The following is a 288,358-nucleotide window of genomic DNA, read 5'->3' as shown; positions in this document are numbered from 1 at the left end:
ACATCTGAAATGTATCTCATTCAACCTGACAGTTCTGTCAAACCATACAGAGTATACTGTGATATGAACACAGAAGGTGGAGGTAAGTTTTGGACGGTTGTCGACCTGTAATTATTTAGATACCATAAAATGCCAGGAAGCAAAGCCAGGTGTGGCGGGTCATGCCTGTAATTCCAGCACTTTGGGAGGCCAAGGTGGGTTGATCACTTGAGCCCAGGATTCTGAAACTAGTCTGGGCAACGTAATGAGACCCTGACTCTACAAAAAATAAAAAAATATTATCTGGGTTGGTAGTATGTGCCTGTAGTTCCAGCTATCCAGGAGGTTGAGGTGGGAGGATCACCTGAGCCCACAAGCTGGAAGCCTGATCATGCTACTGCACTGAAGCCTTGGTAATGGAAGATAGTGAGATCCTGTCTCAAAAAATAATTTAAAAAAAAATAGAAAGTCAAGAAACAAGGCTTAGCTCTAAAATCTAACACAGCTGACAATGAGTCATTTGATTTGGAATTCAACCTGATATTTGAAAAGTTATGAAATGTCTATAATTCATAATTTGGGGTAACATACAGCACTTGGAGTTTTCAAAGATTTTACAAGTTTTCCTCTCATATTTATTTCCTTGTTGTATCTATTTTAGAGCACAAATATAGGTGAATACAAAATGAATGGAATGGACAGGGGATTCAGATATTCTTCTGAAAGTGACATGATTTGCTGTTGCTTAATATGCTCTTTTTGTTTCTGTCAACCAAAGGATGGACTGTGATTCAGAACCGTCAAGATGGTAGTGTTGACTTTGGCAGAAAATGGGATCCATATAAACAGGGATTTGGAAATATTGCAACCAACACAGATGGGAAGAATTACTGTGGCCTACCAGGTAACAAACAGGCATACAAAATAAAATTATTCTATTTGAAATGGGATTTTTTGTTCATTAAAAAACATATGGCCAGTCATGGTGGCTCACACCTGTAATCCCAGCACTTTAGGAGGCCAAGGTGGGCAGATCACGAGTTCAAGAGTTAGAGACTATCCTGGCCAACATGGTGAAACCCGTCTCTACTAAAAGTACAAAAATTACCTGGGTGTGGTGGCACACACCTGTAGTTTCAGCTACTCAGGATGCTGAGGCAGGAGAATTGCTTGAACCCGGGAGGTGGAGGTTGCAGTGAGCTAAGATTGTGCCACTGAACTCCAGTGTGGTGACAGAGCGAGACTCCATCTAAAAAAAAAAAAAAGCATACAGTGTTGGAAGCCTGTTTTGGCAATTAAGAAGAGTTTCCTGACAAAAATGTGGAAGCTAAAGATAAGGGGGAAAAGGCAGTTTTCAGTTTCCCAGAATTTTATTTTTGGTGAGATTTTATTTGTTTTCCTTTTAGGTGAGTATTGGCTTGGAAATGATAAAATTAGCCAGCTTACCAAGATGGGATCCACAGAACTTTTGATTGAAATGGAGGACTGGAAAGGAGACAAAGTAAAGGCTGAATATGGAGGATTCACTATACAGAATGAGGCCAACAAATACCAGATGTCAGTGAACAAATACAAAGGAACAGCCGGCAATGCCCTCATGGATGGAGCGTCTCAGTTGGTAGGAGAAAACAGGACCATGACCATTCACAACGGCATGTTCTTCAGCACGTATGACAGAGACAATGACGGCTGGTATGTGTGGCACTCTTTGCTCCTGCTTTAAAGGTCCCACTAATATTATTATTCAGAATCAATAATAACATTTTTAATAGCTATCGTTTCCTGGGCACTTACTGTGAGCCATCATACTAAGCTCTTTACGCATCACTCTAAAGCATTTCAACTATAAGGTAGACATTATTATTCTCGTTTTACAGATGAGGTTTAGAGAGATTAAGTGACTTGTCCAATGTCACACAACTACCCAGAGATAGAACTAGAATTTGAGAACAGTTACTTTCTGATTAATGACATTTAGATAAATACCTATATCTCTATATTTTAATATGCACGTGAAAACTTTCATTTTCATTTCTGGGGTTCTCTGATACTAAGGGATGTAAAAACTATTATTCCGGTATAAAGTAACCAATACAGTCCCTACATGGATTGGCCACATAGGCTCAGTTTTCTCTCTTTCTTGCTATAGGGCACAGGAGGTCTTTGGTGTATTACTGTGACTCTATGTACAGCATCCAGAGGAAAGAGTACTGTGCACACAAGTGTAGCACTCTTCTATGGATAATCTGCAAAAAGTAACATGACCATTGTACTTCTGTTTCTAATAATACCAAACACATTTCCTTTCAGGGTAACAACAGATCCCAGAAAACAGTGTTCTAAAGAAGATGGTGGTGGATGGTGGTATAATAGATGTCATGCAGCCAATCCAAATGGCAGATACTACTGGGGTGGAAAGTACACCTGGGACATGGCAAAGCATGGCACAGATGATGGTGTAGTATGGATGAATTGGAAGGGGTCATGGTACTCAATGAAGAAGATGAGTATGAAGATCAGGCCCTTCTTCCCAAAGCAATAGTCTCCAAAATGTAGATTTTTACTCTTCTATAGGTAACAACATTTTTGTACATTATGTTATTGGAATTTTCTTTCATACATTATATTCTTTAAAACTCTCAAGCGGTTGTGAGTGCGACTTTTTGGAAAAAGTATAGGATAAACTACATTAAAAATAGCACACAATTTTCTTTCGTAGTCTTCATTTCTCCTTCTCACCGAGAAGTAACTGAAAGTATAATCTTGACAGAGTTGGTGTTCATAATTTCAATTCTAGTTGACTGTGAGAACTTTCAAATAAGGAAGAGGGATGTTTGATCCTTATTGTAGGAAAACCATGAGGGAAAGGAAAAACTGATGTTTAAAAGTCCACTTTTAAAACTATATTTATTTATGTAAGATGTGTCAAAGAAAACTTCCAAAAAGATTTATTAATTAAACCAGACTGTTGCAATAAGTTAATGTTTCCTTGTTTTGTGATCCACGCATCCAATGAGTTAGGTTTTGCACTCATAAGGAAGGAGAAGCATTCATAACCGCAAATATCTAATAAACCAGTGTTGAACATTTGCAGATTTAATATATGACTCTATACCATAGAAAAACCACCACTCTGCCACTTAAATAGACTTCAGGATCAGAGATTCCAAGAGGACAATCTGGATCAAGTCTTCACCAAGTGTTTTCTAAGGAAAATAATAAAATAGGGAGCAGAATGTGCCTATTGCCCATAGAAATGAGGTCTATTCTTGTCCTCATTTAGGCTTTTCCTTTTTACATAGTTATACCAGAACTAAAGTAAAAGTGGGTTTTCTGTTCTTTCTACTTCTCTCTATGAAATGGGCATATTATCTCAACACCACTCCAGCTGCCCCTGGGCAACCATATGACCCTAGGTCCTCCACCCCTAATGAATCATCATTGCCACCCATTTTTTATAGTACTTACTGTTCTTAAGCTTATCCTCTTAATCTTTTCATGTAAGCAAAGCTCATTAATTTCTATCTTGGAAATGCTACTACTCTCTTTAATTTCTCATCAAACCCAACTTTAACTTTTGACCTGGTTTCTCTGCCACAAGTTCTGTCCCACTGGAGCCTGTACTCACCTACTCCTTTGCCATCACATTTAATAGAAAATTCTCATCAAGTTACTTTCCTGCTTAACGTTAGCTCCTTGTTATCTATATCCAAATTTCCTAAATTTAAATTTTTTACTTGGAGGTAAGAATGGTCCCAGTACCATCTCCTCTTCCCTTCACCATAACCTACATTTTTGTCACAATAAGTTTTTCACCATTCTAGGACAGGTCAGGCCCTTTAAAAAATTCAACAGCTTTATTAAGGTATAACTGATATACAAAAAATAATAATTCTGCACATGTGTCATGCTGGAGCCCTGTTGATTTCAACAGGTATGACTTCATGTCCAAGAAGGGACCTGGAGCCAGTGAATGGGACATACGGTTTATTTAGGACTTAAATACATTTGTGGTCCAGTGGCGGTGGGCTGGACAGGAGGATTGCTACTATTTGTAAAGAGTATTTGCAGTTTATATAATATTTCTACTTAGCACGCACCATCTAGCAGTCTCCATTTAACCCAAAATAAAAGGCCTTTGCCCATCCTGTGTTCCAAGGGACAGGCAGGGAGTTCAAGTGTCCTTGAGAAATAAGAAGGGAACCTCTGGGTTGGTCATTCCTGGACTCTTTAGCTTAGGACTCTGAACACACATTCTTCTTAGACCATACAGTTATTCTCAGGGTATGCTTGCGTTATTGCTGTCAGGTGCATCTGCCATACAAAGTGTTTAACAGATACAATTTTTTGATTTTGGAAATATACGTATAACCATGATATCATTGGCACAGTCAAGATATTAAATATAGCCATCACCTCCAAAAGTTTCCTCGTGTTCATTTTTTTTATGGTAAGAACATTTAATATGAAATACTATCAACAGATTTTTAAGTGCACAATATTGTATTACTAATTTTAGGTACTGTACAGCAGATCCCTAGAGTGTGCTTATCTAGCATATATGAAATTTTACCTCAGTTTCTCCCTACTTCCCATCCCCTGGCAACTACCATTCTCTTTTCTGCTTTGATTATTTCAGATACTTCATATAAGTCAAATCATGCAGTCGTCTTTTGCACTGTTGGTAGGAATGTAAAATGGTGCAGTCACTATGGAAAGAAAGGTGGAGGCTCCTCAAAAATTAAAAAAATTGTAATTACCATATGATCCAGCAATCTCACTTCTGGGTGAGATACTTCCAGAAGAACTGATATCAGGATCTCGAAGCTGTATTTGTACATCCATGTTCATTGTAACATGATTCACAATGTTCAGGTCCTTTTATACGATGCTCTCATTGCGACAATGTCTTCCTCCCAACATCATCTGACAAATGACTACCTGTTTTCGAAGCTCACTTTAAATGTCAGTGCCCAGAGAAGACTTTCTGAAACCCTTGGGTAAATTTTGGCCCTTTTTGACAGTGAATGCCTGTACCCTTTTCCTTCACTAATGACGAGCTCTTATTCAGCTTTGATTCCAGAATCATCAGCTGCGAGAAAGGCTAATTTTCATACACTTGTGAATACTGGATGACTAAATCCAGTGATGATCAAAGTCTTGAATATCTTCTTTTTTAAATGTAGAACCCATTTTCCATTGAAGGCGTACAGAGAAACTCAACACGCAAAAATCTTGAATGTGGAACTTTTGGGGCAAGACTGACAGTAGCAAAAGTTCACTGAATGAAGGCTGGGGGGTGGAAGGACTGCAGTCCTCAGACCTTTGCTCACTCCTTATGTGCACACAGAGGATCAAATGAATCCCTCGAGTTTGAGGCAATGCCACAGAAGAAAAACCACTAAAATAGATAATCTGACGATCAATCCATAGTTAATGCACAAATAGAAAAAACACAGAGACCACTCCCAGGTGATAAGTAAGTCTATATAGAAAGAAATACACTTTCCTGGCTGGGCATGGAGGCTCACACCTGCAAACCCAGCACTTTGAGAGGATATGGTGGAAAGATTGCTTCAGGGAAGGAGTTAGAGGCCAGACTGGCAACATAGTGAGACCCTGTCTCTACTATAAAATTTGTAAAAAACAAATAAAAACACAATAACAAAAAAAAAATGCATTTTCTTAAAGTGTCATTTGGTAAGAAATGTTATGTATCTGATTTTGTCCATTCAGGCATCACAATTTTGAATATAATAAAAAGGTAGCTTCCCCTAGGTAGAATATAGAAAAGAGTATCAACAAGATTATTCAACTCATGATTTTAAGACAATAATAGAAAGATAGTTGGAAGTTATTAATCCCACACTGTGGCATGAGAACTGTAATATATATATTATTATATAATTAGGACTGAAATAACGTAACAAACTACAATGGTTACATGCACTTGGGACAGAAACTTCTAGTTCCTCTTTATGTACGAACCAACACAAACAGCTAACTCAGGGATGGTTTTTAAACTGACTACAGATTCCCATCATGGAGCAAAAATATGGATGATATGACGCATTACCAGCTGCAGTAGCTCAGCTCACATTTCTGTTTAAACATTACACACTTAATACCCTGTATGTTGCTCATTTAAACCTATAGACTTCTTTTAAAAATGCAGATTTCTTGGTACTAACCTAGGTTTATTACATCAGAGTCTCTACAGGGAAAGAGCCTGAGTCTTTATTTTTAAATAAATGTCCCTGAGAGTTACTGATCACTGGTTGGATTTCAGAATTACTGATAGAGAAGACATTTGTATTTATCTGAGACTCCCTTGATATTTCTTACCTGCTATCCTTTTCACTCAATTACTGATCATGAGGCAATTTTTTGAGCAAATAGTCATCCTTGAAATAACCTTGAATGACTTCATAGGTTTAGGACTGCCTATGTTTACTACTGGACTTGGATTTAATATGTCTCCAAATGCTGGAAGCACTATTTCCGCTATGCTGCCACTAGTCTCTGGTGGTTCTCAAGGTTGGACTTCAAATTCTCTTGAAGTATAGAAAAGAATTAGAGACATTACCTCTCACAGGTACACAGAGCCAATGCTTCAGTTTTTGAAACCCATCCTTACCCTCACTGTTGCATGTGATCTGATACTCTTGCTTGAAATTCTTCTGGTGTGCAGCTCTGCACCATGTAGCAATGAATTGGTATATAGTAATTCATACACATGGAAAGTGGAATCACTGAGTTCTTTTTTTTTTTTTTTTTTTTTTTGAGTCAGAGTTTCACTCTTGTCCAAGCTGGAGTGCAATGGTGCGATCTCGGCTCACCACAACTCCTGGATTCAAGCGATTCTCCTGCCTCAGCCTCCAGAGTAGCTGGGATTACAGGTATGCACCACCAAACCCGGCTAATTTTGTATTTTTAGTAGAGATGGGGTTTCTCCATATTGGTCATGCAGGTCTTGAACTCCCAACCTCAGGTGATCTGCCCACCTTGGCCTCCCAAAGTGCTGGGATTACAGGTGTGAGCCACCGTGCCTGGCCAACTGATATTTATTTTAACAACATTAATTGTGGTATTAAGTAATGAAAGTAACCTGTATTCTTTGTGGACATTTAGGGAAATACAGAAATGATTAGAACCATTTATAACTTCGACACAAGCAGTGGAGCAGCTAATACCTTCATATATGTTCTTATCTTTACCTGTACATGTTTTAGTACCTGAATTTTTCACATTGTGTCATGAAAAGTTTTCCATACTATTTAGCATTCTTCTACAGTATCATTTTCTGTAATTTGCTTTTTAATGACCATATAATATTCCATTATGGGAATTTATTTAAACAGTCTCCTCTCATTTCACATTTAGGTTTTTTCCAACCTTTTTGTATTAAAGAGAGTACTGACATTAACATCCTTCTCTGTAAGCCTTTTATGCGTTTATATTATATAATACATTCTATACATTATTTATAATATAAATTTTTTGTTTTAAAATATTTATTTTATAGTGTTTACACATTATAAACATTTATTTATAATACAATATTTATTTATTTCTAGGATAAATTACTTGGAGCAGAATATCTGGAGGAAATAAAAGATTTTGGACTGAGCACAGTAGCTTGTGCTATAATCCTAGCACTCTGGAAGGTTGAGGACTGCTTAAACCCAGCAGGTCCAGGCTGCAGTGAGCCCTGACTGTGCTACTGCACTACAGCCTGAGTGACAGAGTGAGAACCTGTCTCAGAAAAAAAAACACAGGTTTTGGCTTTAAACATATATATATATATTCAAGTAACTCTCCAGAAAGATTGTGTTGATTCACCTCGGATGCACAGAATTACGTATATAAGTTTTATTTTGCTTCTCCATCACTAATATTATGATTACTTTATTAAGAGTCATAATATTAGTAACTAGTATTTTAATATCTTTACTAATACAAGTAAGAGATTTAAAAATGTTTAATGACCATTTTACTATCTTCTTCTGTGAATTACTTATCTATGTCCTTTCCTCAATTTTCTTTTTTTTGCTTTTCTTTTCTTTCTTTCTTTTTTTTTTTTTTTTTGAAACAGAGTCTTGCTCTGTCACCCAGGCTGGAGTGCAATGGCATGATCTTGGCTCACTGCAACTTCTGCTTCCTGGGCTTAGGTGATTCTCCCACCTCTGCCTCCCAAATAGCTGGGACCACAGGCATGCATCACCATACCTAGCTAATTTTTTTGTATATTTTGTAGAGACAGGGTTTTGCCATGTTGCCCAGGCCGGTCTCGAACTCGTGGACTAAAGCGATCTGCCTTTCCTAACCTCCCAAAGAGCTGGGATTATAGGTGTGAGCCACCGTGCCTGGCCCTTTCCTCAATTTTCCATTAGCAAAGACATCTTTTATGTGAATTACTCATTATGTAATACGTAGGATAGCAATCAGGAACATAGTATTTTCCTCTATTTATACAAATATTTTAATTTGTAAGTGATTTACACTGGTAGTTATATACTTATGCAAATAGTCTTAACTGGTACAAATATTCATTATCAGACCCTTTCTCTTCTTCTCCCAACCAAGATGTGATCAACAGATGATACATCTTTTTGTTTGTTTTTTGATTCAATTATATTTATTTCTGCCCCAAACTTTTTATTTTGAAAAGCTTATAGCTTATGCTCTACAGACAAATTGCAAGAATTTTAATAAATACCTCTGTGTCCTTCTCCTGACTTCACCCATTGTTTGTCAAAAGGAGATATTTTAGTGCAGAATTGCAACAGCTTATGTAGGCATGCAACCTTGAGGTCATAGACCTATTAGGGATTGAGACAAAGGTGAATTTAGCAAATATTTTCCAGAATACTCTGCTGCAATCACCACATACCCACCTTCAGGAATGACCTGGTGAACAGGGAGACTGCTGTTCAGTAAACAGAGCAATTCTCAGCTCAAACCTGGCAGGTTCTAAGTTTTCTTGATCTGTAGTTTTGAATGGTCGCTCTTACTATGTGAAAATGGAAGACATCATGTCCTGCTCATGTTTAAGAAGTAATTGAAATACTCTTCAATTAATTGGGGCAAATTATTCACGATACCGTTTCCTTAGTGATATTTAACACCCTTCCTACCCTCATCCCCAATTAATTAAGCATTTTCCTCTATAAATGAGATTTATAAAGTACTTGAAATTCCATTTAAAAGAGGTACTATGTGAATTAAAAAGAATGCATAAACAAATACATCAAATATAAGATAATCTCAGAAATGGTTTCTGTGTAAATTTTGTTATCCATAAGCAACTTGTACTATTTTCACAGCTACTGAAATCTAAATGTGGTTACTTCCCAAGCTGTTTTGGCAAATAGCAAACATCGTATTACTTTATTCAAATATAACAAAGCTTTAATTTATGATTGCATGTGCTTACATTGACACATTGACATTTCCTTTCATGCTTTTCTGGACATGAAAAAGATTCGTGAACTTGGCTGGATGGGTCTTTCTTTTCTGATTCATCAGCTGCACACCTAGCATCAGCTAAGTGACTTAGAAATATATATATTTTTGCTGGGGAACCTATGACAAAATAAAATTAGATCAGTAATACCACTGGGCCAATAATGAACAGCAAATGCTATATACGATAGTGTCATGTTTATTTATGAAATTTTGTATCATTATCCCAGAATGAATAATGAATGAGGTGTGGAGCTTAGGTGGTTAGAACCTGTAAGAACAATATCGTGGGCTTCATCCCCAGGGGTCCTCTTTATCATTACATTATTTCTCCTCCTTAAACTGCTGTTTACTCACCTAAAAAATTGATTCATAAAATGTTCTCACCTTCATTAATACAACACTAGTAATAATTGATTATTCATTAAAAGTACCAGCATATCTGGGGGGAAAGTTGCAATTCTTTATTCTAGAGAGTTTCCAGGAACTAAAAGTAAATACATAAACACAATACTTAGATTAAAATGTAATAATATATTTCAATAAGAACTGAATGTGACATCTTAACTTCGTTATATTACCAGATATAGAAGGGACTTATGCATTCTGTAGAAGGTTGAAACAGATTATCTTAAAAGTTCCTTTTCTTTTTTTTTTTTTTTTTTTTTTAGATATAGGATTTCATGCTCCTGCCCAGGCTTGAGGGCAGTGGCACAATCACGACTCACTGCAACCTCAAACTTGACCTCCTGGGCTCAAGTGATCCTCCAACCTCAGCCTCCTGAGTACCTGGGATCATAGGTATGCAACACCACATGCAGCTTATTTGTTTGTTTGTTTATTTATTTTGTAGAGACGGGGTCTCACTATGTTGCCCAGGCTGGTCTTGCACTTCTGGACTCAAACTATCCTTCTTCCTCAGTCTCCCAAAGTGCAGGGATTACAGGCATGAGCCACTGCACCTGGTTCCAAAAGTTTCTTTTTAACACTTAGATTCCTTAGCTCCCAAAAATTTATTGAGTCATTATTATGTGTCAGGCCTTGTGTTAAGTACTAGATATCAAATAATACTTCATACATCTAATAAAAGAATAATGAGGTCCTTGCCTATGCCTATGTCATGAATGGTTTTGCCTAGGTTTTCTTCTAGGGCTTTTATGGTGTTAGGTCTTATGTTTAAATCTTTAATACACCTGGAGTTAATTTTAGTGTAAGGAAGGTGTCCAGTTTCAGCTTTCTGCACATGGCTAGCCAGTTTTCCCAACACCATTTATTAAACAGGGCATTTTTTCCCCATTGATTGTTTTTGTCAGATTTGTCAAAGATCAGATAAAAGACCAAAAGCAATGGCGACAAAAGCCAAAATAGACCAACAGGATCTAATTAAACTTAAGAGTTTCTTTACAGCAAAAGAAACAATCATTATAGTGAACTGATAACCAACAGAATGGGAAAAAATTTTTGCAATCTACCCATCTGACAAAGGGCTAGTATCCAGAATCTATGAAGAACTGAAACAGATTTACAAAAATAAACAAATAAACAAACCCATTGAAAAGTTGGCAAAAGATATGAACAGACACTTTTCAAAAGAAGACATATATGAGGCCAACAAACATATGAAAAAGTGCTCAACATCACTGGTTATTAGAGAAATGCAAATCAAAATCACATTGAGATACCATCTCACGCCAGTTAGAGTGGTGATCATTAAAAAATCTGGAGACAACAGATGCTGAAGAGGATGTGGAGAAATAGGAACACTTTTACACTGTTAGTGGGAGTGTAAATTAGTTCAACCATTGTGGAAGACAGTGTGGCAATTCCTCAAGGATCTAGAAATAGAAATTCCATTTGACCTAGCAATCCCATTACTGGGTATATACCCAAAGGATTATTAATCATTCTATTATAAAGACACATGAACACATATATCCATTGTGGTACTATTTACAATAGCAAAGACCTGGAACCAACCCAAATGCCCATCAGCGATAGACTGTATAAAGAAAATGTGCCACATACACACCATGGAATACTATGCAGCCATAAAAAAGGATGATTTCATGTCCTTTGTAGGGATATGGATGATCTGGAAACCATCATTCTCAGCAAACTGACACAAGAACAGAAAACCAAACACCGCATGTTCTTACTCATAGATGGATGTTGAACAATGAGAACACATGGGCACAAGGAGGGGAGCATCACACACTGGGGTCTGGTGGGGGATAGGGGGCTAGGGGAGGGACAGCAGGTCATGGGGAGGTTGGGGAGGGATAACATTGGGAGAAATGCCCGATGTAGGTGACGGGAGGATGGAGGCAGCAAACCACCATGGCATGTGTGTACCTATGCAACAATCCTGTAAGATCTGCACATGTATCTCAGAACTTAAAGTATAATAAAAAACAAAAAGCCTACAAAAAAGGAATAATTAATTATGATATTTTCCTCATATACTATGGTATACTAAAGGAGAACATCAAAGATAGCTTCAGGCTAAAACATGGAGATAAATTTTCCTGGATGTAAAATTAAAATCTATCCAGGTGTTTTGTCTATTCCTGACCCAGGATTAAAAAACCCAATTCAACATTTTTCTCTCTAGCAAAAATATTTAAAACCATGTTCTTTCCTGACAAACTTTTCACATTCATATCTGTTTTGCTCATTGATCAATTTATTCAACTAAGAACTAATTTGAAACGGATAGCCTGGATAGAACTTGCATGATAACAGAGTGAGGCCATCATAAGTAAGGGAGCAAAAGTTAAGGAAAGAGGAAACAATAATATTATAAAGGTAAATGTAAAATAAATTGAGTTTTAAAAGTTATTTATTATTTATAAGAAACTATTCTAAATAAGATGAAAAAGAAATCTTGAAAATAAAGGGATATACAAAACTGAAGAACAGGGAAAACAACAGTAAAATAAAATCATGTTATTCATCTGTTATTTTGAGAAAGTCTTCTAAACAAAGTCATAAACAAATTTTGAAAATGAAATGACATGTCAAGATATGTAGGCAAATTCAAAGAAAAGAAAATCAAAAGTGATGACAATATCGATATTTGACGAGGTGGAATTCAATTCCAAAAGAAGGAAACAGGAAAAAAAAAGAGAAATATTTTGTAATGATAGAAAGTACAATTCGTGAAGAAGATATATCAGTCGTAAACTTTCATGCACTGTATGAGGAAGGAGCCATCTAACCAGAATCCCTAAATGCAGAAACCACACACGTGCACAAAACCAGAGTGAGGTTTTTATACGCACACACACACACTCACACACACAAACATGGTGAAAATCTCATATCTATATCTCATATCTATAATCCCAGTGCCTTGGGAGGCCAAGGAGAGGCCAGGAGTTTGAGCCTCTAGTGAACTATGATTGCACCACCACTACACTTCCAGCCTAGGTAACAGAATGAGACTCTGTCTTTCAAAAAAAAGTTACATAAAAAGGAAAAGATATAGGATATTTAAATAATACCATCAACAGGCTTGCTAATATGGAATATTATAACATATGGATGTGACAATATACATTTTTTTCACTTACGAACCATTTACAAAAGTTAATGCAAACTCGTCTACAGAGAAAACCCCCAGCAACATAGCAAGACTCTGTCTCTACAAAAAATGAAAATATTTGCTGAACATGCTGGTGTGTGACTGCTTGAACCCAGGAGGTAGAGGAGGCAGTGAGCCATAATTGTACCACTGCAATAAAATTAATTAATAAATTAATTTTAAAAATCTAAAATGTTTAGAATGGAACAATTGGTTAAATTAACAAAATTTATAAAATACTTGAAAACTAACGATTTAAAGATGACTCACTCTAACCCCCTAAAAACTAACGAATTGAATTTTAAAACCCTTCGATAAACTCAAAATCTTCTAAATAATTAGAAGTGACTGGCCCTTGCCATTCACAATCACTTTCATTTCAGGACCCAGTTCTGTTCCTACATAGTGTGCTATTCCAGAAAACAAAACATTTTCTAGTCTCAACTCAAATTCTGTCGAGGCATATGTGTGAGCGTAAGTGGAGTGGGGATAGAGATAACATCAAGTTCTGATAGCTGAAAGAAACAAAGCTTCATTTAATTCTGAAGAAGTTCTTTTCCAAGTATCTAACTATTTGAAGGTATAGCATTTAGTTTGTATCAGAGATTTACAATTCCCCATAAGGAAAAGCAAGAACTCTGGGGTTCATATGTGATGCGTATTTCCTTTTCGATCCCCAGGCTCTGGCCCCTAGCCGTAGCCTCCGTTTTCCTCCTCCCTCCCTTCTCCTCTCCTTCTTTCCCTCTCTCCTTCCTTGAGGAATACTGCAGTTATGTCAGAGTAGAAACTATGCAAGAAAGGGTATTATACTAGATTACTGAGGATATTTTAATACATGTTCAAGAGAAAATGGCAAATATTTCTTAATAGAAAAGGATACAAATTAAAAATCAGGGGTCAAGGCCACCAGGATTAAAGATGCAACTTGGATCAAATATTGATCAATGTAAATATGTTGAATTTTGATTATAGCAGAGATCATACTTAGTGTGATGCGTTCAAACTAACGACTTACATGTCACAGAAAATAGTTTATGGTTGTTAGAAAAATGAAGTAAAATCAATACTTGGGAGATTGTTTAGTAATGTGTGAATTGTGTCTGTTTTTTGAATACTCATAAATATTTTTAAAATTTTAGGTGTGTTTTTCAAAGAAATTGGTAACACCCTGGGAAAAAAATAAGTGTACATTACAATGCCTAGTGGAAGAATTTAAAGGACAGATTTTCATTTCTATTTAGGAAAGAATGTTTCTCCTGCCTTCCTCAATTTGTTCCATAACAAAAGACATGAATACATATTGTAATTACAAATTGTACATTGTAATTATAAGTCATCAATTCTACTACAAAGGTCAGCTATGGTTAGATTCAGTGAGTTTTACCTTAAAATATTGGTTTAAAACCATTCAAATCAAATGGATAAAATAACTTTTTTACTTTGCAATGGCCTTATGACTTTGGGTGGTATGGGATGAGAAGTTCTCAAATCAATACTCTTCAAGGTTGCAGAGAGAAGCTTCTGTCTGACACCTTCCTAATGTACTGAATGTCCCTTGGTATATCCTTATAAAAATTTAAAACCCACAGAGCTATTTAAAGATAAAGAAAAACTTATATAACTTTATTTTTCTAAGCACTAATATGTCTCAGGTACATTTGCCTACAGCACAAAGATTAAGAAAATAGTACCTAGGAATTTTTTAGATTGTAGAAAATCTCAACTGCTTTACCTTTCTTATTTTCTCTCCACTTCTCTAGCAAAGAAGACAGAGTGCTCCCACTCCCATTCCTTCAGCCTATTGGGTCACAAGCGGCCTAATTTTCATGCGAACAGCCCTGAGGGAATAATCTGCCCCTCTAAAGGAAACCCAGACCACTCTGTTCTCAATCTCATAAGGACTGTTTATTCCTCAGGTCATAGAAGCCCCCATGGTAGTAGATGCCATTGAGATTGGCTGCTTGGCAGTTGATACCACCAGCCTCCCCCATAGACTTCTGCGTAGTTCTCTTCCCACTGGTCTGCATCCCTGTCAAAGGTGCTAAACTGCATGTTGTTGTGAGAGGTGTACTCTGTCCCTTCCTCTGCGGAACCTCAATCAGAGCATCACCCGCAGTGCCTTCATAGGAGGAGACCTGCAGGGCATAGCCTTTGGCCTCAGAGCGTACCTGGAAGTGATATTCTGCATAAGCCTCTTTTCCAGCCCAGTCCTCTAATTCAACCCTAAGAACAGAGCCCCTCTGTGTTAGTAAGTGGAGGCAGTCATTGCCTAGCCAGAATTCTCCTTTCCCCTTGTCATTCAGGCTCCCGAAACCTCTCTTGTAGTCTTGCCAGGTCCAGTTAAAATTCAGTGATCCATCATTCTTTGCTGGACCAAAAGCTATCCTCCCAAACTGGTTTCTTGATTGCAATAAACAGAAAAACTCTTACTGGATCCTGGTAGCTTGCTATTGAAAATGTCACACTGAGCACCTGAAGGATATGTTTGGAGGACATCATCACAGTCTTAAAAAAAATTAAGCTGGTTGGAAGAAGTTATTCTCATTTAACTTTACAAAGATAGGCACGGCTCAGATTAAAGAAGGTAAAAACTGTTTCTTTCCCTTCCTTTCTTTCTTCCTTCTTTCCTTCCCTCCACAGCGGAAGAATGCACTTACAGTGAGATGGAACTTATGCAAACGAGGGGTTATTTATACCTACAAATTGCAAAGGGGATTTTCCTCAAATGGATTTGGAATTTTACTTGCACATACTAATAGCAAGTAACCAGTACAGGTAGCTAAGCATCCATTAATACTGACACAACTTGTTTTAGCCTGACCTAAATGTCAACTGAGACACATACTAAAAACGTGATTAATCAATTGGGTGACAATTCTAGCAGCAGACACTTTGAATGGTGAAAGAATTTGATTAAATAAGCTCAAATAGAGTTTCAGAGAATTCATTCATTCATTTAATATGTATTTATTGAGTTAGGACTCTCTGTACTGTTAGGCATTTGGGAATACAGAGATGAGACAGACAAAGGCCCTGCCCCCATGGAACTTATACAGTCTAGCACAAAAACAGACCAAAAAAGTGTAGTTTCAATAAAGTGTAACAGAGAGTTAAGAAGGAAATGCAAGGTGCCATGGGAACACTGTGCAGAAATATTTAACTTAGTCTAGGGGGACAGGGAAGGCTTCCCCAAAGGAGAAGACTGGATACCTCTGGTAGGGCGAGATTTAGCATGGCTTCTCTTGGTGGTATGTGTTCCTTCATGACCAGCCTCACTTCAGGCCTAATCTGCCATTGTATGGCTCTTGGATTGAATTGTGGAGCCTCCTTTGCTGTATGTCGTGCTACTGACAAATTGTTTGCTTGAAGTTTTACCACCAGAAGGGAATTCACGTACCCCAGCACGATGAGAACCTGCATCGGTAAAGATGCCAGATTCTGAATCCATAGAGTCAGTCTCACCATCAAACTCTCTGAACCTAGATGATAATAAACCATCTAATGATTTTCCAGTTGAGGCAGAGTCAAAGAAGGAAGCTTCATCAGGGTATCTACGGCGGAACTCATCCAGAGTACCCATGCCAGACAATGTGCCTAAATCTATTGCCTCAGGACAGTCAGAACCATCTTCAGAGGTCACCACTTCTTTGGTAACTTCTTTGTGACCATCAGGACCAATAACAGTCTTAGTAACGGTTTTAGAGCATAAATGACGCGTGGTGGTTGTGCTACCAGAGGTGACCTTCTTATTACCAATCATGAGCTCTTTTTCTCCCTTAGAAGTGACCAGTTTATCTGTGTGGTACTCTTTCTTTGTGCCTGGACTTACATTTCCTGGCACCTCTTCAAATGTGCCCCAGTCTGGGTTGGTAGGCCTGGTGTTCCCATAGCCTGAGCTATCTGGCCTAAAACTTCCAGATCCAGGGTTCCGATGTCCAGTACCACCAGTTGCAGAGCTCCCAGAGTTCCAAGTCCCAGTGCTTACACTTCCAGAGCTGCCAGAATGCCAGGTTCCAGTACTACCAGGTCTAGAGCTCTCAGCGTTTTCATTTCCAGTACTTCCAGATCCAGAGCTCCCAGGGTTCCAGGTTCCAGTACTACCAAGCCCAGAGCTCCCAGGGTTCCAGGTTCCAGTACTTCCAGATCCAGAGCTCCCAGGGTTCCAGGTTCCAGTACTTCCAGATCCAGAGCTCCCAGGGTTCCAGGTTCCGGTACTCCCAGGTCCAGAGCTCCCAGGGTTCCAGGTTCCAGTACTACCAGATCCAGAGCTCCCAGGTGTCCAGGTTCCGGTACTACCAGGTCCAGAGCCCCCAGGTGTCCAGGTTCCAGTACTACCAGGTCCAGAGCTCCCAGGTGTCCAGGTTCCAGTACTACCAGATCCAGAGCTCCCAGGGTTTCGGTTTCCAGTACTTCCAGGTCCAGTGCTCCCTGGGTTCCAGCTTCCAGCACCGCTAGGGTTCCTGGGGCTTTCCGTCTCTGATCCTGTTCCATAAGAGGTGGAGTGTCCTCCTGCAATCTCATTTCCACCAGGTCTCTCTAACTCCATTCTCATCTGCTGCATTTCTGTTAATGCCCTCCACTCTGGGGGTGCCTTCTGAAGCTGGCTCTTGAAATCTCCGGGAACCAAGTCTGGAGCTGGGTTCATTTTTATCAGTGGTAAGTGTTGCGTATCTCTAGAGGGAAGTAAGTCTTTGGCAATGACCTGTTGAAGTTGCTTCTGCTGATCTTCGTAGTCCTTCAGATCTATTTCACGAGCTAAAGCCCTACTGCAGGATCCTCTACAAGATCGGATCTTAATGTCAATGTCCACCTAGAAAGAAGAGAGAAAAATAAAGAGAAAAGGTAGATACAAATACATGAATTATGTCTATTGAGTTCCCGGTAGTTAATTCTCCTTCTGAAAACTGGTTTCATTTCTTTGACTTGGAGACCTACCACTTAATATTCTCTGCTTTCTGGTATTCTAGCATCCTCAGTGGAAGAGATGTTGGGTATTGCAAGGCTAGCCGGGATAAGCAATGGGTGCTATTTGATTTGTCTTAGCCTCAGAATGGATCAAGAGTAAGGTGCTATTCCCTCTCAAAGGAAACACTAATTAAATGATCCTTGGTGAAACTCAGGCTGAAGACTCAGAGGAATGGTGATGTAATGGGCTTTGGAATTATACAAGGACTGTACATTTGGTTTTGAAATTTACTATCTATGTACTCTTGGAAAATTTACGTAATGTCTCTGAATTATTTTCTTCAACTATAGAGTGGGGAAAATAATACCTACTTTTAGGTAGATAATGGATATAACACTTTTCTCTGCATAGACACTCAATGTATAACTGCTGCCTTCCTTTTCTCTGCTATTCAAAAACGAGGAAATCTGGGGGCAGAGTCATCAACTTACCTCCAGTCGTTTCATATCAACCAACTGAGCCCTAACATTGTTCTGCAGAAGCTGGATCTGCTGTACTTTTTCTATGACTTTGCGCTTCAGGACTTCAATTCTGCTTCTCAGATCTTCTGACACTCGATTATAGGTATTATCACGGTCTGAAATAGAAAATACGGTTATTGAAGTAGCTGCTGAGTGATTTGCCTGTAATTGCCAGCAAGTAAGCAAGAGAGGGAGGGAAGTGGGGGTGGGGGTGGGGAGAGAGAGAGAGACAAAGAGAGAGAAAGATGAAAGAAAGAGAAAGAGAGAGTGAAAGAGAGAAAGAAAAAGAAAGAGAAAAAGAAATAAGAAAGAAGGAAAGAGAAAGAAAGGAAGGAAGGAAGGAAGAAAAGAGGGAAGGAGGGAAGGAGGGAGGGAGGGAGGAAAGGAAGGGGGAGGGGGGAGGGAGAGAGGGAGGGAGGGAAGGAAGAAAGAAGGAAGAAAACTTGCTTGTAAATATTCCCAATTTTATTGTGGTTATAGTTTAATCTGTGAGTTCAAAACCTACGAGGCATTTGACTTTTGGATAATGTTATGCCCTGTAGTCATCCATGAATGCCAGTTAAGATGTCCTAATAGCAACTCGTAATCCCAAATAAATATAAAAGAAGAAATTTCTTTGGAATTTTAAAGATATAATTTGGAGTTAAAATAATTGGTTTGATTGCATTCCAATTACTTTATAATATCCTTAATCAAAGGACTTGAACATATTGAATTTTCTGACTAAATTGGAAATTTTGCCCAGGATTTTGTCAGCATGTTGTCAGTAACCGTCCCTATTTTTGAAACTGACCCTATTTTTTTTAGTAACTGCCTCTTTCTGCTTCTGTGCCTCAGCTTTTTGCTTACTAACTGGAAAATCTTAAGAGAAACTGCCTCGTTGTCTAAAACCTGCTGCATTGTCTAAAGTCCTGAGTTACTCCCCTTGCCCCTTTACCTATAAAAACTGTGTACTTTTCTTAGCTGGGGTCCAGACTTTTGGGTGCGAACCCTTCTGGGCCTGCCGGCGTAATAAAGTGTGTTCCTCCAATCCCCTGAGTGCCACTTGGGTTTCTTGTCGGGTAAGATTTTCCAGAACATTACTGATGAGTTTTTCTTTTTATCTATAGATTTGAAATTGATCCTAAGCTTTTTGGGGTCAACGGGATCACTCACTTGCCAGCTAGTGTTTCATCACTGATTTTAAATGTTAAGTGTTTATGAAGGTGTAAAGAGGCGAAGTAAAGCTTCAGAAACTGAGGCCTCTCCAGGCTCGCTGCCCATGCCCGGAAGGAATGCAATGTTTCCTAACCCTAATGAGTAGACTATGAGAACGATATAGCTTGACTCTGTATTTTAAACTGAAAAATCTACCTAATCAGCTCAGCAGAGTCTGGGGGTTGAACTCCCAGTTCTCTGTCTTTGAGCAAGTTCTTTGACCTCTCAGTATTCTCCTCTGCAAAGCAGAAACAGAAGTATCAACTCCAAGAGTCTGGCCCATTCTACTTTCAGTATATACTGTTAAAAAGAGCACACTTAAATTCTTTTTAATCCAAAATTCTGACTTATTTTGTCACCTTAAACAATCTCAGTTAATGTTTTTTACTTTGAAAAAATAACAAAAACAAAATCTCCCCCTTAAACTTTTCAGGGATATTATGAAGGCATGTGTTTCTGTACTAAGTAGTTTGGGATGAAATTGTCATAGCTATGAGTAGACATCATATTCATTTAGGATTTTTGTTGTTTCTGTTATAAAGTCAAAGCAGTAAATGTGTAATACTTACTATTGGCTGAGGCAAAATCGCCTCTCAAAATTTCCATTATATTTCTGGTCAATGAATTAGAATCCTTATTGTTCTTCTGATATTCAAATAGTGAATTTTTAAGCTTATTTATTCTGTTTGTAAAATCTTGATTGACTTCATCAATTAACCCTTTCATCCTGCAGCCAGAAGGGCATCTGTAGTTCTGAAAGTGAAGGGGGAAAATTACAGTAAGGGTCTATCTCTTGAATCAGAATAATTTTGCATGTTTCCATGCAGCCCCCATTTATTCCTACCCTATCTCTTCCAGATCAGTTGGCTTAAAAGTAGGTAAGGGGACTAGTTAGAGGTAGTAGAGAAATTGTGGAATGAGGGTCCACTTAGCCATAAATTAGGTGCCAGGAAATCGAGGCCACAATACTCAGGTGTCTAGTATTGCCTCAGCATGCAACTAAAATCCAATCTATTCCCCCAACAATGATCCAGAGTTGGAGAGGTAATTAAACAGTGCTCTTGGGACTAGGTTTCTTCTCTTTCTTTGGTATGTAAGAAACTATTCAATTATTTTCTATTAAAAAAAAGTTTCTGGGACCAATCGGGTCAGCGTGTGACCCCCCTCTAGCATCAGAGAGAAGGAATCTCCTACTTCCCAGCTCACTGCTTACCCAGTCTTCATCAGAGCAGAAGGGCCAGTCTGAATCTTTGCAGACAGATTGTGGTTTTTCCACAACCCTTGGGCCACGCACTCCTCCTCCTGCAGCTAGAAAGTCATCTTCACTGGTATCTGTAGCCTTTAAAGATTCATTCACATACACAAAAAAGAGCAACAGCAACGTTAGCCAGAAGAGGAGACACCGGCATGCCTACAAGTCCCAAGGAAGAGATGGCAACTCTCACAGAGATCAAGGCACCAGCCGCAGGGCGTCTGCAAGCTTCAGGTTTCTTATCTTCAAATGGAAATCCTAAGACCCCTTGTACGGAGTTGTTATGAGAATTAAAGGAGGTAAGGTGTACAAATTTCTGAACTGTGTATGACACTAAATAAGCATTTGATAAATATTAGGAGTTTAAAAAGATCCATTCTAAAAGGAAAATTATTTGAATCCATAAAATCAGTTAAATTTTAGCTTTTCGGCCAGGCGCGGTGGCTCACGCCTGTAATCCCAGCACTTTGGGAGGCCGAGGCGGGTGGATCACGAGGTCAAGAGATCGAGACCATCCTGGTCAACAAGGTGAAACCCCGTCTCTATTAAAAATACAAAAATTATCTGGGCATGGTGGCGCGCGCCTGTAGTCCCAGCTTCTCGGGAGGCTGAGGCAGGAGAATTGCCTGAACCCAGGAGGTGGAGGTTGCGGTGAGCCGAGATCGCGCCATTGCACTCCAGCCTGGGTAACAAGAGCGAAACTCTGTCTCAAAAAAAAAAAAAAAAATTTTAGCTTTTCAGTTTTACAAATGACTGCAGACAGAGAGAAATTTGAAACCTGTAGAACTCTTTCTCCTGTAATTCTTACTGCTTCAGTAGAAAGAATCCACACCATCTTAACCTAATGTTCCTCTCTCTTTCAAGTTTCTATGTAACCTTTAGAGATGAATTCATAATTCAAAAGACTACCATTACTTCCAAAAAGCATATTGCCTTACTAATCTCTTCTGATACTGCAAAGATGTTTCCAAAGAGCATTCATTTGCTTTTTCTTTCATCTTGACAAACACAAAAACAGCCTATCAGCAAAGCTGTACTAAAACTAAAAGTTCTGCTTATTATAGCAAGAACTTCATAATTAGCAAATAGCAAGAAATTAATAATTAAAGAAAAAAATCTTACCATAGAATGTTTTATTGCATTAACTAGCATTATAATGTTCCAAGGCTTTATAGCTACAAAGATGGCAAAGAGTTCTTGCCCTTTTTAAAAGAAAACAAAACAAAATGTAGTGAGACTGCATGACAAATGCTGAAGTTTCCCTTGTGAGTTTGTGTCTTTTTTAGACACTCATTCGTCTAAGATCTTCCTCTTGGAGCCATATTTCCCTATATTCTTGAGGTGCCAAGCCCATCCAGGAACTTTCCTTTCAGGCCTGGAGTAAATAAAGCTAAGAGTGTGTCAGGACAGAACAGGTAGACTCAGACCTCCAAGCTCTTCATGGAATAAAACCAGAGAGAAAGAAAGAAGAGGAAATGAAAGAGACCATACCCATGCTGTGCCCACCACACTTAGGACCAGGCAGACGATCCTCATGGAAAACATATTTTCTAAGTGTGGGGCTGGCTCATGAGGAGCACTCCAGCTGAAAGAAAGGATTGCCTCTACTCCCAGTGTCCATCCCATTTAAACCTGCCGAAGGTTTGGTTAATCATTGGCTTTGTCCTGTGTCGAAAATCAACTCTCCGTCTACATGTTTTCTTCCTCCTATGCTGCTGGCGTCCCAGAAATTCTTGCTCAATTCCCCTCAGCTTGTTTGCTTCCGATAATTTGCAAAGGCAGCATTTGATTCTCCAGCCAGCAACCGGGAGAAGATCTCACATTCCAGGAACAGGGAGGCTTTGAGAGCAAAAAGAGGAGCATAGGAGGGTATATCCATATTTCTATACTTGAAAGGATATAGAAGGTGTGTAGGTAAGCGAGCTGTAGCCCCCTGTAGTAGTGATTTAGCAAACAATATTTCACTTTTGCAGAAATTAGGGTTGGGTGATCTGGCTAAAATATGACTTTGGTGATAAGCTGGCCCTGAAGGCCTTCTATAAGCATATGTAGGACAGGTTACCTTTCTCTTTCTAAAATATTAAGATGACAACAGCCCCAGGAGCCAAACATCTTAGGTTCATAATCCCAGCTGCACCACTTCCCAGCTCTATGTTCTTGGGCAAGTTATTTTACCTCCTTATACCTCAGTTTCCTCCTTTATAAAATAAGGATGCTGATAAGCTACTCCATGTTTTTGTGAAGAATAAATGAGTTAATTCTTGTAAATCCCTCAGAACAGTGACTGTCAGTGACTGTCACATAGGAAGTACTCAGTGAATTATGGGAGAGCATAAAATGCCATAAAAAATACTATTTCTTTCCTGTTTCCATGCCAGCAATCTCACTTCTGAGTATATTTCCAAAGGAAATTGAATCAGGATCTTGAAGAGATATCTGTACTCCCATGTATATCACAGTATTATTGACAATAACTGAGATATGAAAACAACCTAAGTGTCCATTGATAGATGAGTAGATAAAATGTGGTGTACATATACACAATGGAGTGTTACTCAGCCTTGAAAAAGAAGGAAATTCTGTCGTTTGCAGTAACACAGATGAACCTAGAGGACATTATCCTAAGTGGAATGAGCAGATACAGAAAGACAAGTACTGCTTAGCCAGGCATGGTGGCAGGCACCTGTAATCTCAGCTACTTGGGGGCCTGAAGCTGGGAGAATCACTTGAACACGGGAGGCAGAGGTTGCAGTGAGCTGAGATTGCACCATTGCAATCCAGCCTGGGTCACAGAGCGAGACTCCAGAAAGAAAGAAAGAGAGAGAGAGAGAGAGAGAGAGAGAAAGAGAAAGAGAGAAAGAAAGAAGAAAGAAAGAAAGAAATAGAAAGAAAAGAAAGAAAGAAAGAGTAAGAAAGAGAGAGAAAAGCGAAAGAAGAAAGGGAAAGAAAGAATACTGCATGATCTCTCTTGCATGTGAAATCTAAAATAGTCAAACTCACAGAAGAAGAGAGTAGAATGGTGGTTGCCGGGGCTGAGGCATAGGATAAATGGGGAACGTGTTTTTCAAAGGGCACAAAGTTTCGGTTATGTGATATAAATGAGTTCTGGAGTTCTAATGTGCAGCATGGTGACTGTAGTTAATAATACTATGCTGTATATTTGAAATTTGCTAAAAAGGTAGACCTTAAGTCTTCTCAGCACACAAAAAAGGTAACTATATGAGGTGTTTTATGTGCTAATTAGATTAATTGTGGTAGTCATTTCACAACATATATGTGTATCAAAACACCAGTCGGAGAGAAGTTCCCCTTTAAAGGACAAAAAAAGAACAAACATCAAGCTGTGTAATCGAAATTATACAATTTTTACTTTTTTATTATACTTCAATAAAAGTAAAAAAAAAAAATCTTCAGCTTAGATTTGCCAGATGTATTAGGTTCATGCAAATAGCAAGTAAAAATAAGGATGTCTCAGTTAAACTTGAATTTCAGAAAAACAATAAGTTTATTTTAATACAAGTATGTCTTGTAATATTGGAGATACACTTAAATTTTTTTGTTGTTTACCTGAAATTCAAACTTTACTGGACATCCTGTACTTTATCTGGAAATCCTACCTTGCCTGAAATTCTGCTTCTTATTTGAAGCCAATCCTAATAAGAGTAATAGCTAATATGTATTGAATGTTAAGTCCTGGGTTCTTTGCTAGACACTTTGCAGGGTGCCCGATTCAATGTCCAATTAAAAGCAACCTCTTATTCTTTCATACTTCCTTAGACCGTGCACCACTAATGGCGTTTATCATTGTAGGAGTACTGTCTCCTCCACTAGATCACAAATCTGAGAATTGAAATGTTTTATTGGTCTTTATATTCCCCTGAAAAGGTGTGCACCTTCACTGAGCAAGAAGGCATGAGTGGGTTCCATTGATGTGAAGTTGCCTTGCCGCCTCCCCCAGCAATGCAGACATATGAAGCTTTCTGTAAATGGATGGAAGCCCTGGTGCAAAGCAGTGCACTGTCTGAGCTATGGAAGGCTGCTTTTCTGATCAAGCTCACCCCTGAGGCAGCTTGCTGGGATTTCTAGAGTTAATTGCAGAGCAAAGAGGAAGATCCAGAGCCCTGTCCAGGTTCCAGAGGGCAGTGATTCCATGAAAAGCTGGGTTATACTCACTCACAATGACTGCACTGGCAAAATGTCAGGCTTAGATTGGAAGGCAAAGTTTGATCTCTGCACGCATTTTCCTATACCCACAAGAAGTGCTCCTTTTGGAAAGTGAACACGGTATACAGCAAAGAAGTTCCAGGCCAGGTGCCGTGGCTCACGCCTGTAATCCTAGCACTTCGGGAGGCCGAGGCAGGCAGATCACCTGAGGCTGGGAGTTTGAGACCAGCATGGCCAACATGGAGAAAGCTCATCCCTACTAAAAAAATTCAAAATTAGCCAAGAGTGATGGTGCATGCCTGTAATCCCGGCTACTCTGGAGGCTGAGGCAGGAGAATCGCTTGAACCCAGGAGGCAGAGGTTGCAGTGAGCCAAGATCGCTCCATTACACCCCAGCCTGGGCAACAAGAGTGAAATTCTGTCTCAAAAAAAAAGTTCCCTGAGAGTAACCTGATAGGCCTCAGATAAGTCGGTTGAACATAATCTGATTGAAGGTAAATTAACAGAAAACAATTTGATTGAATGCTACCACGCTAGTTCCATGTCGGGGTATTTCTAAGGATGCCACCTGAGGGCTTTATTCTTGTCTCTCAAACTCAGCACATTTCACGCCCTTACTCAGCAGGCCTCTGCTCACAGAGCACCTACTCAGAGAGTCAGAGAGGCCTCTGGCCACCCAATCTAAAGAGCTGCCATTCTCACATGTCATTTCATTGACTCTGCTTGGTTTTTCCGCATGGTACCTTGTCACTCCTAGACAATGTACATTTGGGAAGGTATTCGTTTATTCTGTGTCTTGCCTACATTAAGCTTCCTGAGGCCAAGGCACAAGGCCTAGCACAAATGCCAACCATAGAGCAAGTCCTGCTCAGTGTCTCCCAGAGGAATGGAAGGCTGGTGATATCATTGCATGGCAGACTTTCCAACATGTGAGACCTGGATTCCAGCTAAATGACATGGGAAAACTCTTTAAATTGTCTGAGCTATAAATGGGATGGTGATGTTTATCTTGCAGGATTGCTGTGAGGATTATGTAAAATGTTGGCCATACACAGCAGGAGCTCTAGAAACAGTAGCTTTTATTGTTCCTCGAATGTGTCATACTTCGTAATAAAATGTTCCCTTGTTTTGACTGTAGTACGAGGAGTCCCAAATGAGGCACTTTTGTAGATCACTCTTTGGCCCCACACTGCAGGCTGCACACCAGGCTGGTCTCTCTGCCCCATGAACAGTCTGTACTGTAAGCTTTGGAGGAGTAGGTTTTGGTTAGATGGAAAACCATGCAAATTAACAGGCAACAAATAATACAAGAACTATCATTTTTTAAAAAGCATGTGACAATAAGGGTATCTTTAAAAGTGCAGAATTGGAAAAAAGACTGAAGAAATTTTCAGTTGCTTAAATTATAATCTGCATGGCTGGGTGCGGTGGCTTACGCCTATAATCTCAGCACTTTGGGAGGCTGAGGCGGGTGGATCACGAGGTCAAGAGATCGAGACCATCCTGGTCAACAAGGTGAAACCCCGTTTCTACTAAAAATATGAAAATTAGCTGGGCATGGTGGCGCGTGCCTGTAGTCCCAGCTACTCGGGAGGCTGAGGCAGGAGAATTGCTTGAACCCAGGAGGCGGAGGTTGCGGTGAGCCAAGATCGCACCATAGCACTCCAGCTTGGGTAACAAGAGCGAAACTCCATCTCAAAAAAAAAAAAAAAAAAAAAAAAATTACAATCTGCTGTGCATTGCATTTTTATTTTTTATTTTTTTTTGAGATGGAGTCTCACTCTGCCACCCAGGCTGGAGTGCAATGGCGTGATCTCAGCTCACTGCAACCTCCACCTCCTGGGTTCAAGCAATTCTCCTGCCTCAGCCTCCCAAGTAGCTGGGATTACAGGAGCCCACCACCATGACCAGCTAATTTTCTGTATTTCTAGTAGAGATGAGATTTCACCATGTTGTCCAGGCTTGAACTCCTGACCTCAGGTGATCCAATTGCCTCGACCTCCCAAAGTGCTGGGATTATAGGCGTGAGCCATTGTGCCAGATTTGCCTTTTTCCTAAAGATAACTACATCCTATTTTCCTTAGCTCTAATGAGAAGGACGTTTGATAGATCTATCCTTTGGAAATTAATATAATATAAACATTTAAATATAATTGTTAATATAAACATTTAAATGCAGGAATTTACACATTTGTTATGCCATAACTTTTGACATGACTAGAATAGTTTTTACTAGTTTTAATAGTTTTATTTGAATGGTGTATAATGCATACAGAAAGAGTAGAAATTCTATAGCTGTATATTTCAGTTTTAAACTATATATACTCATCACAACTTCCACTGGAAAAGTAAAATATGTAACCAGTTATCTAGATATTTGCAATTATTTAAATACAACTTAAAAACACAAAACAAAACAACAGCATTGTTTTGAATGGAATATTTGTCTTATCCTGGGCTGATACCAGAATTTAAATGTATTGATTTCTGAGAGAGGTTCACTCATTCATTCGTCTAAATTTAGCAATTATTAATCCTATGTATACTATTTCTCTAGTCCTGCATATTATTTGCTTGAGATAGAAAGGCAAATAATGTATAGGCTTTTACCTTCAAGTTGCTTACAATTGGCGAGCAAGTCAAATACGTTGTGCAGCTGAGAATTAAGTTGAACTCTGCAAACTCGACATTTTTGTAGGTCAAAACAATGAATATCTGCAGTTTTATATGGTTTAATCTAATGTAAAAAATGGAAAAAATCTGTAAGCTATATGCTGAGTTCTGTTAGGACACACAGAAGAGATGTATTGCTTTTTGTTACATTTTGTGTGAGATATTTCTTTAAAAATCAGATTTAATTCAGGTCTCAAAATACAAGATGTTTCTGAAAAATTCTTATGTCATCTATCATAAAAATCTACATAAATCTGTACATTTGGTATCCTAATAACAAGAAGATAATAGTACTTCGACAGGAAATATTTTGTTAAAACGGTATTAAGTGCATTCTTGGAAAGTACTAAAATTATTTTCTAAATTTTGAAATGACTAAATTATAAAAATTTACAGTATTTTGGCATTTATAAATATAGTCTGATCTATAATGAATTCACTGGACAACACTGGCAAAGCTGTTTAACTTTCTGTAGTTTTTTACTTTTTTTTTTTGTTTTTCTTAGAGACAGGGTCTTGCTTTGTTGCCCAAGCTGGAGTACAGTGGTGCAATCATGGCTCACTGCAGCCTGAACTCCTTGGACTCAAGGGATCATCTCACCTCAGCTACCTGAGTAGCTGGGATTACGGGCTTGTGTATCTTATTTTCTCTATTTGTCTCATGCAGCTCAAGGGTGTTGCAAAAGTTTGTCTTTACCAAGCTGCTTACTGTGAAAGGCGAATGAGCTGGTAGGATGACCTATGTAAGTGTGACTAATGGGCTATTTAATATTTGTTTTCAGAACTCATTAATTTCCTGCCCCCAAGTCATTTCTGCAGAAGTTACAGCTGCAAAGATAAAATAAGAATTTCCTTAATACCCAGAAGTGATTCTGATTGCTCTTAAGAAAGTGAGGAGGGAAAAAAAAGAGCTTTTTTGATCTTGATTGATTCCATCATTGTAATTCTCTTACCTCTTTATTCAGGAAAGACATCCACCAAATTTTTTATAGTTGAATTGCCTTTAGATTAATGACCATTTAATTGAAAATCTTTTTTAGCATTTTTGAGATTAAGATCTATCCTGTTCCAATAATATAATAATAATTCTTTTTTTATCCTTAGGCATAATTTTCATTGTCTTTTACTTAAGCATTTTTTAATCAAGTTCACATAATCATAATGCATACTTTTGAGTGTGTGTGTCTGTGTGTGTGTGGAGAAAGAGAGGGAGAAAGAGGTGAAAATGGAGTGTTTGAGTTCTTCTGATTGTTTTATTTCATTTTTAACTTCAATATCAATTACATAATTCATTTTTCAAAATTAATTTATCTTACCTATATTGTGCTTGATCTAGATTTACTAATTTTTGGCATTTAATGTGTATTAAAACTTAAATGCTAGTTTTGAAAAGTAAAACCATTATACAGATAATCAATTGATGTATTAGTCTCAACAACATGGTTTCATTCTCACATCATATCCATTAAATCAATGATATTCAGCATTGTTTGTCTTGTTTCACTGTGTTTCTTCTATTAAAAATTAGCAAACAAAATCTATCAGTTGGTGTTGACTTAACAGTGACATGTTAAAACTGGAGAAATATCATCTGCAAGGCACATACAATTTACACAAACAATGAATTATATGAACAAAGGGGTAAGTCAATTATCAAGATCCATTTAATTATCCATGGTATTTATTGGGCCCTATATTAATGGAAGGTTTTACATAAAAATTTTACTTAGTTAAAATTCAACAAAAAGTTACTAGAAAAACAGCAGAGAAACCTAAATTGAGGGACATTTTACAAAATTCATGATTGGTACACCAGAACAGACCTTCTTAATTTGCGAAGGTTGTGAAAAGACAACGAAAGACTAAGAAACAGGGGACCAAAGGTGATTAAGGAGATGTGACAACTAAATCTAATGTAGTATCTGGATGGGATCCCGGACAGAAAAGGGACAGTAGTGTAAAAATTGGTGAAATCTGAAAAAAGTGTGAAAGTTAGGCAGTAGCAAGGTACCTGAGTTGGTTTCTTAGTTTTGACAAATGTACTATAGTAACGTAAGACACCAATGCTAAAGAAAACTAGGGCACGGTGTGGTGGCTTACGCCTGTAATCCCAGCACTTTGGGAGGCTGAGGTGAGTGTATCATCTGAGGTCAGGAGTTCAAGATCAACCTGACCAAAATAGTGAAACCCTGTCTCTACTAAAAACACAAAAATTAGCCAGGGGTGTTGGCGCATGCCTGTAATCCCAGCCACTCAGGAGGCTGAGACTGGAGAATGACTTGAACCTGAAAGGCAGAGGTTGCAGTGAGCTGAAATCACACCACTGCACTCCAGCCTGGGCAACAGAGTGAGACTCCGTGTCAAAAAATAAGAAAAAAAGAAAAAGAAAACTAGGTGATCATCTAGAGAAAACTGTATAGTACCTTTACATATTTTATGTAAATAAAAATATGATTCCAAAATAAAACTTTATTTGAAAGCAAAAGCAAAAAAAATTAAAGTTTTAAAATTATATTTCCAAACTTAACATGATTCAAATCCCACGTAGCTATACCAATCTTAAGAGTAAAAAACAACTCAATTTTCTTTTTGTTTTATTTTATGAAGCAATTACATATATTATCTCACTTGACCCTTACTGCAGCTTTGTGATGTAAGGAGAACAAATTGTGAAGGAAAACATTTCCAGTCCAAGGTCTCTTAAATGTTAGGTCATATTGTTTTAATGTCACATTTTAACTATTTGTCTCTGAAGATTTGAAAGACTCCACTTTCATAACAGAGTGGAATCTGCCCTACTCTGTTTATCTAAGTAGAGTCAACATTCAGATTTATTTATTGAGGATTCTCCACTTGCCTCAGTTCACCTCACCCTTTAAAGTTGCCAGTAGAAGAAAATCTGGGTGAGGACCTGGGAAATAGGAGTGAGGTCCAAGGATACTGGATTTTGGATTTGGGAAACACACTTTTGACCCAATTATAGCCGTGATTAAATGGCATGATCCTGAATTTACCACAGTTTGTTCCTTCAAATATTTCCCAAAGAAATTGAGGTGAGCAAGAGCTTAAAATTGTACCAGCTATCCTTCCCAGAAAGCTTTCAAGGCTGCTACCGAGCAGTGTTCTGTAAGCCATGGTTGAGCCTACCATCAGGGCCCAGAATGAGCCAGTGGCCACAGTAGCATTTGGGTCAAAGCTCATGTTTTGGATAACCATTTGTCTATCTTTTTCCTTCTTCTTTTTTTTTTTTTTGAGACAGTCTTACTCTGCCACCCAGGCTGGAGTGCAGTGGCGCCATCTGGGGCTCACTGCAACCTCCACTCCCTGGGTTCAAGCGATTCTCCTGCCTCAGCCTCCTGAGTAGCTGGGACTACAGGTGCGTGCCACCACACCTGGCTAATTTTTGTATTTTTTAGTAGAGATGGTTTTCACCTTATTGGCCAGGTTGGTCTCAAACTCCTGACTTCATGATCCACCTGCCTTGGCCTCCCAAAGTGCTGGGATTACAGGTGTGAGCCACTGTGCCCAGCCCTTTCTTTTCTTTTCTTTTCTGGTTTTTTGTTTTTTTATTTTTTTATTTTTAATTTTGAGACAGGATTTCATGCTGTCACTTAAGCTGGAGTGCAATGGTGCAATCAGGGCTCACAGCAGCCCTGGCTTCCTGGGCTCAACTGAATTTCCCACTTCAGCCTCCCAAGTAGCTGGGACCACCACCTTGTCCAGCTAATTTTTGATTGTTTTTTATATAGACAGGGTTTCTCAATGTTGCCCAGAATGATCTCGAACTCCTGGGCTCAAGTGATCCTCCTACCTTGGCCTCCCGAAATGCTGGAATTGCAAGTGTGAGCCACTATGCCTGGTGTTTTTTTCCTTCTTAAAGCAAAAAAATATTAATAGGCTTCCAGTATATAGATCATGAGTGGAGAATGACTACAATTGATGTATACTTTTATGAGGTGAGTTAATTCTGTAACAAGCATCTGTTCCAAAATATTTGTGAAATCCGTCTCCTGAGAATCAATATAATCAAAACTATGTTCTCTGATTATAATGCAATAAACTTAAATAATAATTAAAAATAGACAGTTGAAAAACTCACAAACTTTAGAACCAAATAATATTCACTTCATAACCCTTGGGTTCAAAAGGAAATCAAGGAAAATTATAAATACTCAGATTGTGGATAGATCTTTGTTTTTTCATTCTGCTTTCAAACCGTAAACTCATATGTGGATAGAGCTTAAAAACGCAATGCTGAAATTACAAAGTAATAAGTATTATGAAGACTTCAGCAGTGATTCTCAAAAGATTTGTGGTGAAGGACCAGTTTTATTAAAATTCTAATCAGTCACAGACCAATCTTTTATACAATACAATAAAAATAATTTATAGAAAAATGAAATGTTAAAAAGTAATGATATTCAAAATATAGGCCCAAATTTTTATCATGAGATTTGAAAGATATAAAATTACATCTCAATAATAATCAGAACAAACAGAACATAGGAAAAGGCTTCTCCATGCTAATTCTCAGTTTTTGTACTTAATACAGAAGAGTAACAAGAGTGTGGGAATCAGTATTCTGAATAACATTAATTTATAGCATAATGTCATTTGTAGAATTTAAAAGTACATACACACCAAAAACAATCCATGATTGATAGGAATGCATATAAATAAAGAAACAAACATCAAATCTGTTGAGGTGGTTGTTTATTAAGGGGAAGATGGAACAAAAAGGAAATGTGAATAAATGAGAATCAATCAATCCACAGAGTGACCCAGCACAGACCAATGAGAATGATGTACTGAGTGTGATTAACTCAACTTCTGTCTCTGCATGTACATACACACACACACATGTGCATGCACAGACACACACAGAGATAAATGACACGTAGTCTTTCCCACATTCTTGGTCTCTTTCACCAGACTCGTCTTACTATCTTTAACTTTTTCTCCCACTCTTAGAGCTACATCAAAGTGATAAGAAATCAGCGAGTACACATATTTTCCCCAGGGTTAAAAGTGTACTTTGTTTTCACCCTTTTCATCTGAATAAACTGAAGTTATCTATTATAAACACTTGGGCTAGTTTATACTAATTAGAATCAGAGCAAAAGAATTTTAGATCTTGGAAAAATTTCAAGTATGCTGTCTGTACTTATATTTTTTCATTTCTCACTCACTTTCAACCCACCCACAGATATGAAACAGAATCTACAGAGGTATATTTTAAAGCTTGGTATTTGGCCAGTAAGTCATCACCCTCTCGGTTTGATTCAAGAACTCTGCTCTGCCGTTGTGTGGTTTGAAATCACAGTATTGCTACCCCTGGTATCTTCCTTTGTAGAAGCTTCCCTCTGTAGGTTTGTCACAGTTGTGAGACACCGCACATCTGCTTTGCACTTAGCCTCGCTACTTTTCAGTGACCAGAGTTTTTCTGTGTACAGGAAAATAAAGGGGAGGGCTTAGCAATAGTCACTTGTGGTTTGAGCTGTGAAAAAAAAAATCTGTCTCTAGGAAGCCTCAAACTACTTTTTTGTTTGTTTGTTGAGACTGACTCTTTCTCTATCACCAGGCTGTACTGCAGTGGTGTGATCTCGGTTCACTGCAATCTCCACCTCCAGGTTCAACTGATTCTCCCGCCTCAGCCTCCCGAGTATCTGGGACTACAGGCGCACCCCACCACACCCAGCTAATTTTTGTATTTTTAGTATAGATGGGGTTTCACCATGTTGGCCAGGATGGTCTCGATCTCTTGACCTTGTGACCCGCCCGCCTCGGCCCCTCAAAGTGCTGGGATTACAGGTATGAGCTACCACTCCTGGCCCAAACTCTTTTTTTCACTTAAAAGGTTTTTGGTTGATTTCTCAAGATAACCCTTTCAATTGCCACTTTGTTTAAGGAGACATGATGCAATTGAGTCTGGATGGATTTTTCATACTTTAGTTCTTTCTGAAGCTGAATATTAACAACTAAACAAGTAAATTTTTGAAATTCATTTTTTTCTCTATCTTACTGAGTTGCAAAGTTAACCACAAAATTAATATGTACTGATTAAAACAAGTCAAACAATGCAGAGGTATCTAAAGAAAAAGTTAGTAGCCCCTTCCTGCCAATGAATGCTGGATTATTCAACATGCAGATCAAGCTTATAGTCAGGATACCTGCAAAAATCAGGAGATTAAAATGTTTTTGAAAGAATGCAAGAATGCTCTGTTTGGTATTTCAGAAGAAGCATTGGACAAGTAATCATGGGAGACATCAGAAATCTTTAGACTTCTTTATATTTATTTTGTGTTTTAGTATTTTTGTCTTGTTTTGCTTTTGAGACAAGGTCTCACTTTGTTGTCCAGGTTGGAGTGCAGTGGCACAGTCACGGCTCACTGCAGTCTCAATTCCCCAGGCTCAAGTGATCCTCCCACCTCAGTTTTCCTGGTTGTTAGGACTATGGGTGTACTCCACCATACCTGGCCTTTTTCGGTACTTTTTATGGAGACGGTTTTACCATGTTGCCCAGGCTGGTCTCAAACTCCTTGGCTCAAGTGATTTTCCCATCTTGGCCTCCCAAGTACTGAGATTACAAGTGTGAGCCATTGTGTCCAGCCATGTTTTAGAATTTTCATGTAATTATATATTGTAGATTGTTTGAGAGGAGAACAAATATGTAGAAATAGTGATATTTGTCAATATTATATTTTGTTCATAAAGTATATATATATAACTTTACATAATTTTTATTTTAGAATTATTTTTACATCTTAAAATTTCACTTATATCATAAATATTTTCATGTTCATAAAAAGCTATTATGATTATTATGCAATCATTGTATTTTATTTCATTGTACTAATAAACTATCTTGCCTGTCCATTCTTCCACTGTTAAGCATTTTCTTAATTTCCTACTAACATGCAATTTACATCTATATTTTTATTTCTGTATATAACTATTTTCTTTTTTAAAAATGATTTTTTGGAGTAAATCACTGGAGTGATATTGCATGAAAACTTATGAATATCTGTATATCCCTTCATAGCTATGACCAAATTGCTCACCCAAAGGATTTGATAGTTTCTCAAAAGGTAAACTGTATGCATTCTGGGTTTAGAAGTGGTTTAGAGGATGAGAAGATGGTGGCAGGTGAGGTTGGATGTAAGAAAGGGAACAGGAAGTGGGTGATTGCCCTTATTCTGGCAAGAGATGTGTATCTCAACAACAATGGTGACAGTCCATATAGAGGAGAAAATGAATATAATAAATGTTTAGGAGGTGAATTCAGCAGGCTTGATGGGTAATTGGATATGCGGAGGGATATGGGGTGGAAGATTAGAGGATGAGTCACTGTTTTATTGCATTTGAGGACTGGATGGAATAGAACAGGTTTGGGAGAGTGGAGGATACTGAGCATACCATGCACTCTATCCCCAAATCCAGCACAGTGGCTACCACAAAGAAGGCATTCAATAAATGTTAATTGAATAAATGCTTCATGCATACATGAATGTAAGAAGGCTGCAAAGAATGAATCGATCTATTTTCCAAAGCCTCCCACGTCTTCAGTTGTATATCTAGAAGTACTGTTTTTATCTCCTCAATAGGATATCTTAAATTCAGCACTCCTGAGAACAAGAAAGTGAAAAGCTTTAGAAGGAAATTGTGGGCCTGGCACAGTGGCTCGTGCCTTTTTTAATCCCAGCACCTTGGGAGGCCAAGGTAGGAGAATCACTTGAGGCCAGGCATTTGAGACCAGCCTGGGCAACATAGTGAGACCTTTTCTCTACAAAAATAAAAATTAAAAAATTTAGCCAGGTGTGGTGGTGCACTCCTGTAGTCCCAGCTACTCAGGAGGCTGCAAAAGGCAGATCACTTGGGCCCAGGAGTTTAAGGCTGCAGTGAGCTATTATTGTGCCACTGCATTCCAGACTGGGTGACAGAGTGAGACCCTATCTCTTAAAAAAAAAAAGTAAATAAGAAAAGTATGGAAAGAAAGAAAGTACAAAGCAAAAGCTCAGGACTTCCAAAAAACCAGACGCATCTCTCATAAAATTAGCCAATTACTTCCCACAATCAGCCTTATGCTAAGTTACGTAGATTTAGCTGTTCATTAGAGAGTTGGCGAAAGAACCTGAACTCAGGCTGCTAAAAAGTCAATATCCCTGAATCAGAAGGAAGAGACGGTTCCATCCAGCTCACTTCATGACCAGTGAGAAACAGGGCAAATGGTTCCCTAAAGCTCTCTGCTCTGAGTTGCAGTCCTCTCAGAGTGACCAGGTCCCACTGCAGATGTTTGGAGCTAAAAGGTTCTGCTAGGAGAATCGCTAAGCAGCTTTCCCAACTCCAGCTGCCCTTTAGGTACCATGCATCTTATTGTGTGGTTGTGACTCATGCTTAGTGCTTAAGTTCTTGTATGGAATATTGTCATTTTGGGTTGCTGTATTTTCCTGTATTTTTCCTATATCTCCTGGAGGGCAAAAACCGTAATTGCTGTTTCCTTTGTAACTCTGCAAGAGTTAGGTATAACATTTAGCGTAAAATGAGGACTCAAGTACTACTGATGATTGCTCAATTGTAATTAGTAAATTGGTGAAAAGTGGTGGTTTTTAATGGTCAATAAAAAGTACCACGTTTCTAGTCTTAGGAAACAAAAGGTTTATTGAAATGCATGTAGATAAATTATCACCAGCATAAAACTGTTAGTGGAGTTTTCAACAAGGGGTCTTTCGTTCTTAAAATGAAGTGAAGCTTTCCAAGTCCATTGTCCAATAGGAAAATATTGTATTTCTCTGTTCAGATAAAGTCCTTTAAAAAAGTAAATCTCTTTTGAAATGGTCTTTTAAACATCTCCAGCCTGTGAATATATATAACAAAACAAAAAAGTATTAAAAAGATATCATTTTCTCCATTGAAAAAGAAAAATTAAATAGGAATGATTTAGGGCTAATAAACAATGAAAATACTTAGGCATTTGAAACTCTAAAATTTTCTTCTATTTTATTAAGTATATGCTAAAATATTGGAGATAAGAAAAATAAATAATTTACCAAGACAAAATAAATGACAAGAGGTCATAAAAATGCAAATAAAGTCAATCATTTTATTATTATATATTTAGGAACAAAGTGGAAAGGTTATCACCTCAAATAAACAATTTTTAAATAACTTTGATGTCAGTCCTTTGGAAATACTGTCTTAAGTGAGTTTTAATTTCCAGTGAAGGTTAAATATCCTTCATAGAAGACTTGAAATCAATAAATATAGTAAGAGAAAATAGGAAGAAACTTTCAGAGAATTTCTGAAACTTGGTGGGTCAATAGGAACTAGCAGTTAACTTCCTACTCATAATCCTCAGGGTAAGGTGACTCATAGTCTATTTCCACAGGATGCTCTGCTCTGACCTGTTTGGAGCCCCCCAGGTGGTGCTGCTGTCCTTCTCCAATGGAGAGTCTGTTGAATGGGATTATCTTCATAGTGGTTTTCTTCATGGAATACCACCGGGATTTCCAAGTGGCCCAAATAATGCCATTATCGTAACCATTAGGAGTAGATGCTTTTGAGTAAGTGCCACCTAAAACAAGTTGTAGATATACATATCATCATTCTGGAATCTTTTACCTCTGCAAGTCTATGAAGAACTGTCTATTACCATGTGCATTGCCAGTTACGTAAAATTTATAGCATTATCTGCTAACTGAAAATATCCCCAAAGATTCCTAAAATCTCAATTTATAATTAAAATAAACATATTATTAAACAACATCTGTGTTGTGACTCATGGTCACATCCACACTTTACGTTTATTCATTACTGGTGGGCTAGAAACCCAAAGTTCCCTAACTGGCCTCTTTCCGTAAGCTTATTCATCCTGGACTCAGCTACTGTGGACCATCTTTCCTCTGGCAGGTTAGAAGAGAAGGAACCACAAGAGTCCTCATGAGATCATCTCAGGTTATTTGAAAGCACAATTTTATTGGTTAATTGAAGCAAGGCTGAGAAACTTTATGAAATGGTTCTGGAATTGTTATTTTATGTCTCTATCGTAAAGTGCAACCTCTGTTGATTTGCCTTTTCCTTGTCCTAGGGAAGCAGATATCGTGTAATTTCATAAAGAGCTTGTCAGAGCACAGCACTGGCATGAACCACAGGCTCTGGCATGACTCCTCGGTCATACAGATCAAGAGTCTCTTCTCTTTGTATGGTTTGTGGGTGCAAAGATAAGTTATGTTTCTCCAATTCAAAAACGTTGTGAAAACCAGTTACTTTAAATAAACTTTGCAAAGATTCCTAGTTGGTGATTGGCTAGGACAGTGCCATCAGGAGGTAAGTTTGCTCATCTCGGTAGATGAGGAGACTATGGTTTGCTATAATCCTGGAATGACTTGGGACACTGGTTTCACTCACCTACCTAGCAGATATGTGTGGGAAAGCCCTACTGATGCTAACCAGGTCTGGTCTGACTGGTTTGGCTTTCCCCAGGTGGTGCTGGAGTCCTTCTCCAATGGAGAGTCTATTGAATAGAATTATCTTCATAGTGGTTTTCTTCATGGAATACCACTGGGATTTCCAAATAATGCCATTATCGTACTATGGATCCTTTAGCATCGGTAAGGCTTCTCACGCATAACTGCTGGGTGTATAAGTGAAACCAGTGTTCCAAACCATTTCAGGCTTATGGTAAACCATACCTCTTCATCCAACCCCCATCCCAAAATAAGTGTCTACTATCCTCAGACTGGTCTCTTCTCTGAAGCTTTCACAAACCCCTGCCCTTACCAGTACTTGCCGCTCTTTATTCTGTTCCTCCAAACACCTGCTCACTGTGTGTATCTGACACATGGCTCATGGGAAGCCAGGTTAATGTGTCAACAAGCATCCATACAGTAATGCTAGTCTATCCAGATCATATATGTGGTATATCTAAAGGATATACCATAACCCACAGTGACAGTTTCAGGTATAATGACAAACCACTGGATATTTTGCAGCAGGTGGATTTCTTTAGAAGGGCTAAGTTTAGGCATGAACTTGGTATTATCCAGTTCCAGTTTCAAATAAGGAACTTAGTTGAAATAAAGAGACATGATATCATCCCTACTATCTTTATAAATTATTCTTCATTTCTTCATATCTTTTTTTTTTTTTTTTTGCAAATACTATATTCTACACATTAACTTGGAATCTGAGAAAGGAAAACATACCTTGGTAATAAACTCCATTGAGGTGGCCAGCGTGGCACTTGTTCATCCACCAACCAGATCCGTCCTGTTCAGCACAGTTGCCTTCAAACTTATCATTGTCATTGTCCCAGGTACTAAACTGCATGCCATTATGGGATGTGAAAAACTTGTCGCTAGGATCATCACCAAAATCATAGCCATCGAAGGCATCTCCAGCATCTCCACCAATGAAGTAGGCATATGTTAGGCGGTACTTATCAGCTTCAGCTCCCACCTTGAACATGGCATAGTCTGCAGTACTGAGAAGAAGGGAATACAGCCATCACATTCTGACCCTCCTCAGGGACCTCAGAAGTTCCCTCTTTCATAGGACAGTTCCTTGGAATTTTTGACTTTGTTTCTTAAGGTTGAAATGTGCTCATTGAGTAAGTTTTTGCAAATCTGGCAAGAGGCAATGGATACGTGAACCAGTCCACAGCTGATTAACACTACCTGGGATGGGTCTAGAAGCCTTCAAAGCATTTTGGTAAAAACTAATAATTACACTCACTTGAATGCTTTTCTGCTTGTTTCAGTCTAAGGTCAAATCCGGATGTGCAGATGACCCTAATTTTATGTTTTCTACTTTTATGTAAATTATCTGACAGTGAGTGACCCTTAATTAATGTACCAAACTTGAAGGAGGTACAGTTCCATTAGCCACTCATACCACCTGAAGGATTAGGTGCTAAAGGGCTTTTATTTCCCAATACAGTGTGGTAGTGGCAAGAAGGATAGCTTCTGAGAGCATCGAAGGCATTACACAAATGAAGTTTTGCCTGTGTGGTCCAAAGCATGTGAACATGTGAAGGAGTTAGAACAAGATTTTTTTCCTGGAAAAAAATTGTACAAGTGGGCCATAATTCTACAGAGTAAGGGAAAGGATGGGCCTTAATGAATGAACAGAAATTTCCAGAAAATGTTTAGCCGTTTTTCTAATCTCCAGTACCTGAGAAATGGAAGATCCTCTCATAGAATAAGGTCTACTGGCTATAGCACTTTCAGGATTAAAAACCAACCAAACAAACAAACAATAAAAAAATCCACGTGTTTGCAGACAATATAATTCACTATTCCTTAAACATAACAAGAGCGTTGGATATTTTTCTCCATTTTAATTATGTATCTGTGTTTAAAACCTTCAAATAGCTCAAGTGAAAAGAAGCTCTAGATCACCAAAAGAGCAAGCTGATTTAATTTGAGGGTAGCTCATGATTTGACAGAATAAATGGCCATTGAAGGCGCTGGGAAGTCTGAAGAGACTGGATTTGCTTTTCAACCAGGATAGTTGATAACAGGACAGGCTCTAAAGTTAAACTACTCGAGTTCGAATTCTACCTCTACCATTTATCAGCAATGTGACTTTGAGCAAGTTAATCTGTAAAATGGGATTAACAATAATACCTGCTTCAAGAAATAGTAATTTGTACTAGATAAAATTATAATTTTATGCTCAGTTTCTGGGACTGATTAAAAGTTCAGTCATTAGCTATTATTCTGAATGGCTCCAGGGTAAGTAGACTGTACCAAAACACTCAGATTCATCCTGAATAGAATCTACCTTTTTGGACTGCCCAAGAACCAAACTGACTCCTGGAGAAAATGGTGTCTGGATGGGCTGTTTGCATTTTGTCAGGCTACATTTGCCATTGTCTATTGATAGATGGAAAGTACATTTTCCAGATAATCTTTTTGTTGTTGTTGTTGAGACAGAGCCTCGTTCTGTTGCCCAGGCTGGAGTGCAATGGTGTGATCTCGGCTCACTGCAACCTCCATTTCCTGGGTTCAAGTGCTTCTCCTGCCTCAGCCTCCTAAGTAGCTGGGACTACAGGTGCATACCACCACACCAGGCTAATTTTTGTATTTTTGGTAGAGACAGGGTTTCACTGTGTTAGTCAGGCTGGTCTCGAACTCCTGACTTTGTGATCCGCCTGCCTCAGCCTCCCAAAGTGTTGGGATTACAGGTGTGAGCCACTGCGCCTGGCTGACAATCTTTATAATAAAAAGTCAGAAGTCCTTTCAAAATAGTACCTGGTTTTGCCACTCCAGTCTTCCAGTTGTACTCTTAATGCATATGGGATGGCAGACTGTGTGCTTATCAAATGAATCTTCTCATTTCCCAGCCAAAATTCTGTTGTGCCGGTAGGAGACAGATGTCCAAATCCTTCTTTATATTGAATCCAGTTTTTCTTGAAATCCACACTGCCATCAAGTCTCTAATTACACATTTGCATAGGCAAAAGGAGAAAATAGATTATCGATACATGTAAAGAAAATGCTGTCAACATTTTGCCAAAAATATGAAGCATAGGTTCTATCAACTCCCAGCTAAGTGATCGCGGCCAAGCTACCTCAATTTCCTCATCTATCAAACAGGAAAAATGATGCTTACTTCTTAGGGTTGCTGCAAGGATTACAAGAGAGAATATAAGAGAAATACTTAAGAGAGTTCCTGGCACATTGTAAATTCTAAATTAATGGTAGTATTAAAAAAGACACCTAGATGACTTTAGAACTCTAGCTGGATATTACTGATTCTCATGCTTATGAAGGAATAGCCAACCCATTGCTCGTTGGTGTCTGGCAACTAATGCTTCCACCATTCACTCCCTCTGAGCGCCCCCTGCAGGAATAGTTATAACAGTGGCAGGAGGTAAACAGAAGGCAAAGGAGCCAAGATTCCTAATGGGTATCAGCCAATGGCAGAGGCAACAAAGGTCCCTTTTCTTAGAGCAGCCCAAGTGTATCCTCTGGTGTGTGAAAGGGTGGTGGTGGGTGGTTGTGCTTTATCGTTTTGTGATGGGCAGTCTCAGGTCTTGACCTACCTGACAAAAGAGTTCCTTTCTTGTTTTTTGTCACTATGGTACTATGATTATGTGCCATCACACATCTACAAAGTCAGTGCCAGCACAGTATAGAGTCAAGGCACGGACTCTGAAACGGTACTGCCTAGGTTCAAATGCTGACTCCGTTGCTTATTAGTTATGTGGTCTTGGGCAAGTTATTTAACCTTGTGTGTCTCAGTTTCCTTTTCTGTATATAGGAGTAACAGAAGTACCTACCTCGTAGGGCCATTGCAAGGATTAAATGAGCTAGTGTTCGCAAGGTGCTTAGAAAAGCATCTGGCATATGGCAGAAACAATTAAACACTTAGTAAACACACATGGTGAAGAAAAAATTACCTTCTGAAGTACAGTCCATCCATTTCCAGCCCCATCAATTTCACAGTAGACTAGGAATTGCTGCTTAGCTTTCAGAGGTTTGATAAAGTAAAGCCCACTCTGCTTAGCTCCCTTATTGGCAATGTCTTGACAATCTGGAGAAGAAGAATAGACTTTTACTGTGGCTTGAAATCCAGGTAGGACTGTGCCAGCCTTGAAAATTAGCTTTTAACATATAGTCAACTATTCATTTTCCAAGAATAATTTTCTTACTTTTCACATCATCATTCCTTTTAAACTCTTTTTTAGCTATTCAAGAAAGGTCTAGAGAATTGAAATTCTTAGACTTAATGGCTAGCCACTTTCTAAACTATTTCTATGCATTGCAGTACATTCTCCTTTACGATATTTACTTTAATGAACCTAATTCCCACATAACCCTCATCACTTACCTTTCCCAGTTGTATCGTGGATTTGCACTGTGTCTTTGCAAGGTTCCTGGCACTGTGCTTCAAGCTGGGCTACCTTCTGTTTTAAGTTAACAATCTTTTGATTATTTGAATTATATATTTCCTGCAAAAATCTACAAACAAAAAAATAAGATAACAAAAATAAGTATTTCTTTCAGAAAAATGATTTCATATTTTCTCTGGAAACTGCTAACTAAATATTTTCTCAATAATTACTTTCTGATAAATTATTCCATTCTTGGGGAAAATGTAAAGTTATATCACTAAATTAAGATGAATTAAAATTTTAGTATATGTGCTGCCAAAGTGAGCACAGGATGAATTAAAATTATAAACTTTTTGAAAAAGAAAAACAAAACCAAAAAATCAATTAAAACAGGAACACAAAGTTGACCTGAATCTTTTCACCTAGAATGGGGCATATTGTCTCAACTCCAAACACAAATAACAAAGTCCTTGTCAATAAACAAATGTCATTGGCATTTTGCTTTTTACTTTGTGCATAAGGGGCAGCAGATAACAACGTGCAAGAGTAATGAGACTGGTTAACAGGAACACTCCCCGATGCTTTACAAGCAGGAAAGGCTCAGTTCAGTAATTCACACGTGCTGAAATAGTATTCCTTTCACTTGTGGATCTACTGAGGATATACTCATAAGCTTCAATCAAATGAGGAAGGGATCTGGAACGTTACTACATGTAAAATAAAACAACAGATACTTTCCCTTTCTTTTTTAATGTTTTTGGTTACATAGTTTTGGGAATTGACTGGGGGAAGTAAAACGCTACTTTTGTAGTTACTTACAGGGTGGCTTGTAAATATTCAAAAATGATAGAAAACCGTTTACAATGCATAAACTGTTCTGTCTTTCTTTGAAGTAAAAAAGGGTAAACAAGCTATTTGTCCACTTTTCCCCTCTACTTTGTCCTAGGCAATTTCTGTACAATAATCTCCTTCAACTTCAATGATGGACAATAATAATGCAAGTAATAAGAAGAACAATAATAACAATGGCCCTTTGATAGTAAAAAGAGGAGAAATCTTTCCTGGGCCACTTTTCCCTACCCACCATTTATCTCAGTTTCTCAAGCTGCTTTGAGAACAATTTAGAAAAAAAAATTGGGGAAAAAAATTAAAACTGTATCTGAGACCTTATGTTCCTAAAGTTTATGAGTCCCTGAGAAGCTGTTTACAGAGACATTCACTTCTAAATGAAGGGAGGAGACTCCGAAGGTTCATTCTGCAATGATCAACACGTAGCTTTGCAATGTTTGCTACATTTAGTCTCTTCATATAAGTTTTTTTCCTGCTTCACCTTCAATATAATTTACTTAGGAGCCAAAATCCTTACTTTGCTTCTGCTTGCTACTTTTTTTTTTTTTTTTACCAACAATTTGTCAACATTTCAATAAATAGGATTTTATTTTCAACACCCAAATTCCTATGAGATTAATTTTACGTTGTAAGATAAATGGGGGATGGGGAAAAACATTTATATAAATGTGGTCAAAATAGCGTTTGAAGACATCTAGAACATCTTTCCCCAATGTGATTATTATAAGCAATTATAACCCAGCACAAGTTATAATGCACTAAAAACTTCTACCTTCACGATGTTCAAGATAGGCATAATGCCACTGGGATATTAGAAATGGGGAAAACACATTAAAAAATTACTTTCACTCAAGTATAGAATATTAAATTAAAACCAAATCTGTCTTGCAGAGCAAATTAAAATAAAAATGCTTACCGAATACTTGCGTCATGTGTTAAAATCAGTGCTTCATATTTCATAATTTCTTCTAACATTTTCTTGGACTTCATAGTAGCACCCTCTATCATATCTGTAATATAGGATCAGAGACATAAAAATCTTTAAGCAGACAGAACAACTCAAACAACAGCAAAAGAACTTCACAGATGATTTTTTTGGGTCAGTAGTCTTTATTTTCTCACTTGGTTTTGATGGCTCATCAGGATTATAACTGACTTGGATTGCTTTTACCAGTTCTTTGACTTCTGATGTTTTGTTTTCAACTTGACGTAAGAGGTCTTCCAAAGCCTGTAGATCCTTGTCTACTTTGGTTTGATAAGTAGATAGGAAATCTGCAATGCCACAGGTAGTTGGGCAATAACTACCCTGAAAATATAACAGGAATTAAATATGTTGACAGATGCTACATGTAACATCTATTAAGAAAAATAGGTAAAACCTAGACTATGTATTTAAAACGTTGCAAGTGCTAGATGGTATTTATGAGGAAATTATTTCTATTCCTCTGCCCCTCTCCAGTTCACACACAAAGGGAGAAACATAAAAACTACTTACGAATCTTTCATCTAAGATGCAGCAGTTGTCTCTGGTAGCAACGTACTAAAAGAGAAAACATACAGACATTTCACTAGTTTATTATCTGTTTTATTTTCCAGCTTTCCATTTAAAAAAATGTTTCGTGAAGAGCACACTTACTGCCACACATGTTGAAGAGAGTAATAAAAGAGCATAGAAGTAGAGAATTAAATTCCGGGGATGCAAGGACCAACTCATGATGTCTGGGTGCCCGGAGTTCCGAGCCTTGTAGCGTCAGCACTGTCACCTCTCCGGCTCCAATTGTCCCTTTATGTCAGCTCCTGGGACAGCCAGGACTGCTAGTGGCTGGAGCTGATCACGGGGCCTCCTTACCAGAAGGGTGGGGAGGTCTTTCCTGTTCCCTTTTCCTCACTCTGGCCCCCAACCTATACCGTCAGGTTCCCAGATTTTGCACACAGGTTGAAGCTCCTCCCTTTTGGCCCAGCTCAAGGTTTTTTCTCTGATCCAAAATTATCCGCAAAGGCTAGTGAAGCATTATCCATTGCTGTGAGGAGGCGGGCGGTACCGGAGGCGGCGTGATGCAACTTCTTCCAGTACATGGCTGAGAGCAAACAGATGTGACCTCAAACCCAGCAAACCCAGTCTGTCCTTGTGATGGGGCCTGCTGCCATCACCCAAACTACCGAAAAAACTTTGTAGAAATCAGTTAACATTATTATTTTTAACCTGTAGCTGTGGCGGGAGGAGACTGACTTCCCCCATGCCCCAGTTCACTATTCCCAGGAACGAATGACCCTGGAAATACATTCCTGTCTCTCTGTGTTAAGCATATTCATAGGCTTTCAGTTCTCAGGGAGATTTTGACCTCAATTTTCCTCTTGTCTGAAAGATGGGTATGGCACCCCATCTGCCACAGAGAGAAAAGAGCCAGGTGCCCACTTTATTGCTCTTGTGGTTCCATTAAGCTACCTCAGAGAAAAGAAAAAATCCACCTCCCTTGTATCTGAGGAGAGTGGAAGCATAGCTGAAGGAAGAGGGGCAAAATGAGATGCTGGGGAGGGGCCATCATCTCTGTTTGGCCCTTACAGCATCCTTGTGTTTGGGAAAACATGTCTGTCATCACTGCCTACGGAGAATTGGCACTGTGCATTACACTATTATTAATGTCTCTATTTTTGGTTATCCCTCATTTCTTCCTCTGGAATCAAGTTTATTATAAGTTTTGATGAAATGCCTCCAGTTCGAAAGAAATACTAATACTTCAATGTTTAATTCTAAGTCTTTACAAAGGAACACTTATATGACTTGAAAACAAAGATAAATGTTCATACTCAGTAAATAATCAATAATTATAACAAAGTGAACACATCAAAACAGATTTGTTGCTTTTCTTCTCCTCCTTAATATCCCTCTCTGACTCAGCAGTGATTGTCAATCATATCACCATACCACCAGCCAATTAAGTCTCACAATCTTTCTCATCCATCTTTTCCATTCATCTAATCAGCTGTCAGTCAAGTCAGTTGAATTAAACATTAAAGTGTTAGTATTCTTTCAAGCAGCTCTACCTCAAATAGCATTTGTAGCAACCTTATATGTATACATGCCGTATCCACTCCATTAGATTGTAAACTGATTTCTATGGCTACGGCATCTAACATATACAGCTATATTTAACATAATTGTATTTAACACTCAATAACTATCTAATAACTTGAATCAATTGCCTCTGTGAAGAAGTATGGGATACAGAGGTGGAGGACAGAATTGGAAAAAAGAAAAAAACTTCATTTTTCTCTGTAAACTCTCTATATTGAGAATTTGGAATATACGTAAATATTATCTACTAAAATAGATACAATCAAAATATGTAATTATTGATCATTCACAAAGATTTACACAGTACACTCATAATTACATCTTGCTTACTTTTTAATCTGACTTGAATATGAAGGGTGACTAAGGTATTGCCTTTGCCTTTAAGAAGCGTATAGCACAATTGGAGAACATATAAGTAAATAGTTATTGAGTTCTGGAGTCCATTTGCCTAGGTTTGAATCCCATCTCTACAATTTACTGGCTGTGTGATTCAGTACAAGTTACTTAATCTCCTTGAGTTCCATTATCCATGTCAAAAAAGAGAGATAATACTTATGATATAGTATTTACTTAGTAGGACTATTACCAAGATTTAGAGGGATAATGTGTTGAGCACATTGCCTTGATCCATGGTAAGGGTTAAGGAAATGTTTGTCAGGTTTGTGAATTACTAAATGTATTTGACATAAAATATATGTAAATAGGAAACTCCTTTAACACAGTCATTATTGGTAGATTTGGTTCATGGGAATAAGCTTTGTTGTTCCAGCTATAGGAAGTTCTTCCATAAAATATTGGTTTGTTGAATTTAGGGTAACCATTCATGCAGTCACAGGTTGGGGTTTTGATCTCCTTAAGGTCATAAAGTTTAATTGGATGTATTAATGTATATAATATTGACAAAGTTGACAAACATTTAAATTAAGGACATTAGAAATTCTGTCTTATCACATTTTAGAAGTGGAATACTTGCATCACTGGCTTTTAACTGACTTGTATTGAAATCTAGATGAGCTATCAGAATTTTAGAGAAAAAAATTTGCTTTTACCACAATCTCAAGTCCTAAATCCAAATCATATAAGACAAGAGGAAAAAAATGGGCAACAGTGATTTAGCAGTGTATATTGGCCCTGCATTCAATCTAGTATCACTTAGGTTTATTAAATTTTAACTAGTTGTTTCATGTTTGGGCCAAATTTTTCTTTGAAAAATGAGAAATCATTGATGAATTCCAGGAATGAAGAATATTTCTTAAATCACAGTTCTTTTACTTCCAGGTATGTTTTTTGAGAGAATAGCAGAGGTAGTATGTAAGCCAAAATAATCATTTACTGTAATTCCAAGGTCAATGGTCTTGTTTATTGAAATAATAATGTTCCAAATTCCCTATGGTCCAACCGTTTGTGTTCTGACTTGAAAACACAACGTCTACTGCTAATAGTCTTCATGTATATGGATAATTTACTCTGTGAGCCCCTTGTCTGTTTTGTTCGTCTTTGCTCCAGAATTATTTGCTGAATTTAAATTTGATTACATAGAAGACTTCTTGACCTGGTGACAAATGTTATAGGCTCCAAGGAATAATAGAAAGAACTACCAATTTTGAGCATCTTCCTTATGCTAGATGTTATGCAGTAGTATAGTTGTTGTTGTTGTCATGTATATTCTCTCATTTAATCCTCACCACAAGCCTAAGGAGTAGATATAATTACCTGTATCTTATAACGAGAAAAGAAAGGCCTAGAGATGCCATATAACATATGCAGAACAAGAACTCAAACTCATGGGGCCCAATGCCTATACTCTTAACCATGAATCTTTATACAATCATGAAACACTACTTAATTTAAAATAATACAGAGATACAAGGTGTTATGAAAGTCAAAGTTATTCACTGATAGAATGGATTTTAAAGATGCATATATGCATGTATATATAAGTGTGTGCATGATTATTTGAACATACCTTTACATCTATCCATCTAGTTATCTATCTTCTTATCTGGGTTAGAGGCAAGATTGTGTGAATGATCTTTTACAGTCTTCGAGTCTTTCTCAAACCTAGATTTGTGTTGTTTTATGATTAGCTTGTGTTTACAGTCCATTTTTTTCCTTTGGAGATGGAGTCTTGCTTTGTTGCTGAGTCTGGCCTCAAACTGAACTCCTGGGCTCAAGCAATCCTCTTGCCTCAGCCTCCTGAGTAGCTGGGACTATGGGCATGTGCCGCTGCACCTGGCTTCAGTCCAATTTTAGATGCAAGCAGTGTTTCAATGCTAACTGCTTGGTTCAACTTTAATAGGACTTGATACATCTAATTCTGTCAGTAGGTTAAAAGGGAGAGACAGCCACTGTGTGGTTAAGGAAGCTCAAATCAATGGTGACAATGATATATCTGTTTTTGTAATAAGTAAACCATTTCTAGATCTAAGCTAAATTTTTAGCCTGAACCCTCAGAACTGGATTTCCTAAAAACTGGCAGAAAGAAAATGACCTATTGGCATATTGAAAACCAGTCCAACCTAATAGTAAAAATACCCCATTAAGGACAACAGAGTTGTCTCTGACAGAATATTTGCTTTGTGTATAAAAATAGACCAGGAAAAGTGAAAATGCAAATGCTTTCTTGGTAGTCTATGAACAATGTGCTTTTAGTTTCACTATGTAAACCAAAGACAAAAACAACACTGGGCACAGGTAAGATGGACTCCCTCGCTGGCTGCTGAGCAGCAGCCACAGGTTGGGTTTTGCACTTCTTAACTTCATAAAGTTCATTGCATGTGTCATTTGGGGGATCTGTCCTAGTGGCAGGGATGTTGAAAAATCCCTGCTGTGGTTGGGATTTAGGAAATTAAGTGACTCAGTGCCTAGAGAAAGAAGGATTATCCTGTTGGTAATTACAGGGGCCAAAGAGGCTGGAAATTAGCCATTTTTAATACTAGTTTGAGACTAAGGAATGCTCTGCGGTGCCCCGGATTGAGACAAATTGGAACAGAGAGGTTGGATTTAGGTGTTTTGCTGTGCTACATTGGTATTTGCTACCAGTTCGTTTGTTTTTTTCCATCTTTGTGTAATCTATGATTTCAAATCTCTCACCCTATGAAAGAATTTTCACTATTAATATGATTAGCAGGAGATTTACAAGAGCAAATGAGATTGGTTAAAAAAAAAAAACACCACCAACAAAGGGGCCAAGTTATATTCATGAGAATGTGTTCTGGAAAGAAGAAACATTTTAAGCCTTTGAGTAGAAATGCTGGCCTATGTTGAAAGTGAACAGGCCCCTGTTTGAAGAAAACTGGTTATTTTGTCATGTAAACTAGTTTTGGAGGAAAAATATATCTATATATTCCTAAAGAAGGAGAGAAAGTAGGAAGAATAGAAAATGTTATCAGATCATCAAAGCAATTTAGTCATCTTATCTAGGTTAACACACACACTTGCTTTAACCTGCAATCTTGAATGAGGACAAACAAAACATTTAACAGATTTGGATCTTTGTTTTAAATTCTAACTACCTGGGTTAGTTTATTGTCTTAGTGTGACTTCACTATAGTCTTTTCGAAGTAAAATCCATATAGGATTTGCTGTGTACAAAGGCAAACTTTCTATTGACATTTTGAAGGACTTTGCTTCATCCATGAAGGTGACATATTTCAGTCTTTTTCAAGTGTAGATTTCTGTGTATGCTTTACCTTGAGTGGTTGAACAATGACCTCTACTGAGTAAACAAAGACACAATTTGCAAAACCAGATTAAGTCAAAATCCCAAATATTTACTGAATATTTTGCAAGAAAGCTTAGAGTCTAAACCACACTCTTGGTTGATAACCACTATGGCTGCAAGTTACCAAAGGACGGCCTGGCTTCAGGGCTGACCAGGGCAACCTCATTCACAAAGAAACAAGGATAGGTCAAAATTTAGAACATCGTGTTTTATTTTTTATAGACAGCACAGAGGAAATTCTATTAACCAAGATCCAGGAAACTGGTTGCTTAATTATGCATCCTTCTGAGTTGGAAGACTACCCAATATTTACGTATCAATACTTCCTATGGTTCTCACTCACTATACTTTATAAGGTTAATTTCCTCATTAGTACTATATTGATATTTAATACTACTTCATCTCATTATGACTATGGAAGGCCCCATACCCTTCCTTATATCGTCCTGATATGGTAAGCTATTTCTAGCTCTTCTCCAAAAACTTTATAGCATTTTTCTAGGATAAGATCTAAAATAATGCTGAATCAAATATGCACCACAAAATTTGGCTGCTCGGTAACTACACACTGTCCCACGATGTTCCCCTGCTGGATACTCAGACCAAAGTGGTCATTCATTTAGTAAATACATATTGGGCTTATGCTATTTGCCAGGCCCTATTCTATACAATGAACCAAAGTCCCTGGAGCTAAGTTTACATTCTAGTAGAGAGAAAGAGGATAGAAACAAAATATTATATAATGTCAATTGGTGACAAAAATGAAGAAGGATTAAGGAAACGAGAGACTAGAGGGACTGTTGTTTTAGATATGGCGATCGGGCAGCACTCTTGGTTAAGGTGACATTTGCTGGGTTTCTGGTGAGGCCAGTTACAAAGCTCGTAGCTGACTCACTATTGCCACCTGCAGGCCTTAATATATCTGGAGGATGAATGATTTAAAGCCAACACACACATATTTTTTAATTTGGAGTTGTCAGAGACTTATTCTTTTTCTCTTGAGAAGCAGTATTGCTCTTTCCCCTAGGCTGGAGTGCAATGGTGCGATCTTGGCTCATTGCAACCTGTACCTCCTGGGTTCAAGCGATTCTCCTGTCTCAGCCTCCTGAGTAGCTGAGATTACAGGTGTGCACCACTATGTCTGGCTAATTTTTTGTATTTTTAGTAGAGACAAGGTTTCACCGTGTTGGCCAGGCTGGTCTCGAACTACTGACCTTGTGATCCACCTGCCTCAGCCTCCCAAAGTGCTGTGATTACAGGCGTGAGCCACTGTGCCCGGCCTGTCAGAGATTTGACAAGTGTAGTTAAGTGATAGAATGAGAAGAAAGTATACTAAGAGAGGAACACTGTGCAAGTTAGCCAGAAAACACCACAATGGCCATCTACACATTACTATTGTGCTTGCGAGTGATGTCATCCTCCTCATCAAAAACCTCTGAGGAATTCCCATTTCCTATCGAATGAAATACATACTTCTCGGCCTTGTATTTAAGCTTCTCCCCCCAAAAATGGCCTATATAACTTGTTAGCTATATCTTCTAAATTGGATTGAGGTATCACATCCCATACAATTTCAAAATTTTGCCTTCATGAGGCTTACATAAAAGATATTTTAATTATATAATTATTATCATATAATAATACATTAATTAGAACACCTTCATAATCACATAATACCTTAATTAAAATAATTTTTATGTAAGCCTCATGAATGCAAGAATTCTTATCTGCTGTTAACTGTGGTGCTTGATCAATGCACTCTAAATACTTGTTGAATGAATAAAATATATTTTACTAAAATGTTACTAATTACTAAATATTACTAAAACACTAACATAAAATATTAAAATGCATTCTGAGGCAGAGAACATGTCTATTAAGCAGATAACAAGATCTGTCAAGAAAAGGAAATACACCCATTTCAAAACCATCTGTTTCAGAGCAAAATTCTGTAGCAAGACGATCAGATCCCATGGTGTGGGTCAGTGACAGAGCTGATGGACAGTACCAGGGAGGGACTCCGGTGATCCTCCTGACTCATTTGAGTGGATTAGGAGAGGAGTGAGACATTCACCATGACTTGTTGACTGAAGGAAACTTTATATGTATTTAAGTTTTGGAAATCTAAAGCAAAATTATGTCACATTTTAAAACAACTCCAAGTTTGAATTATAAACATAAAATAGAATGGGAAAGTCCTAGAATATCACAATACTAGGAGGAATCACCTAGAGCCATTGGTCACTGTTTCTCCTGATTTGCTCTACAGAATATAAGGAGAGAAGGCTCCACGTAGGCCTCTCAGCCACTCCTGCTTGCCTGGAACACGGGGGCTGCCCTAACCAAACAGTACAACTTTAACAAAGGTGAATAAAATCCTAGAAGACGGGGAAGTGAGGGAGTTTATAGCCTTGCGTTTTGCAGCTTTTCACTTATATAAACCTAAAAAATTCTCTAGAATATGCTGAACTAGGGCTGGAGTGTGTCACGGAGAAAGCTAAGTGACCTTCGCGGGGCCCTTTCCTTGGGTTTGTCTGTTTTGATCCCACGCTTTAGCTCAGTTCACTCAGCTGTACTCCAAGTCAGCAGGTGGTCATGACCTACAGTTAGGACACTATTGCAGCATTTTGGGTCACCCGCTGCACTCCATTTCTCAGCTAGAATTTGCAGCTGGGCCTCAGACTGCCACAGCCTCTGGCTACTGTCCGGAAATGCGCTGCTGCATCCCAGCCTGGCCCCAGCACCCCACCTTACTTAGCTTTGTTGTGGTTCCTTCTTTCTCCATTCAGCAATCCCTCTCTACTTCCTGCTCTCTCAACCACCAGATCTGGTAAACTCATATGAAGCAAGGTAGGATCGACTGAGCTTGCCTAAGGTATTGCTTCTACTAAGACTGAAATTTAAACTTGAGGGAAAAAACAGAAACCGAAGACATCAGTATCTAAGAACAGACTTTTATAAAACAGTCAGCTATTGGAAGAGAATTATAGGATCAAATACAAATTAGGTAACTAAGAGTAGTTGTATAAAGCCATTTAATGATGTAAAAACAATGTTTTATTTCTATTTTAAGTACTTAGAATATCTTCTAGGTGACTGTATCTTAAAATACTCCTTAGATTACTCTGTTTCACTTTGTTAAAAATGTTAGGTTCCTCAGTCCCTTTCCGGATCTACCAAAGATGGGTATCTGGGAGTGGACCCCAGGAATCTTCATTTTATTAACAAACTTCCCCAGATGATTACTGTGCACAAGTAAAATAGGAGAAAAACTGCCCTACGCAGGAGGGTGACGGTACCTGCTTTACAGAGGCCTTCTTTCCATTAGACAATCTCAAATCTTGCGTACTTCCTCTTTGTTCAAGTAGTTAATACTGAAGGTATGCTGTAATTATTTCTTATTGCACAAGAATTTAAAAACCAACTCTATCAGTTTTTGTTTGCTAACGAAGTTTAAAATTAGATTTTGGTAATTCAGAAACAAAAAGACAAATACAGCATGTTCTCACGGGAGCTAAAAATGAGCACATATGGACATACAGAGTGGATTAATAGACACCGAAGACTCCAAAGCGTGGGATGGTGGGAGAGGGGTCAGGGGTGAGAAATTACTTATTGGGTATGTGTATATCATTCAGGTGATGGTTACGCTAAAAGCCCAGACTTCACCACTACACAATACATCTATGTAACAAAACTGCATTGGTATCCCCAAATCTATGAAAATAAAAAACAAAACAAAACCAACATAGATTGTAGATAATCCAGTTTACTGATTCGTATTGCTTTACTGATGAATAGTGCATCGATGCGTCCCAAAGAATAAAAAGTAGACTGGCACCAAGCCCCAGTGCCTTAACACACTGCAGAAGCAGCCGCTTAAGAAATTCAATCACTTTACAGAAATAGAATAGAAAGGACTCAGGGAAAGACTGAATTAAGACATAGGAGAGGGAGAAAAGATTCACAGATAATAACTCTGAGAAACAGTAAATGTGGGAGAACACTAACGTAAACAGGAAAATGAGAAGAGGAACTGATTTTACTGAAGAGAGAAAATAATGAGTCCAATTTCTAACTTTATTATTATTATTATTATTATTATTATTATTATTATTATTTTTAGACGGAGTTTCGCTCTTGTTACCCAGGCTGGAGTGCAATGGTGGGATCTTGGCTCACTGCAACCTCCACCTCTCGAGTTCAAGCGATTCTCCTGCCTCAGCCTCCAGAGTAGCTGAGATTATAGGCATGCACCCCCACGCCCAGCTAATTTGTAGTTTTAGTAGAGACAGGGTTTCTCCATGTTGGTCAGGCTGGTCTCAAACTCCCATCCTCAGGTGATCTGCCCACCTGGGCCTCCCAAAGTGCTGGGAGTACAGGCGTGAGTCACCGTGCCCGGCCCGATTTCCAGCATTATAAGTTTGGGTGGGAGTGAGACCTGTAAGAGTTGATGGCATCAGAATGCCGGAGTTGAGCTTTGGGAATGACAACTAGTGGTGAGTTGATAGAAGGTGAAGTGAGTTTCCAGGGAGAAAACAACCTGAGGACAGAATTTGGACTGAATTTAAGAGCTGGCAGAACAGGCAGAGAAGGGAAGAACAGCGCTGCCTCTGCCTCATGGCCCTATCCCTATGCAAAAACCAAAGACTTTCGGGTCTCCAAATAACATCCCTTGGACACGATTTAACCTATTTATCTGTGCCTTGGAAGGCTTTCAAGTGAAAGAATTACAAACAATATCTCATATATATACACATATATACATGTACACATATATACATATACGCATATATACGTATACATGTATATGTGAAACCTTTGCTGTTAGATATGTCTGATAACACAGCATGAGTGGAAGTCGTTTTACCCATTTCATCTTTTATGGTGCCAGAAATGGGTAGGCTATCTAGTAAATAGATTTTGTTAATTAGTACAGTCTGTGATATAATCTCCTAGTTGTGCTAAATTTGCTGAGATGCTTGGAGGAATCTGTTGGATTTCATTGTGAATGGCTTTTATGTTGCATATGTCATTACAGATTTCTATGAACACATAGGGCTTATTAGAGCTAATTCAAACCAAAATTCAAATAACTTAGAAATTAGCTTAGCTGGGTGCTATGGCTCACACCTGTAATCCCAGTACTTTGGGAGGCTCAAGTGGGAGGATCGGTTAAACCCAGGAGTTCAAGATCAGCATGGGCAACAAAATGAGACTTCAAAAAGTAACAAAATTAGCTGTGTGTGGCAGTGTGTGCCTGTGGTCCCAGCTACACAGGAGGCTGAGATGGGAGGATCCTTTGAGCCTAATAGGTCTAGACTGCAGTGAGCCATGTTCAAAACACTGCATTCCATTCCAGGGCCTGGGTGATGATGGAGTGAAACCCTGTCTCAACCTCGTCTAAAAAAAAAATAAAAAATAAAAAGAACAGAACTGTATTCTAAGGCCCTTTGTTGAAAGGCCAGTCATCTAATGGTTAGTGTAATAGAGCCACCTGCTGGTGAAGTTATTTTATTACTAGACAGCAGCAGGCATGCCTGTGGATATACACTTGTGCACTCCGACTGCCACATAGATTCTTGTAGATCAAATATCCTTCACCCATTCTTTTTGTATGTGTATAAGTTCTTATCCATATATTAGGTTTCTCTGTGTTCATGCGGAAGGGGTGGTGAGGTAGGTATTTTTCTTAGTGTCAATTAACAGCATTCAAAATGGGTCCTCAGGTCAAAACCTGAAATTCAGAATTTGGGATTTTCTGTGTGTTTGGACGTACTTCCAACCTGGTGGTTAGGGTCTTATATAAATGACCCCCAAATGGCTTCTGTATATTGACTTCTAAGCTGTTGATTTATTTTTATTTTAAAAAATGTATTATTATTATTTTAAGGGATGGGTGGGAGTGGGAGCTCTTGCTCTGTCACCCAGCCTGGAGTGCAATGGTGCAATCACAGCTCACTGTAATCTCCAACTCCTGGGCTCTAGTGATTGTCCTGTCTCAGCCTTTCAAGTAGCTGGGACTACAGGCACATGCCACCATGCCCAGTTAATTAAAATAAAATTAGTAGAGATGGGATCTCACTTTGTTGTCAAGGTTGGTAAGGTTGTTTATTTTTTAATTAACAGCAGGCTGGCAACAAATCAAATGTTTATGTACCTTGATGTTTTAAACACAGCCTAAATAAGCAGATTTTTAGCTATTAGAAACTGCCTGCTCGGTATACCCTGAGCAACTGCACTCAAGCTCTGCTAGCCATAGATAAGATACACTTTGCAGCTATAAAGACCCCACTTATCAGCTGCACTTTGTGGGTAACTGATCCTGAGATTTTGCTGTGTGCTGAGGGATATTACCTAAATATGGAAGTCCCCTCTCTAATCCCCCTTCTTCAGGGCTTTCTTTATCCTCCTCCCCTTCTGGGTGGTGGCCTCCATGGTGCCAGAGCTCTGGATGGGTCCCCACTATGTGGGATTCCCCATCACCACGCAAACCTGTCAAAGTGCTTCCCCAATAGAGCTCATTGCATGCCACTCCAACTTCGTGATTATGTTTTTCTCCTTGATCAGTCTCAAAATCCCTTGAAAAACTCACTCTATCAGGTGAGAAAGCCCTCACCTCAGCAGGGAGAAAGAAATGAATGTCATAAACTCCTATAACTCCGGTTGTTCATATGGTCATGGCCCTCATTACCCTCTGTGCATCTTCCTCAATTACTGTCGTTCCCCTACAGAAAGCAACATTATTTCCTCGAAAACGGCAAAGATTACTTGGTGATACTGGTGCCCCTGGTTGTCCCTTCCCAGAGTCCAGGAGACCTGGCCACACCATGTGCCACATTGTGCAGAGGCCTTTTTGTGCCCTGCCCTCCTAAGGGAAGAGTTGTTTCAATTGTAGGTAATACAAGTGGACCTTAGTCTGGCCCTGAGTTTGGCCAAGGGTCCCTTATGCTCCTGGCATTGCTAGTGCAGTGCAGGAAGGGAGGAGCTGCTTAAACACACAGTTCATCCCAGTGTCAGGCCTCAACTCTCAGGGACTCAGCCTGAAGCCCAGGTGGATCGGTCGGGGTTCTCTAGAGGGACAGGACTAATCGGATAGATGTATATATGAAAGGGAGTTTATTAAGGCATATTGACTCACATGATCACAAGGTGAAGCCTCACAATAGGCTATCTGCAAGCTGAGGAGCCAGGAAGCCAGTCCAAGTCCCAAGACCTCAAAAGTAGGGACGGTGACAGTGCAGCTTCAGTCTGTGGCTGAAGGCTGGAGAGCCCCTGACAAACCACTCGTGTAAATCCAAGAGTCCAAAAGCTGAAGACCTTGGAGTCTAATGTTCTAGGGCAGGGAGCATCCAACATGGGAGAAATATGAAGGCTGGAAGACTCAGCTAGTCTAGTCCTTCCACATTCTTCTGCCTGCTTTTATCCTAGCCATGCTGGCAGCTGATTAGATGGTGCCCACCCAGATTGTGGGTGGGTCTGCCTCTTCCAGCCCACTGACTCAAATGTTAATTTCCTTTGGCAACACCCTCACAGACACACCCAGGATCAATAATTTGCATCCTTCAATTCAATCAAGTTGACACTCAGTATTAACCATCACACAAGGGGCTGGTTTTGTTTTTGTTTTTGTTTAAGAGATAAGCTCTCCCTCTGCCATCCAGGCTGGTGTGCAGTGGCACAATTATAGCTCATTGCAGCCTTAAACTCCTGTGCTCAAGCAATCCTCCCACCTCAGCCTCCCACTTAGCTGGGACTACAGGCATGCATCACCATGCCCAGCTAATGTTTTTATTTTTTAGTTTTGTAGAGATAAGTTTTCACAATGTTGTCCCAGTAGTTGCCTAGATTGGTTTCAAACTCCTGGCCTCAAGCAATCCTTGGCCTCCTCAAGTGCTGAGATCATAGGCAAGAGTCACCAAGCCCAGCTGGGGCTCACTAATTGAAGGTGATGAAAACATTACACACTTTCTAGGCAATTCCTTCTCCCTCTGTATGGTTGAATGTAGGAAAAAAGTATCTCCCTCCCATGGTTAGTTAGGGATCAGACTCACTGTTCTAATCTTGCCTGTACAAGTTAGTAGCTCTGTAGTCCTAGACTACCGGCCTCTCTGTGCCTGTTTCCTTTCTTCATAAAAAGAGGCCATAACAGTACCCATCTTGTAGCTTTGTTGTGAAAATTAAATAAGATCTGAGATCATAGTGGATTTTTTTTGTTTTTGTTTTTGTTTTACTTAGACAGTATAACATGATAACTAAGAGTATTAAGAGTATGGACATTGGAGCCCGGCTGTCGGGGCTTAAATTCCAGCTTTATAATTTACTTCTAGCTATGTGACCTTAGGAAATGTACCTACTTCTTTGTCTCATTTTTCTAAATTGTAAAAGGGGGATAATATTATTATCCATCTTATAGGGTTGTTTTGTTTAAAGTGTTAATAAATGTAAGACCTTTAAAACATATAAGAGCTGATTTTATTATTATTATAAATAAAGCTCTTATAATAGTTTCTGGTAAGCAGTAAGAACTCAATAAATGTTAATGGTGAATATTAGTCATGTAACTACCCAGATAATCCATGAACTGTATTAGTTGTCCTATAAAGAAGCAGGGCCTGGTTTGTCTTCTTCCTTTTATTATAAAGTTTTACGGCTTCTAAGTTAAACTCTTGTCTCCCTAAATTCAATCCAGGAAGAGAGTCAGGATGAAAGGTCTAGAAGGAAAGACAAGAGTGCTGATGGAAACAAAACTATATCAATAGTAGGTGTTAAAGAGAGAGAGACACACACACACACACATACACACACACACACACACAGAGAGAAAGAGACTTTCTCTGTCAGCCAAAAATTAACTAGATTGTCGGCTCCTGAGTCTTTTGCTTCCCTCTTGGAACCTGGAAAAAAAATATTTGCAGTGGTCCTCATGTGCACAGCAGGCCTTGCTCCGATGGTTTTGCAGACCAGGAAGTGAAGATTTCCAAAGGAGTAAGAGCAGGATAAGAGAATAAAAAGAGATAGATAAGCTAGCACAGGAACAAGGCGCAGAGCAGGAAAGTTACCGGGACAGAGCAGGGAAGGACTGACTGTCACAGGGCAGCGAGCAGGAGGAAGGCAGCCACTTTTCAGGAAAGATATTTGTAATTACAAGAAAGCCAGGTTCTTCAGGGCCCTGGGGAAACAGAAATACAATTCCCTGGCTTCTGGGGAGAGACCTTAAGGGCCCTTATATCTCCATCTTGTTGGATTTTTCCTTCTCAGGCGCCAGAATTTGGAAAAGGGTGGGGAGGGTCTTTAAATTATTTGGCGCCAACTCCAAAAAAGTGGAGAGGCTGTGAGCCAGCTACCCTCTGACTGGGTTTTGCGGTGATGGTTGCTGAAATCACTTGCGCACAGGGCGGCAGGAGCTGGGAACCTCAAGGTAGGTGAGCCAGCCAAGGCGCAGGCGCAGGTGGGGTCCGCCCGGTAGTGGGTGTGCGAGGCCGCGTTTCCTAGGCTTCCGCCCCTAACCCGGCCCGGCCCGGCCCGGCCCAGCGCGGCCAGTAGGTGTCTCTGCTCCTCTGCGCGCCCTAGAGCAGGGCCCGGCGTAGAGCGTGAGGCTCGTGCTCTGGGTCTCCCGGACGGCCGCCTCGGGCGTCGGGTCCCGGAGACGGGACAGACACCCGGACCCGGGGACGGCGAAGTGGCAGCTGGGGCAGGAGGGCGGCGCCGCGCCTTCTGGGGAGACACGGAGTTATCAGGTAACCGCCCCCCACCCCCACTAGCTGCCTGCGCCCCGCGCTTTTGCCCACCGGAGCCCTAGGAACCTTTTCACCTCCTCTTTCCCGGGAGGAAAGGCGGCAGGGGAGGCGCGAGGAGTTAGTTGCAGCCTTGGAGGCAGACACCGAACTCCCAAGGGATGACACTTGGACCCTGGAAAGTTAGAGCCCCCATAGCTGGGCTCTTCTCTACCACGAGACACAGCTTTGCTTTTTCCTTCTCTCCAGAGGTAGAGATGGCCGGGTGCCAGCTCCTTGCTCAACTTTTCCCTGGAAAAGTGGCTGCCTTCCCTGTGACAGTCCCTCCCTGCTCTGCCCTGTGGCTTTCCTATTCTGCACCTTCCCCTTGCTAGCTTGTCTATGTCCTTCTCTTCTTCCCTGTTCCTCCCACTGGAAATCCTCACTTCCTAGTCTGCAAAACCATACAGCGGAGGTTTGGAACAGAGTCGGCTCTTGGAATCATATCGCCTCTTGGTTGGTGGTGGTTCTGGATTTGAGGGCAGCAGTAGGGACGATTAAAACAAGTTTTTAATACTTAAATGGTTTAGGGCTTTCTTGTGCCTTTGTTCTCCCTAAACATTAGTTTAATTTACTAAAATCCTCGCCTACCCCCATTTTTGGCAACTCGGTAAAGAAACCAAGTGAAGGAAAGAGATTGGGGTATCAGATCACCATTATTCAAGTTTGAGTATACCTACTGGTCATAGCATACGGTAATCAGGCCTTGGGTATTTATTTATGTAGAAATCATCTAGCAGAATGAATAGATAATTTCTTTTGAGGGGCTGTAAACTTTTTTGTATGTTGAAGTGTGTTTTAACACTTGGGCATGCTGTGGTTGCAATGGCTGCCTGTTTCATTTGATTTGATTGTCTGACATTGACACTCTATTACTAACGTTTATTCCTTTGGTTTAAAGTCTTTTTTTTTTTTTTTTTTTTTTTTGAGATGGAGTCTCGCACTGTCGCCCAGGCTGGAGTACAATGGTGCAATCTTGGCCACTGCAACCTCCGCCTCCCAGGTTCAAGCGATTCTCCTGCCTCAACCTCCTGAGTAGCTGGGATTACAGGTGCCTGCCACCAGGCCCAGGTAATTTTTTTGTATTTTTAGAAGAGATGGGGTTTCACTATGTTGGCCAGGCTGGTCTCAAACTCCTGACCTTGTGATCTGCCCTCTTGCCCTCCCAAAGTACTGGGATTACAGGCTTGAGCCACTGCACCCGGTCTGTTTAAAGTCTTAATATTCTTTCGCAATCCCCCTAATGAATCACAGTTACCACGAGAAGGATGACATCATATTATTAAAGAAAAGTCCTGGTCTGGGGTTCAGGAAACAGGACTCAGATGGCCTGTGTTCAGTGTTTAGTTCTGGACCCAGTTCTGCTGCTAATTGGCCATATGATTTTGGTTGTTCAATTTATTTAGCTTCTTGGAACCTTGGTTTCCTCATTTCAGGGAATCTGGGACCAATAACCTCCATCCATTTGTCCTATGACTGCTAAATTCAGTCCGCAATTCCTGGCTCTCCTCTTCCTTGATTACCAGTGGCATTTAACCAGAGTCATCATTGTCTCCTTGAAATGCTTTCTTCTTGAAGTTTCCAGAGGTTTTCCTCCTCCCTCCTTGCCCACTACTTCTGTCTCCTTGACTGCTTCCTCCACAACTCTACCAGCTAAAGTTTGGTGTGTACTAGGCCTCTTCTCTGACTCCGTCCTCTCAGTACTCTCCATCTGTGACATTTAACATGACCACCTTGTGAGAATCCCACAGTTATGCCTCCAACATGGACTTGTCCTCCTCTAAAATCCTTATTCAGGTATCCAGCTGCCTTCTTGACATCTTCTGTAATAGGCATCTCAAAAGTTACATGTCTAAAAATGAAACTCCTGATCTCTACCCCCTATTCTTCACCTCATTAAATGGAATCCCTATCTTTCTATGCCCAACCCAAAACCTTTGCAGTCAAACTTGACATCCACCATCATCCTAGTCCACACCATCTCTCTAGTTGATCTATATCAATAGCCTCTGATCTAGTCATCCTAGTTGCTCTCTTGCATTTCCGAAGTTTTTTTTCTCCATACAGCTGCAAGAGTACTCATGCAGTAGAATCATATCCCTCATTGGATGAAAACTTCCCAATGGTTTATCTCATTTAGAGGTCTTCAGGACTGTGATTTCGTTTTCATCTTCCTTTCTGGTCTTATCTCTTTCTACTCTCCCCCTTGCTCACCAACATTGCAGGCACATTGGCCTCCCAGTTATGACTCCAATATGCTAAGCACATCCCTGTCTTGGGAACTTAGCACATACTTGTTCCTCCATGAGGAACACTCTTTCCCCAGACAGTGCATGGCAAGCACGTCACTTCCTTAAGGTCCCTACTCATTCTACTACTGTCCTGTCAAAGACACCGTTCCTTGGCCACTCTATATCCAATAGCTATAATTCTGTGGGATTCCTCTTGGTATTCTTTTTTAATTGTGACAGGGTCTTGCTTTGTCACCCAGGTTGCAGTACAGTAGCATGAACATAGCTCACTGCAGCCTCAACTCCTGGTCTAAAGCAATCCTCCTGCCTCAGTCTCTCAAGTACCTAGGACTGCAGGTGTGTGCCACCACACTTGGCTGATCTTAAGACTTTTTGTTTCTTTTTTTTCTTTTTTTTTTGAGACGGAGTTTCACTCTTGTTACCCAGGCTGGAGTGCAATGGCGCAATCTCGGCTCACCGCAACCTCCGCCTCCTGGGTTCAGGCAATTCTCCTGCCTCAGCCTCCTGAGTAGCTGGGATTACAGGCACACACCACCGTGCCCAGCTAATTTTTTGTATTTTTAGTAGAGACGGGGTTTCACCATGTTGACCAGGATGGTCTCGATCTCTTGACCTTGTGATCCACCCGCCTCGGCCTCCCAAAGTGCTGGGATTACAGGCGTGAGCCACCGCGCCCAGCCTTTTTGTTTCTTTTCTTTCCTTTTGTTCTGGGTAGATTTTGTCTTGCTGTGTTGCTCGGGCTAGTCTCAACCTCCTGGGCTCAAGTGATCCTCCCACCTTGGCCTCCCAAAGTGTTGGGATTACAAGTCTCACTGTGCCCGGCCCTCTTGGTACTTCCTAACCCCTTACCTGGCTTCACTTTTCTCCACAGTACTTGCCAGCTGACAAATATTTTGTTGTTGTTGTTTCTTTTCCCACTTACACCCCAGAAAGTGAATTCCAAAGAGGACAGAGGCTGTGTTCATTTTGATCACTGCATTGTCTCCAGTGCCCAGAACAGTGCTTGGTGTGTAAGATTACCAATGCATCTTTCTTGAATAGATTATATTCATAATATTTATACCATAGGGCTAAAGTGAAGATCACACTGTGAGGCCAGTTTGTATACTGGAAAAAACCTTGGCTTTACAATTAGAGAAATCTGGTTTCCAATCATGGTTGCACACTTACTGGTAGTGTGAACTTCTCAGAAGGTCCATTTCCACACTTGTGTGATGGATATAATATAGTATCTTGAAGGTTTGTTTGGGGCATAAGGTGGAACACAAATGTTCATAAAGGACTCAGCTATGAGGAGGCTAGAAAATGAGCAGTTTCGAGAATATGTATGTGAATCTGTTTTGTAAGCTATAAAGCCACATTTATACATATAGAACTAATAATCCTGGGGACAGTTGTGTGAAATGTTCTGTGCAAAGCATTTCAGGGTGAATGGTTTCAGTGCTTGTAGCATACTGAAAATTAGAAAATAAATAATGGCTGGCACCTATACCTATATTTACATATTCTAATGGAACTGAATGTCTGACTTCCTATTATTTCTGCATAATGTTCCCAATAACCTGTAGTCCTGTTGTGCCTAGAAGACAGTAAGTGTTCTTATTATCTCAGTCTCTCAAAAGACATCTGCACAAATTCAGCTACTTAACATACTCACCTGAAACCCAAGTAACTAGCTGGTGACAATTAGCTGCCAGTCTCCACTTTGTTAGCATGGTCCTTCTAGATGAGTACTGGCTGGTTTATTTTAGTTCAGCACACAGTGCTAGGCTTTGGGGATTAAAGGGAAATATAAAGGGTACTCGTAGTCTCTTGCTATAGTCTAACCTAGCTTTACAAGGTGTATACAATTCAGGCTGTTTGAGGACAGGAGTGAGGTCAGCTAGCATATAGGTATGTATGAGCTTTTAACTGCCGCAGTTTGAAGACAGCCAGAAGGCAGACAGATGCTATGCTGATGCTCCTTTTCATCTTGAGTTTTTCCACAAAATCTTCAAGGTATAGGCCATATTCTTTAGACTCTGAGTTAGATTTGTCCCTGAAATCCAGGTCCAGTTCTGTATTCTTGTATGTTGAAGTTTAAGAATCACAGACTAGGGCCGGGCGTGGTGGCTCACACCTGTAATCCTAGCACTTTGGGAGGCTGAGGTGGGCAGATCAGTGGAGGTCAGGAGTTCAACCCCAGCCTGACCAACATGGTGAAACCGCATCTCCACTAAAAACACAAAACTTAGTCGGGCATGGTGGCACACACCTGTAATCCCGGCTACTTGGAAGACTGAGGCAGAGAATCACTTGAACTTGGGAGGCGGAGGCCGCAGTGAGCCGAGATTGCACAGTTGCACTCCAGCTTACATGACAAAAGCAAAACTTGGTCCCCCCACCAAAAAGAATCACAGACTACAGGTCTCCTAGATAAATGGGGGCAGCTTCAGAACCCAAGCCATCTTGTCTTGGTTGTGATGTACCTTTCCCTGGTTTGCAATCCATTCCCCAATGACCACGTGGGCTCAGAACAGATACTTTACCAATGTATCTGGTAAAGAACCCAGATACATTGCTGAACTATCTATGTCCACCTGCCTCCCAAACCCTTCTCGCCTGCTGCCTCCCCAGCAGCCCCACCTCTGCAAATAAGGTTGTCCTTCTTCCAGATGTGGAGATTAAGTAGAAAATGGTGCAAGTTCACCAGAAGATGATCCCCACATATGAGGGCTCATCCAGGGTAGAGTTGTTCTAGATCTGGGCAGCAGAACAGCTTGCTTGACTGTGAGACAGTGCACTTGAAGTTAAAAGAAATTCTTCAGTGAAATTCTTCAATGCAACTGTCCCCAGTAATATTAGTTCCATATGTATAAATGTGGCTTTATAGCTTACATGTGCCCAGTAAATGCCTTCATTTCCCTATCAGGTAAAATAGGCTTATAAGTACTTTCAGGACTGGGACCAGGATTTATTCATCCTTGCCTGGCACAGTATTGATCAACTGTACATAGATTTATTCTCCAGGAATATTCATTGCCTCACATTTATTCATCAGGAATTCTGATACAAGTACATAATTTGAAATGTATAGATATTGTTTCTGCCTCACATTTACTTGGCAATAAATATTTCTTGAGCACTGTGCTAGATCTTGGGAGTATAAACCAGAATACAACCAACTTCTTGAACCCAGGATACTGTCTTGGTGTATTTTTATTTCCAGATTTATATCAAAATTAACACATTTTTTACCTTTTTAAAACCTACGGCAGGTGTATATATAAACCATGGAGAAATACTTTAGGATGATTACTTCTGTTATCTTCTCATCTCTATTTACTTTTTTAAAGCTCTGATGAACACAGCATATAAGCACATTTGCTCATTGAATTCTTTAGTAACCTTCAACCCCACAGTTGGAATGGAGCAGAGTCCGGCTGAGCTCTCCAGGGCTCCACCCCTTGTAGAGAATGACTTCCTTTAGGGAGGGCACAGTGCAGCCCTTGGGAGAGGTTGTCTAGCTAGACCGCTGCTGCTGCTGTATCCTCGAACCTCAATGGCTTGGCTTTGGACTACTTGCCGATTCTTGCACACTGAAGGGAAGGAAGACTGACAGCCAATTTGGCTGCTTTTTGAGTTTTCCACTGTGCCTTCAACTTATTCAAATGCCTTTCCTGAAGAAAGCAGATTTCATGGACCACTCCATTTGCTTCTGGACTATTGAGACACTGGCAGATGTGATTAAGAATCTGAACATGGAAACATTTAAAAATACATGACACTAATTTGCAGTGCAGTTTACATCTCTGTCTCGGATTTTACATTGTCTCTGGAACCCACAGAAGTCATTTGAATTATCCATCATTCACAAAGCTGGCTTTGTCTGATTTTTGTGGATCCATTTGTTCTTATCTTTCTTTTCTCCCTTTCCTCAATATTCCCACGATCACTGACACAACTGCTTTTTGTGCCCTGTTTGAATTTCGCACTTGAATCCCTTTTACCAAACATCTCAATGTCAAATCCCAAAGTGAGACTTTTCTTTGTCCTCTGAAACCTTTGATGAAAAGTTACTGTCTGCCTGCAGTTTGTAGAATTGCTTAATTGGAGATTGTTAAAGTTTCACTGGATGGTATTGCATCTCACTTTGAAATAGTTGCTGTTGATCTTTCTGAGCTCAAGTGCCCTAAAAACAGACAAGCTGTTTTTAAGTTATCCTTATAATTCATGAGAAATAATGTATGATTAATTATGGGACCATTTATCTTTCAGTATTTCCCTTCTTATATCTTAATGGTTTTCCATATGTGTATTATATCATGCCTGAGTTTACTCTTTTATGATTGTAAAAGCTATCCATCCTATAGAGTATTGCAGTTGCATTATACAGAAAAAAAATGAATGTGTATCTGTATATTTCAGTAATTAAGAAATACTTTTTTTTTTTTTTTTTTTTTTTTTGAGACGGAGTTTCGCTCGTTACCCAGGCTGGAGTGCAATGGCGCGATCTTGGCTCACCGCAACCTCCACCTCCTGGGTTCAGGCAATTCTCCTGCCTCAGCCTCCTGAGTAGCTAGGATTACAGGCACACGCCACCGTGCCCAGCTAATTTTTTGTATTAGTAGAGACGAGGTTTCACCATGTTGACCAGGATGGTCTCGATCTCGTGACCTCGTGATCCACCCTCCTCGGCCTCCCAAAGAAATACTTTTAATGCTGCATTTATTTTACGTATTTACATAAGACTGCTGTGCCAACATCTCTGACCTAGTGGAAAATATTTCCATCTTTGGTAAATCTTTACCTAAAACTTTAATAGTAGGTTTTAGGAATTCCAACATTTCAAAATAAAAAAATTCTATGGTAGTTAATAAGAAATTAAAGACAAGTATGCCACGAGAGTGTATGAAAAGTGAGAAATATGAAATGAAGAAACTTTAGGGGGAAGAGCTGTTTTAAAATGTGCTTTCCTATTCATTCATCCATCTTGCAGCCAACTTTTGCCAAGTGCTCATCAGGTACAATGGAAGAGACTAGGGACACATACATCAAGACAAAGCTCCTACCTTTAAAACTACCGTTTTAGAATTAAACACTATCTTGTGATGGTACTTTTTCTTTAGGCTCTTATAGCTCTTTTTTTGTACTCTGGGAACTGCCCTTGCATAATGTTTTTTAATAAGGGAGTAACTTGAAGAAAAGCAGTTATTTTAAGATTATGGAAGGGGGAAAACTAGGGGCTTGGTAACAGCAAATGTTTCCTTTGAGAATACTACTGACCCCATATTTACATCATATGTCAATAAGCAGGATCAATTTTGGCCTTAATTGATTATGAGCTTGGAAGAGCAAAGACAATTGTACGTTGGATGAAGGAAATATATAATTTGTTTTAAAATGAGATCTTTGCCATCAGAAGGAAATAATTTCTGGAGATCACTGGGAATAGAGAGATCTGCTACCACTGTATATTTTCCTGACTTGTCTTTCTGTTACCATGTAATAATTTGCTTTTCTTTTAGTCAGCATGATTAAGTATGTGGATTACCACCTTAATATGCCAATGGTTGAATGTAAAGTACAGTGACAACTCATTAAGATAGAGAGGGTTGCCAGGAAATATCCCAAATGAATAAGAACATATCTACAACTTCTATATTTGAATAATGTAATACTGTACTCATACATTTTTTTCAACTTTGATAAATTCATTGTTAAATTTAAATTTTAAAAAGTAAAATGCACTTTGTGTTTTTCTTCCAGTTCCTCAGCTTCTGATATGGTGTGGCTTTGTGTCCCTGACCAAATTGCACCTCAAATTGTAGTCCCCATGTGTGTCCAGGGAGGGACCTGGTGGGAGGTGATTAGATCATGGGGGTGGTTTCTCCCATACTGTTCTCTTGATATTGTGGGAGTTCTCACGAGATCTGGTTGTTTGGTAAGCGTCTGGTGTTTCCCCCTTCTCTCCTTCTCTCTCTTTCTTCCCACTATGTAAGCCATGTCATTATCTTCCACCTTGATGGTAAGTTTCCTGAGGCCTCCCTGGCCATATGGAACTGTGAGTCAATTAAACCTCCTTTGTTTATAAATTACCCAGTCTCATGAAGCATCTTTACAGCAGTGTGAAAACAGACTAAGATAGCTACTATATGAAAAGAAGCTAGATTATTTGATTTTCTTTCCTTTTTTTTTTTTTTGAGACAGAATCTTTCTCTGTCACTCAAGCTGGAGTACAGTGGTGCTATCTCAACTCACTGCAGCCTCTGTCTCCCAGGCTTAGGCTATCCTCCCACCTCAGTCACCTGAGTAGCTGGGACTACAGGTATGCATCACCACATCTGGCTATTTTTAATTTTTATTTATTTATATTTTTTTTTGTGAAGATAAAGTTTCACTATATTTCCCAGGCTGGTCTCTAACTCCTGGGCTAAAGCAATTCTCTTGCCTTGGCCAGCCTATTTGATTTTTTAATATCTCTCAGAGATAAACTCTGTTCCTGCTAACTGCTACAAAAGGAAAATCACCTGTAAGTGACTACTGTAGTCACTTTAATAGCCCCCTAGCCATATCTTTAATGCTAGACCTTAAAGACAATACCTAAGCCAGGCGTGGTGGCTCACGGTTGTAATCCCAGCACGTTGGGAGGCCGAGGAGGGCAGATCATGAGGTCATGATTTCAAGACCAGCCTAGCCAACACAGTGAAACCCTGTCTCTACTAAAAATAGAAAAATTAGCTGGGCATGATGGCGAGCACCTGTAATCCCAGCTACCCAGGAGACTGAGGCAGGAGAATTGCTTGTACCCAGGTGGCAGAGGTTGCGGTAAGCTGAGATCACTCCACTGCACTCCAACCTGGGCTACAGAGCTAGACTCTGTCTCAAAAAAAAAAAAAAAAAAAAAAAAAAAAAAAAGACAACACCTAAAAGGCTAATTATACAAGACTGTTTATGTAAGTGATTTATTGTGAAACTTTAAAAATGTTAGGTGCTAATATTATTAGAACAAAGGTAAGTAGTTTGGTTATTTACCATCTTTATGTCTGAATATCTCAGGGAATACAGCTAATTAAAGAACTTCTGTTCACAAAGATGGATATGGTAGCCTTATTTATAATACACACGCAAAAGGAAAGACCTAAATGCCCAACAATAAGGAAATAAGGAAATGGTTAAATAAATGAGGAGAGAGTCAGGCAATAAAATCTTACATAGCCATTAAAATTATATTTATGGAAAACCTTATTACCATGGAAAACTGCTTATGTTGTTGTAAATAGTATCTGATAAATGTCTTAGTCTTAATTTTTAAATATTTCAGTTGCTACAGATGGATTAAATTTTCTTATTTTAATATTTAAGGCCTATAAATTGGCCTTAGGCATGGAATATCCCAGCAGAAATTCCATTTAGACAAGAGAACCATTCAAGTTATTTAACTTACTAGAGAATATGTAAGTATTATTATAGCTATAGCATCAACTTTGTGATTTTTAGTCTATGTAAGAAGCTGCTTTTATTTGGTGAAATTAGTTTAAAATGTCTCTATCATAAATACCTAGATTATCTACTTTGTGCTTTAAAGGGCAGTTTGATCACAAAGGAGGTACTTTTGAAGAGCTCCATCACCTATGGAAACTCTTATTCCAATCTACTCTTTTGATTTTCTGCATCTGTTTCTATAATCTGTCAAGTAAATGTGAAATCACCCGTTCCTCTAAGGAATAGTGTAGACTTATAGTAATGAATGTTCAGGGCATGTATAACGTGGGTAACTTTAGGTTTTAGTAAAACTTTGGAGTTAAAACTGCTGCTAGTTGGGTGCGATGGCTCATGCCTGTAATCTCAGCACTTTGGGAGGCTGAGGTGGGAGGATCACTTGAGCCCAGGAGTTTAAGACCAGTCTGGGCAACATAATGAGACCTTGTCTCTACAAAAAAATTAAAAAGAAAAAATGAAGCAGGAGGATTACTTGAGCCTGGGAGGTTGGGGCTGCAGTGAGCTGTGCTTCTGCCACTGCACTCCCCTCCTGGGTGACAGAACAAGACCTTGCCTCAAAACAAGCAGACAAAAAAGCTGCTAATAGATCACAAAAGAGAAGTGGTTACTTTGTTTAGTTCTTTTAAAGCCTTATTTTTCACTTTGGTGATAATGAAAGTTTAGTTTATCTTGAACATAATATCAGATCTTTCCATCAATTGATTATATTTCAAATTCACATAGGATTAGTTAATATAAACAACATAAATATAATTTCTTGATGTTTATTATAGCCTTGGAAGCATTAAAATGTTGATTAGTCTGCATTATTGCCTTTGATAGCCAAATATATTTTATAGTGAATACATTTCTTTTTATATTTTAGACCTCGGCTATGCTCCTGATTTTATACAGACTGACATGGCTCCAGATAAAAAAGATATTCACCAAAAAGGTAATTTGAAAACTATTTTGTCATGTGGATTATCTTAATTTTTTGTATTCAGTGGAATGTCAAATTTTAAGATGGAATCACACACACACATACACACACACTTAGTAAAACTTTGATTTATATAGTCACAAAAAGCAAATAACTCGATAAACATTTAAATGGGCTTTAATAGACACATGCACACATATGTTTATTGCAGCACTATTTACAATAGCAAAGTCATGGAACCAACCCAAATGCTCATCAATGATAGACTGGATAAAGAAAATGTGGTATATACACACAATGGAATACTATGCAGCCATAAAAAGAAATGAGATCATGTCCTTTGCAGGGACATGGATGAGGAATAGAAAACCAAACACTGCATGTTCTCACTCATAAGTGGGAGTTGAACAATAAGAACTCACGGACACAGGGAGGGGAACAACACACACCAGGGCATGTTGGTAGGTGCGGGGGAAGGGGAGGGAACTTATAGCACAGGTCAATAGGTGCAGGAAACCACCATGGCCCAGGTATACCTATGTGTGACAAACCTGCACGTTCTGCACATGTATCCTGGAACTTAAAGTAACGTTTTTTTTTTAAAGGGCTTTATTATCTGCCTTGAGGTTCTGAGGAAAGAAGGCAGTTGCCATTATATGAAAGAATTTTTAGAAATAAAAAGCCACTTTTAATCCCCCAGCATTTTGGGGGTGATTTCCAGTCAGGGAAAGTTAGAACTGAACTGTTTGTTTGCTCTCTGACACTCTGGATCTCGCGTGACTCAGGGCAAATCATTTTATGATGACCCCCTGGAGTTTAGTGTGACTCTTGAGGCTATGGAACCAATCAAAGTGGCCGCCCAAACTAGAACCAAATCCAGGACTCTGGCATCACTATCACAGTACTTTGATTTATTGAGCTAATGAAGAAAGTCTTTTGCAATTGAGTACTGAATATCAAATCGTGTTACTGAATCTCTCCTTTTGAAGTATTGAAAAGGTACTTCTGCTTAAGAAGGATCAATTCGTTAAAATGTGCTGTTGTTTTAGATCTACATGAGGAGCTGTGAATAATTAACAGTCTGGATGTTGTTACTATGTACGACTTAGTTTTATTAATGATTAATTTCAGAATGCACCAGAGTTGGAAAGGCTGTTTTTAAAATATCATTTTCATCCATGAGGGGGAGCTATATCCTCTTTTAAGAAATCAGTTGCTCAGAGGAAAAATAATAAAACTAGTTATACTATCTTGCAAAAAAGAAAGCAAAGTATCATTTGTAAAAGTCAATTTTGCCAAATTTGCGAAACTTCTTGTAAAATCACCAGAATTGTTCTATTTGTATACTATCTTCACTGACATGTGAAGGTTTCCTCACATTTAACTGCTCTTGCTGGTATGTATGTGCCAAATATAGAGCTAGACATCACAGAGCACAAGCAGTGTTCAAGACACCAGTGCCTCATAGATGAGAAGGTGGAAATAGAAACAGGATGGGGCTGGGAATTACATTTGATAGATATGACTGTTGAAGCTATTATTGGGAAGTATTTCTGTAAACGGGGTAAGAATGGTGTCAACCTGAATTGAGTGGCAGGGATTAATTCTCAAGCTTACTAGGAAATAGCAAGGAACTGCAATCACATAGTACATAATACATGTCTTCCGTGGCGGACCATACAGGTATTCGAGGGAGTTGGGAAAAAAGGAAGCTTTTAAAGGCAAAAAATATCCGTATGCCTGTTTTGAAATAAAGACCACTAGCTACAGGGTCTTGTTACATGCGGTGGCATTTGCTCATTGGTGGTACTGGCTGTTGGTAGAGAGAGTTTTCACAGAAGTGACTTAACTGGAAATTTTCAGTTGGAGAAGTCATTTGTGGCAGTTCCTGGTTCAGGCACACATGTGAGGGCCCTTCCTTCATGGCCTCCCGCTCCATTTTGTTAGGGTTTGACATAAGTGACTCCATTTTGGGTACTGACAACTTTCACAGGAGTGCTACTCAGTAGAAGTAACAGTAAGCGGGCAGGGAATGGATGTAAAGGAGAGTAGGATTGAGCTTTAGGCATCCCCAGGAGAGAGGGGAAATGGTAGCAGCTAAGGAGCTAACAAATGGAAGAGGAGACCAGGTGTGGTGGCTCATGCCTGTAATCCCAACACTTTGGGAGGTGGAGGCAGACTGATCACGTGAGCCTAGGAGTTCAAGACCAGCCTGGGCAACATAGCGATACACCTTCTCTAAAAAAATGAAAAACTTAGCTGGCACCATGGTACATGCCTATAGTCCCAGCTGCTAGAGAGACTGAGGCATGAGGATCACTTGAGTTCAGGAGTTTGAGGCTGCAGTGAGCTAGGATTCCATCACTGCACTCCAGCCTGGGCAACAGAGCAAGGCTGTGTCTCTTAAACACACACACACACACACACACACACACACGAGGGGAGGGAGGTGAACCCTGGAATAAGTGGGAAGAATCTGGATGATCATAGGAACCCTGGAAGGAGAGAATTTTAAGGAAGTGGTGGTGTTGAGGGAGGAGGCTAGGAGGATAGGGTGAGTTCAGATGGACCTGAATAGGTTCAGGAGAATGAACACAGAGAAAAAGACTTTTTATTTGGTTAGAAAGAGGACTAGTGGGTATAAATTCTAAATATAGACATTTAGTAATCATTCTTGGGCTAGTTGATAGGAGTAGTAGAACATTTAAAACCTTATCACATACTGTCTGATGGCCCTTGTCATTAACCACACAGACAAGTCCGCATAGAGCCTGATACAGCAGATGAAGCAGAAAAGGAGTAGGAAGAGCAGATTTCCATCTTGCCTCTGTCACTAACAAGCTGCACGACCTGGGTGAGTCACTTCACCTCTCTTCTCCTTAATGTCTTCACCTACAAACGAAGTTTCTCAAATTGATGTCCAAGGATGAGCTTCAGGGAATCTGAGATGCCTGACGTTATAAGGAAAAAAAAAAAAAAAGTTTTCCCTCTAGGGAAAAGATCTGTAACTTTGATTAGATCCCCCAGAGTGGTAATGCATCCTAAAAACTAAGGACCACTGGATTAGTTGATCATTAAAGTCCTGCTTAGTATGGAAGATCAGGCATTTTAGTCTTCAGCTTTCGCCTCTCTATTGTATTCCACATTGGCCTGTCTCTCAAATCACTCTCAGAGAGCAAACTAAGGATTAGAGTTTCTGAAATGTAATTGACTGTATCAATCATCTCCAAGGACTATTTAGAAAATCCAGGGAATTTTTAAAATTGAAGTTAATCGTTTCTTTAATAGCCCACATATATTTTTATTAGAATACAATCTTTATATCTTTATTTATATTATTTACTAGCCATGCACCTGATGATCATAAACACCAGAAGTGGCTGTAGCCAATTAAACATATGCAGATACCACTGCCTTTAGTGTTTTCCCTCCAATAGGAAAAAAATACTGGGAAGAAAAAGCAGTTCACTGAATGAAAACTGGTGACTGAGCTCCCAGCAGGGTGATTGCTTTGGTGGTTCTCTTCTGGCATGCATGTGAGCTCTCAGCAGTGCTGGGGTACTGAGTCCCCAAGTGTGCTGCTACCCTTCTTCATAAGATGGACGGCGTGGATTTGAAAACAACAGTTGTCACTGTAGATAACATCATGGGAGATGTTATTGACCTTTATATGATGTGCTCCTAAGCAAGAAGCCATCCTGCCATGTAATATACAATTAAAATCATTTAATTTTGTGTAATTAATAGATAACTCTTAGGATTGAGCTCTAGAAAGCCCCTTCTGATCTCTTGTTACTTTATTCTATAAAATCTGCTATGTCAGCTGCCTTTACTGGTTAACCATTTATGTCTAGAAACCACCTGTGTGGATGGTATTTAAGATGTATTGTTTCACTGAAAGCAATGTTTAAAATAACTCTGGACATTTCTAATGCACACAGAAGGTTAAACTGAAATTGTGCTTCTTATAAAATATAAAGTTGTTTAGCACAATCCATTACCCATCTTTCTCATCTTAGCATCATTTGGTTCCAACTGATGGATTTTTCTGCAAGTGTTACATTTTATGTGTCACAACAGAAAGGGAACTGAAGTTAATAAATACTTTTATTAACACTTCAGTTTGAAAGGCTGAATGTTGAAGGCAAGTGTCATGCTTCTCCTTGGAGCTGGTTCTTTAGCACCATCTTTAGCTCCCAGTGAAATGCAAGAGGTGGAAAATCCCACCTATGAAATCCAAACACAGGTCTTGCAGGTCATGGATATCTGCAATATTGGTATGAGCTGTCAGGAGCACAAAACACTAATTTGTTTGAGTGTAGACACAAGAGTTCTCCTAGTTAGTTTATTTTCCTAAAACCATTTTCCTCCCTCACAGGGGCCTGCTAAATGTACCATCTATGCAGAAGGTTTAGATTTCTGATTTGTGAAAATTGTTCTGGAGATAGCATTGTAGAGTTGTTCTCTTGCTGTGTAGACAGTGTATTTTGAGTTTATCTTTGTTCTTCTTGGAAAAAGAGGTTCTTGTTTTAACACTACCGATGTAGTAACTGGATGAATGACTTCACTGCCATAACTGCCTGTTGGTTTATTTTAAATACGGTGTTTGTTAGCATATGGCAGACTTCTGCTTTAATGATCACAATGTGATGACAAAAATGCTAAATCTTGTCCAACAGAATTACAACATGTACCCGTTTTTGCCTTATGGAAAAGAAAATACCCCTCAGGGAGTTTAATTTGCTCATAAAATTCAAATGTGGAAACAGTAACACCTTGAACAGAGGGGAGAAGTAGGAACCTGCCTGGGAATGTAGAATTTAATAGCCTAAATTCGACTTCCTGTTGTGATAGTAACCGAAGACAACATAAAATATACTCGTCAAAATGATAACACTCTTTAAAATTCCACATAGGTGATTTAAGGTTGGAGCAGTTTCAAAACGCTTTAATTTTTGGTAGGGAACTTGCTTTTTTGGCTTTGATGACTGTGGACAGGCAATCCACAGCCATCAGTCAATATGGAATAGCAGAAAATGTCCCCAGTAGCTGTAATGGCTTGATAAGGTGATAGGCAGTTTTTATGAATGGCTGTATCCAAGGAGCGTCAGCTGGTGCTATGGTGGCTTAGAAATTTTCACGGGCTTTTACCTGTTTTTCATAACTCTAGCCAACATGTGGGAGCCTTCACCACAGCCTTACCTTTACATCGCAATAAAATCTAAGCTGATCTCCTTTCTCTACTTTCTCAAATCATTTGTGAATCTGCTTGGGAGGCTTTCTCGCTCTCCCCAGAAAGCCTCATTATGCAAGTAGTAAATGTTTGAATATCCTCTTGGTGTGTATGTACCATTATCATCAGTCTCTATACGTGACTCCAGTTCAGGTGTTTAGGGGTGAAGGGAGCCTATCACATCTTCTTGTGAAGACCACAACGGTAGGGGTTATAAAAATGGAGTTTAACATATATATCTCAAACAAGAACAAGATTACACCAGGCATATTTTGTAATAACCTAATTTTTATTTAATAATGTATTTTCAACAATGTCATTAAATATTTTTCACAGTATCATATTTAGTGACAGTATATTATACCAGCATATGGTGCAAATGATCTAACCAACTTATTATTGGGTAGATATGTTGGTTCCATTTTTTTCCCTAATTTAAATAAACTACAATGAATAACCTTCTAGCTATACCATTGTGTTTATTCTTGATGGTTTCTGTAAGATAGTTTTGCATTTAAGTATTAATGCATCATAAGTGCATTCACTAAACATTTATGGAGTACCTAAAATGCACAATTTTTGTGACTCCTTAACATAAAAGACATCAAATTTTCTTGCAGAGAAGTTCCAATATAATAAGGGATCCAGAAAAATATTTACAAGTTGAAAAACTGAATTTTTGGTTAAACCAATATTGGTTTTAACTGTCTGCATTAAAAAAAAAATCACAATAGCTTTTTTTATTTGTATAAAATTTTATTAGGTGTGAAGTTTGCCACAGGGTGGCACTAATACATTTCTATTTATTTGTGACATATTAATGAGCAGTTTCTTCTCTGATCTATTTTTAGTGAGTTATAACTGGAAAAATAGGTTTCATTTGACATTTTAAAAAATTAGAGTACATAAAACATAACCACAAGGCAGGATTTTTATTTAACACTGAAGTATTACATATGTTTTTATAATCACAGAGCCTGACAAGTGATTTCCTTTTTTGAAAACCGAACTCACATTACTGAACATAGTGTGTATGTATGTGTGCAAATGTATGGACATATGTGGATGAAACAACCAATTTACAGAGTTAGGTTTATTTTCTGATCTAGTGTCTAATGAAATTTCAGGTTTGTATGTTTGCTTTTTTAAGAGATGGGGAAGAGGGAGGGACCAAGATGGCTGACTAGAAGCAGCTGCGGTTGGAGGCTCCCACCAAGGAGAAAGAAAACAGTGAGTAAATCCTGCACTGGCAACTGAGGCATCCAGGTTCTTTCACAGGGGCTGACGAGGTGGTTGGCATGACCCACAGAGAGCCAGGAAAAGGAGGGTAGAGTGATGGCCCACCTGGTAGCCACATGGGGCAAGAGAAGCTCCCACGCCTACCCAAGGGAGGCGGTGAGTGATTCTACTACCCTACCTTGAAAACCATGCCTTTTCCATGGTCCTGAGGTCCTTATAATGTATCACAAAATTACTTTGCAGAGGCTTGTACCAATTTATACTTACTCACTAGAGGTATTATTATGTTTGTTTAACCATACCTTTACCAGCACTGGGCATCTTTAATTTCTCATTAGGTTTATTTTCTGACCTAGCATCTAACTGAATGTGTCTAATTGTCTAACTGATGTGTGCAAACCACAGGTCAGGAGATCCCCTCATGAGCCCATGCCACCAGGGCCTTGGGTCCCAAGCACACAACCTTGTACAGATACCCAATGGCTGCTCAGCTAGAGACTGCTTAAAACTACCCAGTTACCAGGGGGAGAGGAGACCATCCTTATTGATGCCCAAGAGAATCGGGGAGACTGGGCGGTTTGGACCTAGGAGGAATTCCCCACAACACACCACAGCGGCTGTGACAGATTGTGTTCAGATTGCCTTTTTAGGTTAGACCCTGACCCATCCGTGCTACTGGGTGTGGCCTCCCTGTGGGAATTTCAGCAACTCCAGCCAGTGGTTTACTGATCTTTCTGGGACAGAGTGCCTAGGGGGAGGGGTGGCTGTGATCTCCGCAGATCAGTGGAGTTAGTCTTTCCTCCTGCTGGCTCTGAGGAATCCAGGCATTCTGGACAAGTGGGATTCCCCCCAGTATAGTGCACCCCCTCAACCAAGAAGCAGCCAGAGTGCTTCGTTAAGTGGGTCCCTGATCCTGTGCCTTCTGACTAGGTGAGACCCCCCGACAGGGTCACCAGACGCCTTATACAGGAGCATTCCTTCTCTCTGGTGCCCTTCTGGGACAGAGCTCCCAGAGGAAGGAGCAGGCACCCATTTTTTGCTGTTCTCCTGCCTCCTTGGGTGACACCTCCAGGTACAGGAAGGACCCAGGTGAATAGGGTCTGGAGTGGACCCCCAGCAAACCACAGGAGCCCTATGGAAGAGGGACTTGACTGTTAAAAGAAGCAACAAAAACTACAGCATCAAAAAAAAAGTCCCCACAAAAACTCCATCCAGAGGTCTAGCTTCAAAGATTGAAGCTAAACTCATGAAGATGAGAAAGAATCCATGAAAAGACTGAAAACTCAAAAAGCTAGAGTGCCTCTTCTCCTCCGAATGATCACAACACCTCTCCAGCAAGAACACAGAACTGGGCGGAGGCTGAGATGGATGAATTGGCAGAAGTAGGCTTCAGGAGGTGGGTAATAAACTTCACTGAGCTAAAGGACCATGTTCTAACCCAATGCAAAGAAGCTAAGAATGATGATAAAACATTATAGGAGCTGTTAACCAGAAAAACCAGTTGGGAACAGAAATGACCTGATGAAGCTGAAAAATAAAACATGAGGACTTTCCAATGCAACCGCAAGTATCACTAGCTGAATAAACCAAGTGGAGGAAATAATTTCAAAGCTCGAAGTCTATCTTGCTGAAATAAGACAGTCAGACAAGACTAGAGAAAAAAGAATGAAAAGGAACCAATGAAACCTCTGAGAACTGTGGGATTATGTAAAAAGACCAAACTATGACTGATTTGGGGTACGTGAAAGAGCAGGGGAGAATGAAACCAAGTTGGCAGGGAGAATGAAATCAAGCTGGAGAACATACTTCAGGATATCATCTTGGAGAACTTCCCCAACCTAACAAGACAGGCCAACATTCAAATTCACGAAATCCAGAGAACCTCAGTACCATACTGCATAAGAAGATTAAACCCAAGACACATAATCATCAGATTCTCTAACCTTAGAGAATTTTAACAATTAAAAAATGTTAAGAGCAGCCAGAGAGAAAGGCCAGGACACCTACAAAGGGAAGTCCATCAGACTAATAGTGGACCTCTCAGCAGAAACCCTACAAGCCAGAAGAGATTGGGAGCCAATATTCAACATTCTTAAAGAAAAGGATTTCCAACTCAGAATTTCATATCTGGCCAAACTAAGCTTTATGAGTAAAGCAGAAAGAAAATCCTTTTCAGACAAATGCTGAGGAAATTTATCACCACCAGGCCTGCTGTGCAAGAGCTCCTGAAGGAAGCACTAAATTTAGAAAGGAAAAACCATTACCAGCCACTACAAAAACACACTGAAGTACAAAGACCAATGACGCTATGAAGCTACTACATCAAAAAATCTGCAAAATAACCAGCTAGCATCATGACAAGATCAAATTAACCTTAAATGTAAATATTAACCTTAATATTATTTTAATATTATTAATATTTAGTAATATTAATATAAATATTAATTAATATTATTAACCTTAATAATATCATTTTAAATGTTAATATGTAATAAAATTAATGTTAATATGAATAGGTATATTAATGATATTAATTAATATTAATATTATTATTAATATTAATAGATCTTAACCTTAAATGTAAATATTAACCTTAAATGTAAATGGGCTAAATACCCCAATTAAAAGACACAGGATGGCAATCTGGATAGAGTCAAGATTCATTGGTGTGCTGTATTCTAGGGACCAACCCATCTCAGTGCAAAGACACACATAGGCTCAAAATGAGGGTTGAAGGAAAATTTACCAAGCAAATAGAAAGCAGAAAAAAGCAGGGGTTGTAATCCTAGTTTCTGACAAAACAGACTTTAAACCATCAAAGATCAAAAAAGACAAGGACATTACGTGATAGTAAAGGGTTCAATTCAACAAGAAGCACAAACTATTCTAAATATATATGCACCCAATACAGGAGCATCCAGATTCATAAAACAAGTTCTTAGAGACCTACAAATAGACTTAGATTCCCACACAATAATAGTGGGAGACTTTAACACCCCACTGTCAATATTAGACAAATCAATAAGACAGAAAATTAACACGGATATTCAGGACTTGAACTCATCTCTGGATCAAGTGGACCTTAATAGACATCTACAGAATCTCTACCCCAAAACAACATAATATACATTCTTCTCAGTACCACATGGCACTTACTCTAAAATTAGTTACGTAATTGGAATTAAAACACTCCTCAGCAAATCAAAATAACTGAAATCATAACAGTCTCTCAGACCACAGTGCAATCAAATTAGAACTCAAGATTAAGAAACTCACAAGCACCACACGACTACCTGGAAATTTAACAATCTGCTCCTGAATGACTCCTGAATAAATATTGAAATTAAGGCAGAAACCAAAAGTTCTTTGAAACCAATGAGAACAAAGACAACATACCAGAATCTTAACACAGCTAACGCAGTGTTAAGAGGAAAATTTATAGCACTAAGTGCCCACATCAAAAAGCTAGAAAGACTCAAATTGACACCCTCACATTATAACTGAAAGAACTAGAGAACCAAAAGTAAAGAAACCACAAAGATAGCAGGAGACAAGAAATAACCAAGATCAGAGCAGAACTGAAGGAGATAGATACATGAAAAACCCTTCAAAAAATCAGGAGCTGGTTTTTTTAATAAATAAATAAATAAATAATATAGACCACTAGCTGAACTAATAAAGAAAAAAAAGAGGAAGGAATCAACAGGACAAAATAAAAATTCATAAATGGGATATCACCACTCATCCCTGAAAACTAAACAACTATCAGAGAATACTATAAACACCTCTATGCGAACAAACTAGAAAGAAATGGGTAAATTCCTGGACACATACACCCTCCCAAGACTGAACCAGGAAGAATTTGAATCCCTGAATAGACCAATAACAAATTCTGAAATTGATGTAGTAATAAATAGCCTAACAACCAAAAAAAGTCCAGGACCAGATGGATTTACAGCTGAGTTCTACCAGAGGTAAAAAGAAGAGCTGGTACCATTTCTTCTGAAACTATTCCAATAAATTGAAATGGGGAACTCCTCCCTAACTCATTTTATGAGGCCAGCATCATCCTGATACCAAAACCTGGCAGAGATACAACAACAAACAAAGAAAACTTCAGGCCAATATTCCTGATGATCATCAATGCAAAACTCCTCAATAATATAGAGGCAAACTGCATCCAGCAGCATATCAAAAAGCGTATCCACCACGATCAAGTCAGTTTCATCCCTGCAAGGCTGGTTCAACATATGCAAATAAATAAATGTGATTCATCACATAAACAGAATTACAGACAAAAACCACATGATAATAGACACAGAAAAGGCCTTCAGTAAAATTCAACATCCATTCATATTAAAAACTCTAAATAAACTAGATATTGATGGAACATACCTCTAGATAATAAGAGCTGTCTGTAATAAACCCACAGACAATATCATACTGAATGGACAAAAGCTGTAAGCATTCCCCTTGAAAACTGGCACAAGACAAGGATGGCCTTTCTTGCCACTTCTATTCAACATAGGAGTAAGTTCTGGCCAGGGCAATCAGGCAAGAGAAGGAAATAAAGTATATTCAGATAGGAAGAGAAGAAGTTAAACTGTCTCTGTTTGCAGATGAAATGATCCTATGTCTAGAAAACCCTATCATCTCATCCCAAAAGCTTCTTAAGCTGATAAGAAACTTCAGCAAAGTCTCAGGATACAAAATCGATTTACAAAAATTACAAACATTCCTATATGCCAATAATAGACAAGCAGAGAGCCAAATCATGAACAAACTCCCATTCACAACTGCTACAAAGGGAATAAAATATCTATGAATACAACTAACAAGGGGAGTGAAGGACCTCCTCAAGGAGAACTACAATCCACTGCACAACTAAATCAGAGAAGACATAAACATTCCATGTTCATGGCTAGGAAGTATTAATATTATGAAAATGGCCATACTGACTTAAGTAATTTATAGATTCAGTGCTATTTCCATTAAACTATCATTGACATTCTTCACAGCATTAGAAAAAACTAATTTCAAGTTCATATGGAACCAAAAAAGAGCCTGTATAGCCAAGACAATCCTAAGCAAAAAGAACATAGCTGGAGGCATCATGCTACCTAACTTCAAGCTATACTACAAGGATACATTAACCAAAACAGCATGGTACTGGTACAAGAACAGACACATAGACCAAAGGAACAGAATAGAGACCTCAGAAATAAGACCATACATCTACAACCATCTGATCTTTGACAAACCTTATGAAAACAAGCAATGGGGAATGGATTCCCTATTTAATAAATGGTTCTGGGAGAACTGGCTAGCCATAGGCAGAAAATTGAAATTGGACCCCATCCTTAAACCTTATGTAAAAATTAACTAAAGATGGATTAGAGACTTAAATGTAAAACCCAAAACTATAAAAATCCCAGAAGAAAATGTAAGCAATACCATTCAGGATATAGGCACGGGCAAAGATTTCATGACAAAAATGTCAAAAGTAATTGCAACAAAAGCAAAAATTGACAAGTGGGGTCTAATTAAACTGAAGAACTTCTGCACAGCAAAAGAAACTATCATCTGAGTGAATAGACAACCTATAGAATGGGAGAAAAGTTTTGCAATCTATCCATCCAACAAAAGTCTAGTGTTCAGATTCTACAAAGTACTTAAACAAATTTACAAGAAAAAAAACCAACCCCATTAAAAAGTGGGCAAAGTACATGAACAGACACTTCTCAAAAGGAGACATTTATGTGGCCAACAAACATGAAAAAAAACTCAACATCACTGATCATTAGAGAAATGCAAATCAAAACCACAATGAGATACCATCTCATTGCAGTCAGAATAGCAATTATTAAAAAGTCAATAAACAACAGATGCTGGTGAGGCAAGGCTGTGGAGAAATAGAAATATTTTTACATTGTTGGTGGGAATGTAAATTAGTTCAACCATTATGGAAGACAGTGTGGTGATTCCTCAAAAACCTAGAACCAGAAATACCATTTGGCTCAGGGATCCCGTTACTGGGTATATACCCAAATGAATAGAAATCATTCTATTATAAAGATACATGCATGCTTATGTTCATTGCAGCAGTATTCACAATAGCAAAGACATGGAATCAACCCAAATGCCCCTCAATAATAGGCCGGATAAAGAAAATGTGGTTCATATACACCATGGAATACTACACATCCATAAAAAGGAATGAGATCCTGCCCTTTGGAGGGACATGGACGGAGCTGGAAGCCATTATCTTCAGCAAACTAATGCAGGAACAGAAAACCAAGCACCATATGTCCTCACTTATAAGTGGGAGCTGACCAGTGAGAGTCCATGGACACAGGGAGGGGAACAACACACACTGGGGCCTGTTTTGGGGTCGGGGAAAACATCAGGAAAAATAGCTAATGCATGGTGTGCTTAAAACCTAGAAGATGGGTTGATAGGCGTTGCAAACCACCATGGCCCATGTTTACCTGTGTAACAAACCTGCACGTCCTGCACTTGTATCCTAGAACTTAAAATTAATTTTCTTTTTTTTTTAAAGAGACTAGGGTCTGGATATGTTGCCCAGGCTGACCTGGAAGCAATCCTCTGGCCTTAGCGTCTTGAGTGTCTTGGACTACAGGTGCTTACCACCACACCCGCTTTAATATTTCCTTAAATTAAGGATCCTCAGTAGTCCATTCTGGCTCTCTCCTGCCCCATTAAAATCAGGGAGTCAGGGAAGTTTCAGGAAGTGTACTCTAATAGCTTCTTCCCACCTGTAAACATCTGATAATGCCCCTGCTGGCGTTTCCTTCCCTCCTTGACAACCACTGGCCTAGGGAGCGCCTGTTGACAGGGAGTGTCCTCTCCAGTATACCTGAATGAAAGAAAGGATAAATGCCCTCTTTTTTACATATGTCTTTTGAAAATCATTTTAAGTCATTGCTATAAGCAGTTATGATATTTTATAAACTAATATTAAAAAACTAGTTAAAAAATTAAAAAAATTTTTTTTAAATAAAATAATTGATGGTGGGGGGATCGATCCAAGATGGCCACTTAAGAGGAAGTCGGGATTGCAGCTCCGAGAGAAGGCGCAGAGGGTGAGTGGACGCCGCATTTCCAGACGGACTTTTACTGCCCACAGACCAGGAGATTCACAGGAGGAAAAGTCCCACGGGTCTCCAGCGCCGCTGGTTTGAGCGGAGTGGCCGCTCAGCCTACGCCCTGGAGCGGGGGGCAGTGGCTTCTTGCACAGAGCGAGAGAGACAGAGTTCCCTCTGAGCCAGAAAGGGGAGCTGAAGCAGGGAGCCAAGCCAGGAGACCCCTGGGCAAGGGAGCGCCAGGAATCTCAGAGCCGCTGCTTCAGCTGACGCAGCGGCACACAGGGCAGCGGATTTTAATTGCGTGGAGAAGCTCCCCGCATTCCCAGCACCGCTGGTTGGACCGGAGCAGCCGCTTGGCCTGCACGGGGGGCGGGGAGCAGCGGCTCCTTGAACAAAGTGAACGAGACTGTGTCCCCTCTGGGCCAGCAAGGGGAACTGTGGCAAGGAGGCAAGCCAAGAGATTACAGGACAAAGAGGGCCCCTCTGGAAACACGGCTGAACCCGGGACGGTCCAGCTCTGTGGGGGAGGGGCGTCCTCCATTGGGAAACACCCTGCAGTTCCCGGGGCAATTTTCCGTAACCAAGACAACCCGCCACTACAGAGACTCCGTCACTACAGGGGCGGGCCAGCATAGCGGAAGCAGTTCTAACTACACTCACAGGACTGCAGGGAAGCTCACACGGAAGCTGGGCGGAGCCCACAGCAGCTCAGCGAAGCCTCTGCAGGCTGAGTGTGACTAGACTGCCACCTTGTGGGCAGGGAAAACGGTAGCAACACAGCTGAAAAACATAAAGTGCTAAACCCCTGGGCCAGAACACCTGGGGAGAAGCAAAGGGGGTTTATGAGTTCAGCTGCTGCAGACTTAAAATTACCAAAATCAGAAAGACAGCAACTACAAAGTCAATAGGCGGATAAATCCACAAAGATGGGAAGAAACCAGCGCAAAAAGGATGAAAACACCCAAAACCAGAACACCTCTCCCCCTACAAGGCAGCATAACTCCTCACCAGCACGGGAACAAGACTGGACGGAGAATGAGTGTGATGAAATGACAGAATCAGCTTTCAGAAAATGGATAATAAGAAACTTCTGTGAGCTAAAAGAACATGTTCTAACCCAATGCAAAGAAACTAAGAACCTTGAAAAAAGACTTGATGAAATGCTAACGAGAATGGACAACTTAGAGAGGAATATGAATGAATTGATGGAGCTGAAAAACACAACACGAGAACTTCGTGAAGCATGTACAAGTTTCAACAGCAGAATTGACCAAGCAGAAGAAAGGATATCAGAAGTTGAAGATCAACTCAATGAAATAAAACGAGAAGGGAAGATTAGAGAAAACAAGGTAAAAAGGAATGAACAGAGTCAACAAGAAATATGGGACTACGTGAAAAGACCTAATCTACGTTTGATAGGTGTACCTGAATGTGACGAAGAGAATGCATCCAAGCTGAAAAATACTCTTCAGGATATTATCCAGGAAAACTTCCCCAACCTAGCAAGGAAGGCCAATATTCAAGTCCAGGAAATACAGAGAACACCACAAAGATATTCCTCTAGAAGAGCAACCCCAAGGCACATAATCATCAGATTCTCCAGGGTTGAAATGAAGGAGAAAATACTAAGGGCAGCCAGAGAGAAAGGTCGGGTTACCCACAAAGGGAAACCCATCAGACTCACAGCAGATCTCTCAGCAGAAACCCTACAGGCCAGAAGAGAGTGGGGGCCGATATTCAACATCCTAAAAGAAAAGAACTTTCAACCCAGAATTTCATATCCAGCCAAACTAAGCTTCATAAGTGAAGGAAAAATAAAATCCTTTGTGAACAAGCAAGTACTCACAGATTTCATCACCACCAGACCAGCTTTACAAGAGCTCCTGAAGGAGACACTACACATAGAAAAAAACAACCAGCACCAGCCACTCCAAAAACGCACGAAATGGTAAAGAGCAGCAACACAATGAAGAATCTCCATCAACCAATGGGCAAAACAGCCAGCTAGCATCAAAATGACAGGACCAAACTCACACATAACAATATTAACCCTAAATGTAAATGGACTAAATGCCCCAATCAAAAGACACAGACTGGCAAATTGGATAAAAAGCCAAAACCCATCAGTGTGCTGTATCCAGGAAACCCACCTCACATGCAAGGATACACAAAGGCTCAAAATAAAGGGATGGAGGAAGATTTACCAAGCAAATGGAGAGCAAAAAAAAGCAGGAGTTGCAATTCTCATCTCTGATAAAATAGACTTTAAAGCAACAAAGATCAAAAGAGACAAAGAAGGACATTACATAATGGTAAAAGGATCAATACAACAAGAAGAGCTAACGATCCTAAATATATATGCACCTAATACAGGAGCACCCAGATACATAAGGCAAGTTCTTAAAGACTTACAAAGAGACATAGACTCCCACACATTAATAGTGGGAGACTTCAACACACCATTGTCAATATTAGACAGATCAACGAGACAGAAAATTAATAAGGATATCCAGGACTTGAACTCAGACCTGGAACAAGCAAACCTAATAGATATTTACAGAACTCTCCAGCCCAAATCCAGAGAATATACATTCTTCTCAGCACCACATCACACCTACTCTAAAATTGACCACATAATTGGAAGTAAATCACTCCTCAGCAAATGCAAAAGAACAGAAACCATAACAAACAGTCTCTCAGACCACAGTGCAATCAAGTTAGAACTCAGAATTCAGAAGCCAACCCAGAACCGCACATCCTCATGGAAATTGAACAACTTTCTCCTGAATGTTGACTGGATAAACACTGAAATGAAGGCAGAAATAAAGATGTTCTTCGAAACCAACGAGAACGAAGACACCACATACCAGAATCTCTGGGACACATTTAAAGCAGTCTCTAGAGGAAAATATATAGCAATAAGTGCCCACATGAGAAGAAAGGAGAGAACTAAAATTGACACCCTATCATCAAAATTGAAAGAGCTAGAGGAGCAAGATCAAAAAAACTCAAAACCTAGCAGAAGATAAGAAATAACTAAGATCAAAGCAGAAATGAAGGAGATAGAGACACGAAAAACCCTACAAAAAATCAATAAATCCAGGAGCTGGTTTTTTGAAAAGATCAACAAAATAGACAGACCACTAGCCAAACTAATAAAAAAGAAAAGAGAGAATAACCAAATAGATGCAATAAAAAATGATAAAGGGGATATCACCACAGATGCCACAGAAATTCAAACCATCATCAGAGATTATTACAAACAACTCTATGCACATAAATTAGAAAACCTGGAAGAAATGGATAAATTCCTGGACAGTAGTCTCCTCCCATGCCTAAACCAGGAAGAAGTCGAAACCCTGAATAGACCAATAACAAGGTCTGAAGTCGAGGCAGCAATTAAGAGCCTACCACCCAAAAAAAGCCCAGGCCCAGATGGTCTCACAGCCGAATTCTACCAGACATACAAAGAGGAACTGGTACCATTCCTACTGAAACTATTCCAAATAATCCAAAAAGAGGGAATCCTTCCCAAATCATTTTATGAGACCAACATCATCCTAATACCAAAACCCGGCAGAGACTCAACAAGAAAAGAAAACTACAGGCCAATATCCATGATGAACATAGATGCAAAAATCTTCAATAAAATACTGGCAAGCCGATTACAACAGCACATCAAAAAGCTTATCCACCATGATCAAGTAGGATTCATCCCGGGGATGCAAGGCTGGTTCAATATACGCAAGTCTATAAATGTAATTCACCACATAAACAGAACCAAAGACAAAAACCACATGATTATCTCAATTGATGCAGAGAAGGCCTTCGACAAAATTCAACAGCCCTTTATGCTAAAAACCCTCAATAAACTAGGTATCGATGGAACGTATCTCAAAATAATAAAAGCTATTTATGACAAACCGACAGCCAATATCATACTGAATGGGCAAAAACTGGAAGCATTCCCTTTGAAATCTGGCACTAGACAAGGATGCCCTCTCTCACCACTCCTATTCAATATAGTACTGGAAGTTCTAGCCAGAGCAATCAGGCAAGAAAAAGAAATAAAGGGTATTCAATTAGGAAAGGAGGAAGTCAAATTGTCTCTATTTGCAGACGACATGATTGTATATCTAGAAGACCCTATCACCTCAGCCCAAAATCTCCTGAAACTGATAAGCAACTTCAGCAAAGTCTCAGGATACAAAATCAATGTGCAAAAATCACAAGCATTCCTATACACCAATAACAGACTTAAAGAGAGCCAAATCAAGAACGAACTGCCATTCACAATTGCTACAAAGAGAATAAAATACCTGGGAATACAACTAACAAGGAACGTAAAGGACCTCTTCAAGGAGAACTACAAATCACTGCTCAACGAAATAAGAGAGGACACAAACAGATGGAGAAACATTCCATGTTCATGGTTAGGAAGAATTAATATCGTGAAAATGGCCATACTGCCCAAAGTAATTTACAGATTCAATGCTATCCCCATCAAGCTACCAATGACCTTCCTCACAGAACTGGAAAAAACCACCTTAAACTTCATATGGAACCAAAAGAGAGCCCGCATAGCCAAGTCAATTCTAAGCAAAAAGAACAAAGCGGGAGGCATCACACTACCGGACTTCAAACTATACTACAAGGCTACAGTAATCAAAACAGCATGGTACTGGTACCAAAACAGAGATATAGACCAATGGAACAGAACAGAGACGTCAGAGGCGACACAACATATCTACAACCACCTGATCTTTGACAAACCTGAAAAAAACAAGCAATGGGGAAAGGATTCCATGTTCAATAAGTGGTGTTGGGAAAACTGGCTAGCCATATGCAGAAAGCAGAAACTGGACCCCTTCCTGACACCTTACACTAAAATTGACTCCAGATGGATTAAAGACTTAAACATAAGACGTAACACCATAAAAACACTAGAAGGAAACCTAGGCAAAACCATTCAGGACATAGGCGTAGGCAAGGACTTTATGACCAAAACACCAAAAGCATTGGCAACAAAAGCCAAAATAGACAAATGGGACCTAATCAAACTCCACAGCTTTTGCACGGCAAAAGAAACAGTCAATAGAGTGATTCGGCAACCAACAGAATGGGAAAAAATTTTTGCAGCCTACCCGTCTGACAAAGGGCTGATATCCAGAATTTACAATGAACTAAAAAAGATTTACAAGAAAAAAACAAACAAGCCCATTCAAAAATGGGCGAAGGATATGAACAGATACTTTACAAAAGAAGACATACATGAGGCCAACAAACATATGAAAAAATGCTCATCATCACTGGTCATTAGAGAAATGCAAATCAAAACTACATTGAGATACCATCTCACGCCAGTTAGAATGGCGATCATTAAAAAATCTGGAGACAACAGATGCTGGAGAGGATGTGGAGAAATAGGAACACTTTTACACTGTTGGTGGGAGTGTAAATTAGTTCAACCACTGTGGAAAACAGTGTGGCGATTCCTCAAGGACCTAGAAATAGAAATTCCATTTGACCCAGCAATCCCATTACTGGGCATATATCCAAAGGATTATAAATCGTTCTACTATAAGGACACATGCACACGAATGTTCATTGCAGCACAGTTTACAATAGCAAAGACCTGGAACCAGCCCAAATGCCCATCGATGATAGACTGGACAGGAAAAATGTGGCACATATACACCATGGAATATTATGCAGCCATTAAAAAGGAGGAGTTCACATCCTTCGTAGGGACATGGATGAACCTGGAAAACATCATTCTCAGCAAACTGACACAAGAACACAAAATCAAACACCGCATGTTCTCACTCATAGGCGGGTGTTGAACAAGGAGAACACATGGACACAGGGAGGGGAGCACTATACACGGGGGTCTGTAGGGGGGGAGGGGGGATAGTGGGGGGGTGGGGAGTTGGGGAGGGATAGCATGGGGAGAAATGCCAGATATAGGTGAAGGGGAGGGAGGCAGCAAATCATACTGCCAGGTGTGCACCTGTGCAACAACCTTGCATGTTATTCACATGTACCCCAAAACCTAAAATGCAATAAAAAAAAAAAAAACCAAAAAAAAAAAAAAAATAAAAAATAATTGATGGTATACATAGAGATAAATTCTTGAAATTGAATTGGATTATAAATTCTTTCTTTGCTTAATTTGAAAGAAATCTTTCTAAAGTCGTTTTAATAAAGATGTTTTATTAGTCCATCATCAAGGATTAATTTTAAATGTCTTTAGATGTAAATTTGTTAACTCAATATTCTGTACTTTACATTTCCCTCATGATAAGAAAAAAATATGCCAAGAAGAAGTTCACTGTGCTTTAAGTTAATGAATTGCAGTGAAAGGTTATATTATTGGAGAGATGATTTTAGGTTAGTGCATGTAATTTTTTTCATGATTGTCTTTTTTAAAAACAGCATTAAAATAAATGGGTGTGGTGACTCACACCTATGATCCCAACACTTTGGGAGGCTGAGGCGGGAGGATTTCTTGAGGCCAGGAGTTTGAGACCATCCTGGACAATATAGGGAGACTCTGTCTCTACATAAAATAAAAGTAAAAAATTATCTGAGCCTGGTGGCTCACACTGTTGGTCCCAGCTATTTGGGATGCTGAGACAGGAGGACTGCTTGGACCTGGGAGGTTGAAGCTGCAGTGAGCTCCAATTGTGCCACTGCACTTCAGCCTCAGTGGCAGAGAGAGACCTTGTCTCAAAAAAACCAACAAACAAAAAACTCCCCGGCATTACTGAGGTATAATTGACATGCAGTAAACTATACATATTTAAAGTGTACAATTTGATAAGTTTGGATAGACGTATACACTATTTATTTGCTCTAGTGTCTTTTAAAAACAAAGTTTTAAATTTTGTTAAGAAGTTCAATTTATTGGCCGGGCTCAGTGGCTCACACCTGTAATCCCAGCACTTTGGGAGGCTGAGGCGGGTGGATCACAAGGTCAGGAGGTCGAGACCATCCTGGCTAACTCGGTGGAATCTCTTCTCAACTAAAAATACAAAAAATTAGCCAGGTGTTATGGCACACACCTGTAGTCCCAGCTACTCAGGAGGCTGAGGCAGGAGAATTGCTTGAACCTGGGGAGTGGAGGTTGCAGTGAGCTGAGATCGTGCCACTGCATTCCAACCTGGTGACAGAGCAAGACTTCATCTTAAAAAAAAAAAAAAAGAAAAAAGAAAAAAAAAAGAAGTTCAATTTATCAATTCTTTCCTACGTAGATCATACTTTTAGTGTTGTATCTGAAAAATCATTGCCTAACTGAAAACCACAAAGACTTTATCCTGTGTTTTCTTCTGGAAATCTAAAAGTTTTAGATTTTACATTTGGATCTATGGTCCATTTTGATTAATTGTTGTATATAGTGCAAGGTATGGATAAAAGTTTTTTTTTTAATGTGGATATTCAATTGTTCTAGCACTGTTTTAGAAAAAAAAATCCTTTCTCTACAAAATTCCCTTTACATCTTTGACCAAAATCAGTTGAATATGTATTCTCTGTTGTGTTCCATCGATTTATTAGTCATTGCAATGCACATATTACTGTCTTGATTAATGTAGCTTCGTAATAAGTCCTGAAATCACATGAGTCATCATACTTGCCCTTTTTTAACATTGTTTGTGGTCTTTGCATTTCAATATAAATTTTAGAATTGGCTTGTTAATTCTATGAAAAATGCTGATAAAAGTTTGGAATCTGTAGATCAATTTGTGAAAAATTGACATCTTAACAATATTGATTCTTTGGGCCCTTGAACAATGTGTATCTCTCCGTTTATTTAGATCTTCTTTAATTTTCCTCAGAAATGTTTTGTAGTTTTTAGTGTACATCTTTTAACAGATTTTCCATCATTTGTTAATTATATTGCTTTATAATTTCAATATCTGATTATTTATTGCTATTATATAGAAATACAGTTGCTTTCTGAATATTGACCTTGTATCCCAAATCATTGCTAAACTCATTGGTTAGTTTTGGTAGTATTTTTGTAGATTCCGTGGGATTTTCTGCATAGATGATCCTGTAGTCTGCAAATGAAGTGTTATTTCTTTTCAATTTGAATGGCTTTTGTTTTCTACCTTGACTTATGACCTGGTTAGTACCTCTAGTACAATGTTTAATACAAGTTGTTGAAGCAGTTATGCAAGCAAATATGCTCTTCTTGTTTTTGATCTTAAGCAAAGCATTCTCATGTTTCGTTATTAAGTATGATGCTAGCTGTAGAGTTTCTGTCAGGTCGAGAAAGCTCCTTTCTATTCCTAGTTTGCTAAGAATTTTTATCATGAATGGATGTTTGGATTTTGTGAAATCTTTTAAAATGTCTGTTAAGATGAGTATGTATTTTTTTCTTTTTCAATCTGTTAATATGATGATTAATATTGATTTTTCATCTTTTATTTTAAAAATTTAAATTATTTTTAACTGTCAAATTAAAATTGTATAAACTTATGGTATATAATATGATGTTTCAAAATATATGTGCATTGTGAAATGGATCAATCAAGATTATTAACATATGCATTATTTACATACTTACCATTTATTTGTATAGTCATTGATTGTTTTCTTTTTTGTAAAGACAGCATCTCCCTATATTGTGCAGGCTGGTTTCAAACTCCTGGTCTCAAGAGATCCTCCCACCTCGGCCACCCAAAATGTTGGGATTACAGGCATGAGCTACCATGCCTGGCCTCTCATTGATTTTTAAATATTAAACTAATCTTCTTGCCTGGGACAAATCTCACTTGGTCATGATATATTATCCTTTTTACATATTGTTTGATTTGCTTTCCAAATATTTGTATTATAATTGTTGTATCTATGTTCATGAGGGATACTGGTCGATATTTTTATAAGAATATATTTGTCAAGATTTTGGTATTATGGTAATGTTTGTATCAAAGACTTGGGAAGTATTCCCTCCTCTTTGATTTTTCTGGGAGAGTTTTGAAGAATTGGTATTATTTCTTCCATTAAGTGTTTGGTAGAATTTACAGTGAAGCCACGTTGGCCTGGAGATTTCTTTGTGGGAAGGTTCCTAGCTAAAAATTTAATTTTTAAAATAAAGTCATGGCTATTCAGATTATCTATTTCCTTTTTAGTGAACTTTGGTTACTTCTTTTAAGGAATGTGTGTATTGTATTTAGGTTGTCATTTATTGTGTTTAGGTTGTCTTTCACTGTCCATAGAATCGTAGTTATGTTATCTCTGCCACCCCTAATATTGGTAATTTGTGTTTGCTCGCTTTTTTCCTAGTCAGTTTGACTAGAGGTTTATCAGTTTTATTGATCTTCTCAGGAACTCAGCTTTGGGATGCACTAATTTCATCTTCTGTTTTGCTTTTTTCAACTTCATTGATTTCCACTCTGATTTTTATATTTCCTTTTTTGTGCTTACTTTGGGTTTCATTTACTTTTATTTTTATAGTATCTTAGAATGAAAGCTGGAGGTCACTGACTTGAGATTTTCCTTCTTTTATAATAGAGGCCTTTAGAGGCTATTTACCTCTAAATTCTACCTTAGTGGTGTGGAGGCAGAATAATACCCCTCCTTAAGGATGTCCATACTCTAATTCCCAGAAGCTGTGAATATATTACCTTACATGGCAAAAGGGATTTTGCAGGAATGATTTAAGTTGAGGATTTTGAAATGAGAGTATCTTGGATTCTCTAGGTGACCCCAATTTAATCACAAAAGTTCTTCTAAGTGGGAGGCAGAAGGGTCGGAGTCAGAGAAGGAGATGTGATGAGGGAAGCAGAGGTTGGAGTGATGCAAACGCTGGTTTTACAGATGGAAGAGAGCCCTAAGACGAGACATGTGGCCAGCCTGTAGAAGCTAGAAAAGACAAGGAAGTGATTCTTGCCTAGCGCCACTGGAAGGAACATAGCCCACTTGACACTGATTTTAACACAGCGAGACTTCTAATCTCTAGAAATGTGTGATAATAAACTCATGTAGTTTTAAGCCACTAAATTTGTGATAATTTGTCAGAGTAGCGATAGGAAACTCATACATGTGGTATTCCCCCAAGTTTTGGTATGTTGTGTTTTATCTTCAGTCAGTTCAAAACACTTTTAAATGTCCTATTTGATTTCATCTGGACCCATGGATTATTTAGTAGTGGGTAGTTTGAGGGATTCTATAGATTTTCCAGCTATCTTTTTGTTATTGATTTCTTATCTAATTCCACTGTGGTCAGAGCACATACTTTGTATGACTTGAATCCTTTTAAACTTATTGGGACTTGTTTTATGACCCAGAATATAATTTGTCTTGGTAAAACATCAAGTACACTTGAAAGGAATATGTATTCTGTTGTTGTTCAGTGGAATTTTTTATGTATGTCAATTAGGTCAAGTTGGCTGAATTGTGTTGCTCAAATCTATACTCTTATTTTCTGTCTACTAGTATCATTTACTGAGCGAGAGAGGGGTGTTAAAATCTCTGATTATAGTTTTATATTTGTCTGTACAGTTTTGTTTACAATTATTTGGTGTTTTCTGATGAAATGACCTCTTTATCAATATGAAATTACCTTCTTTATTCCTGGTAATTGTCTTTTCTCTCTTTGATAGTGGTGTAGCCATGTTAACTTTCTTCTGAGCTTGCTTTTTTATCTAATCTGATAATTGCTGCCTTTCAGTTGGGATATTTAGACCTTTTGCTTTAATGTGACTATGATATTGCTAGGCTTAAATGTCATCTTGCTGTTTGTTTTCTATTTATCCCACCTATTTTTCGTTCCCCTTTTTCTGCCTTGTTTGGGTTTTTAAAAAATGATTCCATTTTATCTCCATTGTTGGTTTATAAACTGTAACTCTTTATGTTCTTTTAGTAATGGCTTTAGCATTTGTTGTCTGTATCTTCAATGTAATAGTCTACTTTCAAGTGATATTATACTACTTCACATAGAGTATAAAAACTTTATCATTGTATACTTCTGTTTCTCCTTTCTCATCTTTTGTGCCTTTGTTTTCATACATTTTGCCTCTACATGTTATAAACCCAACAATATGTTGTTTTTATTTAGTAGTGTTATATATGGTTTATTGGCATTATTATAAATTATCTTTTAAAATGACTTAAAGGATAAGAAAAAATCTTGTATATTTACCCTTGTAATGAACATATATGTTGTTCTTCAGGGTTTCCTGTGGATGAATATTTCCATTTGCTATCATCTTCCTTCTGTCTAAAGAACTTTATTTAACATAAAGGAAGTATTATACATAGTATTTATATAATATATATCCGCTGGTTATTAATTCTTTCAGCTTTGTATCCCTGGAAATGTTGTTATTCCATCATTGTTTCTGAAAGATACTTCCACTGGGTATAGAATTCCAGGCCGATAGGCTTCTTTTTTCTTTGGGTACTTTAAAATGTTTGTTCTGCTGCCTTTTCACTTGCATTCTTCTGGTGAGAAATCTATTGTCATCCTTGTCCTAGTACCCCTATCTTTGTACATACCTTCTTTTGTTCTGGCTGCTTCTGAGATTTTGTCTTTATTATTGAACAGTTTTATTATATGTGTCTTTTCTTCATGTTTATTCTTGTTGGTGTTAGTGAATCTCTTTGGATCCGTGAATTTATGGTTTTCATCAAATTTGAAAAAAAATTAGCCGTTATTCCTTTAAATATTTTTTCTTTTCCTCGTCCTTTCCTGGGACTCTAATTACACATATTTATGTCATTTAAAGTTGTTTGACAGCTCACTGATTCTCTTTTAATTTTAAAAATGCTTTTTTCTCCCAGTGTTTTCTTTTGAATAGTCTCTATTGCTATGTGTTCAAGTTAACTGATCTTTTCTTCTGCTATTATGTATGTCTTATCTGCTATTATAACATTCCACATTTTTTTCTTCTCAGACTTGTAGGTTTCATCTTTAGCAGTTCACATTTGGATTTTTGAAATGAGATTTTGGTTTTGGATCTGTTTTATGGGTATGTTTTCAACTTACGGAAGTGGAATACAGTCATAGTAATGGTTTTAATGTTGTTGTCTACTGATTCTAACATCTGTGTCAGATATGAGTCTGTTTTAATTGATAGATTTCTTTTCCCTCAATGTGAACCTATTTTCCTGCTTTTTGGCATACATGCTAATTTTGGTTAGGAAGCCAGACATTGTGAAATTTACCTTATTAGTTGCTGATTATGTTCATATTTTGAACAGTGTTCTGGATTGTGATTAAATTACTTTGAAACTGGTCCATTTTGGTCTTGCTTTTAAGATAATTTAGGTAGGACCAGAGCAGCATTTAGTTTAGAACTTAATTCCCCACTTTTGAGGCAAAGCCTTCTAAGCATTCTGCTATTTTCCTATGAATTGTGAGCTTTTCCAGTTTAGCTAGCGAGAATGGGCATGGCTGTCAGACTTAGGTAGCTTCTTTATACCCATGCACTGCTAGTTCTCTGCTGAATACTTCAGAGGAACCCTCTGTAGATCTCCAGTTGTCTATCTGTATAGCAGATGTCTGTCTCTCTCCTCTGTGGTAATCTGTCCTGTGAACTCCCTGGACTTCCTAGTAATCTGTGTTCTTTCTGGACTCTTAGTTCCTCAACTCGGGGAATCTGCCAGTCCCCATCTGAGTTCCTCCTCCTAGTGCCTGACCTGGAAACTCAATCTTGTACACATTCCATTTGTTTTATATCTCTTAGGGATCACTGCTTTGTTGCTTCATGTCCAGTATCTTGAAAACTTGTTTTACATATGTTGTCTGTTTTCTTGGTTATTTCAAGCAGGAATATAAATTTGGTCCATATGACTCCATCTTTTCCAGAGTGAAATTTCTACTTCAAGTGTTTATGAAAAGATTTTTGTTAGTTTTGCCGTATGATTTTCTACTTGAATTTAGGCAGTAATCTAAATTGTACTTTAGATTAAGAAAGGAATGAATTACTTTATGTCAAATACATATTTATATAAAGAAATATTCTACCTACAAAAGGTGTATTGTAAATAAAATAATTAACTTTTATTTCTTTCATAGTTTGGTTGGAAAAGCAATTATTTTGATTAGCAGCTGTAAGTCTAATAATAATAATAGTAATTTTACACTTTTAACTATATTACAGTAAAAGTGTTTTTTGAAATAAAAATAAATGTCTGGAGGTCATGCTAAATACATTTTAAACTTAATATAGTTATAGTTTTTTAATACTGCAGATTATTAAAGCTAAATAAATAAACCTTATGCAAAGACCTAAGAGATTTTCTGAAACAAAGTAACTATCACTTACTATGTACTTTGTGACAGTTACTTAACGAAATTATTTTTTATTCTCATAATGTACTTATTAGGTAGATGTCGTTATCCTCATTTTAGAGATGAGGAAATTGATATCTAATAGGGTAATATAATTTGCCCAGAGTTACAGAGTTAGTTAAATTGTAGAGCCTGGATTTAAACAGGTCAAATAACTAAGACCCAATTATTATGCCACACTGGTCAAAACTCTCAACTCTATAAAGAACTTCCAATTATTAAGATTTTTAGGAATGTGTTTTAATAATGAATCTGTTGGTTAGTTTTAGCTTTTAACATATCAAATAGGATAGTAATGTTTTATAAATTTTCTCTCCTATTCTGTAATGTAATGACAACTTAATGTCACGCTTCAAGTCACATTTTGAAACACTTTGCAGTTTCCACGGTGCTTTCACATAGTTTTATCTATGAATTCTCATAGCCACATGGGTATGACATTAACCTCATTTTGCTCAGACTTTACCACCTGGTCTAGATTTCCATGATTCTTAGACCAGTGTTATTTTTATGATTCCAAGCTAGCCTTTTGTGTCATTAACTTATTTTATTAAAACAAACAAATAAAACCAAAAGGACAATGATATAAAATAAAGTCATTTTTTCTACTTTTATCATAATACCTTTAAAAGTGAAGTTTTAGTTGTAATATATTCTTTTTTTATTTGAACAGATATTAAAACATTTTTCTCACCATAGTAATACCAGTTTTTGGTTTGCTTTGCAGTCTTGCAGGCAATCTCACTGAATTTGGTACTCAGAGTACTGGTGGAATGTTCTCTGATTATCATTTGGTGCCAGACTGACAGGAAGCAATGAATATATATATATGTATAAAGGTTATTGCATGGCATATAATATCTACATTTTATACATTTTATTGTTTGCTTATTAAACAGTATTTAATTAGTGCCCATTTAAAAATCTCTTTGTACTGTGAAACACAAGCAAATTTTATATCCAAGTCATTATTATCTTATTAGGATCCAGAACTAAGTTGGAGAATTCTTTAACGTGTCTTAAAGATCATACTTCCTCAAAATATTATACAATATTTTTGTACTCCTATTATAATATGGCTCCAACTTATTATGAATGTCTGTTGCTATTAAATACTTATTTTATCTGTTATGAGTTGAATTGTGTCCCTCCAGAAAGATACAGTATGTTGAAGTCCTAACCCCTAGTGCCTAAGAATATGACCTTATTTGAAGATAGGGTCTTTACAGAGGTAATCAAGTTAAAATGAGGTCATTAGGGAGAACTGTCATCCAATATGAATGGTGTCCTTATAAGAAGGGGGCATTAGGACAGACAGAAGATGGGAGTGAGGCATTTACACACCAAGGAGCACCAGAGATTGGTGACAAACACCAGTAGCTGGGCAGGGGCAAGGAAGAATTCTCCCCTAGAACTGTCAGAGAGAGCATGGCCCTGCCTGCTGATACCTTGATTTTAAACTTCTAGCCTGCGGAACTGTGAGACTATAAATTCCTGTTGTTTCAAATCACCCGGTTTTTGGTACTTTGTTATAGCTGCCCTTGGAAAGTAATGCAGTACCTGAAATAGAAATAGAACCTCTCCCCTTAAGAACTGACTACACTGAATATACTGAGACCTTAAAAACCAGGACTTGCTCATGATTTACTTTTTCTCTCACCCTATTCCATCCAAAGCTTTGTTGTTAGAAGTAGCAGAAGGTCCTTGGTCCTACTCTCAGAAGCCCTGCAATATGCACCAGCAAAGTCCAGCTTCACTTACCAATATGAAGTTTACAATACAGAGGCCTGTGCTTTAGTATAAAACAGGAGCCTTTAGATGACAGCAGATCTTTCCAGTCTTGTCTCTGCTTTTACTCTGTGAGCCTTGTCTATAGCCAGGCAGGCACTGCTCACTCTTCTCTCTGTCATTTCTTTCTCCTCTGCCTTGGCTGTCCTGTGGTGCCAGGCTGGCAGGAAGCAGTGAAAACTTGAGTGTCAAAGCATTGATAAGAAATGTGGCTGAGCCCTTTTGCTGTTAGGGCTCTGCATTTTCTCCCTCAGGGGGAGCATCTGCTATCTCAGTGTAGACAGCAGGTGACTTCCACACTTTATATCTACTGCCCTGGCTTCTCACTGGAGCTTCTGCATCACAACTCCACTAGAAAGACTTGAATAGATTTGACTTTATTTATACTTGATTCTTACCTCAAAATCATCAACCCCTATTGAAGACATGTACATTTCTGACAGTGACATGGTCAGTCTGCCACTAATCCAGACTCGGGCAGTCTTTGTTTTCTTCCATGGTCAATCACCAGATGAGATCAGTGTTTCAATCCATAACATTCCTCATTTTGTTCCTTAGATATTCACTCACACTTGCCAGTTTCCTGTTCTAGATTTTGCAGGCTACTATAATAGTCATCTAATTGGTTTTCCTGTCTCTTGTTTCTAGTGCAAGTGTTTTCCAACTCTAAAGTAGTTGATCGTCTTATCTAATCAACCAGATTGTAAACTCTTTGAAGAGATGGATCTTTGCAAATCTAGGAATTTATCATAATAGCATTGTCTCACTCAAAATAGCAATTAAACACCATAAATTCTACCGACATTACCTGGAATCCTAGTTCTACCACTTACTAGCGTTGTGAAATGGGTCAAGCTACTTAACTTCTGCCTCAGTTCACCTATCTGTAGAATAAGGATAATCTATGCTCATTAGGTTGCAGTGAGAGAAAGTGGTGTGAATAAAATAATAAATGTAAAGCACTTAGGACACTGCCAAAGATGTGTAGTAAAATGTTCACTTCTATCTTACTGTTTTGCACTTTGATGTTCATCAAATATTTGTAGACTAATCAAACTGATACCATATTAACTCAAGAATGGACATGTGCTTTCACTGCATCTGAACATATGTTGCCTCTCTTAATTATGGTGATGTAGTCCTAAGCTTTTTGAGTTCCTCAAGCATACAGTTAGGATAACACCTATTCACAGGACTGTTTAAAGATGAAAATAAATGAGTTGCCATTGGTATGGGCTGAGTCCAGAGCCTGACGTATAGTAAACCCTAAATAAATGGTACCCAGTAGAAATAGAAATCATGGCAGTACTATTAGTAGTAAAGCAGTGGTAGCAGTGATGGTGGTGGTTTCAATGGTAGTAATGGAGTGGGCAGCAGTATTTCATTTAGTTTCTTATAAGTGTGGGACGTGTAAGAAATTGAAAGTAGCTTGGGGAAATGTGAGGAAAAGACGTAAAGATTTACTTGAGATTGGGTGGGCATTGATAGTCGAAGTCATGGAAGTGGATGACGTGGCTTGGGCATGTAGAGGGCTGCAATGGGAGAATAAAGGAGTCAAGGGAAGGGAAGGACAAGGGGAAAGCTGAGGCTATTGGGAATTTGAGGGTATTGGGTATTAGTAAATTCTTATCCATCTGATTCAGAGATAGTGGGAGGAAGCATGTAAGTTCTAAGAGGGGCAGCTGTGATAAGAGAGTCAAGGAAGACAGCTAGTGCTGTGCTGTAGTGCCTGTCCAGCCTGCATCTCCAGTCATTTCTCATACATGGTCTCATCTTTCCATCTGCTTGCACTTTGTCTCCTTTCCTTCTTAACATTTAAAGAATTAATTTCTATATACATATACTCATATGAAAGATTTATCATAAATGAATAAATGTAATCACATTCCATCTACTTTCTTTAATTCAGTTGTTATTATTTTTTGTTTGCCTCCCCTTTTCCCACTGCTTCTCTCTCCTGCTTATTGGCACTGCTTCTGCCTATGTAATCATGCTATAGACCTAACACGTATACTCTTGTACTTTGTATTAACCCTCAGATAATCATATATAGACATGAATGCATATGCACATATTAACATATTGGTATATAATAAAATATTCTGATATCTGATAAGCCAAGTCCTTCCTCACCCTCTTTTCTTAGAAAATATTTTTGCTATTATTTGGCATTTGTTCTTTCACACGAACCTCAAGATTATTTTATCCAAGGAGGAAATTCTAATTAGATTTGTTTTGAGTATATAATTAACTTAGTAGAATTGACATTTTTATTATAATGTCTTTCCATCTAAGATAATGAAAGTTCCATTTTTATAGATCTTGTTTTATTGTTCTTCAATACATTTTAGAAATATGTGCCATGGATCATATCAAAGAATTGTCAGCTTCCACACTTTGCTTAGAAAGGATAGTATGAGGTTGGAAACAATTGCAATTTTGTATGTTAAAGACTGGTGTGTGTGTGTGTGTGTGTGTGTGTGTGTGTGTGTGTGTGTAGATGTAGCATTTAAGAACAAAACCATATTATTCACTGACCTGGAATTTCAGTAGGAGAGACTCGGGAAGTCACAAGTTACATCTACTGGGGATCAACCAACTTCATACAATAGCTGTGCAGCCACTGTACCGAAGGAGACAGTCCCCCATGCGGGGGGGTGGGGATGGGTATGAGGAACTGCCTATCAGAAAGCATTCCAGTATAGGAAATCGTATATTGTGCATAGGTGAAAAACAAGGAAAGCTATTGTTCAGAGCAGCCAGGAGGAAAACCCAAGGAGAAGTGACTACATCTTACCAAATAATACATTTGATGACTAACAATTATCCAAAACTGTTTATTTTACATATTCCATTTGTATATTTAATATTACACATCTTAAAACCACAGGATGACTTATCAGTGTGTGATAAGAACTAAATTCAGATGATGCTTGGGAGCCCAAGAGAAAGAAATCATACTGAGAGGAATGGATGTATTTAGTATAGAAATTCAGATAATGTTTTTTCTAAAGGTGTGAAAGTAGCATCTGGCTTCTCATGATGAGAATCCTAGCTGGATGGAGTGGGGATTCCAGGGAAAGAAGTCAGAAGAATAGGACCCCATGAACTGTGAGGCCTGACAAGGGCTGCACATGAATGGTTCCTGCCCAGTCAAATTGAGGCAGAATGGGGTCTGGAGGCTGGGAACCTAAGGCTGTTTCGCGTGGACTTCCTAGAACTAAATTGAAAAGAAATCCCTAACTTTCCACCGTAACAAAAGGACCAGAGTCTACTCCCTTTGTAAATCCCCCACCTTTTCTGCACTGGCAGATGGGAAATTGCCTGTCCACTACAAATCAGATTGATTGCCGGTGGTCTTTCGTTTGCAACTTTGTAACTTTACTCCAGCCTCTGAATGGTTGCTGTACACATCTAATCAGACTGATTGCCAGCTGAGTCTTCATTTGTATGGAAATGTAACTTTGTAATTTCACCCTAGCCTCTGCTTTGTGCAACCAATCAGAGGCTTGCAGAGGAGTGTGACCTTTGTAACTTCACTGTAGCTTTTGGTTGGGTGCTTTCTGCAACCAGACATTGCCGGCTACCACTCATTTACGTGAGGTGAGCATGAAGTGGCCAATGGGAAACTTCTAGGGGGTATTTGAACCCAAGAAGATTCTGTATCAGGGCCCTCGAGCTCCACTCTGCTCCCACACTGTGGAGTGTACTTTCGTTTTCAATAAATCCCTACTTTCCTTCTTTTGTTGCTTCATTCTTCCTTTGCTTTGCTGGGCATTTTGTCCAATTTTTTGTTCAAAATGCCAAGAATCTGGACAACTTGCAGTCACGACACTCTATCGGTGACAGAATTCCTCCGGTCCCTGGTGACTTTGGAGTGACTCTAGGGCTTACTTGGTGGTCAGATTGATTCCCCACTCCCTTCTTACTACTTGCAGTAAAGGGAAGAGTGTTATGAACCCAAGCTGGCAGGACCTAGCTTCAGCTTTCAAATACCCGCTGTGATGTACCAGTACTTTATAGAAAGAAAATATTTTTAATCTTTGAAGTTAGAAATTATACCCTAAATGTATATGTGTGTTCACTATTATTTTCCTTGAAAAATATTCTTCTAAATCTTAAAAAATACAGTTTTATCCAAAAGAAAAATCTGAAATTTAGCCTCAGTGATTCAAATCATATTGATGAATGATGTCTGATTTGGGTTTTTAAATGATTCAGTGATTTATCCCAAATAAGACATAGTTTTCCTGGCTGCCTACCTTTAGTATAAACAGCCCACAAATATTGTACCTTAAATAGCATTCCTAGCAACTGCAAATTAAAAATCATGTCTATTCAGCTAAATAGTAAGATGATATACACTTATTATTTCTGATGTTTTCTCTTTTTTCTAAGTCTCTATATTGCTGCATTTAAATGTGTAGTTTAAAGAAAGTATTCAATACAAAATGTAAAATATGACAACTGTTTTAAATAATATCTAGAACAACCAAGATTTATCTATAATTTATTCTCTAAGGGTAATCCCAAGGAATAGTATCTTTATCATCTTCTTTAGAGTCATTTTTATTGTAATATGCATAGCACATGGCCTTTTAAAATTTGTAATTTTTGTTTATGATGCTTAAAATGCAGTGGTCATAATATAAAATAGGTTCAATTATTATATTTATTCTTTTTCCACTGCAGTCTTTAAAAACGAATAATAAACTCCCAGTGAACTTTTACCCTGTAAATGACCTGATACAACACATTTGAACTTGCAGTGAACTTAACACATGAACTTTCAGTTATCCTCTGAGAAATATAGCAGATGGAAAATAGGCAGATTTTTCAAATATTTTCAGATGCAGGACTTTGACATGCTCAACAGAGGCAACAAGGCTGGTTATCTCTTTGCAGTGTTTACTTTGCTGTCTTTGTTGTACTGCAGGCTGTTAAGTTACATTATATGCCTGAACAACAGAGAGGCTCAGTTATATTTGTGTTTGACCGACACCTTGATTTTAAACCAGTTCTTGTGTATGTATTTAAAGACAAAACTAACTGGGTCATAAAATATAACAAATTCTAAGAGAACTTTATTGAACCCATTGAAATAATATTGTTTCAAATCATTTAGATACTAGGGGATTTTAAAGGCTCCTTTCAGATTTTAGAATATGAATCAGCTGTAATGTCTTTTCCTCTGAATAGTCTTCAGCTAGAAATTCATGTCAAAATGCATGTGGTTTCTGAAAGGTCATTTGGGAAAAGAAGAGGAGAATTAACTGAGCACTAACTATTCTAATATTATTGCTACGGTATGAGTCAGGCTCCTTAGAGTTACTTAATCCTGACAACGTTCTTCCAGTGTAGTTCATTTTACAGAAGACAAAATCAAGCTAATTTTACAGAGAAGGGACACAGAGGTTGAGTAACTTGCTTAAGAAAACACAGCTAACTGGCATTCAACCTTAGGTCTCTCAGAACCTCAAACCTTGCTCCTTGAACAATTTCATGCTCCTGGAAACAAAATATTTTGTTTGATCAATAACTGCTAAAGATCAAAGTGTGATAAAACTATAATACTTTTATAATCTTTGTTTTGAGAATTTAAACAGTTTCTTTATATTTATTCCACAGTATCTTTAAATAATTTACATTGAATGAATTATTTCAGAAAGCTCTCAGTGGTTTAAAGATAGTAGCTAAGATTTCTGCTTCTCTCAACAAAAAACTATACATCCATTACATTTACCAAATAATGCAGCTGTGAGTACTATTTATCTTCTGATATGCATCTCTTTCCTTAGAATCAATTCTTTTTAACACCCACTTTATTCTCAGACCATAATCGATTCATCCTAAGTAGTGTTTTAGATGTTATTTAGTTGAGAGATTATATTTAATGGACATAGATGTGTAAAATGACACACAACTGCATTTATGAGATCAGAATGTGAACTATGTTAAGCTATCATTAGTCCAGCTTTTTTGACATTTGACTTAGTAATTATAGTATCATTGGTCAGGCAGATAATCTTTTCATTTGTGCTCAGAAGCTTAAACGGCCTGTCGCGGTCTTTTCAGTGATATAATTTAAATGTATAACAAGTTAAAATAAGTTATTCATTTTAAGAGACTTTCTAATATTCTTCATTCTTTAATTTTTGCATTTTGTATTCATTATTAAAAACGATTTTTTCACTAAAAGTAGGAACAGATTTTATGTTAAAATAAGTGATGCTGTTTTCCTCTCCAATGTTTACTTTTGAAGATAGAGCAGTGTAGGCTCAAAATGCAAAGAAGTCTATTCCTTCTTCCTTCCTTTATTTATTTTTTCTAGAGATGGGATCTCTCTTTGTTGCCCAGGTTGGACTTGAACTCCTAGGCTCTGTCCTCAGCCACCCAAGTAGCTGGGACTACAAGGTATACACCATTGTACCCAGCTCTGTCTTTCATTGATAAGATCTTCTCTCCTGTGTTATTCTGTTACTTGTTCAGAGTTGAGGGAGGAGCACACTTATTTCCTTCCCTATGTATAATACATAGAGAGACTTAGAAGTAAAATATTAATTTCCCATAGAAAGTAGAGAGAAACCTTAATTGGAGGATAAGTCCACAGACTCTCTTTGGTTTCATGACATTGATTAAGATTAATTGGTATATATAAATTCCCAATTTTATAGTTACCTATTCTTCCAAGATGGCAATTTCTTCAATTTGAGGTTTTCATTGTTTATCTTAAACTACAGGTGTATACTTTGGCACTGGTAGTCACATGTGAACATAAATACACATAATATTTGGGTCATATTGTATACCATTTTTACCTCGTTTTAGAAATGTTAACATTAGGAGTATTCCTTCATGATTACATACTCTTTAACAGTATTTCAGAAGTGCTCAATAGCATTTCATTATCCACATATATCAAAGTGTAGGTAACCATCCTACTCCTGTTAGACATTTACATTGTTTTCAATATACTGTTTCCAAATTCTCTGCCCAAGTAGAACAAAAAGCGTGATTGGAAACCTAAACAGCAATGAAATTTAAAGCCACAAAATATTTGTCTGAATTCAGAAATAAAACTGAAAGGCAGCTGTAATTAGTTATTTAGTATTTAGCTAGTGAATATTTTTAATTATTTATTAAATTCAGTGTGACTCAAAAATAGTTTTTAAAGAACACATTTCTTATAATGAACTTTAAGTATCAATTTACTTTCTGGCTTTTGTTTGTTTGTTTTGGGCTTTTGTCAGTTTGCAGTTTTGCCAGCCTTTCAAGTTTTCTGCATATAATTTTAACCAGTACCCATACCATATATGCTAAAGTTTGCAGTTACCTTTTTAGAGCCATGAGTTACTTGAATCTTTGTTATAGACATATTCTCTACATATGCCTTTGTTAAAAAATAAAGCTACATAGCATTAAAACAGTTTTAAATTTTATGTATTTTTCTAAATTTTTGCAATGAAATTATGTTTCCATTATAATCTCCCCACAATTTTCTCAAGCCTCTATTTTATCTCTATAAACATCATTATTATTTCATTATTTAAGAAAAGATAATTACTGATTTATATATTTAGAATAGTTTTTGTTTATTTATTTATTTTATATACATATATTTTATTGCATTTTAGATTTTGGGGTACATGTGAAGAACATGCAAGATTATTGCATAGGTACACACATGGCAGTGTGGTTTGCTGCCTTCCTCCCCATCCCCTATATCTGGCATTTCTGCCCATGTTATCCCTCCCCAACTCCCTACCCCCTGCTGTCCCTCCCCTAGTTCCCCTCGACAGACCCCAGTGTGTGATGCTTCCCTCCCTGTGTCCATGTGTTCTCATTGTTCAACACCCACCTATGAGTGAGAATATGCGGTGTTTGATTTTCTGTTCTTGTGTCATTTTGCTGAGAATGATGGTTTCCAGGTTCATCCATGTCCCTGAAAAGGACATGAACTCATTGTTTTTTATGGTTGCATAGTATTCCATGGTGTATATATGCCACATTTTCCCTGTGTAGTCTATCATCGATGGGCATTTGGGTTGGTTCCAAGTTTTTGCTATTGTAAACAGTGCTGCAGTGAACGTTCATGTGCATGTGTCCCTATAATAGAATGATTTATAATCCTTTGGATATATACCCAGTAATGGGGTTGCTGGGTCAAATGGTAGTTTTCGTTTATTTAAAAAAGCTTCTCGTCTACAGTAGTATGATTCATTCTAGGGCATGTTATTCCTATATAATCTCATTGTTTATATTTGCAAACTTTGACAATTTTAAATTATTTATTAAAGTTACTTTTGACTCAGAAATAGTTCACGTAAATGCTTGTTACCATGATGGTTTCGGAGCAACTGCAGTCTACAAGATAGGGCCCTACATGAGAGCCAAAAGCAACTGAAAAGGAAATGAGAACAGCTGAAAGTATTCTTTAAAGGTTTGTATGTGAAGCAGAAAGACAGAATGTCCAGTCTAACTAATTTTTTTTTTTATGTAGACAGGGTCTTGCTGTGTTGCCCAGGCTGCACTTGAACTCTTGGGTTCAAATGATTTTCCCATCTAAGCCTCCTGAGTAGTTGGGACTACAGGTATGTGTACCATCACACATGGCCAATCTAACTAAATTTAAAGTGTGATAGTGATCAAATTATTTGATAAAAGTCATTATTACACTCAATGTTTTCTCCCAGAGTATTTATGTATTCACTTGGCACATTATATATTAAGCAACAGGTACTATTGGTAATACAAATAAGCCCTGTACTAACAACTTTACAGTTTACCAATGTACAGATCTAGAAAAAAGTTAAGTACTAGGAGAGTTTTATAGATGCCAAATTTTGCTAGAAAACCTGTACATTTTTTTCTCTTGACTTAGAAATTATGTTCAGAAAGGTAATATGATGTACACGGGTGGTAGAATCAGAAGTAACAGACCTTTTGGCCACTTACATGGTACATCCAACTGTTAGGTGTTTGGAGAGCACTTCATTTGTTCCAGAAACTTCTCTTTTCCTTAAAAACATCCAGATAAAGAAATTTTATGTTATTTCTGTCACCAAATTGAATTATATCATGTATTTAAAGCATGTTATAATCAAGAAAACCTAGGTTTAAATATAAGCAAGCCCTATTAATATAATGTATAAGTGTTGGTTAGACATATAAAAAAATTAATTCTATTTGTTCTTTGTATGAAAAGGACTCATATCAAATCATGTCATTCTTTTTCAAAAATGAACATCATAAAGCATTTAATAGTACCAGAAAATGTAAACAGGAAAATAAATGAAAGTCTTTCATCTTATCACTCAATAGAGAATCAAAGTGTGTTTAAATTAAAGACAATCACAGTTGAATTTTTAAGACTATCTACATCATTCATTCATACATTCAATCATTTATTCTTTTAACTAACATTTACTGAGTCCCTTACTACATGGCCATCCCTTCTAGGCCCTTGGTATATAGCTGTGAGCAGTACAGACAAGGTACCTATCCTCTTGGAATGTAGTGAGTGGATAGAAATTATACTAGTAAACTCACAAACAAAGAATCACAAAATGCTTTGAGGAAAAATTAAAGGATGCTGTTAAAAATAATAGAAGAACATAATTTAATTTAGCTGCTAATGAAGGCTTTACCTAAGTGATTTTTTAAAACAGAAACCTGAAAGATGAGTATGAGTTACCTTCTTAGGCACTTAAAATAAAAGCAATGAAAACATAGTTATGTGACACAATATATGCCATTTATTCTTCTGTAAATATTGTTGAATCAATAAATGACTCTTCTAAAACATGAGAAAACCAAGTAAGTGTTAAAAGAGAAAGCATAAAACAAGATTTCTCAAGTTAAATCAAAATTATAGTTGTGGAAATAAATGAACACTAGAATACTGCAAGACAGAAGATAACGTGGTCATGCATTTTCATGTGCCAAATAACATAGCATAAAGGCACTTAAGTCAGAACTATTAGATACCTAAAGAGAAATGGAGAGAAATACAATTACTATGGAAGATTTTTAATAGATCTTAATATTTTTTCAAGTTGGTTTTTAACGGGACACAGAAGATTAGAGTAATATAATAGTATTAAAAATTTACAGCTACCGATGAACATTCCCCCATGAAGCCAAGTATGCACTTTGTTTCCAAGTATCCTCAAAACTACCTTAATCCTTTTCAGAAAGTAGATATTTTGTAGACCACTTTTTTGGCCACTAGTAGTACAACAAATTAGTAATTAAACCTTAAGCAACAACAAAAATAAAAAACTCTAACCTTTTGTTGATATAAAAAGCACTGGCATATGTAACTATTGGATCAAAGAGGAAATGTTTAATTTTAGACTAATGACAACATAAGGATATTGAGTCTAGGACATATCAAATGTGGTTTGAAGCTAAAGCTATACTAGTGTGTGACTTAATAGCCTTAAATGATTTAGATTGCCCTGTTGCTTTAACCATAATTGTTACTGAGATCCAAAAATGGGTAAACTCTATCACGAACCAAAACTAAGGAAATGTTAGAATTGATCTACCACACATTCATGGATATACTTTATTACATATACTTTGCTACAGAACTAGTCTTATGTTTCAAGAAGCTGGTTTAGATTATAGGGAAGTTCACATTCAAATTTTAGGATCTGAAGAAACATATGTGGCACAAGTTACAGCAAATTTAAGTGGAGTAAGTAGAACAGATTTCTTATTCCAGTGTAAATGAATGGGTTGGAATATTCTTAATCATGTATGTATAAAAATATTTATTGTATAGGCCAACCCAGTTAAGGTTTAATGGGTTATAAATTTTGGACTACTTCTGTTTCACAGTATGTATTTTTTTTAAAGATCTATATTTCTATGACAAGTTTATTATACATGTACACACTATGTATATTTTAAAAGTCTATATTTCTGTGACAGGTTTGAATTTCATATTTGTCTATGGCAAAACATATCCCAATTCTATTCTCTTCCTTTCTTGGTCCACCTTTATATTGTGTTATGTTCAGGAACTGGGGTGTCACGTATACGATTTTCTTTTAAAATTCTTACGGAGTTGTAAATCTTTAAACTTTCAACTTCTAACTACTTCTTAATATATGCTGTTCTTTATCAGTAAAAACAGAAGTAATATTTCTTTTATTTTTGCTGAAAGTTTTCTAGCTTTTCACTAGAAAAGAGATCAGACATTCAGAATTAGATTTTTTTTTGCTTACCTTTTAAAAATTTTAACATATAAAGCATGTCTTAATCTATTGAGACTACCCATTAAAAATTAATTTCATTAATCTAATTTAATCTGAGGCATTTCAAGATCACTTTAAAAATTTGGATGAGAGAATTAAACAAAGTATAATCAATATCTTATTAAATTATGGATAATAAATTTGACCTTGTCTAGGTAGTTTCTTTTCTCTATCCATGTATATATTTCTAGCAGCATTGTTACAGGTGTCTCTTATATTATTTATAAGCGTTCTATTCTCATCTTTTATCTGTTTGAATACTTTTTTAGAACTTTAAATGCTGGTAATCATATTTACAAAGGTTTGATCATCTTACTAATTCTGGATTATTTATAGACATTTTGATCTATAGTGATTATTTTCATTTAATAAGTGTTAAAGATAGGAAAATGTTTGTAAATAACAATGACTACAGTAACAATAATGACACTTAAAATATAAATGTGTTGAATACTAGCTTAAATTGCTGAAAGTAATTGAGGTAGAAATGTGCTTTTAAAATAAACCATTGCCTCAATTCCTAGAAACAGGTGTTAACCAAAGCCATTGTTTTCATGATTCAAGGTACAGTATGTGAAGACTTCTCCTTAAATTGCATAAATGGAAATGCTTGCAGTGCAGAAGTAATTACCCCTCACCTGTTTTATTGTTTTCTCTGTTTTAATAGATTGAAAAGATACTTTCTTGTTCCTGATGTAATGGTCATAGAATGGTATTAATTTTTATTATTCTCTGAGTCTTCGACATCATATTTCTTAAGTCACTGAATTGAAGGATAAACTCTTGTGTATTAAACACCAGAAACTGCCAAGTTTACAAATGATCTTCTATTGTTTATTCTATGGAAGTTGACATTTGAAAAATGTAGGTAGGGGACATTCTACAACCATCTGACTAGTATTTCTCAAAACTAAACTGGTATCAATGCATATAATTTAAGTAAATTCTAAACAAAAGTTAATTTGAATAACATTTTACTAAAGTATTTTTATGGCTTTTTTACATTGGTATATGATTTACACTGGACAAAAATGTGTGAATGGCAAAGAGTTAGAAAGGGGGAAGATTACTTTGTATTAGTTTCAAGTATCAAAAGCCAAAAGTGATTTCTGTTAAAAAAAACAATTATGCTCTTATAGCATAATAACAAATATTATTATTAAAAAACCAATTAACACTAATTGCGGGATTCATACGTGGCAGGCACTGTTGTTAGTGCTTTACTTGTGTGAAGTCATTTAGTGCTCCTGACAACTTTCTTTTAGGTAGGTTCTGTTCATAGTTCCTTTTAAACATGAGAAAACAGGCATAGAGTGATTGAGTCTTACATACATACATGAGGTTATACATAAGTCACACCTAAGATGTTACAGCTAATGAGGGACAGGGCCAGATATTGAATCCCCTATGGCCTAGTTCCATTTAGCACAAGTTTTATTTAGTGTAGAGAGTCAATTAAAAATACATAAAACTGCTGTAACTGAATTATTAGGGCTTGAATAACATGAAAAGCTCATTTATTACATTTTAGAACAGAATGAAATTAAAATAATATATTTTAGAGTCCTAGATATATTAAAGTAAAATTAACCCAAGTGTCTTTATTGAGACTTTTGTCTATTTAGAGAATTTACTCTTCTATATAAGAGTAAGCTCAATGAAGTATTGGCTAAATACTTCAAAATACTTTTTGGAGAAAGGCTTCTTGTTTTCATAATTTTTGCAGTCTGTTATTAATTTTATTTTATAAAGCTCTAAAAACGACAAGAACTTGTGTTTTATTTTGTAGACTAGTGTGTGGTAAGGTCAAGACATAAACTTGGGGACTATTTAGAATTATATGGGAAATTTTAGATGCTTGATAAAATCCAGAAACAGAAACCAGGTGTTACAGTGCAGATATTTCACAATACACAGAAATATGTGCTCTATTAGTTGCCTGGTAGTGTAGTTGCCATATTTTAATTCACTAAATTAAAATTAGTAAATATTAAACTTAAAATGAAAGGTTATTGTGAAAGCAACATATAGTCTGTTGTTTAGAAGCTTCTCTTTATTAAACATTCTTGAAAACAGTACCTATGACTATTATTCATGGTTTCACTATAAACTCCAATTTAGTCACATAATTAAATTGTCAAATGAATTCCTCAAGTTGGATTTTGAGAGAGAGTAACAATAAACATGATGGGAAAGGTAGAAATTTACTTTAATTATTGGTCTGATTAAAATAATGATGTCTCATATTTGTAGTTGAAGAAGTGTTTCACATCTGATGCAACATTGTTTTCATCATCATAGCTCTAAGAAGCACTAAGGAAGCCGATATGATCTGTGTTTTACTGAAAAGGAAAATTAAGTTATGAAGAAATGAACTGACTTAACTAAGGACAAGCAGGTATTTAGAATCAGAAGCGGAACTAGACCTTAGACTTCCACTCTTTTCCAGAGACTTTCCAAATGACTGCACATTTCAAAGGTGATTGACATGTTATTAAAATTTTCAAGTTAGATATTTAATGTACCATAAGTCTGTTTCAAACTAAAAGAATTGACTCACTTTACAATAAGCTATCAATTTACTCCAGGCTATCTTTGTTATAGATATTCTATGGAGGAAATTGAGCTGTCTCAGTTACATACATATCATTTAAAGTCAGCAGTCATATGAAAGACAGCAATGGGCATCAATTAAATAAAAGAGTAAAAAACAAAGGAATTTTACAAATAAAATTTAAATGATTTTTTTCAAGTTTTCATTATTGTGTGTCAAATTGTATTCCTAAGATAAAATTAACTAGTATTAATTTATGGGGGACCAAAAAGGTTATCCTCTGTTTTTAATAAGTTGTTTATCTTGTGTGTACATGTATGGCGTAATTACAAAAATTTATAATAACCTTCTCATAGCATTCATACAAACTACTTTACCCAGAAAAAAGTGCTCTTTCATGGTATGCAAATACAGATTTGTACCTTATTTTGAGGTACGTTCTTGTTAGTTTCTATTCTTTCTTATTAGGGTCCTTTAGAAGTTGTCTTTGCCTTTCAGTTCATCTTAAACAGAAGATGATGGTGGAAATCTTTTCTAGAGAAACTGTACTAGCAGGGACTGAAATGGGTAACTACACATACTTTTACAGTTGCAGCTCTAAGAATCCCTACTTTCTTCTCACCGTCATCAGTTATAATACTATTAGTTAGCTCTTCTGAACTTGGCAATGTGTGCTAAACTACAAGGGTTATGCAGTACTCACAACCTGCTACCTGTGAACATGTTAACACCTTTAAACATTTGTCAAGAATATACCCTTGCTTATAATATTTATTTCAAGTTTTATCAACATTAAAACAACCCTGATGTTAATTATGGCAGTGTATATTTGTACATTCTGTGTATGCTGAATTGTGAATTTAGGGTGATGATCCCAGACCAAAAAAAAAAAAGAAAACCTGGTAAAGTTCACTTTGGTTTCTTCTGCCCCATCTCCATCCCCATCCTATGTTCCAGTTTCCTCTACATTAGGATCCCATGTCCCCACAAGGGTATCTTCCTTCCTAGTGCCCTCTGAAGAGGTCTCATGGAGTCCTGGGTTGTGCAGCCCTAGGTGCATTGGGCCCTTTCCCACAATGCCCTTGCTTTCCCCACACTGCAACTGAAATGGACTTGCTTTGGATCTGATCATTAAAGGACCAGGCCTTTCAGGACTTCAATTCATTGTATCCAACGAACTAATTTTTCACTGGACCATAACATTCGATATACCTCAAACTTCCATGTTTACATATGGAGAGATTGAGGCTTAGAGAGGTGAATGGGTGAAATGGAAGAGGCAGAACCCTACTCTGATTCCTAGGAAGAGAAGTAAAATTTCCTAGAAATACTGGTGCCATGGGGAAAATTTCTATTCTGTTTCCACTTCCCTCTTCCTCTCCCAATGATTAAAAGTGGAGAGAGAAATCAAATGTTGACTAAAATAGAACAGAAATAAAAATAACATTACACTTTAAAATTAAAACAAGGGCCACATTATAGAAAGAGCAGAGGCATATTCACCAAAAAGCTAATGAAACTTAAACTCCAGGGCCCCTCATTGGTGTGGTGTCCTTCCAAGGCCTTATCATTGTGATCACACAGTCGAGATGTTTTTGTAAACTTTCTAAGAACATAAGATATTTTATCTGCAGTTTTTAACGAAGCTTCCACAATTTGTATTAGTTCCAGGCCTCACAAAATCCTGGATCCATTCTACTTATGGTTAATATTGAGTCTGGTTAATATAATTTTTAATGTTGAGAAAGTTACCAAACTTTTAAAAGACTCAGTTTCTTTGTGTCTGGAATGAGAAGAATAATGAATAATGCTTGCTCAGATGCCATATAGGTTTATGAGGTTATAAAAGGAAGACAGCAGTGAGAAGGGGACAAGAGGAAGGAAGAAGAATGGAAAGGGATGGGAGGAGAGAATGTGAAAGTATGTTTTGAACCACAAAGCGATAGACACGAGCAGCATACAAAGTGATCTTAATGAAATATTTCTGCAGCATGTGACCTACTTGCCTCTCCTTAGCATATTATCCATCGCTTTCCTTTTTAATTGATGATTTAGGATTACTCTGTTGAGCACATGAAATGGATAGACTAATTCTCCCTTTAATGTCCATTACTCTGCAGTATGAGAAAAATAAACCCCCAATTTGTTTAAGTCACTGTGGGTTTTCATTTGATTGGTTGGTTTTTCAGTTTTTGATGCAGTTAAAAACAACCTAAATGAAACTGAATTTGGGAAGGAATTTGGAATTCTGGGTATGAAGAATTATTATCCAAATCCTATTAAACATTTTCATGCTGGACCAAATTTTACTTACTCTTTCTTCTACCAGAACATTCACAGCACGTGGTGGTCTGCTTTCTGAGGGACAGGGTGGGACAGTTTGGCACACTTTGATATTACTGCATCGCAAGAGTTACAGCTTTCTGGTTGCCAATATTTGTATCTTTGATGCTCCAAAAAGCCCCACCTCCTTCAGTAATTTAATTCCACATTTCAGGTGGCAGTACCTCATTTCCAGGTACCAAATTCTATATAAGTCAAAGTTCTTGGTCTCAAACAGCATTCTAACTAATTTAATCCTAAAGGGATTTACTAGACGTTGTTAGGTGGCTCACAGAAATTTGGGAGAGCCGTATCAACCATTTTGGACACTATTCCATGAAAACAAAAACTGAAAACACCAGAGGTTCTAGGGAGCTGCTGCTGCCCTCTGCAGGTAGGACACAGCATGCCAGAGAGTCCTTCAGTTTTCTCAGAAGAACCACGTGGCTCCACTTCCATGCTCCCCAGGAAATACAAATTCCGTCTTGATGCTTATTTCTCATCTGAGTCCTGGGCAGATACCTCTGTTTGTCAGAAGCTTAGGCCACATGCCAGCACTCTGGCTTCAGGAAGTTGGGGAAATGTTTTCCGTTCCCAGCCCTGGTAGTACAGTAAGACAAGCTACAGAGGAGTTAGAATGAGTGCAGGGTAAGCCAGCCTACAGAATTTGCCCTGGTGTCTCACTTCCTTACAGTACATTGTGGGACTCAGGGCTAGATACTTACTTAACCTCTCTAACTAATCCATGTTCCTAATACCTAACATGAGGATTTGGACCCCATGGATTCCAAAAGTTCTTACCGTAAAACAATTCTGGGTCTGTACTAGTTAGAATTCTGGCTTGTAGTGATGGAATCCTTACATGACCTTGTGAAATTAAGTAAGTAGAATTTATCGGCTCTTCTAAACTAACTGTGGAAGGTCAGGAGTGAAGCTAGTTTTAGGGATGTCTGGCCCATCTGGCCTGTCTCCCCTTTCTGCTTTCTCTATATGTGGACTACAGAAACCAGTTTGTCCTTGAAGACGGGGAAGCAGCCCCTTATGGTACCAAGGCTCATATTCAAATAGCTCTGAGATCAGAGAAGAAAAGAGCTCCTCTTTCTCTGAATCAGTTTCTAAGGTCCAGAAGGATGCTTATTAGCTAAGCTCGGTTTGTATGCCCAGTCCTGTGATCAAGGACTGGAGTCTTTAATTAGAGAAAGGCAGGCTACCAGAGAAGTGTTTTGAGGTAATCAGCCACCCCAATCTGTGACCAATGCAGATTTTTAAAAGTGTGCCACAATATGTGATGTGGGGTTTACTGATTTGTTTTCAGGCCCTTATTATGTATAATAACATTGTGTGGGGCTTAATGGGCAATGCAGTCATCATTGCAACCTGCATTCACGGAGCTTAAATCCAATTCTGTAGATAAAAGCAAACACAGTATGGAGTCTTATCTGCAAATAAACTATATAATAATGTCTTTAGGGAATGATCTGAATCCTAAAGCAGATGAATATGGAACTTGAAGGAAGAGACTGGCTTTATTTATTATTTTTTTTTGTCAAGCATTTTGTGTCCCAAGTCATATTCCTAAGCCAACTAATATTTGACTTAAAAAACCACAGATAAAATCTAAAATTGATTTTTTCCCTTGAACTTTTTGCTTTTGTTTTTATTTATTTATTTATTATGGATGTTGACTGTGTTGATATTTAGACATCCTTTGGCAAGTTACATTACTGTACTGGAATATATTTTGCCTTTAGCAATAAATATGACAATACAGACTTTTGGTCTTATGTTTTATCAACACAGCTTGTGTAAAAGGAAAAAAATGTATTTCCTCCTTGGAATCAAAAAATAGGTCGCTCATCCTAAAATTTATCTGCACTTGAGTAGTATTTTGCACACTAAGGTATACTTTGTTGACAATTAGATTGTTGAAAATGTTTCAGCTGATCAACATTTCAGCCTTTGGTTCATCATACAATTGCGTTTCTTAGTTTAATAATCTGAAGCACATGCATATTAAGTAGAGAAAACTAATTGCAGTAAATCCTGGAAATAATCTGGATGTTTCAATAATGTCACATTGTTTTTTCTGAATTTACTTGTAACACTATTACATAAGGGTTTTATTTTTCAATTGTTTTAAGTCTTGTTGGCCTCTACTTCTCTGATGATACTTAATAACTACATGATTTAATTAGATTTCATATTTATATGTCATGTCAAGGCTCTTGAGTGCATTTTATATACCTTTCTACTTGAACAATGCCTGTAGATGTAGTGAAGTATACAAATTCTGTACAGTGATTCTTTCTAGAAATTTCTGTTGCAATAGGAAATAACTATATACTTCAGGAATAATAGAGGATCACTCTTTGCTTTTAAACATAGGATATATCCATTCCAGTAAGTGGAATATAACCATTTTTAATGAGACCAAAATCATTTTAATGACTATATATTCCAGCATTTATGTTTCTTTTTCATTTTACAGTATTTGGACATCCTTTGCCAAGTTACATTACTGTACTGGAATATATTTTGCCTTTAGCAATAAATATGACAATATATAGCCTTTTGGTCTTATGCTTTATCAACATAGCATACATTGTAATATATACTATGTTGTAAACTGTAATAGCAATATTTACAGTTATTAAATATAAATGGAAATCTTTCATATTCCATGAATTTGATCCACAACCTTTGATGAGTGCCAATCTTATATAGAGAGTTGTTGGCTTGGTGCAAATAAAATTAAAAGCCTAGCATTATAATCGAATTGAGAATTCTATTGGAAGAGACTGGCTACTAAAGATGAAAAGTATCCTTGTGGAGCAAAACAGAAACATCGATAGTGGGAGTCTAATACGTTATAGCAATACACAGCAGAAGCATCCAGTGCAGCCTCCGGTACCGGGGAAGTAATGCTTAAACTGAGAATGGAAAGACTCTTAGTAATGATGCTGAGCCTTGTGAAAAGAATCATAGTTAGAGGAAGTAACATGTATGAAAGCCCAGAGGTGAAAAGAGAGTTTGGCAGCTATGGAGAAACTAAAATAAATTCCCTTCAGCAGAGAGATGGGATCGAGCAATAGAGAGGTGTTAGGGAACTGATGACCGAAGAAGCCTGACCTGGGTTGAGATTAGTGGCACTAAGCGAAATGGGCAGATTGAAGAGGAGGACCTACTGATAAACAGGTTTTGAGAAACAAGGCAAGGGAGGAGCATCAAGGATTTTTCCAGACACTTTGGGCAACTGGGTGGATGTGGGGCTGTGCATGGAGAAAGACAACATGGGAGAAGAAGCAAATTTGGGGGGAGTCTTGGGGATGTTTGAAGATCTCCAGTGGGAAGCTGCTTTGGTGATAAAGACTGAGAAGACACCAGCATAAAAATATTAATTTCATACCAATAACCAAAGGGTTTGCAAAAGAAGAGGAGGCTTAGAAGGATCTGCCAGAGAGAAGGAAAACAAAGACCGAATGCTTTTAAACATTCAAGCAAAGTTTTTCAAATGGGACTGAATGGTCATTATGCCAAATGTTACAAAGAGGTCAAATAAGAACAAAACAGTTTCCATTGGATTTTGCACTGAAGACGTTGCTGGTGACCACTTGACAGTTTCAGTCAAGTGGTCAGGGGTGAATCCAGATGCAGCAAGTTGAGAAATAAATGGGAAATAAGGAATTGGAGATAGTGAATGTAGACAGCTCTTTTAAAAAGAATGTTAATGAAAGGGAGATAAAGATAAGACTGCAGCTGGAGGAAGACGAGAGGCCAAAGGACAGTTTCATTTTTGATTTAATATGGGAGAGACCTGATTGTGTTTAGGCACCAGTGATATGAAGTAACAAAAGGAGAAGGGAAGGCTGAAGATACTGAAGGGCTTGGGGAGGGATGCCATCAAAAGAAGCGGGCCTCTGAGAAGGTGGAGAATGATGGGATCCACAGTTGCAGATAAAGGGGCTGTCTTCAATTGTAAAGGGAGGAAAGAGTGGAATCAGTAGCAGTTAGGAGTGCTTTCACTTGCAAATAACAGAAAACCCAGCTACCAACAGTGCCTCTCTCAAGCAGATATTCATTTTTTTTCATATGACAAGAAATTTAGGGTAAGCAGTTGCTGACATTGCTTCTGCAAGTTGATGTCAGCGCTAAGTGGTTGACATCACTGCATTTGCCTTCATCTTTTCCTTTCAAACTGTGCTCAGGGCAGGAAAAGGGGGGAAGGGATGGTACTGGCTACACTTGGTCATTTAATAGGCAGGTGTTTCCAGAGGCCTCCAGGAGACTTCTGCTTGCATCTCATTGGCCAGTACTGTGTCCCAGGGCCACTCCTAAATACAAGGGAGGCTGGGAAAGTTTTTTTTTTTAACCCTCATACTGGGAGAAATCAAGAGAGATAAGATTTAGGAATGACAGATTAGTTTAATGGCAGCATCTACCACAGAGCAAATGCAGATAATTTGTAAATTTGATAGCATGCAGGTGAAGGACTTCCCATCTGATATTTCTGTAGTCTTTAAAATTGGAAATAAGATAATCTGTGAAGTCAGGAATAGAACTTTTGAGGGTGGTGAAAAATAGGAAATGCCCTCTTTGGAGAACTTGAAAAATTGGGGGATGATGAAGCAGTGATCTCTGAGCTACACTGAGATTTAGAGATTAGAGATTGATAGGGCACATGCCTAGAGAATTATGTGACTCATCAAAGAGCGATTACCAGACAATGAGAATATTATTCTTCATTTATATTATACTTCTTGTGAATATAAAACATCCTATTTAATGCTTTTGATTTTGAATTGTTTGTATGAAATTGATATTGTAATTTTTTAAAAATGTGTTTATGCTCTGTAAATCATTACCTACTTGTCTTGTTTTAGGTATGTCTCTTAGAAATTTACATATATATTTATTTGTGTGGATTTTTCCCCAACAGCTCTTTATTTTGAAAACTTTCAAATATATAGAAACCTTGAAAAAGTAGGACAGTGAACACCCCATGCCATTCACTGACATCCACTAATTAATACTTCCCCACATTTGACTTCCCCTCTTCTTTCTTTCTCTGTCTTTCTTTCACACACATCACACAGATTTTTTTTTCTTGACCCATCTGAAACTTTAAGTTGTAGACAATAAGACACTTCAGCCCTACATGCTTCTGCATTCATCCGGTATGAGTGAGAACATTCTCCTATGTAATCCCAACACGAGAACTGCACCTAAATCAGAATGAATGCTAATATCATCCTGAAACTTCAGTGCTTGTTTAAGTTTTCCACTTGTCCTCAAATTGTCTTTTGACCCAAAGAGTCTGAAAAAGAAGAATTCTTTTTTTCCTTTTTCTTTCTTTCTTTTTTTTTTTTGAGACAGAGTCTTGTTCTGTCACCCAGACTGGAGTGCAGTGGCGCAGTCTTGGCTCACTGCAACCACCACCTCCGGGATTCAAGTGATTCTCTTGCCTCAGTCTCTCCAGTAGCTGGGACTACAGGTGCACACCACCACACCTGGGTAATTTTTGTATTATTGGTAGAGACGGGATTTCACCACATTGGCCAGGCTGGTCTTGAACTCCTGACCTCAAGTGTTTCACCCGCATTGGCCTCCCACAGTGCTAGGATTACAGGCATGAGCCACTGCGCTCAGCTAAAGAAGAATATTTGAAAACTCATTTCTTTTTTATAACTTAATCAACAGGTTTGGAAGTGCCCTTTAGCAGTAGACTTAATATCGAAATTTTGTTTCCATATTTCAGGGCTTTTCCAGTCTTTCTAGATTTTCATTTTAGATGCACACACACTAGACAATATCTGCGTGTGTGTATATAACTGAAACTTGTATTGACTTTTCTCTTCTTCAGTATCCTCTTACTTCCCAATTTGATGACCAACCTTTCCATCCTCCACTTTGACAATGGTGGAGTATTGCGTGATAGATAAAAGGTATCTATATTATCTCTTCCACAAACCAGTTAAAGCCTCATTTTGAGTATATATTATAAACTGTTGCTTTCATTTTTAAATAGTAAATTTAACATATTTTTTGTCCAAGTGAATAAAGTAGCTATTTATGGGGATATTAGAACTATTAATTAATAAAATAGAACCCAGTGACTGAGATGGAGGTATTTCATTAGAAAATGAAAATTACTATGGCCGGGCACAGTGGTTCACACCTGTAATCCCGGCACTTTGGGAGGCTGAGGTGGGTGGATCATGAGGTCAGGAGTTTGAGACCAGCCTGACCAACATGGTGAAACCCCGTCTCTACTAAAAAAAAAAAAAAAAGAAAGAAAGAAATTAGGGCATGGTGGTGCATGCCTGTAATCCCAGTTACTCAGGAGGTTGAGGCAGGAGACTCACTTGAACCCGGGAGGCAGAGGTTGCAGTGGGATGAGATGGCACCACTGCACTCCAGCCTGGGCAGCAGAGCAAGATTCCATCTCAAAAAAAAAGAAAGAATAAAGAAAATTAAAATTATGTAAAATTGAAAATGCTGGTGATTAATGTTCCCTGGATGCAGGATACAGTAGGAAACACTGAGTTTTTCTAAATACAGATATGACTCCTTATCAAGGAACTGGAATTCTAAAACAACATTGAGACGAACATGTAAATAAAAGACTAAAGAGATGGATCATTTACACGGAGATTATTTGCCAAATGCAGAAATAAGATTGAAGATATTTAAACAGGCACACATTTCTAGGTGATTTGTTTGTCTCTTTTAAATTTTCATACAGATTTAATCTGTTAATAAATAAAAACTGTGGTTAATAAACTGGTTTGAGTAATTTTACACACATTTTCAAAATCGTGCAAAAGCATAAAAAGCTATCAGATGGGGTGGTGTTTGTTCCTGCTGGACTGCTTTGATGTAGGCTGTGTTATACTGGACTGTCCACAAGCTTTTGGCCCCTGCATGTCCCCATTAAACTGGAAACTTTCCTGTTCACACTCAGCTCTTTGCAGCATCAACCACAGGAGCCCAAGATGCACAGACTCCCCTAATATACGCCCTGTTTGTTAGCACTGAACTTCTCTGCTCCCAGTGTACTAGTCAGTTTCCAGTGTTTGAATAATTTATGATTTAAAACTACAGACATAAAACTGCACTGAAACAGACATGTCCCATTATCTTTTGCTCAGGGTCTTTTGGTGATAAATGCACTCGTATTGGCTCTGGCTGAAAGATAATTTAGATTGCCTGTCAACTGTGGCCAGCACCTGAGCAGCCAAATGTGGCTGAATAAAAACATGACTGCACTGATGGGGCCTTATCTTAATTTCTGACCACTAATCTATGGATGGGTCTGACTCTGTAGCTCAGATACATTCACTCACCTGCAGGATTGGATCACTGTTTGTTTCTTACCTTCTTTCTCTCCCCCTTCACGCACTCTCCACTGGTAGTTTTGCATCATATTTCACTAAGAAAATGAAAACAACAGAAGAGAATTTCCTCCTTCTCCCATCATCATCCTATCTATAAACTTACCTGGATCTACATCCGTGGAACTGCTTTCCCCTTTAAGCTCACATTTCTACATGAACTGTCTAGACTCTCCCTGCAGTCAGTCCCTCCACCTTGGCACAGGTTTCATCCCCTCTCACATATTTAGAGACGTTAGGCCAGGAATTGTTTCCCTTTTCTCTTACATTATCAATTTGTACTATCTCCTGAATCTTTTCCACAGCCTATAACATGTAGCATCTCCCATCATAAAAGCAACAACAGGCCAGGCACAGTGGGTCATGCTTGTAATCCCAGCACTTTGGGAGGCCAAGGTGGGAGGATTGCCTGAGTCCAGGAGTTTGAAACCAACCACAGCAACATAGTGAGCCCCCCCCAAAAAAAATTAGCTGGGTATAGTGGTGCACACCTGTAATCCTAGCTATTCAGGAGGCTGAGGTGAGTGGATCGCTTGAGCCAGGATGTCCAGACTGCAGTGAGCCTTGATTGTGCCACTGCACTCCAGCCTGGGCAACAGAGTGAGACCTTGTCTCAAAAAAAAAAAAAAAAGCAAAAGCAACCACATATGTGTTCCTGTTACCCTGTTTCATTTTTTAAAATCCACCATATGGCAAAACTTTAACACAGTTGTTCAACTCCCTTTCTCTTCTCCCATTTCCTCCAGAATTCATTCTGGTCAGGTTTTCATCCCCACCGCTGGACAGAACCTGTTCTTCTCACTGTCTTGACCTCTCATCTTTCATCTAATTCAACCTTCAGCAGCACTTGTCACAGTTGATGGCTCAGTTTTTTTTTGTTTGTTTGTTCGTTTGTTTGTTTTGAGATTGAATCTCCCTCTGTTGCCCAGGCTGGAGTGCAGTGGCGTAATGTCGGCTCACTGCAACCTCTGCTTCCTGGGTTCAAGCAATTCTCTGTCTCAGCCTCCTGAGTAGCTGGGATTACGGCAAACTTTTGTATTTTTAGTAGAAATGGGGTTTCACCATCTTGGCCAGGCTGGTCTTGAACTCCTGAACTCGTGATTCACCTGCCTTGGCCTCCCAAAGTGCTGGGATTTCAGGCGTGAGCCACTGCACCCAGCCCCAGTCTTTCATCTTCCTTACTGGTCCTCGTTTCTCCATTTTCTTTGCTGGTTTCTTCTTTTCTCCCACCTGTAAATGTTGGAGAGTCCCTGCTTAGACTGTATGACCCCTCTTCTCTAGCTACGTTCACCCATAAATCAGGAATTTTTAACCTGGGATTTACGTGAACTTGTAAAGGAAATTTTCTTTATCTTCACTGACCTGAGGTGAAATTTATCATTTCCTGCAATTGTGAACCTAGATAGTCAAACCATAGTAATATTAGCTATATCTGTGACTTTATCTCCAGTAAAAAAAAAAAAAAAGCTACGGATATTTTCATCTCATTTCACTTGTTACAGATATCTTGAAATAAGTATGTGCATGACTGCTTTGAAGTAACTGTAGTTACTCTGCTCATTGATTGATCTCATTACTTAATGTGTTAATTAAAAGTATGTATTTTACTATAGGGTAACTTTCAAAATATTTTGATGACATATTTTGTTATAATTTATTTTCTTTTATACCAATTCTATATACACCAAAAATATTAAAATGTTTTATTTTATGCATTTAAAATATTATTCAGAGAAGGAATCAGAGGGTTTTAACAGACTTTCAAAGGGATTCATGGCACAAAATGAATAAGTGACCTAATCCTAAATGGTCTCCCCTCTCATAGCTTTAACTACTGTTGAAGTTCATGCCTTCTTGTTGTATATTTTCTGCCTCAACCTCCCTTTTCAGCTGCTAAATTCGTGTATGCAATTGCCTACTCACCATTTCCTCTTGGAATCGACCATGTCCAAATCTACCAAATCTACCATGTCCAAAACCAAGCTCCCTATTCTTACCTACTCCCCAGACTTGTGCCTCTTACAGTCCTCCCTCCTCGGTAACGGGGATTCTTCTAGTTACTCAGACCAAAACCCATGGAGTCACTCCTGACTCCTCTTTCACAAGCCACATCTGATCCAATGACAATTTTGTTGACTTTATCTTCAAAGTCAGCTCCACACTATTCATACTGGTTCATTTGTGCAATAGTCTCCTGATAGCAGCCACTGCTTCCACTACTGCCTGCCCTACCCCCAGCACACGTACACACACCACACACATACCTTGTGCTCAATCTCAGTCTAATCCCTCTGCTCTCTTGCCTGGATTGCTGCAAAGAATTTTTGTCTTCCTAGAGTCACTATCTTTGTGACATCCTGCAGCCTGTCTCCACAGTGTCCAGAGTGACCTTGTGGTGGTGTCCCACTGTCATTAGAGCAGAAAACAAACTTCTTCCATGGCCACAGAGCTTCACTCAGAGAGCCCATGCCCATCTCACTGAGCTCACCTCCCACATCTCACCCTTAATTCACTGCCTTCTTGCTCTTTGAACAAGCCAAGCCCAGGTTTCTTGTTCTTGCTGCTGCGTCTTCTCCCTGGGAAGTGCTGTTCTGACATCTCATGATTTGGGTATCAACTCAGATGCAGCCTCCTCAGAGGCCAGCCTCCATCACCACGACTACAGTAGTGCCTCCCTGATCACTTTCTGTTCTATTACCCTTCTTATTTTAGTCTGTAATTTACTACTTACTTGTTCGTGTGCTTATTGCCTATTTCTCCCATCTAAAATGTAAGTTGTCAGAGAGTTATAATCACTACTGACTTTCCAACACTAAGAAGCATGCCTGGCTCATAGTAGGTGCTCCATACATTTATGATCAATGGATGGATGAATGAACTCGGTGCCAAGGACAGCAAAAATACTACACAGAAGAATGTATCACTCGGAAGAGCTAAACCTCATTTAAAGGGAACTAAATGGGTATATTCAAATACTGTTCCTCATTTGTCATGATTTGAATGCATAAGCCCTTTTTATATAATGGCTAACTCTTATAATAAAATAATTATGTTCAATTTACTATCCTGATGAATGTTACCAAATTTTCTTTACAGTCAGAGTTAAAAATTTACAAAAAATTTCCAGGGAAACAAGGGATACATGTTTAATTACAAAAGATCTTCTTTTGTAATTAAACAATAAACTGAGTGAATAACCTTTAAAAATAAATAACGTATCTTTCTTTTAAAGACCAACAATTTAACAAAAAATTGAAATGATCTTTACAGTATAGTTTCTAGAATGAACAATGAAAAGTATCCATGCTGTCTTATTTTAGATACATAGACAATTGAATTGGTGCTGTGTACATATGAGAGGTTAGTCTTAGATGTACACGTGTCATTATAATCAATGCCAAATATGTAAAGATCATACTGGCTTGTATGTTTGGCTGTTTATAATACTTTAAATTCTAATTTGTCATTTTAATTTTCTTCTATGTATTTTTGTTTGCGAACAATCATAATATTCCATGTGACCTAGATAACAAGAGTATGCAATAGTGACTTTGTTGGGAGTTTAAACAGAGTTCAGTAGCTATAAAGGATTTCACTAATAGGAAAAGAATAAGACAAACTGTTGACCTTTGTTTCACATTAAAATGACCGAAGTTTAACACCAAAATGACAGCTGGTTAAAACAGCTTGAGATTTCAAAGTGCTTGAGTATATATAAATATTATGACTGATCCCATAAGTGTGTTGGAAGACACTTTAAGAAAGGTCCTTGGTTTAACAGTTTTCTACGTTCTCCCCTTTTGGTTGAAGGGAAATAGCACTCAAAAAAAGTTTTTTGTCTTCTGAATTTACAGGAAATAGAATAATTTAAAACCTGTAGCTGAACTCAACAGAACCAAGATTGAAGGTTAATACTGTGGATGGAAATTACTACTTTGTGTAGAACCCTAATCTTCAGATTCCTGTAGTTTGATATGACAGCTGCTTCCCCAGATTAACTTTAGGTGATGAGATGCCAATAGTACATAGAGAATGCATCATTAAAATGTGTTTTGCCGCTTACTTTTCTGCAACAGAATGTGTTAGAATAAGGCAATTTCTCAGGGATCAAAGGTACATTGTAGAAAACTGATTCCTGCACTTTGGTTTCATGGTCTTTTAAAAGGTGCATTCGTATCAAGCCTCAACTCTTTAAAATTGTCTCGGCGTTACTACTGAAATTTAATTCAAGTTACTTTTTATTATAAACATTTTATATTAGTTACTTACAGTTTTCTGTGCAGTTTTTTATGGACAAGAAAACTTGGGATGACAGAGTAGAAAAAAATAGGAAGCAAGAGTGATAAACAGAAGTCCGAATGATGTAGTTTGTTATTAGACAGGATAAATTAAGATTATCAGCAGGACAGAGTTCAAGCAGAAGCTTTCCCATGAGGCATGTAACATTTCTAAAAGGCATTAGCATCCATTGGTGAAGAATTAATTCAGAAAGTAGAGGTTGGCTAGGGTCATGTAATCAGGGAATGAGTGCAAATTTGAGGTGGGGGCTGCGCAGCAGGCGAAAGGCTGAGCCAGCCTCCCGCAGGCAAGTGAAGGGAACAAGCAGGAGATAGCAGATGTGGAATGATTTTCTTTCTGTGTTTACTTTCTAAGTTTTTAAAAGGTAATGCGTGCACATGGTACAGATTCAAACAGACAACAGAAAATCAAATGAGAATTAAGTCACCTTTCTACCCCAGCTCCCAGTCTCTGATTCCCCTCCCGACGGTCAACACTGTCTTGCAAATCCTTCCAAAGATACTCTACACATGGACAAGCATTTACGTACAGTTCTTCCTGTTTTTTACCAAAAAGTAGCATTCTATACAATGCCTTCACTTTTTACACAGATGGCATGCAAGTCATACCATTCTACACCTTGCATTCCTAACCAAATAGAGACTTCATTCCTCTTAATTGCCTTTTAGCAGCCACATTATATGCAGATGTGCCTGTCCCCAGCTGATGGACATTTAAGTTGTTTGGTCTGGTCTGGGACAGAGAACTTGGTGGTTGTAGGACAGGAATAAGAGGGAGATAATTTTTAATGTATACTATTTTCTTGACTTTGATAAGTTGTATGTAGTTTGCATATGCAAGAGGAAAAAAAAACATTTAAAGGGTCAAAGTATAGTCACATGGCCCCTTTGCTTAACATCCTTCTGCGAATTTTTTGCAGTGAACTAAACCCAGTCCAGGCCTACATGGCCTGCTTGGGCGGGCCTGTCTGTCTCCCCAGAGCCTTTTGGGGACTCTGCGCTGGTCCCCACACTCCAGCCCCTCTTTCAGTTCTTCTCACATGGTCTCTTTTTCACCTCAGCAGTGAGGAAGTTCATGCACTTTGGTGCTCTCCCTGCTCCCTGAACCACTTCTTTCCTTTACGTGTTACTCTCTTCTCGGTCTGCAACTTCTGCAGAGGAAAGTTCGCCAATCCTAATTGGGTCCCCTTATTAGTCTCTGTCATAGAAGGATGAAATTATATATTTATACGTCTGGAATTTAGTTAGCCTTTGCTGTGGGTACTACTCTTTACTTCATCAGTCTGGATAGGCAAGAAACTTTTTGTTGAGATTCAAGGAATCTTAATTCTGATCCTACCACTGCATGACTGTGGCCTTCAGCAAATCAGTTAACTTCTTTGGGTTTCAGTTTTCTTACCTGTAAAATGAGAAAAACAGACTAGTAGATTTTTAAGGTCCTACAATTTGTGGTATTAGAATACTGCGAATACATAGCATGAAGTGAAATACATATACATAATGTGTTGAATGCCAGTATACTCTTTATATAACATGGAATGCACTTAAATATTGAATGCTTGTATTTTATGTTACAAATGAATGTTTAATTTCATTCTTCAGAGTTACATAACTTTATGATTTTTCCTGACAGAATAGTTTCCTAATTTCTCCCATAACTTTTACAAATGTGTCAAATGCACAGATACCCAGATAACATTTAAAGATAAACTTGATATACAGACTAGAATATTCTAATATGTCAAACCCTAATTTTCTTATAATGTTCTCCTTGCAATATTTTTATAAGGCATTTTAAAATTTTGATTATTATGGATATATATTTGTTGTACATATTGATGGGGCACATATGATATTTTGATATGAGCATATAACATGTAATAATAAAATCAGAGTAGTAAGGATATTCATCACCACAAGAATCTATTATTTATGTTAGGAATATTTCAATTGCATTCTTTTAGTTATTTTTAAATATATATTAAATTATTTTTAACTATAGTTGCCCTCTTGTGCTCCTGAACACTAGGTCTTATTCCTTCTATCTAACTGTATTTTTGAACCTGCTAACCAATCCCTCTCTATCCCCCGCCTCCCAACCACCCTTCCCAGGCCCTGGTAACTATCATTCTACTCTCTACCTCCATGAGTTCAATTTTTTTTTAGCTCCCACATGAGTGAGAACATGCAATGTTTGTCTTTCCATGCCTGGCTTATTTCACTTAACACAGTGTCATCCAGTTTTATCCATGTTGCTACCAATGACAGGATTTTATTGTTTTTTATGGCTGAATAGTATTCCATTGTCTTTCTCCATTCATCTGCTTATGGACACCTAGGTTGATTCCATATCTTGACTGTTGTGAATAGTGCTGCAATAAACATGGCTATGTAGATATACCTTTGATATTCTGATTTCCTGTCTTTTGGATGTGTACTTAGCAATGGGATTGCAGGATCATATGGTAATTCTATTTTTAGATTTTTGAGGAACCTCCAAGCTGTTCTCCATAGTGACTATTCTAGTTTACATTCCTACCAGCACTGTGTGAGGGTTAAGGCCTTCTATCTTGAGTCTATAATCTGAGTTATTAGCTCATACAGGTCTTTCCTCATTCTTGTTTTTTATTAAATTCTGGAACCACTAGAGGGTGTATCTGTTCAGAGAGAACAGAAAGTTCATTTTTTTTCTACTCTTAACATAAAGAGCTCATGTGTAAAGGTTCTGTTTGAGGAAAAGACTAAAAACATCTGATTGCATTTTGGTTTTTGGAGCAAGAGGAAATTCTTATTAAAAAACTAACCAAAAAAAAAATGTCTTCCTGCAACACGTTTTAAGATTTTTGTTGTCTGTTAAAGCAGTTAATTCTACAAATTGAGTACTAACATTGAAAGAATGTATCCAATAAGTACTATTTACTTCAATATATGTGATGAAAATTGTCTGCCTTCTTAGCTCTTTCAGCTTTCTCAGCTCTAACAATAATTTGTCCCCATTCCATAAGAATTTTTAATTATAAAAGTATTCCTTCCTTTACTGATTCCTACTTACAAATTCTGGACACTGTTTTAACTTATATTTTCTAAAGAGCTTATAGTGCCTTTTATTAGAAAATTAACCCTCTGTAATAACGGGCTGCACTAGGATTATGTTTTAATAACTTACCAAACTATTATATTGTAAGAAGGAATTTGCTTTGTGTATTCTTTTTCCTGCAGCTGTTGAAGGGCATGCAAAAGTGTGAGTTTTCCGATGATAAGCTGAAGTCAGTCTTCCACATGTAAGTCTTTCCCCTTAGGTAGTTGACTGGATAAAGTGAGAGCAGGCAGTTTTAGGGATCAGAGGCCTGTCCTTCCGGCACATCTTGTTTATTAACTCTCCTGAGCTCACCAGGACTTCTGTTTTTTTTAAGAGACAGGATCTTGCTATGTTGCCCAGGCTGGAGTGCAGTCATTGCACACTACAGCCTCCAATTCCTGGGCTCAAGAGATCCTCCCACCTCTGCTTCCCGAGTAGCCAGGACTACAGGCTTGCACCACCATGCCTGGCTTTCTGTCATGATTCTTGAACATTAAGCTTGACTAATCTGAGAGTCAACTGTGTTGATCCTGGATAAATCAACAGGTGAATTGGTCCCTGGGGTTAAAGTTCTCATGAGATAAGTGGCTTTTCTAGCAAATAACATAATAGGGCTGAGCTAATCTATTTTTCCAACCACTGATGTACAAAGGGGAAAATCTGATTCAATGACAACTAAAGGCGGCATATTCGGCATCATATAAAATTAGAGAAAGTTGATGGACTTACTTAGGTAAGTATTTCTTCTACAGGATCCCTAGATCACACAGTTTCTCTGGGTGCTTCTTTCTGTTTCTAGAAAGTAAAGCAAACTCTTATATTTTAGTGAACTTTTCTTGCTTTGTTTTCTCTTCTTTTGAGATGAGATAGGATATGTTTAGATTTCTGGATTCCAGTATGTATTGGTGTCTATTTAGTCAGGAATACATGGGTTCTATTTAGGTCTAAAAGTCGGATTAGGCAGAAAATGGCCTCAAAAGAGTTGTCCATTTTGTTTATTCCTTTCTCTCCTGAACCCTGTACAAAAAGGATTCATCCCCCATCCCAGGAACTGCCCATGCCAAGATCCTCCATAATCTTCATTTTGCTCAATAGAATGGCCTATTGTTGTCATCATCTTAAATCCTGAGAATAATTTGCCATGGTTGGTCACTTTTCCCCTCCTTTATGTACTTTCTCAACTTGGTTTCCAAGGCCCTGCCTGTACATGAATTCTTTCTACCTCATTGTCTGACCTCCAGCCCCTCTTCTTCCTGACTTCCATACATTGTGGGGCCTCAAGACACTGGCTTTGGTCCTCTCTTCTTCTGTTTTTTTTTGAGACAGAGTCTCACTCTGTCACCAGGCTGGAGTGCAGTGGCGGGATCCCGGCTCACTGCAACCTCCGCCTCCTGGATGCAAGCGATTCTCCTGCCTCAGCCTCCCAAGTAGCCGGGACTACAGGCGTGTGCTACCACATCCAGCTAATTTTTGTATTTTTAGTAGAGAGGGGGTTTCACCAGGTTGGTCAGGATGGTCTCGATCTACTGACCTCGTGATCCGCTCACCTTGGCCTCTCAAAGTGCTGGGATTACAGGCGTGAGCCACCGCGCCCAGCCTTGGTCCTCTCTTCTTTGCTAGCTACACTTACTCCCTGGATGATCTTATCTCATTTTTTTTCTTTAAATACCACCTATATGCTAATTGCTCTCCAGTTTATTTCTCTGGCTTCTACATGTCCCTTGAACCCCAAGCTCATTTACCACTTATCTACTTAGCAACTCTATTTGGGTGCCTAGTAAACATTTCAAACTTAACACATCCCAAATAGAACTGCATTCCCATCCCCATCCAGCCAGCTCCCCACCTTTCTCAGTAAATGGCAACTCCAAGCCAAAAATCTTCCTGCTATCCCTGACTGCTCTTTTTTTGTTTTTCCTCATGTCCTGGATACAGTGTGATAGCTGTGACCGTATCTTTAAAATAAGTCAAGCATCCAACTACTTCTTACCACCTCCTCTGTTGCTACTCTGATTCTAGCTGCCATCATTTCTGGCTTGAATGATTGTGATAATCTCCTAACTGGTCTCCCTGTTTCTACTTCCTTATCATCACCCATTCTCAAAAGACAGTGATTCTTTAAATATGTAAGCCAGGTGACGTCATTCCCTTGTTCCAAATCCTCTGTATTACCTAGAGTAAAAGCCAGAGTTCTTACAGTGATTTAGAAAGTTCTGCCCAGTCTCTGACCCTTTCCCAGGTGCTCAGGCTACTTCTGCCCTGCTGGGCTCTTTCCCAGGCACCCACTGCCTTGAGTCTGTATGTGTTCTTCCCTCCCACTCAGATGCTCGTCGCCCCTCCCTCACTTCAAATCTTAACTAAAAGAGCACGTGTTCAAAGAGAACAACCTGACTACCCTATTTAATAGTGCCTGACATCTGCCATTTCCTCTTCCCCTTCCCTCTCCTGCTTTATTTTTCTTGAGGGCACTTATCTCTATGTGACCTACTATCTACTGTACTTATTTTTTCTTCATGATCTATATCCCCTCCCCTGCCATACACACTCAGCTATAAGCCCCTTGAGGGCAGGAAATTTAGTTAGTTTAAGTTCACTGTTGTACCCCTAACACTGGAGGAGCTCCTGTGCTATAGCTGGCCCTTCATAGATATTTGTAACATTAATGCATGATTAAGAAAATGTTTGTGGTCAGACGTGGTGGCTCACACCTATAATCCCATCACTTTGGGAGGCCAAGGTGGGAGGACTGCTCGAAGCCAGGAGTTTGAGACCAGCTAAGGCAACATAGTGAGACCCTGTCTCTACAAAAATAATAAGAATAATAATAATATCAGCCAGCACAGTGGCATGTACCTGTAGTCCTAGCTACCTAGAAGTCTGAGGTGGGAGGATCACCTGAGCCCAAGAGTTTGAGGCTGCAGTAAGCTATGATTACACCACTGTACTCCAGCCTGGCAACTGAGTGAGATCCTGTCTCTTAAAAAAAAAAAAAAAGAGTTTATGTTACTGGATACCCTGATTGAGTGGCATGGAAGAACTTTACATCTGTGTTAGAATCCAAACTATAATATGTGAACTTTCACTTTATATGTTTGGCTGACTAGTCACCAAATATTAATTGAGCATCTACTTTGTGCCAGGCATTTGGCTTGGCATTAAGGATAGAACCATGAGCAAAAGTCCATGTTCATAGGCTCTCATGAATGTTCCTCCACTGAAAATTTATTTTGCAATATTTAATATATAAAAATACATTAACAACTTGTATTCTTTAGATCAAAAACATATAAAGAATAATGAATTCTTGTATGCTTTCCTTGCCCCTGAAGAAATGAAACCTTACCATTGAAGCAAGCCTCCATTTTATTCCTCTCCATTTCCTCCCTTGTTGCCATATGTAACTGCTAACCTGAATTTTGCATTTATCAATCTCATGCATTTTTAAAATATGTTTGCTGCATATGGATCCTTAAACCACATATAGTACTATTTTATGTTTAAATGCTATAAAAAATGCAGGTCAGCCGGGCACGGTGGCTCACGCCTATAATCCCAGCGCTTTGGGAGGCCGAGGCAGGTGGATCACAAGGTCAAGAAATCGAGACCATACTGGTCAACACGGTGAAACCACGTCTCTACTAAAATTACAAAAAAAAAAAAAAAAAAAAAAAATTAGCTGGGCATGGTGGTGTGTGCCTGTAATCCCAGCCACTCAGGAGGCTGAGGCAGGAGAATTGCCTGAACCCAGGAGACAGAGGTTGTGGTGAGCCGAGATCGCACCATTGCACTCCAGCCTGGGTAACAAGAGCGAAACTCCGTCTCAAAAAAAAGGAAAAAAAAATGCAGGTCTTCTTTTTGCTTTGTTCACTCATTGTTATTTATGAGATTCATTTGTGTTGATACACATAAGCATTCATTTTCATTGCCGTGTTGTATCTCACTTACTTAGGCATTTCTTTGTCCCCTGTCACCTTACTTATCCATTCCTTCACGCCCCTTGTTTCTTAAAAGGGGGGTGGATAAGTGAGATATCTGTAGGTCGTTTCCAGTTGTTTGATACCATAAATATTGTTGCCAAAGCTGTCCAAAAAAATTTGTGCAAAGATGGAATATCTGCACTCAACAGGACTGTTGCCACTCGCCACATGTGGCTATGGAGCACTTGAAATATAGCTGGTGTGACTGAAGAATCACATTCTTAGTGTGTTTAATTATAATTAATATAATAACTATTGTATTGGAGAACACAATTCTACCTAATGTTATCTTCAAGTACATACATGAATTTATCTTGGGCTGTAATTTTTACCACAATCAGACCTGATGTACTCTTTTATTAATAAATATTTTGTATCACCCCATTTACTATCTTGAAATGAAATTCAAAACTTATCTGCACACATTTTAAAAAATGACTGCAATACACTTTCTGTGATATAAAGTAGAAATGTAAGAACAGTAATTTTAATAAAATAATAGGTATTTCAGTATGTCAGTAACCACAAACTATGCTACACTACACTAGGTTAGGAGACATGAAGTAGTTCACAAATGCAGAGTGATAGAAGATTGTGAGATTGGTAACTCAGACACCGCAAGTGATGCAGCCATTGTGATGTGAACCACTCTTGGTTACGTTCTGAACAAAACACAATTCGGTCTGCCTTTATCTAGTAGTTGCATCTCTGAAAAATTTGATATACAATAAGACCTTATTATTTATATCTAAAACGGGGTTACATTATACTCTTAGATAATTATAATCAGGTTTTCCACCTACATAAATGTTCTACTAGACCTTCTAAAGTCATGGAGGACCCAGGACAATTCTTTTTAGAATGATACTATCCAAATTTCAGGACATACAGGATATCTGACCCTTACCTACTAAATGGCAGTAACACACACACACACACACACACACACACACACACCCTCCATCACTATTATAAGCAAATCTGCCTCTTAGATGCGACGCCAGTCCTGTTGAGACCAATTGATCTGTGGTACCTACTCAGCAGCAAAACCTCTGTCTCTCAAGATATGATCTTCAACTTTACCAAATATGTGCTTGTTCTCCCAGTTACTCCAAAGTTTTCCAAAGGGTTTAGATCAAATGACATTCCCACTGAAAGTATATACAATGTATCATTTCTCCAAATTTATGCAGTATTTACCTCGAGAGTTACACTTTTCCTACGTTATAGTTTTGCTGATCTCAACAGTTGGGTGTTGAAAAACATAACTTAGCTGTGTTCTATAATAACTCTTTGTACACCTCCCTCCAAAGTAGGACAGCCCTGCTTTTTTAAGTAAACCCAGAATAGCATGCCTGCTAACCTGAATGCAGGTATAGTCTCTTCCACCATTTTTCCAAGTGTTGCTATGGCCCAAGAAGTCCCAAATTCTAGCTTCTCTTCACTAACCCCAGGGAAACCTATCTCCATCTTCCAGCTCCCTTCAGATTTCACAGGGATCTGATGGGGGTCACCTGGACCTTCAAAATTGCCACTAAAATGCCTTGAAATCTGAATCCTTAGTTTCACAGAGCAGATGCAGAGTGAGGTAAATGGAGCCAAGTCCATTATTATTAGAGGAGTGATAACAACCTGACCTTTACACTTCTGATTATAGCTATAAAACAGTTATTGCCACCGTAATGGCAGAATTCTCCACAGATCAGTGGCACACAATAACAAGCACTTATTCTCACACTCATGGTCAACTTCAGCTGGGCTGATGCAGGGTTCAACTGGGTTGGGCAGTTCTGCTTCAAGTTGCACATTGGCTGGGCTTGGTTCTAGGCTTTGGGTTGGGTTTGGGTCATCTCCACATTTTTTTATTCTGCAGCTTAGAATGATGGGGCAGAGGTCAACCAGCCCCTGCTCCCCAGGCAGATCACTGGAGAACAAGACAATGTGTCCACCACTCAAGCATATCGTGGGCTGCTGCTTGCGTCACACCTGCTAATTTCCAGTGGTCAAAGCATGTCATATAGTTAAGCCCAAAGGTAGGAAAATAGATTCCACACTGAGGAAAAGGTGGGAGGGAGGGAGTGTTTGCCGAACAATAATCCAGTCCAACTCAACGCAGCAAACTTTGTAATGGGATAGAATCTGTGATTAATAGAACATTTTTTGTTTCATCACCAAACCGTAACAAAGGTATTAAAACCAATAACAAGGATTAATGGAATAACCAGAAAGGAAGCCCTTCTGTGTATGCATACCTGCCCATGCTCTTCTCTCTTGCTCACCAAGCACACACATTCTGTCCACATAGCCTTGGTTTCCTAACTCTTCAGTTAAATAAATGAGAGCTATTGGGTTTGAAGCATGGCCTCAAGTGTTTCTCCAATGGGAAAAATCAGGGAAGAAACCTTCTCAGCTCTTTCTCCACCCTCCCTGTCTGCCAGGGCCTCTTCAGTTAACCCTTTACTGAAGCATAGTGAACTTAAGAAACTTTTTGTTTCTCTCCTTTACATGAGTCAATGTACTACTTTGGAATGTATACATTCCGTATCTTCACCATAATGAGAGACTATGTGATTAGACTTCTTTGGCTTTTTAAGATATCTAAGAGTAGAATAGATAATTAAGTTGTGATATACTATTCTTATGGGATATTATACAGTAATGAAAATGAACACATTACATCGCATTCAGCATGCACAAATCACAAACAATATTGAATGAAAAATTAGACACAAAATACTACATACTGTAATTCTGTTTATATAAAGTTCAAAAAGTGAGTAAAAACTAAACTAGTGTTTGGAGATGCGTGCTTAGGTGGTAAGACAATAAAGAAAAGCAGAGAAATGATTTTCATAAAAGTCAGGATATTGATTACCTTTGTTGGGGGTGGCAGTGCTCTGGAGAGGGTAGGAGAGAATTTTCTGAGGTATAGGCAGCAATATATTCCTAAGTCTAAGAAGCTCAGAAAATTTTCAACTTGTATTTTTCCCCTCTTCCCTGTTCTTGACCATTTTTCTTCTTATATATCCTGCCTCTTCCCCAACAAGTGATCAAAGTAAGAGAAACACTTTTTTTTTTTTTTTTTTGATACGGAGTCTTGCTTTTGTTGCCCAGGTTGGAGTGCAGTGAGGTGATCTCCGCTCACTGCAACCACCCCCTGCCGGGTTCAAGCAATTCTCCTGCCTTAGCTTCCTGAGTAGCTGGGATTACAGGCTCCTGCCACCATGCCTGGCTAATTTTTGTATTTTTAGTAAAGACAGAGTTTCACCATGTTGGCCAGGCTGGTCTCAAACTCCTGACCTCAGGTGATCCACCCATTTCAGCCTCTCAAAGTGCTGGGGTTACAAACATGAGCCACCGTGCATGGCGTAGAGACTGTTTTGTCTGCTACTTAGCCAACAGTATCTTAAAAGTTTTACAGTAGTTTTAAGCTATTAGTTATATTTTCAAGTAGGCATTAGAAATGTATGTTCTGGAGAGGTTACTCTTGATAATCCCCCTTAATTATGTTGTTTATTTGATATAAGAGAGAAAAAACTTTTAGTGGACCTGGCTGAGGAATGGGTCGCTCTAATGACCTGATCATTCATACTAAGTGGAGGTTACCCCTTCCTATGAACTGGCTCTGCCTTGACTCTGGACCATGTACATGACTACTCAGATGAGGTGACCATATGTATCACATCTGTACTTTTTTTCTAGGTTCACAAGGTTGTTTTGGATATTGTCTTTGTTGTCCACTTTCTAAAAATTACACTTTGCCAGTCATCTCTAGGTTAGGAATCAAGATAGTATTCATAGTGATAATATACTCATAAAAATATAAAGGTCTCTGATAATTGTGTTTTGTTTCAATAACCTTTTTTTTTTTTTAGATCAGCTTTAAGTTCATGGTAAAACTGAGCAGAAATTATCATATATCCTCTGTCTCCAACACACTCACGGCCTCTCCCACTATCAGCGTCTCCCACCAGAGTGGTACATTTGTTATAATAGATGAATCTACATTGACAGATCATTATCACCGAGAGTTCACAACTTACACTGCTGTTCACTCTTGACATTGTACACTCTATAGCTTTGGAAAAATGTATAATGGCATGTATCCACCATTATAGAATCATACAGAATAGTTTCACTGCCCTAAAAACCCTCTGCCTATTCATTTTCCCTTTCTGCTAAACTCTGGCAACCCCTGATCTTTTCCTGGCTCTGTAATTTAGCCCTTTCCAGAATGTTCTATAGTTGGAATCATACTTACACATGGAGCCTTTCAGGTTGGCTTCTTTCCCTTGGTAATATGGATTTAAGGTCTCTGCATGTCTTTTCATGGCTGGATCACTCATTTCCTTTTAGTGCTGAACATTATTTTACTGTCTGGTACACGGTTTATTTTTCCACTCACCTACTGAAGGATGTTGTAGTTGTTTCCCACTTTGGGCACTTATGAATAAAGCTGCCATAACATTCATGTGCAGGTCTTAGTGCAGATGCAGGTTTTCAGCTCCTCTGGGTACATACCAAGGAGCACAATTGCTGGATCATGTGGTAAGAAAATGTTTCGTTTTGTAAGAAACTGCCAAAGTGTCTTCAAAAGTGTCTGTATCATTGGCATTGCTACCAACAATGAATGAGAATTCCCGTTGCTCCATGTCCTCAACCAGCACTGGGTGTTGTCAGGCTTCTGGATTTGGGGCATTCTAATAGGTGTAGAGTAGTATCTCGATGCTGTTTTATTTTGCGTTTCCCTGATGACGTAGGATGTGGAGCATCTTATGTTATCTTATTTAATCTTTCGGTAATCTTAAAAGTTAGATTCAAACATTTATTTGCCATCTATACCTATGTTGGTGAGGTGTCTGTTTAGTTCTCTGGCCTATTTTTAAACTGAACTGTTTATATTCTTATGGCTAAATTTTAAGATTTGTTTGTGTATTTTGAGTAACAGCCCTTTATCTGATATATATTTTGCAAATATTTTCTCCCAGCCTATGGCTTGTCTTTGCATTTTCTTGATAGGAAAATTTTAGTGAAACAGAAGAAAGCAAAAAGAAAAAGAATGTTTTGAATCACACATTAAATATAAAACCTCAGAAGCTGTTAGCATTTCTGAAGACATTACATTTCTTTAATATGTGATTGTCAAGATAATCAAAGTGCTTCTGAATTTCTTGGCAAAATTAGAAAACTTTTAAAACCTAACATCAGTTGTTAATGAATTATATGAAGCGGGGATCATATCTGTCTTGTTCACCCCTATATCCCTGGCAGAGTGCCTAACACATAGAAAGTGTTCAAAAAATATTTCTAAGTGAATGAATGTTCATTGCAGGTTAGCAACATTATAGATATTATCTTATTTAATCTTTTGGTAATCTTAAAAGTTAGATTTTGATTTTGGGGCCAGGTGCAGTGGCTCACACCTGTAATCCCAGAACTTTGGGAGGCCAAGGCAGGCAGATCATGAGGTCGAGATATCAAAACCATCCTGGTCAACATGGTGAAACCCCATCTCTACTAAAAATACAAAAATTAGAGCTGAGCATGGTGGCATGCACCTGTAGTCCCAGCTACTCAGGAGGCTAAGGCAGGAGAACCTCTTGAACCCGGGAGATGGAGGTTGCAGTGAACCAAGATTGCACCACTGCACTCCAGCCTGGTGACAAAGTGAGACAACGTCTCAGAAAAAAAAAAGTTAGATTTTGGTTTCCTCACACTGTATTTCCAGATAAGGGAGATGCCCAAGGTCACACAACTAGGAAAGAGCAGAAATGGAAATCAAACTACAATGTGCCTGACTCTAAATCAAATATTTGTCCTACTGTGACACTTGTTTTAGCAAAGACTGAGAGTTGCCAATTCAACAGCCATTTCCTTCCATGTCCTTAGGAACAGACCTTAGGAACAAGTCCTACAAGACACTGACAGGCCAGTTCCTCAGCTTTGATGGAGAAACCAGCTTTCTCTTCTTGCAGAGGTACTCTTCATGAAAAGTGGAGCTCTAAGCAGAGTAGACATGAGGAAAACATGAATCTTTACAAAAGGAAATATACAGTGCAATTATAAACTATAGCATGAACCCATAATTAGAAGTCCACATCTCACAATTATATTCAAGAATTCTGTTACATATAAAATAAGTGCTTTCAAAATGGGATTAAGGCATTATTTAGAAATGCATCTACTGAAATGAAGCATACCACAAAAATTTATGCTAATTATAGATGAGATCATGGACAGTTTAATCCAAATTAAGAGTTGGATTTTTCAGACGTAGAGTCTCAATCAGGTCAGTTGAAAGATCAAATGATTTCCTTTTCATCTGAAAGATTCAGACAGGCAGCTTTTGAAAAGATGCTATTGAAATCTTCAGGGTAGCTGTTCTTAGTGCAGCTTTGATTTCTAAAATAACTAGAAGGACTGTAGACCTACATGAAGGGAGAGGAGAAATTGAAGAATTATTAGAAAACACAAGTATTCTTTACTTCTACTACCACTCCATGCTTTGTGAAAAAATTATTTTATGAAGTCAAGAAGTAAATTAGAAGAAAGCAGCAGTGAAAGTCAACACAAACTGGTTTATTTAATACTTTCTCAGTGTCCAATTTGCAAGGCATCGAGTTCCCTGCTAAACTATGTCTATATAGTGGGGGTGAGGAGAGGAGTAGGTCAAAATAAGTATGAGTTGCAAGTCTTTCTCCTCAGGCTGCTAATAAAATACCTGAATTTTATGTTTGTTGTTATCTTCCTTGTCTTGTATAGTTTTTGCAACTAGTGTATATATCTCTAAGCAATCTATTGCTTAAATTTACATAATTTTCAACTTTACATATGTAGAATCATGCTGTTTGTATTCTTCTGTATCTCGGTTTTTTTCACTAAAAATTGTCTTCTGAAAAAAAATGGAGGTATCATACTTCCTGATTTAAAATTATATTACAAAGCTACAGTAAACAAAACAGTACAGCACAAAAACAGATACAGTAGAACAGAACAGAGTCCAGAAATAAATTCAAACATATACAGTAAACTAATTTTTGACAGAGACACCAAGAGGATACAGTGGGAAAAGGATAGGCTCTTCAATAAGTGGTGCTGAGAAAACTGAATTTCCACATATATGCAAAATTTATAAAATATAGGAACTAAAACTATAAAATTCCTTAAACAGGTGGGACAGATCCAAGATGGCTGATTAGGAGCAGCTAAGGATTGCAGCTTCCAGTGAAAGCATGGAGAGACTGCAGGGAAGTTCACACAGCAGCTGGGCGGAGCCCACAGCAGCTCAGCAAAGCCTCTGCAGGCAGACAGTGACTAGGCTGCCTCCTCGCTGGGCAGGGCAGCCCTGAAAAAGGCAGCAGCACAACAGAAACTAATAAATAAAGCCCTAACTCCCCGGGACAGAGCACCTGGGGAAAAAAAAGTTGGGGGGGGGGGTTATGAGTTCTGCTGCAGCAGACTTAAGTGTCCCTGCCCAGCAGCTCTGAATGAACAATGGAGCTCACAGCTCAGCACTTGAGCTCCTATAAAGGATAGACTGTCTCCTCAAGCAGCTCCCTGACCCCCATATATCCAAAGAGTCACCTCATAAAGGAGAGCTCAGACTGACATCTGGCTGGTATCCTTCTGGGACAAAGATAGCAGCAGAAGAAACTGGCAGCAACCCTTACTGTTCTGCAGCCACTGCAGGTGATCCCCAGGCAAGCAGGGCCTGGAGTGGACCTCAGCAGTCCTACAGCAGAGGGGCCAGACTGTTAGAAGGAAAACTAAGAAACAGAAAGTAATAACTTCATCATCAACAAACTGGATGTCCACTCAGAGACCCAATCTGAAAGTCAACAACTACAAAGATGACAGGTGGATAAATCCACAAAGATGGGAAGAAACCAGTGCAAAAAGGTTGAAAACACCTGACACCAGAATGCCTTTCCTCCTCCAAGGGATCACAACTCCTAACCAGCAAGGGAACAAGGCTGGATGGAGAATGAGTGTGATGAATTGACAGAATCAGGCTTCAGAAGGTGGGTAATAAGAAACTTCTGTGAGCTAAAAGAACATGTTCTAACCCAATACAAAGAAATTAAGAACCTTGAAAAAAGATTTCATGAAATGCTAATGAGAATAAACAACTGAGAGAGGAATATAAGTGAATTGATGGAGCTGAAAAACACAACACGAGAACTTTGCGAAGCATACACAAGTTTCAACAGCTGAATTGATCAAGCAGAAGAAAGGATATCAGAGGTCGAAGATCAACTCAATGAAATAAAACAAGACGGCAAGATTAGAGAAAAAACAGTAAAAAGGAATGAACAAAGTCAACAAGAAATATGGGACTATGTGAAAAGACCTAATCTAAGTTTGATAGGTGTACCTGAATGTGACGGAGAGAATGAATCCAAGCTGGAAAATATTCTTCAGGATATTATCCAGGAAAACTTCCCCAACCTAGCAAGGCAGGCCAATATTCAAGTCCAGGTAATATAGAGAACACCACAAAGATATTCCCCAAGAAGAGCAACCTCAAAGCACATAATCATCAGATTCACCAGGGTTGAAATGAAGGAGAAAATGCTAAGGGCAGCCAGAGAGAAAGGTTGGGTTACCCACAAAGGGAAGCCCATTGGACTCACAGTAGATCTCTCAGCAGAAACCCTACAAGCCAGAAGAGAGTGAGGAGCAATATTCAACATCCTTAAAGAAAAGAACTTTCAACCTAGAATTTCATATCCAGCCAAACTAAGCTTCATAAGTGAAGGAAAAATAAAATCCTTTATGAACAAGCAAGTACTCAGAGATTTCACCACCACCAGGCCTGCTTTACAAGACCTCCTGAAAGACGCACTACACATAGAAAGGAACAACCAGTACCAGCCACTCCAAAAACATACCAAATGGTAAAGAGCATCAATACAATGAAGAATCAGCATCAACTAATGGGCAAAACAGTCAGCTAGCATCAAAATGGCAGTATCAAATTCACACATAACAATATTAACCCTAAATGTAAATGGGCTAAATGCCCCAATCAAAAGACACAGACTGGCAAATTGGATAAAAAGCCAAAACCTATCAGTGTGCTGTATCCAGGAAACCCATCTCACATGCAGGTATATACAAAGGCTCAAAATAAAGGGATGGAGGAAGATTTACCAAGCAATTGGAGAACAAAAAAAAGCAGGAGTTGCAATTCTCATCTCTGATAAAATAGACTTTAAACCAAGAAAAATCAAAAGAGACAAAGAAGGACATTACATAATGGTAAAAGGATCAATGCAACAAGAAGAACTAATGATCCTAAATATATATGCACCCAATACAGGAGCACCCAGATACAGAAGGCAAGTTCTTAATGACTTACAAAGTGAGACTTAGACTCCCACACAATAATAGTGGGAGACTTTAACACCCCATTGTCAATATCAGACAGATCAATGAGACAGAAAATTAATAAGGATATCCAGGACTTGAACATAGACCTGGACCAAGCAAACCTAATAGACATTTACAGAACTCTCCACCCCAAATCCACAGAATATACATTCTTCTCAGCACCACATCACACCTACTCTAAAATTAATGACATAATTGGAAGTAAATCACTCCTCAGCAAATGCAAAAGAACGGAAATCATAACAAACAGTCTCTCAGACCACAGTGCAATTAAGTTAGAACTCAGAATTCAGAAACTAACTCAGAACTGCACAGCCTCATGGAAAGTGAACAACTGGCTCTTGAATGTTGACTGGATAAACAATGAAATGAAGGCAGAAATAAAGATGTTCTTTGAAACCAACGAGAATGAAGACACAGTATGCCAGAATCTCTGGGACACATTTAAAGCAGTGTCTAGAGGACAATAAATAGCCATAAATGCCCACATGAGAAGCAAGGAAAGATCTAAAATAGACACCCTATCATCAAAATTGAAAGAGCTAGAGGAGCAAGATCAAAAAAACTCAAAAGCTAGCAGAAGAAAAGAAATAACTAAGATCAGAGCAAAACTGAAGGAGATAGAGACACAAAAAAAACCTTCAAAAAATTATAAATCCAGGAGCTGGTTTTTCGAAAAGATCAACAAAGTAGGCCACTATCCAGATTAATAAAAAAGAAAAGAGAGAATAATCAAATAGATGCAATAAAAAATGATAAAGGGGATATCACCACAGATTCCACAGAAATACAAACGATCATCAGAGATTATTACAAACAACTCTATGCACATAAACTAGTAACCCTGGAAGAAATGGATAAATTCCTGGACACTTGCATCCTCCCAAGCCTAAACCAGGAAGAAGTTGAAACCCTGAATAGACCAATAACAAGGTCTGAAGTCGAGGCAGCAATTAAGAGCCTACCACCCAAAAAAAGCCCAGGTCCAGTTGGGTTCACAGCCCAATTCTACCAAACATACAAAGGGAAGCTGGTAACATTCCTTCTGAAACTATTCCAAACAATCCAAAAAGAGGGAATCCTTCCCAAATCGTTTTATGAGACCAAAATCATCCTGATACCAAAACCTGGCAGAGACTCAGCAAGTAAAGAAAACTTCAGGCCAATATCCATGATGAACATAGATGCAAAAATCTTCAATAAAATACTGGCAAACCGATTGCAACAGCACATCAAAAAGCTTATCCACCATGATCAAGTAGACTTCATCCCGAGGATGCAAGACTGGTTCAACATACACGAGTCTATAGACGTAATTCACCACATAAACAGAATCAAAGACAAAAACCACATGATTATCTCAATAGATGCAGAGAAGGCCTTTGACAAAATTCAACAGCCCTTTATTCTAAAAACCCACAATGAACTAGATATTGACAGAACGTATCTCAAAATAATAAAAGCTATTTATGACAAACCAACAGCCAATATCATACTGAATGGGCAAAAACTGGAAGCATTCCCTTTGAAATATGGCACTAGACAAGGATGCCCTCTCTCACTACTCCTATTCAATATAGTATTGGAAGTTCTAGCCAGAGCAATCAGGCAAGAAAAAGAAATAAAGGGTATGCAAATAGGAAAGGAGGAAGTCAAATTGTCTCTATTTGCAGATGACATGTTGTATATCTAGAAGACCCCCATCGTCTCAGCCCAAAATCTTCTGAAACTGATAAGCAACTTCAGCAAATTCTCAGGATAACAAAATCAATGTGCAAAAATCACAAGCATTCCTATACACCAATAACAGACTTAAAGAGAGCCAAATCAAGAACGAACTGCCATTCACAATTGCTACAAAGAGAATAAAATACCTAGGAATACAACTAACAAGGAATGTAAAGGACCTCTTCAAGGAGAACTACAAACCACTGCTCAATGAAATAAGAGAGGACACAAACAGATGGAGAAACATTCCATGTCCATGGTTAGGAAGAATCAATATCATGAAAATGGCCATACTGCCCAAAGTAATTAACAGATTCAATGGTATTCCCATCAAGCTACCAATGACCCTCTTAACAGAACTGGAAATAACCACCTTAAACTTCATATGGAACCAAAAGAGAGCCCACATAGCCAAGTCAATTCTAAGCAAAAAGAACAAAGCAGGACGCATCACACTACCAGACTTCTAATTATACTACAAGACTACAGTAATCAAACCAGCATGGTACTGGTACCAAAACAGAGATATAGACCAATGGAACAGAACAGAGGCTTTGGAGGCAACACAACACATCTACAACCATCCGATCTTTGACAAACCTGACAAAAACAAGCAATGGGGAAAGGATTCCCTGTTTAATAAATGGTGTTGGGAAAACTGGCTAGCCATGTGCAGAAAGCAAAAACTGGACCCCTTCCTGACACCTTACACTAAAATTAACTCCAGATGGATTAAAGACTTAAACATAAGACCTAACACCATAAAAACCCTGAAGAAAATCTAGGCAAAACCATTCAGGATATAGGTGTAGGCAAGGACTTCATTACCAAAACACCAAAGCATTGGCAACAAAAGCCAAAATAGACAAATGGGACCTAGTCAAACTCCACAGCTTCTGCACAGCAAAAGAAACAGTCATTAGAGTGAATCGGCAACCAACAGGAAGGGAAAAAATTTTTGCAATCTACTCATCTGACAAAGGGCTGATATCCAAAATCTACAAAGAACTAAAACAGATTTACAAGAAAAAAACAAATAAGCCCATTCAAAAGTGGGCAAAGGATATGAACAGACACTTTACAAAAGAAGGCATACATGAGGCCAACAAACATGAAAAAATGCTCATCATCACTGGTCATTAGAGAAATGCAAATCAAAACTACATTGAGATACCATCTCATGCCAGTTAGAATGGCTATCATTAAAAAATCTGGAGACAACAGATGCTGGAGAGGATGTGGAGAAATAAGAACACTTTTACACTGTTGGTGGGAGTGTAAATTAGTTCAACCATTGTGGAAGACAGTATGGCGATTCCTAGAAATAGAAATTCCATTTGACCCAGCAATCCCATTACTGGGTATATATCCAAAGGATTATAAATCGTTCTACTATAAGGACACATGCACACGAATGTTCATTGAAGCACAATTTACAATAGCAAAGACCTGGAACCAACCCAAATGCCCATCGATGATAGACTGGACAGGGAAAATATGGCACATATACACCATGGAATATTATGCTGCCATCAAAACTGATGAGTTCGTGTCCTTTGTAGGGACATGGATGAACCTGGAAACTATCATTCTCAGCAAACTAACACAAGAACACAAAATCAAACACCACATGTTCTCACTCATAGGTGGGTGTTGAACAATGAGAACACATGGACACAGAGGGGAGCACCACACACTGGGGTCTGTCAGGGGGAAATGGAGGGACAGTGGAGGGTAGGGAGTTGGGGAGAGATAGCATGGGGAGAAATGCCAGATATAGGTGATGGGGAGGAAGGCAGCAAATCACACTGCCATGTGTGTACCTATGCAACAATCTTGCATGTTCTTCACATGTACCCCAAAACTTAAAATGCAATAAAAAAAAATAAAATAATAAAATAAAATTCCTTAAGGAGAACACAGAAAGCTCCTGGGCTTTGGGCTTGGAAGTAATTTTTTGAATATCACACTGAAAGATGATAAAAAAAAAAAAAAAAAAAAAAGCTCGGTCTACAAAAGCAAAAATAAACAAATAGAGTGCATTGAACTACAAAGATTTGCACAGCAAATAACCAACAAAATAAAATGGCAGCCTATGGATTGGGAAAAATATTTGCAAACCATGTATCTGATAAGGGGATAATATCCAAAATTAATGAAGAACTCATACAACTCAATAGTAGGAAAGCAAATAGCCTCATTTTAAAATGGGCAAAGAACATTTGTTGACATTTCTCCAAATAAGACATATAAGTGGCCAACAGATAAATGAAAAGGCACCCAACGTCGTTAATCATCAGTAGAATGCAAATTAAAACCACCGAGATACCACCTCACACCCATTAGGATGGCTATTAGCAAAAACACAAAAGATAAATTTTGGTGTAGTTGTGGAGAACAGGGAGCCCTGGTACATTGTTGGTGGTGTTATAGATTGGTACAACCATTATGAAAAATAATATTGAGATGTCTAAAGAAATTTAAATGAAAACCATGATGATATGACCCAGCAATCCTTCTTCTGGGCATAGACCCAAAGTAAATGAAATAATCACCTTTTAAAGACATTGACACCCCATGTTCATTGCAGCACTATTCTCAATAGCCAAGATATGGGCCAGGCACGGTGGCTCACGCCTGTAATCCCAGCACTTTGGGAGGCTGAGGCAGATGGATCACGAGGTCAGGAGTTCAAGACTAGCCTGGCCAAGATGGTGAAACCTCATCTCTACTAAAAATACAAAAAATTAGCCAGGTGCAGAGGTAGGCACCTGAAATCCCAACTATTTGGGAGGCTGATGCAGGAGAATCACTTGAACCTGGGGTAGGGTGTTGCAGTGAGCCAAGATCATGCCAGTGCACTCCAACCTGGGCAACAGGGTGAGACTCTATCTCAAAAAAAAAAAAAGTTATTCACCCTTCCATGTTCATTGCAGCACTATTCTCAATAGCCATGATATGAAAAGATCCTAGGTGTCTGTCAATGGGCAAATGGATAAACTATTACATATATATATATATCAGAAATATATATGTATATATTTCTCTTACACTGAATGTATATTATTCAATATTGAAAAAGAAGATCCTGCGATTTACCACACACAGATCAACCTGGAGGATGTTATACTAAGTGAACTAAGCCAGATGCAGAAAGAAAAATATTGCATTATCTCGCTTATTTGTGAAATTGAAAGGAAAAAGTCAAATATACAGAGATAGAGAATGAAACTGTGGTTATGAGCATGGGATAGAGAGATGTAGGTCAAATATGTTGGCTGAATAAGACTATTGATCTAATGTACATCATGAGGAATATGAATAATAAAATTGCACTGTATTTGGGATTCCTGCTGAGCAGATTTTAGTTACTCTTGCCACAAAAACAAAGAAGAAATACGTACCTATGTAAGATTATGGATATGCTAATTTTCTTCCCTATATGTTACTATTTATATGTATCCCATAACATCGTGTAGTATACCTTAAATGTATACAATAAAAATAAATTTTTAAAAATTATCTTCTGGGATTTATTCATGTTGTGGCAAGTAGGAATAATTAATTCATTTTGCAATACTAGAGAGTATTCCATCTTATGAATATGCTATAATTTACAGCATAATTTATTTTTGCCTTGGGTGAATATTGGAATTTTTATAGGCTTTTATTTATTTGTGTATCTGCTTGGCTCTTACAAACATGGCTGCCTTGAACATTTTTATATATCTCCTGGCATTTATATGCAAAAGTTCATCTAGGTTTATCCACCTAGAAGTATAATTGTTGAGTTATTGGACATGGGCATCTTTAATTTTATTTACTGGATAATGCCAACTTGTTTTCCAGAGTACTAATTTATACAGTTGTCCATTAGTATCTGTGGAGGATTGGCTCCAGGACTCTCTTTAGATATCAAAATACACGAATACTGAAGTCTCTTGTGTAGAATGGCATAGTATTTGCAGATAACCTATGCATAGTATTTGCATATAACCTGTGCATATAACCTATCCCATATACTTTAAATAATCTCTAGGTTACTTAATATACCCAATACAATGTAAATATTATGTAAATAGTTATGCTGTATTGAGAAATAATGATAAGGAAAAAAATTGGTACTTGTTCAGTACAAATGCAAGCACCTTCTTCTTTCCAGGTATTTTCTATCCACAGTTGGTTGAATCCATGAATACAGGACCCATGGATAAGAGGGCCAACTGTATTCATACTTGCCTTCTGTTATTGCTCGAGAATCTCTTCAACACTTGTTATTATCCAACCTTTTAATTATTGCTGGTTCAAACTTGTATCTTTATGTTATTTTAATTTACATTTCCTATGTGCTTGTTGCCAGTCCTGCTGTCTTTCTGGAAAATGCCCATTTGTGTCTTTTGCCAATTTTTTCTATTGGGTTGTCTGTCTTTTTTTTCAGTGATTTTGAGTTTTAAAAATTATCTTTTGAGTTCCATATATTCTGTAGACTAATCCTTTGCTAGGTATACATGTCACAAATTGGAGTTTATTGAACAATACAATTATTCATTTTAATGTACTTCAATATATTAACTTTTTTCTTTATGATTTGCTTTAGATATCTTGTTAAAGAAATTACAATTTATTTTCCTTTATTTCTTTCTAAAAGTTTTGAAGTTTTGTCTTTCACATGTAAGTCCTTCGTCCAACTTGAAACTCAATAATGCATTTCCGGCCGGGTGCGGTGGCTCACGCCTGTAATCCTAGCACTTTGGGAGGCCGAGGCGGGTGGATCACGAGGTCAAGAGATCAAGACCATCCTGGTCAACATGGTGAAACCCCGTCTCTACTAAAAATACAAAAATTAGCTGGGCATGGTGGCGCGTGCCTGTAATCCCAGCTACTCAGGAGGCTGAGGCAGGAGAATTGCCTGAACCCAGGAGACGGAGATTGCGGTGAGCCGAGATTGCGCCATTGCACTCCAGCCTGGGTAACAAGAGCGAAAACTCCTTCTCAAAAAAATAAATAATGCATTTCCATTTAAGTTTTATTATTTTCTCCATAATTGCCTTACATATTGAGATAATTGTACATTTTCTTTCTTCACAGTTTGTTAAAGCAGTATTAGAGTAATAAACTTGAGAACGTTTAATCAACCTGCATTCCAGAAACAAATTTGACTTAAGCCTGATGTGCATTGTGTAATTTAGTTTGTGAATATTTCCTTGGTGATTTTCATACCTGTTCTTAAAGGAGACTAATCTATAATTTTCCTTGGTTTTGATCTCACAGTTATTTTACCCAAGAAAGTATTTTAATGCTTTTATCCTTAAAGTATATTTTGTCGATATTAGAATATCTGCATTACCTAAACTTTATTAGTGTATATGTATACCTATATACCTACACATATTTATTTGTATAGTCATTAAGCTGTACACTTAGTATTTCTGCATATCGTCATATGTAAACTGTACCTAATAAATTACTATTGTTATTTTTAAAAGAACATAATAAGCAACCAAGAAAACATGGACTATTCAGCTGCCACCATCAACTTTCAGCAATGGAGAATGGCAGGTAAAACCAAACAAAGATGCATAAACCAAAGCAAATTTCAAAATCCTTTCATTTTGGAAACAAAACCTCTCATTAAAAAATTTCTTTGACATAAGTCTGTTGGTAGAAATAACTGTTTTTGTCTTCAAAAAGTTTGTTTATGAGAAACTAGAAGCTTTCCTGCCAAGATCAGGAACAGGGCAAGGATGTCCCTTCTCACCACTCCTTTCAACATGATACCGGAAGTTCCAACTAATACAGTAAGATGAGAGAAGGAAATATATATACAGACTTGGAAGGAAGAAATAAGCTGTCTGTATTCACACAAGACATAATTGTTTATCTAGAAAATCTGAAAGAATCAACAACATCAAAAAAATTCCTGGGGCCAGGCACAGTGGCACATGCCTGTAATCCCAGCATTTTGTGAGGTTGAGACAGGAGGATTGCTTGTGGCCAGGAGTTCAAGACCAGCTTGGGCAACAAAGCAAGACCTTGTTTCTCAAAAAATTTTTTAAAAAATTACCCAGTTGCAGTGGTGTGCACCTGTAGTCTCAGCTACTAGGGAGATTGAGGCAGAAAAACCACTTGAGCCCAGGAGTTTGAGGCTACAGTGAGCTATGATTGTGCCACTGTGCTCCAATTTGGGTGACAAGAGCAAGACCCATCTCTAAAAACAAAAAAATGAAAATGACAACAACAACAACAACAAAACAAATTAATACATGATGGCAAAGTTACAGTGTAGAAGGTTAATATATGAAAATCAATTGCTTTTCTATACACTAGCAAAGACTAAGTAGAATTTGAAATTAAAAACATAATATCATTTATATTATCATCTCCAAAAATGAAATGCCTAAGTATAAATGTAATAAAATATGTCCAAGATCTAGATGAGGAAAACTGCAAAACTGTAATGAAGGAAATCAAAGAAATAAAAAGATGGAGAGATAGTCCATGTTCAAGTATAGGAAAACTGAAAATTGTCAAAACATCAGTTCTTTTCAATGTGATCTATAGATTTAATGCAATCTCAGTCAGAATCCCAGCAAGTTATTTGGAGGATATCAACAAACTGATTCTAAAGTTTATAGGAAGAGGCAAAAGACCCAGATTAGCCCACACAATATTTAAAGAGAAGAATAAAGTCAAAAGACTGGCACTACCAAATTTCAAGACTTAATATAAAGCTTTGATAATCAAAACAGTGTGGTATTTGGCAAAACAATAGACTGATAGATCAATGGAACAGAATAAAGAGCTCAAAGTAAACCCACTTAAATATAGCCAACTAATCTTGGACAAAGAAGCAAAGGCAATTCAATAGACAAAAGACATTTTTTAACAAATGGTGCTGGAACATCTGAATATCAACATGCAAAACAAAACAAAAAAAAACGAGTATGGAACAAATTCACACTTTTCACCAAAATTAACTGAAAATAGATTATAGACCTAAGTGTAAAATTCAAAACTATAAAACTACTAAAAGATAGCATGAGAGAAAACCTATGACCTTGGGTATGGTGCTGACTTTTTAGGTACAACACCAAAGGCCCAGTTCTTGAAAGAAATAATTGATAATTTGGTCTTCATTACAATTAAAAACTTCTGCTCTGAAAAAGACAATGTCAAGAGAATACATGGCAAGTCACAGACTAGACTGGGAGAAAAATATTTGCAAAAGTCCAATTTGATAAAGGTCTTGTTATCCAAAATATATGAAGAAATCTTAAAACTCAACAGAAGAAAATGAACAACTCAATTTTTAAAAAGTAGACCAAAGAACTAAGAGCCATCTCACCAAAGAAGATACACAGAGGGCAAGTAAGCATATGAAAAGATATTCCACATTGTATGTCATCAGGGAAATGCAAATTAAAACATTGAAATACCACTATACACCTATTAAAATGGCCAAAATTCAAAACTGACAACACCAAATGTTGGTGAGGATGTGGAACAATAGGAACTGTCATTCATTGCTGGTGGGAATGGGAAATGATACAGGCCTTTTGGAAGACTGTTTTTCAGTTTCTTACTGAAACATACTCTTAACATATGATCCAGTAATTGTGCTTATTAGTATTCACCCAGAGATGATGAAAACATATGTCCATGTAAAAACCTGCACATGAATGTTTATGGTAACTTTATTCATAAGTGCCAAATCTTGGAAACAACCAAGGTGTCCTTCAATAGGTGAGTGGTTAAACTGTGGTACCTCCTGACAATGAAATAATATTCAGCACTAAAAAGAAATGGGCTACCCAGCCATGAAAGGACATGGGATACATTAAATGCAAATTGCTAAAATCTAATCTGAAAGACTACATATTGTATTATTTCAACTGTATGACATTCTGGAAAAGGCAAAACTATGGAAACAGTAAAAGATCAGGGGTTGCCAGGGGTTAGCAGAGAGGGAAGGCTGAATTGGTGGTGCACAGAGTATGTTTAGGGCAGTGAAACTATTCTGTACGGTGGATATATGTCATTACGTTTGTCCAAACTCACAGAATGTACAACACCAAGAGTGAACCCTAATGTAAACTATAGACTCTGGGTGATAACGATGCAACGTAGGTTCATCAATTGCAATAAATATGCCATTCTGATGCCAGATGTTGATTGTGGGCGAGGTTGTGGTGTGTAGGATTGAGGGCTATATGGTTATCCTGTATTTTCTGCTCAATTTTACTGTCAATTTTATTTTTCCTTTGTTTTAGAAACATAGTTTCACTAGGAATATCTGAAAACTTAAAGTTGCAGACAGTGATTATTCCACTATTGCTGCTGAAAAATCAACTGTCAGTTTGGCAATGTTTTGATGGTAATATCTTTTTCTGGCTTCTTTAAAGGCGCTTTTTATTGTTGGCATTCTGCAGTTTCACCATATTCTTTCTGGGTATGCATTTCTTCTTATTTGCCTTGTTTGGAATTCACTGTTTGTTTGTCTTCTTTTGCACCAGAGAATTTGTCCTTTCATTCATTTTGAAAGACTGTAAATCACTGAATATTTTCTTTTATTTTTCTATTGTCTCCTTTAACTCCAATTAGAAATATGTGAGACTCATGGTCTTTTCAAAAATAGCTTCCTAGAGTTACTTCATCTTTGTCAAAAGCCATGGAAAATATATCCTGCATAGGAGTTTTTGAACTTGCCTTTACAATCTGCCTGAACCGTAATCTTCCTGAATTATCTTCTGCTGTTAAAGGCCAATTGCTTAGAATGTGAGGGAATACAATAACAAATTATAATATTTTACACTGATGAATTTATTTGTGGGATTCGCAGCAACTTGATTCTTGATATTATGGAAACTAAGTTATGCCATTGAAATGTGAGATGATCCAGTCTCCTTGGTCATAAAAAATGATGGAAATGTCCCATAATAGAAAAGGAGTGGGTAGTGCCACTGATCAATGCCATCTGCAGATTTTTAAAATATAGTTTTTAGAAGTTTGGGCCATAACAAATTAATAAGGAATTTATAGGGCTTCCAGTGTATGGCATAGATATAACACTTATTTTTAAAAGAGTTTTACAACTGTTTTTTATTATGTGATTTTTAAAAGGCTTTTCTTTGCTCATTAATAAAAAGACAGAACCATTAATGTGTTCCTCACAAGCATAAACAATAGGGCAATGGATAACCTTATTCACTGCCGATGAATGTCTCCATCTGGATATATTTGATAGTATCTCAGGGCAAATATTTAAATGCCGCTATCAGTATATTTCTTAACATTTGGAAAGAGCACATCCTGAATGAGGCCCTGTAGGCAAGTACCTAGTAACAATATTCAGGATGGCTACCTCTATTTTTGCCAGATCACCTTGTAAAATGAATAAAACCTATTATTCCAGGAATCTAAGCTTTGTCTAGGACTTCCAATGGCAAATTCTCTGTATATAAAATAACAGTGACACTATTCAATCAACCACTTTTGCCTTAGTAACATTAAGCAAGAAAAGCTAAGTAATTGTTTTAAGTAGAATGAATGGGACAAGAGGAAAGTGAAGATATTATTTGATTAAGTGGAACAGTTTGGAAATAAAAATAGTCCTGCTATATATACAAAATGGTAAGAGGAATGATTTGTTCAATGCAATCGTTTATTGCCTGCCTACTCTGAGAAACTTAGTTCCAGTTCTCAGAGCACTTACATTGATCAAAAGTTAATTGCAAGGGCAAAAAACAGCAAACAAATAAAAAGTATATTGGTTAGTATAACATTTAGTAAGAGCTTATATATTTTGTAGGCACTGACTGTACTAGATATTAGTATATAAAGAAGAAAAAGACATGGTTCTCCTCTCATATAATTATATAAACTAATGCAGTCATATAAGTCACTTTAGAAGATGTGCTATTAAAGATTCCTGTCACCACGTAAGTTGGCTCTACATCGACGCATGAGTCAGGTTCACCACGCCCTGACAAAAGATGAAGCTGATGTTGCTTATGGCACAGAAAGCTCCATTGTGAGGGCCTGGCACATGAGAGAAGGTGTGCCTCAGACGTGACTGAATTCTCAGAGGATAGGGTGAAGAAGCGGGAAATGCTATTCCTGGGAGACTGGACTGATGAGGCAGACATAAGTCACCAGTCCACGAGAAACAAAGAGTCATTGATCCTGGTGCCAGCCTCAGGGCTTCTGCCACAGAATTTGCCCCAGATGATCAGATAGAGTTCATTGCCACTCTCTCTTCACCATCACAAGCAGTCAGGAACTCCTGAGAAAGGAGTGCTTGCACAAAAGCAGAAGATAAGAAGTTGAAAGCAGGTTATGCTTTTTTTGCATTAAGTAGAATGACAAAGGAGTATACTCCATGTGGTTTCATAAAGCTTCAAAACCAAAACTTCTAAATTAGGAGTGAAGAACTGATCAGTTAGTATTCCAATTAAACTAAATTATAGGTGCCAACTTCTTATTCATAAAATCTTCTTTTGTTCCCATTTCTTAGCTAGGGAATGGGAGCAAAACAATTTTTTTAACAATTTTTTTTCCAAGTTGTTATCCACATTAATGGGGAACATGTTGAATTCTTTAGTGAAACTCTCACCTTTACACTGGAGATGGTGGCATTTCTCACTAATGGTTTTCTTATTCAGCAATTCAAATGGCTTCAACAAATTCTCTCAGGATAGATGATGACATCAAAGTTATGTTCCTCTACTTGATATTTTCTGCAAAATCAACTATTTCTCTCATTCTTCGTTACTGATTCTATCTCCTAGTATATCTTTGACAGACATAAACATGATGTGGCAAGTATGCACACTGCTTTGACAGGAAGTACTAACATAGTTTATCTGAGATCTGTGATTGGTAAGAGCTTGAGCCTGCCATACATGAGTGACCTTGGTGTTGAGTTCATGGAAGATACTGACTAGACTGAGATTCATGGGGAAAAAAAATGATGACCTAAAATTCCACCTTGTCAAAGCAAATATGAAGTTCATTTTTGCATAAATCAAAGACAGGCCTACATAAGTAGAAGTCTAAAACTTTAGGCTGGATGTAGAGAGATAGACTTTCAGGGAAATGATCTTATCCTAGCTAGGGGAGATCTAACACTCCAGTGAAGGTGGAAAGTGTACAGAAAAGGCAATCATCATTGTGGAAAGGAGTCACAAAGTGTAAATGTTAATCAGAAAGGGGGAGAACTTTGCACAGCTCTCAGCCTTTACAGTCAGCTTTAGGTAGCTAAAATAAACCCACAGATCCACTCTGACTTTTTATATTCCTTTTCGCATTTGGATCCACTTCCAACATTTTATCCTCTACGCTTTTAATGTTGTGAAATATCTCCGAGAATTCCTTTAATGCGAAGCTTTGTTTATTTGTTTTGGCTAGCATCACTACCTCTGGGACATCTTCATCTTTTTAGTCACAATCACTTTCCTCATTTACGTGGATAAATTTGCCTTCACTCTAGAGTCTCTAAAAGGTCGGCAGTGTCAACATTCTCGCTGTCTGGTCTTTCTTCTATAATTCCATTTGCAACTGATTCAGATTTTACTTCCAGTGTTATCACTTATCATTTATTTGTGCACTTTCATCTTTCTTGGCCAATTCTCTCTTGCATTTTTGTAACATGTCAGGTGAGTTCATCACTGGGAGTTAAGGAAGTAACACAGCTGCATGGTTTGCTGTGTGTGCATGAACTGTAATAGTTATGCAATTATACCCAGTTAATATATTATAGTAACTGAAATAGGAGTTATGTTTTTGGGAGACTAGTATTATTAACTAATTCGTAATAATTAAAATTTGTACATATTGGAACTGTGCAAAGGGAGGGTTGCCTGTGTATTCAAAGGACTTACACTGTAATTGTCCATGTGCTTCTTAGCTTAATTTTTGTATGCCTATGAAATTTGCTCTAAGGATATTTTATAACTGAGAGTGGCTCTTTTCCACTTGTTTGGAATGATTTTCTTACTAATTCAAAATAAGGAGGTCTTACTCTTTTGCATATTCTTTATCTTGTGAACTGTTATGTACTGCACAGTTCTCTGCATAAGTAAATGCTACTCAACTTCAGTGATGATGTAGAAAGTTTTAGTCTCCCATGAAGATGAGATGTGAATTTAGAATGTAGCAAAAGGTAATTATTTCCACAAATTCATAATAAAAAGAAAAAAATCCGAAATGTTCTGCTTCCCATTTGTTTACTTGACACTATGGATCTTTTTCCTTTCTAGAAATTATGCAGGGTCATCCATTAGAATGGTTCTGATATCTCAACTAACATTTCATCTACTCTCACTTTATTATTGATTTTACACAAAAATTGGACTTCTTTTTTAAAACACATACTTATGCCTCATAAATGTTAGGTGTTTTTGGAGGGCTAAAGAAACATGTATTTTACCTAGTGTGCTGAGAGAAGATTCCTCCAAAAAGGGATTGTCTAATGTTGGCAAACTAAGCTGCTCCATGTAACTTCAGTGTTAGAACAACCACACTCTATAGGACCATCTTTTTATTTTTCTGTATACGTCTTTAATTTTCTTCCATTTATAGATCTACCAAGTGGCTCACTCACACATCACTTCACAGATCTCTGCACGTACGTGTGTGCTTTGCTTATCAAAAACATTTTTGCACATCTCTAAACTTGATTGCAGTCATTTAATGTTTTCATTTGTATCAAACTATTAAATAAAATCTGTGTACTGTATTCCATAATATTAATTAGTCCATTGCTTCAAAGCCAATTTCTTACCAACATAACAGACAAGAAATGTATGCTTCAAATAAATTGGGGCTCTGAATATAATAATTCATTTGGCAAAAAAGAAATATTTGAAACATAATTGGGGTCAGAATATCACGTATTTCATAGTTTTAAATTATTTATTCTCTTAATTGGTCTTTTGTCAAGAGCTCCCTTGTGATTTTCTCTAAGTGCTCTCCAGATAGTAGAGTATTTCTTCATTATCATCATATTTCTATTTTTTATTCACATATAGTTTCCTTATCTATATATATTTAAAAACTATCTTTCCCTCTTAAAATTTCTTCTTTTTTCTTTCTAGAAATTGCCAGATCCTTCCCTTATAACTATTTCCTCCTTTTTAACCCCACTTATCTTGTTACTGAAATCCCAAGATTAATGAGGCTACCTTCTAATAAATGCCTTTAGGTGGACTGTAAAAGCCATTTTCCTTTTGTAAAATTAATATGAAAAAATCAGAGTGGACCTAAATTTCTATCGTCTGGTGAGTTTGTAAACTGAAAAGAATGAAAGTGTACAAATTCTTATTAAAGATGCCCATGTCTGCATTTTTTATAAACAGTGGCTCCGTGTACACTTTGTCTACACCTGGCAAGAGATCTGGATTATGGCCAAAGCCAGTTTGTGGACTTCAGCTTCACCAGTAACTCCTGCCAAGTTATTTGAGTTGAGGCAACTAAAAGAATGGATTAGACAACCATTTATTACTGATGATAAAAGAGAAGAATTTGCATTTTCTAAAAAATTAAGATATGTATTTCTGGAAAGTAAAAAATTATTTAGCCTTTCCATTCCCTAGAACATTACTTTGAGTGGAGTTACATCAGTGAGCATGATAGTCACATTTCTTGACCTCATAAAACTTATAGTTTATTGAAATTAATATCCTAACACTATTCATTTGACTTTCTGTTAATCTTTCAACCTCTCTTTGCAAGTTGCATCTATATAGCATATGCTTAGTTTCAAAAATTAAAGGAATGAAAATAAACATTATCAGACTTTCATAACACCCCTTGAGATAGAGTTGCCAGAAAAAATATAGAGCACCCTGTTAAATTTGAATTACAGGTAAACATTAAATAACTTTTTATACATAAGTATGTCTTGTACAATATTTAGGTATACCTTAAATTGGATATACCAAAATATGGAAAGTCTGAATAAGAGAATCTCTGGATGTCGTCAAAGTAGGAAGAGTGAATTTCACTATCAAGAGATCACTATGATGGCAACAGTCTGTCCACTCTACATCACATGAACCCCGCCATTCTCAACGCCCCCTGTCCCCCGGCCACCTGATAAACAGTATCATCTTAGAATCAGATTGATACTGTACTTCAGACTAGCTAGTCATCTCAATCTATCTTCACCATATGTGCTTCTTAATGTGATGTATGTTATACAGCAAATACCATACACAGCACCCTCTCTACTATCCATATTTAAAAATACGTCTAACTGATCAGGTCATAGAAGATTATTTCCAAAATATTCTGCATAAAGAACAATCTGAAGGAAATTCAGTAATAAGGCATGGCTCAATTTCAGTGGCTAAATTACCAATTTATATTTTGAGTTTATAAATAGTCCTGAGTATTGATTTTGAATTAGGAGATCAAATGTTTTTATTCCAATTCAGGACTTTTACCTTTTGTCCACATTTTGGGGGATACAGGAAAACAGAAGACAGTTATCCTCCAAAATGAACTGGTGGCCTTGTTTAATTGACACTCTTTGTACACTTGTGAAATTGACAGGGTTTGCAGCATCTAGAGGTCAATAGGAGACCCTTTGGGGATAAATGCTCGATTGGGTGTTTCAAACATTAAACCTAGGAGGTGGGAGAGACATGGGCTGGGAAAAACTTGGTGGAAAAGGTAGGACTTCACAGGAAGAAACATGATCTGCCATGTGGTTAAAATACGAAGTGTGCAAGTATAGAAAAACTAAGTTTATATTATAGGATTTAGCATAGCAATGTTGCGTATAATGGTATATCACCTCTTTACACATTGTCTCAGTGTCAGAAATCTTAATACCATTATATTATATTTTAACCTCACTTATCTTGTTACTGAAATCCCAAGATTAATGAGGCTACCTTCTAATAAATTCTTTTAAGTGGACTGTAAAAGCTAGAAAAATTCTGTGAATGAAATTGGAGTCTATTTCAGTTGCTCAGCTCACTCTAAATGAAATGTAAACAGTCTGCTTTTCTTAAAATTAAAGAGTTTTTTAAAAGTATAAGAAATATATTCGAAGCCAGGCACGGTGGCTCATGCCTGTAATCCCAGGGAGGCCAAGCTGGGCAGATCACCTGAGGCCACAAGTTCAAGACCAGCCTGGCCAACATGATGAAACCCCGTCTGTACTAAAAATATAAAAATTAGCCAGGCATCATGGCAGGCGCCAGTAGTCCCAGCTACTCTGGAGGCTGAGGCAGAAGTGCGTGAACCTGGGAGGCTGAGGGGCAGAGGTTGCAGTGAATTGTGCCACTGTACTCCAACCTGGGTGACAGAGCAAGACTCTGTCTCAAAATATATATATATATAATATCCCATATTTTTGTATTCAAAATATGGGATATTATGTGCATGTAAAATTCTAAATTATATATTTGTTGTTTGACATTATATTTTTGTTAAAAATTAACATTTTCAATAACAAACTACAACAAACTACATAATTTTTCTTTTAATCAGTTTATTATTCTATAATTATTTAACTTCATTTTCTGATAGCTGATTTTAGAAATTCATATACCTTAACAGTTTAAGAACAGAGGATTAAAATAATTAAATTAATTTATTTACAATTCAAAATAAAAAATCAGAACATTCAAAGCTAAAGGTAGTAAGATAGATGCTACTATTTCTTTACAAATAATCTTTTCTAAGGTCTTTGATTTTGGAATATGATCCTACTTAAGCACACAGCAAGTTTTCTTAATTTTAGGTCATTAATGTTTTGTACTTAACTAAAAGCAAGAGTGAAACTATACATTATTCTTGGCACTTCTTCACCTAAAATAAAGCCATTAAAAGCCCCATCTTCACATTTATGTAGGTCTTATGGAATGCCTTGGTTACTTTAGACATTTGGAAATGTCAGATCAATAGCTACGGGGGCTGAAATGTGCTACTTCACTTTAATAAACAAGAATTAGAAGGCAGGGCATTACAGTAAGATTTATGTATGAGTTTTGGGAAGATAGGCAGAGACCAAAACCAAACAGATCACCATCAGTATTTCGAGTGGGAAGAGTGTTTGAAATGAACTGAGATGGCAATTGAAGAACCACTGGCAGGCTTAATTGAGGGCCATAATTCAGTTCACTAGGGTCAAAATAGGGCAAAGCTCTGGAGGATGAAGCCCATTGGCTTAGCTATATAGGATGAGGTCAGGGAAGGCCAATGCCATCATCAGACAAGTTAGCAAGACATACTGAGACTTCCTTAAGAAAACCAGATAAGCAGAAACTGAGGTCTAGCTCTGAGATAATACTATCAGTCTCCATGAGTTATTTTGATAAGAGGCTGTATTTAACTTAGACCTTTTCTCTGCATAGGCAGGTAAAAGTCTTCCATCGACAACTCTGATACTATGTCAGTATTTCTAGGACTGTGTTTGTTGAGGCAGGTACGCAGCTGCAGTTTCAAACTCCCAAAACCTGACCCATGTTTGTGTTGGGTGCTAGTGCTCTGTCCTGCGACCTTAATCTCTCAGAGGCTAAGTTCTCCAATTTCCTTTTAGCCTCCTTCATGGTACTTTTACTCTGGTCCTGTCCCGACCCTCTACAGGCCAACATCCTGGGCTAAGGGCCAGGTTTAGCATGAGGGTTTAGAGGTACATTGCTTATTTTAAAAAGTCTCTAATTGGCAACAATTATTTTGTGCAACTGTATTTATCTCTAAAGTGCTATGTGTGCTTAGGGATTGCTCTTACTGGAAACAGGCCTATGGAGATAGATTGGGAATGATATAAATGTTCTCAATGAATGGAAAAACACATCTAGAAATATTTATTTTACTCTTCCTTATCAAAGCCTTTAAAACTACTAAACTCTGATCCCGGATTCCTAAGTGTCTCTGGGGAAGGTCATTTGATTCTGTTGTATTGTCAGGGTGTCTAACATCTGCAAGGTGTCAAACCTGGACACTTGGAAATTAGTGTCGGTGTTTTTTGGTTATCACAATGACAAGGGAGTAATACCAGCATTTAGTGGTGATATTCTGTGGATCTTTATCACCTCTAAAATTCATGTTGAAATGTAATCCCCAGTGTTGGAGGTAGCACCTGGTGAGAGGTATTTGGGTCATGGGGGTGGATCCCCCATAAATATCTTGGTACTCTCCTCCTGATAATGAGTGAATTCTTGTTCTGAGTTTATATGAGATCCTGGTTGGTAAAAAAAAGTCGCACCTCTCCCACCTTGCTCTTGCCCTTGCTACCTGATGCACCTGCTCCCTCTTCACCTTCTGCCATGATGGTAAGCTCCCTGAGTCCTTCACCAGAAGCTGGGTAGATGCCAGCACCATGCTTCCTATTCAGTCTGCAGAACTGTGAGTCAATTAATCCTCTTTTCTTTATAAAGTACCCAGTCTCAGATATTACTTTATAGTGATACAAAATGGACTAACACAAGTGGAGAGCAGCCAGTGATGCTAAGCTTTCTACAAATGCAAAAGACAACAATCTTGCACAACCAGGAATTCCCCTAGCACTACCATGATTGGCAATACCTATAGTGATTTCTAGTTGACTCCCAGGGCATTGGCACTGACATTCGTACAAAACTTTTTCTGTTTTTCCTAAATACACTGGGGATTATCTGCTGTTACAGAAAATTTCATTTTTGTTTTCTCAGATTCTTCCTATCAGTCAACAAAAACTTGAATTCCCTACCTCTTCCCTTTATTATTCTTTGTCTGTGTTCAACTGGTTCTCTTTCCTCTGCTCTTACAGAAGGAAATCTTTCATCTCCTTTCCAAAGCTGAGGACAGCTGCATTCAGAGCTTTGCTAACATCCCACTCCATCTCATCCCCAACTCTGTCTCTTGCATCTTTAATGTCCCGAGAGTCCCTTCTTTCCCTTAGACGAGTGCTTAACTGTTCCTATCCCAAATACCAAATAAAAGCAAAAACAAAAACTCTTAAACCTGCCACTTAACTCCTTAATGTTCCTTATCATTTCTTCAGCAGAAGTCTGAGTCTATAAATCATTTTATGCATTCACTGCCTCTAGTTCCTCACCATCCATTGGCTTTTAAATCTCTTGTAATCTGATTTCTACCTCTCTAACTCTGCTTTCTTGAGCAATGACCAGTGGCCAGAACCACTCTTTCTCACTCTTCAGATTCCTTGGATTCCTCTACAAAATTGGATTCTTGATAAATCCCTTGTTAAAGATCATTTCTTCTCCCTTTGCTTCAGTTTACCTCTTGACGCTCCTAGGAAGACTGAGGCCAAAGGAGCCCCTTTATTTTCCTGAATTCCACTTTAATATTTCACTATCTTTATAAATCCAGGCTTCTCATTGTTCCATCTTTGGGGCTTCTATTCCTCACCTTCTTCCCATACACTGGATACTGAGCCTGGGATCCCTCTGCTGACTGTCCTTAGCCTTCTTCTCAACTAAGTGAATGTCCTGAAATCTACAAACATGGCTAACCATAACCCCTCTCTTACACTCTAGGCCAAACTGCCAGCTTCCTGACAGATAACTCCAGTTGGATTCCCACTGTCACTCCTGATATTCAACAAAATGACATCCAAAATATTTTGGCACATTTCTTGTATAGTATTTTATGTTTAGTGATCATTTTTATACATGACTGTCTCAACTACCAGTTCTTACCAGCCTGAGAACTCCTTAAAGACAGGATGGCTTCTGATTTTCTTTCTTTTCTCCCCTAGCACCTAGCATAGTGCTTTAAAAAAATGGATGATAAAGAGGAGTGAAGACTTGAAGTTCCTTTAGAACATGGATTGTGTTATATCTGTGGCACAGTGCCTAGCACAGCTATATAGCACAGTGCTTAGCACAACTGCGCTAAGCAATTTTTTTTAGTGACTCTGTTGTCTCTTCTTTCAAAGCCACCTCTGATTTCTTTTTTATCAATGTCAATGATACCATCATTTTCCTAGTAACCCAAGTTACAAACCTCAGTCTTCTCTGATTCTTCCCTGGTCCCTAAATCCAGAGTCATCAAGTCTGATAAATCTTCCTCAAAGATTTTAAATATTTCTCTTTAATTTCCACTGTCACCATGCTAATATGTGCTTTCACTTAGACCAGTATTTCCAATCTGCTCTCTTGCAGTCTATCAAAGGTTCATGGAGGCATACAAAGAAAATGAAAAGAGTTCTTCAGGAGCAAATAAGTTTTGGAGTTAAACACTGGGACAGATGAAGGTAACTAGGTTTTTTGGCTGAGTATCCTCTTTGAACCTTTCATTTAAAAAAATATAAATATCTTTTAAAGGGAATATAATATATGGGGATTTACATTAGAAGCATTTTTCTGATGCTACATCAATTAACCTCTCCTGAGTGTTCCATAGAATACAAGTCTAGAAAATCTACCACTAGACTACTAAAGTAGCATCCTAATTGCTCTCCCTGACTTGAGTGACTATTTTTCTAACCTATCATTTAAAATAATGCTTAAACTAGACTTCCTGAAATCCAGCTCTGATTGATAATTATTTTCTTGTTTATTCACACTCCCAAAAGAAATTTTTAATGACTCTCAATTACTTAACTAATAAACTTTCCAAATGTCTAGTTATTTTTAGCATGGTGCAATATCCTGGAACAGTAAGGTGAGGCTGCGTTAGCAAACAACTCACCCTTCTCAGTGGATTAAAATAACAAATGCTTATTTCTTGCTGATGTTATGTGCCCATCTCATGTCAGCAGGGAGACTTTGCTCGTGTTGAGTGGCTCAAGGACTCAAGCTGACGGAGTCTTGCCAGAGGACAGAGAGAGCTCTGGCGTGTCTTGCACTAGCAAAGTTCTTCAACCAGGAAGTGACACATGCCACTTCTGCTCAAAACTTAGTGGTTAGAAGTAGTCATACGACCTCATTCCTTCATAAGAGGCCCAGAACTACAATTATATCATATGCCAAAAATGAGATAGGGCCAGAAATATCCGAGAAACAACACTAATAACTGCCCAGCCTACACTCATGCCCTCATGATCTCTGATCTGTCTTTTCTTGTTTATTATTTTATCATACACGGTACACTTCAGTGTACCAGGCTGCTTCTGCCAGTCATTTAATAACCAGCAATATTTATTGTTTACCTATTGGGTAGCAGATACTGTGATGAACAGTTAATTTCATCACAGAGTGATAAGGGCCATTCTAAGACTAGGAAGCACAGAGGATAAGCACCAAACTCTAGTCACGTGTGTGTGTGTGTGTGTGTGTGTGTGTGTGTGTGTGTGTGTGTGTGTGAAAAGCAGTGGGAACAGGTAGAAGCTAAAGTTGGAGAAATCTACATTGGGGTTTCAGTTTCTTTTATTTTTAATTGGGGTGGGTAAATAGTAGAAATATATATTTATGGGGCGCATGAGATGTTTTGATACAGGCATGCAATGTTAAATAAGCACATCATGGAGAATGGAGTACATTGAGAGTTAAGAAAAAATCCATGGCAATTTTCTGAGATGGAGGTGGGGAGGTAGCCCCGGGAGGAGGAGGGAATGAGAGAAAGGGTATTCCAAGCTAAAGTTGCCGAGAGAGATAATTTGCAGGTGGGAGGACAGAACAGATGAGGCTGAGGACAGGAGCCTTGGATGGAACACAGAAGACCTCTTTGCTGTTATTAAACACCTTGAACTTTATTGTCTCCAAGGTATAATTTGTACTTTCTCAACATCATGTCTCTGATTTTGCTGTTTCTTTCAAATAACTTTTTCTTCTTCTAATCTGTCTTTTCACATCAGAATATTCATTTCTACACGCCAATGCCAGCTGAAATGATTCTTCATATATGAAGGATCTTTCATTTTCCCCACCAGGAATAATCTCTATCCATGTTTTGATCTTCAGGCACCTCTGCGTTGCTTTGACATGTGAGTCTTTCTATCCCGTATTAAAATTGTATCTGCCCTCAGGGCCATCTGCTCCTTAAAGGATAGAGAGTATGTTTTATTCTTCATCTATCCTGCCCTTACAATCATTCCCCCAGGCACCAAGAACATAGCAGATGGTCAGTAAATATTTGTGACCCTTGAATCACTTTCTCATAGCTTTTTAGTATCAATTTATAAGTTAGTAGCAGTGAAGAGAATATTATTTTCAATAAGAAAATACCTTTAGTCAAGAGAACTGTTAGGTGTATCTACTTTTTTAAAAGAGATTTTGTTTGGAGGGGGTTAAAAATACTTTGAATTATTAAATTGGATAATTTGGGGGCCTATTTTTTTTCATGGTATTAGAATGAATGGAAAATAAAGCAATTGGAGGAAAGATTAGAACCTTTTATTATAGCATTTGTGGAAATTATAAGGATTATATTAATATGTCTTGGGTCCTAAAGGCTTACTGGTTAAGTTATATTTTTTAGGTGGGTGTAAGGATTCATTCATTCAACTGTTTTTTCACACATGTGTATGTAATTTATGAATTGTTATGCAATTAATAAAAATATTTTAGAAAAATGTACACCTTTCACTTTCTAATTTTCTTTTTATCATTTAGTTTTCTGCCTTTTATAAACACTTCTGTCCCCAAGGAAATTAATTTGTATCATAATAGAGATATTCTGTCAAAATAAAACATTGGGGCTTAGGACACTCCACCCCAGAATATGACTGTAGGTGACCAGAATATGTTTCTTTGGCATATTTTGAGCTGGTTATTCCGGGAAACTGCAGACGCAGGAGTAGCTCTGAAAGACTGCCCTTTTATTAAATAAACTTACATGTGTGAAGGACATCTACACTAGTAAAAGTATCTGTACCAGGTAGAGAGCTGCTGTGAGACAACTTTTATTACCTAAGAGACTTTTTAATCTGCATAATAACACAATCTTTATTCATCATACATTTCTTCCCCTCACCCTCCTGCAGCTTGTCCCTACCATCTACTGGAAGCCCCAAGCCCTTATTCTTTTGCTGGAGCTCAAGATGCAGTATAAGCTTCAATCAGCTGGTCCTCCTTCAAGTCTCATATTTTGTGGGACTCTTGTGTGCACATAAGTAATTAAATATGTATTTTTCTCCTGTTAATCTATCTTCTGTCAATTTAATTAGCACAGCGAAAGAACCTCGGAAGGTAGAGGGAAGTTATCTTTCTCCCCTCAGCAAAAGCAAACCTTATACATTGTATTGCTCTTTAGTTTCTATTTCAGTGAGTAGTCAGTATTTGAAAAAGTATATTTTCCCTAAGAATATAATAGTTCCTTATGTATTCAGCATTAAATGAAGTTTCTTCTTGTGTAAGTAGGACTCGGAGTTAGAGATTTGTGCCCACTTTTAGGTTTCCCAAGGAGATGGTTGTACGGTTCAGTAAAACATATAGTGGCCTAAAGCCTGTGTCATCTAAACCTGCGCACTTTCTAACATGAGTATTTAAGCAGATGTGATGTGACATATGCATTTATATCTAAGGATATTGATAAATTTCTACCAGTTTGTCCTACTTTCTCACCGTCTCCTTTGTTATTTGTAAAACACAGTTTTGAATGTCCTGAGGTTAGAGCCATTTGTACAAGAGACTGAAAAACTAATTTTCCTGTATAATTCCAACCTTGTATTCATTAACGACTTGCTCTAATCAGCTGGATAACTGGCACCAGCAGCATGGGATGTTGAACTGAATCATTACTCCAGAATACAATCATTTAAAAATAGAATGGCCGCTTTCAGTATCTGGATAATCTTGGAATCTCTACTTGAAAAGCCAAATCCTGGAAAACATCTAGACCTAAAAATACAGTTTCTGATTTTGTCAGCCAGTGAAGCATGTGGCCACCACATGGCTTACCTTCTGGTCAGCAATATCACCACTATCCATCCACCCACCTCACCCCTCACACACACAATACTGAAATTTTCCTGAGAACAAAAAACATGGTTTGTTATTCTTTTTAATAAACTGACCATGGCAAGAGTAATTTGGTCTTCATGTTTTCTGTAAGTACCAGGGAACAACACACAAAGCATCTTTTTGAGTACCTTTGAATGACTCATTTCCTGGGTGTGCTCAATCATGATGAAATCAGGAAAACTATGATACATTTAAATTTAAGATTTTTATTTTCTGGATAAGTAAAATTGGAGAAAAATCATATTCTTTTCCAGGGGTGGGGGAGCATCTGGTAACTTCACTAAGAAGGAAGGAGTAAATATGTTTCTAGTTGCTTTGAGCAAGCCATATGGTGCCAATCAATACCAACACTGGCCAGTGAGAGAGCTGAATTTCACTCATGTGTTTCAAGACTTAGTCTGATCCTCTGTCGTTTCCATTCCTAGATTCTGTGCAGATCTATTTTCTTCCTTGTATTCTCATTTAATACTTTCAAAAGATTATCTATTATTGATTGATATTTTCTTTTTTTCTGTATAATTCATCAATAATAATTTAGCCGAAACTAGTAAGAAATTCTCCTGGAAGTCTGATCTCTAATGAATACTGAAACCAAGTTCAATACACTAAAGGAAGTAATTAAGAAGGCACCCTATTGTGTTGAGGTATGCTAGGTCAGCCAAAACAGAGGCTTTTTATATTTTTATGAGTTTTTGTCAAATTTAATGTATGTCTACATTTTAAAATAAAAATTTAATGGAATTTGTTTGTAGCTATGCTACTCTATAAATATTTATTTTTAAAATTATTCTTCATGTAACTTAAAGATGAGTTTTTTGAAAATAATGGCCTAGACATGCCAATAAAAGTACCTATTCAATTTGCAAAAAAAAAAAAAGACACTTATTAAATACCACAGATATTTTCTACTTAATTATATATATACACAAGTGGTAAGTGTGTGTGTGCATGTGTGTGTGTATACGTGCTGTGTAGCATACTAGCCATGTAATAACTGTTAACTGTGAAAGGTTATAAGAGGTCAGACATCTGTTTCATCATCTTACTTCTTATTAACCATGGGGCATGGCTAACTAATGTGGTTTCTTACCTCTCACTCTTCCACCCCTTTTTTTTCATTGAAGTCACAGTCATAACTAGCCCATACACAGTGCTCACTCTTTGCCAAGCAGGTTGCACTTTACACATGCTGACTCACTTAACACTTACAGCAACTCTATCACATAGGTTTTCCATTACTCTTCATATATTTCCTTTAAATTCCTTTTCTTTCTTTCCCTTGCTTCTTATTTAACTAAATTCTGACCTTAAATAAGCTCACCTCTCTTTATTCTTCTATTCTCCTATTCATACTTCTTATTTTAATTTTTTCTGACCCATTTTCCTTACTGTATCAGTACTTTATCTTCCTGACATTTTGTTTTATCTCCCTCTTTCTATCACATTTTTCAGTACTTTTGCTTTTCCTAGAACTTTTAGCTGACAGCCATTGCTGAGCAGTGAGCTCTCAAGGTGCAAAAGGCCAGTCAGTGCTCAGGACTCCCAAGACTGAGCTGCTCACTTACTCCCATATGATAGGAGTAGGTGAGGCTGACAGACAGGCTGGGTGCCTGGGAAGTCCAGCGGGGCCATGCAAGCAACACTTGTAATGAATAGAGCACTCACCGTGTTAGATTGGGTTCAGAGATAATCACTCACTCAGTCAGATTGCTATTCAGATTAGCAATCTTGTGAAAAGTAATGCCCAACCTTCCCTGATGAGTATTTCAAGTTCACCCTCCCAGCAAAGAGTCTTCAGAGAACTCCTTAATAACCTTGCTTACATTAGAGTCACCTGGAGAGCTTGTTAAAACAGATCTGTAGGTCTGGGGAGGGGATCACAAATTTGCAATTCTAAGGAGCTCCCAGACTTCACAGATGCTGTCTGCCCACAGACCACTGTTGGAGTTGCACTGCTTTACAGTTTATTTATTTTTCTAATTTTTGGTTTAAATAATTCTGGATACAGTTTAAAGCCAATCACCTGTACCCTTTTTCCAGTGTAAATGTTCTGCTAGACAACTCCTGTTGAGTGACATTCACTCATTAGATTCTGTTTTGTGGCTAAACAACACCAAGTTTCTTTAGCTTTATATAAATCTATTTTGTAAACCTTGCAGCACTCTTAATCTCTCTTTCATGCCTTCTACCAGTTATCTACATCTTCCTCCAGTGTAGATATGCAAACTGAACTGAATCTCTATCTGTTTTAAATTGGAAGGAGGTTTTATTCTGACTTGGTTTTGCAGATTAACTTTTGGTTCATATATATTTATTTTAAAAAATATGTATTTAGCACCTACGTATAATGTACTATGAAAGGTGAACCGGAGGTTAAAAAACAAAAAAGAACTTAAGACACAGATCCAGAACTCCAGTTTCTTTGAAACACACTGTAAGAAAATAAAACATAACGAGACAATAACAAAACAAATCACAGAGAAATAGAATTTTGGGAACTGGAGTGGACCAATTAAATACTAAGCATGGAATAATAATATAAAACTGGAACAGCAATTCAAGGGAAAATAGTTGAGTCAGTCAAGTTTAACTAAAAAAAATAAGGACACGGATAACAATTTTTCATTTGTATATCAGTAATAGTATAAATATACTTTCTATCTATGCCATGAAGTTATCACTGGATACATAGCCCCTTTTTCGTCCTTATTTATGATGTCCTATCTCCTCTGCTACAATTTAAGGTCCTTCAGGGCAGAGACAATGTCTCATACCTCATATTACCAACACTTAATATAGCATAAGTGTGTAGTCCCCACTTACTATAGATTAAATATGTGAAAGTGTGCATATAGGACATAGGCTTATTAAGAAATAAAATGGTCACTGTATCATATTTTTAAAGCATATCAAGTAATTTCACATCAATCATATTAAAGATCTTTGTAGGAAGTAGCATCTAAGTCCAAGTACAGTGTTCTACATGTAGAAAGACCTTATTAGCAGCATGTATTAAGCTAATCATTTCATTCAACAGGTATTATTTATTGAAAGTCTATCTGACCCAGTCATAGCTTTTCGGCACTTACTAATTCATTTATTCTTCCTGGAAATATACTTAGAATACTAGGTGGAAATTACAGCACACAGTGATAAGATAATCTGCCTAAGGTCACAGTGGTCGAACTGGAATTCAAACCCAGGATGTGGAGCTCCCAAGTCGATGCTCTTGAGCACTGTACTGCATCACCATACCTCCAGGAAGGAATGCCTGTTAGAGTCTCCCTCCCTGCAACCAGCTGACATCCTACCTTGCATTACTTCTTTGTGCAGAGTTGGACATTGGTGCTTCCCAGGTATAGGTGAGGTGTGTGGTACATGGGGGTGTTGCACTTTGCCCTGACCTAGCACTAAGTTGAAAGTGATTCAAATTTGAATAGTGTGGATCTATTGAGCTTAGTTTGGTGCTAGTTTGAATAGAATGCTGAACTTAGGTACTAAATCTCTGTTAAAATATGTTTATAGTTTCTAAATATTAGATTAAATTTCCATGCTTCATTACTTGAAATTTGGTTCTGTTCTTGTAAATGAATTGCTGATCCTACTCACAGTTTCCCTCTCTATAGCTAGAATCCTGTCTCTTGCATTATTTCTCTGTGCAGAATTGGACATTGAGGTCTCCGAGGGATAAATGGGATGTGGTGTACATGTGTGTTTGGGGCTTTGCTGTGATCTAGAACTAATATGGTTAAAGCAATTCAACTTTATACTATATGAGTCAGTCTTGACCACATTTTAGCCTTCTTTGAGCTCCTAAAGGACTTTATATTATTCCTGTCACACACTGACTTGGATTGTTAGGGAAGGCTGGTATACATCCAGCACAGCAGGACAGAAATATTTGTCCAGTAAATAAGGAAATGAGTGAAAAAGTCTGGAAGAATTCTGTGTCACCTGAAATTCATAAGCAGACTTTTCTTTTTAAATAGAATTGTAGTAATTATGAAAGTATGAATATTAGCAGTTCTTATACAATTTTCAGTCTCCTCATTAAGCCCACATTCCTCTTGGTTATATGTGTAAGGAAAAAATAGGTCAAGTTTATATTAGCAGCATCAACCTACAAAGAAAATAGTAAACCTAGAAACTTACAAAGAAAATAGAAAACCTAGGTCAGGTTTTCTTATTTAAAATTAATATCTGCTTGAAATAACATATTTAGAAGTGGCTCTTAAATATAGCTTTTATTCATTTGATCAAAAATGAACATATTTAGTACTATGGAGCAAAAATTGCACAGTAAAAAAGAAAACATATAAAGTCTAGTTCTTTCAGTTCCTTGAAGGTAAAAAGGTTGAGAGGAAAAACAATTCTTCCTGATACCAGTCTTATGATACAATATATGTTCTGTGAAAATGTGAAAAATGTAAAAATTTTAAAAATATGAAAACAGTGTTGAAAAAATGGTTTTAAAGACGGATGATGAAGCTGCCTTCTGCCAATCTTAATGCTAGAATAAATGTCAAATGTGTAAATTCTTGTTGGTGCCTGTGCAATTAATCAAGATATTTATTCTAAATCCATTTTTGTTTTTATACATTCATGTATGTTTTCAGTTATTCTCGTTTCCATATTTAAGAAATAACAAGAACAATGTTTCAGATATCACAAGTAAAGGAAAATATTAGGTTGGTACAAAAGTAATTGCGTTTTTTGCCATTAAATTCAATGGCAAAACCACAATTACTATTGAATCAGCCTAATTGTGTTGCTGGATGACACCTACACAACATCCAGGCAATTCAGCCCCCTTCCCCCATTCATTTAATTTCCGGTTTCTACCTTTCCTCCTTTCACAGTTACACATTTTAATCACAATGCCCTGTTTCACACTTCCCTGGTCAGCAATGATACTCTCTAAACTATCTTTCCTGCACAAGCACATATACCCATAAACATAAATACACGCACATATTAAACCATCCAACACATGATGGATAGCCCAGTAGCCTGGTGATGCTGTGGGATGTGCCTGCATATGGGCTCTGACCCAGCTGGCCTTTTGTTGGTGTTGGAGGCTGCCTCTTCTGAGGCTGCTGCACAGGTGACTGGAGGTGGCAGAGTGTGCCGGGTGGGTGGTAGTGTGCATATTCAGCCCAGGTACAGTTTCCCCAGCTGACCAGATACCAGGTGATCCAGGCAAAGGTCTTCAATGCAACCATGTGGTTCTGGATTCTCTGGTGCTTTTGTCATGACTCAGATGCTGTGCTGGGTCACTTTGTACATCCAGAGCCTTCCCAGATGAAGTGGACAGATGAAGAATTAGGTATCCTTCCTGATGATAAAGACAGAAAGTGTAGACTCAGCTCTTTACAAGAGTTAGGTGAGAATTTCAAGAGATTATAGGCTTCACATTATATATTGAGGTAAGAAATTAAAGTTGTTTGGTGAAAAATAATAATAAAGCTGGGTGTGGTGGCCCAGCACTTTGGGAAGCCAAGGTGGGAGGATTGCTTGAGCCTAGGAGTTTAAGACCAACTTGTCAACATAAGAAGACCCTGACCCTACAAAAAATTAAAAATTCAGCCAGCCACGGTGGCACACACCTGTGTTCCCAGCTACTCAGGAGGCTGAGGTAGGAAGATCTCTTGAGTCCAGGAGGTCGAGGCTGCAGTGAGCCATGATCGCAACAATGCACTCCAGCCTGGATGACAGAGTGAGACCCTGTCTCAAAAAATACAATAAATAAATAAAAATAAACAGTACATTAGGTCATACTGCTAATGCGTGTGTGTATATGTGTATGTATACACATATTTTTTCTCATGGTGTAAGTGCACTGAGCACTGAACGGAAGGTATAAAATAGTTTTGCCTTGTGGTCATTAGTAAATCTTCCTGTCAATACTTTCATGAGCCCTCTATCGAGATATTGTGACTTTGGTGCATACTTTGTGGTATCCAGTTTAGTCTATGATCAAAGGATAATGCAGAGTGAAGGCAAACAATTTTGGAGGAAAAAAATCCACCCTGCTACCACTCTCATGATTAATATGCTATGTGCAGACTTCTTGTTTTCTACTACCAACTTTGTGTCCTGGCAAACAACTTTGAATTCTAAGACTGACAGCAGAGTGCTAGTGCTAGTGCTGCAACTATAGCAAAGAAAAAAACACCACGTTTCTGTATGTTAAAATGCAAGTTTTGCCATGACTTAAGACTTCTTCAAACTGATTGTCAGTGAAACAGTGAGCAAACATCAATTTAAGATTGGTGGAAGCCCATTGCCAATAAAGGATTGATCACTAACTTTGAGGAAGATGGTTAGAAGAAACTATTGCTAAATGGTAGGCAGGGCTTTATAAAAAGGAATTGCCAATAGATAGCACTGGACACACAAAGCCATAATGACCATACTAATACCTGGAAAATGCTCTTCAGTCTTGTAAAATGCTCTTCAATTAAAGCTACCATTGTTGGAAACATGTTTTTTTGCCTCTCATTCATGATGTGTGTGTATACTTAAAATGCCTTCCAGCTCTAGAAGGACCTCTGTGGGGTTAGATTACAGGTATTGGATAAACTCATGGTTTAATAATAATTCTAATAAACCATGACTTTCCATGAGATAAACACGGAAATAGATAAAAATGTATGCATGCATGTGCGCATGTATGCATGTGTGTGTTTGTACGTCATGAAGCTATTTTCTACTTCTGCCTGCTGAAAGAATATAGAAGCAATGGCACCCCACTAGCAATGACACACCAAGTGTCCAGATTTTACTTCTAAATACAATTCTGTACACTAAAAGGAACCAGGTCTGCATTGTTTGCCCTTGTACAATTGTTGATTGTAGAATTGGGGTTGGGAAAGAACAAGATGAGCCTGGAACATTTTATGGTGGCAGCAAGCAAAGAAGTGCTCAAAGAATGGTGGATACAGTAGCTCATGCCTGTAATTCCAGCACTTTGAGAGGCCAGTGAGAGGATTTCTCGAAGCCAGGAGTTCGAGACCAGCCTGGGCAACAAAGCGAGACTTCCATCTATAGAAAAATAAGATAATTAGCCAGGTGCAGCTACTTGGGAGGCAGAAGCAGGAAGATTGCTTCAGCTCAAGAGTTCAAGGCTGTGGTGAGCTATGATCAGGCCACTGCACTTTAGACTGGAGTCTGAGCGACAGAGACCCTGTCTCTAAAACAAACAAACAAAAATAGAATGGTAGGGACAAGTCAGAAGCACACACATCCAGCCTGAAGGAACTTTCACAGGAGAAAATGGAACAATCTGATCATCAAAATAAATAAAAATATTAATGAATCTAATCCTTTGAATAAAATAATACAATGAAGTCCACAGCAATATTAACAGGCAGGAGAGAATAGAAACCTCTTTCTTATGATAGAAATATAACTCCTTACTATAGAAAGAATGACTAGAATAATCACCATTTGGAAATCATCATCATCATAACTGATTCAGACAAGAATTATCAATGGATGCTAAAACTCATGGTAGAAACTTTGAGAGTTACCAGGATATTCACATAGTCTCAAAGTATTACCCCACAAGAAACATATTAATTACAAAAGGAAAATAGTAACTTTGCATTGCTTAAACCTGGCAGACATATTTTAACCAATTGATCAATATTATGATCTCTAGCATCAATGCCTTGTGGCCTAAGATTACCAGGAACACATCCACCTGCAGTTGAACAAGATGAGTTATTAATTATTTTAGTGACAGAGAATGCACCTCATGAGAAACCACGGGGACATCTCCATAAGATGGTGTTAGAAAGGACTTAGAGGATTTGGGCTTGTGTTAGACAATTTTGTGGAGGATTTAAAGAAGTTCTGGATTGGATGCTCTCAGGAAGCAGGGATAATTCTGTGGTTGAATAGCTTATTAAATCTAATAAAAAAGTAAGGAAGACCAGACTGAAACTAGAGCTGTAATTGGTAAAGAAGCCACAGGCATACATATTAGCCAGGATTGAGGGATGATTAGTTATTTGAATGATGATGACAATGTTTATGGTTTTGTCTATGTTCAGACTTGATAATGAATGGTCTTGTCACAAGGTCACAGAGTGGCCTTGACTGATTGCTTTGGTTCAATAAAATGGAGCTTGACTAGTGTTCTGGTAAATAGTTTATGTTCAACAAAAGAACTTCAAGTCTCAGCTGTGAGTGCCAGTGTATCTCCCTAGCAACACCAAGGTTACTGTGGCATTCTCAGATTCCAGATGTCAGGGACGAATCAACATCAACATCACTTGCCTACTGATACGACGCATTGAAAATGGAACACCATCACTCCTGTGACATTCCTGCCCAAACTTCATAACCTGGATCTAATCATGAGGAAATATGAGACAAATACAAATTGGTGGATATTCTACAAAATAGCATGTCTGTTTTCCCCCAAATGTCAATGTCATAAAAGAAAGACAGATTGATTAATTAATCATTCTGCATCAAAGAAGACTAGCAAGACATAACAACTGACTGCAATGCTTAATTTGCAATTTACTTTTGCTTTAAAGGACATTACTGGGATAGTTGGCAAATTCTGAATAAGCCTGTAGATTAGGTAATTGTATACATGTTAAATGTTCTGATTTTGATAATTGTACTATGATATGTAAGAGAATATTTTTACTTTTAGAAAACATATATTGAACAATGTAAGGATAAAGAGGCATTATATCTATTTCTCAAATAGCTCAGAAAAAAACAATATTTGTATATGTATATACACGTGTGCACATACACATAAAGGGAAGAATAAAACAAGATTTGGAAAATCTGGGTAAAGAATATATATGAATTCCTGGCACAATTGCTGCAAATGCTGTAGATCATCTGTAATGATGTCAAAATTAAAAGGAAAAAGGAAAAAAAATGGTGAATTTGACTTTGCTGTTTGACTCATTGCATTCTTAGGTAAAATGTCTATTTATACACATATTTACATCTAAATCTCCTAGCTTAATTTTTATGGCCGTCATAAGGCTGACTTGTGGGGTTTATTCAGAGTATATAATTCCTTTAGCAGTCCTTGTATTTGGTAGAATGTGTTCTAATTAATCTTTTCTTCTGTAGATATGAATTGCCAGGAATATATGCACTAAACTTTGTTTTGAAAAATCCTCTTGATGCCAGATGCACTGCATCACTGAGAAGTGATCCACAGGTGAGCATCTAAGCGTTGAACATTTTTCTATTCTGTATTTTTTCTTTCGTGTGTTGTTGATATCAGGCTGTTATCAACACATTCTATAAAATGGGACCATAGGTATATGCATTACAACACAGAATCATTATAACACAGAGTGCAGAATTAGGGATAAAATAGAAGTGATATCATTTTTGATAGCTTCTTAGTGAAACATAATTGTTTTTATTTTAATGACTGTCATTTTAGATGATTTGAATATCATAGAGCACAAGAGAAAACATAGTGTTTTCACATTTAAGTTCGTGTGTGTGTGCGTGTGTGCTCATAAATGACTTAATTTTAAAGCTAAAGAGTATTTAGTATGCTATAGATTAAGACAAAGCTTTATTTAAGGCAAAGAAAGTTATTATCTTATTATTATATAGTCTAGAATCAGCTAAAGTCAGATACTATGGAATTGGATTGACACATGCCTGGGTCATCCTAAGAAGGAAATAAAAGTACTTTAGCTCAGTCCATTGTATCACTTAGCCGTAAAATTTTCAAATTATTATGAAACCTTGCTAAATTTAGCTCTTCTTAATCATAATTGACAATCAGTGGTGGCTATATAATTTTTAATAAATGCATAAGAACAATATCTTATTTAGTAGGAGTATCTCTTAGGTTCTCATGTATATGTCAGGGGGACTACCTTACCTTAAGGATTCTACCATTAATCTCACTGGGCCCCATTACCTTGTGGCAATGACCTGAGGTTTGACAAAACTGTAAGAGCCGGCATCAGCAACCGTGGTTCTTCAAGTGTGAGGGCTACCTGCCTCAGAATCAACTGGGTGCTTATTAGAATGAAGATTCCTGGCTCCACCCCAGACCTACTCCATTGGAAACTGATTGCGGGACCTAGGAATCTACTTTTTAAATAAGCTCCCTAAAGTGATTGTTAGGCACCTAATGTATGAAAAACATTCTCAGAACTTGCCTTAAATTAAATTTTAAAAAACGAATGTACTTTATACTCCTCTATCTCTCTCATATTTCTTTCCACATTACATACTTTATCAATATCTCAAACTAAACACATAAGAAACCTCTGGAACAATTTTATTCAATCAAGATCTTAAAGTCCAGAACTACCCAAGATATCCTCAGTTCAACGATTCTGTAGTTCTGCTCTCAATCTATTATTTGAATCATCTAAAGATCATGAAGTCATTTCATTAGGAAATAATTATAAAGTTTATTAAAACAATTCACATTCTTCAACTATGCTTCTTGTTTCAGCAGATAACCTGCAGGCATCATTGATGACATTAAAATTAGGGTGAATCACAAGCAGGAGAAGATATTACTTCAGAAGTATATAAAGTGAATCACAAGCAAAAAATATATATATATTTCAGTTCCTTTATATGTTCAATTTACTTGATGTTTGTTTATTTTGTCCTGTTTGTGGTGATCCTTAGTTTTTTCATTTTCTTGCAACTAATTCATTCCTGTAAATGAAGAGTTTCTAATTCAGGAACTGCTTCTTTTTACACACATTAATTTTGAAAAGTTTTTTTCCACATAGAATTTGTCTATGAAATAATACATTTTACTGTTCCTTAGTATGCATTTTTGAAATGTACTTATTATCATTCTATCAAATAAAATGTCATTTACCCAAAGCATTTAAATAGGAGTCACTGTTAAAAAACAGGTGACCTGAAATGTAATAATTCTAATAATAGAATGCTCAAAACACCCAGTAATGTTCTATTTTGTGCAACAAATCATTGGGCAAATAATTCTGGACTTCCAGATCAAAGATATCAAAGATATTTCTGATTTAAAGTCATTATTGAATCCCAGATAAAAGAATGCAGGAAATAGGCAGATAAATAAATAAACACCAGCATGATAGACTAAATACCAGCATTAACAATGTGGTCATTGGAGTGTGAAGGGAGTGGGTAATTTTTAACAAATGTAGACCTATCATCTCACCAAATATATATGAGACAAGAAGACTATATATATATTATATCTATATTATATATATATAAAAGAACATCTTCATCAAATGCCTAGTATATATAGAGAGACCGAGATATATATATATATAGACATATATATAGTAGGCATTTGATGAAGATGTTCTTTTTTCTGTAAAGCATATACTTAAAAACTTTGATAAACTGTGATTTGTTTAATATATTCACTTTTAGAGTATCCTTCTCCGATGCTCAAATCCAAGCTGAAATATTCTTGTCCTCATTTAAGAGTATCTTACTCATCTTTTAAAATGTGTAGACATCTTACTATCTACTACAAGCAATTTGCATGTATAAGCTTACATTATACATTAAGTTCACATTCAAAGAAGCAATCTAACAATTACTTACACAATTTTAACACTTGCATAAGATTCTTGTACTAAATTTGGAGAAATAGAGAAATCTGAATATTTTATCCTTCTCAGTCGGAGTTTAAAAAATTAATGGTTCAGTGACTTAATACTTTGAGCTCAAATTAAATTCAAGGTTTGCTATAAAACTTTTCACATTTTAGCCCAGAGGAAAACATTTAACCACTTGTAATGAACTATACATATTTTTTGTTTTATAGTACATACTATGATAATGATATTATAGTGATTTATGCAATAAAAATGTGATTACAAATTTTAATAAATTACTCTGAGCCTAATTTTCCATAGCATCTTTCATTAATATGATTCCCTCACCAGCACCCCACCACATGCCTAGTTTGATACTGAAGATTGAGAGCACTAAGGGAGAACCTACTGTTATAACAAATGAGGAGAAAGAAAGATCAAACTTTTGGAAACACGTACGTAACATTTTCTACAAATATTAATGCTGTAAATAGGAATATAATTCAAAACTTATTTTTCATGAAGATTTGTAATACAAGCAAATGACCTACTACTGTCACTCTGTCAATTTATTACACACCAATAACTTCCATAAATTCCTTGGTCACATCAAGCCTTGAGGCATCTTCATGGACTGGTAGATGACCTCACCAACTGGTTGGGTTTAGGATTTTAATTCTTCAGAATCTATTATATAAACTAAAGTGGGTGGGAACAAACTCTTTTTGACTTTACTTCCAAATGTTTCTGGAGCTACACTTCTTAATCTCCTTCCTCCTTTGCTGTCTCAGAGCAACAGAGGTTCTTTCTCCTCACCAGTTCTAACTTCCATCTGCAATTTTGATCCCATGACTTCCCAACCTGTAGACTGATTGCCATCAGTTATTTACCTATCCATCTATCATCTATCTATCTATTTATCTATCTATCTAATCTACCTACCTGTCTATCTGTCTTCTATCTATTTCACTGTGTTTTTCCTGTCCCCCAATTCTCCTTTTATATACAAATATCCTCCTGTGTTCTCCATTTAAAACAAATTTAAAAATTAAAAGCAGGCCAGGTGCAGTGACTCACACCTATAATACTTCCCAGCACTTTGGGAGGCCAAAGGCGGGAGAATGGCTTGAGCTCAGGAGTTTGTGATCAGCTGGGGCAACATAGTAATATCCTGTCTCTACAAAAGAAAAAAAATAGCTGGTTATGCATGCCTGTAGTGCCAGCTACTTGTAAGGCTGAGGTGGGAGGATCACCTGAGCCTGGGAGGTTGAGGCTGCAGTGAGCCGAGATCATGCCACTGCACTCCAGTCTGGGCAACAGCGAGAGACCCCATCTCAAAAAAAATAGTAATAAAAAAATTAAAAATTTAAAAAGTGAACATTGAAAGAGCAAATAACAATAAAAGACTTTTCATTTGATCCTCCATTTCTCATTTTCTTTCCTGCAAAGCCTTCTGAAACTCTCTATTCTTTGCCTAGCCTTTCCTTTCGCCTAACTCTCACTCAACCCTCAGCAGTCAGGCACTCACGAAACTATTTTCACACTAGTGCCTTGCTTGTTGCCTAATCAAATGGTCTCTCAGTGCTCTTGCTAGCTGCTCTGTGTTTGACACGACTGAACGCGCCTCTCCTAATAAGACTTTGTTCGGCCTGGCCGTCTCCCACCTCTCCTTCCCCAGCATCTTGGCTGGCTCCTTAGTGCTGCCTTCCCTTTACGCAGGACTCCATCCTGGCTGCCTTCTCACCACATTCTATGTGTTATCCCAGGGCAGTTTTGTCTACTCCAAAGTAGTAGCACCCACACACTTCTGACTTCTAAATCTGTATCTTATGGCCGGAATTCTCACCAGAGATCTTGTTAAATCTATGTATCCACCTACTTAACACCCCAACTTGAAAAGCCATAGACTCCTGAAACTCAACATGTCCAAGAGTGAACTCATTTGTTCCTCCCGTAAACCTGCTTTTCCTCCTACCTTCCTCATCTTTATGAAGGTAGGAGGAAAAGCAGGTTTTTTTCTCATCACTCTTTGCCCAGAGTCATCCCTAGTTTCATTTTATTCTTCCAACTTCTGCCACCACCACTATATCCAGTTGGTCACCAAAAGTATCTTTAACTTTTTTCATGCCTCTCCATCTCAGTTTCCATTACCTTAATCTGGCCCCTTTTCATTTCTTCCCTGTATTACTAAGTGGCCTTCTAATTGGTCTCTGCTCCACAGTTGCCTTGGATCACATCATTCCCCTTCTTGAATGCCTCTCATGGCTATCAACTACCTACAGAATAAAGTCTGAGCTCCCCAGATGGCCTAGGAGGCACTTCACAACCTGGGTCTCACCAGCTTCCTGGTGTGGCTCTGACCTCTTCCCTTAGAGAGGTATAAACCTTGTATTCTAGTTGAGCTGCACTATTTAAATCTCACCTTTGTTCATACTACTTCCTTTGCCTGGCCTCTTGGTACCCACCTACCTCCATCTGTGGATCTAACCAACTCTGACGCCTCATGGTACTGCTTAGGAGCTACTTACTCTCTCACGTTCCCCGCCCCAAGTAGAATGAATTGCTCACCTTTAGTGCATGATGCTTTTCCAACACATCACACAGAATTATGAAAGTTTATTCAGGTTTGTTTCCTCCTTACCAGGCTCTGTGTTCCATTAGGGAGGAGACTACATCTCATTCATTGCTGTATTTTGGAATGTCCACATGGAACTTGAGACTAAATGTTCAATAAATACTTGTTGAAGTGGATTCAAGACTAGAATTCTCCCATCCCCATTTACAGAATTTTCTACTGCCTTATGGCTCTTTGCCACCTTTTGCAAATTTACATGAGAGTTATAGGCAAGGAAGAAATTGCTATATGTATTCCAGAAGAAAAATATTACATAGCCATCCATTCTTGAGTTCTTACGAGGTGCTGCTTTTAAGTAATATATGCATATTAATTCATGTAATCCTTGCAACAACCTTACAAGGTAGGGATCATCTTTATCATCATCCTTACCTGAGAGAGGAGGTAACTGAAACAGAGTAGTTAAGTAACTTGCCCAAGGTCACAAAGCTAGGAAGTAGAAGAGCCAGGATTTGAACCCAGGCAAATTGGCTACAGAGTAGACATTCTTAACCATCACTCCACACTGTTTACATTTGTAGTGTGCAGTCCCAGCCTACCCCTTTGTCTTCCTTATTTGGTAGCAACAGCACATGTATTTTCAGGAACAGATAAATATGTCAGTACGTTTAAATCTATTTGGCTATGTAAGTATGAGAATGTTTTATTGATATAAAGTTTGTATGTAATTTGTAATTTTAAAATAGTTAAATAAAATATGTATTGCTTTTGACTTTCTCAAAGAAGTGTAGAATTTTTGAGTCAAAAGGGGCTTTGAGGATCACTCAGAGAGATGACTCTTCACCCAAGGTAATAAATCTAAATTTTAAATAGGAATAATTTTAGAATATAAGCCAATAAAGTTAAAATTCTTAACTAATCCAAATAAGTGTAACTTACAATATAATTGTTGGATAAATGTGTAAGCAGGAACTTTATTGAATGCCTACTGTGAACTCAGAACTCACTCTTATGAATATGTTGCTCTACTCAAGGAAGATGCATTTCTAGATAATATTGCTAAAATGAGTTATATAAAGTCACATTTTTCATAAAGAACATTACCAAAATAGCTTCTTGGCAATTAATCTTTCTTTTGTAATATCAGTAATTACTCTTAATAAAGAGTGATTCTTCTTGAATTTGGTTTTCTGAAAAAAGAATAAACCTCTGCTAGACATTTTACACTGGAGGATTCATAAACAAGTAGAGAGAAATCTTCAAAATTTCTATCATTTAACCTATAAAGCAAAATACTTGGTTAAATTATAATTAAGCACCATTTAATTTTTTTAAAAAAAGATGAAAAACAAATTGTTATTTGGAAACCAAATGGTGCAGCTCTAAAAGACATACAAGAAAATCCAGTCCCTTGCAAAAAAGTAAAAACAAATGTAGGAAGAGACGTAATTTAAGGAAACAGAAAGAGAGTTTGGACTTTGTCATCTTATATCGGACTTGGCAGTGAGATGTGAGAATGACCATCTACAGCTATCACTAGATTGAATTCCAGGAAGGTTCAGAAGCTGTAAGAGCCAAGGAGAGTCACCAGCAGGGAAGTAATGGATACTATCTGTTGCCTTTTCTGTGATGAGTGGACCAGGGCACGAAGAGTTCAACTGATCACAAAGTAGATTGTGCCAATATTCTGGGTGATACAGGACTAATAGGAGGAAATCTAATAACAACGTGGAGGATGTGTAAGTCTGGCTAAACCTTTGAGCCTGGTTCCAGGGCTACCCTCTAGAGACACCTTTATTGGTAGGGACCTGCTGACTGTGGCCTGGCACCCTGAAGTTCGCAGCATTATTGGTTAGGTTACTTGCTCTTCTGTGGGAGGCAGGTCACAATTAGATGAAACTCATGATATAAGAGACCCTGGGTCACTCTCCATGCTGATTGTGAGCCTAATTGCCCAGGTTCTAATGCATTTAGAGCTGATTTTTTAGATGCCATTTGGCCCCCAGGGATTAGAACCAGTCATAATGATGTCTGATATGGTTTGGCTGTGTCCCCACCCAAATCTCATCTTGAATTCCCACGTGTTGTGGGAGGAACCCAGTGGGAGGTAATTGAATCTTGGGGGAAAGTCTTTTCCATGCTGTTCTCATGATAGTAAGTAAGTCTTACGAGATCTGATGGTTTTCAAAAGAGTCGTTCTCCTGCACAAGCTCTCTCTTTGCTTGCTGCCATCCACGTAAGACATAACTTGCTCCTCCTTGCCTTACGCCATGATTGTGAGGCTTCCCAGCCAAGTGGAACTGCAAGTTCAATTAAACCTCTTTCTTTAGTAAATTGCCCAGTCTTGGGTATGTCAATCGTCAGCATGAAGATGGACTAATACAATGTCCTTAGAGGATATCACAGAAAAAACTAGAGCCCTCCCTTCCAGATTCCAACACCCTAGAATTAAATGAGATAAACGAACGACAGATGAAAAAGAATAAGTGTAATATATGTTACAACATAAAATAATTATGATCAAAGGGCAAATATTCTGGATTATTATTTTTGAAAGTTAAACTAATTGAACATGAAAAGCCCTGTGATTTCTGATTTAAACTGCTATATAGATTAAAAAAAAAAAAACTTTTTAGATTTTAAATTTATCTTTAAAGAAAAAGGTTACTGGCTGGTACAGTGGCTCATGCCTGTAATCCCAGCACTTTGGGAGCCAAGGCGGATGGATCACAAGATCAGGAGATCAAGACCATCCTGGCTAACATAGTGAAACCCTGACTCTACTAAAAATACAAAAATTAGCCAGGTGTGGTGGTGCCTTTAGTCCCAGCTACTCAGGAAGCTGAGGCAGGAGAATAACTTGAATCTGGGAGGTGGGGGTTGCCGTGAATCTGGGAGGTGGGGGTTGCCGTGAGCCAGGATCCCACCACTGAACTCCAGCCTGGGCAACAGAGTGAGACTCTGTCTCAAAAAAAAAAAAAAAAGAAAAGAAAAAAGAAAAAGAAAAAGATTACTGAATTTAAAAAAATTAATCCTATGTGATCCAATTTCAGTTCCACTCACATTCTTTATGGGTAAAGTCTGGATGTTAATAAAATGAAAGCAATTTTATGTACTCTGACTTAAAGGCAAGTCATTATAGAGGGCAACCAGAATAAAATAAGTGTACTTAAGTCAAGCGTGCAGTTTGTGCTTACAGAGGCAAACACAGGCAGCTTGGTTCTTAAGATAGAGCTGCTCACTTGGAGTTCTCCCAATCAAGAAGTTGGAGACAAAAATCCATTTTTTATAGTTGCATGAACCTTTTAGGTGTGAATCAGCTTCAGTTGAACTACTTTAATTTTTAGTTCAATGGCGTAAGATAAGAGTATAACATCATAGGATGACTATAGTTAACAATAATAATATCTAGTTTCAAGTAGCTAGAAGGAGGATGTTAAGTGTTCTCAACATAAATAAATGATAAATGTTTGAGATGATGGATATGCTAATTACCCTGATCTGAGCACTATACATGATATGTATCAAAACATCACTATGCATCCCATGATACTGTACAATTGTTAGTTTTCAACTAAAATATTTTAAAAGTTTTTAAAAAGTAAATGTAGCTACAAAAGACCAGAATGATACACTGATCCCCTTCAAATTAACTTTAGATATTAAAGAGACATTATATATATATATATATATATTATTATAAGTTTTGGAGTACATGTGCAGAACATGCATGTTTGTTATATAGGTATACATGTGCCATGGTGGTTTGCTGCATCCATCCCTCCGTCATCTACATTAGGTATTTCTCCTAATGTTAGTCCTCTCCAATTCTCCCACCCACTGCTAACCTACCCTTAGCCCCTCCACCCCCCCAATAGGCTCCAGTGTGTGATGTTCCCCTCCCTGTGTCCATATGTTCTAATTGTTCAACTCCCACTTATGAGTAAGAGCATGCAGTGTTTGGTTTCTGTTCTTGTGTCAGTTTGCTGAGAATGATGGTTTCCAGTTTCACCCATGTCCCTGCAAAGGACATGAACACATCCTTTTTTATGGCTGCATAGTATTCCATGGCTTATGTGTGCCACATTTTCTTTATCCAGTCTACCACTGATGAGTATTTGGTTTGGTTCCAAGTCTTTACTATTGTAAACAGTGCTGCAATAAACACACATGTGCATGTATCTTTGTAACTGAATGTTTTATAATCCTTTGGGTATATGCCCAGTAATGGGATTGCTGGGTTAAATGGTTATTTCTAGTTCTAGTTCCTTGAGGAATCACCACACTGCCTTCCACAATGGTTGAACTAATTTACACTCCCACCAATGGTATAAAAGTGTTCCTATTTTCTTCCCATCCTCTCCAGCATCTGTTTCCTGATTAAAAAATCAGGAAATTTTTCTCTTGATTTTTTAATGATCACCATTCTAACTGGCATGAGATGGTATCTCAATGTGGTTTTGATTTGCATTTTTCTAATGACCAGTGATGCTGAACTTTTTTTCATGTTTGTTGACTGCATAAAAAAGAGACATTATATTTTCAGAAGACATATCAATAATAAGTATTGCTACAAATCATTGATGAGCTAGTGTGCCTATGTCACTTACAATTTCTCTGCAACCGAAGGTACGTTATCAAAGGAGCCATTGATTTTCAACACCAATTGCTGCCAAACTCCTGCTCAATCTCTTCTTGTTTTCTTATGGAATTACTGCTTTACTGCAGTATAAGTGATTTCTTTTTGCATTTTAAAGCAGGTATTATGGATCCTATTAGGTTTTCTAAATACTAGACCAGTGATTTATCTTCTTTTTCTCATAATTACTCCCCTGAAAATTGACTTAGCAGTTAAGACACTCTGAAGGGCCTGAGTAATTTGATTTTTGTAGGCCGGTGCCCCATGAACCCTTGGAGGGGTTTAGAGAGCATTTCATTCCAGTCTAGTGCAGGCAGGACACGGCACACATGTGGTCACTGAGGCCTCAAGAGAGTCAGCAACCTCACAGAGCATCAGACATGAGAATTTAAGCAAAGCATGATGTTAAAAGTTATTTGTCTTTATGTCTTTAGAATGTCTACCTATTTAGGAGTTTTGAAATATAATAACAGAATTCCTTGCTACTCTGGTACTTGATAGTACTGATGCTTCTCAATGCTGTTCTGTTGGAGGATAGCAATACCCAAATTTCCACTGCATTTCCTGTATGAATACAGTGGCACTGCAGCTGTCTTCTGACTATGTAGCTAAGGCTCTAGTCATATTTCCTTTTGTTAACAATCTTGGGTCATCCAATATCCATATTTATTATTGTCTCATAATGATAAACTAGGATCAAAAGGAAACAAGATTAATTTATAAAGTGGTTGCTATCTTTCTTCCAAGTGATTAGGAAGTAACATGGCTTGTGGTTTATTTTTTATATTTGAAAGTGAAATATGCTTTATGTTTTGTGTAATATCAAAAGTTTTACTCATTTCTTGATAACATTTTATCATTTCTGAAATAGACATTTGGGGTGTTTTCTGCTTTGCGAGAGTCATTTTTGAACAAACGACAGGCTTTAGTCTTTGTTTTTATGATTATAAACCACTTCACTGGTGAACAGCCGGAGGAGCTGAGCTCTGAGAAAGCTCCCAAATTTCCTGAGTGTGAGTCTCCGTGTGCCGGCTGCCTACTGACTGTGCCCATTTTACTCAACTCCAAAACACTTGCCTGCTTTCTGCTCACCTCTGTGGCTCTGTGCCAGTCCTCAGAAGGGGTCTGTAAGTAAAAGTGTGTCCTTTGTCTTCAATGTGTTCTTGGATGACTGTTCTGTCAAAGAGGAAATGGAAAAGCCCTTCTGCCTTACTTTGCTTAATACAAATATTACAGATGATGCATCATAGTATGAATTTTCATACAATGCTGCAATATATTAGATTCTGTGTAATTCTCAAAACAGCCCTCTGGAATATTATTTCCATTTTAGAAAGATGGACTCGAGGCTCAGAGATGGCAAGTGACTGCGTTTATTTCCTTGTAAATGGCACGTCCAGGCTCTTAACTCAGGATTTCTGCCTTTCTGCCTCCTTCCTCTGCAGCACAGCTGCCTCAACCTGTTGTTAATTTTACATTAAGCTATATTAATTGGAGCTAGGGGTCTTCATAACGCTAAATGCAAATTCTTTGTTTTGTTCAATGTTCTTATTTTGTGGTTGGCAAACAAAAACAACAAAACAGCATCCACAACAACAACCAAAACCACCAACTAAAGCTACAGCTTTTAATCTTTCTAAAGACAATAGGCTAAAGTGTGGTCCTCATAATAGGGTGCTAGTCACCAGGAAGGAAGCCAGGGAAAATCTCCTCTCAGGGGGTAATTGATCTCTCTTGGCCTAACACTACATATAGCACTGAGTTAGGAGGCTCCATGGAGAAGTGTCTGCTTCTTTTCCTCTGCTGCCAGAAATTCACAAACACGTTTGTTTTCCCCACAGCCTTGGAGTTAGCTAGTTAGGGCCCCTATTTATGTCCAGGAGACCAGACCTGGGCATTTGTAAAAGAACTGAAAATAGATGGATAGCTAAGAAGAAAACAAATGTTAAGATTATCATTATTTATAGCCCAATGATTTAGTAATCTAAAGAAAATCCAAGAACAACAAAATAATCCTTAAGAAGGACAAGAATTTTAAAACATGCAGTTCAGAAAACCGCATTTGTCATGCCTAGGGATCAAGTAAAAAAAAAAATCTGACATGAAGTCTGGAACACTGGACCTAGATTCTACTCCTGGCTCTGTGCCCTTCTGTGCCCTTGGGTAAGACATTGAACTTCCCCACCCCAGATTCATGTGTCTAAGGAGGGTGTAGGATTTTGTAGCCTTCCTAGTGAGGGCATGCTATTGATCAGAACCTTTACCAGCTCTATTCTCACTATCCCAGTAAAATGATGTTAAAAATTAGACCTCATGGCGTGAGAGAAGAGGGAAAATTAATTACAGATTACAAAGAAAGTGTGGGATCTAAGTTTAGGGTGAGCTGTTTTACTGAACCTCTAGGGTTGGTCATAGCACCTGCCATATAGCAGGCATTCAATAAATGATGGGTGATGGATGGTTAGACTCATGGACAGGCAGGTCTTCCCAGTGATGGTAAAGGACCTGGGGCAAAAGAGACCTGTTGGTGAGTCCTGATCCCCACACATTAGCACAGTGGCATGACAAAGTTAATAGCCTCAATTTCTTCCTGTGTCAAATGGAGATAATACCTCATAGGGTTATGAGGATTAAATAAGAAAACGGTAGTTCCGTGCCTAGTACACAAAAGCACAAGCACAGAGTAAATATTGGTTATTATTATTTCTAATACTGTGATCATATCTTCCAGCCAAAGACTTCTCTGAGGAGCAGGGAGGATCCAGAGATAAGAAACCTGCTGGTGGCAAATCTGTTAGCCTTTCAGGGCCTTAGGCTTCTGCGGAACTCTGCACCTCTTCTCTGTCCTAGTTCTTGAGAGCGGAGATTCTCCAGGGACCTGCAGTGAGGTAGCCAGTGGGAAGAGGAGGTTCGGAAGTAAGGGGGTCCCTGAGAGCCTCGATTTCGGCCTCTTCTGTGCTGAGACCCAGGCGAGTCTTGCTTGGCCTGTGTGTGCTGCTGGGAGAAATGGATGTGGGCATGAGGGCGCTGGCCCCGGGGCCACTGTAGCTGTCGTTTGTCCTTCTGCAGGCGGGTACGAGAAGTGGTGGCCAAAGTGGGAGTCGATCGCTCAGTGCAGAGTGTTGACCAGGAAAGTCTAGGCTCTTTCTAAATCTTCCCGCCAGACCTGGTGACCCATTCGCACGTATTTAAGGCGTTTGCACGCAGAACGTTGTCACAGAATGTAGCCACCTTTCTTAAGATCCAGGAAACCAGAGGTCTCTCCAGCAAGTCGTGGTAGAGGAATTTCTCCTATCTCCATGTGACATCTTTTGATTTAGAAGAACTAATGTTAGATTTCTTGGGCCTTTCCGCCTACTACAGCGATAGTCTTCCCTTTGTTTAGCTAAAATTGAGGCAGGTAGGAAAATATTATTGGGGGCATGAGCCTATCAGTGTGTAAATGTATTTTTATGAAGTGTGCCTCTAGGGAGCCATTAAAAACTGACCTCTCAACCACAGAAATAGAAGAGATTTTGATAACATTGAGAAGCTGCCTTTTGGAAGGTAAATTTACAATGGTCCTTGACGAAGGGGCTCGGGAGTGGAGAAGTCCAGCCAAGAGGAGTTCATTCCACGCTGTATTTTTGCCGTCGAAAAGCTGCCTAATCATCGCTAACTGCTTCCCGCATAAGAGGTCTGGGAAGACTTCAGAAACAAGGCAAATGAAGACTTTTCACAGCCTCCTTCGGGCTGCCGCTGCGGGAAGCCAAAGTCTTAGCACGCAGAGCAGCCGGTGAGGGCTGCTTTCAGGCAGTTCCACTGAGCAAAATAAATTCATTGAATGGCATTAACGTTCTGGCTTTAAAAATCGGAATTACCAGAGGCAAAAATTACCTTCGAGAAACTATGGACACTCGGTGTCCTCATTCATTTCCAAGGCAGCAGGGTATCTGCACTTGAGCAACGCATACGACTCTGGCCTCCTATCTCTCTCACCTCCTTTCTCTTTGAAGTGATGCCCTTTCCAAAGAAGGCGGCCGGAAAATGGACCCCACTGGGAGAAAAAGAAAAATGAAACGTAAATCAGCTTGGCACTGCTTGCGTCTTCCAAAACGCGGTGGGGACAAGGCTATGGAGAGTCTATAGGTAATTCTTTTATGTATATAAAATGTATACATATGTATATATATTATATATATATAAAACAATTCATAGAATTCTTTTATCTGGGTCCATGTGACTCTGAAGCTGGAGAAATCAATTCATATGAATTATTTTATATATATAATATATATATACATACGTATGCATTATATATATATATATTTTTAAGAATTACCTATAGATATATAGCTATGTGGAACTGTGAAGCAATTCTCCATGCTTTTGTCTCCCGCAAGTTCCCAGGTGGAGGCCATAGTCATAGGTATTATAAGCCGCCTTAGTGACCACCAGGGACGGAAACCGCTAATTACCACGTCTCCTTTGATCTCCAGGTGCCCTTTAGCCCGTGACACCAGAGGCTTTGGTATTGGCACTTTCCAGAACTGGACCAGAGGAGCCAGTTCAAAGTCTGACTTCGGTCTGCATTTAACGTACACACCGAGGTCTGGATCAGACTCCCCCGGTTTTAGAGCAGTGTGCTGATTGCTGTGCTGCTACAGGTCAGCAAGCTCCCCGTGCGGAGCTAATTAGTTTCAGCAATTCGCCACCTGGGAGCTTTTCTTTAAATTTGGGAGTAAACTGGGAAAATAAAAAAAACCTCCAGGTTCACTGGCTCTCTCCCTTTCCCCACCTTCCTCTTTCGATTCGTTTGTGGGAGTTTTCTCCTCTTTGCTGGGACTAAAATGTGATGCGCAATCGTTTGTGAATGAACAAAAGTCACCGGCAAGCGGGAAGAACGGGGACAGATCGCTGACGGCAGACTGATGGTGGGAGCAAAGGTCCGGCCTCCTAGGATAAAGGGGAGCAGTCCTTCCCGCCGCCTGGTCTCCATGGCTCCCTTCGTCTTCCAGGTAAGATGAATGTTCCTTCATCCATCATCCGCAGAGTACCCTCCCCCAGGCGAGCGTAGAATCTGCTCTCTGATGAAACCTATTAGCCCCGAACTGGGCTGTTTTGTGGAGCCAACCGAGGCTCTCCATTGTGGCCTTTGTCTGCAGAATTTAAGCATTTACATAATGCATTAGCACGGAACTCAGCACGGGGTGAGGACACCGCGTGCCAAGCCTGGCGTGGGCCAACACTTCAACAGCTCCCTCAACCGGCAGTTCCCTAGGACCACCCTCGAGGATGCGCTGGAATCGGGCAGCAGGCGCTCGGGCAAAGAACTCAGCATCTCATCCAAGTACTTCTCCTTCCTTGGTCATCTCTGTGAGGTTATTCTTTAAAAATAAAAATAAATATAAAGGAAAGGGTGCAAAGTTTCGGCTGGTGAACTGAAGCTGGATCCATGTGACCCTGAAGCCGCAGAAATAAACTTAACATGAATCTTGCTTTCCTGGCGGACGTTGGGACCTCGCCGTTTTTCAGGCGGACCGTTGGAAGCTTTGTGCACACTGGCCACAGGTGCCTAGGAGCTCAGAGAGGCTTCGGGTTCGAATCGCTGGCGCGAGGGGCCTAGACTCGCGGGTAGCGACTCCCTCTCCGCCCCCAACAAACCCGCGCGACGGCTGAAAGCATGGGGGATTTGAGGCATTGAAAAAAGGGGCCGGGAGCGGTGTCTCACGCCGGTAATCCCAGCACTTTCGGAGATCGAGACGGGCAGATCACTTAAAGTCAGGAGTTCGAAACCAGCCTGGCCAACACCAGCCTGGCCAACATGGTGAAACCCCGTCTCTACTAAAAATACAAAAATTAGCCTGGTGTAGTGGAGCATGCCTGTAATCCCAGTTACTTGGGAGGCTGAGGCACGAGAATCACTTGAACCTGGGAGGCAGAGGTTGCAGTGAGCTGAGATAGCGCCACGGCACTCCCGTTCTGGGTGACAGAGCAACACCCTGTCCAAAAAATAGAGAGATTAGGTCAGGAAAGAATCTGCAGGCATTCGAGGCCCTCGCACTTTGCAAAGTAAATGCAATCTCTTTAGTAAGCCGAAGTCCCGAATAACCATCCTATAGAGGGTGGTGGTCCAACTCAGAAATCTCGCCCAAAAGGACTTTCCACCAAAGACGTCCCTGAAGCGCCAAGAACGCGCTCCAGTCCCGACAGGTGCAGGACCTTTCGTGCTGCCACAACTTGGGACTCTACTTCCCTAAATAGGCCGCTTAATGGCCAGTAGTGCAACTGAGATCCCGCGGCGGTAAAGAATCACTGTGCAGAACCCTGGAGCTGGGAGTCAGCCCGCCCCCTTCCAAAGAAACCACGGGCCGAACGCGGTGGCTCACTCTTGTAATCCCAGCACTTTGGGAGGCCGAGGCGGTAGGATCACGAGGTCACGGTGAAGCCCCGTCTCTACTAAAAATACAAAAATTAGCGGGGTGTGGTGCTGCGCGCCTGTAATCGCAGCTACCCGGGAGACTGAGGCAGGAGAATCCTTTGAACCAGGGAGGCGGAGGTTGCCGTGAGCCGAGATCGCGCCACTGCACTTCAAGCCTGGGCGACAGAGCGGGACTCTGTCTCAAAAAAAAAAAAAAGAAAAAAGGAAAAGAAAGAAGAAACCACGATCCAGCGCCCTCCCCGCCGAGAGCGCTGCGCGCCGGCGGCGCCCAATCAGTGAGCTTTCCGGGTGTGTGACGGCCTTCGGCTCCGCCCCCTCGACGGCCATAAAAAGTCTCAGTAAAGCCTGCACTTCCTAGCACCGCGCACGGCCCTGCGCCCCGGCACTGCCCCCAGGTGCGCCTCTTCTCCGGCTCCTTGTAGCACTGGTCTCACTGTCCCCGCCGTCAGCCGCCAGTTCCTTATCCTACTCATACCCCATTGTGGCTTGGCTGAGCCAGTCGCCAGGCCTCGCTGTCCTCCTCCTCTGCTGTCCTCTCCTCCGCAGCAGCCGTAATTTGCGCCGTACCTCACCTGGCCTGCAGGTGAGCAGCAGCGCAGAGCCCCTGTTCGGCGAGCTTACCTTGCCCAGCCCTGCCCTTGCCAGAGCCGCACCGGCACCTCTCCAAGACTCCCTCTTCCCTGCAGGATGAAGAATCCCATGCTGGAGGTGGTGTCTCTACTGCTGGAGAAGCTGCTCCTCATCTCCAACTTCACATTCTTCAGTTCGGGCGCCGCGGGCGAAGACAAAGGGAGGAACAGTTTATATGAAACCAGCTCTTTCCACCGAGGCGACGTGCTGGAGGTGCCCCGGACCCACCTGACCCACTATGGCATCTATCTAGGCGACAACCGTGTTGCCCACATGATGCCCGACATCCTGTTGGCCCTGACCGATGACAAGGGGCGCACGCAGAAGGTGGTCTCCAACAAACGTCTCATCCTGGGCGTCATTGTCAAAGTGGCCAGCATCCGCGTGGACACAGTGGAGGATTTCGCCTACGGAGCTAACATCTTGGTCAATCACCTGGACCAATCCCTCCAGAAGAAGGCACTGCTCAACGAGGAGGTGGCCCGGAGGGCTGAGAAGCTGCTGGGCTTAACTCCCTACAGCCTGCTGTGGAACAACTGTGAGCACTTCGTGACCTACTGCAGATATGGTACCCCGATCAGTCCCCAGTCCGACAAGGTATGACCTGTGACCCCTAGGGAAGTGGGCTTAGCGGGGATGTCCCCTCCCATCCCTGATGTTTTCTTTTCCCCGCGAGTAGGGATCTTCTACCTTGACGAACCCCCCCCCCTCCCCCGCCGCCGACTCCCATTCCATTCTTAAAGTTCTAGATTAAGTAAGGAAAGTTCTGGTGTTCCTAAGGTAGGCTAAGTAAATAAACAAATGGCAATGTCCCTTGTAGGATTCTCGAAATGCACAGAGAAAGGGTGTGACAACGCAGGGCCGCTTCCATAGATTCCAGAGCTGCTCAGTATTGCTGCAGAAGTCATCAGGGTGTCCACCCACAATGTAGTTCAAATGACAAGGGCAAGTGGGGGCGGAGGATACAAGAAATCAGTCATTGCTGCTTGCAACTTTAACCAAGAATTTCACTTGAAAGGAAGATATCCAGAGTTTATATTTAATCCTTAACACTATAAACAAAGTGTGTGCCTTTAAAATAAGGAAGCATGCAGTTTTCTCCCTCTGTAAGCTGCATAGAGGGATTTTTCATTGTTTGCTATAAGCTATCAAAATTCCTAGTAAGAGGGCCTCCCTGGTAGGTCCCTTGTTCTTGTATTGGTGCTTCAGAGTGGTCTTTTCCTTGGTATTCTGATTTCTTTCTGGGTTGGCTTTAATCCCCATCTAGACTTCCTCATTGTTAAGCATCCTTTACCCATTAGCCCTCAAGGTAGATTAGATTGTTTATGAGTTCCCCAGAGATCAATACAATTAGTTTTCAAGAAGAGATGTTAAATGTTGGAAGGTAATTTTTATGAGTAATTTGAAAAACAGTATTAGAATTGAATATTATTAAATTAGCCACAAATGCAAAGGGGAAATGGATTTTTATTTCCTTTTAAAACCTCTTAACTTTAAAAGATAGTTAATATTTTAAGCCTACAACTTCATTTACAATTGGAAACTCTCTTAGCCTTCATTGCACTTGCTAAAGAAGCTATTGTTAATGTTCGCTGTTTGTAGTGGGAACCTGGGCAATAACATAATGAGCTTTAGTGTTAGTCTTCATGTTTAGATATTTTGCAGACCAGAAAAATCTGAGTCCATTTTTTTTTCATGTAACCCATTTTTAATTGCTCCACATCTTGGTTAATTTTTTTGACCCATTTGGGAATATCTTATCCTCTATGGGAGAGCATGGAAGTATTTTGCTTTTATAGATCAGTGTATGAAACTCCTTGTAGATTTTATAGAGCCACAAAAGACTCCATCTAGGAATTCTTTTCCAAGTAAAATAAAAATATAGTTAGAGCACTGTGCAGCGATTCAAGAATCACAGCTCTAGTCCAGGCCTGTTTAGAAATGAACTCCACCACATTTACAAACACTGGCTCCCAAAGTGTACAAAAGGAAACACGTCAGATTTACTTAGGAACCAAGCAAATCATTTCTCTAAGGAAAAACAGTATTTCTATCCAGTAATTAGGAGTTACCCTTTCATGGAACACATATAGCACTCCATTATATATTTCTACAGAAAAACAGTAACTAGTGCTTTTGTAAGGTAGTAAAATATTTAATCTGCATAAATAACTAGTTGGAGTAGTTTTTCATCTTTGGAAACTTTGTCAGGGTTTACAGAAGTAGAGAAGTGTTTTAATTGCTATTGCTGCATAGCACCTCTTGTGAAACTGAGTTTTGTCTTCACTTTGAATGGTCTAACAAACAATTTGGCCACAGAGTAGATTTCCCGGGGGAAAAAAGTTTTCATCCCAAATTTCCTAATCCTACAAACTGTTTTTGAACATGCGCAGAGAGAAGTAGGTCATTAACACTGAAGGAAGGACTGGTTTCTACTTTTTAGAAACGTAAGAAATTATTTAATTCTGGGTCTGATTGTTGAGTTCTCCATATATGCAACTATTATTGACATGAAAGATGCAAGGTTGCCTCTTACTTGAGTTAATAAAAACTCTTAAGAACACACTATCCCTAAGGAAAACACTGCAATTAGTTTGCAAATGAATGAACTGGAAAAGAACATTTACTTCTTTGTGGTAATACTCTTTTTTACAAGTTAGAAGTCATAAAATTATGGGATTTTTTTATATAGCTGTTGACAATCAGTATTTTGTAAACTAAAAATTCCTTTGGTTAATGGCTATTACTATTCCTTATGCTCTTTCTACTATGTTTTTTTTTTACTTTGTTAATACTACTCTTTTTTTGCCAAAAATGATTGCAAATGACCCTTTTAATCTGTATGGATTGAGTGCTCACAAAAGTATTCCTACAGACTTCTTGACCCCTTCGAGAAATGTCCTACTGTTGAGCACTAAAGATGCCTGATGGTCTGCTGACCAAGTGAACAGGAACAGGGTATTAGACATGAGATGCTCCTTGAAAAATCTGCTTTTGTGGGAAATACAGCCCACAATGATTCTGATTGACTTATAAATTATCAAGGAAAAGATAAAATAAGGATAACTGTATTTACAACTTACTCATGTACCAAAATATATATCCTCCATTATTTGTCAACCTCCATTTCTCCCTGTCCTGATAACTTCAATTTGATCTTCACCACCTTAAAATAGTATACTTCTCAATGCCTTGCTAGTTTATTAAAAAGAGACAAATATAGTATGTTTGATAGAAAAACAGACCAACATCTAGATAAAAGAATATTTCACACTTGTTTAGGTAATTGTGTAAAAGTATCGATAGAGACAACCATACTGTCAAGATGGCTTATTGAAACACATTGAACTTGTTCATTCTATCCCTGAAAAATTTGGAAACCTAGCTGCCAGTACCATGTTAGCCACTGTAGAAAACCCTAAAAACATATACAATGCCATGTCTAGAAAAAGAGCTTAAAATTAGTATGAATAGCAAAACCCATATAGAAATGACAATCACTGCATTCTGGCATCAACAGCAATGTGGTAGAGATAATTGTCAACAAATACAGTAGTAATAATAATCATTGTAATAAATTATGATTATATGGCACGTAGAAAAATACAGGGTACTTGTGCATGAAACATCTCAGTTGATCCTCAGAACAATTTGAGTGTTCTCATGGAGGAGTAGAAGAGGGTAGCCTGGATAGGTTAAATGACTTACTTGAGGTGACATAGCCAATAAGAAGAGTTGGAGCCAGGACTCAGACATAGGCTGTCACTTCTAAGTAAAACTATTTCTTTAAGGAAAACATTACACATATTAGAAGGATGCATTCCTCAGGGGTAAGGACAATAGTTGTTTTTATTTCCAGCAGCCAGTTACGTATCACAAAATCAATGATGAATTTAATGTATTTACTCAGGGAATGGGATTTGACATTACAATTAGACTTCCTATGCTTGTAGATTTTGAGACTTATAAAAAGTTATCATTGGTATCATTAGATTTTAGAATGGCAAATTGGAGGAATTGAATCTACCTTTAATCTGCTAAGTTCTATTATTTTTACTCGATTAGAGACCTCTTTTCTCATCTAATTTCAGAATATGCTATTGTTATTGATAAGCAATTTGATGTTGTTTTAACCTTTAGTCCTGAATAACTATGTGCTTATACTTTCTATAGTTTTCTGTAAATGCCGTATTTACATAGGCAACTGCCATTATTAATTTAGTTGCTGAAAGGATCATTTCTGCTACCATAGGGTATAGAATCAGAACTGGACTCTCAACGTTGTAAATTTTTTTGTAACTCATAAGAGAATTTCTAGTTCTTCTGGTAGACAGAAAATAGCTGGGAAAACTGGCTTACTATTTGATATATGTGATTCTTCTTGGGTTTAGTCACCTTTCCTAATTTTCTTAAATTTTATTTTCCAGTTTTGTGAGACTGTGAAGATAATTATTCGTGATCAGAGAAGTGTTCTTGCTTCAGCAGTCTTGGGATTGGCATCTATAGTCTGTACGGGCTTGGTATCATACACTACCCTTCCTGCAATTTTTATTCCATTCTTCCTATGGATGGCTGGCTAACTTCATACCCCCATGTCAGTGTGTGTATTCTGTGTGTAAATATTTTCTATTTATAGAGCATCAATCAGTATAAGCATTATCGAGAAAAATGTGACCTGTAACACTGTGTTCTGGATAAAAATGTGATTAGGAATCACGCAAAGTGCTTACTGTGTAAGCCCAAGAACAAAGGCTTTCTGAATCTTCTCAGGCAGTTCAGATTTAAAGCACCATTCAAACCTTGGAAACACAACAGGTTGTGGTAGAATTCAGCAATATGAGAAAACCAGCCCCAAAGATGATAGCCACAGAGATTGTGTTATTTTTTTCCTCTTGTAATTGTTGTACTGTTAGGCTGAATTTGAAGACTGGAAGACTATATTGAGACCAATACCTTTTTTGTAAATTTACTTTGTTTCATTGAAAAAAAAGGATAAACTTAAATTAAACTGCAAGTATTTTCCTCATTCAAATGAAAACATGTTTGATGACTGGTCAAAAACTAAGCTCAAAATCTACTTTTTTCATGTAGTGTATATAATCTTGAATAAGTCGAGTGTTTCATTTTCATTAGGTGAAATCAATATTGACAAATAGTACTTTAATGATAAAGTAACTGACCAGAAAGTATAGAAATCTGTGTTTTCCTGTAAAAATAGTGACTATAGTATCACTTGAACATTGATTTGGTTTTACTTACTAGGAAGCCTGGAATTCATTATTTTTTTTCCTTTTATGTGTCACTGTGGTTACTTTAAATCACTCTGAGAAGTAAATGGATATAGGATTGAAGTTATGTGGGTATTTGGCATGTGTGTGTGTGAAATAAATATGCACATAGTCATACACATACTGAGAGATGAATTGTTCTTGATTGCTTTATCATCATCATACTAGTGTGGTTATTAAAGAGCATCTGTAGAGGTGATTGTAAAAGTAAGTCCAATCTATTTTCTTATATCTTTGAATTTGTAGTATTAACTTGCATCTATGATATTGGATGGGTTGTCTTTTAAAGCATTTACTAATGTACTGTGAAACTTTTAAAAACCTTCAGATTTGTTTACTAGTCACTTTTCTCCATATCATTTCTAATTATAGTTTATATCCTTAAAAGAAGGATGCCACAGCAGTTTATAAAACCCAAACAAGCAGAACCCAAAAAAAATTATTAAAAATAATTTTAAAGTAGCTTAGTACTGCCAGTCATATAGATTGATTTTGCTGAAGCTCTTATAAGAGTTGAGATATAGCAATCTTAAAACAAGCATTCAAGCACTTTTGCAAAATTACCAAATTCTTAAAATGAAGCCACAGCTAGATTTGCATTTCAAGTATTAAAATTGTTTTCTCAACTGTCAAGAACCATAAAATAACAAATCATATTATGACTGAATATGGTGGGGAAGGTGGGGCCAATCAATGATTCAATCAGAATAAATTTTAAGAGCAGATCTTAGATTAACTAATGTTTTATCACCACTAATTTGCCCACAACAAACTTAATGTTTAATTTTTCAAATTAAATGTTGAATGATTTAAGTCTTTAAAATAATTATAACATTATATGGCACCACCACAGAATACAGGTGTTCTCTGTACCTATTCCAACCACTTAAAATTATCTTAAGTATGCATACATAAAAGCAACCACTATGAGAACTACTGTGTTAGTGGGTTTTCACTTGCTGTATATTACCCTTGTACGAATAGTTTAAGTAAATTCATTTCTTTTTCTTTTTTCTTTTTTTTTCTTTTTTTTTTTTGAGACGGAGTCTCACTCTGTCACCAGGCACCAGGCTGGAGTGCAGTGGCGCGACCTCGGTTCACTGCAATCTCCGCCTCCCGGGTTCAAGAAATTCTCCTGCCTCAGTCTCACGAGTAGCTGGGACTACAGGCGTGCGCTACCACGCCCACCTAATTTTCTGTATTTTTAGTAGAGATGATGGGGTTTCACCATGTTGGCCAGGATGGTCTGGATCTCTTGACCTCGTGATCCGCCCACCTCGGCCTCCCAAAGTGCTGGGATTACAAGCGTGAGCCACTGCGCCCGGCCTCATTTCTTAAAAATATGGTATCCTCAAATAATTTTTGCAAACTTTAGTTACTACAGGCAGCAAAAACCACTGTCTGAAATTAAATCTGTGTTTAAAGATAAAGACCGCTTATTAAAGCCAAGGATGTTCTTAAGATTGGAATTGACATAATTGGTCTTATTTCATTAAAGCAAGATTCAATTCATTGTTCATTTGAATGCTGATTATATGCCAGGCATTGACCAGTTGCAATTTTATGGTCCAGAGTTAATATTATTATTCATATAGTAGCTATAATAGAGTATATACAGTGCTGTGGGAATACAGAAGCAGCAGCAATTAAATCTGCCAGAAGGGTAAGAGAATTCTATATGCAGGAGGCAATGTTAGCATTAAGCCAAGAAATAGTGTAGGGTGATCTTATCACACTGATGTGTTCAACTGTTTATGGGAAGAGGAAACTAGAAGGATGGTTTTATTTGTGAAATGTTCTACAGCGCTAGAACTGTTGAACTTCTTGGGAGAAAAGGAGTCTTTGTTTTGTTGTGCTGTTTGATTAGTTGTTAACAAGGTAGAAAGAAAAGCACATCTTCCTGATCACAGTTATAAAAGAAACCCTGAGCCATTAATGTGTCTCTTAACTTAAGGCATTTCTCGAATTTCTCTGAGCTTCATCAGTTAAGATTCATCCTTCTGCTCCTGCAAGTCCCTTATATTTCTGTATTTCTATTCTAACTTCTGAAATGATAACTTAGTAGTGTCTGATGAAGTTTTTTTCTTGCTTATTTTATTCTTTGTCATAGATGAAGGCAGAATAGGACTAACTGGGGCTAAGATGAATTAATGTAAGTGTCAGATACTAGGCCTGTGTTAGGGATGAAATGATGAATGAAGCATGGATCATTTCTCAAAGTTTATGGCCTAGTAGACATAATTGTATTAGGACTCTCTGCAGTTGACATTTGCATAAAGCTGACTGAAGGCACAGAAAGTGAAACGGTTGATTTTAACTGATAAGGCCAAATTTATACAAACCATGTACCAAGACTTGGGTGATATTTTCCAAGAAACAGATTTCAGGCAAGACATTCCATGCACTAGAAATAGCATGAGCAAATGCATGAAAATTGCCTACAACATGCCTGGCACATAGCTGTGAGGTACCCTACTAGTTGTTGACTTGAAAACATGGAACTGCACAGGGCATTCAGGCAAGTGCAAGTGCTTCAGGGGCCAGAGCAGAGCAAGAGTGGTGAGCAACGATGTCAAAAAGGAAAGCAATGGTCAGGTACAAGTCTTGTGTAGATCAAGAAGTTTCGACTTTTGAACAGGCAATCAAGATTTGGGGTTCAGAAAGATAAATCCCAAAAGTACGGAGGACAAAGGGACTCATTTAAAGGACTAGCTAAGGTGCTCAATCTCTAAAAAAAAAGGGTCTGTATTTGTGAGAGTAGAGAGCAAACATGTTAAGGAAGAGTCAACTGACTTTAGCAAAATCCTTTTATTTGACTCATGCATAACTCTTGACAGAGTGTTAAGGACGAATCATTCACTTTTCTTTCCTGCCAGAAAGTGGGTTCTTGCATAATAGATTAACTTGATGTCTATGTGTATATTGGATACTCATGATTTTTGCTCTGTTAGATATGTTTCTTTCTAAGGACAAGCAAGTATGTATGGATTTGTTGTTTAAGTTTTTTTTTTTTCAGTATATATATGTTTCTTGTTTTTCCATTTTCTACTTCATACTGTTAAATATCAAAAGTGTTTTCCAGCAATATCAAGTTATGGCAATGACAAAAGTCCTTCATTGTAGATGAGAAGCATATAAGAAATGGTTGCCAATCTTTGTTTTGTATGATCTATTTAGCGTTTTAAACAACCTAGATCTGTCAGCTAAGCTAATTTTATATTTGGTATACATGCATGTCAAATAAAGTCAATTTTACATACTCTCTTGTCTTTGAATTTTAAATACATAAATGTAGATTACAAACTTTATTTTTCAGCATGGTAGTCTGAAGAGTTTTGCCTCTCCAAGTTTCCTTTACAGATTACCAAACATAGCTGTATGCATTTGAAGTTAAAACTTTATGTGGCTCTGTCTTCAGACTGATACGATCTATGTTGTCTGTATCTTGAAGCCTACCTTGATTATGTAGGAATAGGTTCTGTGTAATGTTAAATAACATATCCCTTCTCCATTCCACAAAATTAAGTAACAATGACAACAAATAATTAGTCATAGTATGAACTCTATACAGTTAACCTTTGGACAAAACAAGTTTTTCTCTCTTTTTTTTTTTGAGACAGGATCTCTCTTTGTCTTGCAGGCTGCAGTGTAGGAACACAATCCTAGCTCATTGTAACTTCAAACTCCTGGACTCAAGCGATCCTCCTACCTCAGCCTCCCAAGTAGCTGGGACTACAGATGCATGCCACAATGCCCAGCTAATTTTAAAATTTTTTGCAGAGAAGGAGGTGAGGGAGGTCTATGTTGCCTGGCTGGTCTTGAACTCCTGACTTTAACTGACCCTCTCACCTAAGCCTCCAAAAGCATTGGGATTATAGGTGTGAGCCACCAGGCCAAGTGAAAACATAGGTTTTAACTGGGTGGGTCCACTTACATGAAAAATTTTTCAACCAAATGTGGATAGAAAATAAAAGTACTCCTAGGATGTGAAACCTGCTTATTTAGGGAGGACCAACTTCTGCATATGTGGGTTCCAGTTCCTGCAGGGAGTCAGAAGAACCTATCGCAGTTGGGTTACAACAGGGCGTTAAGAACAATCACTTAAGATTATATTGTTCTTTTGAGAGAAAAGTGCCAGTCCTGCCACAAGAACTCACCATTCCTTTGCAGAAGAACAAGTCTGACTCAGATGATGCTGGAGACAGGAGGCAAGTTCACAAGAGGGCTTCGCATTGTGAAATTTTGGAGTGGAAAGCAAGCATTTCCCAAACTTTTCAACTGGCTCTGGTGAGTATTAGGAGCATGTGATTTTGTGAAACACATGAAGAAGAGGTAGATAGTTGGTTTGTAAGGAAAAGAAACACTCTTTTCGGATGGCATTTCATTTAAGGTTACATGGAGAATTGCAAAGTACAGAAATCACTTCAGCACTCAGCAGATGGTCACTGCTATCTGTTTAGCTCACAACTGTTCTGTGTCCCCAAACAGCTCTAGTGGTATCATCTTCTTGAGTCTAGATTCTGGTGCAGCTATTTGTTCCCATTGAGCTTGGGATGGTTACTCACCTGGTGGCCCACCTACTGTCACTCATAGTGCAATTGATTCTTCAGACTTGTGGTGTCCATTACATTTCTACCCTGTTACTTTTAGCTTCTGCTCCACTCTACCTGGTTGCTGTCTTTCATTTAAAATTGCAAAGGGATCTAAGCAAGCTGACTAGTCACTTTGCAATATTTGTGGTCACAGTAAACAGTTCTCTAGTCAGGCTACTGCATGGGCCAGTGGTTCCCCTCATGGCCTTTATGTCAGGTACCTCCAAAAGATGACATCCTTGGGCTAATCACTTGTTCCCAAATTGCATGACCAGGTGCTCCCAGGCATGGAGATCTACTCTATTCTTAAGGAGCTATTCATAACCGATACTGCTTGGAGGATGGCTGTCTGCTTTAGTTTAAATGGGAGAGTAATATCTGATGATCACTTTAGAGAGCTTATTCTGTAGCAATATAGAGAAAGGATTGGATGAGGAGATGTAAATTAAAGAATATGAAGTCTATTACCAAGATGCAGAAGAGGAATGATGAAGACTAGACGGAAGTCAGTGGCAGTGGATATGGAAGGGAGAGAATGGATTGATTTGAGGGGTGTGAAAGATGGAGTGTTTCACACAGGGTCCAATCAAGGAAACAAAAACCATTCTAGGTACTGTCTGGTGGTGTGTGTGCGTAAGAGAGATGCCCTGTCTTCTCCTTTCCTCTCTCTCCAGTCTCCTGGGAGGACTTCACATTGGCCAGCCAATGCAGAAACAACTAACAGGACAGCCTGAAAACCAGCCTGTTGAGCAAGGCAAAAAATGTATCTGAGGGATAATAGGCCAAAGCAGGGATTAGTGTGACTGACTGTGTTGTGGCATCATGGCTAAAAAAAAAAAATGGGGAATTTTTTAAAAATGAGACTTGGGAGAAGTATGAATCTGGGTTTGGATCTATGAAGTGTGAGTAGCCCAGGGTCTCACAGTTCTCACAGGTAGGTAATTGGAAATTGGAGTCTCATAAGACAGAGTTCAGGGATAGAAATGTATTTGGGAGTTATAACAGTGGTGGTTCAGGCCAAGGATGTGAGTGAGCTAGACCATCCTGGGGAAGTTTATGAAAAACTTTTTTTTTTTTTGTGGGGGGTGGGTAAGCATGAAAAACTAGGGTCACATACAAGGGAAAGGAAGAATAGTTCCAGAAGGAGACTGCAAAATAATGGTACAAAAAGTTAGAGCAGATCTCATACGGGAGAGACTGTATGAGGAAGTCAAGGAGGAGAGAGCTTTTAAAGGGATGAATGTGAACAGCACCAACATACAGAAGTGAGATAAGATCCAATTAGTGCCTACACCGGATTTGGCAACAAGGAGACTGTGAGTGACCTTGATTAATAGGCGTTCCACTAACTAAGTATGGGAGTGTTAGGGATGTTGTGGGGGGAAGGCAGGTCGTGGGTTGAGATGTAAATGGAAAATGACGATGAACTTCTCTTTGCAGTAGTTTGATGGGAGAAGGAAGAAACAGATAAAGGCCAAAGACTCCGAAAGCAGTATAACATCTGGTATCTCCTACTACTTCAGCATGCTTTAGAACAAAATGTGCCGTAACCTGTCACACGTTAATTTTTGTAATTATTTTCTGAGGGACAAACACTCTTTTTTGTGACATTATCACAATTGTACTTTTTTCCCCAAGACTAATTACTATCAGACCTTCAGTCAAATCAATGAGCATTCCCATTTCGACTGGATTATTTTAAAGGAACACATATTCAAATTCAGAGTCTAAATAGGCTCAGAGGATTGGGAAAGAGTAGAAATTAAAACCGCACTGCATAGGACTCTTGATTCTTGGGCTCTCATTCAAACAATCTGTTGAAGAAAGTCCATTACCATTCCTTCCCTTTCACAGAATGATAAAACAGAGAGATCAAGACACAGTGCAAGACTCAAACTCTTTTGGAAACTTTTGAGCAGCATGACCTCATAAATACTTCAGATTCTTTACAATTAAATTACTCATTAAAAAATATAATTGAAGGTTAAATAAATCCAGGTGGCTCAAGTGGCTAACAGATCCAATGACAATTGGACAAAGTAATAGCTTCCTAGCCCTTTGTCCTATGCTAACCCAATTCATGTAGCATATTGAGACCACTTTATCTGGTACTTGAATCACCTGTCCTTTGAAGAAGAATGTGTTAGTATTCCCGAGAAAACCTTCTTGTTTGTGTTGAGCCCAACAATGAGCCCAAATTCTAAAATTTATCAGATAAACAACACTTGTCTGCTAAGCCTGGCTCAGCAGTAGCTGCCCCCAAGAATCTGTTCAGGCAGAAGCAACAGAGATTTTTAAGCTTTATGTTGGTCCAGACACACCTGATCTGACCAGGTGTCTCACTGCTGGGTAGAAACCAAAAAGGTAGCAATTGCTACATGCTTCATGAACATCAAGATTTATTTCTTCTTCAATCCCCCCATGCCCCTAATTCTCTTCTTCACACATTGCATCTCCACACACATCTTTATCCACTTCACCTCTGACAAGTCAGACAAATGACTGCCAGGGAATTTAACCATGGTAAATTTATTTCACACTACATGCAGTTTTTCTGGATGGGAAGTTGAGGTGACAACAAACTTTACATTAAAAAATATAAAGGCATTTAAGGAGTAAATCAAGATGGGAGAAAATCTGAAAGTGAGATTGAAGGAAGTGGATTTGCAACACCTCAGTATGTCTGAAGGGCAACTCCTCTGTGAAGTGAAGCAGCAGGCAACCGTCAGGGCTCCTCTCACAGCTGCAGCAGCAACTGGTGCATCACCATGGCTCAGCCAGATTTCTCCACTTTGCTAGTGCTCCTTCTCCTGACCACCCTGCAAGCCAGTGCAATGGGAATCCTCCCTCTTACGAGATATTTGAAAACAATGTTCTTTTTGAATTTATTCTTGATGCACCTCAGCTGTAGGATTTCTGGACTTCTGAGGTGGAAAAACAGACTTTCTTTTGGAGCAGTGATTCTCAAAATATGGTTTTTTACTTGGTTTTCAAACTCAAACTTACCCTGCAAAAGTAAGTCCATTCTTCTATTTGTACTAGAAAGTGGGAATGAATGGGATAGATTAGTGGCAGTCTTTTTCTTCTAACAGGACAGAAATAAAAGTTTCAGTCACTATTTTAGAGTACTGTGTGGTTTGAATGGGCATAAGTGAAAGTATTGTCATCATGGCTTCACATGAGACTTTGGAAGTTTATCCTCTTACAGTGTAATTAATTATATCAAATTTGTTAACTTGCTGATTTCCTCTTTATGTTTTATTATTATTTTATATTTATTTTCTTACTTACAGAAAGATGAATCAACTTTCATTTTCAGAACTTGGTCTTTATTTTTTTTCCAATTAAAAAAAACTTTGTGCTCATGTTCCCATAGTGTCTAGGCTCAGGTGTCTTAGCTCTGGAGGACTTACCTGCTCTTCTGGACTTTTCCATGCCACGTGAACAGATCCAACATGCAGAGTAAGCACTCTACAAGAGACCAGAGCATGAAAGCTTTATTTAAGTGACATAATTAAAGTATGGAATGTCACCACATCCTTGCAAAGCTGATTTATGGTCAAAGTGCAGTAAAATGGCAATGCTTTCTTGTAGTTACGATGACCAATGTTGAATATCATTCATAACAGCAGAGAATGAGATCATAAGTTTCTGGAGGAGCCATGGATGCCCAAATGTAGGGGTGAGTCTTTTGATCATGAACACTCCTGAACTCCAGTAATTATCAGTCAGAAATGGATGGCCATGGCAACTGTTGCTATGATAGTCTACTGAATCAGAGATGAGAACACATTCAGAGCTCCTGGATGGTAAGGCTAGAGAGGCTAAGGCCAGAGCCAATCTAATCCCTTCTCTTTATATGCAAGTTAGAGACCTATGATAACATAGGCCCCCAGGAAATTTTGTAATAGAACCAGAGCAAAAATCTGATTTTCCTGACACTTATTCCCTGTTCTGCTCTGGGGATTCTATACTGATGTATTGTTTGTAAGCTCGCCAGCTGATAAGATTCTTATTCCACACTTCGGTAGATTATTTGGAGGAAAAATCTTTGATCCCAAAGTTTTCTTCCCACCTAGACAGTAGGGCGTACTCTTAGAAAAGTAAAAAAGGTCAATTTTTATCCCTTCTGCCCCCCTCCTTTTTTTCTTTTTTTGGCTTGCTTGATTCTTTTCCTTGCCAGGCTCAAATAACTTGTACAAATTTTGCCTGGTATGGAAAAGACCTGGTAGAATCAGGGAGTTCTTCCAAGAACCCAGAGAATCTGTAGGGGTTCAATTACCAACCATTCCACATTTACAGCCTTAAAGCATTAACGTTTTTTATGGCGGGGCAAGGCAGCCAGCTTATTCCCATGACAGGTAATTCAGTTCCTTCACTCCTTTCATTCAATTCACATGTATTCACTGTCCATAATGTGCTAGGCATTGAACTTGGCAGTGGGGCTACAGCGGTAAAGGACAAAAGTTTCCACTCTCATGGAAAAGGTATGTTGTGACATAGTGTTATAATTATCTGAGTGGAAAACAGCTTCAGAAAATATATAACATTTTAGGATTTATTATTTGAGAACATACTTTCACATAAGTTTGCTCATTTAATAACTATCACCCCATAAGGCAAAGAAGAAACTGAGCCCATAAATATCAAGTAACTTAGCTTTTCATAAGCCATTTTAGCCAACAAGGTAACTGTGATTCTCATTTTACAAACAAGAAGATTGAGGCTAAACACACTAACTGTTTTATTCAAGATCCTATAGTCAGTGATGTTATAGTAAGACTCATACCTCAGTATTTTCACTCAAAATTCTGTATTATATCACACTGCCCTACTTGTAGGGAAACCAAGTAAATATAGTCATTACTTTCTTTCAAAGGTCATACTGATACATTTAGCCAGTGGCCACTTGACATAATGAGAAGGCAACACATTTATTTTTAGTCCTCACCTGTGCTTTTTGGCTATGGAGTTTAAAGTTCAATATGATACAACAGTTCTTAAGATTTTAAAATCTTCACCTAGGGAAGTAGTATGGAAAAATATGGCAGTGTCTGCCCCTGGAGCCTGAAATTAAGCTGACACAATTAATGTCCGGTTTTAGATTTGTTAACGTATCTGTTATGTGATGAATATCTGTGTACTCCCTAAATTCACATACTGAAATCCTAACCCTTAAAGTGATGGTATTTGGAGGTGAGGCCTTTGGGAGGTGATAAGCATTAGATGGCATCATAGGGTGATGTCCCATGATGGTATTAGTGTCCTTAGAAGAAGAGAGACCAGAGACCTCTCTCTCTCTCCCTGCCATGTGAGGACACAGTGAGAAGGTGGCCATCTGTAAGCCAGTAAGAGGGCATCCACCAGGAATGGAATCTGCCAACACCTTGGTCTTAGACTTCTCAGACTCCAGAATAATGAGAAATAAATGTCTGTTGTTTAAGTCATCCAGTCTAGGGTATTTTCTTATAGCAGCTTGAGCACACTAAGACAGTATCCATGCAAGTTGCACCCAGTTACACCACATACATTTCATGTTCAGCAGTCCCTGATGAGGACGGTATGGGGTTTATGAGCTGACACCATTATGAACAGACAATAGTGAACTGTTTGCAAAGCAATTTCCTTTTGTGAAACAATGTTACAACAGGTATTGAGATAAAACAAAAGCCTGCAATAATAGATGTGTCCCTGCATCTTGTTGGTATACATACAGATGCACATGTAGGTTCTTAACTGGGCATCTTGGTAATTGAGATTTACTTTTTAGGTGTATGAGGAAGAATCATTTATGGGCAACAAAATCTGCGTTCCAAATTATAGTGTTGAAACTCACCTGGTCCCATGCTGAGAAGCTGGGATACAGTGGTAGCAAATGAACCACCCTGGCTCTTCAGTGGGGAATGGTGCAATCCTTCTCAAGGCCTCCAGGCCTATTGCAATGACAGACCTGGTTACAAATCAAAGGATATAATTTACATGTGTGATATATGTCATGTTGATTCAGCAGAAATCTGTCTTGGCCATTTTCTGAGTGGAGAGGCCTTAATCCTCCTATAGTTCTCCTTCAGAATGTTTAGCACTTATAAACCAAGCCCTGGAATCTTTGCTGATGTTGTTGAGAAGTCAAGGGAGAGGCCACTGTCAGTTCTCCCTCAGAGAACTGTCCTGAGGTGTCCAAAACACCTCTGTCCTGAAGAAGAAATTAGCCTAGGAGAGGGGAAATATGTTAAAAGGCAAAGTGGAGTCAGGCAGGGCAAATGGTTCATGACAGTGCCTGTTGAAAGCCCATGTGGTCCAGTCTATTCTTATAAGGACATTCCTCCCAGCTTCATATGGACCCTCTAGGCACCTACCAAGTGCCAGCCTGAATGTCTGCAGTAGTGTGGGAAAACAAAGACCACACTGAGTGCCCTCTGCAGACAGGGGCTCAATTGGTAGATGCAGGCCCAGCACCCTTCTTCTACCGGGGATTCTAAAATGGGGGATGGGAGGCTGAGCACAATGGCTGGTTCCTGTAATCTCAGCTACTTCGAAGGCTGAGGTAGGAGGATGACTTGAGGCCAGGAGTTTGAGACCAGCCTGGGGAACATAGCAAGATCTGGTCTCTAAAAAAATTAAAAAGTTATCCAGGTGTGGTGGTGCACCCCTGTAATCCCAGTTACCCAGGAGGCTGAGGTGGGAGGATCACTTCCGCCTGGGAAGCCAAGGCTGCAGAAAGCTATGATTGTGCCACTGCACTCCAGCCTGGATGACACAATGAGACCCCATCTTATAGATGATACATAGATAAAATGGGCAGTGGAGGGAGGCAGAGCTCAAGAGGCTAAGCCACTCCAAAACACCTCTGTGCTGAAAGTTTGAAATTGATGAGTTTGCCTTGTTTGTAGTTTGTCTTACTCCTTAACAAAATTATACACTTTTCAAAGGAGTTTTGTAGTGTCTAGTAGTCACAGTATATATAGCACTCATAAATTATAAAGTTTGAATACAATTTCACTGTCCCCCAGAGTCATTTTGTTTTTTAAAAATTTCTATAGACAGGCAATCAAGGTAAAGAAGATCTTTCATTTCTAGTCCCTCAGGAGACTTACATTCAAACATCTAACCATCCATTCTTTTTCTTTTTTCTTTCTACCTTCCTCCCTGCAACAAGTTTATATTGAGTACCTGAGCACAAAGCAGGCGCTGTGCCTGTCTCTGCTCTGGTTTGGAAGAAACAACAAGTCTTCCTCACAACCAGAATGCAGAGGGTAGGTCTGTGTGCTCTCTCAATCTTGTGCCTGACAGTATTAGTGGTGATATTATTCAGGCTGTGGCTTACGTGTGTGCATAAACATCACAGTTATCTCCATGCATTGTAAATTTCCTATTTAGTCCTTTGCGTATCTCTACAATCTTATCCCAGAGTTTGAAATCTCTATCAAGACTGGCTCTGGGTTTAAGGTAGAAAGGATTTTCCTTTCTGTCTTCCTAAATTTCTTCTGTTGTCCAGATGACTATCATATAAAAAACCATTTTGGCATGAACCAACATGAAGTGAATTTGATTGGCTCTGAAAGCACCAGTTTTCTGGGGTGTTTGCTCTACTGCCTGCTTGTGGGCACCCCATCAATTCAGCATCTGAGCTTTCAGGTTGGCTACATTACCTGTTTCCATCATTACTCTAGTCATTAAAAAAATAAAATAAAACCCTGCTCCTCTCTTGCATGTTCTTCTGTTTGTCTACCATCTAATTTAATGGAAGACTGTCAGAATAATTTTCTTATTCTAGATTTAATGGGAATAAACTAGTCAAACTGGAAGTTTTTTATTCAACACTCTAATTTTTCTGTGTTGTTTCACAAACATGATCACATTTATTTGCAGTTCCTCACCATGATTTCATTTTTCTCCGATGATTCTATTCAGTCTTCATGGGGAAGTGATAAAACAAAAAGGCCTAGCTTTTTTGTCTTGCTCCATTAAAATGATCCCCATTGAAAGTTATTACATCCACTGAAACTTGTCTGTTTTAATTTTCTCTGGTCTAAATGAGGGTAATACTACTTACCTCTCAGGATTATAGTGAAGGTTAAAGTATGTCGAGCCCTCCAGTGGGCTTGGCACATAGCTGTTCTTAATCCATGTTAACCAAGAGGCTGTAGGTAGTATCACCTCCTTCATATTCTGAATAGTATTTCTAGGCTTACCATTCCTCCTTGTACCTACACATCACTTCTTTCTGCTGGTGTTTATTAAAGACATCCTTCTGTCTTCTAGCTTCTCCACCACAATTGAGCTCTCAGATGCAAAGCAGCTGCTTGGCCTTCCCCTGCCGCCAAACTTCGGGGAGCATATCTAGGCCCTGTGGTTTCTGGGTGGCACCATGAGCCCTGGGGTGGCTGTTAGTCCCTCTGGCCACTCACTCTATTCGACTGATAAGACCCAGCTGCTGAACTTTTGGAGATTCCAGTAGTGACCAGACTGGCTCAGCTTACAGCAACTGGATGTGATGGTTCTTTTAAAGCAAGGAGTTTATGAAGAGAAAGTCTACGGGCAGTAGAGAGTGTTTTTTTATGTCAAAGTTGTGGAACAAGAAAGTTTGTCAGGGAAAGGAGGAGGGAGCTGAGGTTTTGCATCATTCAAGATTCCACCTAAAAGATTCACTTGTAGTCAATCTGTGTGTGTACCTGTGTGTGCTCAGTGTTTCTTCTAAATATTTGGAAATAATAACACATAAGGCATTACTTAGCTAATTAAAATTTTAACTTTACACTGATATTCAATTTTCCAATATTCTTTATAAATGAGAATACATTTTCCTTGCGCTTATTGCTTCCATCAAAAATCCTTTAAAAAACCACCATAGCATCAGCCAATTATAATTTCCCCCTTATTCTGATGTCCTATGGTACTACTACTTAATATGCATTCCATGAGCTACTTGCATCAGAATTTCTCAGGAAACTTGTTAAAATTGCAGGTTCCTGGGGCAACATTCACCGGCACTTACTAGTTAGCTATCCCATCATCAGAGTCCCTTTCCTCTTCAGTAAGATGATCTTGACTTAAATGGAATTAACCAACCACTTGGCCTTCTTTTCCATGTGACAAAGTTTTGACCAATCAAATAAAAGGAGATATGCCGTGTAGAAACTGCAGGAAGTCTCCTTCAAAGGGAAAGGATACAAAGTTTTCTTCTCCCATTTCTCTTGCTGCTAGCCTGGGAGTGGACACCATGGCTAGAGACCAGAAGCCATTCCAGATTATGAGGTGACTCTGTGCATGGAAGCCGGGTACACAGGGTGCTGAAACAGAAAGAACCTTGGGTCCTGTGGTGCCACTAGGTCAAGCTTGCACTTTCTTCCTCCAGAGGAAATACGCTGCTAACTTATTTAAGCAGTTCAAGTTATTTTAGATTGTCTCTTATATGCAGCTGACCTAATCCCACTTGCTATTTCTCCTGATTTAAAATATGTGAGGGTTCTGAAAATCTGCATTTTCGATAGTCACCTAGGACAATTCTTGGACACAATCAAATACTGAAAAAACTACCATGAGATATAAGATCTATAAATAATTTTATAATTATTTCTTAGAGACAGACCAGAGACAGGGATTGTATACATTACACCTTTACTCGTATTCTGCAACATTTAGTACCATAACAAATAGTGGGCGATGGTCCATCAAAGTCTACAGAATAAATAAATAGTTAAGAGAAGTCTTCTGTTAGCTACCAGAGAAAATGTTTCTTAATTGTGGAAAAACACTTGGCAGATAATTTTTCTATGACTTTAAAAGGTCTAGGTATATGACTGAACCACAAAGCAATGAGCAGCAGCTTTGCAGTGACAATACGGTTTCTCAAATATGGTAGCTATTTTGCCTCTGGTGTCTCTTCCATAGCTTGCTACCAGGATAGTGTGAGTCCAATAGGCCTACCAAGTCCTTCAAGACTACTGGCCCCATGCGGAAGAAAACAAAAACCAGTCCTACACACAAAGCAATTAAGTGTTCACTGTATTGTTTTCATGACATTTTATATTTTTATATATATGTATGTATATACCTATGGACAAACATACATAAGTATGTGTATACATACACACAACACATCACTTTATAAATAAAGTTCCAGCTTCTCAGATATGTTTTTCAACATTATGGCAATTCATAACTGTGATGATTATGCTAATGAAATACCAGTTACTTGAATGAGAAGTTATTTGTGGTGCTCAGAGGATGATGCCTGTTGGTGATCTATGGGATTCTCATTATAAATTTTGGAAATAATCCATCTGCATCCTTCAGCACATTCATTATCCAACATTTCCAAAATAAGTTTAGTCAATTTGGCTGTTTACCTGTATTTCCAGATTCCTTATAGAGTCTGTCAGCTTACCCAAGTTGATAGATTCTACAAGTCAATAAACTGATTGTTGAAACAAAAATGAAACAAAACAAAGAAACCTAAACTCTCTAAGCTTTAGTTTCTTTCTAGGTAAAATGGAGATAATAATAGCACTTTTCATAGAATTGCAGTGAAGAATAAATGAGATAAGGTATTTAAAGTTCTGGTATAATGTCTAACAAAGTAAATGCTCAATAAATGATATCTATGATTTGTATTTTCTCCTTTTCATTTTTTTAAGATGGAGTTTCACTCTTGTTGCCCAGGCTGGAGTGCAGTGGTGTGATCTTGGCTCACTGCAATTTCTGCCTCCTGGGTTCAAGTGATTCTCCTGCCTCAGCCTCCCAAGTAGCTGGGATGACAGGTATGTGCCACCACACCTGGCTAATACTGTATTTTTTTAAGTAGAAATGGAGTTTCACCATGTTGGTCAGGATGGTCTCGAACTCCTGACCTCAAGTAATCTACCTGCCTTGGCCTCCCAAAGTGCTAGGATTACAGGTGTAAGCCACTGTGCCTTTCTCCTTTTATTAAATGTTTCATCTTCCTTATGTGTTTCTGTCCAGAAGATAAAACATCTGATAAAGAAACTTTGTGAAATACATTATTTTAAACCTCAAATGGGAAAAATAGGATCACTTTTCTCAAAGTTAGCCATTTTTCATTTACTTCTTCAAACATCGTCAAAATCAATAACAGAATGAAAACCCAGTGCTGCCACGTTTGTCCTGTGTTCACCAGGTCAGTTTGTTGGGGCCAGAGTTGCAAGCCCAAATCCATAACCAGCCTTTCATCCCCTGGACCCCACCATGCCTGCTTTTTGATATTCCAGGTCACCCTAATTACGTGATGGAAAAGAGGAATCAAAGAAAGAATAGCAGAAGATGGCTATTGAAGCCAAGTTCCATTTATAGTCTATTTATACTTACTTCTTCCATTAAACTTCCTCTAAGGAGACGAAGTGATAAAAAAAGAGGGAAGCCTTGGAGTCTAGCCCTACAGGTTGATATGTACCATTAGCAAGAAATGACAAAATAAGCGTATGAGTGGAGGACCTCTGAGGGCTAATCTTCCTTTAGGTTATGAATTGTTTATTTTTATTATATCAAAAAAGTTATCTTCCCACTTCTGTATTTGTTTAATGACTGAGTTCAGGGTTTCTGGTTCCTCATTAGATGGCATTGGCAGCAAGCAGTTTCCTAGGACCAAACCCTGGAGATGTCATAATTTCAAGACAGACCTCAAAGGATCTAAAAATCTATTGTTAAAAATGTGAGAAACCCTGAGAAGACTGAAAATGTTTCGGCAAAAAACAGCAATCAAGATGTAGTAGGGTGGACATCATCATGGGAGAAATTTGGGGGAGAGCTCATGTGATATAATTTCATTCCCTCAAATAATACTGGGTGGAATACAACTTTGACACTGAGAAGCAGAAAAATGTCAGCACTAGCAAGGGCACCTAGCCAGAGGGTTACATTAGGCTTGTGCTGGCTGTGGTGCAGAGCAGATAACAATAGAGGCAGGTCCTGGAGTTGCCCCTTCTTCCCCATTCATTCCATGAGCACTGGGGCTATATAACTAAAACATAGGAAGACCCTACTGGCTGATGGCCAGCTGCTGACTCCTTACACTGTCCTTTACCACCAATTCACATTACTAATGAAGACTGAAGATGTGACTACAAACTCACAAAGAATATTAGACAACCAAATAGGGCAACACCTATACAATAAACAAGCTATAGTAGATTAAGTTAATATCTTCCAAATGAAAGTAAGCATAATATATATTCTCAAAGAAATAAAGGAGGCTAATAGTAACATGAAGCAAGAACTAGCAGTTATAGAGAAAAAACAGGTGGAAAGAGTTGCATATTAAAAATATGATTTAAAATAAAAACTCACCAGGAGAGATAAATAGCAAAATAGACATAATCAATAAATCAGAAGCTAAAAGTTACAGAGTGAAAGTACTTTACAGTAGCACCAGGGACAAATATAAAACCACATGGTGTAGTGGTTAAAAGTGAACCGTGGATCCTGAAGGCTGGGTTCAAATCTCAACTCTGCCAAATATTAGTTGAAACACTTTCAACAATTCACTTAACTATCTGTAATGACTTTTTTCATTTGTAAAATGAGTACATGGCAATAATACCTACACTATATGATTGTAATGAGGATTAAACAAGTTAATATATGCACAGTACACCTAAGAGTCTCTGGCGAATAGCTAATGCTGCATAAATATAAGCTATTATTATTTTTAAAAGTGGGAAATACAAAAGAGCTATTTGTGGGAGATGTAGAAGTAAACATGGCATGTAACTCACAGAAATCCTTGAGAAAAACAATTAGGTAGAAAGAAGAAAGTATTTGCAGAAAAGATTGACAATATTCTCGAATCAAAGAAAGATAAAATCTCTGATCCTTCAGAGATTTCAATTTTCAGATGGATTATCATACAGAACTAAACAAAATGTCTAAAAACAAACCTATACCTTGACACATTATGATAAATTTAAGATCAAAGAGAGAAAAATAAATGCTTACAGAAAGAAAGAATAGAAAATCTTCAAAAGAAAAAGATTAGGTTGACATCAGACTCGTCCATAGTAACACTGAAGGCGAGAAGATAATGAAGTACTATTTCAAGGTGCTGATGTAAAAAGAATTTTGTACCCAGGAAAACTAATATCTAAAAATGATGGAGCAAGAAATATGATGATGTCAGGCATTCCAGGCTCAGAAAGTTTGTATTCGAAGCCCAATTTTGAAAAGACTATTGGAAAAAATATTCTAAGAGAAATAAATCTAGGCAGTCATAGGGGAATAAGGGGTGAGTAAATAACTAATTTAAATAATTTGTAAGAAAAAACGTGTGTGTGTGTGTGTATGTGTGTGTGTGTGTATGTGTGTGTGATGATGATCTGAAACTAAAATTCCACATAATAGCAAAAAAACAGGTGTGTATAGTTTGGTTGGGGAAGCGGGGAAGAAAAGAGAGAGCTGAGAGAGTTCTGAAATCCCTGTCTAAATGAGAAAGAAAACACAAATGTTGATAGGTATGGGCTGTAGTGAGTTAGTCAAATAGAATATATTATTTTCATATCAGCAGAAAAATAATAAATCTATCATAGGAGGTGGGAAAGGGAAAAAATAAAAGAACACATGCAGTATCTTCTCCCATTGTGTTAAATCCCTACTTCCTTTATTCTTCATAATGTGCAAATTGGCAACTTCAGTATGAGTTAACAATTGGCCCACAGACTCAATTTGTTTATTCCTTGTCACTATTACAGACTGGTAACATAGTGGCTTTAAATTATGTACCGATATATCTAAAGTCTCATTAATTGATATCTCAAGAATTTGTATTTTGTGACATTGCTGACTGGGATGGACTGAGGTTTAATTCTGCAAGAATTTAAGAAAATTAGTAGCATGCCCAAGGGTACAAGAGAGACTATTTAAAACACTTTAGATAATCATTTTAAAGATCCAAATACTTCTAAAGCAGTCATTTATTTATACCCATTTACTTGCAAGTATACTAACTGTAAATCACTCATATGTAGTCAATAAATCTGTTCTCAAAAGAAGTTGTGGTCAGAATTTATTGCTCAAATTTCTGTATAAAACAATAAATGCTTATTGTTAGTCTGGACATATAAAATATTTGAATTTTTTTCGCAAGATAAAATCCCTTTTCCTCTTTTTAATTTGAATTAGCGAGGTAAGTTTCTACTATAAAGAGAAATCTAGTATTAAATCTTTACTAAGTGACTTCTTATTAGATTTACTTGACAGTGTCCATCCCACAGGTAAGAAGCTGACCTCCCACACCCCATGGTCATTCTAGTTCTCAGCCTATACAGTATCTAGGTTTTTTTTTTTTCCAACCTTGTGCATACATATCATAGAAGTTTGTGTTCAGACATGACAAATGGTACATAACTAACACATGCCTTATTAAAACTAAATCTAACACATATATTTCTTTGCCTAATTACAAAGTTAACTTTTTTCCTATGGCAGATGAAGTCTTGTTTTACTGAGTGACTGATGGATATAATTGCCTAGACCACTGTATTAGCCCATTTTCACATTGCTATAAAGATATTACCTGAGACTGGGTAATTTGACTGGTTTAATTGACTCCCAGTACCTGAGACTGGGTAATTTGACTGGTTTAATTGACTCGCAGTACCCTATAGCTGGGGAGGCCTCAGGAAACTTATAATCATGGCAGAAGATGAAGGGGAAGAAAGCAACTTCTTCACAAGGTGGCAGGAAAAAGAGAGAGCCCAGGAGAAACTGCCACGTTTAAACCATCAGATCTTGTGAAACCTCCCTTACTATCATGAGAACAGCATGGGGGAAATGACTCCCATGACCCAATCACCTGCCACCAGGACCCTCCCTCCACTCACAGGCATTACAACTTGAAATGAGATTTGGGTGGGGACACAGAGCCACACCACATCGATTACTATGCTTACATAAGAGAGGGGGACCTTCATGTCTTATCTCTTCCTGCTTGGATAGAGTCTTGGTTATCTCCTCCTTGGCCTGCAGCAGCTCCTCAGGGCACTCCTGTACATTCTTGGTCTTAACCCTGGGGGCCTATCTGGTCAGTCAGGGGCTTCTTGCAGGCCAGGCCTTCTCTGCCTTCAGCTTGTGGATATGTCCCAGGAGAATATGCTTGATTCTCTTTCACCTAAAAGATAATGTAATTTTTTTAAATCAGATATGTTATTTTCTTTGGGTACTGTGGTCACAGCTATGCCTATTGCTCAGGCAACCAAAGAGGCTTGCCTCCAGCATCCTCTGCCATGACAAAAAGGCCTGGTAGGATCCCAGTGAAACCAACCACCCAGCCAATGCCAACTCTAGCCAGCAGATCTGGAAGTTGATCAAAGATAGGATGATCATCCACCAGACTGTGACTGTCCATTCTCAGGTTCCATGCCAGAAAGGGGCATGCACATGGGTACATGTAAGCCTAAGGGCCCTGGAAATGCTTGAATGTCCCAGAAGGTAACCTGCATGAGGAAGAGGAGGACTCTGTACCAACCAGCTTCTTAGAAGAAATGGTCAATCTGAAATTGACCACCACCTGTATCAACCTATACCTGAAAAAGGCTTGCCATTTTAGAACCTAGCACTGACTTGTCCATGTGGGATCTTCAGAGTCTCCTTTTCCTCTGCCATGGCAACCTGCAGTGTAACAACTAGTGATGCCCCATCAGTCTCGATTCCTGAGTGAAGAGCTGAAGGATGACTGCTTGGGATCAGAGTTACAGATACTATAGCTCCAGAGAGAAATACACCTTGTTGTTTTAAGCTGGGATGTGTGGGGCTGTTTACTATTGCAGTATAACCCAGCCCATCCTGACTGACACAGTTATCTTACTTATTCCAGACAACAAACAGACAAGGTAGACAATATTGCTAAAAAAAAAAAGTAACTGGTGTAAAAGTGGAGACATGGGAAACTAAATAATTCATGTCAAAAGTTACACTGCCAGCATTTGAACTGTCTCATTCCAAAGCCCACTGTATTTCTGCCTTATCTCTCTGACTAAAAAAAATTTTGAAGTACAACTCATTAGACTCTTAGAAATCAGAAAGTTTTAGATAAATATTTGTTGAGCAATGTTAAACATGCCCTTGAACCACTCTTCCAGTGATGAAGAGGATGAAGTCTTCTGTGCCAGCTAAGATTACTTCCAGAGGCTAAAGAGAAGGTTGGCTGGAAAATTCCCTTTGATATCTGCAGGAATTTATGCTTCACCATAATTTCCATCAAGGGATAAATGAATGAAAGCAGCATAGACTGCCTAAAATCTAATTTTAGAGTCACATGCCCAGCAATTTCAACATACTTTAGCCAAGACTTCTCTGAACTCTAGATATTACAAATGTCATTCCACTCCTATTTTGAAAGTAAGTATTCTAACTTTTCAGTAGAAGCAGAAAAATGGAGATGACATCTATGTATTAGTAATTTGAGAAATCATATAGGAATTAAACTTTCATTAGATCACTTCGAGCATTAAAATTTGGGAAGAAAATAAGCTGCTTTAATTTTTCATTCATTCATTCATTTGACAAATAATTATTGAGGGCATTGTACTGGGCACTGGAGATAAAGTGATAAGCAAAATAGATAAAAATCTCTTCCTTCTTGGGTCCTATTTTTAATAGGGGAGACAATAATAAAATAAATAAAGACTTAGATGTAAGAAGCACTGTGGAGAAAAATAATGCAGAGATAGACCTTGCTTGTGTGATGCAGAAGAAGGATGTAACTAATATGGCCATGGAAGGTCTTACTGAGGAAGTGAAATTTGAATGAAGCCTTAAAAAAGGTGAAATAGCCATCTACTTGGCTATATGGAGGAAGCACATTCCAAGATCTTGGAATAGCAAAAATACTAGCTCCAAAACAGAACTGTGTCTGGTATAGTCAGAAACACTCAGGGTATCAGTGTAGCTGGAGTAAAGTGAAGATAAGAATTTTGTCTGTCTTGATCACCATAAATTCCCACCCTAGCAACCAGCACAGCGCCTGGCACACAGTAGGTCCTCTAGCACATGGTAGGCACACTGTTAATACACGTTGAATAAATGAACCAATCAATGGGAAAAGGGAGTAAATAGGATTAGGAATGGTGGCCAAAGGGAGAGTCTAACTTTATCATATGTTGTCTATACAATTTTTCTTAAATAAAAAATAATTAAGGCAAATATGACCATATGTTAACAATAGTCAATTCTGGAATGTGAGAAAGTATGTGGTATTTTACTTTTTGTATTTCTAAAATTATTGTAAACAAACAATTCAAAAGATACTAAAAATCTCGCATCCCAACAATGAAGTGGCTATACAGAACTTAGTATTTTCACCTGCTGTTTCCTGTTATCCTCCACACCTGTGAGAGAACTGGTTTTCTATTCACTTCACAACTGTAGAAACAAGCTCAGAGAAGTTATGGGAGTTGACTAAGGCTATGTACAACCAGGCAAGAGAAGAGCTGAAATTTTCATATAGGTTTTCTGACTCTAATTCCAGTGTTTGTTTTTTCCATTATAATATTATGCATGTAACATATATATGAGGCTTTTCTACACCTATAAACTATAAAATATATGTAACTATTTGCTACATTTGGTAAATTAGTAAAAAATAAAGCTGTGTAAAATTTTAATGTAATTTTATGCCATTGCTATTTGTTCTTAAAACAATCATTTTGAATTTACATCTTATAGTCATTCCACTGATCGCTCCCCTTCTTACCCCTTGAACCTTCAACTAATTGACTTATAAACTACTCACTCAAACCTTGTCCCAATAAACACATACTGAGACTTATTCTATCTTATATTTATTCATAGAAGTAAAGACCTCTATTTGGGTTACACATAACTACTGGACTGAACCAGAGAGGAAGTTCTAATTCAGTCTGGTTAGCCTGCCCCACATAAATAGAGCCATAGGACAGTCTTAATGAAAACCAGAATTACAGATTGTAGATGTTTCAAAAGTTTACATTTGAATAAATTATTCTGACAACAGAACAAGATTGCTTTTTTGGCCTTTTTTCTTTTTTTAGTCAGAAGGGTTTAGTAAATTCAGTAGTGTTAAGACACAGGTTGAGAGAAATGTATCTAATTTATTAAGAATCAGAATTGGAGTGGAATAAGTAAAAGGTGGTAAAACATAAAAGGCCAGAGATTTTTGGGACATCGACTGTGCATACAAGCTGATCAATACAAATTAAAAGAGATACAATGATTGATTAGAAAGATCTGATGCCTAATTTAAAACCAGACCGCATTATGGATCATAATGACATTCCTCTTTCCCCTTAGAGTTCTATGGACTCCGTATTTCCTGCATTCGAGAAATGCAAGCAAAGTGCCCTCCTGGGCACCAAGAGGGAGTCTCTCTCAGCTTCCTCTGCAGTGACGAATGACAGAGTTGGACTGTCACGGCTGGAATCATCTAGGGAAGATGCCACCAATGGAGTGTTAAGAGAAAAATATCATTCCTAAGAAACTGCTTTGTCTCACACATCCTTCATGGCCAGCTGTACTGCAGTGCCTGAACCAATGCTGGCTCTGTTGTCCTCAACCAAAATAATTTTCTTCAGGGAATATATTTATAATGGCTTAAAAAAAACCACAAAATGCAATTTCAAAGTTTCTGGGAGAACCAGAGTATCAGAATGAATGTCAGAAGAGAGGAGCTGGAGATCTAGTATTGCTGCTAACTGTCTCTGTGATACGGGGCAAGTTATTTCAGCTTCCCCAGCCAAATGGTTGGTAAGGTGTCTTTCAGCTCTAGTTTTCATTTTAACTTGTTACCCAGGGAAGCACACTACCAAACTTATCCAGTGAGATAAGACAGGAAAGATTTAATCACATTCTCTCTCAACCAGAGTGGTTAAGCTTTTAATCAGTCTTCACTAGCAGAAACTTATTTTTATATGTTAGTTTCTTATGTTTTGAGCTAATCCTAGATCTCTCAGAGAAAAATAAGCATTTTTTCTCTCCTGGCATCATCTATTTCTAATATTGTGGTTTATGTATTTATTTTTAATAATTAGATAAGTGGATGCTGATGTTAACTAATAACTAAAACCAATCAGAAAAGGTTTAGCTTTATGAGTACTTCCTTTAGTTTGCCCCTACGTCAACTGAGTCCTTGGTTATGGGTTTGGTCCCTATATAGGCCATTAACTACATTTGAAGAAGATCTCAAGTTCTTATCTGCTGCCTTGGAAAGTGAGGTTGTTAATCACAGGAGGTACACTGATAGGATGTAAATATAGCTCATCACCACAACTGGAAAAAGCAATGTTAACATGCCTGTCCCGCCACATACAGTCATCTTGGTGCTGATTCTTAACTTCCAGTATAATGAAAAGTATAATGAATATAAATTTATCTGTCAGGCAGAAATTAAACCAGGATAAGAAAGTAAACGTCAGTAAATTGGAATAAACATACTTACTACAAACATAAAATAAAACCAAAAATCCACACTTGCAAAACAGGTTTGAGATGACATTTCAGTTGAAGAGTCACCACATTAAAAAGAGTTCCTTGCTCCTGAGCAATGTGGGTGTAGATCATTATTTCTATAAACATGCAAGTAGCTGCCATGTTTTTGGTGGATCTGTGTCATCACTGCCACAGTAATACAAGAAGCTGAGGGGCTGACAGCTTACAAAAATATTTGTTGAGCTTCTAGTATGCATCTAGTATTATGCCAAGTTTTCTAATTGTTTCTGGACATATTTTGAGACAGTATAGTATAGAAATTATGTCTATAGGTTTCAGAGTCAAGCTGGAGCCATTTACTTGCTGTATGACCTTGCCCAAACTACTTAAGCTTTCTGCATCTGTTTCCCCATCTGCAAAGTTGGGCTAGTACCTTTACCAAAGTTACTGTGAGAATTAAATGAAAATATGAAAATCCCTTGGAATTGTTTCTAGCACCTAAAAGTGCTATTTGTTAATATCATTCATTATTTTATCCTCACAATCCCCACTTTAAACAGGGTCTGTCTGGCTCCAAAGACACTGCTAATTCCTCACTGTTGTAGTATGTTTAAAAATTAAAAATATACTTTAATTTGTTAACAAAATTTAGATTGGTAGACATTCATTAGTTCCTTGAACACATGGAGAAAATACATCAGGAATTAATGTGGAAGAGATCACCTTGAGGTTGGGAATAAGGAGATCTGTGCTACTCAGTGATTACTCTGGGCATGGAGTTCCTTGTTAATCGGAGAATCTACATAAGCTAGGTTCTTTACAGTCTAATATTCCATGAGTCTATGGATATTATCTGTAGACACAGATTTTGTTTCTAAAGGTGGTTTCTTTCTTTTCTTGTCTGCATTTAATCTTGAGCTGTCTTCAAATGAAGCAAAATTGAAGGTATGGGTATAGAATGCCAAACAACCCTATCTGTGAAAGCTGGTTTTACACAAGCATAGAACCCAGTTCGGCAGTTTGCCATTGCCAAATGTCTCTGCAAGCTGATTAGTGGTAGCCTCAGACCTATCACTAGGTCTCCTAATTTAACCCATTCTCTTAGACATTTAAACCACTTATACTTTATACTTCTGGTCTATTTGCAAATCCATCTTTTAGCTTTATTACCCACCTCTCCCCAGTCCTTAATTTGAAAGGTCCACCGGATATATGTGGTTGTTTTGCGTCCAACTAGCAGTTTAAGACATGAAAATGACATCAAACAAGAAAAAGAACCGTTACGATGTTTCTATATTTTCCCCTAAGAACGGAATTTCACATTATAGCCCTTGTCTTCAAACACCTAAACAAAGTACACAGGACCTTGATTAGTCCGTGCCCACCCACACCCTAAAAATAGCTCTCTTCACCCAATTGCTCGAAATGCCTGTCACTCCAAGCACTTTTACTCGCCTAAGAGCCTCATTTAAACTTTAGCCCCTCCTCACCCCGCCCCGAAGCTGATTCCTGATTGGTCGAGGACCACTCCTCATGGGGCTGTTCAGGCCACTGCGCGCCAGGCGCGCTGGGAAACGAGTGGAGGCGCGAGGGCACGCACGAGCTGCTTCCGGTGCGCTCCCTTCCCCCTTCGGCGACCCTCGCTCTGACCGACTGGTCCCCGAAACGGTGGCGGCAGTTTGTGGTCGTTGGTCCCCGGGATTTAGGACCAACACTTGGAGACCCGACGGGGTGAGGAGGGGAAAGGGGAAACAGGGTCACTACCAAACCGTTGCTAACGGCTGGAGACCGTGCTCGGCTTACTCTCACTCCGAACACTCAGTGGGGTCTGGAGACGGTGTCTGCGGGGTTCACCCCTCGTCCTTTCCCAGCCCCGTCGAGCAGTGGGAGGGTGTTCGAGATGCGGCTTCCTGCCCCCGCGGCATCCAGTCAGACCTCGCCCTCACCCAGGCGCCGCGTGGTGCGGGCCTAGCGGCCAGTCTCGTCGTGGCGTCTGGCGCTTCTTCCGCCCCGCGGCGCCCTTCGCTCTCCGCCTTATTTCCGCTCTCCCCGCCGCCTTCCGGCCGCTTCCTATCTGTGCTGCTTTCCGTGTTCTTTTCCTGACACGCTCCCGCCGACGTCCGCTTCATGCCCGGACAGCCGCCTGGCCGTTATTGGGCCGCGCGTCCCCGGAGGCTTTGAGACGCCGTCTGGAGCGTCCCGACGGCTGGGCGAGATTCAGCAGTCTAGTTGTTTCAGAATTGAATTCATGCTAGGTGAGCTTTAGCGAACTCCTTGTCGTTTTTGTGGAGTTCTAGCCGGGCTGAGCCTTGAACTCCCCTCTGCCTTTGTCTCCTTTCTGTCTCTTCCCCAAGTGTCTCCTATGTGCTGGGCTGTGGGCGGTGGAAGGCCGCGGGTGTGCGGGGCGGGGGGTGGGGAGGTGAAGAATCTCGCCTTTCCCCCGGCACGCTGGCAGCACACGCCGTGGCACCACCTTTGTTTCCTGACATCTGGTAGTTTTTAAACCACTAATTTAAAAGTGTTTCTTTGAGGGTACTGGAAAGACCACAGAACTCGGAGTCAGGAGGCACGGGATTTAATCCTGGTGTTGATATCTGAGATGTTGCGAAGCTCCTTTTTTTATTTGGGCACCAAATTTTCGCAAATTTAACTTAATATTTAAGTTCTTTAAGCTTTAACCGTCTTTACAGTCTTAAATTCCCCGTAACCTTTATATTATATGGTAATCCTAATATAGGCAAATATCAAAGAGGCAATATCGGCAGGAGCTGATATTTGATATATATGTATATATATATATATATATATATATATTTTTTTTTTTTTTTTTTTTTTTTTTTTTGAGACAGTCTCGCTCTGTCGCCAGGCTGGAGTGCAGTGGCATAATCTCGGCTCATTGCAACCTCCACCTCCCGGGTTCAAGCCATTTTCTTGCCTCAGCCTCCCAAGTAGCTGGGACTACAGGCTCGCGCCTCCACGCCCAGCTAATTTTTGTATTTTTAGTAGAAACGGGTTTTCACCATGTTGGCCAGAATGGTCTCGATCTCTTGACCTCATGATCCACCCGTTTTGGCCTCTCAAAGTGCTGGAATTAGAGGCGCGAGCCACCGCGGAGCTTTTTAAGTCGTGGCTTCTCTTGAAAATTGGTCCGATTTTGTACTTGAGAATGGCATTATAACCAGGAAGCAGGATATGTTGCGTGTATAAGGAGAATAACATTTAAAGGACATGTTGAAGTGTTGGTAGAATTTTGGTTTTTTGAATAATGGGAACCTATTAACTTAATAGGTTAATAGGTTAAAACACTTAAAATATATGCATTACTGGATATATCATGAAATAAGAATTATTAATAATGAAAACAAGCCCAGTTTGTGGACTGAAATTAAGCCTCAGGTTTAATGATGTTATTTTATTGTTGGGAGAAGGAAGACAGGTCCGTTTAAGTAGAGTTTGTGAATACAAATCAAGTAATTGCTGTAAAAATTGTCCATATTTGCATATTAATGCGGAATATTCTCATTTTACTGCCTGATGGTTGAGGAGGCAAGAAAATAAAGAAAATGTGATTTCTATGTTCAAATTTCAAATAACAGACGAAGGACCTTGTGTAAGGAACAGTGTACTTAATTTGAACAAGAATGTGTAGATATCTTTATCCTGACTTAAAAGAGCATATATACCTTTGTGTTTAAAGCAAAAATATTTTAAAGTATTTCTTACAGTTTTTTTAAGTAGTTCAATTTTTAAGTTATTCTAAATTTAAACCTAATATTAAAACTTTTATCCATTATATATTTAACTTCTAGCAATAAAGTATGCCGTCATTCTTTAATAAAAAAAACTTAAAATCGAATTGAACTGATCTATCTGTACACTTACTTTGAAATAAGTCTACCATATTCACACACTTTCGACTACCTCTTCAGATTTTCCAACCATGTTGGCTGTAGTGCAGTCTGTCACTAAAGTGAATTGCTGCTTAAAAACAAACCGAAAAATCTCCATTGATCTGGCAGCCATGCTTTCTGTGTACCATACTCAATGACAATTGAGCTAACAAATCAGCAGTTTAGTACTATATAATTCAAGGAATGTCATAAAGATCTAATGGGCCTCCATAAAGGCACATTTTGATATTCTTAAAAATTATTTTTCATTATTACATTGAGTTTTTAAAACCCACGGTAAGATTATATAATGTTCACTTTAACAACTTGTTAAATTTTTACAGTAACTTGGAAGATGAAGGTTCAATTTAAGTAGTTTCAATACAGGTGACACAGTTCCTTTTCATTAATGTTTTGCTAAAATTGTGCTTCTCATTTTTTCATTAATATACTTTCTATTTTTGAAAGGCAGTACAAATTTTAAAATACATTTTTAATAAATATTAAGATGGTTGAAATTAAAGGAGATATAGTTAGCAATTAAAAATAAAGGCTTGATTCAGATTGTTAACTTGAATATCCTGTGATTTGCTATCCTCTCTTGGCCTTTTGCTTCTTCTTCCATTTTTTCTTTTGAAAGTGAGCTAGAGAGGAATCTTTTAAAGTCTAAAATTTAGGGGAAAAAATACATATCTGAAAGCTAGAGTTAAATATGGCACAACTTTTAATTTCTCAGTTCTACTTTGTTTGCAAAACCATTTTTGTCATTCTCCTACTCAGGATCCCTCTTTCTCTTGAATTCTTTGGCTTAGCAGGGTAAGGAAACAAATTTTTAGAACACTTTGGAATGTGGCTCCACATATGAAAGTGACAAGAGGACAATTGGTAGGTCTGTTTTGCCCTAATGTTTAGGACAGGTGTGCTTCCTTGGATATTTAGGTAACACTCAGATTGATTCTGGAGTATTTTAGAATGAATGTATTGTATGCTTGTTTTAGATTTGATTATATTTCTCTGGCTATTCTTGAATTTTGCCTCTTTTAGAAATATATTTTTGTTAACATGTTAAAGTTAGGTAATTTTGAACTTTCTTGATTGTGAATTATTCATGTGCATACATTTTGTTTTGGAGGCTTTGAGATAACACTTTTTTTTTCTAAAGAGAGTATGAGATTGGTGACTCTTCAGTGTGTCTTTTACTTCTGTAGTTTCAAGCTTCTATAATATTTTGATTGAGATTTCTTGAGATATACAAAGTCTGGCATATGTTTCCAGTCATTCTCTAGTAAAAGGAGTCTTTAATGTGTATGGACTGGCCTGTTATTTCAATATAAGACTAGATAATTTCTTTAAAAATAGAACTTTAGAGACATAAATTAACCCAAAAAATAGGTCTGTAAAGCAGTTGTAGGGGTGTGCTGGATTGCAGAAATCAGCCATTTGGAGCTAGCTATGAATTGCAGTTAAAAAAAAAAAAAAAGTCTCGTTTATTAAGTTAAATTCTACATTTTGGATACAATGGGAGCATATTTATTGCTTCTATAACCAGTAAGTAGCATATGTAAGGTACCATACTAAGGCTTGTGCAAAAGTAATCGCAGTTTTTGCCACTACTTTTAAACTTTGTTTGCATCTGTTTGCATTATTAATAAAATTTGTTTGCATTTTTATAGACATAAAGATGACTATTAATGGCAAAAACAGCGATTACTTTTGCAACAGCCTTAACTAGGTTCTTGTTTTTTCTTTTACTTTTTCCTGTAGCATGTTTAAAAAATGTAAATCTCACAATTTCCTATTCACATTGTATCAACATGATCTTTAGTGTGTAGTGGGCCAGTATGATGTCCTGTGGGATGTTAAGGCCATTGAAGACCTTCGACTAAATTATGAAAAAGAGTTGAGAGTTACGAATTTCTGAGGTGACATGACACTCCATGGTTTGGGCCCTTGGTCTTTTCGATTACTAATTTTGTGACCTTAAGCAGTACTCTTTGATGTGTTTGCTTTTGGTTTTCTTGTCTACGGTATTGAAGGTCATCTAAGGTCCGCTTGAAGTTCTAATATTTTCTTGTTACAAAATCTTCAGTAATGGCAAAACCTAGAGTAAAACAATGTTAAGCTGAGAAGGGTAGTTGTATTATTTAAAATGCTCCTAATTTTAAACGAAGGGTGATAGAAAAACTGACTTTTTTAAAAGACAGAAGGCTGAAAGTTGGTTGCTCAATCCTTACCTTTTTTTTCCCCTTGATACAGAGTCTCGCTCTGGAATGCAGTGGCCCGATCCAGGCTCACTGCAGCCTCCACCTCCCTGGTTCAAGCAATTCCCCTGCCTCAGCCTCCTGAGTAGCTGTGATTACAATGACTACAGGAACATGCCATCATACCTGGCTAATTTTTTTTTGTATTTTTTTGTAGAAACAGGGTTTCACCATGTTGGCCAGACTGGTCTCGAACTCCTGACTTCAGGCAATCTGCCTGCCTCAGCCTCCCAAAGTTCTGGGATTACAAGGGTGAGCCATTGCACCCAGCCAATTCTTATCTTATTATTGATTCTGATTAGAAAAAAATAACATTTCTTTTTTCCGAATCTATTAATAGTACATGTTTTATTCATTGCATTTGGTGTCACATAAATCTGTCCATGAAATATAGTGTAAGATACACAGCTGATAATACAGACGTAAGACTTTTCCCTTGATAAAAATTATTTTCTACTTTCTGTTTCTGCCATTTAGTAAATGTGTAAAGATACTCATCTGAAATCTTCAGTTAAAAAAACACAATAGGCCTGCAGTGGCTCATGTCATTAATCTCAGCACTTTGGGAGGCCAGGCAGGCGGATCACGAGGTCAGGAGTTCAAGACCAGCCTGGCCAACATTAAAATACAAAAATTAGCTGGTCATGGTGGTGCACACCTGTAGTCCCAGCTACTTGGGAGGCTGAGACAGGAGAATCACTTGAACCTGGGAAGTGGAGGTTGCAGTGAGCCAAGATCGTGCCACTGCACTCCAGCCTGAGTGACAGAGCAAGACTCCATCTCAGGAGAAAAAAAAATGCCTGAAGTTAGTAAATTTTAAGAACCTACAAACAAGATAAAGAAAGATGAGATAGTACTTAATGTTGAAATGAACAAGAAAGGAAGAACTGAGGGTAAGCTGAATAGCTTTTTTTCCTTCTCTGGAGATAGATCTTTATGGCATAGCTTTATTATTTTTTAGTAAGTGAGTTTCTATTCTCTGCCTTTTGGCCAAGATCAAGTATAGTATGTGTTCTTACCAGTTTAATATCTGATATATCCTCTATCTGAGGACAAAAATATTAAATGGATTTTTGGAACAGGGAGATGGAATAGGAGCTTGCTCCATCTACTCCACGCATTGATCTGGTCTTGCAGTACCTCCAGGAACGGAGCACCCCCTCGGGGGAATACATTTTTTAAAAAAGCAAAATGAGTTTCTTTAGAATATCTTATATACCCATTTTTCAAATGTAGATACATCTTAAATTCTCAGGGCCCAAATTGTATTGATGGGTAAATATTGTGTGATATTACAATTACGACAGAACGTTTTCTATTTAAGACAATGCAGAATCCTGTTATTACTCACTGGTCAGACTAGGGAAATTTTAAGATGTTTTCTATTTATATTTGGACAAATAGCTCTTGCTAATATGAAAAGTTTTGTCTTGGAAAAGGCGGGGAGGTTAGCCATTTCATGGATGGGACAAGTGAGTAAAAGATCAGAGGGGAGGTAGGAAGAACTGGCAGGTTGAATCTAATAAGATGAAATTAAGTTGATTCTAAAATCTGGTTACTTGATATATAGGGCAGGGCAGATTTGAGGTTTTTGGTGACAGAATGCTAAATTTCAACCAGCAATAGCATACAGCTGTATAGTTGTACTGCTTCTCTGTACTGGTGGAGTTTTCAATTCTGGCCACCACACTTCGGAAGGAAAATGGGACAGGCTAATGAGAGAACATAAACTATGTCATATAAGAAACAGTTAAGTAGCATTTTCCCATGGTTCTGTAGAAACTTAATAGATATGACAAGGACAATTAAAGTACCATGCTGAAACACTTGAGTTAAAGCTGGAAAGTTCTTTTTAACTGAAACTTTTCATGGCCTTAAATAATGCAGATGATCATTGTGATGCTTTTAAGAGGGATGTATAGTGATTTCTCAGATGGGTTTAGACATGGAACACATTTTGGAGACCTGTTAATCACCTCTGCAACAGTGTTTTAAGGGATGCCAGTTTAGGAAGTATTGGATTACAATAACTGGTAATGAGGTCAGGTGCTGTGACTCACGCCTGTAATTCCAGCACAAGAGTTCAAGACCAGCCTGAGCAACATGTTGAAACCCCATCTCTGTAAAAATTAGCTGGGTGTGGTGATGTGTGCCTGTAGTTTTAGGTACTTGGAAGTGAAGCATCTTTCAAATGCAATTATATGAAAGAGGCAGGTTCACTTTGGACAGAAGGTTAAAATCAGGATTGATGTGTGAAAGTTACCAGGAAAGAGATTATGATACATTATAAGAAATAACTTTCTTAAAGAATTATTCAAAGTTTAGTTGCTCTAGAGGATAAGTTCTTTGTAAGAATCAAAAATAAATGGGGGGATGGATGCAGCAAACCACCATGGCATGTGTATACCTATGTAACAATCCTGCATGATCTGCACATGTACCCCAGAACTTAAAGTATAATAAAAAAAATAAATAAATAAGATGGATACCTGCTTTGTGGCTATATTATAAAGAGATACCCATACCAGATGGGTAGTTGATTAGATAATTTTTAAGATCTCTTATAAATCTAAAATTATTTTTATTAGGGGTTTTCCAAAAATTTGTTTTGCTGTAATTTTCCATCTAAGTTAGTACAGTGTCTGGGTTGTTTTAAAAGCATGCAATAGTTTTTCAAAGAAGGTATGAATGTTTTAATGATGTTATAACATAAAAACAATTGTGAAAAAAATCTGGATTTAGGTACTTGTGTTGCTATTTGTAAGTTATATGACCTCAAGTAATCACATAGCTTTTCAGAGATGTGAATGTTAAATATCTAAAATGAGGGTAATACAAGTAGGGGTTAGGAGACCAGCATTTGGGCAGATTTCTGATTTGAATACCATATTTACCTTAACCAATTTATTAGCACTATGACTTTCTTTCTTAGTCTCGGTTTATGTATTTTTAAAATGAAAAACAAAAATACTTACAGGATTACTATAAAGAATAAATAAGATAATGTATATGAAGTGCCTGTCATTATATGTGGTATTTAATATGCCAAATCATTAAATGTAGAAATAAACATAAAACAGAATTTCATAGTTTAGGAAAGTAAAGGTCAGGGTTGTAAAGTGTTTGCCAAAGATTTTCTGACCGAGAACTGGAATTCAGGTCTTCTCTCACAGAGTTCCATTATTTTTAGTTAAATAATGGTGTCTCTCCTTCCCTGTCTCATTCATTGAATGAACATTCATCATATTCCAGGAAGTCTGCATGGTGCTTGGGATTCAGAAATGAAAGGCTAGACCCTTCTCAATGTCTGGTAGTGGGAGGGAGATGGAGGGAATTGACAGTCACAACACTCTAAAATGGATTCTGTGATATAAGTACATATAAAGGAATACTCAATTTAGAGTTGAGAGGGAGAGTCAAAAAAGGTTTTCCTGGAGAATATTAGGAGTAGGAAAGGCCAAGAGAGTAGAGGACTGTGGGAACAATCTATGTAAAGGAACATATATGAGCACTTGGCATATTTGAGAATTTGCAAATAGTTCAGCATTGTTGGCATATAATAAGAAATGAAGCTGGAGGGATAGATGCTAAAGAGATCCTTATGGCTTTCTGAAGAGTTTAGATTTTGTTTTTAAGGAACTGGGAAACCCCTGAAAGGGCTTTTTAATTTTAATTGAGTAGCACATGCTCTTAATAATCACAGAAAAGTGAGAAGTAAAGGTTACTTGACTCCTTATTCCTCCTCACATATGATAACTACCAGTAAAGTTCCTTGTAAATTGTTTTAACATTTATATATTCCTACACAGCCAGCTATGAATATGTACATGTGTATCTTTAAAACAACACATACACAGTTCATATGAAAGTAAATATATTATTCTCCTACTTGCTCTTTCTCACATATTTCTTGAATATTTTTTATATCAGTACATGCAAATCTATGGCATTCTTTAACAGCTTCATAACATTCCTTGTGTAGTTGTACCCTGATTTTTGATTCAGTCCTCTACTGAAGAGCAGCTAGGTATTCTCTAGACTATCATTTCTACATAACAGTGTTTCAGTGAACATTCTTATGCTTATATCTTTGTATACTTTTGCAGATATCTGTAGGTTAGATTCTTAGTAATTATGAAGTATATGTGCATTTTACATTTTGGTAACTATCATCAAATTGCCCTCTAAAAGGATAATTTTAGTAATGCATATGTGCTAGCAGTGTATGAAATCTTAAGTTTTTCTCGATTTTTCTGTGGACTTCCCAGCAGATAATTATTGAGCACCTTCTGTGTGCCAAAGACTATGGTGGGTACTAGAGAAAGTACAAGTACAAGGCAGAAGTGATCTCTGCCCTCATACCGCCCAGAGTTTGAACCATAGGAAGTCTGCAGGTGTTTTGTTTGGTCTGTACAGTTTTATTACTGTTTTACAATTGAATTAATTTTTAGTTTTTAAATATTGAGAGATTCTGAAAAATTGGAAAATTTGGTATAACTGGGCAAGCTGGGTTCTCTTGTATTAGTTTGCTGGAGTTTAGTAGCCACTGCCCTTTTCAGACGGTGCACTGGACTTTCTAGGGGCACAGTCCATTCCATTTCTTATGGTCTCATTTCTTGACCTCTTAACATTTCTTGCCAGAGTCTTGTAAAAGCATTCGAGCTGATCGTTTGATATTCAAATTTAAGATACCTAAAAACTGAACTCTGATCTTACCCTGAAAACCAGTTCTACTCACTCTTCTTCATCTCTCTCCTTGTTGCTTAGGCCAGAACTGTGGAATCATCCTTTACTTGCCTGTTTATCTCAGTCTGTATCCAGTATGTCAGAAAATTCTATTGGATGTACTTCAAAATATATCTCAAATTAGATCACTTATCCCTTCCACCACAACCTCTCTGGCCCATGCCACCATCAACTCTTGGCTGGATTTTAGTAGTAATCACCTAAGTGGTCTCCCTGCTTCTATCTTTGCCCTTCTACTGACTTCACCATCTAACAGCCAGATGATTTTTTTTTAAATGAAAGAACCTGTTACTCGAATGCTCAGAATCTATAGTAGCTCCTCATTTAACTCAGAATAAAAGCTAAAGTTTTTAAGAAGCTACCTGACTTACAAGGTATACCTTGTACATGCCAAATACGCCTTTACACTAAGGCCTTTGTCTTGGTTTCTCCATTTGTATGGGATGTTCTTCCCAGATAGCTGCATGAGTAGGCTCCTTAATTCTTTGCTGGAAGGTGACCGTTTTGGTGAAGTCTGCATTAGCTTTCCTGTTTAAATTTGCATGTTCTTTTCCCTTGTCAACCTCCCACTGACGCATGTGTCCTATTCCTGTTCCTTTTTTTCCGAAAGCATTCTTACTTCCTCATATATTATTTGCTTATTTTTTAAAATCATCTGTTATTTTCCCCATTAGAGTGTAAACTATGCAGGGGAGAAATTTTGGCTTTATATTTACTAATAATATTCCAGACATAAGGAATAGTGCATATTTGTTGAACAAATGAATGAATTTTGAGTTTGCAGGCCCTGCTGTGCAGTTTGTTTTTCTTACTGTTTTATTAGATATTAATAATAGGAAATACATTTTTAGTGCTTACATGCAAAGACCTATTTTAAAGCCTTTATTTTGAATCCCCTGAATCCTTCTACCCTGAGATAGAAACTATTATCTACTTATTATAGAAAGTAAACATAGGCATTGAGAGGCTAAATAATTTGTCCAAAGTCATAGCTTAGTAAAAGGAAGAACCAGGATTCGGATTTTTTTAGTCAGTCTTGAACCTGAGTCTGCAGTTAACTATAACACTATGTTGTTCTTTTTGTTTTAAGGAAATTAGCTCTTTATGATGTGTTACAGATCATTTTTCTGTGTAATTTTTTGACTTGGTTTTGAGGTATTTTTGCCTTCTAAAGTATTTTTTATGTAGTTAAAAAAATTTATTAATTTTTTTTTCAGGCATTTGTTTGTTTTAGACAGGATCTTGCTCTGTTGCCCAGCCCAGAGAGTAGTAGTGTGCAATCACGGCTCACTGCAGCCTCAAACTCTCAGGTGCTTTTGAGGCTTTTAAACTTATTTTTTAGAAGGATCTTCCTGATTTTAACATTAATAATTTAGTCATTTTCTTCCTTATTTTTGATTTGATTTGAAATCGAAGTTTAAGATAAGCAGATATATATTTTGTTTCACCTTGACAGCATTATAGAGATTTTGTTTGAAGGGAACAAAATTAAAAGTTGGAACAATATTTAGAAACCTAGCACTAATTGAAGTAAGAAATAATTGTCTGAGAACAGGCTGTAGGGATGGACAAGAATAGACTGATTTCAAGAAATATTTAGGGCCAGGTGCAGTGGCTCACACCTATGACCCTAGCTCTTTGGGAGGCCTAGGTGAATGGATTGCTTGAGCTCAGGAGTTTGAGACCAGCCTGGGCAACATGGTGAAATTCAGTCTCTACACATACACAAAATAAATACAAAAATTAGCCGGGCATGATGGTGTGTGCCTGTAGCATCTAGTCCCATCTACTTGGAGGACTGAGGTGGGAGAAACACTTGAGGTGGGAAAATCACAGAGGTCAAGGCTGCAGGAGCCAGCTTCACACCACTGCACTTTAGCCTGGGTGACAAAGTGAGACTCTGTCTCAAAAAATGAAATAAATATTTGATAAAATCTTCAAGTCTAAGTGACTGATGCGCTGTGCATCAAAGGACTCTGGGATAACACTCGGATTTCTGGTTGTAAGAGTTTGGAAGAGAGAAAGTATGTTTGTTGGGGTGCCATTTATTGGTTGAATGGATGAATCATTGAAATGACATACGACAGAAAGGAACAGGTTTGGAAGATTAAATGGTACTCAGTTTTTCATATGTTGAATTTGAGATGCCTTATGAATATCTCATTTTCAACACAGGTTCATCAGGCAGTTTGATAAATGAGTCTTAGCTTTGGAAAGAAAACTGGGCTTAGAGATTCTAGGTTTAGGGAAGTGAATTAGAAATTCTGTGAGTTCATGAGCTACTTTCTTGCCTTGTTTTTTCCCCCAGAATTACTACATTGGATGTAATATAAAAACAGTTTTGGAAGCAGCTTTAAAACTGTGAAAAGACTGTATGTTTATGGTATATATAATAGGATGTTTTTGTAGCTATATTCATTACCACTCAGAAAAGAGTGTTAGTGTTTCTGCAGTGGAGTTTGTCATGAGGGTAGGAGTAGAAAGGATGTCACCGAAAAGTCACTACTCTAGAGCAAAAATTCAGATATTTTAAAACTAGGAAGGACTTAAAGGCTACCAAATTTAGCAATGACAACTTATCATTTCTGAATATTCCATTTGCATAAAAGCTAACTTGAGATTCCTGTTCTTTAGGAGACTTTCAGGTAAAGTTTTAACAGAAGATATGCCAAAATTTTTTCTTGGAAGTGATATTTGTGATCAAGCGAACCTGGGTTTGAATTCTCTCTATGCCACTTTCTGGCTCTGTGATCTTGGGGGGGTAGTATGATTTCTCTCTCTAAGCCTCAGTTTCTTCCATTGCTTCAATGGAAAGAGTAATTTTCTTTTAGCAGTGATAAGTAGCTTCCACTAGCTTAGAGATTAGAGATAACGAGTAGAAGTGTCCTGGTATTTCTAATAGACCTATTAAGTGAATAGAACCTCTTATGATCAGTATTCTCAGCCTGTTTTTATCTTGTTTCACAGCCTTATTTTGAAGCCAGTTACTCTAAAGATAAACTGAACAGTTGTTTTCTAAGCCATTGTTATTTGCAGATGTTTAATGATTTGAAGGGATCCAATGTATGCATAAAAATTGGTATTGGTAAATATTTGTATTGTCTAAGCCAAAAAAAGGACTCCTAGAGTATTTTTTTTATACCAGTTAACTGATTTGTAATTCATAAAAACTCTGAGATAGGCATTATCTGCATGTTGCAGATGAGGAAATTGAGGTATAGAGGAGCTAAGTAACTTACACAAAATTATATAGCTAGTAAGTGAAAAGAAAGGATTTGAATACAGACAGTCTGGCTCCAGAGCTTCTGTTATACCAAGTACTATTGAGGATAACTCAGTGACAGTTTCATTTGCTTTAGAGCAGTGATTCTTTGTAGATATCCTTTCCTCTTCCACCCTCATGACAGAATTTACAGTAAAGATGCTGGTACTCCTCCCTAGGTATGTATCTACCATATCACATGTGTGCCTCAACCTTTGAGAAAATGAAAGATGTTTCTGAAAGAAAACAAGTGACGCCTGTGATAGCAGTGTGGGTGCACAAAAAATTAGGAAGCACTGCTTTCTAGTATTTATCAGAATTCACCTTTATTTGACTCTTAGGGAAACTCAACAAGCCTTTTACATACATAGTTTCCATAAATTTTAGTAGCAACCTTGTGGTAACTTGTATTGATACTCCATTTTCAAATGAAGAGACTAAGATGTAAAGAAATCTAATAAATTGCCCAAGGTTGCACAACTTGGAAGTCTGAAATGAAAGGGCTGTGACTCAAAATTTCATACTTTAAAAATGTTATGCTATGATGACTTGGTTTTTATTTATAATATAGAAGGATCTATTGAAAGTCAAAATAGCTTTTCCCATGTACTCTCCATTCTGTGAATTTTAATGTTTGCATTTATTCATGGTAACACTAAATGAGAGAGATATAAAATTAAGCAAGAGACAGAATAAATCAAAGCCTTGGTTTTTTTTTTTTAGGGGAAAAAACCCCTAAAGGATATGCTAACTAAGTTCATTTTTTTTAAATTAAAATACATTTTTATATATGTGGTCAATATAGATCTCAGCTCTTCTACCCTAGCTCCTGCTCATCTGTTGACATAACTTTAAGTTGCTGCCAACTAGAATTCACAGTAGCTCCTGTTTCTGCTCAGATGATAAGTGGTTGTGTTCTCTGTTCTCTCTGGTAACAACTTCTAGTAGATAGGAATGGGGGTTGATTTGATGCTCTGTTTACTTATTCCAGCCATCTGTTCCATTTCTGGTAACTGGTGAAGCTCTTGAGGATCGCTGACAGTGAGCAGTTTAGCATTAGGCTATATGTATCTGACAAGTGTATGTCACAGAAAATTCCTGTTGGTCTATATGATAAAATGATTTAAACTTTGGGCTATGAAGATTGGCCGGTATATTCATTGACGGCTTATATTTTGCTCTTAATCTGTTTGCTTTGCTTTTTCTTCTCTTTCACTTACTTTTGTTTTCCCGTTATTTGTTCCTTTTTCTTTTTTATTGTTTGCATCCCTTTCTTATGGCTTAAAGGTGCTGCATAATTGGTCAGTGAAGTTTCCAAATTTCCACTAGGGAAGAGCCTTGGGGCAGAACCTCAGAAGACAATGAAGGCTAATTAAACATGCCAGCCACAACTGTGTTTTTGTGCAACCCAAAGAAATGCTTTGTAGATTCTTGGTATTCTGTCATAAACTTTAACAGTGTTATTAAACTTTATTTTAGGAACTGTAACCATGAATGAAGAAAATACTGATGGAACAAATGGATGCAGTAAAGTTCGAACTGGTACTCAGAATGAAGCAGCATTACTTGCTTTGATGGAAAAGACTGGTTATAACATGGTTCAGGAAAACGGACAAAGGAAATTTGGTGGTCCTCCTCCAGGTGTGGATTTGTTTACAGTCTTTTAAATTTAATCTTTAACCTCATTATGTAGATCAGATGTGTATCCCCACAAGTATTCCAAACAATAGCTCTCTCCTTATAACTGCTTTAAGACAATTGTTTTTACTGTTGAGGAGAGTTAGATTATCAGTGTTACTCATAACTTACCCTTGCATTTTTTCAGCCCTGCTCTTGGTCTTAGAAGCAGTTGAGAAAGAAGCTGAGCTAGGTTGAGAAAGAAGTCAGGATTAGGAAAGTGGGGAAAAGGGTGCTACTCTAGGTGTTAAAGAGGAGATCATCTGTGGAGGAATTTGAAACATCACTGAGTAGGTGAGTGGTGTTTAAACTAGAAAACCAAAGGAAACAGGCAAATAGAATGTTTCACCTTTCTACCAATAGCCAGCATAATTTCTTTGCTCAAAAATCCTCCAGTTTATCACACTTAAAATGAAAATATGGTTTCTGGTTACCTCAATGGCTTCAGCACTTACCACTTTCTTCCTTTCTCAAGTACACGTTAGCTGTACAGGCTTCCATAATCTATGTCACTCTGACATATAAAGTACTTGCTTTTTCTTTCTGAATGCCTTTTTCCAGATAATCCTCAGGGCTCACTCCCTCAATCTATTCAGGGCTCTGCTTAAATCTCATGTACCCAGAGATTTGCCTGACCATTTCCTTGATTTTCTTCGTAGCACTTATCACTCACTTACTATCTCCCTTTTCTATTGAATATTAGCTTCATATGGGAAGGAGCTTTATTTTATCCACTGTTGTATGCCCAAGACCTAGAATTCTGAGTGGCACATAGCACAGCAAATTTGTTGAATGAATAAATTATTGAAAGGTGAATACAAATATCTGATTAGAATTTATGTGTCTATTCATTTTTGTCTTTCAGGTTGGGAAGGTCCCCCCCCACCTAGAGGCTGTGAAGTTTTTGTAGGAAAAATACCTCGTGATATGTATGAAGATGAGTTAGTTCCTGTATTTGAAAGAGCTGGGAAGATATATGAATTTCGACTTATGATGGAATTTAGTGGTGAAAATCGAGGTTATGCTTTTGTGATGTATACTACAAAAGAAGAAGCCCAGTTAGCCATTAGAATTCTTAATAATTATGAGATTCGACCAGGGAAGTTTATCGGTGTGTGTGTAAGCTTGGATAATTGCAGATTATTTATTGGAGCTATTCCCAAGGAAAAGAAGAAAGAAGAAATTTTAGATGAAATGAAGAAAGTTACAGAAGGAGTTGTAGATGTCATTGTTTATCCAAGTGCAACCGATAAGACCAAAAATCGTGGTTTTGCATTTGTGGAATATGAATCTCACAGAGCTGCTGCTATGGCAAGGAGGAAACTAATTCCAGGTAAATGAATTCTTCTAAAGGTTATTTTCCAGTGTTAACCTTACTACAAATATGGAGATATGATAGTACCCCATGGATCAACATTATCAAAATAAATTGCCACTTTAAGAGAGGAATAAAGAATTGTTTAAGTAATGAAGTAAAATCACATGATTCTAAAATAACAAGAAATGTTCCTATAAAATGAGTCCTGTTTATGATATATTTACTGAATGTATACACTTTGAACTTTTGAATTGTTGTTTAATAAAAACCCAAAAGGCAACACTTAATTCTTCTGATAAAGATCTACCTTTGAAGTATGTTTGTTCTATTCACTCTTAAATTACATCATACATTTTAGTTGTTTGCTTCAGTAAAAACTTTTGTATGAATAGAAAACAAATGCTTAACCAAATTTATTGATGTGTAGTTGAGTTTCTGCTTCTCTGGGGAAACAATTTTGCTGAACATCTTTAACTTTATTTTTTGTTTTAATTCTCTTCAAATTATTATTTTTTTTACAGGAACATTTCAACTATGGGGCCACACCATTCAGGTAGATTGGGCTGACCCCGAGAAAGAGGTGGATGAGGAAACCATGCAGAGAGTTAAAGTTCTCTATGTAAGAAATTTAATGATCTCAACTACAGAGGAAACAATTAAAGCAGAATTCAATAAATTTAAGCCTGGTGCAGTTGAACGAGTAAAGAAACTTAGAGATTATGCTTTTGTTCACTTTTTCAACCGAGAAGATGCAGTGACTGCCATGTCTGTTATGAATGGAAAATTCATTGATGGAGCAATTATTGAGGTAACATTAGCTAAACCAGTAAACAAAGAAAACACTTGGAGACAGCATCTTAATGGTCAGATTAGTCCCAGTTCTGAAAATCTGATTGTGTTTGCTAACAAAGAAGAGAGCCACCCAAAATCTCTAGGCAAGCTGCCAACTCTTCCTGCTCATCTCAATGGTCAGCATAGCCCAGGTCCACCTGAAGTTGAAAGATGCACTTACCCTTTTTATCCTGGAACCAAGCTTACTCCAATTAGTATGTATTCTTTAAAATCCAGTCATTTTAATTCTGCAGTAATGCATTTAGATTATTATTGCAACAAAAATAATTGGACACCACCAGAATATTATTTATATTCAACAACAAGTCAAGATGGGAAAGTACTCTTGGTATATAAGATAGTTATTCCTGCTATTGCAAATGGATCCCAGAGTTACTTCATGCCTGATAAACTCTGTACTACCTTAGAAGATGCAAAGGAACTGGCAGCCCAGTTTACATTACTTCATTTGGGTAAGTTTAAAACTACTTTAAACAGTGTAGAATATGAAATTAGGAAATGCTGTAGATTATTTATAGATTTATTTATTTTGAACTCTTAACATTAGTGGTAAGTATATGAAATAAATTTTGTCTCAGTTTTATAAAGTCTTAATAACTTTCATGAAACTTGTGCCCTGTAAAATCTTTCTACATTTAGCTTTTTAAGAATTACTTGGGCCCGGCACGGTGGCTCACGCCTGTAATCCCAGCACTTTGGGAGGCCGAGGCGGGTGGATCACGAGGTCAAGAGATCAAGACCATCCTGGTCAACATGGTGAAATCCCGTCTCTACTAAAAATACAAAAAATTAGCTGGGCATGGTGGCGCGTGCCTGTAATCCCAGCTACTCAGGAGGCTGAGGCAGGAGAATTGCCTGAACCCAGGAGGTGGAGGTTGCGGTGAGCCGAGATCACGCCATTGCACTCCAGCCTGGGTAACAAGAGCAAAACTCCGTCTCAAAAAATAAAAAATAAAAATAAATGAAAAAAATAAGAATTACTTAACCCACAGGAAAATTTGGTTTTGATTTACTATAGTGTTCATAACCCTGTTTTATTAATTTATTGTTTTTGTAATGACTTAATTCTCATTTGAAATAAAAAATCTTTTGTATAAGTTACAGGATATGTTAATTAAACCGGTTTATAATAAAGTGTCCCTGCATCTTTGGTGAAGTCTACATGATAATCTTTTTGAGGGACAGAGGTAGGGAGTTAGTAAAATCAGTGGGATTTCAGATGGGTCATGTGTTGACACAGCTTTATGCTCACCAATCTGGAAATTTGTCATTATCACTCATGAAAGACAAAAAGCATCTTTAAGAGATATTTGTGACCACTCTCTTTTAACTTCATGCTTTTCAAAAAGTAAATTTTCTTTAAAGTGTTTGAAGGATAATTATGAAAGACTTTGCAAAAGCATAAAAAGATACGCTAACTAAATATTTGACATTGTAAAGGAAGAGACATAATATCACAATGGTGTTTTCCTACTTTCTGTTTTTTACTGTTAGGTTAGCCTTTCCCCCCTCTTTACCTGTTTATTTCTTAATGCAGCGGTAGATTTTAGTAGATGATAACTTTGTGCCCCAAATAATATTTACTGGAAGAGTAGTAGTTTCCTGAGAATCACAAATAAAAGAGAATGATCTCCTGAGGAGTATCATTGTTTCTTGATTATAATTGTCAAACTCTTCACTGAAAATGAATTTTTTGTATGCTTGCATACAAAAACCATAGTACAGAAGCTTATATGTATTTAAAATTGATATTCTCAAGTTTAAGAAAAATAGTCAAAAAAGAAAAACATTGTCAAAAGGGAGAATACTTTTTATATATTGTTTAGGCTTGCTTATGTATCACTGCCACTGCCATAGTATTACAAATCTTTTCTTTTTTTTTTTAATTTAAATTTTAATTCATTATTTTTTAATTATACTTTAGGTTCTGGAGTACATGTGCAGAACATGCAGGATTGTTACATAGGTACATATATGGCAATGTGGTTTGCTGCCTCCATCCCCCCGTCACCTGTATTTGGCATTTCTCCCCATGTTACCCCTCCCCAACCTTCCCACCTCCCCATCCCTCCCCTAGCCACTCCCAACAGACCCCAGTGTGTGATGCTCCCCTCCCTGTGTCCATGTGTTCTCATTGTTTAGCACTGCCCATGAGTGAGAACATGTGGTGTTTGATTTTCTGTTCTTGTGTCAGTTTGCTGAGAATGATGGTTTCTAGATTCATCCATGTCCCTTCAAAGGACACAAACTCATCGTTTTTTATGGCTGCATAGTATTCCATGGTGTATATGTGCCACATTTTCCTTATCCAGTCTATCATCAATGGGCATTTTGATTGGTTCCAGGTCTTTTTTTTTTTTTTTGAGACGGAGTTTCGCTCTTGTTACCCAGGCTGGAGTGCAATGGCATGATCTCTGCTCACCGCAACCTCTGCCTCCTGGGTTCAGGCAATTCTCCTGCCACCGTGCCCAGCTAATTTTTTTGTATTTTTAGTAGAGACGGGGTTTCATCGTGTTGACCAGGATGGTCTCGATCTCTTGACCTCGTGCCAGATCTTTGCTATTGTAAACAGTGCTGCAGTGAATATACGTGTGCATGTGTCTTTATAATGGAATGATTTATAATCCCTTGGATATGTACCCAGTAATGGGATTGCTGGGTCAAATAGAATTTCTATTTCTAGGTCCTTGAGGAATCTGTCTTCCACAATGGTTGAACTAATTTACACTCCCACCAACAGTCTAAGTGTTCCTATTTCTTCACATCCTCTTCAGAATCTGTTGTCTCCAGATTTTTTAATGATTGCCATTCTAACTGGCGTGAGATGGTATCTCAATGTGGTTTTGATTTGCATTTCTCTAATGACCAGTGATGATGAGCATTTATTTATATGTTTGTTGGCCTCATGTATGTCTTCTTTTGAAAAATGTCTGTTCATATCCTTCGCCACTTTTGGATGAGTTTGTTTGTTTTTTCTTGTAAATCTGTTTTAGTTCTTTGTAGATTCTAGATATTAGCCCTTTGTCAGATGGGTAGGTTGCACATATTTTTTCCCATTCTGTTGGTTGCCTGTTCATTCTAATGATTGTTTTGTTTGCTGTACAGAAGCTCTGGAGTTTAATTAGATCCCGTTTGTCTATTTTGGCTTTGTTGCCAATGCTTCTGGTATTTTAGTCATGAAGTCCTTGCCTATGCCTATGTCCTGAATGGTTTTGCCCAGGTTTTCTACTAGGGTTTTTATGGTGTAAGGTCTTATGTTTAAGTCTTTAATGCATCTGGAGTTAATTTTAGTGTAAGGTGTTAGGAAGAGGTCCAGTTTCTGCCTCCTGCACATGACTAGCCAGTTTTCCCAACACCATTTATTACAGGGAATCCTTTCCCCATTGCTTGTTTTTGTCAGGTTTGTCAAAGATCAGATGGTTGTAGATGTGTGGCATTGCCTCCGAGGCCTTGTTCTGTTCCATTGGTCTATATCTCTGTTTTGGTACCAGTACCATGCTGTTTTATTACAGTATCCTTGTAGTATAATTTGAAGTTGGGTAGTGTGATGCCTCCAGCTTTATTCTTTTTGCTTAGAATTGACTTGGCTATGCAGGCTTTGTTTTGCTTCCATATGAAGTTTAAGGTGTTTTTTTCTAGTTCTGTGAAAGAGGGTCATTGGTAGCTTGATGGGGATAGCGTTGAATCTATAATTACTTTGGGCAGTATGACCATTCCACGATATTGATTCTTCTTAATCGTGAGCATGGAATGTTTTTTTCTCTGTTTGTGTCCTCTTTTCTTTGAGCAGTGGTTTGTAGTTCTCCTTGAAGAGATCCTTTACATCCTTTGTTAGTTGTATTCCTAGGTATTTTATTCTCTTTGTAGCAATTGTGAATGGCAGTTTGCTCTTGATTTGGCTCTCTGTTAGTCTGTTATTGATGTATAGGAATGCTTGTGATTTTTGCACATTGATTTTGTATCCTGAGATTTTGCTGAAGTTGCTTATCAGTGTAAGGGAATTTTGGGCTGAGACGATGGGGTCTTCTAAATATACAATCATGTTGTCTGCAGATAGAGACAATTTGACTTCCTCATTTCCTAATTGAATACGCTTTATTTCTTTTTCTTGCTTGATTGCTCTGGCTAGAACTTCTAATAATATATTGAATAGGAGTGGTGAGAGAGGGCATCCTTGTCTAGTGCCAGATTTCAAAGGGACTGCTTCCAGTTTTTGTCCATTCAGTATGATATTGGCTGTGGATTTGTTGTAAATAGTTTTTATTGTTTTTCAGATACGTTCCATTGATACCTAGTTTATTGAGCTTTTTTAGCATAAAGCACTGTTGAATTTTGTTGAAGGGCTTCTCTGTATCTATTGAGATAATCGTGGTTTTTGTCTTTGGTTCTGTTTATGTCATGAATTACATTTATAAACTTGCGTATGTTGAACCAGCCTTGCATCCACAGGATGAAGCCTACTTGATTGTGATGGATAAGCTTTTTGATGTGCTGTTGCAGTTGGTTTGCCAGTATTATAAAAGATTTTTGTGTCTTCATCGTGGATATTGGCCTGAAGTTTTCTTTTTTTGTTCAGTCTCTGCCCAGTCTTGGTGCCAGGATGATGTTGGTCTTATAAAATGATTTCAGAAGGATTCCCTCTTTTTGGATTGTTAAGAATAGTTTCACAAGGAATGGTACCAACTCCTCTTCGTACGTCTGGTAGAATTTGGCTGTGAACCCATGTGGACCTGGATTTTTTTTGGTTGGTAGGCTATTAATTGCTGCCTCAACTTCAGCCCTTGTTAATTGGTCTATTCAGGGTTTCAACTTCTTCCTGGTTTAGGCTTGGGAGGTTGCAAGTGTACAGGAATTTATCCATTTTTTTTCTAGGTTTACTGATTTCTGTGCGTAAATGGTAGTTTCTCATTGCATCTGTTTGATTCTTCTTCTCTCTTTTCTATTAATCTGGCTAGCAGTCTATCTGTTTTCTTGATCTTTTCAGAAAACCAGCTCCTGGATTTGTTGATTTTTTTTTTTTTGAAGGCTTTTTTGTGTCTCTATCTCCTTCAGTTCTGCTCTGATCTTAGTTATTTCTTGTCTTCTGCTGGCTTTTGAGTTTTTTTGATCATGTTCCTCTAGCTCTTTCAATTTTGGTGTTAGGGTGTCAATTTTAGATCTTTCCTCACTTCTCATGTGGGCATTTATTGCTATAAATTTCCCTCTAGACTCTGCTTTAAATGTGTCCCAGAGTTTCTGGTATGTTGTGTATTCGTTTTTAGTTTTAAAGAACATCTTTGTTTCTGCCTTCATTTTGTTAGTTTATCCAGTTGACGTTTAAGAGCCACTTGTTCAGTTTCCATGAAGTTGTGCTGTTCTAGTGAGTTTCTTAATTCTGATTTCTAATTTGATTGCACTGTGGTCTGAGAGACTGTTTGTTATGATTTCTGTTCTTTTGCATTTGCTGAGGGGTGATTTACTTCCAATTAGGTGGTCAATTTTAGAGTAGGTATAGTGTGGTACTGAGAAGAATGTATATTCTGTGGATTTGGGGTGGAGAGTTCTGTAAATATCTATTAGGTCCGCTTGGTCCAGATCTGAGTTCAGGTCCTTGATATCCTTGTTAATTTTCTGTCTCATTGATCTGTCTAATATTGACAGCGAAGTGTTAAAGTCTCCCACTATTATTGTGTGGGAATCTAAGTCTCTTTGTAGGTAACTAAGAACTTGCTTTATGTATCTGGGTGCTCCTGTATTGGGCACGTATATATTTAGGATCGTTAGCCCTTCTTGTTGCATTGATCTTTTACCCTTAGGTAATGCCCTTCTTTGTCTCTTTTGATCTTTGTTGGTTTAAAGTCCATTTTATCTGAGACTAAGATTGCAACTCCTGTTTTTTTTTTTTTTTTTTTTTTGCTCTCCATTTGCTTGGTAAATCTCCTCCATCTCTTTATGAGCCTGTGTGTGTCCTTGCACATGAGATGGGTTTCCTGAATACAGCACACCAATGGGTCTTGACTTTTATCCAAATTGTCAGTCTGTGTCCTTTGATTAGGGCATTTAGCCCATTTACATTTAAGGTTAATATTGTGTTTTTTTTTTTTTTTTTTTTTGAGAAAGAGAGAGAGAGAATAGGAAGGAGAAAAAAGGAAGAGAAAGAGAGAGAGAGAATGGGGAGGAGGGAGAAGGAAAAGAAAGAGGGAGAGAGAATGGGAATATTGCTTTCTTGCCCAGGCTAGAATGCAATTTAGTAATGGGTATTGAAAACCTCTTTTATACTGATAATTATACTTAATGATGTAATCAGGAAGGAGTAAGGGAAGAAGATAACAAACAAACAGCCAACCAATATTTAATTTAAACCTATGAAATGCTATGCGATTACTGAGGAGTGATTTACTTCCAATTATATAGTCACCTTTGGAATAGGTGTGAGGTGGTAATGTATGTTTTGTGTATTTGAAGTGGAGAGTACTATAAATATTTATTAAGTTTACTTGTTCCGGGTCTGAGTTCAAGTTCTGAATATCCTTGTTAATTTTCTATCTCGTTGATCTATAGAATCGTTAGCTCTTCTTGTTGCATTGATCCTTTTGCCATTATGTAATGTCATTCCTCGCCTCTTTTGATCTTTGTTGCTTTAAAGTCTACTTTATCAGAGGTGAGAATTGCATCTGCTGCTTTTTGTTTATTAGTTTATTTTTACTCTCTGTTCAATTGGTAAATCTTCCTCCTTCTCTCTGAGTCTTTGTGTATTGTTTCATGTAAGATGGGCCCGGATGCAGCATACCGATGGGTTTTGGCTTTTTATCCAATTAAAATATATGTAAGTTTAATACCAGCATTTGATGCTAGCTGGCTGTTTTGCCCATTAGTTGATGTGAATTTTTTATTGTGTTAAAGTTCTTTGCTTTTTGATATATTTTTGGAAAGGCTGATATTGGTTGTTCCTTTATATGTATAGTGCTTCTTTCAGAAGCTCTTGTAAAGCAGGCCTGGTGGTGGTGAACTCTCTAAGTACTTGTTTGTTCGCAAAAGATTTAATTTTTCCTTCGCACATAAAGCTTAGTTTGGCTGGATAGGAAATTCTGGGTTGAAGGTTCTTTTCTTTAAGGATGTTAAATATTGGTCCCCACTCTTTTCTGGCTTGTAGGGTTTCTGCTGAGAGATCTGCTGTAAGTCTGATAGGTTTCCCTTTATGGGTAACCTGAACTTTCTCTCTAGCTGCCCTTAGTATTTTCTCCTTCATTTCAACCCTAATAAATCTGGCGATTATGTGCCTTGGGGTTGGTCTTCTTGAAGAATATCTTTGTGGTGTTCTCTGTATTACCTGGAGTTGAATATTACCCCGCCTTGCCAGGTTGGGAAAATTTTCCTGAATGATATCCTGAAGAGTATTTTCCAACTTGGATTCATTCTCTTCATCACATTCAGGTACACCTATCAAACGTAAATTAGGTCTTTTCACATAGTCCCATATTTCCTGGAGACTTTGCTCATTCCTTTTCATCCTTTTTTCTGCATTCTTGTCTTCTCGTTTCATTTCACTGAGCTGGTCCTCGACTTCTGATATCCTTCCTTCCGCTTGATCAATTCGACTGTTTAAACTTGTGCATGCTTCGCGAAGTTCTCGTGTTGTGTTTTTCAGCTCCATCAATTCACTTATATTCTTCTCTAAATTGTCCATTCTCATTAACATTTCGTTAAACCTTTTTTCAAGGTTCTTAGTTTCTTTACATTGGGTTAGAATAAGTTCTTTTAATTCACAGAAGTTTCTTATCACCCACGTTTGGAAACCTGCTTCTGTTATTGGAATACCGGTGTAATCTATTAAGCCTTGTTCCGTTACTGATGAGGAATTGCAATCCCCTGTAGAGGGAGAGGCATTCTGATTTTGAGTATTCTCTACCTTTTTACGCTGGTTTCTTCCCTTCATTATATATTTGTCCGTCTGTCGTCTTTATAATTACCGACTTTCTAACTGGGTCTCTGACGTCCAACTTGTTGATTCCCTGCGCCGAAATCTGAGCAATCCACTGAGCCGGCCAAAAGAGCGGTGTTAAGATTGATGGTGCTTTTCTGCCCGGGAATATCCGGACTCTGCACCAAGAACTGGCGTGCTAAGGCACCAGCAAAACCGCCACGCCGGCCACAAGAGTCGCCCTGGCGACCCGTGGAGCTCCTCCACTGGGAATCTCGTGGTCCGTGAGCAACTAATATTCGTCTGAAAGTGTGGCGTCCTCTCGTTCTTTGCGCTTTCACTGGGAGGTACGTGCCCGAGCTGCTAATCATCAGCCATCTTGGATCTCTCTCAATATTGTTATGTGTGAATTTGATCCTGCCATTTTGATGTTAGCTGGATGTTTTGTTTGTTAGTTGATGCAGTTTCTTCATTGTGTCTATGCTCTTTACCATTTGGTACTTTTTGGAGTGGCTGGTACTGGTTGTTCCTCTCCATGTTTAAGTGCTTTGCTTTCAGGAGCTCTTGTAATACAGGCCTGCTGGTGATGAAATCTCTCAGCAGTTGCTTGTCTGTAAAGGATTTTATTTTTCCTTCGCTTGTGAAGCTTAGTTTGGCTGGATATGAATTTCTAGGTTGAAAGTTCTTTTCTTTAAGGATGTTGAATATTGGCCCCCACTCTCTTCTGGCATGTAGGGTTTCTGCTGTGAGTTCTGCTGTGAGTCTGATGGGCTTCCCTTTGTGGGTAACCCGACCTTTCTCTCTGACTGCCCTTAGCATTTTTTTCCTTCATTTCAACCCTGATGAATCTGACGATTATGTGCCTTGGGGTTGCTCTTCTTGAGGTATATCTTTGTGGTGTTCTCTGTATTTTCTGGACTTCAATGTTGGCCTGCCCTGATAGGTTGGGGAAGTTTTCCTGGATAATATCCTGAAGAGTGTTTTCCAGCTTGGATTCATTCTCTCTGTTACATTCAGGTACACCTATCAAATGAAGATTAGGTCTTTTCACATAATCCCATATTTCTTGGAGGCTTTGTTCATTTCTTTTCACTCTTTTTTCTCTAATCTTGCCTTCTCGTTTTATTTCATTGAGTTGATCTTCAGTCTCTGATATCCTTTCTTCTGCTTGGTCAATTCGGCTATTGAAACTTGGGTATGCTTCGTGAAGTTCTTGTGCTGCGTTTTTCATCTCCATCAAGTTGTTTATGTTCTTCTCTAAGCTGATTATTCTTGTTAGCATTTTGTCTAACCTTTTTTTCAAGGTTCTTAGTGTCTTTGCATTGGGTTAGAACATACTCTTTTAGCTCAGAGAAGTTTGTTATTACCTACCTTCTGAAGCCTGCTTCTGTCCGTTCATTAGACTCATTCTCCATCCAACTTTGTTCCCTTGCTGGTAAGGAGTTGTGATCCTTTGGAGGAGGAGAGGCGTTCTGGTTTTTGGCGTTTTTATCCTTTTCTGCACTGGTTTCTGGGATATATCTACTTATGCTCTTTGTAGTTGGTGACTTTTGGGGTCTCTGAGTGGACATCCTTTTTGTTAATGTTGAAGCTATTTCTTTCTATTTTTTAGTTTTCCTGCTAACAGCGAGGACCCTCTGCTGCAGGATTGCTGGAGGTCCACTCCAGACCCTGCTTGCCTGCGGGGGCTATAGAACATTAAGGGATGCTTCCAATTTCTTCTTTTATCTTTGTCCCAGAAGGTAACCTGCCAGACGTCAGTCAGAGCTCTCCTTTATGAGGTGTCTCTTTGGATATATGGGGATTGGGGAGTCACTTGAGGAGACAGTCTGTCTCTTATCAGAGCTCAGGTGCTGTGCTGGGAGCTCTGTTGTTCCATTCTGAGCTGCTGGGCAGGTACGTTTAAGTCTGCTGCAGTGGAGCTCATAACTGCCTTTTTCCCCTGGTGCTCTGTCCTGGGAAGGTGGGGCTTTATTTATAAGTTCCTGATGTTCTGCTGCCTTTTTTCAGAGATACCCTGCCCAGCAAGGAGGTAGCCTAGTCACAGTCTGCCAGCAGAGATGTTGCTGAGCTGCCATGGGCTCTGCCTAGCTCCTCTGTGAACTTCCTTGTGGTTTTGCTTATAGAGGTATGGTTAGAACTGCCTCGGTAATGGCAGTGTGTCTCAGCAATGGCGGACTGCCTCTGTAATGGTGGACTGCCTTGGTAATGGCGGACTGCCTCGGTAGTGGCGACTGCCTTGGTTATGGCAGACACCCTTCCCCACACAGAGCCTAACCATCCTGGGTCCATTTGTGCTTGCTGTGAAACTCTCAATCTAGAGCATTTCAGATTGCTGGTCTTTGTGGGGGTGGGACCTGGTGAACCAGATCACCTGGCTCCCTGCTTTCAGCCCCTCTTTTTCAGTTGAATGGGTGACTCTGTCTTCCAGGCATTCCAGGCGCCAGTTGAAATGGCTGCCCAGATTTGTGTGAGTTTTTGTGCAGGGAATCCCACGATGCCAGCTGCCGTACTGAAAACTTGTGGCGCTTTTCGGCTGGGAATCTCCTGGTCTGTGGGTGGTGAAAACTATGAGAGAAGCACAGTATCTCAACCAGAGTGCTGGAGTGGCTGGAAAAGCCCCCAGTGGCCTCCGTTGAGTAGGGAGGGTGGTCCTCCAGGGATTGCACTTCCCGGTTGAGGCAGCACCCTACCCTGCCTTGGCTCACCCTTCTTGGGCTACACCCACTGTGCAGACAGTTCGATTCAGATGCACCTGGTACCTCATTTGGAAATGCCATGATCACTTACCCTCTGCATAGCTCTCTCTGGGAACTGCACTGCAGAGCTGTTCCTATTCAGCCATCTTGGATCTCCTCAATTTTTATTTATTTTTTATTTTTTTTAGACAGAGTTTGCCCAGGCTGGAGTGCAGTGGTCTGATCTCGGCTCACTGCAACCTCCGCCTCCTGGGTTCAAGCAGTTCTCCAGCCTCGAGTAGCTGGGATTACATGCGCCTGCCAGTATGCCCAGCTAATTTTTGTATTTTTAATAGAGACAGGGTCTAACTGTGTTGGCCAGACTAATCTCGAACTCCTGACCTCAGGTGATCCTCCCGCCTTTGCCTCCCAAAGTGTATTACGAATATTTTTAGGAGATTCTGATTTGGAGCTAACAACAAAACTTTTGGGACTAAAGGTAGGCTTCTGCTTGAAGACACATTTAAGTAGTGTCCTGAATTATTAGTTTAGAGATATTTGGGGATTTAGTAGCATCATTGAAGCTAATAAATTTTTAGTTCTTATTTCTATTGATGCACAAAATAAAAGCTTTCAACTTTTCTTTTAATAAAGACCATCTAGGTTAAATATAAAATTATTAGGTAAATAGCAAATAATTCAGATTAAGCTTCTTAGAGAAAAATGGGTCAAGTATTATTTTGGAGTGAGATATAGGTAATTGGTTGCTGAGCAAGTTTCTCCCAGGATACTTGTGTCTGATTTACCGTGCTGATGCTAAAAGACTTTTAAAATTTCTATCCACCCTCGTTTCCTTACACATTTAACTTAAACTTCTAAAATTCTTACAATATAGCCATGTTTAATTTATGGCAAATATTTATGTACCCATTGTTTGCCCCTTTTATAAAGAAGATTCAGATTCTATATGGAAGTAGTTCTGTTAACTCCCTTATTACTGTAGTTAGCATAGTTAACCTATAGTTCCCTAAGAAAACACCTAGTCTTGTAGTTCCCTAAGAAAACACCTACTCAGGTACAATATTTCCAACTTAATTATGGTTAATTAATGATCAAATTAGCTTCGATAAATGAAATCCTTAGTGGGCACATGCAGTTTCCTTTAGTCATCTATTCCAGATTTTATCAACTTTGTATCACAGCTGATTTGAACAAAAAGTTGAGCAATTTGTATTTTATGTATTTCCTCAATATGTTTTCAGTATCAGAACAGCTAATATAATGTAAGGAAAATTCACATATAAACAAAATGTTTAAACAAAACCTTAGGTCCTATTTTTGTGGAGTACACAAAGCCTAAGGTCTTGTCTATGGAGAGTAACACAGAAATCCTTAGGGTGCTTGACTGCCCATGTAAGTAAAGGTTGTTGAGTTAGAGGCAGAAAAATACATTTAGGCAGCTGAGAAGGAGAAAGAGAATTCAGGGAAGCAGAAGGGGCAAAGATCAGGGGTCTAGGAAACTTTGATCAGAAAACAAACGTCAGACCTTCAGAGGTCGTTAAAGTAGGGTCAGGAGCTGTAGACAGCAAGGAGGTTCCATGTTGCCACATGGCAGGTTAAGGGTAGATTGAGTGTTGCTATAGCAGTGTTCTGGATTACTTTTTCCCCTTCTGTTAATGTTGGAGCCTCTGGGTTTTAAAAGGTTGATGCCTTTTTAGGTACACTTTCTTTCAGTTAAAGGTCATAGGGTTTCATCACATAGTTCAGAGTTGAGATCACTTAGTAGCGGTGTGTTCTTGACATCCTAGTAAATACTTAGGTAGTCCAAGAATTTAATTGTTTTAAAGTCTTGAGAGGTTATTGTTAGTTCCTAGAGTCTCTCAAATGAAGTTCCTTACCTATTAAGCCATCTTTTGGCTCTATTTTCTTAAAGAATTTGAGAAGTCAGATTTTCTAGAGAATGCATTTAACTACTGTTTTTAAGATATTTTCTTTGAGGATAGTAACTTTTTAAAGAATCTGCTTCAGTATCCTTATTTTAACCCTTTCAGTTTGATGCTGGTTTGAGCAGTACTATCCAGTCTTAAAACAGTCATTTTTAAAATTACTATTTCAGATCTCTTTAAGAGTGTACTTTTAATATCCACATTGTTTTGGTGTTACCACTTCTATTTCCCAAGTTTGAAAAATAAAAGAAAAAAATTAGGCTTTATTTACTTAAATGGCCGTCATTGCTGTTATGGAAAAAAAAAATGTCTTTTTAGGGATAACAGGCACCTACATGAGAACTAGAAATCATGGCGTTTACTTCTGGTGAGCATTTAGTGCTCTTACTAGCATCTTGAAAGTTCTTGGTTTACAGGTCCTTAAAATCAATTTAAAAAATATTTTGGTGCTTTTTTTGGTCCTATCTAAAGCAAGATTTGATTTTAAGCAAAATACCCTTAATAGAAGAAAAGCTGGAAGTTGGGGTTAATGCCAAAGTAGTACCTTGAGGAAGATTCTACCTTATCTTTTTCTCTTACTTCAAAATTAGAGACTGTCTTCCTCTTCATAATGGCAAAGAATAACCTCTCTTATCTCACTGGAAACTTGTTACTCTACCAGTAGGATAAGAAATTATGTATTTACCTGGTTATTTTTAGGGATCTGTAGTCTATAGGATAGTCAGTGAGTTTAATGGGCAGGATCCTGATATAGTTTGGATATTTGTCCCTCCCAAATCTCATGTTAAAATGTAACCCTCCTTGTTGAAGGTGGGGTCTTTTGGGAGGTGATAGGATTATGGGGGTGGATTTCTCATGAATAATTTAGCACCATTCCCTTGGTGCTGTCTCTGCAGTGGTGAATGATTTCTCGCCACATCTGCTTGTTTAAAAGTGTGTAGCACCTTCTTCCTCTCTCTTGCTCCTGCTCTTGTCATGTGACGTTCTTGCCTCTGCTTCACCCTCAGCCATGAGTATTCCCTGAGGCCTTCCCAGTAGCCTAGCAGATGCTGGCACCATGCTTGTAAATCTTACAGAACTGTGAGCCAATTAAACCTCTTTTCTTCATAAATTACCCAGTCTCAGGTATTCCTTTACAACAGTGCAAGAATGATCTAACACAAAGACTTGATGGTTAGCACAGATAGATTCTACATTAAATATTTGCTATATGGAGATATCTTGGGTTATTCAGTATTATTTTTAAATAAGTTTTCTATTTTCACAATCTTGTTATCTGTTTAGTAATGGAGCAAACTATCAAGGTGAATAGTACTGCTCTTTCTAAATGTCAGCTCTGTTTTGAATCTGGGCCTTTCAATGTTGCCACTGCTTTTCTTTGGAGGATTCTTTGCATTGTAGAAGTGGAATAAGCAAAATCAAGGAGATCAAGGAAAGTCCTTGGAGAGTTCGAGTTTTGAAAAAGAAAGTCCTGGAGAATAGTGAAAAGAGGGAGATAGTCTTATGTGTATATAATTCACCTTGTAATATAGTTTATTAGCAAATAATTTAAAGCAGGGCATCTCTTCTATGTGTAATACTGATACAAGTGGTATTTTTTTTTTTCTTCTATGGTTATCTGAAGTGTTTAAAAACAAGGATGAAGAACCTGTCACAAACTAGCTTGTGACACTGATTTAATTTCATCTGATTTGTGTACTGTTGTTCTGGCCATAAATGATCAACTTTTATTTTTATTTTATTTTTTTTTAAGAACAAATCTTTCTTGAAAGCCTCTTACATGCTAAATGTGCTTTCCTAAGCATTTTGGAGCTAAAAATATAGCATTGTTTTTTCATTTAAGGAGTCACAGTCTAGCGATGAAGGCAGATGCACAAATTCTTTGCATGGATTATTTTGGGAGTCCAAGAGGGAAAGGTATGCTTCCTACCTGACCTCAGTTGTAAACCTTTCGCAGTTTGTGGGCAGAGAGGGGCACAATGTGAGCAAACTCCTTTTAGAAAAATAGCATGGTGGTAGTTTAATGGCAAGTAGTTCTGTATATTGTTTGCTTTGATGATTTCAGTGTGATTTTAGGAAGAATTAACAAGTTGAAAATATGTGAACATCAGTTAATTAAAATCACATTAGTCCTGTTTCTTAAAACTTTGCATTTTTTTTTTAGTGCAACTATGTTGGGTGTATCTGCTTTTCTTGCAAGTAAATTTTTCCTAAATGAATCTATCTTGATTTGTGTGGACCATTTTGGGTATGAATATTCATTCTTACAATATCTTTTGTACTTACTTTTTTTTCAATATTCATTTTGCAACTGACTTGTATATTGCTTCTTATATTTGACTTTGAAATGGCATATATCAGTAGAATCTTGCATTTTTTTCTAGTAATTGAATGGTATTTACTGTATATATATTCGAAGCATGATAGTCCTCGTTTCCTTATCCTTTTATTCAAATGAAGCTTTTATTTCTGTTATCACTTGTAAATTTGCTGAAAGACAGCAAGGTGAAAGCATACTATTGTGAGAAGTTTTAATCTGAAAAATATTTGGTGATTTTTTTTCTTATGAGCTATTATTATTATTTCCAGATTGATGGGCAGAAATGCAAAAATAAAAAAGAATTTTAGATAAAAATATTCCAAACCATTGCTTTGAAATAAAGAGAAACTTTCTCCAGGCTTTTTTTTTTTAATTTAACTTAAGCAGTAATTCTAGGAGGCAACTTAAGCTAAACATGAAATAATGAATCTGTGACATTATGATGGCATTATAAATTATAAATAGAAGAAAAGTAATACTTTCAGAAGTATTTTTTTCCAGTTTTAACTACAGCTCTAACTTTGATGTTACTGTTCAAACTGACATTTTAAAGAACAAAGGTAATTTGCTGAATTTCTTTTAAAATTCACCTACTTAAATGAGAAATAGGCATCAAGATAACATTTTATATGTTTGTTTTCATATGACGAAGTGGTGAGACCAAAATTCCATTAACTCAACTATGTGTCTTTTACTCTCTGAGAGGGCTTAGTCCTCATGAAAATGTATTTGTATTACTCTTGAAATTTACTTTTTTTTTTTTCTTAAAGACCATTTGAATGAACATCTAGTATTACTTTTAATTCTCATCTTGCTAACACTTGTATTAATGCACCATAAATATTATTATGGAGTTAGTACAGTGAGAGAAGCAGTTTAATAGAATAATGATTACTAGAATAAAAGTATAAGAGTTGAAAATCCTTTATCAGCCGTCGACTAACTGTGTGACCTTAGAATGTCAAGTGAATTGTTTAGTCTTTGGACCTCAATGTCCTCAGATTATCAGGATTTTATTTAGTAGGATTTAAGGAATCTTTTTTTCTAAAAAAAAAAAAAATAGTTTTATTTAAAATATGATCAAAAATTCTATGTAGAACCAAAAATAATACTTTAAAATATTTTATGTCTGCAAAGATACATATTTGAGTTCAGACAGTTTAAAACTAAGAGCTGCTTTTGCAAGAAATAATCTTTCATCAGTTTAATATTCCTTCCTTTATAGAATTCAAAGCTTATGCTTGCCTACTTTACAGCAGAACAGCTGGACAAAAAAAATGAAAGATTCAGTCGGTCAATTGTTTTATTTGCATGATGACAAGTAATTGTTTTTCAGTTATTTTTTTTGAATTTGCTATTCAATTACTATAGCCAAAACCAAGGATTTTATAAAACAAGTCAACTACTTAAAAGTTTGGAAACTAGTTTTCTTTTTGTAACAGAGGATCTAGGAAAATAATGATGTGTATCAAAACATGCCATGTGGGCAGTATTTGTCCCATAGTTACATTTATTAACTGGGGAAAGTGATCCTTATTATTTTATGTACTTCATAAATCTATTTGATCATGCTTGATTCTTTACCTTAAACTTCTTAGTGTCTTTGGTTAATACAGTCCTAAAATACTCCTTCTAATAAACTAGTTTTAATGGCTACTGCTGTATTAATCTAATGTCTAATCTTATCATTTAATTCATATTTCCAAAAATGGTTTTAAAAATGTCCCTTTATTTTAGATGCCATTAGAAATTGTGTATATATGTTCCATTCTTAAATGTTAGCAGCAGTTCATAATTTTGCCACATGATGTCCCTAAATACATATTTTTTAATGTGATTTTAAAAGGAATTTTAATGTTACATTGATTTTTACCTCCTCTTTGTCTTACCTTTCTTTTTTTTTATTTTGTTTTAGAATTAGAAAAATCTCTGTGAAAGGCTTCACTTAGTCTTCTTCAGCCTGTCATGCCCTTATCTCTGCTTCCTATTTAGTAGACTATAATTGTTTATGCTATAGCAGTGTAATTAAGTAAATGGACTAGTGAGTAAGGAGACAGATGATGTAGAATGATGGTTTCACTGTGAAGAATTTATTTTGTGCTTTTAACCACTTTAAAATTCAGTGTTGCTTCCTGGCCTTTTAGGTAAAATCAAATATAGTATCTACCCTTTGTTAATATCTGATATTTGATAAATTCCGGAGCAGTTAATCCTCTTTCCAAGACCTTGTAGTATATTACCTCAAAGAATGGTTCACTTTCCTGTGAAGCTTCAAAACAGAAGCACAAAAATGAAAAACCTTAGTATCCCCAGATAATTAGGACCTTTAAATCACCAGAATATTAATAACCCCTTGGATTTTCATGCTCCTTAAAGTGATAGTATTTGGTCAGAGATGTATTAATGGCATGTGGGCTCTTATTTGACTCAGACATAGCAAGTAACGTTTGAGCTATAAGAGTGGCCTGCATATGAAATTCTACATACACAATAATTCGTATTTTAAGAAAATAATTTGGGTAACTAAATACATTTAGTTTGCTTCTGCATTGCTTTGATTCAGTAAATACAATCTTTATACCACACTAATAGTAGTATCAGCTCTGCTATAATTCTGTTTATAACTTCAGGTTAAAAAGTATGTAGAAGTGCAGTCATTAGAAAACATCAGTCTCTTACAGTTGTATTGCCTGATAATTTGTTATGTGCACTTTGTTACTATTCTTGTATGCTTAAACGGTATACCTTGATTTCTGTACATAAATAAATTCAAGAGATTGGCACTTAAATAAAAATGTAAACCATTATATAAAAATGCAGCTTCTTTTTATAGAGTAGATGAATCTGTGTTGACCTATGATTTACTTTTTCTTTTGTGCGTTTTGATTGTCCTTCCATTATGTGGTCTAAGGATGTTTTTATTAGAGTTACTTGTCTTCTTTACACTTTTCTTTAATACTGTTTTGTACGTGGATTTTTGTAAGACTGAAGCCCATATACTTATTTTTTTTCCTGTTAACTTTGTTCCAGCAATGCATAGTTCCAGTCTGCTTGTTTACTGGCCAGATTATGGGGTAATTGAATATTCACAAAATTTGCAGCATATGTGCCATATATGTGGATGGCTTTTTTTTTTCCTGTTGCTGCCCAGCTAATATTTGGTTCAACGGTGACCAAATCTGTAGTTAGGAATTACAAAAGTATTTGATAATTTTGGGCACAGAATTTATAAGGTTCCAGGTGAGCCATTATCTTTGGATAACAGATTAAGATTGTATTCTGCACTATAAATAATTCGAGCAGAGAAATGCTTGTTAATTTAAAGGTGTTTCACCTGTATGCATATGTGTGCATGTATTTCCTTGAGAGATTAAGAATCACTTTAGGGATTCCTTGGTATGAACTTAGTTGTGTGTATCAAGTATAAAATAGTGGTTATACCAGAACAGTGAAAAATTACTTGTTTTCACTTAAGAATTAAAGGGGAAGAGGTGATACTAAGCAAAATTATGATTGCTTTCACTGTGCAGAGCACTCACTTAGCTTCTGAGAGAGATTTACAAATGAGATAGTCATGATTTTCTTAATACTTTCCCTATTTTGGTAGACAGACTTAAGATTTTTAAGTTATTGTGTTGAAATATATATAGGTATGTGTGAATCTTCTGTTTCTCACTAATATACTGGTGTTCTAAAAAATCACTTTTATTGATTTTTTTAATCTTTACATTTTATTTTCTTATTTATGTATTTTCTATTGTGATTTATGCTCCAAGCAGGGAGTTGCTACATTAGCTAATGTGACTTGGGAGAAGGACGGACAGGGTTTTCATCAATCCTCTGAGGCCTTGGAAGGCAGCTTGGTGTTGTCAGATGCTCTCATTTGAATTGATATATTGGAGAATTATGTCATTGCCTTTAAATTTTATCAGAATTTTTCTGTAATGATTCCTAATATTAGTTTTTTTATTCTAAAATCCTATATAATGAGTTTTCTGTGACAAAAAATTCTATAATCAACGCCCAAATATTTAGCTATGAGGCATGAATAAATTGAAACTAAATAATCTGAATTAGCTTATTTAATTATTTATCCTAGAATGCTCTTTAAACATATGGTATATTGATTCCGCAAATTTACACAAATTCAAAGGCCCTGTTACAAAACCCAGCTTAGGAAAAGATGAAAAGATAGTCAATTTCTCCACCCAATTTCTTATCCTGGAGAGATGACATTGTCTCATACTGATGCAATGCACTTACCTAAGTAGTATATTAGTCTGCCCTCTGTCTTTTCTCCATCCTTTTTACTGGTAAGAATAAATTACTCACTTTCATTCCTGCCTTTTTCTACAAAAGGTCTGGGGTGGCTCCTTAAGAATATATAAAATGCAAAAGGATTCAGATTTTAAATTGAAGAAATAGAGACAATGGGAAATTATGGTTAGGAAAATAAAGCCAAGCAAAACCAAACAATAGACTGTTTAGGGATAGACAATTACGAGGTAAAACCATAAAAAAGACCAGGGAATTTTTAACACTTGCAAGTTAGGATCTGCATGATTACTTGAAGGGAGAAATTGGAAAGGATGCAAAGGGACTTCTGAGGTGTTGATAATTGCCTATTTCTAAACCTGAGTGGTGAGTACATGTTTTTATTTTTATAAGGATGTAAGGCATACACATCTATATTGTATATATTTTCTCTGTTTGTATATTTCATTATTAAATAAAATGGAAAAGAATGAAAGCCAGCCAAGAGTGAGAACTTGTATTATTTTGTCAAAACTGGAATAGAGTTGTTCTACTCTAGAGAGTCTCAGTATAACTCAAGGTAAAATAGGGAAGTTACATATTATCAAGACTAAATAATTTTATTCTACTCAGACTATATCTGGAATGTTTTGTTTGCTTATCTTATGGGCACCACAATTTAATTCAATCCTGACAACTAGGGAGAGCTTAGAAACTCCATAATACGTAATAGGACAGTGAACGGCTGCAATATTTGGAACTGTTTAGTCTGTAAATACTAATACTTACAGGGGAAATGAGATTGCTGTTTTCAAATGTTTGAAGTACTCGCACTGGAAAAAAGACTTTAGTCTTTGTCTTTGGAGCTCTAGGAAGTGGAATTAAGTCTGAAAAAGCAATTTTAAACAGGTAGATTATCGCTTAATGTAAGTCAGAACTATAAGCCTTTCAACTAGTTAAAATTCTGTATTCCTCTCAGTACAAAACAGCAAACACAATTTTTTTAACATTTATTTTAAATCTATTTATTAAATAAATATATGGGAGAAGGAGAGAGTCTTTACTAGACTATTGTAACTCAGAATTATCTTCCCTATTACCACTTGGAATATAATAACCTTGCCATTTTCAAGCCCTCTGAAAAACTTACCTTTTGCAAACTGTGATTTAAGAAAATTTGATTTGGGAATTTTTATTCTCATAAGAATATCCTTTTTGCTTATTTCTTTAGACTTTCCATTCTCATGTTTAGTTTATTAACTGATAGATGGCTGATTGTCAAATCTTGTTAAAATGTGTTCCTTCAACAAATATTTACCTAATACTTTTGTGTAGAGTTACGAGGATCACTGTAGTGAATTAGACACAGTTGCTGCTTTCATAGACCTTACATTCTATTGAGATCAATATTCAGTTAGAGTTCTTATAAATGCTCAGAAGTAGTACAGGGGATTATGAGGACATACGTTTGGATGACCTGACCTAAACTAGGATGAGGGTCAGGATATGGTACAATGCACTTTAGAAAGAATTTCAGGAAAAGGAAATTACTGGCATAGAATATTGGCAACATGGGAAAAAAGAGTATGGCGTTTGGAGCCAGATTTCCTGGGTTCATATTCCAGCTTCATTACTTACTTGGAAAAGTTACTTAACTTCTCTGTCCTTCATTTGTAAAATAGGAATGATAATAGTATTTATCTCATAGGGTAATTACATGTATTAAATGAGTTAAAATTGTAAAGGGCCCAGAACGTTGTCTTTTATATATTAAATACCATGTAAATAGTAAAGAATAATTATTTAGAAAACAAATCCAAGACACCAGTTTCTAGTCATATGTAATATAAATATTAGAAATAATAAAAGTTAAGATTCTTTGAGCACTTACTACGTGTTAGATTTTGTGTTAAATGCCTTTACATAATATATTATTCTCACAGTTCTTTGTGGTAGATAGGATTTTCTTTTTTTTTGAGACAAAGTCTCGCTCTCACCCAGACTGGAGTGCAGTGGCAGGATCTCGGCTCACTGCAGCCTCCGTCTCCCAGGTTCAAGCTGTTCTCCTGCCTCAGTCTCCTGAATAGCTGGGATTACAGGCACATGCCACAATGCCTGGCAGATTTTTGTATTTTTAGTAGAGACGGGGTTTCAGTGTGTTGGCCAGGCTGGTCATGAACGCCTGACCTTAAGTGATCTGCCTGCCTCGGCCTCCCAAAGTACTAGGATTACAGGTGTGAGCCACCGTGCCTGGCCTGTAGTAGATAGGATTTTAATGTTGACACTTCTTTACCATTTTTTTTTAAAACAGGCTTCATTCAGTATGTTAAATAATTGGCTCAAGATCCTGGTTAGCTAATAGGCTGTGCTCTTAACTGCTATTCTTTGTAAATACACATGATTCCAATGAAAAACTGGCTTTTGTCTAGTATTTGTTAACAGACAGTGGTCTTGTGGAATATTATTGGCAAATTATGTTTTTATAAGTTAAAACACAATGAGATGTGCTTTCAATCCTGCCTTACCTTTTTTTCTAGATACTGTTTTGGCTTTAGGAGACCTGCAAGAAGCCCATGTACCAGGCCCCTTTCCATTGTAGTATGGACGTGAGACATCTGGTTGAATTCTAAATGAATCATTTTGAGTTAGAAAAATTTTGTAAACGTATCTTGTTTACAAGGTAGCTTCATGATTTTTAAATTTACCATAGGATAAGCATTGCCAACCAATGGCATGTGTCCAAGATGGCAGATGATCTTTGTCTTACCCCCATCCAGATTCTAGACAGAATGCCAAACAGGCAAAGTTTGTTTATATCTATTTCCTGGTCCCCTGTTACTTGGTACTCATTTTTACTCTGATTATATTCAAAACATCCAAATACATAGTTTAGCCATATAATTTGTTAGTCCAAATATATTTATGCTTTTTCATTGTTACTTCCTTGCTCATGGCTTGCTATTTTAGTGTAATCAAATACTCTGAACTTCACATTCTCTTGTTCAGAATGCCTTACTCTTTGGCCCCATTTAATCTAACCACAGCTGTACACTTCTGCTGTGATATCTGAATTTGCCATGCTCATTAGGTCCAGGTCCTTCCTATTGCAGTGCACTGTGCTTAGAATATTCTGCTTATACTCATCTACTTTTATATTAAGCTTTTATTGGACATAGTAACCTAAAATGACTTTTTCTTTATAATATTGAATTTTTATATTTTTATTTACTCTTAAAAAATTTTTTATCCATCCATGCATATAAACCCAAGAGACTGTATATGTATGATTTGTTATTATTTCCTGCATTGTATGGGGGAGTAGTGTCTCCTTTAGTACTCAGCATATGGTGCTTTTCAAATAATTTAAAGCAATCTACATATCTACAAGGAAAGATAAATTTTGGCTGAAGTTTGTGCAGAAAGAAGAAAGGATTGGGGAAGAAATGTGAGATACGAAGTTGACAGGTATAAACACAGGCACAGTTAAATTATGAATGGTGGTTAATGTGCTGAGATATCTGTATATATGTCACCAAAGTAAAAGTTACCAGTATATAATTTTTAACATGCTCATGTTGGGGGTTTCAAAATAATAGAAACCCTTTAAATACAGACTGGGGCCTATGGATTATTTTATATTGGATGTGTATATGTTATTTATATGTAATATATGTATACGAATTTGTATAGTGGAATAGGAGATTAAAGTTATAATTGTTTTTAAACCCTTTGAGAAAACCTGTGTCTTTATATCAACAAAATATAGTATAGAATATAATGATGTATATTATGTGCAATTATAAAATTTCTTTTAAAATTCATTATATAATCCACAGTTATATCTAGCATAATCTGTAACATTTGATCAAGGCTTCACAAACAGGAAACGTCAATCACTTATTGTATGTTATTTCTAATCTTCATTTATTGCTAGCATTATGCTTTGTTATTCTTCTACACAGATGTAAACTGAGAAGATGGTGGTGTTCCTTTCTAGTTTCGTAAAGGCAGGAAAAAACCATGATAATTCAGGATGCTAATATAGCAGGCTTATTTGGAATACACTGGAATCCTGTGCACTGTTATTTTCTGTCTTCAAAAGAAGAAACAGTACGACATATCTGAGAGCCTGAAAAATCATTTTTATCTTTCATACCATTTACTTTAAAATTTACATGGAATTTTCTCTCAAACTAAAGACTAGTAAAATCTTCTTCAAAGATACAGAATATGCTTTTGTAATTAGTTTTCAGGGACGTTTAAAACTTCATCACATCTTTGTAGAACAAATCATCTATCTACAATGTTTCGTGTTCTTGAAAGTAATGAAAATTAGGAGCTTAGTGAGATTTTTACTTACTTTACCCTTATTTTGGCCCTTATTCCTACATAACTTCTAGAAAACTAAATATAAAACATTTAATGATTCCCATTTTACAGAGAGTTGGTAAAGATCCTATCTCTGGTTTTTGAAGTTTAATTTATCCTGTTCTTATTCTCCACTTTTGACATGCCTTTTCTTTCCCCTAGTCTCTTTCTTATTGTCTTGCTTACTAAATAATCCCTTTTGAAATAATTTATCAGAATATATTTATTATCAGTTGTTGTTTTTAAAAAGGAATGGTACAGATAAGATGGCAAATTAAATTGGGTAAAAGCACCAGTAAGTAGTAACCTTGCATTTGACTCTAAATTGAGACTCTGCCGATAGTTTTTGCTTTTGTTGTGAGAATTATCACCATCTCTTCTATATGCTAACAGAAATTTATTTGTTATATATTGGTAATTTAAATCTCAGCATTTTTCCTGTTAAATTTGATTTCATTCAAACCAAAGATTAACAAAGTTAATTCTAAAACTCCAGGTGGTAGACAGCGAAGGCATTATGAAGAAAAGAATTGTTCCATATTTAGTAGTAGTTCTATTTGGCATCTGTACAGAAAATCATCATTATAGTTTTTAAATTAGTCTGAATCATTTTCATATGCTCTATTTTGGTAATAGCTATTTATAAAGTGATTTTATATTTTATTATAATTATACCTTAACTTCTTTTTTTTTTTTAAATAAAAAGGAAGAAAGAAAGAAAAAAAAAAAGAGGAAGAAAAAGGAAGAGAAAAAGAGAGAGAGAATGGGAATATTGCTTTCTTGCCCAGGCTAGAATGCAATTTAGTAATGGGTATTGAAAACCTCTTTTATACCAATAATTATACTTAATGATGTAGACAGGAAGGAATAAGGGAAGAAAATAACAAACAAGCAGCGAACCAATATTTCATTTAAACCTATGAAATGCTATGCGATTACTGAGGAGTGATTTACTTCCAATTATGTAGTCACTTTTGGAATAGGTGTGAGGTGGTAATGTATGTTTTGTGTATTTGGAGAGTTCTATAAATGTTTATTAAGTTTACTTGTTCCAGGTCTGAGTTCAAGTTCTGGATGTCCTTGTTAATTTTCTGTCTCGTTGATCTATAGAATCGTTAGCTCTTCTTGTTACATTGATCCTTTTGCCATTATGTAGTGTCCTTTGCCTCTTTTGATCTTTGTTGCTTTAAAGTCTATTTTATCAGAGGCGAGAATTGCATCTCTTGCTTTTTATTTATTTGTTTATTTTTACTCTCTGGTTGGTAAATCTTCCTCCTTCTCTTTGTTTTGAGTCTTTGTGTATCGTTGCATGTGAGATGGGTCTGGATGCAGCATACCTATGGGTTTTGGCTTTTTATCCAATTTGAATATATATGAGTTTAATACTGCCATTTGATGCTAGCTGGCTGTTTTGCCCATTAGTTGGTGTAAATTTTTCATTGTGTTAATGCTCTTTGCTTTTTGATATATTTTTGGAAAGGCTGATATTGGTTATTCCTTTATATGTATAGTGCTTCTTTCAGAAGCTCTTGTAAAGCAGGCCTGGTGGTGGTGAACTCTCTAAGTACTTGTTTGTTCGCAAAAGATTTAATTTTTCCTGCACTTGTAAAGCTTAGTTTGGCTGGATATGAAATTCTGGGTTGAAAGTTCTTTTCTTTAAGGATGTTAAATATTGGTCCCCACTCTTTTCTGGCTTGTAGGGTTTCTGCTGAGAGATCTACTGTAAGTCTGATAGGTTTCCCTTTGTGGGTAACCTGACCTTTCTCTCTGGCTGCCCTTAGTATTTTGTCCTTCATTTCAACCCTAATAAATCTGACAATTATGTGCCTTGGGGTTGGTCTTCTTGAGGAATATCTTTGTGATGTTCTCTGTATTACCTGGAGTTGAATATTACCCTGCCTTGCTAGCTTGGGAAAGTTTTCCTGAATGATATCCTGAAGAGTATTTTCCAACTTGGATTCATTCTCTTTGTCACATTCAGGTGCACCTATCAAATGTAAATTAGGTCTTTTCACATAGTCCCATATTTCCTGGAGACTTTGCTCATTCCTTTTTATCCTTTTTTCTCCAATCTTGTCTTCTCGTTTCATTTCACTAAGCTGTTTCTCGACGCCTGATATCCTTCCTTCCGCTTGATCAATTCGACTGTTTAAACTTGTGCATGCTTCGCCAAGTTCTCGTGTTGTGTTTTTCAGCTCCATCAATTCACTTATATTCCTCTCTAAATTGTCCATTCTCATTAGCATTTTGTCAAACCTTTTTTCAAGGTTCTTAGTTTCTTTGCATTGGGTTAGAACAAGTTCTTTTAATTCACAGAAGTTTCTTATCACCCACCTTTTGAAACCTGCTTCTGATAATGGAACACACTCGTTCTCCATTAAGCCTTGTTCTGTTGCTGATGAGGAACTGCGATCCCCTGTAGAGGGAGAGGCATTCTGATTTTGAGTATTCTCTACCTTTTTAGGCTGGTTTCTTCCCTTCATTATATATTTATCCCTCTGTCGTCTTTGTAATTACCGACTTTCTAAGTAGGTCTCTGAGCAGATGTCCAACTTGTTGATTCCCAGGGCCGAAATCTGAGCAATCCACTGCGCTGGCCAAAACAGCGGTGTTAAGATTGATGGTGCTTTTCTGCCCGTGAATCTCCGGACTCTGCACCAAGAACTGCCACGCTGAGGCACCAGCAAAACCGCCGCGCTGGCCACAAGAGTCGCCCTGGCGACCCGTGGGGCTCCTCCGCTGGGAATCTCTTAGTCTGTGAGCAACAAAAATTCATCTGAAAGTGTGGTGTCCTCTCGTTCTCTGCACTTTCACTGGGAACTAGAGCCTGAGCTGCTAGTGATCAGCCATCTTGAATCTCTCCGAAACTCCCAACTTCTTCTTTATGTATATCACTGACAGGTTTTTAATCCCCCCCTCACACACACACGTTTTTTAAACTCCTTAAGCTATAACATTACATACAAACAGAAAAGTGCATAATGAGTGTGAATTCAGTAAATTGCCATGAGGGTCGATGTCTGTAAAACTCACCACTGAGGTAAAGATGTAAAATAGCAATACGCCAAAAGACTGTCTCATATTTTCTCCAGACATTATTTTCCTTCCTGCCAAAGGAAGCACTCGTCTAACTTATTCTATGTATTTTTGAAACTTATATAACATTTTATATCATCTTTGGCTTCTTTTAACATTATGTTTGTGAGATTGATTTATACTGTTTCCTGTTCGTGTAGCAGTACTGTTCGTTTGCTCTCAGTGATGATGCAAGTATTTCATCAGAATGTTAATAACTTGTTGTCTTTACTGGTGAAAATATAAGGGACTATCAGTTTGGGGCTGTTTGAATAATGATGCTCTCTTGGACATAGTGTTTTTGGTGCTCCTTTGCACACATTCCTGTTGACTATGTAGGAGTGAAAGTGGTCGGTCATATTTTTTCAACTTTAGTAAATAGAGCCATATAGTTTTCCAAAGTGAGTATACTGATTTATACTTTACTAGCAGTAAATGAAAGTTCCACTTGTTCCACATTCCTGCCAACACTTAGGTATCAGTCTTTTAAATTTTGTATATTTTGATTGGTATATATTTCTTATTGTAATTGTAGTTTTTATATGATGGTAACTTATGATATTGATCATATTAGGATTATAGGGTATTACAGCGTAATGTATTGGTAAAGTATCTTTCTTGTTCAAGTCTTGCTTCTGTTGCTTTCTCTGTTGTTTTTTTTTTTAATTTTATTACTTGATATACAAGTCCTTTTTTGACTGTATTTTTAAAATACCTGTTCTACTCTATGACTTACCTGTTTATTCAGTTATTTTTGAAAAATAGAACTTCTTAATTTTAATACTCAATTGATCAATTTTAAAGTTAGTGCCATTTGCATCCTGATTAGAAAACCTTTATTCACCTCAGGGTCATGAAATATTTTCTATATTGTCTTTTAGAAAATTTTTATCATCTAAATTTAGTGACAATACAAAGTATCAGAGTTCCCCCCATATTAATATTCACTTAACACCATTTTTTGAATTCTGCCATTTTCCCATGACTCTCCAGTGCTACCTTAACATAAATCATACATAAATCATTCATAAACATACATATGTTCCCTTCCAGTATGCACATACGTATATGACTTATTCTGGATATTAACATTCTATTTCATTGATCTGTTTGTTTTTGTACCAATACCATACTATTTTAATTCTGAAACTTTATGATATTTGGTAAAGAATATTTTCTCACTTATTTTTTCTTCTTTACAGTTATCTTGACTTTTCTCAGCCCTTGAATTTCCATATGAATTTTAGAATCCGCTTGTAACTTTATACCTCAAACCAGAATCCTAACGAGATTTTGATTAGAATTGAATTGAATCTATAGATCAATTTGGGAACTAATAACATTTTTATAGTATTGGGTCTTCTAAACCATGAACATGATACATCTTTCCATTTACCTAGGCTTTTAAAAAATGTACTCATTCAGTAATTTATGTCTTTCTTCAGGTATATATCTAGTGTTTGTTTTCCATAATGTCATAAAACATAACTTAATTTTGGTTTCTGATTGTTCCTGCTTTACGTGAAAACAATTTATTTCTTAATGTATTGGATGAAACTACTGATTGGTATCAGATAGTTTGACTCTACAGTAATTTTTCTGCATAGACTTTTATCAGCTGAATGTAAAGATCTTTTTCTTCCTTTTCATCCTTTATACGTTTCTTTTTTCTCTTGCCTTACCGCACGGGCTAGAACTGCCTTTTCAGCATTGAATACGAATGATGATAGAAACCATCCTTATAAACTTTCAATATTTCTCCATTAAGATATGATGTGTGTTGTAGCTTTTATAACAGAATCCCTTTATCACTTAAGGTATTCTTTTATTCCTGCTTTGTAAGAGTTTTTGTCATGAATGGGAAATGAATTTTGTCAAAAACTTTTTTAAATCTAATTAGGTAATTACATCATTTTTGTCTTTTATTCTTTTAATGCAACAAGTTGCATTTATTGAGATATTTGAATGTTACATCAATCATTTTCAAAGTAAACTATTTGGTCATGGTACATTATACTTTTTATATATTGGTAAAATATATTGGTATTTTTTTAGGATTTTTACATTTGTGTTCATTAGTGAGATTGGCCCATACTTTTTCTCATAAAAATAGTTGGGAAATGTTTTCAATTTCACTGTTCTGTGGAAGAATTTATATAAGATTGATGTTTTATCTTTTTGAATATGTGGAATATTATTTAAGAGGCCATCTTAGTTTAGAGTTCTTAGCCCCTTTAAGGCTACAAATATCTCTCCTAAGTATGGTTAGAGCTGCATCCCATACATTTTGTTTTATTTTTATTTTATTTTATTTTTTGAGATAGAGTCTCACTCTGTCAGCCAGACTGGAGTGCAGTGGCATAATCTCGGCTCACTGCAACCTCTCTGCCTTCTGGGTTAAAGCAATTCTGTCTCGCCCTCTCTAGTGTCTGGGATTACAGATGCATACCACCACACTTGGCTAATTTTTGTATTTTTAGTAGAGACAGGGTTTCATCATGTTGGCCAGGCTGATATTGAACTCCTGACCTCAAGTGATACACTCACCTTGGCCTCCCAAAGTGCTGGGATTACAGGTGTGAGCCACTGAGTCTTTTTGATATGATTTATTTTTATTTGTTTAAAAATATTTTGTTTTATGTTTTGATTTCTTCTTGAAACTTCAGTATTAATTTCTAAATATACATTTAATGTCCTCACCAATATGCTTGGGATTAAGTCTCTCATCTTGCCATTTGCATTCTATTTTCTCTACTTGTTCTATATCACTTTTCTCATTTCTTTTTTTACATAGAGTGTTTATTTTGAATTTATTTTCTTCAGCTGTATTAGTTATACAGTCTTCAGTCTCTTAGTCATTACTCTATAGATGCCATTATGCATTCCTAACCTACTGAAGTCTAATATTATTTTATCACATCCTAGACAATGCAGGGAACTTAGTACACTTTGATTTCTTTTACAATTTATGTAGTGTCATTGGTACTTATATATATTTTAAACCTTATATATTTAAAACCCTACAATACCTAATATAATAAAAATACCTAGTTATAATTGTTTTTAGACTTAATATACATTGATATTGATTTATACATTTATCATTTCCTTTGCCCTCTATTTCTTCCATCTCTAAGCTTCCACTGGAATTGTTTATTCTACCTAAAGAATATTCATTCATATTTTCTTTTGTGTGGATATGCTCTTGACAGATTATCTCAATTTTTGTTTATCTGAATGTATTTTTAGTTTACCTGCCATTTGAAAGGGTATTTTTGCTAGACCAGCAGTTATTTTACTTCAGCCCTTTGCTGTTATGATTCCATTGTCCTTTAGCTTCTATTGTTTCTCTCGGCAAATATGTTGTTGATCAACTTGTCTCACATCATCATTCCCTGTACTCAGCTAGTGTTAGTATACATTTTTTATCTGTGATTTTCAGAAGTTTTACTATTACGAACCTGACTTTTGTGTAGTCTTCTTAGTTTTCATCGTGCTTGGTACTTTTACCACTTCTGAAGTCTAGATTAATGTTTTTCATTTGTATTAGGAAGTTCTAAGTTACTGTGTTTTCAAATATTGCTTTGTTCATTTTCTCTCTTCTTTCTTTATGGTAGCCAGCTACACATATGTTAAACCTTTTTACTGTGACCTGTATATTTATTATATTTCTTCTGTGTTGTTCATCCTTTTGTATGTTCAGCCTGTATATTTTCTTACCTGTCTTTTGGTTTGTGAATTTTTTCATCTGTAAAAAATTTAAAAGGTTTTATCATAAGAACCATTCATTTAGATTTGTTTCTCAGTTTTAGAATTTCATTTTAGTCTCTTTTATGATTTCTGTTTTCTTCCAAAAATTTTAGTCTTTTATTTTCTTGAGTGTATTAGGCATTGTTATTTCAATACTAAGTTCTGAAATTTAATTATCTAAATACCCTGTAAATCTATTACTGTTGTCTGCTGTTTCTGTTGGTTTTAGGTGATACTGATTTACCTCCTTGTATGACTGCTTATTTTTTACTCAATACCAGATATTCTGTATGAAAAATTGTAGAGACAGTTTGAAGGCTAGCATGATGTTGTATTTATTCATAGAAGATTTATTTGGGCTTCAGAAAGGTGGCCAAAGGACTGACAATCCCAGATTGCTTTAATGTAGGCAGGAATTGAGAAGATTCAAAGTTAAATTTAGTCTCTGTTAAAGTTTGTCTGTTTGTGGTTCATTTTTACTTAGTTCCAGTCATGCCTTGTTAGTAGCTCCCTAGTTGTAGTTTTAGTCCTCCTAGCATCAGAATTGGTCTCTGGGCACCTTCCCTTACATCCTGAGAGGGACCTTTTGGGAATAGGCCAACCCTTCCAGGAGAAATGCACCTCCCAAAGAGGTACACATACTTTTGGTTTTCTTCTTGTCTGAGATCACAGCCCCATAATTTGTCACTGTCTTGGTTGTTCTCAGTGATTTCCAACAAACGTTTTTGTTATTAATAATTTCTTACATTTTCTAGTGCTCACCAAGAAGGTTTATTAATGTCACCTAGTTCATCATGTAAGCAGAAGATATTGTGACTATCTTTATACTGAATTACAATCTTTAGATGGTTATTTTAAAATCTAGTTTTCTATAGATTATCAGAAATTTTTCATTGCTTATACTTTTATACACGATTTATTTGCATAGATTTGACTGGACATTCATAACAGAAAGGTTTAAGGCATATGAAGAGATAACCACTAAAACAGATGGATGCTCACAATTGTACTGTATATGACTAAATCAGATTTCAAGTAGATAAAATTTAGCTGTGAGGAAGAAAGATTTAAATTTAGTATTATTTTGGCCGTCTATTTTTTTTTTAACACAGCAAGGAAATGGTGTTTCATATGTAAAATAACTATACCTTATACAGCATTTCTGTTTCCCAAATTTGCTTAGATTCTTTGGCTTTCTGCTTAACAGAAATTTGGTGATCTCATTTACTTTTTAAAGTCTTTTCTTTATCTTAGCAGGGTCGTGATATTTAGAAAGATAAATAATAATTTGTTTAAAAAGGTAAAATTTTTTTCTGATGATATATTACTCATAATTTTCATTCAAATATCAAAATTCTCTTCTCTTTGTTCATCTTTGTGGAATTCCAGAAATAACTATTTGCTACTCACCTCTTTTTCTCTAAATTTGTTTTTTTATTTACTGATCAAAAGGTTTTTAACTAAAATTATCAAGGATTCCATGCACTTCCAAGATAGGGATAACATCAATCTAAAGACTCAATTATTTTCTGTCTTCACTGCTTACAGACAGGGACCACAGTCTCTTCAGCCTGGATCTGTGTAGAAGAATTTGGAGAAAATAAACAGGTAAGAGTTTATTTGGTAAAAGTCTCTTAGGAATATTAAGTAATATATTTAATTTTCAGAAAATCAGTTATAAATTGTTCTTTATAATGAAACTAATGAAACTTTGTGAAGTATTTTGTTTATAATAGCCTTGTTAATTATAGACTCATTAAGCAAATGTTTTAAAAAGTTAAACTGGTTTCTGTATTTCAGGTCTTCTCAAAATATTTAACATGCTAGTATACCTTGAACCACCAAGATAGTTAACAGTATTATAAATTAGATATATTTGGAGTTAGTGTGTTATTTATAGATTATTCAAGTATTTCTCAAAAGTATCTGAAAATAGAACTCTCTTGTTTTTCAACCTTAAACCAAAATCTTATTGAAACAATTTGGAATAAAAGTTATATTTACTATGACTTAGTGTTTAGTTCATTCAACAAAGTACTTCTTGAGAAAGATAAGTTTTAGTAGGAAGTTAAAAGATAGCTTGTTATTTGAGTCAAGATTATTACTTTCCAGAGTCTTTTTTACATGTAGAGGCAAAAGAATGTTATGCTTTCTAGGGTACAATTCATGTAATATATCTGTGTCTTTGAGGAAGTTACTTGACTGTTTTGTGCCTCAATTCCTCATTGACAAAGGGGATAATAATAATACTTATAAATCTGTTATATGGATTCAGTTGTACTAATCTTGTATGGTTATTTTTATCATTTAATAAGTGATAAATATTGGCCATTACAATTAATATATTCTGTTCCTCAGATTCAAAGAGAAATGCTTTTATACTTGAGACCTAAAATTTTATTTTTACAGATCTTAATCTTAGCATAAAAACTCAAATAAGTGATGTTAGTCTTAGAACTCCTTATAGCTTTTTATAATTCAAAATTTGAATTACAAGGACTGATTTTACTTATAGAAATAAAACTTAAAAAGAATTGCTGGATTTTCTAAGGCTTTTTCTTTTGCCCACATGGTTTATCTAGTAAACTACAACTTTTTTTTTAACCTATACTGAAGCCTACCTAGATTGCTGCAGCTCTGATCGTAATTTTTTCTCTCAAAGGCTGCTGTTCCAAATGGCCTAGAAAGGAGCATTAAAAGGAGTTTGACATAACTATCTTTTAATACAAAGGTAGCAAACTAGAAGCTCTAGATATTTTTTTTTTTTTTTTTTTTTTTTTTGTCTTTTAAAGGAAAGCAACTAGGCTTAATTTCAGTACAAATAAATATATTTTATTCTGGACCCTCCGTGTTCTTTTTGTTAGTGTGTTACCTTGACTCTGAAGGCACTTGAGCTTGTAATTGCTGTGTTTAAATATTTGAAGATTTTATTCTGTTTTGTTTTTAATGTTTTTCCATTATGTGTTAGCTCCATTAAGATTTCTTCCCTGATTTTCAAAATTTAGTGAAATAACTGCTTCTAAGGTCAAACAGGTTTGGGAAAATCTGTATACTAAATACTCCCTTTGGAAAATCATAGTGCATACTAGCATCCTAGGTAATTGAGGTAGCAATCTGTTTAACTTGTAAGCCTATCCGTTCTAAATTTTTCTTGAAATTATTTGGCCATAGGATGCTTGTTTTGAGGAATTCTTGCACTTTAATTGTATGGGATGTAGTTTCAGAAACACTGAAGCTAACCCAAAGACACACAGATTTTTTATTTCTTTTTATTATGTTTTTGACTTTATTGAGATATAAATAAAATGCAACAAAATGCTCATATTTAAAGTGTGCGATTTGATTCATTTTGATTTATGTATACTTCTGTGAAATGACACCACAATTAAGAAAACAAACATTTCCATCACCCCAAAAAGTTGCCCCATTCCCCACTGTAATCCATTCTTCCTTTCATTCTCTTTCTCAGGCAGCCACTCTAGATTAGTTTGCAATTTCTAGAATTTTAAACCCTTGCTTCTGAAGGTTTAAATTGTAATCTTTAGATAATTTAGAATTTCATTTTAAAGAAATTTTATTTCTGTAAATATTTCCTCTGCTTAGTTAGCTCTTGATTTTCTGTACTAGGATAGAAAGTACAAACTAAATGATAAATGTTATTTATACTTATATGACATTTTAATCTCTGAACCCAGCCATATTTTATGTTCTGGGAATGTTTAGTAGTACAGCTAAAAGAAAAAAAGGATTTTTTTGCAGATAAAATTTAGTGTTTTAGTGAAACTAAGTTATTGAGATAGTTCTTTCAGTTATGGTTATTGAATGTTATAAATTGAAATATTAATAAAATGGCACAATAAAGATTTTTTGAAATTTCAATACAGATCCCATAGGAGTCTATAGAAATGCTTAAAATATGTGTTAAAGGTCTAATAAACGTATTTCATAGATGAAAAGATCAGGTGTTTCATTTTTAACAGTAGTGGGAATGTAAAATGTTACAGTCTTAGCTACCTTGGAAAACAGTTGAGCAATTTCTCAAAAAGTTAACCTGGGAACTACTGTATGACTCAGCAGTTTCATTTCTAGATACTTACTAAAGAGACTTGAAAACATATATTCACACAAACACTTGTACATGTTATTCCTTAGCAGCATTATTCATAATAGCCAAAAGATTGAAACAACCCAAATACCTATCAACTGATGAATGGATAAATAATATGTAATCTACCTATGATGATATATTATTCAGCCGTTAAAAGGGATGAAGTTCTGATACATGCTACAACATGTTTGAGCCCTGAAAGCGTTATGTTATGAAGTCAGTTCTAAAAGGCCACGTAAATTTATACATAAAGTCTAGAAAAGACAAGTCTATAGAAATAGAAAGGCTAGTAGTTGCTGGGGCTGGAAGAAGAGAGAATAGGAGTGACTGCTAATAGATACAGAGTTTCTTTTTAGAGTGATGAAAATATTTTGGGAGTTTTATAGTGGTGGTGTACATGTGATTAAAGTTGTACACTTAAAAATATGTATATTAAAAAGTTGATGGAAGTGGTGGTAGAACTTATGTAGCTAACAGAGAAGAAGAAACCAATTATGAGGAATACATTTTTTAAATTAAAAATTAGTTTAAAGAATATAATCACAAACAAAAAGGGAGTCAAAATTAATGAGTCAAAATTTTATCTCACTTTAAAGTCTCAAATGTTTTCTTCATCTTTAAGACAGAAAAGCAGCTAAGAATTAGTGATGTTTGGTCAAGATGTGTAAGATGAATTAGAGACAAAACAAGAAATATATTGAGTGAAGCAATATATCTATCCACTGTTTACATTTTCACTGAGAAACACACTGGTATTATTCACTACCAGACTATCTTTGTGCTGAACACAGAAAGGTGGTAGACCAAATTATAGTAGCTACATAAACAGGCCAGACAAGTATGTGGTTTATGTACTGCCAGTCTCTACTCTTGCTCCTGTGTCAGATGTGGCGTAAGTCATCACTCACTTTCCTGTTTATTCCAGACACACCACCAGAATCTTTCTAAATCTAGAATTCCTATTAGCCATTACTGCTTGATTACAATTGCCACGTAAGGTTAAGCTTATGTGCTACTCTTTGTATAAATCAAATTTGTTCTATGAAAATATTTATATTATGTAAATATGAAATTAGGATAACATTTGATCAGATTTTCTATAATCATTATATCAGAGCAGTTCTCTCTCTTTTTTTCCACAAAACAACCTTTTTTTCAAGTGAAAGCTTAGCGTATAAAACAAGGAATGCAGAGCTGCATGAGTTGAAATGGGAGGTATGGGAATGGGCAGTGCAAGTGAAAAACAGGTAGCTTAGAGAACAGCACTGTCTGCTTTAGTTCTGCCTCCCCTCCCCATAATAACCTCTTCAGATAGTTTCTCTCAACCATGCTTGAGAAGATTGCCAGAGCAAGAAAGCTTAAGCAAGTGGAAATAATACTTTCCTAGGAATCGGGAGGCCTGAATTTAATTTTTCTTTGTCTCTTTAGCTTTTGTCTCTGTCATTCATCAGTGAAATAAGTCATTTTATTTAGAGTTTAATAAGGTCTCAACCTACTCCTGGTTTGTGATTTGGAATGAGAGAATTTGACTAGTCAAAAACTATCAGTATCAACAAGAAAAAGACAAAGCCAATAAAAATAAGCAAGAGGCTTAAACAGATACTTTACCAAAGATACTTAAATGGGCAATAAACATGTTATTAGTCATAAGAGAAATCAGAATTAAAACCACTGTGAGATACAATTTTACATTCACCACAATAGGTATGATTAAAATTGCTGGAAATAACAAATGTTAGGATGTGGAGCAACTGGAGGGCTCATATTTTATTGGTATGAATATAAAGTGGACGTACTGGAGAACTCTTAAGCAGTATGGGTCGTCTATCCTAGGACCTAGCAATGGCATTCCCAGATATTGACCCAAAAGAAATGAAAACATATATCCACCAAAAGGTTCCTATAAAACTGTTCATAGCAGCTTTATTAATAATAACACCAACCCAGATATTCATTAGTGAGTGAATAGATAATGAGATTGAATTATATTCATACAATCAAATAATGCTCAACCATAAAATGGAATAAACTACTGAAATACACAACATGAATGAATCTTAGAATTTATATAGAGATATTATCTGGATTACCTTTCTGGAATAACTTTACCAAAACAATCTATTTGAGTTTCAAGTTCACAAGGCAAGGTGTCAGTGGATTCTCTTTGTGAATGGAAAGAAAGCATTTTTATTTTGTATAGAAGCCTCCTCTTTTTTTTTTATTGCATTTTAGGTTTTGGGGTACATGAGACGAACATGCAAGATTGTTGCATAGGTACACACATGGCAATGTGATTTGCTGCTTTCCTCTCCATCACCTATATCTGGTATTTCTCCCCATGCTATCTCTCCCCAACTCCGCACCCCCCGCTGTCCCTCCCCTATTTCCCCCCGACAGACCCCAGTGTGTGATGCTCCCCTCCCTGTGTCCATGTGTTCTCATTGTTCAACACCCACTTGTGAGTGAGAACATGCAGTGTTTGATTTTCTGTTCTTGTGTCAGTTTGCTGAGAATGATGGTTTCCAGGTTCATGTGTCAGTTTGCTGAGAATGATGGTTTCCAGGTTCATCTGTGTCCCTACAAAGGACACGAACTCATTGTTTTTGATGGCTGGATAGTATTCTATGGTGTATATGTGCCATGTTTTCCCTGTCCAGTCTATCATCGATGGGCATTTGGGTTGGTTCCAGGTCTTTGCTATTGTAAGCAGTACTGCAGTGAACATTGGTGTGCATGTGTCCTTATAGTAGAATGATTTATAATCCTTTGGATATATACCTAGTAATGGGATTGCTGGGTCAAATAGAATTTCTATTTCTAGGTCCTTGAGGAATCGCCACACTGTCTTCCACAATGGTTGAACTAATTTACACTCCCATCAACAGTGTAAAAGTGTTCCTATTTCTCCACATCCTCTCCAGCATCTGTTGTCTCTAGATTTTTTAATGATTGCCATTCTAACTGGCGTGAGATGGTATCTCAATGTAGTTTTGATTTGCATTTCTCTAATGACCAGTGATGATGAGCATTTTTTCATGTTTGTTGGCTTCATGTATGTCTTCTTTTGTAAAGTGTCTGTTCATATCCTTCACTCTGTTTTGAATGGGTTTTTTTTTTTTTTCTTGTAAATCTGTTTTAGTTCTTTATAGATTCTGGATATTAGCCCTTTGTCAGATGGGTAGATTGCAAAAATTTTTTCCCATTCTTTAGGTTGCCCATTCACTCTAATGATTGTTTCTTTTGCTGTGCAGAAATTGTGGAGTTTGATTAGGTCCCATTTGTCTATTTTGGCTTTTGTTGCCAATGCTTTTGGTGTTTTGGTCATGAAGTCTTTGCCTATACCTATGTCCTGAATGGTTTTGCCTAGATTTTCTTCTAGAGTTTTTATGGTGTTAGGTCTTAAGTCTTTAATCCATCTGGAGTTAATTTTAGTGTAAAGTGTCAGGAAGGGGTCCAGTTTCTGCTTTCTGCACATGGCTAGCCAGTTTTCCCAACACCATTTATTAAACAGGGAGGGAATCTTTTCCCCATTGCTTGTTTTTGTCAGGTTTGTCAAAGATCAGATGGCTGTAGATATGTTGTGTTGCCTCCAAGGCCTCTGTTCTGTTTCATTGGTCTATATCTCTGTTTTGGTACCAGTACCATGCTGTTTTGATTACTGTAGCCTTGTAGTATAATTTGAAGTCTGGTAGTGTGATGCCTCTGGCTTTGTTGTTTTTGCTTAGAATTGACTTGGCTGTGCGGGCTCTCTTTTGGTTCCATATGAAGTTTAAGGTGGTTTTGTCCAGTTCTGTGAAGAAGGTCATTGGTAACTTGATGGGGATAGCGTTGAATCTGTAAATTACTTTGGGCAATATGGTCATTTTCACGATACTGATTCTTCCTAACCATGAACATGGAATGTTTCTCCATCTGTTTGTGTCCTCTCTTATTTTGTGGAGCAGTGGTTTGTAGTTCTCCTTGAAGAAGTCCTTTACATTCTTTTTTAGTTGTATGCCAAGGTATTTTATTCTCTTTGTAGCAATTGTGAATGGCAGTTCATTCTTGATTTGGCTCTCTTTAAGTCTGTTATTGGTGTATAGGAATGCTTGTGATTTTTGCACATTGATTTTGTATCCTGAGACTTTGCTGAAGTTGCTTATCAGTTTCAGGAGATTTTGGGCTGAGACAATGGGGTCTTCTAAATATACAATCATGTCATCTGCAAATAGAAACAATTTGACTTCTTCCTTTCCTAATTGAATACCTTTTATTTCTTTTTCTTGCCTGATTGCTCTGGCTAGAACTTCCAATACTATATTGAATAGGAGTGGAGAGAGAGGACATCCTCGTTTGGTGCCAAATTTCAAAGGGAATGCTTCCAGTTTTTGCCCATTCAGTATGATATTGGCTGTTGGTTTGTCGTAAATAGCTTTTATTATTTTGAGAAGCCTCCTCTTTTTGTAATTAATTTTTTATTGGTTAAAAATTAAAAATTCAAATGTACTTAAAATTATGTTGAGAGAAAGATTGTAGATATAAAAATACTTGATACATATTACATAAAATCTAAGAACAGGCAAAACTAATCTATTGGAATAGAAATCAGAAGGTGGTTGCGTCCAAGTAAAGATCCGTTGTTTGGAAAAGGGCACAAGAAACTTCTGGATTGGGTGATATGTTTTATATCTTGTTTGGGGTGTCAGTTACGTAGATTTATACAATTATCAAAACTCATTGAAATTAACATAGGATATATGCATTTTATTTTGTGTAAATTGTATGTCAGTATTCAGAGTGTTAAGGCAGTTGAGTAACACTTAGTGTAAAACATAACATTCTGAAATCGGCTCTGTATCATTCCTTAAGAAGGGATCTGAAGTACAGATCCCAGTCTGAGGCAGAAACAGTGGGATTGAAGAGATAAGGATGTTCATTGGGAAGAAAAATCAGGGGTGGGCAAGTTAGTATATGCTAGGAATTTTAACTCATTTATTAATTATTTTCTAAAAATTAGTGCAGATTTCTGCTTTTTATTTCCTATGATATGAAAATTATATGTTATAATAAATCTGAGGAAAACATTGTACTTTTAGGTTCATCCCACTGATTAAGCATTTTCAGCTTACATTTCATTCATTGAAGTTTGGTTTGTATTGTATTTTCTAACCAACTAGATGTCTTCCTGAATATATTTAGATTCTTACTGATTTTATTTTTTTTATTTTTATTTTTTATTTTTTACATTGAAATCTCTGATTCATTTGGAGGTTATCCTACTGTCAATGGATGTATGAATTCAAATTTTTTTTTCTTTCTCTTTTTCTTTTTTTTTTTTAAACAAAGAAAAAAAAAGAATGAAGGAGAGGAAGAAAAAGGAAGAGAAAGAGGGAGAGAGAACGGGAGTATTGCTTTACTTCTCAGGCTAGAATGCAGTCTAAAAATGGGTATTGAAAACCTCTTTTATGCCAGTAATTGTGCTTAACAATGGAGACAGGAAGGAATAAGGGAAGAAAATAACAAACAAGCGGCAAACCAATATTTCATTTAAACCTATGAAATGCTACGCAATTACTGAGGAGTGATTTACTTCCAATTATGTAGTCACTTTTGGAATAGGTATGATGTGGTACTGATTAGAATGTATGTTTTGTGTATTTGAAGTGGCGAGTTCTATAAATGTTTATTAAGTTTACTTGTTCCATGTCTGAGTTCAAGTCCTGCATATCCTTGTTAATTTTCTGTCTCGTTGATCTAATATTGACAATGTGATGTTACAGTCTCCCACTATTATTGTGTGGGAGTCTAAGTCTCTTTATAAGTCATTAAGAACTTGTCTTACGTATCTGGGTGCTCCTGTATTGGGTGCATGTATATATAGGATCATTAGCTTTTCTTGTTGCATTGGTCCTTTTACCATTATGTAATATCCTTCTTTGCCTCTTTTGATCTTTGTTGCTTTAAAGTCATTTTATCAGAGGTAAGAATTGCAACTCCTGCTTTTTATTTATTTATTTATTTTTGCTCTCCATTTGGTTGGTAAATCTTCCTCCATCCCTTTGTTTTGAGTCTTTATATATCGTTGTGTGTGAGATGGGTCTGGATGCAGCATAGCAATGGGTTTTGACTTTTTATCCAATTGCCTGTCTGTATCTTTTGATTGGGGGATGTAGTCGATTTAAATTTAGGATTAATAATAATACATGTGAGTTTAATACTGCCATTTGATGCTAGCTGGCTGTTTTGCCCATTAGTTGATGTAAATTCTTCATTATGTTGATGCTCTTTAGTTTTTGGTATATTTTTGGAAAGGCGGATACTGGTTGTTCCTTTATATGTGTAGTGCTTCTTTCAGAAGCTCTTGTAAAGCAGGCCTGGTGGTGGTGAAATCTCTAAGTACTTGCTTGTTCGCAAAAGATTTTATTTTTCCTTCGCTTGTGAAGCTTAGTTTGGCTGGATATGAAATTCTGAGTTGAAAGTTCTTTTCTTTAAGGATGTTGAATATTGGCCCCCACTCTTTTCTGGCTTGTAGGGTTTCTGCTGAGAGATCTGCTGTAAGTCTGATAGGCTTCCCTTTGTGGGTAACCTGACCTTTCTCTCTGGCTGCTCTTAGTATTTTCTCCTTCATTTCAACCCTAATAAATCTGGCGATTATGTGCCTTGGGGTTGGTCTTCTTGAGGAATATCTTTGTGGTGTTCTCTGTGTTACCTGGAGTTGAATATTATCCTGCCTTACTAGGTTGGGAAAGTTTTCCTGAATGATATCCTGAAGAGTATTTTCCAACTTGGATTCATTCTCTTTGTCACATTCAGGTATACCTGTCAAACGTAAATTAGGTCTTTTCACATAGTCCCATATTTCTTGGAGACTTTGCTCATTCCTTTTTATCCCTTTTTTCTCTAATCTTGTCTTTTCATTTTATTTCATTAAGTTGGTCTTCGACCTCTGATATCCTTTCTTCTGCTTGATCAATTCAACTGTTAAAACTTGTGCATACTTAGCGAAGTTCTCATGTTGTGTTTTTCAGCTCCATTAATTCACTTATATTCCTCTCTAAATTGTCTATTCTCATTAGCATTTTGTCAAACCTTTTTTCAAAGTTCTTAGTTTCTTTGCATTGGGTTAGAACAAGTTCTTTTAATTCACAGAAGTTTCTTATCATCCACCTTCTGAAGCCTACTTTTGCTGATGGAATGCTCTCGTTCTCCATCAGGCCTTGTTCCATTGCTAATGAGGAACTGTGATCCCCTGTAGAGGGAGAGGCATTCTGATTTTGGGTATTCTCTGCCTTTTTAGGCTGGTTTCTTCCCTTCATTATAAATTTATACCTCTGTCATCTTTGTAATTACCGACTTTCTAATTAGGTCTCTGAGTGGACGTCCACTTGTTGATTCCCAGCACTGAAATCTGAGTAATCCACTGCGCTGGCCTAAACAGCAGTGTTAAGATTGATGGTGCTTTTCTGCCCGGGAATCTCTGGTCTGGCTTCCTTCTTGAGTCCGTCCTTCAATCAGCTGAATAGGCGACTCTTGCCTTCCCGGAGCTCCAAATGTCGGCCAAAAGGAGACCCCGTCCTGCTTACTCTGCACCAAGAACCGCCGCGCCAAGGCGCCGGCAAAACTGCTGCGCCGGCCACAAGAGTCACATTGGTGACCCGTGGGGCTCCTCCGCTGGGAATCTCCTGGTCTGTGAGCAACAAAAATTCGTCTGAAAGTGTGGCATCCTCTCATTCTCTGCACTTTCGCTGGGAGCTACAATCCTGAGCTGCTAGCGATCAGCCATCTTGGATCTCTCTGTCTTAGTGATTTTAGTAATAAAATTTATTTTCGAAATGCTTGTAAAATTTTACAAACTTCTGAAACCTTTTGTTTCCTAATCTTTGTATTATTTGTGAGGGATTTTTTTTCCTTTAGATTTATCCTACATGAATAAAGTCATAATCAACTTTTAATTTTGTATTTAAGCACCTTAAAAATATGCAGTACTCAGTTGATCAGTGTGTATATTTAAGGGCTTAAGTTCAAGGTTTACAGTGGGCACTATCAAGAATGCAGATAAGCTAAGCAACTTGGTAGTAGCCAAGTGCTTGGCTAGCCACTTTCTGAAATCTTTCCCTGAAAATACCTTCTGTGTCCATATTTCATGAATAGACTGCATTACCTGAAGATACTTTCAGCATCAACATTTCATGAATAGGCTGCATTACCTCTTCAGTGGATGTAAACTCAAAACAAAAGTGATTCTCTTTGAAAACTACATTTCCCTGTTTGCAGTAACCTGCTCTTCTAAATTGTATTGTTGATTACCACAGTGTTAAAATTGGACGAGCTAGATGTATTATAAATAAATGACTAATGAGGAATTGACTGCATTTGCATAATAATTTTCAGAAGGAAATAATCCAGCCTTTTTTATAAAGCAGTTATTTGGGAATACATGAGACCCACTAATGTTACTGTTTATACTCAGTACCAAACCCTTCAGGTGAAGTGGATTCTTTAAAAAAAAAAAAAAAAAGCACCAGGCATGGTGGCTTTGGCTTACGCCTGTAATCCCAGCACTTTGGGAGGCCGAGGTGGGTGGTTCACCTGAGGTCAGGAGTTGGAGACCTGCCTGGCCAACATGGTGAAACCCCATCTCTACTAAAAATACAAAAATGAAACAGGTATGGTGGTGGGTTCCTGTAATCCCAGCTACTTGGGAGGCTCTGAAACAAGAGAATCTTTTGAACCCAAGAAGCAGAGGTTGCAGTGAGCTGAGACCGCACCATTGCACTCTAGCCTAGACAACAAGAGTGAAACACTGTCTCCAAATAAATAAAGAAAGAAAGAAAAAGAAAAACTATGTAGTATGTAGAGTCATCCTACCTTGGATATTAGAAAAGTAAATGGTATCAAAGTAATTTCTCATTCTTTTTCAAAATACTGAAAATATTGGGAACTAGTTACTTTAAATCTATTGATGTCTTCCTGGAACAAATAGCTTTGTTGATCTTACGGTATGATTCATAAAAATATGAAGGTTATAAAATTATTCTAATTAAAGTTTTATAATTTTGGAAATTCAACCTATATTAAACTGATTTTCATTTTTCCTTTTTTTTTTTTTCCCCCTGAACTAGGTCCTTTCTGATGTTGCTTGAGCTTACTCTCCTGCAGTTGATCTCATTCCTGTTGGCTAAACATTAAGTCCCATGACAACATTAAGTTAATGCACCTATGGTATAGGCATCATTTATAGTATCAGGACAGTATTATAGAAAAAAAAAAACTTACCTGTACATTAGATGACCTAATTTCTTTTCTTCCATTCCTAGAAACACCATAATGTTTCTGAATAATGATTTTATTGTCACACCCTTGGCTTATTTTGCACTAAAGAGCATAGTTAAGTTTTTGTAAGGTACAGGATTTAAAAATTTGGTCTGTACTATACATACATATAAATATTGCAGTTAATGAGGCAGGATATTATTGGTGCATAAGATGAATGTTTATTGTGGAACAGCAGTATTTCAAGTATAATTATCTTTTAATTGGTTTAATTTTGGATATTTTTCTGTACTATAAGTTGATAATGGTTTTTTGAAGTTCATTTAATAAAGGATGATTCATTTTACTGTTTTATCATACCGGTAGGACTTTTAATGTAAATCAGTACGTTGAGTTAGATAAATGTTTGTAATAATATTTAAATAATGAAATATTGGCCAGCTAGTTTATACCAAATGTTTTTGCAGTCCAGGGGTGCATGTTTCTTCTGGTTTGTTGCTTAATACAGCTTCAAAAAAAAAAAAAAAAGCAAATATGAATTCACTGTTTTTTTTTTTTTTTCTTTTCTTCATGGGCTACCACTTACAACCAAATTTAAAAGAAGCTTCTTTGTAGAGCAAGAGAAATCAGAGTTTCTCTTTTTTTATAATCAAAACCCCAAGAAACAGTAGATATCCAATGATTTATTCTGGTAAGATCTCTGAAATATTGTGTCAGTAAAGGAAAGTTAATGCTGACTGACAAAACTATCAGGATTTGCAGTGCAGTGAATGCTGAAATAATCTTTAACCAGCAATATAGTATCATCAAGATTTCCAATGTTAGAACATTATGTTAAAATGTGATTATTGTTTTAATGCTTTGTCTCTTTGAATTAAATTTATGTCCATAAAGATGTGCAGCATAATTGTTCATGTATTTATTTACAGACTACAATTTCCATCGCAGCTCAATAAATAGTCTTTCCCCTGTTAGTGCTACCCTCTCTTCTGGGACTCCCAGCGTGCCTCTTTATACTTCAAGGCCTTATTCTTATCCAAGCTATTCCTTGTCATCAACAATATCACTTGCTAATGGCAGCCATGTTGGACAACGACTATATATCTCCAATCAGGCCTCATTCTTCTGAAGAAAATATTGTAAACATTAGTATGAAAATTTGTGTAAATTTGTAGTATGAAAACTTGCAAATTAAAATACTGTTTCATTTTAGAATCGGGTTTACACATTTGGTTTTAAAAATATATTTATTCAAAAGTACCTAAACAGCTATAATTCAGAATAACATGGAGTTGTAGAATATATAAAAATGCAAAGTTTAAAAAGTTAATGGTTTCTCGATAAAAATACAGCAAACTACTATTCTTTTTAAACTTTCGGGATTTTCTTCTAATTCCTAAGTGAGCAATAGAACCTAGTCATTTAAGTTAATTTTTTGCATAATTTTGCTAAATAGTGTTTCACAAATATTAAAGCACTTGAAGACAATGGTTATAGTAGATTTGATTACCAAGGATCACTATCTGTATTGGAGATTAGAACAATTATATGACCAGAAGCATCTAACCATTATGTAGAAAGAAATGATGAGACAAAAAGATTAAGATACAAATTTTTTGCAGTATGAAAGAAAAAGCAGTCTACCATTGTGGTCCTTGAAAATAGCTGTAGATATTTTCGTTGTTAGACACAAATTATAATTTTGTTGTTAATGTTTTTAAGGATTTTATAGTTTACTTTATTTGTGTTTTTGGTATTCTTTGTATTGTTTTAACAACAAGTGTTATGGGTTTTTAATGTTGAAATCATGTGTTCATTTTTGTACTTGAATTCAATTTTTTTGACATTAAATACATGATGCTTCTAATAATCGTGTTTTCTTTTTATTAGAATGACAGAAACTGTAGCTTTCACAATCACTTGAGCTTTTCTTGAGAACAATTTCACTTACTAGTTATACAGTAATAGGCTCAGTGCCTTCCTGAGACTCAAGTGAAGGATAATGAAGAAAAAAAAATTTTTATATACCCAAAGGAATGTAAATTATTCTGCTTTAAAGACATATACACACATATGTTTATTGCAGCACTATTTGCAATAGCAAATACGTGAAACCAACCCAAATGCCCATCAATGATAGAATGGATAAAAAAAATGTGATACATATACACTATGGAATACTGTGCAGCCATAAAAACGAATGAGATCATGTCCTTTGCAGGGACATGGATGAAGCTGGAAGCCATCATCCTCAGCAAACTTAACACAGGAACAGGAAACCACCATATGTTCTGGCTCATAAGTGGGAGCTGAACATTGAGAACACATGGACACAGAGGGAGACACACATCAGGGCCTTTTGGGGGTTGGTGGGTGAGGAGAGGGAACTTAGTGGACAGGTCTTAAGTGCAGCAAACCACCATGGCGCACGTATACCTATGTAACAAACCTGCACGTTCTGCAAATGTGTCCCATTTTATTTTTTTGGAAGAAATGATTGTTTTGTAAAACTAACAAATTATTTTCAGGGAGTAATAGAAACACTTCTCTAATAAACCCACTGAAGTTTCCTCCTTTCACTTATGAATAATTAATGAGTTCAAGTCATTTTGACAAATATTTTAGTATACATTTGTAATAATTTCTAATGATAATTTTTAAAATATCTGAGACAACTCAGCAAACCTTTGTTAATCAACTAATTGTGGAGCTGTATGGGGCATAGGATTTGTAAACAAAATTTGAAATAGTTGCAAATATTTATCACCCTGAGTTTCAAACAGAAGTCACTGAAATTAATGTCAGTTTTTTCAGTCTTTAATATTCCATATAAATCATGCAATACTTACCTTCCAGTTTACTGCCTTAGATTTTCTAATTTAAATGGGCATAGACACTGCTTAAATATTTTTCTCCTAACTCAACTGTTTGAATTGCATAGATTTTGCTCTTAATTGCCAGACATGTGGCTGACAGGTGCATATCACTCAGCAAGCATACAATGAGTGTTTATTTTATTTATTTATTTTTTTATTTTTTTTTTTAAAGAGAAAGAGAGGAAAATAGGAAGGAGGAAAAAGGAAGAGAAAGAGAGAGACAGAATGGGGAGGAGGGAGAAGGAAAAGAAAGAGGGAGAGAGAATGGGAATATTGCTTTCTTGCCCAGGCTAGAATGCAATTTAGTAATGGGTATTGAAAACCTCTTTTATACTGATAATTATACTTAATGATGTAGTCAGGAAGGAATAAGGGAAGAAGATAACAAACAAACAGCCAACCAATATTTAATTTAAACCTATGAAATGCTATGCGATTACTGAGGAGTGATTTACTTCCAATTATATAGTCACCTTTGGAATAGGTGTGAGGTGGTAATGTATGTTTTGTGTATTTGA

At 37.6% G+C, this 288,358-nt stretch overlaps 5 protein-coding genes, 1 non-coding gene and 1 pseudogene across 16 annotated transcripts in view; 4 read left to right on the top strand and 3 right to left on the bottom strand.

The window, feature by feature from the left end:
• Nucleotides 1–2,956, top strand: part of FGB (fibrinogen beta chain) — an 8,301-nt gene extending 5,345 nt beyond the window's left edge. The window contains exons 5-8 of the mRNA XM_012448516.2: nucleotides 1–82; nucleotides 758–883; nucleotides 1,386–1,671; nucleotides 2,290–2,956. The exon at nucleotides 1–82 is cut by the window's left edge and continues 32 nt beyond it. Of these exons, the coding sequence (XP_012303939.2) occupies nucleotides 1–82; nucleotides 758–883; nucleotides 1,386–1,671; nucleotides 2,290–2,521 (726 nt within the window). The 3' untranslated portion in view covers nucleotides 2,522–2,956. The remainder of the gene's footprint in view (nucleotides 83–757; nucleotides 884–1,385; nucleotides 1,672–2,289) is intronic.
• Nucleotides 2,957–14,621: 11,665 nt separating this feature from the next.
• Nucleotides 14,622–16,070, bottom strand: LOC135277762 (fibrinogen alpha chain-like; annotated as a pseudogene).
• Nucleotides 16,071–16,167: 97 nt separating this feature from the next.
• On the bottom strand, nucleotides 16,168–22,513 carry FGA (fibrinogen alpha chain). Its single transcript, XM_064383798.1, has 5 exons — nucleotides 22,395–22,513; nucleotides 20,865–20,990; nucleotides 20,221–20,404; nucleotides 18,425–18,570; nucleotides 16,168–17,837 (listed from the first exon to the last, which is right to left on the bottom strand). Exons 1-5 carry the CDS (start codon nucleotides 22,446–22,448, stop codon nucleotides 16,311–16,313), a joined length of 2,037 nt encoding a protein of 678 aa, XP_064239868.1. The 5' UTR covers nucleotides 22,449–22,513; the 3' UTR covers nucleotides 16,168–16,310.
• A 13,858-nt stretch (nucleotides 22,514–36,371) lies between these two features.
• FGG (fibrinogen gamma chain) lies at nucleotides 36,372–45,261 on the bottom strand. The gene is made up of 10 exons (XM_012448514.3): nucleotides 45,062–45,261; nucleotides 44,921–44,965; nucleotides 44,548–44,731; nucleotides 44,342–44,435; nucleotides 42,573–42,703; nucleotides 42,142–42,275; nucleotides 40,991–41,175; nucleotides 38,942–39,219; nucleotides 37,142–37,311; nucleotides 36,372–36,594 (listed from the first exon to the last, which is right to left on the bottom strand). Exons 1-10 carry the CDS (start codon nucleotides 45,137–45,139, stop codon nucleotides 36,580–36,582), a joined length of 1,314 nt encoding a protein of 437 aa, XP_012303937.2. The 5' UTR covers nucleotides 45,140–45,261; the 3' UTR covers nucleotides 36,372–36,579.
• Nucleotides 45,262–60,934: 15,673 nt separating this feature from the next.
• Nucleotides 60,935–207,245, top strand: LRAT (lecithin retinol acyltransferase). 11 transcript variants are annotated; one of them, XR_001106838.2, is made up of 7 exons: nucleotides 60,935–61,072; nucleotides 70,601–70,669; nucleotides 73,412–73,511; nucleotides 107,824–107,914; nucleotides 177,297–177,387; nucleotides 178,657–180,207; nucleotides 198,445–198,527. XR_001106838.2 is itself a non-coding variant. In XM_012448512.2 (3 exons), the coding sequence occupies exons 1-3, from the start codon at nucleotides 194,075–194,077 to the stop codon at nucleotides 205,338–205,340; spliced, it is 705 nt and encodes a 234-aa protein (XP_012303935.2). In that variant the 5' UTR covers nucleotides 193,722–194,074; the 3' UTR covers nucleotides 205,341–207,245. The 11 variants fall into 11 exon arrangements, 3 of the variants coding, with proteins under 3 accessions (XP_012303935.2, XP_012303933.2, XP_064239867.1); XR_010345360.1 differs by lacking the exon at nucleotides 178,657–180,207 and having other exon boundaries at nucleotides 198,445–198,476; XR_010345358.1 differs by lacking the exon at nucleotides 198,445–198,527 and having other exon boundaries at nucleotides 180,123–180,904.
• A 17,631-nt stretch (nucleotides 207,246–224,876) lies between these two features.
• On the top strand, nucleotides 224,877–286,830 carry RBM46 (RNA binding motif protein 46). The gene is made up of 5 exons (XM_012448565.2): nucleotides 224,877–225,038; nucleotides 238,946–239,107; nucleotides 240,009–240,476; nucleotides 240,983–241,765; nucleotides 285,894–286,830. The coding sequence occupies exons 2-5, from the start codon at nucleotides 238,957–238,959 to the stop codon at nucleotides 286,091–286,093; spliced, it is 1,602 nt and encodes a 533-aa protein (XP_012303988.1). The 5' UTR covers nucleotides 224,877–225,038; nucleotides 238,946–238,956; the 3' UTR covers nucleotides 286,094–286,830.
• Nucleotides 230,429–230,620, top strand: LOC135277882 (U2 spliceosomal RNA). Its single transcript, XR_010345457.1, has one exon. It is a non-coding gene; the product is annotated as a U2 spliceosomal RNA (small nuclear RNA).
• Nucleotides 286,831–288,358: the final 1,528 nt, after the last annotated feature.

The sequence above is a fragment of the Aotus nancymaae genome, unplaced genomic scaffold, assembly GCF_030222135.1.
Source record: "Aotus nancymaae isolate 86718 unplaced genomic scaffold, 86718_ANA_hifiasm-v0.15.2.pri h1tg000033l, whole genome shotgun sequence".
NCBI classification, from domain to species: domain Eukaryota; kingdom Metazoa; phylum Chordata; class Mammalia; order Primates; family Aotidae; genus Aotus; species Aotus nancymaae.
Note: the sequence above shows the minus strand (reverse complement) of the source record. Positions and strands in the feature narration are given on the sequence as shown.

Coding starts and splice junctions, on each gene's coding strand:
- FGG (XM_012448514.3), bottom strand. CDS start 45,139: ATGAGTTGGTCCTTGCATCCCCGGAATTTAATTCTCTACTTCTATGCT. Junction 41,176..42,141: donor GATGGACTGTACTTCAGAAG/GTAATTTTTTCT, acceptor ATGTGTAATTAG/AGACTTGATGGCAGTGTGGA. Junction 39,220..40,990: donor GACTGGAGTGGCAAAACCAG/GTACTATTTTGA, acceptor CCTTCTTCTCAG/TACTGCAGACTATGCCATGT.
- FGA (XM_064383798.1), bottom strand. CDS start 22,448: ATGTTTTCCATGAGGATCGTCTGCCTGGTCCTAAGTGTGGTGGGCACA. Junction 20,405..20,864: donor TCTGCTCTGATGAAGACTGG/GTAAGCAGTGAG, acceptor CTTCACTTTCAG/AACTACAGATGCCCTTCTGG. Junction 18,571..20,220: donor CGATTTTGCCTCAGCCAATA/GTAAGTATTACA, acceptor TTTCTATTTCAG/ACCGTGATAATACCTATAAT.
- RBM46 (XM_012448565.2), top strand. CDS start 238,957: ATGAATGAAGAAAATACTGATGGAACAAATGGATGCAGTAAAGTTCGA. Junction 240,477..240,982: donor AAGGAGGAAACTAATTCCAG/GTAAATGAATTC, acceptor TTTTTTTTACAG/GAACATTTCAACTATGGGGC. Junction 241,766..285,893: donor GTTTACATTACTTCATTTGG/GTAAGTTTAAAA, acceptor ATTTATTTACAG/ACTACAATTTCCATCGCAGC.
- LRAT (XM_012448510.2), top strand. CDS start 194,075: ATGAAGAATCCCATGCTGGAGGTGGTGTCTCTACTGCTGGAGAAGCTG. Junction 194,615..203,430: donor TCAGTCCCCAGTCCGACAAG/GTATGACCTGTG, acceptor TGTTCTTTTGAG/AGAAAAGTGCCAGTCCTGCC.